Raw genomic sequence first — 288,358 nt, 5'->3', positions numbered from 1 at the left:
AAATCATCTTTAAACCCATCCTGTGTGATAATATATGTGAATCTAATGAAAATGTAGAGTCCCTGTGGGTGGAGATAAGGGGAGGGGAAAAAATAATAAATTACTGATAGGGGTTTGTTATAACTCTCCAAAAATAATGGAAGCAAAGGAGAATATCCTCATAAAGCAAATAGATGAAGCAGCGACTCACGGAAAAGTCATTATTATGGGGGACTTCAACTACCCTGAAATACAGTGGAGAACAGAAACCTGCAGTTCCAGCTAAGGTAATAGGTTTTTGACAACTATGAGAGACAATTATCTTTCACAACTGGTTATGGAGCCAACAAGAGGGGGCGCACTGCTAGGCCTAATATTAACCAACAGGCCAGACCACATATCAAATATAAGGGTTGGGGTCACTTGGGTAATAGTGATCACAAAATAATAAGTTTTCATGTATCCTTTAATAAGATGTGTAGTAGAGGGGTTACAAGGACACTAAACTTCAGGAAAGCAAATTTACAACGGATGAGAGATGATCTTGGTGCAATTAACTGGGACTAGATAGAGTACCCAAAGAAAAAATGGATTAAGGAGCAATAGAGTAAAAAATGTATATTTTTATTATTTTCTTCCAAAAAGGAATAATAGAATACAAGTAATGAATCAATCAAAAATCACAATATGTAAAGGAATCAGCGACACTTAGCATCCACATATAGATTAGAGAGGGTATATAAATAGGCAAGTATTAAAATAAATTGCACAAAAATTGGTTTTATATGATAGATATACATATACACACATGTATGGCAAAATATATAGTATAATGCATAGTTGCAAATTTTTACAAATATATATGTATATATGAAAAAAAGGCAGTTTATATCACCAATAGGATATTAACCCCTTAATCCCATGTGACGTACTATCCCGTCCATGTGCCCTGGGACTTAATTTCCAGGGACGGGATAGTACGTCACAGCGATCAGCGGTGCCCACGTGGTGAGCGCCGCTGATCACGGCAAGGTGTCAGCTAATTATCACAGCTGACACCCAGCACAATGTGTCAGGGGCGGTCATGGACCGCCCCCGACATGTTAACCCCTTGCACACTGCGATCAAACACGATCGCGGTGTACCGGGGGTTAAAGGGAAGCATTGGCAGGGAGGGGGCTCCCTCCGTGCTTCGCTGAGCCCCCCACCGCAGCGCAATATGCAGCGCTGCTGCGGGGGTCTTTTTCCCTACAGGTCCCCGGATCCAAGATGGCTACGGTGACCTTCGGGGGCCTGTAGGGAGCTGACTTCCTCAGTGCCTGCAAAGCGCAGGCATGAGGAAGTCTGCGTCTATGCCTGTGACAGATCGTTGATCTGTCACAGTGATCTGTGATGTAAACTTTTTAGGATAAATTTCTTGGATTTATGTGCGTTGCCAGACAAATTTCATATCCAATAAACAGGTTGATGAATTAACCCTTTTATTCCCAACGCGTTTCGAAGTTCATAGTACTTCTTCCTCAGGGGATGACATATGAATACACAGAGCTATCTCCAGTTTTATACATTCACATTTCAAAAAAATGGGCGCCAAAAAAGACATGTGATGCACACCAAAGGTCAAAGTTCAAAAACACAATTGTCATAAAATTGTCACATTAATTCATCTATGGTTGATAAAATCAATTATTCTTACTTTTTATTTTACAGGAAATTTAAAAACTTGAATTTATTAAAAAAAGGAAAGAAAAAGGAAAAAATGAATAAAAAGTGAACCTGCGTCTTGAGACAAAAAGGACCGTAGTCCCATGCTTACACCATTATACTGGGGAGGATATCCAGAAAAAAAAGAATAAAAAAGGAGAAGTAAAAACAGAAAAGTCAAAAAAATGAAAATAACTTATAAGAAAATTGGGGGAAAGGAATACAGAAGTATATATCTAATAAATATATATTAAATAGTATTTAAGAATAAAAAATAAATAAATTACATTTCTTTGAATGTGGTGTCTTGGTCAAATTATTTCCTTTACATTCCAAAAGGATAGGTGGCTCCCATCAAAAGAACAGGACTCGCAGGGAAACCATTGAACCAGAAGAAGCCTGGGTCGCTTACTATGCCGAACAGAAGAAGAGGATGGAAAGGAATATTACATATTCACATAAATTAAAAATTAATACACAAAATTAATCCTGAGATAAGCCAGAAATAACTGAAAAAATCTTATATAAATTTCATATATAAAAAACCCGTTAATTTAATAGAACGCACCCGTTAATTGAATAAAAAGTTATTCCCGATATAGATACTGAAAAGATATATATAAGAACAACGCAAGGTTGTAGCATTAAAATGGTAGTGGGGGGGGTCGTAAAATAAATAAATAAATTCATTTAACCCTTAAGGTTATTTATCAGAAATGTGGGACTTACAAAAAGACCTATTTAAAAGCCTCAGTACAAAGACAAAAAGGAAGATGAACCAATTGATATTCTCAACCATATCTAACAAAAAATCATCACACAAATCAACCAGAAATTAACCCTAAAATCATAGCATGAATTTTTAACACACTAAAAACGCAACTAAAAAATGATAAAAAAAAAAATTATATGCATATGAAAAAGTTATAAAAACACAACAATTAAGTGCAGTTTTAAATTATTACAAACGAAAAATTATCATATTTCTAAAGAAAAACTTCCGAGATTTCATTTAACCCATTAGGTTTCAGGGTGTTCAGTCTATAAATCCAGCAAATCTCTTTCCTGTTTAGTTGCCCTATTCTATCTGGATGGTAGCTGGGGATTTGCTCAATAGGGCTAATTTTTAATCCCTGCAAACTTTTATTGTGTTTCAAAGAAAAATGTCTGGACAAACCATGTTGCAGAAAGCCCCTTTTAATATTATATCTATGAGAATTCATTCTAAGGTGTAACGGCTGTGTGGTTCTACCAACGTATTGTTTCCCACATTCACACTCAATTAAATAAATTACAAATTCTGTAGTGCAATTAAAAAAATCTCTAATGGGAAAAGATTCATTAGTTGTAGTTGATTTAAAGAATTTCTCTCTATGCGTTATAATATTGCAGCAAGAGCAATTTTTCTTCCCACATCTAAAAATCCTTCTTGTAGGACCAATAGTGATTATGGCACTTTTATTCGTATTTCTCAAACGACTAGGAGCCACCAGGTTTTTTTATAGTGGGAGCCCTCCTGAATGTAACTCTCAGATTAGCAGGGAGAATTTTTGTAAGATCGAGTCGTTAAGTAAAATATGCCAGTTTTTACATAAAATCTTTCTTATTTTTATATTTTCTGCACAAAATTGTGTTATGAAATTAGTTGTTAATTTTTTATTATCGGTTTTAACCTTTTTACCTTCTTTAATAAGAGAATGTGGTGACAAATTCAAACATTTACTATAGGCATTTCTAATTAGATTTTCAGGATATTTTTTATTACTAAATCTACTCATTAAGATTTTTGCTTGGTCCTTATAATCCTCTATATTGGAACAATTCTTCCTAATTCTCCTGTACTGGTTATCCGGAATGTTTCTTAACTATTTTCCATAGTGTCCACTGTTAAAAGCTATGTAGTTATTTGTATCTACATTCTTAAAAAAAGTTTTTGCCATAATTCCATTATCTTTAATAAAAATTGTTATATCCAGAAAGTTAATATTGCTTTTGTCATATATTGAGGAAAAGGATATACCCCAATTATTATTATTGATATCATGAATAAAATTATCATTATTATTATTGGAATTGTCCCATATGAAAAATAAATCATCAATGAATCTCTTATACAGGATTATATTATTGCACCATTCAGAATTAAAAATATAAAATTCTTCAAAAATACCCATAAAAATATTTGCATAAGTGGGTGCCACTTTAGAACCCATCGCAGTCCCAAGCTGCTGATGATAAAAACATCCTTCAAAAATAAAATAGTTATTCTTTAAAATAAATTCCATGCCCTTTAAAAGAAGGTTTTTTTGATTTTTCGATAATCTCTTATCCCCTATTAAAATCTCATTAAAACAAGCAAGGCCCAAATCGTGCGATATATTGGAATATAACGATGATACATCCATACTTAAAAGAAGAAAATGTGGTTTCCATTCAATATCCTGAAGACACTGAATTAAATTAGTTGAGTCTCTGATAAAACTTTTCATCATTGGGACTTGTGTAACCATAATTCTGTCAATAAAATGGGACAAATTGCTTGTTACCGAGCCAATACCAGATATAATTGGTCTTCCAGGGGGTTTTCTAAATTTTTATGAATTTTGGGTAGATGGTAAAAAAATGGAGTACGAGGATTAGACCCTTTTAAAAATCTATATTCATTTTTGTTAAAAATATTCATTTCCTTACCTTCAAGGATTAATTTATCATAATTGATTTTAATATTTGGAATAACATCAAACGGAATTTTTTTGTAATATTTTTCATCAGATAAAATTCTATATGCTTCATCACAATCTTTCCTGTCTTGTATCACTACCCCACACCTTTATCCGCTGAACGGATTACAATATCAGTGTTAGATATTAATGACTTCAATGCTATTTTCTCGTTTCTTGTCAAATTATGTTTTGATTTAATAGGAATCGTTTCCTTGAATTCCTTCTGCACAATATCATTGAATACGTTCAAGTGATGACCCCTACTTTCAATTAGGTAGAAATTACTTTTAATGGGTGATATAGAAGAGTTAATGGTTTGCTTTTATATCCCTTTAAATGCCTTTAAGACTTCAATTGCCTTTTGCCTTATTATTGCTAGAATTATTCTTATGTAGACTAGTAGTCTCTGTCTTCAAGGAAACTATACTTGTTATCATATTTGTTCTCAACAACGTGTTCTGGGTATATTGTAAACAAGGTACGTACGACCCTGAGGTGATGGTGGGGGCCAAATGAGCTCCAGAGTCACATATTGTTGTAAATGGTATAAAAACATGTCTTATATTTCATTACGTCAGATAAAGTGATTTAGCCACGACCAGTGTGTGTGTCACTTTGTCTCCAAGCGCTTGTGAACAGAAAGGGCGAAAAACCTCACGATTCGGACTCACTGGTGATCTGGACAGCTGACACTTGGTCAAAACAAAAGCAGCTACAACAGTTTTGGCGCCCGACGGGGACCGTGGAAACCAGTCTATTCGGAATCCGTATGTGGGAGCTTCCTGGAAGGTTGAAAATGCAGAATCCAGGCTGCAGCAGGTGAGAAAATTTATTCTTACATTGATTCTGCATCTGCAACCTTTCTAAGGATGTCTACATATCTCTGGGTAAGACTGTAACAGCACGGTTCAAAAGAACCCACATCACCAGTGAGTGGTGAGTATGTCTGTATGAGAGTTGAATAATAGAGTAATAAGATAATAATTATCATCTGTATTATCTGTTAAACTGTCCTGGCAATATACTAATATACTAACTGGTTGTGTACTGGTGTACTGTGTAGCACAAAGTCTGGGATAGACTCTGTGCAGTAGTTATTTTGAAATGCCAGTAAATTTGTATAAGGCTGTTGTTTTTGGTTGCTCTGGTTTTCAATGTTTCTTGTGTAAGAAGTTGGCTTTGGTGTTCTCGGAGTGTCAGTGGACACTGCTGTAGGTTAAAGTGTCAATCAAATCCAAAGTGCAAGATAGTCAGGCTGTGTGAATCCTTGTATATATGTCTATGAGAACCTCTGAATAAGATGAGAGATGAGTAGTGTTGAGCGATACCGTTCGATACCCAAAAATATCGTATCAGAAAAAATATCGGGTATCGCCGATTCCGATACCGGAAGTCCCATTCAAGTCATAGAATCATATCATAGAATCATAGAATCGTAGAGTTGGAAGGGACCTCCTGGGCCATCTGGTCCAACCCCCTGCTCAAAGCAGGATTCGCTAAATCATCCCAGTCAGATGTCTGTCCAGCCTCTGTTTGAAGACTTCCATTGAAGGAGAACTCACCACTTCTCGTGGCAGCCTGTTCCACTCATTGATCACTCTAACTGTCAAAAAGTTTTTTCTAATATCTAATCTGTGTCTCCTCCCATTCAGTTTCATCCCATTGCTTCTAGTCTTTCCTTGTGCAAATGAGAATAAAGTTGATCCTTCTACAATGTGACAGCCCTTTAGATATTTGTAGACAGCTATTAAGTCTCCTCTTAGTCTTCTCTTTTGCAAACTAAACATTCCCAAATCCTGCAACCTTTCCTCATAAGACAGGGTTTGCAGACCGGTCACCATTCTGGTCGCTCTTTTCTGAACTTGCTCCAGTTTGTTGATGTCTTTTTTAAAATGTGGTGCCCAAAACTGGACACAATATTCCAGATGAGGTCTGACCAAAGAGGAGTAGAGGGAAATAATGACTTCACGTGATCTAGACTTTAAGTCAATGGGACTTCCGGTATCGGAATTAAAAAAAGCCCTTTATTTCCTTGTTGGCTAATTCTACATAAATGAAAACAAATAAGAATCATGTAGAATGTATTGTGGGAGGTGGAGGAGACATTAAAAGCATAGTGGTTTATTCAAATCACATGGCATAGCATTAATTCCAATTTTTTTTTTCAGTACGTTCGGAGTTAAAAAGATATTGACTATGTTAACCTTTTTTATATTTTGTCAGATATGTATGTTTCACAACTTCCATGCTCTTCACGTTCTTTTGTACTTCTCCCACACTTTCTCCTTCATGATCCGCAGCAGTAGCATTTTTTTCATCAACTTTTTCTTCACCTTATTCATCTTCTTCTTCTTCATCTTCTTCCCATTAATTTTTTTTACCATTCTTCATATTCTTCTTATTCAGCTATTATCAATTTTAATATGCTATTTCTTCATCTTCTTCCTATTCTTCTTTGTCTTCATTTTCTTATGGTGACAGGCATTCCTGTAGTACTTATCTATAAAAGTTATAAGATTACACCTTACGTTCTGCCTGTCACTAAAGATTTACAACAGGATTTGTCCGCGTTCAGTTTGGCCTGCAGCAGCAGGCATTTTCCAGGGGCACCACGAGGAGGAACGGACTCACCCCCATTTACTGCTTAGTCTTCTTCTGCTTATAATTTTGATTTCTTCTATGCTGATTTTTAGTCTTATGCTTAATGTTCTTCTGCTTTCTGTTCTTCTGCTTTTGCTTCTTCTGCTTCTTGTTCTTCTGTCTTTTGTTCTGTATCTTGGTGGTTGTCTTCATGTTCTTTGTCCTCTTGGTCTTATTATTTAGGGTCATATTTCTGGTCTTCTTTGGTGTGGTCTTCAGGGTCGTCGTCATCAGGGTCGTCGTCATGGAGATCAATAAGGATTAGCAAAGACAATTTCAAAAAGCTTGATCTTGGAAATGTAGCAGAAGGTACAAGAAGGCTGAGAAACTGGCGAGAAACAGCAGACAGTGCTGGCACCCGGATGGGTAGCAGAAGGAACAAGAGCCAATGGCACTTCTGAGGACCAACTGACGGTGCTGGACCACGGTTACTAAGCAGAAGAAACCTGTGCTAAAAAGCACTACCAAGGACCAGCTGATGGTGCTGGACCTCAGATACCGAGATGGAGGCACCTAGGCCAAAGGCTGTGGCGAGAACCAGCAGACAGTGCTGGCACCCGGATGGGTAGCAGAAGGAACAAGAGCCAATGGCACTACCGAGGACCAACTGACGGTGCTGGACCACGGTTACTAAGCAGAAGGTACCTGTGCTAAAAAGCACTACCAAGGACCAGCTGACAGTGCTGGACCTCAGATACCGAGATGGAGGCACCTAGGCCAAAGGCTGTGGCGAGAACCAGCAGACAGTGCTAGCACCCGGATGGGTAGCAGAAGGAACAAGAGCCAATGGCACTACCGAGGACCAACTGACGGTGCTGGACCACGGTTACTAAGCAGAAGGTACCTGTGCTAAAAAGCACTACCAAGGACCAGCTGACGGTGCTGGACTTCTGATACCGAGATGGAGGCACCTAGGCCAAAGGCTCTGGCGAGAACCAGCAGACAGTGCTGGAACCCGGGTGGGTAGCAGAACGTACCCATTCAAAGCAAAGTAGCCAGGCCGCAAGCTGGCCGCAGTTACCGAAACCCACAGTCCTACAGGGGGTCCATGTCCCATTGGCACTACGGATCCAGCCATCAGTGCCAGTTCCCGCAGCCCACATAGGAGTCACCTAAACTGCAGGCACCGTAGAGTCGGCTAACCCGGCCGCAAGACGACAGGACAACGGATTGGTGGCATAGTGACCTTGACACTACCAGGAAACAGCAGGCGTGCTGGAACCAGGCTGGGCAACAGGGAGTACCCGTGCCAAAGACACTGCCGAGAACCAGCTGACGGTGCTGGAACCCAGATGGGTAGCAAAAGCTACAAGAGCCAATGGCACTACCGAGGAACAGCTGACGGTGCTGGACCACGGTTACTAGGCAGGAGGTACCTGTGCTAGAAAGCACTACCAAGGACCAGCTGACGGTGCTGGACCTCGGATACCGAGATGGAGGCACCTAGGCCAAAGGCTCTGGCGAGAACCAGCAGACAGTGCTGGAACCCGGGTGGGTAGCAGAAGGTACCCATTCAAAGCAAAGTAGCCAGGCCGCAAGCCGGCCGCAGTTACCGAAACCCACAGTCCTACAAGGGGTCCATGTCCCATTGGCACTACGGATCCAGCCTTCAGTGCCAGTTCCCGCAGCCCACATAGGAGTCACCTAAACTGCAGGCACCGTAGAGTCGGCTAACCGGGCCGCAAGACGACAGGACAACGGATTGGTGGCATAGTGACCTTGACACTACCCGGAAACAGCAGGCGTGCTGGAACCAGGCTGGGCAACAGGGAGTACCCGTGCCAAAGACACTGCCGAGAACCAGCTGACGGTGCTGGAACCCAGATGGGTAGCAAAAGCTACAAGAGCCAATGGCACTACCGAGGAACAGCTGACGGTGCTGGACCACGGTTACTAGGCAGGAGGTACCTGTGCTAGAAAGCACTACCAAGGACCAGCTGATGGTGCTGGACCTCGGATACCGAGATGGAGGCACCTAGGCCAAAGGCTCTGGCGAGAACCAGCAGACAGTGCTGGAACCCGGGTGGGTAGCAGAAGGTACCCATTCAAAGCAAAGTAGCCAGGCCGCAAGCCGGCCGCAGTTACCGAAACCCACAGTCCTACAGGGGGTCCATGTCCCATTGGCACTATGGAGCCAGCCTTCAGTGCCAGTTCCCGCAACCCACATAGGAGTCACCTAAACTGCAGGCACCGTAGAGTCGGCTAACCCGGCCGCAAGACGACAGGACAACGGATTGGTGGCATAGTGACCTTGACACTACCCGGAAACAGCAGGCGTGCTGGAACCAGGCTGGGCAACAGGGAGTACCCGTGCCAAAGACACTGCCGAGAACCAGCTGACGGTGCTGGAACCCAGATGGGTAGCAAAAGCTACAAGAGCCAATGGCACTACCAAGGACCAGCTGACGGTGCTGGACCTCGGATACCGAGATAGAGGCACCTAGGCCAAAGGCTCTGGCGAGAACCAGCAGACAGTGCTGGAACCCGGGTGGGTAGCAGAAGGTACCCATTCAAAGCAAAGTAGCCAGGCCGCAAGCCGGCCGCAGTGACCGAAACCCACAGTCCTACAGGGGGTCCATGTCCCATTGGCACTACGGAGCCAGCCTTCAGTGCCAGTTCCCGCAGCCCACATAGGAGTCACCTAAACTGCAGGCACCGTAGAGTGGGCTAACCCGGCCGCAAGACGATAGGACAACGGATTGGTGGCATAGTGACCTTGACACTACCCGGAAACAGCAGGCGTGCTGGAACCAGGCTGGGCAACACGGAGTCCCCGTGCCAAAGACACTGCCGAGCACCAACTGGCGTTGTTGGAGCCCAGGGACAATCATGGTGTAGGCCGAGGCCTACTTGGTGGTAGTTTTAGATTGTTTGTAGGCTACAACAGACTGTCAACGTGCTCCAATTAGGCATCTGTCTCCACTCTGTTTCCAGGATTTCACGTGACCACCAACACCGCCAGTTTATGCGTACAGCAGCCGTCTGCACAATCCACACGTGTTCCTGTGTTACTGGGATTCTGTAATGTCAGCAAATCCCCTGATGTGTGTCTGCCACTGTCTCCTGCTCTGTCCACATTCCCACCGCTTGCAGTGGGAAGGTGGACAGCGCAGGAAACAGTGGCGGACACATATTGGGGGATCTGCTGATGTTACAGAACCCCAGTAACACAGGAACACGTGTGGAATGCGTGGACGGCAACTGTGAGCAGGAACTGGCGGTGTTGGAGGTCAGGGGAAATACTAGAGACAGAGTGGAGACAGAGGCCAAATCAGAGAATGTTTAAATCTGAAGTAGTTACAATTTGGAGGCAGCAGCAGTTTGCCCTCCACACAGCAGGGGATCAGCTGACGTTACCGAACCCCACTTTCACATGAACGAGTGTGTTTTTCTGTGTGGACAGCACTTCCAAACACCAACTGGCATTGTTGGAGCCCAGGGACAATCATGGTGCAGGCCTACATCTTCAGTGTGTCTGTGTAACTCCACCTCGTGCTTGGTACGCACATGTTTCCACATATTTGTGGTATTGAGGTTGGTCACATTTTTCCCTCGTTTCACTTTCTGATGACACAGCTTGCATTTGACAAAGCAAATGTCATCTGCAACTGTGTCAAAAAAAGACCACGCACTGCAAGTCCTGGGAGCGCCCGTTTTGTGTTTTGGAAGAGGATTGCTCCTCACGGGTGCCAAAGTGGAGGCTACAGGCAACCAAGTCTGCCCCCGCCCTCTCCCTCCTCTTTTGGCCGTTCGGGGAATCTCTTCCTCAGAGCTGCTCCCACCACCTTCCTGTGGCTGACGCCATGATGGGTCAAGGACCTCATCATCTCCACTCCCCTCTTCAAGCACCGGCTGGTCCTGGGTTGTCTCGCCAGCACCGTACGCACCAGAAATTGGCAACTGAGTCTCATCATCATCAGATGAGCACTGAGGTGTGCTGACAATAGGCACTGGCCCACCCGCCTCTTCAGATTCAGAGGGACAAAGCAGTTGCGCATCACTGCATACTCCCTCTTCTTCACGCTCTAGAATGCTGCTTCGCTGGCCACCTCTTTCCAAGCCAACAGATTCTGAGAACAGAAGTAAAGATTGAGATGGCTCCTGTCCAGGGCTCTCAGACTGCCTGGGCAATTTGGCAGGTGGTGAAGAGACAGATGGTTGCTCTTCAGTGCTCTGGCCTTGGGAGGATGCGGAAGTCATTGAAGTGGATGCGTTAGCTGCCATCCATCCGACAACGGCTTCAATTTGTTCGTCACGCAGCAGTGGGGTACGGTGAGGTCCTACAAAGCTGCGCATGAAGGACTGTTGCCTGGTAAAAGTGGGGGATGCCGGGTCACTGGTGGCCGCAGCAGACAACGAATCCCCACGTCCTCTCCCTGCTGAATCCCCCCGTCCTCTCCCTACTGAAACTCCACGGCCACGACCACGTGCCTTACTCCCTGCCTTCTTCATCTTGGTAGACTGATAAAGATAGGCAGAAAAGTAAAAAAGGGGGGGCTTAGTGTTCTTATTCCTGAACACCTGCTAACCAGTATAAGAAACACTAATTTGGCTAAGAGTGTGTGTACTACACTTTAATATGATCTAATGTGGCCTAGACAACTGATAGCTTCAAAAAAAGGACTATGTATGAGGCAGTGACGCACGCTGAGCGGACTACAGCTAGCGGTGGCTGTAGAACACACTGCAACGTGAGCTGCACTCACACACAGAGAGACCTATCAGACAGCCAAAAACAGTGCAGAGAAATGGGCTATAGCACTGAAAGGCTGCTGAAAGGCTCCGCTGTCCACTCCTTTAGTGTTTGCAACCAACGTATATGGATATGTATGGAAGCACACTATACAGGAGAAAAAAAAAGCAGCAATAAAAGAAAAATGTGTATGAGGCAGAGACACACGCTGGCCGGCCTACAAGCAGACGTGCCTGCAGGACACACTACACAGCGTGGGTCTGCACTCACACAGCCCTTGCAGACAGCTGTGAAAACAGCGCTGCTAGGGAAAAGCAAGCTACAGTGGTGGTTTATGTAGCCTGGGTTAAGCACTATATGTTTTGTGGAATCGCTATTTCTAACTGTCCCTCACAGTCTTCAACAGCAGCCTGTCCCTAACTGAATTCACAGTAGAGTGACCAGAAATGGCGGCTGCAGCGCTTTTTATAGTGCATCATGACATCATTTCAGCAGCCAATCACAGCCATGCCAGTAGTTAACATGCCTACATGCCTAACAGGATGTGCCCACACTTCTGAGGATCCCCATTGGCTGAATCAAATCGAGCGGGCTCCTAGCATTATGGGAACTTCCGATTCCGGTATTCGATATGAAAAAAGTATCGGAACTAAGTATCGGAATTCCGATACAGCTAATATCGGCCGATACCCGATACTTGCGGTATCGGAATGCTCAACACTAGAGATGAGTAATTGAGTATAAAAAAGTCCCTGAATGTGATGAATGAATCATCACACATCATTTTTGTGTCAAGAGATTTGTTACCTTTCTAGTTGTGGTGGAATCCCGGACAGATGCGTTATAGATATTTCAAATCTACATCTGAGACTGAATGAATTGAGTGATGATATAGCTCGTGTTATATGTGGCATTACATTGTAAAGTTTCCTGAATGCATTTGGCCAGAAAAAGGGCAAGGCATGGTTAATCTCATTATACAGTTATCTGTTCTTACAGTGAAATCCCGTTATTTTGAGTTTTCTTTGTAGAAATTGATTTTGATAAGTCTAAAGAACTACGGAACTCTGTGAAGGACGCTCTGATGGGAGGGGGGAATGATACCGCTGCGCAGTTTTTCTTCTCCCTTCGCTCTTATCTCTGCTGAGTGTGAGCTGTGCTCAAAATTCTCTGTAATTCTATCCGTAAGGTACGCACTGAAAGATTTGTGCATTTTAAAGCAACAGTACTTAATTGAAGTTGGAAGTTAAAAGTAAAATATGGTGCCTAATTTAGAAGGGAATTGTAAGTGTAAGTGATTGTTTGGTCATTAATGTGTTTGAACCTGCTTCTAGTTGTGTGATTGATTTGTATAGCAAATTGTGAATCAACAGAGGAGGTAGCCGACTGTACGGCTGATAAAGTAGGTCAGAGGCCTATCACACCTGGGCCTTCTTACTTTAGTCAGCGGGTTTTTTGTTGTGGGTGAGAGGCGAGGGCAAGGAGCACTCTGGATATACCTTGGCAGGCTCACTCTGACTTGCTATGTGTGGGCTGTAAGACAGAGGTCCAGACACACAGAAGGGCATTTCAGAAGAAAGGTGAGCTGTCTAAAGTTGAAATAGCCTTCCCACAACAATCCATGGAGCTGGGCTGGAAGGATTCAGGCCTGATCCTATTCTAGCCAGCTGATCTAACGGGTGAGAGGCAGAGAGCCTTCCCGTTACATCCTGTAGGTCTACCAGGTGAGAGGCAAGGAGCCTTCCCGCTACACCTTGGCAGGCTCTCTCTGACTTGCTAAGTGTGGCCTGTAAGACAGAGGTCCAGGCACACTGGGAGGGCATTTCAGAAGAAAGGTGAGCTGTCGGCAGAAAAAGGTTGAAGCCATGGCAACTTTTTCTGTGTACAGTCGGTGCCCCCAATGAGATCCAAGACAGCTATGCAAATTGTAAAAGACAGAGCAGAAAGGAAGCAGTGAAACAAGTAGGTTGGACAAATATTGAAAAAGGCAAAAATACCAGAGTGTGAATGTTTGGATGTACAAAAAGGCACAGACAAGGGAAGAAAATAGCAAGTGAATAAATGATGCTTGAGAATGTGCAGCAGTATGAAAGATGTATTATGAATGTTTGATTGACAAAGTGTAACCAGAGACCCAGACAAAACAGATGGACTTGTAAACACTGTGATCAGGCTCAGACAAACACAGACTGAATAGCTACTTGTGTGACCTGTGCTACTGACCTAAGCAAATTGCGCTAAATCCTGTCCAGACAAGATCATAAGAAGCTGACATAATAGTGTGGATAGTGGGTAGTGGGGACATTGGCCCTTGAGGAGTAAGCTGACAGTAGACATCAGACGACCAACCCCATCAGGACCTAGAAGTGCGACTAGAATAAGAAAGATGCAGGTGTATTATCCCTGGAGCCCCTCTGACCAGCTAGCTTTGCTGAAGCAGCTGCCTGACCCTGAAGACCAACCATTCCCGTTTTACAGACTCATAAAGGGAGTACAGCAGACATATAAGTGTACCTGGGCAGACCTAGAGAGGTTGGTGAGTTTAAAGGCAGGTGACGCACTAGGACATATAATTAAGACACACACAGATGTGACAAAGAATCCGGCTTGGGGCATGGATGATAAATCTGCACGATCTGGGGAGACGTACTGTGAGTCACTAAAACAATGGGCTATAGTGAAACAATCAGAGCAGTCCGTACTCCTGACTAATGTGACACAGCAAAAAGGAGAGAGGGTAGAGATGTACTTTGGACAGTTACAGCTGAAATGGGCAGACATGGGGTACATTTGCATAAACCCACTTTATGTTAGAATACTGGTGAATGCATTCATTGACGGTATGAACAAAGACTTACGAGACGCAGTACAGGCAGCCAGACCTGAATGGAGATATGTAGATCCGAAAGACCTCCTTAAGGTAGCTAAAGAAGTTGAGCAAACAAGGACAATAAGACGACCTGTCTTGTATGCTGGAGCACAAGGAAAAAAGTGGAGACGTAATAAGGGACCTAAGGTCCTAGAAACAGTGAGGTGCTGGAATTGTGGTACTTACAAAACTTATTGTTAGTGACAATACCCCTATGAATTTACTGGGAGCAGATGTGCTGAGTGCGATCCCGGCCATCATACAGTACTTTCCTGAGGGTATTACAGTCACAAGTCCCCTCTCAGATAAACATTTGTGTAAGATTGTGGCAATGGTGTATATGACAAAAGCGGTGAAACTAACACCTGACACCAAAATGCCTGAGGATGAAGAAATTGGACAGGTGCCAAACACTGTTTGGGCAAGTGGGGAAAAATGATGTGGGTCGGTTGCCCATTCCCCCTGTCATGATTGAATTGCTTTAAGCAATACCCCTTGAGCCTAGCCAAATCAATTACCCCGAGCAGAGATATTAGAGAGTATGTTAAGGCAGGGGTTCTGGTGCAAAGAAACCCCCCCCCGGACTGCAAAGATGTTCCCCCTGTGACACCTCTTTGTATCCCATTAGGAAAAAAAGGACACAAGGGTTTGCTGACACTTACAGAAAGGTTCATGACTTAAGGGCTATTAATGATGATACAGTGAGTGTGACCTCAATCGTCCCTAACACACACACACAATACTGTCACAGATCCCAGTAATGTCAGAATGTTTCACAGTCATTGATTTAGCAGGTGCATTCTTCTCTGTACCCCTGCACCCTGACTGTCAGTGTCTTTCTCCTTTACTCATAGAAGTAAACAATATTGTTGGACAGTCCTCCCACAAAGGGGGAAAGAAATCCCCTGCCATCTATTCAGCAGCAATGGCAGGGATCCTTGAGTAGTGGCAATCACCTCATCCGCTGATTGTACTATTACAGTACGTGGATGACCCTAAGGGTTGCAAGGTCTCACGTGACAAATTACAGTATTACAAACAAAAGGTGACATTTGTTGGGACATTGTATTGCCGAAGGTACCACACACCTGACAGGAAACAGGCAATTCAAGATCTCCCTCTACCCAGGTCACATCAGCATCTATGTACTTTCCTAGGTTTAGTGACCTACAGTAGGCCTTGGATAAGGTCCGCTTCACAAATATTCCAACCACTTTATGACTGCTTGTCATCAGACCCGGGACCTCACACAAAATATAATTGATTGTGTCTGTGCGGTAGGAGCAGCTGCACTACTACTAGGAAAGGCATGTGAGATCACACTGACGTTTCTTTTGACAATCTATTCCCCATATGACATCCATGCCATACTCGTACAAGTTCAACCAAAACATGTCTATGGCCAGACAGCTCCGACTTTAGTGTGCTCTACTAATTCCTGAGTATGTCACCCTCAAAAGATGTAACGTTCTGAATCCAGCCACCCTCCTGCCTGTGGATTCAGAAAAGGGGGAATTGGTGACCGTATTAGTGAGTGAGGAAGGATACTTTGACATGACGCATGAACATGTCTGCATAAGAACTGATGAGTCAGGAGACAGTTGGGTTTGCACACGTTCATGATAAACCTGTTCCTAATGCAGACTTTGAGTTTCTTTTTTTTAGATGGCCCCAGATACCACCAGGATGGACGATTCTACACTGGATATGCAGTAGTATCCTCACATGAGGTAATCCGAGCGGAACCACTCTATCCTCACATGTCGGCGCAGGAGGCAGAGTTGAAGGCACTCACTGAGGCGTGTAGAGCCGCTGCAGGTAAAGTCGCTAATATTTTCACAGATTCGAAGCCCATTAAAAATGCAGAGCTGGTGAAACAATTGATGGAGGCATTGATGTTACCAGTCCAGGTTGGCATTGTCAAGGTAAAAGCACACACAAAGGTGACTCCGTGGAGGTAGAGGGCAATAGAAGGGCAAACGAGGCTGCTAAAATAGCACAAGGCGGCCTAGAGAGAGCAGTGGACGGTGGCGGGGAGTCAGCGTATTCCAGCCACATTGGGTCTAGATGTCCTGAAATCCCTCCGGCAAAAGGCTGCCCAAACAGAGAAGGTACACCGGGGGAGACTGGGAGCTGAGCTGAACTCAAATGGAGTATGGGAGAATAAGGATAAATTGTGCCCACCAAAGTCCCTGTTCCCAATCATGGCGCAAGCAGCTCATGGCCCCACTCACACCTCAAAAAGTCACATGTGTGCCATGGTAGATGCCTTCTGGATCGCTCCTGGTTTCAGTTACGCAGCGAAACTTGTACAATCATGCCTCATCTGTGCACAGCACAACCCAGGTAAAACAGTAAAAGTCCCTAAGAAAGCGACATCTAGGCCTCTCTACCTGTTTCAGAGACTGCAGATTGACGACATACAGCTACCAAGGTAGGAGTGTATGCAAATATCCTAGTATGTGTAGATCTCTTCTCTGGTTGGCCGGAAGCCTATCCGGTAAAATGTGCAAATGCTAAAATGACTACAGACAAACTGATGAAAGAACTGATCTGCAGGTATGGTGTCCCAGAAGCCATAGAAACAGATAGGGGTACACACTTCACGGGAGAAATAATGAGGGCAGTCATGCAGGCCCTGGGTGTACAGCAAACATTTCATACACCATATAGGCCACAAAGTAGTGGGAAAGTGGTAAGACTAAATGGGACACTTGAACTGAAAATTCAAAAGGCCATGGCAGACACAGGAAAGAGCTGGGTAGAGTGCTTGCCTCTTGCACTCTTTTCAGTTAGACACACTCCAAATAGAAAGTTAGGCTTGTCTCCCTTTGAAGTCCTGTTTGGTAGTGCACCAAAGACTGGTCTGTACTTCCCACAGGTGCTCCAAATGCAACACGGTTGTATGTTCAGGCCTAGCAGGAAAGACTTAATGTGGTGCATAAACATGTGTTCCCATACATTCCAGATCCTAATGCCAGTGCAGATGTGCATCAGCTGAATCCAGGTGATTGGGTGGTTATACGCAGACACGTGAGAAGGATCCGGAACCACGATTTTACGGCCCCTTCCAAGTCCAGCTGACCACATCCACTTCAGTAAAACTTGAGGGAAAGTCCACCTGGATCCATGCCAGTCACTGCAAGAAGATCCTGTCAACAGCAGAATGACTGTTCTCCTCATCACCTTGCTGGCAGTGACAGGGTTACTGCACTCTACAGAGACACAGGACAAACTCTTAAATGCTGATTGGGACAACAAACTTATTCAGCATCATGCTCTTCTTATAAAGGACATGGAAGGACAGAAACCAAAAGACTGTTGGATCTGTATACACAGCCCTGTATCCGCGAGGACTATGCCATTCTTAGCCTTACCTCTGGAGCCATGGGAGGTATTAACCCCACACTGCATATACAATGAGACTTGGACTCAATCTAGGTGTGCCCCGTGATATATCTGCCTCATTGGCTATAGTCGAATGGGCCGCTAATCCCTGGTTTCAGTTTAATATAACACGGCCTAAAGGTACAAATGTGGTGGCGGGACTATGATTCAGATGTCGGAAATATGGTCGCCAGGAGGAGGACTGAAATCCCTCACTCAGACCCTATTCCCAATGATGGATGGTGGTTCAGTCTTCAACACACTGGAGCAGACACCTGTGGTGAGGACAATAATTGCTTCCGCATATACACTCATGATCAAACACAGGTTAATAAGACGATGTACCAGGATGGTATTGAAGGCTGTAGAGCATCTACGGGTAAAATAATAAGGAAAGAAAGGGGTAAATGTACATCTGGTATAAGGGGAAAACCAATGAATAATACTTGGTGTGCCCATAAGCCTGCAGTAGGTCAGGACTTTGGAGTTTATACCAATGTATACAGACCCCGGGTCACGTTTGTGTTCTCCCTGAAGGAGTATTCTTGGTTTGCGGACATCGAGCCTACAGGAGGGAAGGCCAGACATAAGAGGGGTCTGCACTCTTGCTAAACTGACACCAGCCACTTTCATAGTTCCTCATAGTAAAATAGACACAGCAGCAGTCCCAATTCACACTTTGTATAGAAGGGCTGCAGACAATAAGCCCCAGCCAAATGGTAGGCCGCATCTAGTAGAGATGGGGATAACAAAATATTCAGTAGTATGCTAATATACCCCTTCATAACACAACTGTGGGATAAATTAGTGGAAGGTACCGACTACCTGGACGATCAGATTTTCCAGATTCTTGAAGTTCTAAATGAGACTAACACAATACAGAGACAATTAATCATAGTTACTAACCAACATACTAGAGTACTAGATTACCTGACAGCAAAAGAAGGAGGAATGTGTCAGATAATTGGTCCCACCTGTTGTAATTATATCGACCCTGCTGGCAATCTCCAGATCATGGCCGGTATAGACAAAATAGGTGAACGTAGAGACCAATGGTTAAAGCAACACAGTGCAAACAGATACTCCTGGTGAGGTAACACATGCTCTTTCCTAAATCCAGCAAATTGGTTTAATGACTTAGCAGGATGGATTTTTTGCATTTTTCAGACTTGTATGCAAATTTTGTTGTTTTGCTTATTGTTTTATGTAGCCGTAAAAGCGCTAATATATGTATTACTTAAGCTACTGAATAATGTATGTGTGGAAAAAAAAATCTAAGGCTGAACCTTCTGTAGTGTATCATAGACCCCAGGTAGCCATTGCTGATGGGGAAGGTGAGTGTCCACACTGAGGGTGGATGGGCGAAGCAGGTAGGAAGCCCCCTTATGGGTACTAGACCCATGAGACAGTAGCTCCTTTGTGGACATCAGCTGACCCTGTGGCAAAGGTTATACCATTTACAAAAGGGGGAAATTGATATAGAAGAGTTAATGGTTTGCTTTTATATCCCTTTAAATGCCTTTAAGACTTCAATTGCCTTTTGCCTTATTATTGCTAGAATTATTCTTATGTAGACTAGTAGTCTCTGTCTTCAAGGAAACTATACTTGTTATCATATTTGTTCTCAACAACGTGTTCTGGGTATATTGTAAACAAGGTACGACCCTGAGGTGATGGTGGGGGCCAAATGAGCTCCAGAGTCACATATTGTTGTAAATGGTATAAAAACATGTCTTATATTTCATTACGTCAGATAAAGTGATTTAGCCACGACCAGTGTGTGTGTCACTTTGTCTCCAAGCGCTTGTGAACAGAAAGGGCGAAAAACCTCACGATTCGGACTCACTGGTGATCTGGACAGCTGACGCTTGGTCAGAACAAAAGCAGCTACAACATGGGTACATCTAAATGAAATTCCTTTTGAGACATGTTTTCATTCTCAGATAAATCATTAGCGGTTTTTTTTATCAGGAATCAAGTTCATTTCTTTCATTAGAAAGTGTCTTTTTAGTGTTAATTTTCTAATGAATATTTGTAAATCTAAAAAAAGATCGAAATCATTAGCTTTATTGGTCGGGCAAAAAGTTAGTCCTTTAGAAAGCAGATTTTTTTCTTCCATCGTTAAGGCATGAGAGGATAGATTAAAAATATTATTATTGTTTCCAGCATCTGAAGGGAAATTACTCTTCTCCTTTATTAATCCTTTACTTTCTCTTTCTTTTTTTCTCCCCCCTCTGGTTCCTCTATAGGATTTTTTCTTTTTCCATTTTTTGGTGAGAAAAAGTTTTTTATTTGAGTGTTTTTCAGTGCTCGCGGTAAAAAAGGAACCGTAGCGTTATTATCGGTATTGGAATTATCTATAAGAATTGTTTCTCCATTAGGAGTACTGGAAATATCATTGTCATAGACAGAAAAATCAAATAACGATTTTTGAGTGCATTCTGGAAATTCCATTAATGCATGTGATGGGATTTCAGCAGGGATTGGTGTGATGATTTTGTTAGTGTCTATAGGATTTATAGTATCAATGAGGTTTTTACCCTCATTTAAACACTTCATTTGTTTTTTTATACTATCAAGGTGTTTAATAGCCACAATCAAACGTGCTGTCATTTTAGTAATTTTTAATGTTGGTGGTTTTGAACAAATATTATTTTCCAAATTATCCTTGTCTCTTATCTGATTTGTTCTATTAGTATTCATAGCTGGAGATTTAATCTGTTGGTCAGAACTATTTTTATTGGAATCATTATTTCTATTAATATTAGCATTGTTATTTTCTGCTGTTATAGTGTCAATTTTATTTGTAATCTCTTTAGTAATTTTATTTTTATTTTTATTAATATCATTAAATTTCCTATAATCCTCTCTATCCCTTTGCAGTTTTTTTGATTTTTTTTAGAATAGTCTCATGCTCTACTTGCATGACATGCGTTATAACATTAGAGTTAATTTTCTTATATTCAGGGTGTTTATGAAACGGGACTAATTCTTTAGAAAAATTCATTACTTTAACTGCTGCTAACTCGGCAAGTTTGGAACTCTTTTTATATAATAATATCATTTTGTGCATACAATTATTTAAATTAATGTCCCATTCACGTGTAAAGTCTGAATCCGAGGGGAATGGAGAATCAAAAACTAACCTCAGTCCGAGAGGACAGATATTCTCCTCCAGATAGATAAAAACCGGGCGTCCAGGCTATAATGCAGTTCTTCCTTCATAGCCTCCTTAAAGTTCGTAAACATTTTTCGAAAATTCTTTGTTTCTTCCTCCTTGAATAGATCAGTAGTTTCTTCATTACGTGCTGTATATCCTATGTTACCGATGGTCTGCAGGATTAACCATTCCCTTGATGAGAGCCTGTTCTGAAAGTATTCCATCCTGATGCAATGTAACGAACCCTCTGCTGCTCCAAAAGCCTATACACCAGCTGTACTTTCCAGGAACCGCCAGAGAAATATCAAACTTGTTCCCACTATAGGCAAAGACAGGAGCGCAATAGGGTCTTATCCGGGCAAACTTATAAGAAATGTTAAGATTTATACTCACCCTTTCCAGGAGAGAGTCAGGCACGTAGGATCAGTATGTCAGCTTGCTGCACATCCAACGGTCCACAACACAGAGACCGCCACATGAAGACTTTTTAGGATACATTTCTTGGATTTACGTGCGCTGCCAGACAAATTTCATATCCACTACGGTCCTTTTTGTCTCAAGACGCAGGTTCACTTTTTATTAGTTTTTTTCCTTTTTCTTTCCTTTTTTTAATAAATTCAAGTTTTTAAATTTCCTGTAAAATAAAAAGTAAGAATAATTGATTTTATCAACCATAGATGAATTAATGTGACAATTTTATGACAATTGTGTTTTTGAACTTTGACCTTTGGTGTGCATCACATGTCTTTTTTGGGGCCCATTTTTTGAAATGTGAATGTATAAAACTGGAGATAGCTCTGTGTATTCATATGTCAACCCCTGAGGAAGAAGTACTATGAACTTCTTGTATCAACCCCTGAAGAAGAAGCGTTATGCTTCGAAACGCGTAGGGATTAAAGGGTTAACTTTTTTAACCTTGTGTGGTTATTGAATCTGTCTGGCAGCGCACTTAAAGTCCAAGAATTTATTCCTTATTGAACTGTGGTGCGGTTCCGCTGTGGACCGTTGGACGTGCAGCAGGCTGACTTACTATGCAGGCTTTACTTTCTCTTTGAGAAGGTGAGTATAATACTTTCAGTATTTGTACATTTTACCCGGATAAGACCCTATTGCGCTTTTGTTTCAACCCTTTAGTGAATATAATGTATAAAACTGGAGATAGCTCTGTGTATTCATATGTCAACCCCTGAGGAAGAAGTACTATGAACTTCGAAACGCATTGGGAATAAAAGGGTTAATTCATCAACCTGTTTATTGGATATGAAATTTGTCTGGCAGCGCACATAAATCCAAGAAATTTATCCTAAAAAGTTTTCATGTGGCGATCTCTGTGTTGTGGACCGTTGGATGTGCAGCAAGCTGATATACTGATCCTACGTGCCTGACTCTCTCCTGGAAAGGGTGAGTATAAATCTTAACATTTCTTATAAGTTTGCCCGGATAAGACCCTATTGCGCTCCTGTCTTTGCCTATAGTGTGAACAAGTCATCTGTGATGTGACAGATCAGCGATCTGTCACAGGACAGTGATGTCCCCCCTGGGACAACCTAATAAAGTTAAAAAAAAAAAAAGCGTAAAAATAATTTAAAAAAAAATCGCTAAATAAATTAGAAAAAAAAATATTCCCCAATAAATTCATTTTTTGGAAAGAAAAAAAGAAAAAAACAATAGAAGTACACATATTTGGTATCGCCGCGTCCGTAACGACCTGCCCTATAAAACTGTCCCATTAGTTAACCCCTTTAGCAAACCCCTTAAAAAATAAAAAATAATGATTTATTATCATACTGCCGAACAAAAAGGGCAATAACGCGCAATCAAAAAGACACATATAAATATCCATGGTACCGCTGAAAACGTCATCTTGTCCCGCAAAAAACGAGCTGCAATACAGCATCATCAGCAAAAAAGTAAAAAAGTTATAGCTCACAGAATAAAGCGATGCAAAAATAATTATTTTTATATAAAATAGTTTTCATTGCATAAAACCGCCAAAACATAAAAAAATGACATAACTGAGGTATCGCTGTAACCATACTGACCCGTAGAATAAAAGCACTTTATCAATTTTACCACATGCGGAACGGTGTAAACGCACCCCCCAAAAGAAATTCATGAAACGCTGGTTTTTGTTCATTCTGCGTCCCAAAAATTGGAATAAAAAGCGATCAAAAAATGTCACGTGCCCAAAAATGGTACCAGTAAAAACGTCAACTCGTCCCGCAAAAAATAAGGCCTACATGACTCGGTGGGTCAAAATATGAAAAAATTATAGCTCTCAATATGTGGTGATGCAAAAACTATTTTTACAATAAAAAGCGTCTTTTAGACTATGACAGCTGCCAAACATAAAAACCCGCTATAAATAGTAAATCAAACCCCCCGTTATCACCCACTTTGTTAGGGAAAAAAAATGAAATTAAAAGAAAATGTATTTATTTTCATTTTCCCATTAGGGTTAGGGCTAGGGTTAGGGCTAGGGTTAGGGCTAGGATTAGGGCTGAGATTAGGGTTGGGGTGTGTTGGGGTTATGGTTGGAGTTAGAATTGGGGATTTCCACTGTTTGGGCACATCAGATGCTCTCCAAATGCAACATGGCGTCGGATCTTAATTCCAGCCAATTCTGCATTGAAAAGTCAAATGGTGCTCCTTCCCTTCGAAGCTCTGCCATGCTCCCAAACAGTGTTTTACCCCCACATATAGGGTATCAGCCTACTCAGGACAAATTGCAATACAACTTTTGGGGTCCAATTTCTCCTGTTACCCTTAGGAAAATAAAAAATTGGCAAAAATATCATTTTTGTGGAAAAAAATGATTTTTTTATTTCCACGCCCGGGCGTTATAAACTTCTGTGAATCACTTGGGGGTTCAAAGTGCTCACCACACATCTAGATAAGTTTCGTGGGGGGTCTAGTTTCCAAAATGGGGTCACTTGTCGGGAGGTTCAATAGTTTAGGTACATCAGGGGCTCTCCAAACGCACATGACACCCTCAGACCATTCCATCAAAGTCTGCATTCCAAAACGTCACTACTTCCCTTCCGAGCCCCGACGTGTGCCCATACAGTAGTTTTCTCCCACATAAGAGGTATCAGCGTACTCAGGACAAATTGGACAACAACTTTTGTGGTCCAATTTCTCCTGGTACCCTGGGGAAAGTAAAAAAAATTGGTGACTAAAAGATCATGTTTGAGGAAAAAATACGATTTTTTTATTTTCACGCCCAGGCATTATAAACTTCTGTGAAGCACTGGGGGTTCAAAGTTCTCACCACACATCAAGATAAGTTCCTTGGGGGTCTAGTTTCCAAAATGGTGTCATTTGTGGGGGTTTCCACTGTTTTGGTACATCAGGGGCTTTCCAAACGCGACATGGTGTCCGATCTCAATTCCAGCCAAAAACGTCAAATGGCGCTGCTTCCCTTCCAAGCTCTGCCATGCGCCCAAATAGTGGTTTACCCCAACATGTGGGGTATCAGCATACTCAGCACAAATTGCACAATAACTTTTAGGGTCCTGTTACCCTTGGAAGAATAAGAATTGAGGGTGAAAAGATCATTTTTGTGGAAAAAATATGATTTTTTAATTGTACGGCTGTATGTTATAAACTTCTGTGAAGCCCTTAGGGGGGTTAAAGTTCTCACCACACATCTAGATAAGTTCCTTGGGGGGTCTAGTTTCAAAAATGGTTTCATTTGTGGGGTGTTTCCACTGTTTTGCTACATCAGGGGTTTTCCAATCGCGACATGGTGTCCGATCTCAATTCCAGCCAAAAACGTCAAATGGCGCTGCTTCCCTTCTGAGCTCTGCCATGCGCCCAAATAGTGGTTTACCCCCACATGTGGTGTATCAGCGTACTCAGGACAAATTGAATAATAACTTTTAGGGACCTTTTACCCTTGGTAAAATAAAAATTGGGGGTGAAAAGATCATTTTTGTGGAAAAAATGATTTTTTAATTGTACCGCTGTACGTTATAAACTTCTGTGAAGCACTTGTGGGTTCAAAGTTCTCACCACATATCTAGATAAGTTCCTTGGGGGGTCTAGTTTCCAAAATGGGGTCACTTGTGGGGATTTCCACTGTTTAGGTACATCAGGAGCCCTCCAAACGCGACGTACTCAGGACAAATTGCACATTAACTTTTGCAGTCCAATTTCTCCTGTTACCCTTGGTAAAATAAAAAAAAATTGAACCTGAAGTATTTTTTTGTTAAAAAAATTTAAATGGTCATTTTTTTTAAATATTCAAAAAATTCCTGTAACGCACCTAAAGGGTTAATAAACTTCTTAAATGTGGTTTTGAGCACCTTAAGGGGTGCAGTTTTTAGAATGGTGTCACTTTTGGGTATTTTCTATCATATAGACCCGCAAAGTGGCTTCAAATGTGATGTGGTCCGTAAAAATAAAATGGTGTTGAAAAAATGAGAAATCGCTGGTCAATTTTTAACGCTTATAACTTCCTAACAAAAAAAAATTTTGGTTCCAAAATTGTGCTGATGTAAAGTAAACATGTGGGAAATGTTACTTATCAAGTTTTTTGTGTGCTGTATCTCTGTGATTTAAGGGCATAAAAATTCAAAGTTGGAAAACTGCGAAATTTTCGCCAAATTTCTGTTTTTTTCACAAATAAACGCAAGTTATTGGAATGAAATTTTACCACTAACATGAAGTACAATATGTCACGAGAAAACATTGTCAGAATCACCAGGATCCATGGAAGCGTTCCAGAGTTATTACCTCATAAAGGGACAGTGGTCAGAATTGTAAAAATTGGCCCAGTCATGAACGTGCAAACCACCCTTGGGGGTAAAGGTGTTAAAGTGCAGTAGTGCATATTTGTCAGAATATATCCTTAAGTCTAGCAAAAAAAGGAGAAATATGCAGCACTTACAAATATAGCTGAAAAACTGTGCGTCTTTATTTCACATAAATTCCATCAATAGATATGTGGACATGCAGGACGTTAGAGGAATGCTAGGGGAGGGAGGTTCCGTACAACGGCCGTTTTGCGATTACTCGCTTCTACGGGTCCAGGGGCTCCCCGAGGAAGCTATATAGCGAAACGTGCGTTGGGGTCCACTTCCACTAATAGTAAGTCTGGGTCTTGGCTTATTGTAATTTTTTGTATAACAATTTTTTGCACTGGTTCTTTTTGACTTCATTATATCTAGCAGTGTTATCTATCACCATTGATATGTGATTAAATCCCTCATTTCCTTATGTCTATATGGCAGATCCGTTTTTGGGATTGCTTTAATATTATTTACTATAGACCTATGGATATATTCTGACAAATATGCACTAGTGCACTTTAATATCCTATTGGTGATATAAACTGCCTTTTTTTCATATATACATATATATTTGTAAAAATTTGCAACTATGCATTATACTATATATTTTGCCATATATGTGTGTATATGTATATCTATCATATAAAACCAATTTTTGTGCAATTTATTTTAATACTTGCCTATTTATATACCCTCTCTATGTGGATATTAAGTGTCGCTGATTCCTTTACATATTGTGATTTTTGATTGATTCATTACTTGTATTCTATTATAACTTTTTGGAAGAAAATAATAAAAATATAAATTTTTTACTCTATTGCTCTTTAATCCATTTTTTCTTTGGGTATTACATCTTGCTGTGATGGATGAGCTTTGATATTAGCCTGCTTTTGGTTTGGGACTAGAGATGAGCGACTTTGCCTTTTTTCGGGTCGAGTCGGGTTTCATGAAACCCGACTTTCGCAAAAGTCGGGTCGAACGAAATCGGCCGACTACAGGAAAAAGTCGGAGGCCGACTGAAACACGAAACCCAATGCAAGTCAACTGGGAAGCAAAGTCGGCAAGGAGTTGAAGACAGTAAACACACCTACAGTGCCCATTTCAATGCCAAAAACATCAATACTTATAACTGAAGCTTGTCAACCTTAATTTACTTCCTAATAATAGTTACTCATTGAAAACTGGGGGTTATTTGGCTAAAGTTGTGGGGGAGTTGGGCTGGCTCCAGGTTTTCGTGTGCCCTGGGCCAAAGAGTGTCAGTGCGCCCCTTTAACACATACCACAACTTATAATGCTCCGATACGCCACAGAAATATAGGTGTAGTAAAATGACACATACTTCACTGCTTACATGACATGACTGATTTATTTTAAATTGTACAATAGCTCAAAAACAGGAGAGAATATTACTCCATACAGTGTTATGGCCACCACATTGTGCGCCATACAGAATAATGAGCCCCATATATTTCTCAATACCAAAAAATTAGTCACATATAATGTTCCATACAGTATCTCCACATAATGCTCCATATATAATGGGCCCCATTTGTAATGCTCCAGTGTATAATGTGCCCCTTAGGTGCTGCTCCAGTGTCTGATCTGCCTCATTTACAATGCTCCAGTACATGATGGGCCTCATGGATGATGCTCCAGTGTATCATGGACCCTAATAATGCTCCATATATAATGGGCCCCATTTGTAATGCTCCATTGTATAATGGGCCCGTTAGATGCTGCTCCAGTGTCTGATCTGCACCATTTACATTGTTCCAGTACATGATGGGCCTCATGGATGATGCTCCAGTGTATGATGGGCTCCAATAATGCTCCATATATAATGGGCCCCATTTGTAATGCTCCAGTGTATAATAGGCCCCTTAGATGCTGCTCCAGTGTCTGATCTGCCCCATTTACATTGCTCCAGTACATAATGGGCCCTATTTTTAATTAACCCAGGCATGGTATGTGAAAAGAGCTCCATGGAGTAATCTGAGATGTGTGCTTCCACATCCTTCACTTTTGGTGTTGGTGAAGGACACATGGAAAGGGGTTGCTCCTGACCAGAAGCCTGCAGTTACAACTCAGTGCTTGCATTTTTTACAACTTCAGAAGAGGAGGTGATAGAGCTGGAGGCTTTTTCAGCAATGTAAGCCACAAACAGTTCCTGATACTCCGGCTTTAAAAGCAGTCTACCTACTCCCAGAAAAGGGAGCCTTACAGGCTTTCCAGAGCTACACCATGACGCTGGCTCAACACCTCCTGCCTTAGCTGCTATTGTGTACTATCAGCAGATGCACCACCACCACCATCAGTACCAGGTGGCCCTCCATGCCCACATCCGCGTCCTCTTCCACCATACTTCCTCATGTTTTTGAAAATGGACCCAAAATACCAGCAGATATATGGTACTGTATCAGAAGCATACAGCTCTATACAGTCTATGGATAACAGTGAATCTCCGTATATATTTAATGAGGCATACACAGACGCTCACTGTCCCCTTTTTTACAAGTTGAAAAAGGGTACAGTATCACCAGATACAAGGTATATATAGTATAGTGTAAACATTCTGATTCTCCGTATACATTTCAGGAGGCAGACACAAATGCTCTCAGGCCCAGTATGGATTACACAAGAATATGAAAAGCTGTAAATGGGTTATGTAGCGCAATCGTACAACTTTATACAGTGTTGAGGTAATCTTAAAGTTCCAAATATATTGCTGGTGTAACAGACAGAAGTTTCCAGGCTCATTATGGATTACACCAGAATCTAAATAGCTAAATAGGTTACTGTATCAGAAACGTTCTGCTGTATACAGTGATGGCCAAATTGAAAATATCGGCATATATTTCCCATAGTCACCCTCAGACGCTCACTCAGTTTGGTTTTGACCATAATAAAAAATGTTGTAAAAAACGTCCTGGATAACATGATAGCAAGTATATATTTTTTAGGGTACAATTGAAATCTCCGTATAAATAGTCCCATAGTCACTCTCAGATGCTTACACAGTATGGATTTGACCATAATGCTAAATGTCGAACAAAGGTAATGTATAACAAGATACAAGCTGTATCGAGCATAGTGTAAAAATTTGTTTCTCTGATTCGCTGTATATATAGAAGGCGTAACCCACACAGGCTCACTCACTATGGATGATGTAGGGAAGGTGGACTGACAGACAAACCAGCCTGTAGTGAGAAGCAGAGGTGTAGCGCAGTGTAGGTGTGAAACCGCTAAGATAAAGAGAAAGGGTGCAGTGTTTTAGCTTGCCCATTGGAGGGCAGTGGAGAGTGTAGGAGTAGGACTGAAAAACTGTCATTGGTCAGAGAAACTGTTAGGTGATGGTGGGTGGAGTTACCATAACTGGAAGTATAAAAGGCTGAGGAAAGGTTCTGGTAGAGTCAGTCAGCGAAGAGAGCACAGTAAGGAGCAAGTTCTGCTGAGGAAATAGAGATAGTGGAAAGGCTCCAGAGAGGACTGACAGTTGAGGTGGTCACGGGGGGGTGGCCCTGAGGACGGTAGCCGCAGACGAAGACGACCTAGGGATATCATACGGATGGTGTGCTCAGATTGGTGCAGCGCTGTGGTGGTTGGGCCTAGGCCAGCCACAGTGGAAGAGCCACAGAGGATGACACGATTATAGTTACAAAGGAAGTGAAGGTACCAGGGCCTGTGTACAGAGAAATGTGAAACGGCTGTGGTGAATTGCTGTTGTCGACAGAAGGATGGGCCCTAAAAACGGACCTGTTCAATACAAACTCTGTCTCAGTCTCGTGTTTGTCTGCGGCAAGAAGAGGGTCCCCCCCACAGTTGGTTATCCTACACATGATACCTTAATACAAATTTTTGAAACAAGGTACTGTATCAGCACATACCAGGTGTGTCCAGTCTAGGGTTAAATTTCCGTCTATACTTTCGGAGTCAGACGCAGACACTCACAGGCTCACTATATAGTACACCAGAATTTAAAAAGTAGAAAAAGGGAAAGGTATTCATAGCGTACACCAGTATACAGTGTTGTGGTACTTTTAAATCTTCGTTATATATTTCAATCTAAGTAAGCCAGTCAATAATCTCTGCTACTGGAAACTACATGGATACAAGTATAGATGCAAAGTCGAGTGTTAGCAGAAATTTTGTAATTACTCATCGCGGGAAAACCTCCCGGTTGATGTTGCAGAGGCGATGCAGACCCTCAATCACTGTGTCTGTGGAGAAAGCGAAAAAGGTTCTTTGTGAAGAAAGGATTGCTTTATCGCAGTAGCGTGGATCACATCACCGTTACTCGTCTCCATCAAATTGTGATCACAGGGAGAGATGTACCCATGGTCCTCACTGCCTATCATGATGTGTCTGGTCATTTTGGAGTGCAAAAGACAGAAGACACAGTACGTAGGCGATTCTATTGGATTGGCATGAGAGGAGACATTGAAAAATGATGGCAGGAATGTCACACGTCTGTGACTATCACAACTGTGAAAGGTGATCATAAACCACCAATGCATCTCACTTGTAAGTTGACGTCCCTTTCAAATGGTAGCCATTGATCATCTGAAGGTAGAGCCCAGCAGGACAGGCCATAGCTACATCTTAACCATCATTGATAAATACACCAAATTTCTAGTGACCGTTCCTGTGAAGGATTTAACTGCCCAGACTACACAGTGGTGGAGCAGGGAGAGGTATGTGTTGCAACTTGGAAGTGCTCTGGTCATGATCAAGCAGGGGGGGCACAATCGTGGTCGACGGTACTGGCACAGGTCCCTTCATAGTACGCTGGTGTGTCTGATGGCGAGTGGGCCCTTCCACCATCTGAGACACTGTATTGTACTATGAGGGACCCTGTGCCATTGCCGTCGGCCATCAGTGGGCGGGTCCATCCACCTGTTCAGAGCAACGGCACTTGCCTGTGTGCGCCAGGTCTTGACCCCAGCCTTTGGGGGAGGGGTGTGCAGCCCGGTTATGGAGGTTTAAATATTGGCAAATGTAGATGTGTTGGCTGGACATTCAGCTGCTGCAAAGGGTGTAATTGGGCAAGTCCGAGGAAGAGGAGGAAAAAAACGACGCACTTTTCTGGTAACCTATGTGTCATCAGGGGAAGGTGGGACAAAATCCTTTGAAACCCATGCATGGTTCATTTTAATGAAGGTTAGATCATCAACATTTTGGGTCTACAGACGGGTCCTTTTTTCTGTCAGGATTGATCCAGCTGCACTGAAGAATCTTTCAGATAACACACTAGCAGCAGGGCAAGCGAGCTCCTGTAAGGCATCGTGTGCCAATTAAGGCCAGGCATCCAGTTTAGAGGCCCAATAGTCAAAGGGGAATAACCTGTGAGGGAGAACATCGATATGGGAGGAAAAGTAGTTTGTAACCATAGTTGACAACTGCTGCCTCCTGTCACATTTAATCGATGCAGTATTAGCTGTCGTGTGAGCGGTACTTGAGAAATCATTCCACAACATGGTCATTAAACCCCTGTCTCCAACGCCACTTCTGCTGTGTGCACCACGAACACCTCCTCCATTGTGTCCACTATGGCTCGTGGGAGAACCAGCACCGCTGCTGTGTGCTGGGAAAGCCTCAAACAAATGGTTTACCAGAGTTGCTTATTTGTTTGCCAATATTATCTCTAGGTTCTCCTGTGGCATGATGTTGTGCAATTTGCCATTGTAGCGTGGATCGAGGATGCTGGCCAGCCAGTAGTCGTCATCCCTCATCATTTTGGCAATGCGGGGGTCCCTTTTTTGGATCCGCAAGGCAGAATCGCACATGTGGGCCAATGTTCCAGGTGTCAATGATGCACTGCCCGTGGTGGGTGGAGGAGTAGTTTCTGGCAAATCCACATCCCTACAGTCACGCACAAACACTGTCCCTGACCTTGGAATGCCAACATTTTCTCTTGCCCCCTGAGAAACATCCTCCTGCCCAAAATAATCATCCCCCCATCCTCATCCTGCTCCTCTTCCTCTTCTTCCTCCACCTCATCCAGTACAGTTCCCTTACCAGACAATGGCTGACTGTCATCAAGGCTTCCCTCCTCCTTCTCCAATGCAGACGCCAGATCCTCTTGCCCCCTGAGAAGCATCCTGCTCCCCTAAATAATCATCCCCATCATCCTCCTCTTCCTCTTCTTCCTCCACCTCGTCCAGGAGAGTTCCCTGAGCAGACAATGGCTGACTGTCATCAAGGCTTCCCTCCTCCTCTTCCTCCTCGGCTGCAGATGCCTGCTCCTTAATGTGCGTCAAACTTTGCATGAGCAGACGCATAAGTGGGATGCTCATGCTCATGATGGCGTTGTCTACGCTTACCAGCCGTGTGCTTTCCTCAAAACACTAAAGGACTTTACAGAGGTCTTTCAGCTTTGACCACTGCACACCCGACAATTCCATGTCTTCCCTCAAACTGCCTGCCCGTGTATCCTCCCACAAATGCATTACAGCCTGCCTCTGTTCGCACAGCCTCTCAACCACATGCAGGGTGGAGTTCTACCTTGCTGCAACGTCTATGATTAGGCGTTGCTTGGGGAGGTGGAGCAATCGCTGCAGCTTCTGCATACGACTGGAGTGTACGGCTGAGTGACGGATATGCAAGCACAGTCTTTGCACCTTATGGGGCAGGGATGTTAACTCCGGATAATTATTAAGGAAGCACTGCACCACCAGGTTCAAAGTGTGAGCCAGGCAAGGTATGTGTGTGAGTTTTTAATGGGCTATGGCTGCCACAAAATTACGGCCGTAATCACTGACTACCTTGCCTGCCTCAAGATGTAGACTGCCCAGCCATGGCTCTGTTTGTCGCTGCAAGTAGTTGGCCGGTACCTCCGCAGTGTGTCTGTTGTCACCCAAAGACATCATCTTTAACACAGCCTGCTGACTCTTACCACTAGCTCTTCGATAGTGGGACACCTCGTGTGCAACACTGCCAGCTGCGGATTTAGTGCTCGTGCGACTGCGCTCTGTGGGCGAGCTTTCGCTGATAGACTAGGAGGAGGAGCGAAAGCCTACAGCCAACTGTTTCCTATACCGTGGGCTAGGCAGCACTGTTCCACCGCCGCTGTCCCCAGAGGAGCCTGCATCCACCACATTAACCCAATGCGCAGTGATGGACACGTAATGGCCCTGGCCATGCCTACTGGTCCATGCATTCATTGTGAGGTGCACCTTTCCACTCACTGACTGTTTTAGTGCATGGACAATGCGGTCTTTCACATGCCGGTGGAGGGCAGGGGTGGCTTTTTGAGAAAAGAAGTGCCAACTGGGTAGGTCATAGCGTGGGACAGCGTAGGCCATGAGGTTGTGGAAAGCTTAGCTTTCCACCAAACGATAGGGCATCATCTCTAATGAGATTAGTTTGGCAATGTAGGCATTTAAACACAGTGTACGCGGATGAGAGGATGAGTACTTTCTTGTCCTACCCAAAGTGTCTGGTAAGGTGAGCTGGACTGGAGAGCTGCATATGGGGGAAGTAGCGGTAGACAGGATGGAGTGAGAGTGGGTTGGTGATGGTATTGGTGGTGATGGCCTAGATTCAGTGTTGTGTTGCAAAACCATTGTGATTCCCTGAGTGCTTTGGCCTTGCGACGATACCTCCACATTTAGTGCTGGTGGTGTGCATAATGGTGGCGGTGTGTTGTGAGTTCATTTTCCCCTTCACCGTCGATGTCTGATGAACTCCCTCTTCTGGTGAAGGAAGGTAGTGAGGCTGATTACCAAACACCTGATCTGGTAGATGATGACTGGGTAACAGGAACTGCTGACTGAATATAAGGCTGCCGATGCCCTTCTGAGTCGCTGGTGATTTCTCTGCTGGATTCTTGGAGACCAGTCTGATTCCTGCTTCCCAAAGATAAGTTTTTGCTTTGCTATTGAACTTATTAGTTTTGTTTTGTTTACCTTGTTTTTTGGAGTTCAGCCATCCCCGGTCGGGGGTGTGCTGAGTTCCATTTTTGTCTCTGATCAGTTTGTCTCTTTGCTCTGTCTTCAGAATTTACCTGAGTGCTGATATAGTCATTTTGAAGTACTAGCGACTTCAGGGACTGTTTTTTCCTATCAGACGGTTGGGACGTTTTTTGGTAGGGTTTTTTACGGATTGCAGATAGCAGCTTTTCTATCCTGTCCGTTTTAGTTAGCTTGGGCCCCATCGTTTGCTCAACCTATCTTTCTATCTGTTTTAGTGTTTTCATCTTGCTTCACCGTCATTATATGTTGGGGGCTGCCTATTGCTTTGGGGTCTGCTCTGGGGCAGTTTAGATTTCCCCTTTATTTCTTTAGGCCTATTTAGTTCTCCGGCTGTGATCGAGGGGTCTAGGGCATCGTAGGAACCCCCACGGCTACTGTTAGTTGTTGTGGATAGTATCAGGGGTCTGCAATCCGATAGCTACCAACCTCTCCGGTTTTCTGGACTTAACTTGTATTTTTGTTTTTTCCTCCTTCGGTGACTCATTCATAACAGAATCACCAGCCATACAGCAGATCCTAGGGTACTCAATAGCAGGAAAGAATTGTAAAAAAAAAAAGAGTTTGCCAGAATATTTCTTTTTTTTGTGTATATTTTTTCCTCTATGTCTCTGAGGCCGCAGGGGGAATTTTTTTTTCTTTCTCAATGGAGATGAAGCAATTGTCTGATCATGTGGAGCAGCTCACTGCTGAAATGCGGGGAATTTCAGCCTTTCTTGCTCATTCACATGCTGCTGAACCAAAGATCCCTGACTCCTGATGTGTTTTTTGGGGATTGGTCTAAATTTTTGAATTTTAAGAATAATTGTAAATTATTTTTTGCCTTGAAGCCTAACTCGTCGGGGAGCTCCGCGCAGCAGGTTAAAATTGTCATCTCTTTGCTGTGCGGCGATCCTCAGGATTGGGCGTTTTCTTTAAAACCTGATGATCCTATTCTTACTAATGTGAACGAATTTTTTCAAGCCTTGGGGTTGTTGTATGATGAACCTAATGCTATTGATCAGGCTGAAAAGGCCCTGTTGGCATTGAGCCAGGGTCAGGATTCTGCAGAGTTGTACTGTCAAAAATTCCGAAAGTGGGCGGTCCTTACTACCTGGAATGATGGTGCCTTGGCAGCTCTCTTTCGGAAGGGTTCGTCAGAAACCGTAAAAGATACTATGGTGGGATTTCCTGTTCCCTCTGGTCTTGACGATTCTATGTCATTAGCCATTCAGGTTGATCGGCGTTTGCGTGAACGCAAAACAGCACGAGATGTGTTGCCACCTGTGGAACATATGTCTGAACCTATCCAATGTGATAGAGTTTTGTCTGGGGCGCAGCGTCAGGAGTTCAGAAGGCATAATAAGCTGTGTTTCTTCTGTGGTGATGCCTCGCATATCATTTCTGTCTGCCCTAAACGAGAGAAACGTTTTTCACACACATTTGCTGTGGGTGGTGTTCAACCTAAGTTTCTTCTGGCAATTACTCTCATCTGCTCCCTGTCCACATTTTCTGCTTAGGCTTTTGTGGATTCGGGAGCAGCTCTGAACCTGATGGACTTGGATTTTGCTAAACGTTGTGGATTTCCTATGACACCTCTGCGGACGCCTATCCCTTTGAGGGGTATTGCTGCTACTCCTTTGGCGAAGAATAAACCTCAGTTTTGGACCCAGTTGGTAATGCGGGTCGCCCCAGATCATCAAGAGAATTGCAGATTTTTGGTGTTGCATAATTTGCATGATACCATTGTTCTGGGGTTTCCCTGGTTGCAAATCCATAATCCAGTTTTGGATTGAAAATCTGTGTCTGTGGTGAGTTGGGGTTGTCGGTGTGCCCTTAGTGATGCTCCTGTTTTCTCCACCTCTTCCCAGTCGCATGATGTTCCTGACTATTTGGCTGATTTTTATGATGTATTAAGTGAGAATGAGTCTGCGTCTTTGCCTCCTCATAGGAGTTATGACTGTGCAATTGAGCTGAGCCCTGGGTGTAAATTTCCCAAGGGTCGACTTTTCAATTTATCTGTACCCGAGCACGAGGCTATGCAATCCTATATTAAGGAGTCGTTGGAGAAGGGTCATATTAGACCATCCTCTTCACCCTTAGGTGCTGGTTTTTTTTTCGTGGCTAAGAAAGATGGGTCATTAAGGCCTTGTATTGACTATCGTTCCCTCAACAAAATTACTGTTAAATATCAGTATCCATTACCCCTGATTTCTGATCTATTCTCCAGAGTTAAAGGTGCTTGATGGTTTACAAAGCTTGACCTCAGGGCGGCGTATAATCTTATTCGCATTAAGCATGGGGATGAATGGAAGATGGCGTTTAATACTCCGGAGGGACATTTTGAGTACCTGGTGATGCCTTTTGGGCTCACTAATGCCCCTTCTGTCTTCCAGTGCTTCATGAATGATATTTTCCGAGACTTGGTGGATAAATTTTTGATCATCTATCTGGATGATATTTTGATCTTTTCCAAGGATTGGGACTCTCATGTGGAACATGTTCGGACTGTGTTCCGGATTTTGAGGGAGAATTCCCTGTATGTCAAGGGATCGAAATGCCTTTTTGGTGTACAGAGGATTTCATTTTTGGGATTTATTTTGTCTCCATCAACTATTGAAATGGACCCGGTCAAGGTACAGGCCATTTACGATTAGGTTCAGCCCACTTCTTTGAAGGCCCTCCAGAAATTTTTGGGTTTTGCTAATTTTTATCTTAAATTTATAGCTAATTTTTCTGGTATTGCCAAACCATTGACTGATTTGACAAAGAAGGGTGCTGATGTCCTGAATTGGTCTCCGGAGGCTGTTTCTTCCTTTCAGAAGCTGAAGCGAAGGTTCACTTCTGCTCCGGTTTTGCGGCAACCTGATGTCTCACTCCCGTTTCAGGTAGAGGTGGACGCTTCTGAGATTGGTGCAGGAGCTGTTTTTTCCCAAAAAGATCCTGTAACATCTAAAATGAATCCCTGTGCTTTCTTTTCCCGAAAGTTCTCCCCATCTAAACGTGACTATGATGTGGGGAATCGGGAACTGTTAGCCATGAAATGGGCATTTGAGGAGTGGAGACATTGGTTGAAGGGAGCTAAACATCAAGTCGTGGTCCTTACTGACCACAAGAATTTGATTTACCTGGAGTCGGCCCAACGCTTGAATCCTAGACAGGCTAGGTTGGCCTTGTTTTTCACACGTTTTGATTTTGTGTTCTCTTTTCTTCCTGGCACTAAGAATGTCAAGGCAGACGCCCTCTCTAGGAGTTTCTTTGCTGATTCTCCTGTTGTGACCAAGCCTGCTACCATCTTAGGTGAGGGGGTAGTTCTTTCTGCCATCTCGCCTGATTTGAGACGTGCTCTGGAAGAGTTTCAGGAGGACAAACCTGAGCGTTGTCCCATTGGAAAATTGTATGTTCCTGACCAGTGGAGGAAGAGAGTGATGTCTGAAGTTCATTGCTCTGCATTGGCTGGTCATCCAGGTATTTTTGGTACTAGAGATTTGGTGAGTCGGTCTTTTTGGTGGCCCGTCTTGTCTCGTGATGTCAGGAATTTTGTGCAGTCCTGTGGGACTTGCTCCCGGTCTAAACCTTGTTCTCGCTCTAGTGGGTTGTTGATGCCTTTGCCGGTGCCCAGGAGGCCGTGGACCCATATTTCAATGGATATTATCTCTGATATGCCTGTCTCTCAGAGAATGACTGTTATTTGGGTGATTTGTGATAGATTCTCTAAGATGGTCCATCTTGTACCACTCCCTAAGTTGCCATCTTCCTCAGAGTTGGTGCCCTTGTTTTTGCAACAGGTGGTTCGATTGCACGGGATTCCTGAGAACATTGCATCTGACAGAGGAGTTCAGTTTGTGTCTAGATTTTGGAGGACTTTCTGTTCCAAGCTGGGAATTCAGTTGTCCTTCTCCTCTGAGTTTCACCCTCAGACCAAAGGGCAGACGGAGAGAACAAACCAGACCTTGGAGTCGTATTTGAGATGTTTTATTTCTGCTGATCAGGATGATTGGGTTTCATTTTTGCCCTTGGCTGAATTTACATTAAATAATAGAGCTAGTTCTGCCACTTTGATGTCACCTTTTTTTTGTAACTTTGGGTTTCATCCTCGATTCTCTTCAGGGCAGGTGGAGCCTTCTGCCTGCCCAGGTGTTGACACTGTGGTGGAGAGAATGCACCAGATCTGGGACCAAGTGGTGGATAAGTTGTCTCTCTCCCAGGAAAAGGCCCAGCGGTTTTCCGACCGGCATAGGACCATTGGTCCCCAGTTTAAGGTGGGTGATATGGTTTGGTTGTCATCAAAGAATATCGCTATGAAGGTGGCTTCTCCAAAGTTTAAACCTAGATTTATTGGACCTTACAAGATTTTGGAGATTCTTAATCCAGTCTATTTTCGATTGACTCTTCCTGTTACATTTAAGATCCATAACGTGTTTCATAAGTCTCTGTGTTTGTTGAGCCAGTAGTTCCTGTGGTGGCACCTCCTGACACAGTATTGGTTGAAGGTAATGTGGAATATGAGGTTGAGAAGATACTGGATTCTCGCCTGGCTAGACGGAGACTCCAGTATTTGGTTAAATGGAAGGGTTATGGCCAGGAGGATAATTCTTGGGTCCCTGCATCCGATATTCATACCGAAAGATTGGTTTGTGCCTTTCATCGGGCCCATCCTGATCGCCCTGGTGGCGTGGATGAGGGTTCGGTGACCCCTCCTCAAGGGGGAGGTACTGTTGTGAGTTCATTTTCCCCTTCACCGTCGATGTCTGATGAACTCCCTCTTCTGGTGAAGGAAGATAGTGAGGCTGATTACCAAACACCTGATCTGGTAGATGATGACTGGATAACAGGAACTGCTGACTGGATATAAGGCAGCCGACGCCCTTCTGAGTCGCTGGTGATTTCTCTGCTGGATTCTTGGAGACCAGTCTGATTCCTGCTTCCCAAAGATAAGTTTTTGCTTTGCTATTGAACTTATTAGTTTTGTTTTGTTTACCTTGTTTTTTGGAGTTCAGCCATCCCCGGTCGGGGGTGTGCTGAGTTCCATTTTTGTCTTTGATCAGTTTGTCTCTTTGCTCTGTCTTCCGAATTTACCTGAGTGCTGATATAGTAATTTTGAAGTCCTAGCGACTTCAGGGCCTGTTTTTTCCTATCAGACGGTTGAGACATTTTTTGGTAGGGTTTTTTACGGATTGCAGATAGCAGCTTTTCTATCCTGTCCTTTTTAGTTAGCTTGGGCCCCATCGTTTGCTCAACCTATCTTTCTATCTGTGTTAGTGTTTTCATCTTGCTTCACCGTCATTATATGTTGGGGGCTGCCTATTGCTTTGGGGTCTGCTCTGGGGCAGTTTAGATTTCCCCTTTCTTTCTTTAGGCCTATTTAGTTCTCAGGCTGTGATCGAGGGGTCTAGGGCATCGTAGGAACCCTCTACGGCTGCTGTTAGTTGTTTTGGATAGGATCAGGGGTCTGCAATCCGATAGCTACCAACCTCTCCTGTTTTCTGGACTTAGCTTGTATTTTTGTTTTTTCCTCCTTCGGTGACTCATTCATAACAGCGGTGGTCTTACAGTGGGGGTAGCAATGGAGTGTTGTTGGCTACCTTCAGTCAGAGCAGGTGCACATGTGCTACCTGAGGTTTTGTAGTCCGTCCACGCCTGCAAGTGCATGTTGATTAAATGTCTAAGCATGCAACTGGTATTCAAATTTCTGAGTTGTTTACCTCAGCTAAAGGTCCTTCCGCACTTCTTACAGGTAACCTTTGCCTCATCAGTAGGATTTTAGACAAAGAAGTGCCACACTGCACTCTTCCTACTATGGTAAACATTTTCTGGCCTTGCACGCTGTGCTAAGTTGACCGTCTGGTCAAGCTGTCCTGCAACTCTTTTAGTTTTTGTTCCACGTTTTAGGACAGCTACAGGCCTGCTAGATAACCGCTGCTGCGATGTCAATGCCTGCTGCGGATCCTTCTCCTTATCTGAACTATTGCCAGCGCCACCCTCCTCCCCCAATGGATGCCAATCCGGGTCCAGAACTGGTTCATCCATCACCTCCTCTTCAAAGTCTTCTGCACCTTCCTCTTTACCTTCCTCTGTGTCACCGTGTAAGGTGGTATAGTATGCGGGAAGGGGCACCTGGGTTTCATCAGGGTCAGATTCTGGCTCAATAGAGTGCATGGGCAATGTACCCGCAGAATCATCTAGCAGTGGCTGTGCATCAGTGCACTCCATGTAAGATTCATCTTGGACTGGGGAATTCAGGATTTGACTGGATAACCCAGGCATTGTATGTGAAAAGAGCTCCATAGACTAATCTGAAGTGTGGGCTGCCGCATCCTTAACTTTTGGTGGGGGTGAAGGACACAAGGAAAGGGGTTTTTTATGACCAGAACCCTGCACTGATGACTCTGTGTTTGCAGGTTTCAACCATTCAGAAGAGGAGGCAATAGCGCTGGTGGCTGTTTTGGCAATGTACGCTAAAACCTGTTCCTGATGCTCCGGCTTTAACCCTCCGTCAGGAACAATGGATCTGACAGGCGCAGCTCTTCTACTTTCATTTCTCCCTTCTCACCAGATTTTCAGGAAACCCCCTCCCTCTAGATAGTCTCCTGGCTCTAGCTGCTGTGTGAAACCTGATACCACAGTTGGTCTGCAGAGCTTCAGGAAGGAAGATATAGCTGTGCTGGCTTCTCAGGCTCATTGGTCCCGAACACATCACACTTTATAAGGTTGGTATGTAATGTTTTTAGTCATTACTATTGTTTATTTAGCTTGTTTTATGAATGGATAGAGAAAGGTTTGTGGATATTTCATATAAATAAGGCAGATTTTCTTACAAATGAAAGTGTGCTTCTCAGGCCCATTGTTCCCTAATGCATATTCTCTCTCTTGCTTCAGATTATCTTCTGAAATGGAGAAGAAAATGTATGATCTTTCAAAACCCCATCATGTTGAGGAAGTGGGTAACATGCTGTTAGATGATGATGATGATGCAGACCCCACAATGATGGAAAGGTTTTGGTTTCCTATGTACCACGCGAAAAAAAAAAAGTACTTCTTCTCTCAACGCTTCATAATGATGATGCCATCGATCTTAAATCTGAAGCACAACAAAAACCAGAGATTATTACATTTTATAATGAAACCAAAGGGGGTGTTGATACAGCTGATCAGATGTGCTCAACTTTCAGCGTCAGCAGAAATACCAAGCGCTGGCCAATGGTCATATTTTTCGCTATGCTAAATTTGGGTGGTATAAATTCACAAATCATTTACCTTGAAAACCAGCTTGAACCACTCCGTAGACGATTGTACCTGAAAAAATTGGCCCATGAACTAATGCTTGGAGAGCTATGCAGGAGAAGTATGAAAACTATCGGTATCCCCTCTGGCCTTCAAGTTAGGCTCAAAAGATTCCGCCCAGATATTGATACTGAAAATCCAACACCTGTACCACCTCCCAAAAGAAGGAGATGCACCACTTGCACTATGGAAAGCGGGAACAGAAGGCTTTCTAATTATGAATGTCTCAAATGTCATCATGCAATCTGCCTGACACATGCAAAAATGTATTGCAATTCTTGCTCTTTGCTTTGCAAATGTGTTTTTTTGGGGAACCTTCAGGATCTAATTCAGATTAATTCAGTGTGTAATATTGTTCTAAGTGCCTAGAAAATGTTTTTGTGCCAAAATTTTCTCTTTTTAATAACCGTTACTTGATATCATTGGGGGCTATTTGGTGGGAGTTTTGAAATTTGTGTATATCAAAGTTATTACTTTTATGCTGAGTAAATGGGTTTGTTTTGCTCCTGATAATGTGTAGTCTCTTTTATTACATCCCTATGAAGGTCTCTTATCACTTTTAGATCACTGAAATTGAGAAAATTAGATATTCTAGGCATTTTTCTAGCCTGCGCTTGACAGGCACATTGTTCCATTACGAGTTAGTGCGAATATTGTTCCTGACATAGGGTTAAAAGCGGTTTTCCAACTCCAAGAAAAGGCAACCTTACAGGCCTTCTTGGGCCAGAGGATGATGCAAGCTCAACACCTCCTGCCTTAGCTGCTATCGTGCTTTTGCCAGAACCAGCCAATGCACCACCACCATCAGTACCAGCTGCGCCCTCTGCCCACGTCCGCTGCCTCTTCCACCATACTTCCTCATGTTTGGGAAAATGTACCAAAAATACCAGCAGAGAGATGGTACTGTATGAGGAGCCCCCTGCTGTGTCAGTTGTATTAAACCAATTAAATCAACGTATGTATTATGTTATTCACAGACGCTCTAACAGTATGTATTGGACCGTAATCCAACAAGCAGATATACGGAAATGTATCAGAAGTGTACAGCTGTATACGATTTTTGTGCAACTAACAATCTCCGTATATGTATTTACAGAGTGTCACACACACACGCTGACTAGGTATAAAAGTGACTGTAATGCGAACGGCAGATATACAATACTGTTGGAGAATCAGACAGCTCTATACGATGTGTGTAAGGAAAATTGTCAAGCTCCGTGTATTTGTATACGGACTGACACACGCTGTCTCTGTCTAGTTTTGACTGAAATCAAACAGCAGATATACGAAACTGTTTTAAAAACTGACACGACTATGGTGTAGGTGTGGAAAAACGGACAAACTCCTGTTTTTTTTTTTCCAGAGTCACACACAGGTAGCTTCTATTTGTCCATGCTAGAAGGCAGTACACGGTAGTGTGTGAGGACCGTACACCGCTGTACGGTGTGTATGTAAAATTGTCAAGCTCTGTGTATTTGTATACGGACTGACACACGCTGTCTCTGTCTAGTTTTGACCGTCATCAAACAGCAGATATACGAAACTTGTTTGAAAAACGGACACGACTGTGGTGTAGGTCTGGAAAAAATGAAAAAACTCCTCGGAGTCACACACAGGTAGCTTCTATTTGTCCGTGATACCAGCCGGTAAACGGTAGTGTGTGAGGAGCGTACACCGCTAGACGGTGTCTGTATATAAAATTGTCAAGCTCCGTGTATTTGTATACGGACTGAGACACACTGTCTCTGTCTAGTTTTGACTGTAATCAAACAGCAGATATACAAAACTGTTTGAAAAATGGTCACAACTCTAATTTGTAGGTCTGGAAAAACGGACAAACTCCTCGGCTTTTTCTTCCAGAGTCACACCCAGATTGCTTCTATTTGTCCATGATACCAGCCGGTATAAGGTAGTGTGTGAGGAGCGTATACCGCTAGATGGTGTGTGTATGTAAAATTGTCAAGCTCCGTGTATTTGTATAGGGAGTGACACACGCTGTCTCTGTCTAGTTTTGACTGTAATCAAACTGCAGATATACAAAACTGTTTGAAAAACAGACAACTCTAAGGTGTAGGTCTGGAAAAATGGACAAACTCGTCGGCTTTTTCTTCCAGAGTCACACCCAGATAGCTTCTATTTGTCCATGATACCAGCCGGTATACGGTAGTGTGTGAGGAGCGTACACCGCTAGACGATGTGTGAAAAAATGAACGCTCAGTAACTCACCAGGACAAAATAATAAAACTTGGAGTTCTTTGAAAAAAGCAGTTTGAACAGCAGTGTGCACAGCAATGCAGCTAGCAGGTAGCCTTAAAAGGCAGCCTAATCACCACCAGCGCTGCTGCACACAACAAAATCCTCCCCTTTCACTGCACACTAACTGTACAGTGAAAAGCGCTATCAGCAGAAGCAGTTTTTTTTCTTCTTCCCTACCTAACGCTCTCCCTGTTCAGAATCAGCAGCAGCACCTCTCCCTATTGTAAGATCGGCAGAAGTAAGATGGCGGTCGGCGTTCACAGCCTTTTATACCCCCTGTGACGCCACACAAAGCCAGTCAATCACTTCAATGCCCTTCTCTAAGATGTGCTGGCCGCTGCGCATGTCATCGCGTTGCCCACAGTGTGCGTCCTCCATCATTGGGTGAGAAAAGGCGCTGAAAGCATCATTTGAAACGCGATTTTGGTGCACTGATCACAAGAAGAAAAAGTTCGTTCAGCACACCGGCATAAATGAAAAAAACTTTATTAGGCTAATATGCCATATTAAAATGCAAAAGACACCTGACACGTTTCCGGTGCACAAAGGAACCCTTAGTCATAGGTAAATAAAATCAAAATGCATAGAAAAATATATACAGGTTACAAACCAATCACAAAGCTTGCAATTAATTACAAAAGTGGCAACACATGAAAGGAAAAGTGAACGGTTCCTTGCAATGATACAGATCACTCCAGGATTGAAGTTCCCAAGAGAAAAAAAAAAAAAAAAAAGGTACAATAATATAAATGGATATATCTAAAAGTAATTAAATAACTCCAAGGTAATCTTCCAATGGAAAATGGATTTTCTGCGCAGAAATGAATGATTCCATGCAAAAGGTGTGAATGAGTGCCTATGGACAATATAAAGTTAGTCAGAATCAAAAAGAATTTTTTTTTTTTTTATTTTAAATTTTTTTTTAAATTTTTTTTTTACACCTCAAAAATATAGATGCGCAGGAATGAGTGGTTCCATGCAAAAGGTATAAATAGGTACCTACAAACAATATATGGAATTAATAACAATCAAATGGAGTTTTTTGCACGTATAATAAAATATTTCATGCAGAGAGTATGAATGAGTGCTTGCGAACAATATAAAGAATTAGTAAAAAAAAAAAAAAAAAAAAAAAAAGGGGGAAAAAGTTTTTTTGGACTTGAAAAATAAGTTATAGATACGCAGGAATAAAGTGTTCCATGCAAGAGGTGTGAATAAGTGCCTACAAGCAATATATAAACTTGATGACAATCAAATGAAATTTTTAGCACATAAATAAAAAAAAAAAAAAAGAGTTGTAAACACATAGCAATCAATGGTGGAACTATTGCAGAATGCTTGATAAACATATGAATAAAATAGGAGCTATGAGATAAATTCTATGCTTTCCTGCACTGATCGGCGACCTTATGGCCGACCTCACGCTAGGGTCGGGTTTCGATCGGCGAAATCCGACTTTAGCGAAAGTCAGCGATTTTTTAATCTGACCGATCTGTTTCGCTCAACTCTAACTGGGATGATATTCTGAGACATAAAAATAGTAGTGTTGAGCGATTCCTTCTGATATCGTGAAATATCGGATTGGATTGGATCAGACCGATACGCAAAAAGTATCGTATATCGCCGATTCTGATACCGGAAACCAATGCAAGTCAATGGGACAGAAATATCGGAATTAAAATAAACCCTTTCTTTCCTTGTAGGTTAATTCTACATGAGGAAAAACAACTAATAATAATGTAGAATGTATTAGGGGAGGTGGAGGAGACATTAAAGGCATAGAGGTTTAGCCCAATCAAATGGAATAGCAGGAATAATTTTTTATTTTTAGAGACGTTTGGAGTTACAAAAATATTGACTATGTTAACCTTTTTTATATTTTGTCAGATATGTATGTTTCACTACTTCCGTGCTCTTCACCTTCTTTGTTACTTCTCCCACACTTTCTCCTTCATGATCCTCAGCAGCAGCAGCATCTTTTTCATCAACTTCTTCTTCACCTTATTCATCTTCTCATCTTCTTATTCTTCACCTTCTTCCTATTATTCTTTTTTTTACATTCTTCATATTCTTCTTATTCAACTATTATTCTTCTTCACATTCTACTTCTTCATCTTCTTCCTATTCTTCTTCTTCATCGTATTCTTATTTGTGACAGGCATTCCTGTAGTTGTTATCTATAAAAGTTTGAAGATTACACCTTCCGTTCTGCCTGTCACAAAAGATTTACAACAGGATTTGTCCGCGTTCAGTTTGGCCTGCAGCAGCAGGCATTTTCCAGGGGCAACACGAGGAGGAACGGACTCACCCCCATACACTGCTTAGTCTTCTTCTGCTTATAATTTAGATAATATCTTTTGCTCTGATTTTTAGTCTTATGCTTAATGTTCTTAATGTTCTTCTGCTTTTTGTTCTTCTGCTTCTTGGTCTTCTGTCTCTTGTTGTTCTGTATCTTGGTGGTTGTCTTCATGTTCTTTGTCCTCTTGGTCATCTTCTTCAGGGTCATCTTTTTGGTCTTCTTTGGGGTGGTCTTCAGGGTCATCATCAGGGAGATCCAGAGTGATTACCAAAAACCATTTCAAAAAGTTTGAACTTGGAAATGTAGCAGAAGGTACAAGAAGGCTGAGGAACTGCCGAGAACCAGCTGACGGTACTGGAACTCGGATGGGTAGCAGAAGGAACAAGAGCTAATGGAACTACCGAAGACCAGCTGATGGTACTGGAACCCGGTTACTAAACAGGAGGTACCTGTGCTAGAAAGCACTACCAAGGACCAGCAGACGTTGCTGGAACTTGGATACTGAGAAGGAGGCACCTAAGCCAAAGGCACTGCCGAGAACCAGCTGACGGTGCTGGAACCCGGATGGGTAGCAGAAGGTACCCATGAAAAACAAAGTTGCATGGCCGCGAGCCGGCCGCAGTTACCGAAACCCACAGTCCTACAGGGGTTGCTTGTCCTATTGGCACTATGGAACCAGCTTTATTGCCAGAACCCGCAGCCCACATAGGAAGCACCTAAACTTCAGGCACCATAGAGTCGGCTAACCCGACCGCAACATGACAGGACAATGTATTGTTGCCAAAGTGACTTTGACACTTCCCTCAAACCGCTGAAGGTGCTGGAACCCGGAGGGGCAGCAGAAGGAACAAGTGCCAATGGCACTACCGAGGACCAGCTGATGGTACTGGAACCCGGAGGGGCAGCAGAAGGAACAAGAGGCAAAGGAACTACCGAGGACCAGCTGACTGTGCTGGAGTTCGGATGGGTAGCAGAAGCTACAAGAGCCAATGGCACTACCGAGGACCAGCTGACGGTACTGGAACCCGGTGATTAAGCAGGAGGTACCTGTGCTAGAAAGTACTACCAAGGACCAACAGATGTTGTTGGAACTCGGATACCGAGATGGAGGCACCTAAGCCAAAGGCACTGCCAAGAACTAGCTGACAGTGCTGGAACCCGGAGGGGCAGCAGAAGGAACAAGAGGCAATGGAAGTACCGAGGACCAGCTGACGGTGCTGGAACCCGGATGGGTAGCAGAAGCTACAAGAGCCAAGGGCACTACCGAGGACCAGCTGACGGTACTGGAACCCGGTGACTAAGCAGGAGGTACCTGTGCTAGAAAGCACTACCAAGGACCAGCAGACATTGCTGGAACTCGTAACAGGAAGAAGGAGGGACCTAAGCCAAAGGCATTGCCGAGAACCAGCTGACGGTACTGGAACCCGGATGGGTAGCAGAAGCTACAAGAGCCAATAGTACTACCGAGGACCAGATGACGGTACTGGAACCCAGTGACTAAGCAGGAGGTACCTGTGCTAGAAAGCAATACCAAGGACCAGCAGATGTTGCTGGAACTCAGATACCAAGATGGAGGCACCTAAGCCAAAGGCACTGCCGAGAACCAGCTGACAGTACTGGAACCCGGATGGGTAGCAGAAGGTACCCATGAAAAACAAAGTTGCAAGGCCGCGAGCCGGCCGCAGTTACTGAAACTCACAGTTCTACAAGGGGTGCTTGTCCTAATGGCACTACGGAACCAGCCTTTATTGCCAGAACCAGCAGCCCACATAGGAAGCACCTAAACTGTAGGCACCATAGAGTCGGCTAACCCGACCGCAACACGACAGGACAATGTATTGGTGCCAAAGTGACTTTGACACTTCGCTGAAACTGCTGGTGGTGCTGGAACCCGGAGGGGCAGCAGAAGGAACAAGAGGCAATGGAATTAGCGAGGACCAACTGACGGTGCTGGAACCCGGATGGGTAGCAGAAGCTACAATGGCACTACCGAGGACCAGCTGACGGTACTGGAACCCGGTGACTAAGCAGGAGGTACCTGTGCTAGAAAGCACTACCAAGGACCAGCAGGCGTTGCTGGAACTCGGGTACCGAGATGGAGGCACCTAAGCCAAAGGCACTGCCGTGAACTAGCTGATGGTGCTGGAACCCGGAGGGGCAGCAGAAGGAACAAGAGGCAATGGAACTACCGAGCACCAGTTGACGGTGCTGGAACCCAGATGGGTAGCAGAAGCTACAAGAGCCAATGGCACTACCGAGGATTAGCTGATGGTACTGGAACACGGTGACTAAGCAAGAGGTACCTGTGCGAGAAAGCACTACCAAGGACCAGCAGACATTGCTGGAACTCGGATACCGAGATGGAAGCACCTAAGCCAAAGACACTGCCGAGAACCAGCTTACGGTGCTGGAACCCAGAGGGGCAGCAGAAGGAGCAAGAGGCAATGGAACTACCGAGGACCAGCTGACGGTGCTGGAACCCGGATGGGTAGCAGAAGCTACAAGAGCCAATGGCACTACCGGGGACCAGCTGACGGTATTGGAACCCGGTGACTAAGCAGGAGGTACCTGTGCTAGAAAACACTACCAAGGACCAGCAGACGTTGCTGGAACTCTGATACCGAGATGAAGGCACCTAAGTCAAAGGCACTGCCGAGAACCAGCTGACGGTACTGCAACCTAGATGGGTAGCAGAAGGTACCATGAAAAACAAAGTTGCAAGGCCGCGAGCCGCCCGCAGTTACCGAAACCCACAGTTCTACAGGGGGTGCTTGTCCTATAGGCACTATGGACCCAGACTTTATTGCCAGATCCCTCAGCCCACATAGGAAGCACATAAACTGCAGGCACCATAGAGTCGGCTAACCCGACCGCAACACGACTGGACAATATATCGGTGGCAAAGTGACGTTGACACTACCCGGAAACAGCTGGCGTGCTGGAATCAGGCTGGGCAGGAGGGAGTACTCGTGCCAAAGACACTGCCGAGAACCAGCTGACGGTGCTGGAACCCGGATGAGTAGCAGAAGCTACAATAGCCAATGGAACTACTGAGGACCAGCTGACGGTGCTGGAACCCAGAGGGTCAGCAGAAGGAACAAGAGCCAATGGCACTACCGAGGACCAGCTGATGGTACTGGAACCCGGTTACTAAGCAGGAGGTACCTGTGCCAGAAAGCACTAGCAAGGACCAGCAGACGTTGCTGGAACTCGGATACCGAGAAGGAGGCACCTAAACCAAAGGCACTGCCGAGAACCAGCTGACGGTACTGGAACCCGGATGGGTAGCTGAATGTACCCATGAAAAACAAAGTTGCAAGGCCACGAGCCGGCCGCAGTTACTGAAACCCACAGTCCTACAGGGGGTTCTTGTCCTATTGGCACTAAGGAACCAGCCTTTATTGCCAGAGCCCACAGCCCACATAGGAAGCCCCTAAACTGCAGGCACCATAGAGTCGGCTAACCCGACCGCAACATGACAGGACAATGTATTGGTGGCAAAGTGACGTTGGCACTACCCGGAAACAGCTGGTGTGCTGGAACCAGGCTGGGCAGGAGGGAGTACCCATGCCAAAGACACTGCCGGGAACCAGCTGGCAGTGCTGGAACCCAGGGTAAATACTACAAGCAGATTGGAAACAGAGGCCTAATTGGAGCAAGTTTAAAATCTGTAGTTGTGTGAGTGTGAACAGACCAGGAGAAATTGCCGGACACACAGCTGGGGATGAGCTGACATTACTGAACCCCAATATGTTGACTGTGCAGACGGCACTTCTGAGCAGCAACTGGTGGTGTTGGAGCCCAGGGTTAAGACTACAAACATAGTGGAGCCAGAGACCTAATTGGATCAAGATTAATATCTGTTGCAGACTACAACTGATTTTAAACTTGCTCCAATTAGGCCTCTGGCTCCACTCTGTTTCTAGTATTTACCCTGGGCTCCAACACCACTAGTTGCTGCTCAGAAGTGCCGTCTGCACAGTCAACACATCCTCCTGTGTTATTGGGGTTCAGTAACATCAGCTGATCCCCTGCTCTGTGTCCGGCAATTTCTCCTGCTCTTTCCACATTCTAGTGGGAATGGGGACAGAGCAGGAGAAATTGCCAGACACACAGCAGGGGATCAGCTGACGTTACTGAACCCCAGTAACACAGGAGCAAGTGTCGATTGTGCAGACGGCACTTCTGAGCAGCAACTGGTGGTGTTGGAGGCCAGGTTAAATACTAGAGACAGAGTGGAGCCAGAGGCCTACTTGGAGCAATTTAATATCTGATGTAGTTTGAATATGGAGGGAGCAGGAGATATTGCCGTCACATAGCAGGGGAGCAGCTGGCGTTACTGAACCCCACTAACACAGGAGCTAGTGTTTTTCTCTGTGCAGATGTCACTTCTGAGCAACAACTGGCGGTGTTGGAGCCCAGGGTCAATCAAGGAGTAGGCTGAGGCTGGAGAACATGATGGAATGCACCAGTGTGTCTTGGTACTCCCGCATTTTACTCTCCCGGTTCAATGGTGTTATGAGGCTTTGTAAGTTGTCCCGGTAGCGAGGATCTAGGAGGGTGTACACCCAATAATCAGCTGTGTTGAGAATGTGGGCGATGCGGCGGTCGTTTCTCAGGCACTGCAGCATGAAAACAACCATATGCTACAGACTCCCAACTGCCCAATAAAACGCTGTCCCCTGCTTGAGGCGTCATCTCTGCCTGCTCTGCATCACCCCACCCTCGCTCTACATACTGACTACTAGAGCATTGTGTACCTCCCTCCTCTGGAGAGATGTCTTCCTCCTCCATTGACTCCTCCTCCTCACAAAGTGTCCCCTGCCTAGGCCTTTGTGAGGAACCACGTTGCGCAGACTGTCCAGAAGCAGATGGCATTTGTGACTCCTCATCCTCCACCTCTTCCAAAACTTCCTCCCTTAGTGCTTGCAGTGTTTTTTGAAGCAGGCAGATAAGGGGGACAGTCATGCTGACTAGTGCATCATCTGCACTCGCCATCCGCGTGGAATCATTGAAGGCACACAAAACATGGCAGATGTCCTTCATAGAGGCCCACTCAGTGGTGCTGAAGTGTGACCGGCGCACAATGCGACTTGTTTGCACCTGATGCAGCTGGTACTCCATTACTGCTGCCTGCTGCTCACACAACTGCTCCAACATATGTAACGTTGAATTCCACCTGGTGGGTAGGTCACATGTGATGCGATGTTCCGGAAGGCGGAATCGGCGCTGCAGAGCTGCAATGCGCGATCTTGCCATGCTGGAACGCCGCACGTGAGCGCACTCTATGCGGACCTTGTGCAGCAGTGCATAAAGATCCGGATAGTCCCTCAGAAAGCTCTGCACGACCAAGTTGAGCACATGTGCCAGACATGGGATGTGAGTGAGGTTGCCTAGGCCCAGAGGTGCCACCAGATTTCGGCCATTGTCACACACTACCAAGCCTGGCTGGAGATTCGCTGGCACAAACCACACATCGCTCTCCTGCTTGATGGCATTCCAGAGCTCCTGCGCTGTGTGGCTTCGATTCCCCAAAGAAATTAATTTCAGTACGGCCTGTTGACGTTTGGCCACGGCTGTGCTCATATCGGTTGTAGCAGGCTCCTGCAGCGCTGATTCTGAGGAACTGGAGTATGAGGAGGAGTCAATGTGTACAGACTGGATTCCTGCAATCCTTGGAGATGGCAGAACACGTACAGCGCCACTCTCAAGATCTGTACCTGGCTCCACAACATTGACCCAATGGGCAGTGAGGGAAAGGTATCATCCCTGTCCATGGTTACTGGTCCACGCATAGGTGGTCAGGTGGACCTTGCTACTGACGGCGTTTAGTAGTGCATGTTTAATTTTTCCCTCCACATGCTTTTGCAGGGCAGGGACGGCTTTCCTGCTGAAATAAAAGCGGCTGGGCACGTTGTATTGTGGGACTGCAAATGCCATGAAGTTACGGAAGGTGTCAGTCTCCACCAGCCTGAATGAGAGCATTTCAAGGGCCAGTAGTTTGGCAATGCCAGCATTCAGAGCCTGTGCTTGGGGATGGTTTGCCAAGTATGGCCGCCTTTTCTCCCATGCCTGTGCTTCCGATGGCTGTAGAGTGGCCTGGGAGTGTGAGGTTGACAGGGAAGGGGTGCTGTGGGTGGAATGTCACTGGGTCTCTGGACAACAGTGCCAGAGGTTCTTTCATGGTGATCCTGTGAGGAAGCCGAACCAGCTGTGTGTGAGCTGGAGGAAGAGGTTACAACACGAGCTGAAGAGGTGGTAGGTGGTGCTGTAGGTTGGCCTACGTCTTCAGTGTGTCTTTGTAACTCCACCACGTGCTTGGTCCGCACATGTTTCCACATATTTGTGGTATTCAGGTTGCTGACACTTTTCCCTCTTTTGACTTTCTGATTACACGTCTTGTATTTGACAAGCAAATGTCATCTGCAACTGTGTCAAAAAAGGACCACGCACTGCAAGTCCTGGGAGCGCCCGTTTTGGATTTTGGAAGAGGAATGCTCCTAACGGGTGCTGAAGTGGAGGCTACAGGCAACCGAGTCTGCCCCCTCCCTCTCCCTCCTGTTTTGGCCATTCAGGGAATCTCTTGGTCAGAGCTGCTCCCACCACCTTCCTGTTCCTCACGCCATGATGGGTCAAGGACCTCATCATCTACACTCCCATCTTCAAACACCTGCTTCTCCTGGGTAGTCTCGCCAGCACAGTACGCACCAGAAAGTGGCACCTGAGTATCATCATCTGATGCTTACTGAGGTGTGCTGACCATAGGCACTGGCCCACCCGCCTCTTCAGATTCAGAGGGACAAAGCATTTGCGCATCACTGCATACTCTCTCTTCTTCACATTCTAGAATGATGCTTGGCTGGCCCCCTGTTTCCAAGCCAAGAGATTCAGAGAATAGAAGTAGAGATGGCTCCTGTCCAGGGCTCTCTGACTGCCTGGGCAATTTGGCAGGTGGTGAAGAGACAGATGGTTGCTCTTCAGTGCTCTGGCCCTGAGAGGATGTGGAAGTCATTGAAGTCGATGCGTTAGCTGCCACCCATCCGACAACGGCTTCAATTTGTTCGTCCCGCAGCAGTGGGGTACGGCGAGGTCCTACAAAGCTGTGAATAAACGACTGTTGCCTGGTAAAACTGGGGGATGCTGAGTCACTGGTGCCCGCAGCAGACACAGAATCCCCACGTCCTCTCCCTGCTGAAACTCCACGCCCACGACCACGTGCCTTACTCCTTGCCTTCTTCATCTTGATCGACTGATAAAGATAGGCAGAAAAGTACAAGGGGGGGCTTAGTGTGCTTATTCCTGAACAGCTTCTAACAGGTATAAGAAACACTAATTTTATAAAGTGTGTGGACTGCACTTTAAGATGAGCTAATGTGGCCTACACAACTGTCAAGTGGAGTGTTTGGTGAACTTTATTTACGTGTTTTTTTTTTCAAAAAAACAAAAAGGATGTGACCAAAGATGTGAAAGCGATAGTATCACAAACTTTTTGGAGCTACAATGCAATAGATGAGGCTCCAAAAAATAGGCTAATACTAATCTGGCTGGGGTGCAGGGCACAAGCCAGCAAAAAGGCTCCTCTATCTACTCCTATATAGTGTTTGCAACCAACCAATGTAGATGGATACGGATGGAAGCACACTAATAGGAGAAAAAAATCAGGAAAAATGAGCTGCAATAGAACAAAAAAAGGACTATGTATGAGGCAGTGACGCACGCTGAGTGGACTACAACCAGAGGTGTCTGCAGAACACACTACAGCGTGAGCTGCACTCACACACAGAGACCTCACAGACAGCCGTGAACAGTGCAGAGAACAGGGCACTAGCACTGAAAGGCTGCAGAAAGACTCCGCTGTCTACTTCTATAGTGATTGCAACCAATGTATATGGATACGGATGGATGCACACTAATAGGAGAATTAATGAAAAATGAGCAGCAATAAAACAAAAATATGTATGAGTCAGTGACGCACGCTGAGCGGCCTACAACCAGAGGTGGTGCAGGACACACTACAGCATGAGCTACACTCACACAGACCTTGCAGACAGCTGTGAACAATGCTGCAAGGCAAAAGAAAGCTACAGTGATTGGTAATGTAGCCTAGGTAAAGCACAATATTATTTAGCAAATCGCTATCTCTAACTGTCCCTCAGAGTCTGGAGCAGTAGCCTGTCCCTAACTGAATTCACAGCAGAGTGAACCCCAAATGGTGGCGGCTTTTATAGTGCATCATGACATCATTTCAGCAGCCAATCACAGCCATGCCATTAGTTAACATGCCTACATACCTAACAGGATGTGCCCCCACTTCCGAGGATTCCTCATTGGCTGAATCAAATCAAACTTGCTCATAGCATTATGGGAACTTCCGATTCCGGTATTCGATATGCAAAAAGTATTGTAACAGTATCGGAATTCCGAAACCGCGAATATCGGCCAATACCCGATATTTGCGGTATCGGAATGCTCAACACTACCTACAAGGAAAGAAAGGATTTTTTTTAATTCCGATATTTCTGTCCCATTGACTTGCATTGGTTTCCGGTATCGGAATCGGCAATATCCGATACTTTTTGGGTATCGGTCTGATCCAATCCGATCCGATATTTCGCGATATCGGATGGTATCGCTCAACACTAATCAGAATACATCATCTTTCAAGCATCTCACGCTGAGTACACCTGAGAGCTGTGTATGCCTCAATCGGTACCACTTTGATAAGAGCTAAACTTTGCCCTAGAGAAAATGATTTTCCAGAAATTCACTGCCTTTTTTGAACATTTTTTTGCAGCAGTAATCTTCATCTTCTTGGTGTGGTTGTGGAAATTTTCTAAGTTGTCAGCAATAACATCATCATCCCTATGTTGTAAAGAGGAAATCAGGTTTTTCAAAGGGTCGTGGTTATGTAGGTTTTGTGGCATTCCTTTAACAATGTTGGTTACACTCAGACAATTAATTTTAGACTGTGACATTTGTATATTATTGGTAATATATTTGGGTGAAGATGAAGACGCTTGTGCCACGGGTGTGTTTATAGTTACGGACGGTGCACTCCTCTTTAAACTTTGTTTTTCATGAGCATCCATCAATTTGTTTGGTTTTCCTTCCACACTGATCTGCTTTATATAATTCAGCATCTCACGAACATGTTGCACTTTGCCCTTTACACAGACATGTGCATGTTTGGCAACATATTTGGGATGGGCATTTCTTATGGTGAGTCACACGCGCATCTGGTACACTGATCTTCTGACGGGCATGAAACCGATTCTGGTAAATGTTCGTGGCTAATCGGCGAATCATTGTTGGCTGTATTGTGGATGTCATACCTCCCATAGCCACTGCTGTTAATAATAATGTACTTTCACATTCCTGTCTTCACCATGCCTTTTCCAGATCTGTTTATCCAATGATTCGTCCACCATATTTTGACTAAAAACCTGCACCTTCCCAGCAGCAACTGTGTATGAAACCACGTTACAGTTTTACAAGGTGCTTATGATGCCCCCCCAAAAAAAAGGTCACACTATGTTGATATCTACCCCCATGGGGAAATGTTTGCCAGCCCATACACTTAGTGTACGGGTAGTCCAAGTCTAAGAGAATGGCTCCTTTAAATTGGGAATAGTTTTAAATCAGGCCTTCCTCCACTTCTCATCATCCACCCCCACTAGATCAATAGGGTTAACGTGTTCCGTGCTGCTACAGCCAGTGTCGTATTCTGAACTGTTACGCCGCTCTCACTGTGTACCTCCGGAGCTGATGCATGCCGGCCGACTTCTTCACTTCTAGTCTCACACACAGTGCTAAGGTCCAGTAGGGTGAGTGCCTTGCATTGAATGCAACATTTTTTAGGGAAGCCCTCCTGGACATCTCATGAAAGGTGCCTTGGGGTGCGTCATAATTCTTGGCAGCCCATCCACTCACTGTATAGGCTATAACAGTTTAGGAGACCCATTGTTTAATAATGGCCTTTTAAGCAGATTAATGCTGCCTGATGCCCCTGTGACTTTAAGAGTCCCTCCTTCATAAATGAAACAAGATGGGTCTGCTTATGTGTCACACACCACATGGCCAGCTAGGGTTGGTAAATGTTACAATGACATTTCACAGTGAATGCATTTGTTTTGATTGAAAGCAATGTAATAGTTGAAAAATGCTTAAAAAATGCAAAGTCTGAACATAGCCCAAGTGGTGGAGGAACATTTTGGCCTGGGGTTAATTATTTTGCCTTATATACAGTACAAGTCATTAACCTGGAAAGGATGTACCTTTACTTATTTCCCAGCAAAATCTGTTATGGTTTTGTTTTGGTATGTTTTTTGGTGTATCGGTAAAAATGGCATGAAACTCTGGCAACATTGTTTAAAGCTGTGAACTATTAGTCAGGAATGCATCCCCATGATGTCCCCGTGTCATTTGAGCAGTGATTCCATCATTTTCAGACATTTTTAGACCTTAAAAGGACCCCCGGGGGATCGCAGTAAAAATGCTCGGGTCTCCCATAGACTTACATTGGGCTTGTTGTTCTGCCCGAGTAACCGAGTATTTCAATTTGCTCGACCCGAGCAATGAGCACCTGAGCATTTTAGTCCTCACCCATCACTAGTTATAACATATGATGAATTAGTTGATTGTAACATGTGGCACACCCATCCCCCTTTTATTTAGTATTTTGTATCCTTCCTCTAGTGTTAGGGTCGTGACCGACCCGTTTTAGGTTTTAAATGCATACAAATTCTACATACGTTTGTTTATTGCATCAAGACTTTTTGACTTTTTCAGGAACTTATTTTTAAACAAAATACAATAAAATAAAACTATTTTACTAAATTGTAAAATGCTCTTATTAAAATTATAACATTTGTGTTGTTGGGGTCAATTTCGACCCAGGTCTAATATAAGAGTAAAAAAACAATAATAAGTCCCAAAACTGAACTCATAAACACAATATAAACCAACAGCCCACAGCCAGCTCTACCTCCAACAACTTGAGTTAGGGACTTGTCCAGGCATGTATGGCCAAATCAGCTTAGAGTTGGTACTTTGCAGAGTATACATCTCCAGTTTACACATGCAACAATGAGAAGATTTGATGTAAGCCAAATTCTGGATTATATCTTAGATGATAATGAATCAGAGGACACACAGCAGCAAACTGATACAGATGAACAGGTTTCTGAGGAGGAAGATGATGTGGAGTATCAGCCGGAAGACACAGACAGTTCTGATCAGTCTGATGAGGAGGTCACTGGTGCTGAAGCTGCTCCCGCTGAAAGATTAAAATCCAAAAGTGGCAAGATCAGTTGGAGCTCAGTACCTCCAGATGTACATGGCAGGGAAGATGCTGCAAATGTCATGAAAATGACCCCTGGGATTACAAGGTTTGCTGTGACAAGAGTAAGTGACATCAAGACATGTTTTGATCTGTTTATGCCATTGTCAATAAAAAAAGTCATTATTGCTATGACAAACCTTGATGGAAAAAAAGTCCACGGCAACATGTGGAATGACCTTCATGATGATGTCCTGGATGCCTACATTGGTGTTCTTCTCCTTGCTGGAGTGTACAAATCCTGCAATGAGGCCACTGATAGTCTCTGGGACGCATCGACAGGCTGGAATATTTTCCGGGCAACAATGTCACTTCAAAAGTTTCAAATGATATCAAGAGTCCTCAGATTTGACAACAGAAACACCAGAACAAAATCTGCCAAACTTGCTCCCATCAGGGATGTTTGGGAGAAATGGGTGCAGCTCCTTCCACTGATGTTCAACCCAGGGCCAGAGTTGACAGTAGACAAACGTTTTCTCCCTTTCCGTGGAAAATGCCCCTTCCGGCAATACATGCCAAGTAAGCCAGGCAAATACGGCATAAAAATCTGGGCAGCCTGTGATGCAAAAACTAGCTGTGCATGGAATCTACAGATTTACTCAGGCAACTCTGCAAGCAGCATCCCTGAAAAAAAACAAGGAAAACGTGTAGTCCTCGATATGACTACTGGACTGCAGGGTCACAACATTACTTGTGACAATTTTTTTTACCAGCTATGACCTTGGACAAGAACTTCTCAGGAGGAAAATCACCATGGTGGGCACAGTGAAAAAAAACAAACCTGAGCTGCCCGCTGAATTGTTGCAGATGAAAGACAGGTGTTGTGAGTTCATTTTCCCCTTCACCATTGAGGTCTGATGAACTCCCTCTTCTGGTGAAGGAAGGTAGTGAGGCTGATTACCAAGCACCTGAGCAGGATGATGATGACTGGGTGACTGGAATTGCTGACTGGATATAAGGCAGCCGACGCCCTTCTGCCTTGCTGGTGATTTCTCAGAGGGATTCTAGGAGACCAGTCTGATTCCTGCTCCTCAAAAGCTAAGTTTTCTGCTCTGATTTTTGCATTTGTGTTTTGGTTTTGTTTTGCCTTGTTTTTCTGGATTTCTGCCATTCCCTGCTGGGGTGAGCTGAATTCCTTTTTGCTCTGTCTTCAGAAAATACCTGAGTACTGATATAGTCTTTTTGAAGCCTAGCGTCTTCAGGGCTTTTTTCCCTGTCAGTCTGTTGGCTCTTGTTTTGATAGGGTTTTGGCGGATTGCAGACAGCAGCTTTTCCATCCTGTCCTATTTAGTTAGCTTGGGCCCCATCATTTGCTCAGCCTATCTTTCTATCTGTGTGAGTGTTTTTTCATCTTGCTTCACCGTCATTATATGTTGGGAGCTGCCTATTCCTTTGGGGTCTGCTCTGGGGCAGTTTAGATTTCCCTTTCAGTCTTTAGGCTATTTAGTTCTCCGGCTGTGATCGAGGGGTCTAGGGCACCGTAGGAACCCCCCACGGCTACTGCTAGTTGTTGTTGATAGGTTCAGGGTCTGCAATCCGATAGCTGCCAACTTCTCTGGTTTTCTGGACTTAGCTAGTATTTCTGTTTTTGCCTCCTACGGTGACTCATTCATAACAGTATCACCAGCCATACCGCAGATCCTAGGGTACTCAATAGCAGGAAAGAGTTGTAAAAAAAAAAAAAAGGGTGTGTATATTATTTCCTCTCTATCTCTGAGGCCGTAGGGGGAATTTTTTTTCTCTCAATGGAGATAAAGCAATTGTCTGATCGTGTGGAGCAGCTCGCTGCGGAAGTGCGGGGAATTTCCACCTACCTTGCTCATTCACATGCTTCTGAACCAAAGATCCCTACTCCTGATGTGTTTTTTGGGGATCTGTCTAAATTTTTCAATTTCAAAAATAATTGTTAATTATTTTTTGCCTTAAAGCCTAACTCGTCAGGGAGCTCCGCGCAGCAAGTTAAAATTGTCATCTCTTTGCTGGGCAACGATCCCCAGGATTGGGCGTTTTCTCTGAAACCAGATGATCCTATTCTGACTAATGTGAACGCATTTTTTCAAGCCTTGGGGTTGTTGTATGATGAACCTAATGCTATTGATCAGGCTGAAAATACCCTGTTGGCATTGAGCCAGGGTCGAGATTCTGCAGAATTCTACTGTCAAAAATTCCGAAAGTGGGCGGTCCTTACTACCTGGAATGATGGTGCCTTAGCAGCTCTCTTTCGGAAGGGTTTGTCAGAAGCCGTAAAAGATACTATGGTGGGATTTCCTGTTCCCTCTGGTCTTGACGATTCTATGTCATTAGCCATTCAGGTTGATCGGCGTTTACGTGAATGCAGGACTGCACGAGAGGTGTTGCCACCTGTTGAACAAATGTCTGAACCTATGCAATGTGATAGAGTTTTGTCCAGGGAGCAACGTCAGGAATTCAGAAGGCGTAATAAGCTGTGTTTTTTTTTTGTGGAGATGCCTCGCATATTATTTCTGTCTGTCCTAAACGAGAGAAACATTTTGCACACACGTTTTCTGTGGGTGGTGTTCAACCTAAGTTTCTTCTGGCAATTACTCTGATCTGCTCCCTGTCCACATTTTCAGCCAAGGCTTTTGTGGATTCGGGAGCAGCCCTGAACCTAATGGATTTGGATTTTGCTAAATGTTGTGGATTTCCGATGACACCTCTGCGGATGCCTATCCCTTTGAGGGGGATTGATGCTACTCCTTTGGCGAAAAATAAACCTCATTTTTGACCCAGGTGGTAATGCGGGTCGCCCCAGACCATCAAGAAAATTGCAGATTTTTGGTGTTGCATAATTTGCATGATACCATTGTTCTGGGGTTTCCCTGGTTGCAAATTCATAATCCAGTTTTGGATTGAAATCTATGTCTGTGGTGATTTGGGGCTGTCGGTGTGCCCTTTGTGAGGCTCCGGTTTTCTCCACCTCTCCTCAGTCGCATGATGTTCCTGACTATTTGGAGGACTTTTATGATGTATTTAGTGAGAATGAGTCTGCGTCTTTGCCTCCTCATAGGAGTTATGACTGTGCAATTGAACTGAGCCCGGGGTGTAAATTTCCCAAGGGTCGGCTCTTCAATTTATCTGTACCCGAGCACGAGGCTATGCGATCCTATATTAAGGAGGCATTGGAGAAGGGTCATATTAGACCATCCTCTTCACCCTTAGGTGCCGGGTTTTTTTTCGTGGCCAAAAAGGATGGTTCATTAAGGCCTTGTATTGATTATCGTGCCCTCAACAAAATTACTATTAAATATCAGTATCTGCTACCCCTGATTTCGGATCTATTCTCCAGAGTTAAAGGTGCTTGCTGGTTTACCAAGCTTGACCTCAGGGGGGCGTATAATCTTATCCGCATTAAGCATGGGGATGAATGGAAGACGGCGTTTAATACTCCGGAGGGACATTTTGAGTACCTGGTGATGCCTTTTTGGCTCACTAATGCCCCTTCTGTCTTCCAGTGCTTCATGAACGACATTTTCCGGGACTTTGTGGATAAATTTTTGATTATCTATCTGGATGATACTTTGTTCTTCTCCAAGGATTGGGATTCTCATGTGGAACATGAGCTGAAGCGAAGATTCACTTCTGCCCCGGCTTTGTGGCAACCTGATGTCTCACTCCCGTTCCAGGTAGAGGTGGACGCTTCTGAGATTGGTGCAGGAGCTGTTTTGTCCCAAAAGGATCCTGTAACATCTAAAATGAATCCCTGTGCTTTCTTTTCCCGAAAGTTCTCTCCATCTGAACGTAACTATGATGTGGGGAATCGGGAACTGTTAGCCATGAAATGGGCATTTGAGGAGTGGAGACATTGGTTGGAGGGAGCTAAACATCAAGTCATGGTCCTCACTGACCACCACAATTTGATTTACCTGGAGTCGACCAAACACTTGAACCCTATACAGGCTAGGTGGGCCTTGTTTTTTACACATTTTGATTTTGTGGTCTCTTTTCTTCCTGGCACTAAGAATGTCAAGGCAGACGCTCTCTCTAGGAGCTTCTTTGCTGATTCTCCTGTGGTGACCAAGCCTGCTACCATCTTAGGTGAAGGGGTAGTTCTTTCTGCCATCTCGCCCGATTTGAGACGTGCTCTGGAAGAGTTCCAGGAGGACAAACCTGAGCGTTGTCCCAGTGGAAAGTTGTATGTTCCTGACCAGTGGAAGAAGAGAGTGATGTCTGAAGTTCATTACTCTGCATTGGCTGGTCATCCAGCTATTTTTGGTACTAGAGATCTGGTGAGTCGGTCTTTTTGGTGGCCCGCCTTGTCTCGTGATGTCAGGAATTTTGTGCAGTCCTGTGGGACTTGCTCCCGGTCCAAACCTTGTTCTCGCTCTAGTGGGTTGTTGATGCCTTTGCCGGTCCCCAGGAGGCCATGGACCCATATTTCAATGGATTTCATCTCTGTTATGCCTGTCTCTCAGAGAATGACTGTTATTTGGGTGATTTGTGATAGGTTCTCTAAGATGGTTCATCTTGTACCACTCCCTAAGTTGCCATCTTCCTCTGAGTTGGTGCCCCTGTTTTTGCAACAGGTGGCTCGCTTGCATGGGATTCCTGAGAACATTGTATCTGACAGAGGAGTTCAGTTTGTGTCTAGATTTTGGAGGACTTTCTGTTCCAAGCTGGGAATTCAGTTGTCCTTCTCCTCTGCTTTTCACCCTCAGACCAATGGGCAGACGGAGAGAACAAACCAGACCTTGGAGTCGTATTTGAGATGTTTTATTTCCGCTGATCAGGATGATTGGGTTTCATTTTTGCCTTGGCCGAATTTGCTTTAAATAATAGAGCTAGTTCTGCCACTTTGATGTCACCTTTTTTTTGTAACTTTGGGTTTCATCCTCGATTTTCTTCATGGCAGGTGGAGCCTTCTGCCTGCCCAGGTGTTGACACTGTGGTGGAGAGAATGCACCAGATCTGGGACCAAGTGGTGGATAAGTTATCTCTCTCCCAGGAAAAGGTCCAGTGGTTTTCCAACCGACATAGGACCATTGGTCCCCCGTTTAAGGTTGGTGATATGGTTTGGTTATCATCAAAAAATATCGCTATGAAGGTGGCTTCTCCCAAGTTTAAGCCTAGATTTATTGGACCTTACAAGATTTTGGAGATTATTAATCTGGTCTCTTTTCGTTTGGCTCTTCCTGTCACATTTAAAATCCATAATGTGTTTCATAAGTCCTTGTTGAAGAGGTTTGTTGAACCAGTTGTTCCTGGGGTGGCACCTCCGGACCCTGTATTGGTTGAAGGTAACATGGAATATGAGGTAGAGAAGATACTGGATTCCCGTCTGGCTAGACTTAGACTCCAGTATTTGGTTAAGTGGAAGGGTTATGGTCAGGAGGATAATTCCTGGGTCTCTGCCTCTGATATTCATGCCAAAAGATTGGTGCGTGCCTTTCATCGGGCTCACCCTGATCACCCTGGTGGCGTGGATGAGGGTTCGGTGACCCCTCCTCAAGGGGGAGGTACTGTTGTGAGTTCATTTTCCCCTTCACCATTGAGGTCTGATGAACTCCCTCTTCTGGTGAAGGAAGGTAGTGAGGCTGATTACCAAGCACCTGAGCAGGATGATGATGACTGGGTGACTGGAATTGCTGACTGGATATAAGGCAGCCGACGCCCTTCTGCCTTGCTGGTGATTTCTCAGAGGGATTCTAGGAGACCAGTCTGATTCCTGCTCCTCAAAAGCTAAGTTTTCTGCTCTGATATTTGCATTTGTGTTTTGGTTTTGTTTTGCCTTGTTTTTCTGGATTTCTGCCATTCCCTGCTAGGGTGAGCTGAATTCCTTTTTGCTCTGTCTTCAGAAAATATCTGAGTACTAATATAGTCTTTTTGAAGCCTAGCGTCTTCAGGGCTTTTTTCCCTGTCAGTCTGTTGGCTCTTGCTTTGATAGGGTTATGGCGGATTGCAGACAGCAGCTTTTCCATCCTGTCCTATTTAGTTAGCTTGGGCCCCATCATTTGCTCAGCCTATCTTTCTATCTGTGTGAGTGTTTTTTCATCTTGCTTCACCGTAATTATATGTTGGGAGCTGCCTATTGCTTTGGGGTCTGCCCTGGGGCAGTTTAGATTTCCCTTTCAGTCTTTAGGCTATTTAGTTCTCCGGCTGTGATTGAGGGGTCTAGGGCACCGTAGGAACCCCCCACGGCTACTGCTAGTTGTTGTTGATAGGTTCAGGGGTCTGCAATCCGATAGCTGCCAACTTCTCTGGTTTTCTGGACTTAGCTAGTATTTCTGTTTTTGCCTCCTACGGTGACTCATTCATAACAGACAGGGCTCCACTTTCCTCAAAGTTTGTTTTTACAGACACCACCACTGCTGTTTCATACTGCCATAAAAAACGAGGGAATGTGGTACTGATGTCCACACTTCACAAAGATGCAGCTGTGTCATCAGGAAGTGACAAAAAGCCCAGAATCATCCTGGACTATAACAAAAGCAAAGGAGGAGTGGACAACCTGGACAAGCTGACTGCCGCCTACACTTGCCAGCGAATGACTAGGAAATGGCCAATGGTTGTATTTTACAACATCCTTGATGTGTCAGCATGCAATTCATTTGTGTTGTGGACCCACATTCACCAAGGATGGAATTCAAAGAAAAAAAACAAGCGGAGGATGTTTCTTGAGGAACTAGGAAGATCCCTTTTCAAGGCGCACATTTACCAAAGGGAACGAGTGCCCTGAGACCCAGCCGCTGCAGCCTTGGTCCGACAACGCCAGAGCTCAGCAAGTGCTTCGTCCACACCCACAGCAACACAAAGAGCATCATAACCAGCATCCTCCTCAACCAGGCCTGCCTCAACATCAACCACAACAGCCACAACCCCAGTGAGACCACCTGATTCTAAAAGAAAGAGGTGTCAGGTCTGCCCTAGCAATAAGGACAGAAAGACAAACACATTGTGCTTCGCCTGCAAAAAATACCTCTGCAAAGAACACACAAAAAGTGTCACTTTTTGCTACACATGCATATAAATACTAATGCATCTAAAAACTAGTACTTGATTTCTGTTGATTTGATTTGCTTGATTGATTGTTGTTTGTTTGACCTAGAAAAGCTACTTTTTATTATTATTGCTATTAATGTTAATATAATTTTCATCTTTTATTTGTATTAAAGTTCTACAAAAAAATCTGTTTTTTGCCTTTTTCATAAAGTAGTTAGATATGGGTCAAAATTGACCCGTAACACCATAGATGTTACTAGAGTTAATAATATAATATATACAGTCATGGCCAAAAGTTTTGAGAATGACACAAATATTAACCCCTTCATGACCAATGACGCCACATAGGCGTCATGAGACCTGGTACAAATCTGACCAGTGACGCCTATGTGGCGTCATGACTTTAAAGCCCCCCTGCGGGTCGGGTGACCGGGGTCACTGAAAGGTCACCCAACCTGCAGATACAGGGGGCTTTGTAATTCACCACAGGGGGCGTGGCTTCGCCCCCACGTGGCTACGATCGCTCTGATTGGCTGTTAAAAGTGAAGCAGCCAATCAGAGCGATAGTAATATTTCATCAATGAAAATTGATGAAATATTACAATCCAGCCATGTCCGACGCTGCTGTAGCATCGGACATGGCTGGAGACACCGAATCCACCCCCCCTACCGGCGATCGCCCCCCCACAACTGAATGACAGCGGTGATCTGCCGCCGCTGTCATCATCTGCCCCCCCTCCCATTCCCTCTGCTCCCCGCCAGCCTCCGATCCCCCTCACCCCCCCGATACCTCCTGAGTCCCCCCATCCCTCCCGGTGTCCCTCGGGTCCGGATGATGGGCGCCGCCATCTTGGAAAATGGCGGGCGCATGCGCAGTGCGCCCGCCCGAATCTGCCGGCTGCAGATTCCATTCTTTCATTTTGATCACTCTCACAGTGATCAAAATGAAAGAAAAAGTAAATAAACCCCCTGATTATCACCCCCATAGGTAGGCACAACTAATAAAATAAAGAAAATATTTTTATTTTTATTTTTCCATTAGGGTTAGGGTTAGGGTTGAAAAGAGGGTTAGGGTTAGGGGTGAAAAGAGGGTTAGGGTTAGGGTTGAAAAGAGGGTTATGGTTAGGGTTGGAAAGAGGGTTAGGGTTAGGGTTGGAAAGAGGGTTAGGGTTAGGGTTGAAAGAGGGTTAGGGTTGGAAAGAGGGTTAGGGTTGGAAAGAGGGTTAGGGTTGGAAAGAGGGTTAGGGTTGGAAAGAGGGTTAGGGTTGGAATTAGGGTTATGGTTAGGGTTGCGATTAGGGTTACAGATAGGGTTAGGGGTATGTTGGGGTTAGGGTTATGGTTAGGGTTGGGATTAGGGTTAGGGATGTGTTGGGGTTAGGGCTGTGGTTAGGGGTGTGTTGCAGTTAGGGCTGGAGTTAGAATTGAGGGGTTTCCACTGTTTAGGCACATCAGGGGGTCTCCAAACGCGACATGGTGCAACCATTGATTCCAGCCAATTTTGCATTCAAAAAGTTAAACGGTGCTTCCTCCCTACCAAGCCCCGACGTGTGACCAAACAGTGGTTTACCCCAACATATGGGGTATCAGCGTACTCAGGAAAAATTGCACAACAACTTTGGGGGTCTAATTTCTCCTGGAACCCTTGGGAAAATAAAAAATTGGGGGCTAAAAAAATATTTGTGGAAATTTTTTTTTTTAATTTTCACGTCTCTGCGTTATAAACTTCTGTGAAGCAATTGAGGGTCCAAAGTGCTCACCAGGCATCTAGATAAGTTACTTGGGAGGTCTAGTTTCCAAAATGGGGTCACTCGTGGGGGGTTTCTATTGTTTAGGCACATCAGGGGCTCTGCAAACGTAACGACGACCGCAGACCATTCCATCAAAGTCTGCATTTCAAAACGCCACTACTTCCATTCCGAGCCCTTACGTGTGCCCAAACAATAGTCCCCCCATATATGGGGCACCAGCGTACTCAGGACAAACTGTACAACAACTTTTGGGGTCCAATTTATCCTGCTACCCTTGTGAAAAAAAAAATTGCTGGCTAAAATTCATTTTTTTTGAGGAAAAAAAATATTTTTTATTTTCACGTCTCTGCGTTATAAACTTCTGTGAAGCACTTGGGGGTTCAAGGTGCTCACCACACATCTAGATAAGTTCCTTGGGGGGTCTAGTTTCCAAAATGGGGTCACTTGTGGGGGGGTTCCACAGTTTAGGTACATCAGGGGTTCTGCAAATGTAACATGATGCCCGCAGACCATTCCATCAAAGTCAGCATTTCATAATGTCACTACTTCCCTTCCGAGCCCTGACATGTACCCAAACAGTGGTCCCCACCCACATATGAGGTATCAGCGTACTCAGGACAAGCAGGACAACAACTTTTGGGTTCCAATTTATCCTGCTACCCCTGTGAAAAAAAAATTGCTGGCTAAAAATCATTTTTTTTGAGGAAAAAAAAATATTTTTTATTTTCACGGCTCTGCGTTTTAAACTTCTGTGAAGCACTTGGGGGTTCAAGGTGCTCACCACACATCTAGATAAGTTCCTTGGGGGGGTCTAGTCTCCAAAATGGGGTCACTTGTGGGGGGGTTCCACAGTTTAGGTACATCAGGGGCTCTGCAAATGCAACATGATGCCCGCAGACCATTCCATCAAAGTCAGCATTTCAAAATGTCACTACTTCCCTTCCGAGCCCCGACGTGTGCCCAAACAGTGGTTCTCCCCCCACATGTGGGGTACCAGCATACTCAAGACAAACTGGACAACAAATTTTGGGGTCTAATTTATCCTGGTACCCTTGTGAAAATAAAAAATTGCGCACTAAAAAATAATTTTTTGAGGGAAAATTTTTTATTTTTATTTTCACGGCTCTGCGTTATAAACTTTTGTGAAGCACTTGGGGGTTCAAGGTGCTCACCATACATCTAGATAAGTTCCTTAGGGGGTCTAGTTTCCAAAATGGGGCCATTTGTGGGAGCTCCAATGTTTATGCACAGAGGGGCTCTCCAAACACGACATGGTGTCCGATAGCGATTGGAGCTAATTTTCCATTCAAAAAGTCAAATGGTGCTCCTTGCCTTCCGGGCCCTGCCGTGCACCCAAACAGTGGTTTATGACCACATATGAGGTATCTGTGCACTCAGGAGAAATTGCTCAACAAATTTTAGGATCCATTTTATCCTGTTGCCCATGTGAAAATGAAAAAACTGAGGCTAAAAGAAAATTTTTGTGAAAAAAAAGTATTATTTTTTTTTACAGATCAATTTGTGAAGTACCTGGGGGTTCAAAGTGATCACTATGCATCTAGATAAGTTCCTTGGGGGGTCTAGTTTCCAAAATGGGGTCATTTGTGGGGGAGCTCCAAAGTTTAGGCACACAGGGGCTCTCCAAACACGACATGGCAACCGCTAAATATTCCAGCATATTTTCCATTCAAAAAGTCAAATGGTGCTCCTTCCCTTCTGAGCCCTGCCGTGCGCCCAAACAGTGGTTTATGACCACACATGAGGTATCGTTGTACTCAGGAGAAATTGCCCACCAAATTTTAAGATCCATTTTATCCTGTTTCCCATGTGAAAATAAAAAAATTGATGCTAATAGAAAATTTTTGTTGGAAAAATTAAAATGTCCATTTTTTCTTTCCACATTGCTTTAGTTCCTGTGAAACATCTGAAGGGTTAATAATCTTCTTGAATGTAGTTTTGAGTAGCTTGAGGGGTGCAGTTTTTAGAATGGTGTAACTTTTGGGTATTTTCTGCCATATAGACCCCTCAAAGTGACTTCAAATGTGAGGTGGTCCCTAAAATAAATGGTTTTGTAAATTTTATTGTAAAAATGAGAAATCGCTGGTCAACTTTTAACGCTTATAACTTCCTAACAAAAAAATATTTTGTTTCCAAAATTGTGCTGATGTAAAGTAGACATGTGTAAAATGTTATTTAGTAACTATTTTGTGTCACATAACTCTCTGGTTTAACAGAATAAAAATTCAAAATTTTAAAATTGCAAAATTTTCTAAATTTTCATCAAATTTCTGATTTTTTGACAAATAAACGGAAAAATTATCAACCTAAATTTACCACTAACATGAAGCCCAATATGTCAGGAAAAAGCAATCTCAGAATCGCTAGGATCCGTTGAAGCGTTCCTGAGTTATTTCCTCATAAAGGGACACTGGTCAAAATTGCAAAAAATGGCCTGGTCATTAAGGTCAAAATAGGCTTGGTCATGAAGGGGTTAATTTTTACAAAGTCTACTGCTTCATTTTTTCTAATGGCAATTTGCATATACTCCAGAATGTTATAAAGAGTGATCAGCTTAACAGCAATTACTTGCAAAGTCAATATTTGCCTAGAAAATGAACTTTATCCCCCAAAACACATTTCAACATCATTGCAGCCCTGCCTTAAAAGGACCAGCTAACATCGTTTCAGTGATTGCTCCATTAACACAGGTGTGGGTGTTGATGAGGACAGGGCTGGAGATCAATCTGTCATGATTAAGTAAGAATGACACCACTGGACACTTTAAAAGGAGGCTGGTGCTTGGCATCATTGTTTCTCTTCTGTTAACCATGGTTATCTCTAAAGAAACACGTGCAGTCATCATTGCACTGCACACAAATGGCCTAACAGGGAAGAGTATCGCAGCTAGAAAGATTGCACCTCAGTCAACAATCTATCGCATCATCAAGAACTTCAAGGAGAGAGGTTCCCTTGTTGCCAAAAAGGCTCCAGGGCGCCCAAGAAAGATCAGCAAGCGCCAGGACCGTCTCTTAAAAGTGTTTCAGCTGCGGGATCGGGCTACCAGCAGTGCAGAGCTTGCTCAGGAATGGCAGCAGGCAGGTGTGAGTGCATCTGCACGCACTGTGAGGCGGAGACTCTTGGAGCAAGGCCTGGTCTCAAGGAGGGCAGCAAAGAAGCCACTTCTCTCCAGAAAAAACATCATGGACAGACTGATATTCTCAAGAGGTACAGGGAGTGGACTGCTGAGGACTGGGTAAAGTCATTTTCTCTGATGAATCCCCTTTTCAATTGTTTGGGACATCTGGAAAACGGCTTATTCGGAGAAGACGAGGTGAGCGCTACCACCAGTCTTGTCTCATGCCAACTGTCAAGCATCCTGAAACCATTCATGTGTGGGGTTGCTTCTCAGCCAAGGGAATGGGCTCTCTCTCAGTCTTGCCTAATACACAGCCATGAATAAAGAATGGTACCAGAATGTCCTCCGAGAGCAACTTCTCCCAACCGTCCAAGAGCAGTTTGGCGATCAACAATGCCTTTTTCAACATGATGGAGCACCTTGCCATAAAGCAAAGGTGATAACTAAATGGCTCAGGGAACAAAACATAGAGATTTTGGGACCATGGCCTGGAAACTCCCCAGATCTTAATCCCATTGAGAACTTGTGGTCAATCATCAAGAGACGGGTGGACAAACAAAAACCTTCAAATTCAGACAAAATAAAAGCATTGATTGTGTAAGAATGGACTGCTATCAGTCAGGAATTGATCCAGAAGTTGATTGAGAGCATGCCAGGGAGAATTGCAGAGGTCCTGAAGAAGAAGGGTCAACACTGCAAATATTGACTTGCTGCATTAACTCATTCTAACTGTCAATATAACCTTTTGTTACTCATAATATGATTGCAATTATATTTCCGTATGTGATAAAAACATCTGACAAACACACATAAAAACCAGAGGGCAGCAGATCATGTGAAAATATAATATTTGTGTCATTCTCAAAACTTTTGGCCATGACTATATATATATGTATATTTTTTTATATTTAAGAAATGTGTTCTAAAACCCTTCAGTAATAGTCAGGTAATATAACAAACTTTTTTAAGTTTATATTATTCTCTTGAGGTTCATTTGACAATATTTTTATATCGAAAATGAAGGGTATGCTCTCAAATGAAAGGCCCAGGGGGCCACAACAAAAATATTAAAATCAATCCTTCCATGGATGAGAAACCCTAACAAGGTAACTAAGAGGTAAGAAACAAATTGGATCATAAATAACTGTTTTTAGGGTATCCTAGGGGTGATTTAAGACACAGGTCAAAACCGACCCATTAACATAAGAAAGAGTAACAGAAAGCTAACACTAGAGGAAGGACATACAGGTGCATCTCACAAAATTAGAATATCACCAAAAAGTTAATTTATTTCAGTTCTTCAATACAAAATTGAAACTCATATTGTATAGAGTCATTACAAACAGAGTGATCTATTTCAAGTGTTTATTTCTGTTAATGTTGATGATTATGGCTTACAGCCAATGAAAACCCAAAAGTCATTATCTAAGTAAATTAGAATAATTTATAACATGAGCTTGAAAAAAATTATTTTAAAATCCAAAATGTTGGTCTGCTGAAATGTATGTTCATTAAATGCACTCAATACTTGGTCGGGGCTCCTTTTGCATCAATTACTGCATCAATGCGGCATGGCATGGAAGTGATCAGCCTGTGGCATTGCTGAGGCATTATGGAAGCCTGGTTCATTTGATAACAGCTTTCAGCTCATCTGTATTGTTGGGTCTGGTCTCTCATCTTCCTTTTGACAATACTCCATAAATTTTCTATGCGGTTAAGGTCAGGCGAGTTTGCTGGCCAATCAAGCACAATGATACTGTTATTTTTAAACCAGGAACTGGTACTTTTGGCAGTGTGGACAGGTGCCAAGTCCTGCTGGAGAATGAAATTTCCACCTCCAAAAAGCTTTTCGGCAGAGGGAAGCATGAAGTGCTCTAAAATTTCCTGGTAGACAGCCGCTCTGACTTTGGTCTTGCTAAAACACAGTGGACCTACCCCAGCAGATGACATGGCTCCTCAAAGCACCACTGATTATGGATACTTCATACTAGACCTTAGAAATCAAAGTCCCAGAATCTGGATAAATAGTGGAGAGACAGACAATCCAAGCTGCTTGAGGTCTAGTGGGAAGGTTTCACAATCAATAATGGTTTCGGGAGCCATGTCATCTGCTGGCAGGCAATCCCCTCATGTATGTTGGCTGTATAAAAAGTGCCAAACATCTGGGGTGGGGACTCGAGCTCACACTCGAGCATTCAAAAATTACTCCAAGAGTAACGAGCATCACAAGCACACTGATTCTCGAGCCAGTAACAAGTAGCGACAAGCATGCTCGCTCATCACTATTCAGCATCAATTGTTGCTAACTTGGACATATAGTGGTTCAGTTAACACACAAATGGATGACTGAATACATGATTCTTGAGCACACAAAAGATTAACTGGTGAGGCAAAAGAGAGAGAAGCAGAATCCAAACACTGTAATAAATTGGTCCTCCAGCACTGTAAAAAAGAAATGCCACACCGAAGATACCCTCATATAGGACTTGATACCACAACCACCACCAGGACTTTTAGGGACTGTTAAATATCTTACTTGTATGCTGATGGCAGAGAATGCAATTTTTCCCCAAAACATCTGATACCCCAACATCGGCTCTAGTTACATCACCTTTTCAGTCCCTTGATCATATTCCCAATCAGGAACATCATGTCTGACTAGACTTGCAGTTGTCTCAATGTGGGAAAAGTCATGAGTGCCAGAGACCCTTGCCGGATTCTCACGACAAGATTTGCCCTGACTCAAAGAGGAAATACTCCTGACAGTACCCCTACCACCATAGCTTTTACATGAAGCAACAGAACAAATTATTTGATTTGTGTCCTCTATCTCCTTCTGTTGCATTTTATCAAGTATTCCAAATAAAGTGAGAAGTTTTAAAAAATTTGTTCCAGTTTTTCATCAGTCCTGTGATTTCCATAAACCCACAACTTTTCTCCCTTATTGTGTTACAATGTCAATGCTGAGCAGTGTGTATATTGAATACTGTAATACATATATAAATATACACTCACTGGCCACTTTATTAGGTACACCATGCTAGTAAGGGGTTGGACCCCCTTTTGCCTTCAGAACTGCCTCAATTCTTCGTGGCAGAGATTCAACAAGGTGCTGGAAGCATTCCTCAGAGATTTTGGACCATATTGACATGATGGCATCACACAGTTGGCGCAGATTTGTCGGCTGCACATCCCTGATGCGAATCTCCCGTTCCACCACATCCCAAAGATGCTCTATTGGATTGAGATCTGGTGACTGAGGAGGCCATTTGAGTACAGTGAACTCATTGTCATGTTCAAGAAACCAATCTGAGATGATTCGAGCTTTATGACATGGCGCATTATCCTGCTGAAAGTAGCCATCAGATGTTGGGGACATTGTGGTCATAAAGGGATGGACATGGTCAGCAACAATACTCAGGTAGGCTGTGGCGTTGCAACGATGCTCAATTGGTACCAAGGGGCCCAAAGAGTGCCAAGAAAAAATTCCCCACACCATGACACCACCACCACCAGCCTGAACCGTTGATACAAGGCAGGATGGATCCATGCTTTCATGTTGTTTACGCCAAATTCTGACCCTACCATCCGAATGTCGCAGCAGAAATCGAGACTCATCAGACCAGGCAACGTTTTTCCAATCTTCTACTGTCCAATTTCGATGAGCTTGTGCAAATTGTAGCCTCAGTTTCCTGTTCTTAGCTGAGAGGAGTGGTACCCAGTGTGGTCTTCTGCTGCTGTAGCCCATCTGCCTCAAAGTTCGACGCACTGTGCGTTCAGAGATGCTCTTCTGCCTACCTTGGTTGTAACGGGTGGCAATTTGAGTCACTGTTGCCTTTCTATCAGCTCGAACCAGTCTGCCCATTCTCCTCTGACCTCTGGCATCAACAAGGCATTTCCGGCCACAGAACTGCCGCTCACTGGATTTTTTTTCTTTTTCGGACCATTCTCTGTAAACCCTAGAGATGGTTGTGCGTGAAAATCCCAGTAGATCAGCAGTTTCTGAAATACTCAGACCAGCCCTTCTGGCACCAACAATCATGCCACGTTCAAAGGCACTCAAATCACCTTTCTTCCCCATACTGATGCTCGGTTTGAACTGCAGGAGATTGTCTTGACCATGTCTACATGCCTAAATGCACTGAGTTGCCGCCATGTGATTGGCTGATTAGAAATTAAGTCTTAACACACAGTTGGACAGGTGTACCTAATAAAGTGGCCAGTGAGTGTACATCCATATATTTATATTTATACTAGATGGTGGCCTGATTCTAACGCATCGGGTATTCTAGAATATATATGCAGTTTATTTTTGAAGATTTAATAATAATGCAATAATGCACCCCCAATCCTGATATCTATGGTTCTCTCACCCCCAATCCTGATATGTATGGTTCTCTCACCCCCAATCCTGATATGCATGCTATCCCTCAACCCCCTACCCTGGTATGCATGGTCCCCTGACCCCTCAATCCTGGTATGCATGGTCCCCTCACCCCCCAATCCTGGTATGCATGGTCCTTTTACCCCCCTTTTGGGGTATGCATGATCCCCTCACCCCCAGTCCTGGTATGCATGGTCCTCTCACCCCCCAATCCTGGTATGCATGGTCCCCTCACCCCCAATCCTGGTATGCATGGTCCCCTCACCCCCCTTTCTTGGTATGCATGGTCCCCTCACCCCCCTTTCGTGGTATGCATGGTCCCCTCACCCCCCTTTCTTGGTATGCATGGTCCCCTCACCCCCCAATCCTGGTATGCATGGTCCCCTCAACCCCCTATCCTGGTATGCATGGTCCCCTCACCCCCCTTTCCTGGTATGCATGGTCCCCTCACCATCCTTTCCGTGTAGCAGCGACCAATCAGCGTCGCGGCCCTCTGTCCACGACCAATCAGCAACGCGGCCCAGTAGCCGCGACCAATCACTGCCGCGGCCCTGTACAAAAATAATATTAAAAAATAAAAAAAAGTTATTCGCACCTTCTGACGGCCTCCTGTCTTCTTTCCACGTGCCCGGCCTCGCGTTCCCAGTAATGCTTTGCGACTTAGACCGCTGATGACGTCGGTCTTCTTTCTCGCTCCTGCGAGAGTGACGTCGGTCTTCTTTCTCGCTCTCGCGAGAGTGACGTCATCAGCGGTCTAAGCCGCAAAGCATTACTGGGAATGCGAGGCCGGGCACGTGGAAAGAAGACAGGAGGCCGTCGGAAGGTGAGAATAACTTTTTTTATTTTAGTTCTCTTTTTTACAGATTAAGGCCTGCGCCTGCTGCTGATTGGTCGCAGCCGCCATGCCGCGACCAATCAGCGGCAAGCGCAGCTTATCATTACAAACAGTTGGGCCTGTCGCTGATTGGTTGCAGCCTGGCGGGGGCCTGGCGGCCGCTACCAATTAGCGGCCCTCGATTTCGGTTACAGACAGACACGATAAGGCATTTATACTGTATATATAGATATACACATGCACACTCAGACACACACATACTGTACAGTATATTACTTCCTACTTGTTCATCATTAAGAAATTCAAACCATGGCAGACATAATGGTTACAACGGTTTCTTTAATACATGTGAGTTAAGTTATCTAAGATTATTTTTTGATGAAAGGTTCTACTGGAAAACAGGAAATCAGTCTCTACTACAATAGAACTGCCTGCTTCAAAGATAGTGGTCCTTTTACTATAAAGAACATAGTGCCTTGTGCAATAAAATGATTTTCAGACGTAATTGAACTCTAACATACAAAAATGGACTAACTCCAATTATGAAAACATGAAGTGTTTGACTGACTGTCCATCCTGCCCCATGATCCTGCACCATCTGTGTCCATCCTGCTCCATGATCCTTTCCCATCTGTCTCCATCCTGCCCCATGATCCTGCCCCATCTGTCTCTGTCCTGCCCCCTGTGTCTCCATCCTGCCCCGTGTCTCCATTCTGTACCATGTCTCCATTCTGCCCCAGGAAGGATGGAGACACATCTCCATCCTGCCCCCTGTGTCTCCCATCCTGCCCCAGTGTCTCCCATCATGACACCATTTCTCCGATCCTGCCCCCGTGTCTCACATCCTGCCCCGTGTCTTCCTACATGCCACCGTGTCTCCCATCTTGCCACGGTGTCTCCCATCCTGCCACCTTGTCTCCCTTCTGCACCATGTCTCTATTCTGCCCTGGGCAGGATGAAGACGCATAGCCCCTGTGTCTCCCATCCTGCCACCTTGTCTCCCTTCTGCACCATGTCTCTATTCTGCCCTGGGCAGGATGGAGACACATGGTCCATGTGTCTCCATCCTGCCGTTAAAACATATTGTGGTTTGCCGCTTTCAATAAAAATAAAAAACCTTTCTCTTTACCTGATCGCACCATCTGTCTCCATCCTGCCTCATATTCCTGCCCTATCTGTCTCCATCCCACATCACATCTCCATCCTGCCTCATGTGTCTCCCATCCTGCCCCCTGTGTCTTCCATCCTGCCCCCCATGTCTCCCATAATGCCGTGTCTACCATCATGCCACTGTGTCTCCCATCATGCCACCGTGTCTCCCATCCTGCCCCTGTGTCTCCATCCTGTTCCGTGTCTCCCATCCTGCCCGCATGTCTCCCATCCTGCCCCCATGTCTCCCATCATGTCTCATGTCACCATGTCTCCCTTCCTGCCCTTGTGTCTACATCCTGCCCTGAGTCTCCCATCCTGCCCCCGTGTCTCCCTTCCTGCCACCCTGCTGCTTTCAATAAAAATAAAAAAAGCTTACTCCTTACTTGGCCGCGCTCCTGCGGTGATGCTACCTCCATGCAGTTCAAGCACCTACTCGCAGGCTAATGACAATAACGTCATACGCCGGTGACATGCGTGCTGACGTCAGCTGCCAGCCTCTGACTGGCTGGTGGCTTTTAACTATTGCCATGTACTTGCAATAATGAGAACATCCAGATGCCTGCCTTTCACCCTCCCTCCTATTAAATCTGTCTCTACTAGTGTTGAGCGATACCACCCGATACTGAAAAATATCGTATCGGAATGGATCGGCCGATCTAAAAAAAAGTATCGGGTATCGCCGATTCCGATCCCGGAAGTCCCATTCAAGTCAATGGAACAGAAATATTGGAATTAAAAAAAACCCTTTCTTTCCCTGTTGGTTAATTCTACATGGAGTAAAACAACTAATAATAATGTAGAATGTATTGTGGGAGGTGTAGGAGACATTAAAGCCATAGAGCTTTAGCCCAATCAAATGGAATAGCAGGATTTTTTTTTTTTAAAGACGTTCGTAGTTACAAAGATATTGACTATGTTAAAGTCTTTAATTTTTTGTCAGATATGTATGTTTCACTACTTCCATGCTCTTCACCTTCTTTTTTACTTCTCCCATACTTTCTCCTTCATCATCTTCAGCAGCAGCAGCAGTATCTTCTTCTTCTTCTTTTATTCTTCTTCTTTTATTCTTCTTCATATTCCACTTCTTCATCTTCTTCCTATTCTTCTTCATCATATTCTTATTTGTGTCAGGCATTCCTGTAGTTGTAATCTATAAAAGTTTGAAGATTACACCTTCCGTTCAGCCTGTCACAAAAGATTTACAGCAGGATTTGTCCGCGTTCAGTTTGGCCTGCAGCAGCAGGCCTTTTCCAGGGGCACCACGAGGAGGAACGGACTCACCCCCATACACTGCTTAGTCTTCTTCTGCTTATAAATTAGATAATATCATTTGCTCTGATTTTTAGTCTTATGCTTCATGTTCTTCACCTTTTGGTTTTTATGCTTCTTGGTCTTCTGTCTCTTGTTGTTCTGCATCTTGGTGGTTGTCTTCCTGTTCTTTGTCCTCTTGGTCATCTTCTTCAGGGTCATCTTTTAGGTATTCTTCTGTGTGGTCTTCAGGGTCGTCGTCTTCAGGGTCATTGTCAGGGAGATCCAGAGTGAGAATCAAAAATCATTTCCACAAGCTTGAACTTGGAAAAGTAGCAGAAGGTACAAGAAGGCTGAGGAACTGCCGAGAACCAGCTGACGGTACTGGAACCCGGAGGGGCAGCAGAATGAACAAGAGCCAATGGGAGAACCGTGGACCAGCTGACGGTGCTGTAACACGCTTTCTAGGCAGGAGGTACCTGTGCTACAAAGCACTACCAAGGACCAGGAGACGTTGCTGGAACTCGGATACCAAGAAGGAGGCACCTAGGCCAAAGGCTCTGCCGAGAACCAGCTGACGGTGCTGGAACCCGGATGGGTAGCAGAAGGTACCCAGGAAAAAAACAAAGTTGCAAGGCCGCGAGCCGGCCGCAGTTACCGAAACCCACAGTCCTACAGGGGGTGCTTGTTGCTTGTCCTATTGGCACTATGGAACCAGCCTTTATTACCAGAACCTGCAGCCCACATAGGAAGCACCGAAACTGCAGGCACCATAGACTCGGCTAACCCCACCGCAACACAACAGGACAACGTATTGGTGGCAAAGTGACGTTGACACTACCCGGAAACAGCAGGTGTGCTGGAACCAGGCTGGGCAGGAGTGAGAACCCGTGCCAAAGACACTGCCGAGAACCAGCTGACGGTGCTGGAACCCGGAGGGGCAGCAAAAGGAACAAGAGCCAATGGCACAACCGTGGACCAGCTGACAGTGCTGGAACACGGTTTCTAAGCAGGAGGTACCTGTGCTAAAAAGCACTACCAAGGACCAGCAGACGTTGCTTGAACTTGGATACCGACAAGGAGACACCTCAGCCAAAGGCACTGCCGAGAACCAGCTGACGGTGCTGGAACCCGGATGGGTAGCAGAAGGTACCCATGAAAAACAAAGTTGCAAGGCCACGAGTCGGCCGCAGTTACCGAAACCCACAGTCCTACAGGGAGTGCTTGTCCTATTGGCACTATGGAACCAGCCTTTGTTAACAGAACCCGCAGTCCACATAGGAAGCACTGAAACTGCAGGCACCATAGACTCGGCTAACCCGACCGCAACACGACAGGACAACGTATCAGTGGCAAAGTGACGTTGACACTACCCGGAAACAGCAGGCGTGCTGTAACCAGGCTGGGCAGGAGGGAGTACCCGTGCCAAAGACACTGCCGAGAACCAGCTGACGGTGCTGGAACCTGGAGGGGCAGCAAAAGGAATAAGAGCCAATGGCACAACCGTGGACCAGCTGACTGTTATGAGTTCATTTTCTCCTTCACCTCTGATGTCTGATGAACTCCCTCTGCTGGTGAAAGGAGGTAGTGAAATTGATCTGGATGGGAAGAACCTGTCATCTGAACAGGTGGAGTGTGATTGGACATCTGGAATTTCTAAGTGGATATAAGGCAGCCGACGCCCTGCTGGGTTGCTGGTGATCCTTTCTGCTCTGAGCTCTGGCATCCAGTTTAGTTCCTGTCTACTAAAAGCTAAGTTTTTGCTCTGCGATTTTTCCATGAGATTTTGTCTGTTTACTTAGTGTTTGTGTTCAGCCTGCCCTGGTTGGGACGGGCTGGACTCCATTTTTGTCTCTGATCAGTTGATCTCTTTGCTCTGTCTTCAGAATATACCTGAGTGCTGATATAGAGATTTTGAAGTCTAGTGACTTCAGGACCTTTTCTATCAGACGTGTTGGACATTATTTTTGGCAGGGTTTTTTGCGTGATTGCAGCCAGCATCTTTTCTGTCCTTTCCTATCTAGTTAGTTGGGCCCCATCATTTGCTCAGCCTGTCTTTCTGTCTGCGTTTGTGTTTTCATCTGGTTTTCAACGACAATACATGTTGGGGGCTGTCTATTGCTTTGGGGTCTGCTCTGGGGCAATTTAGATTTCCCCTTTCTTTCTTTAGGCTTATGTAGCTCTCCGGCTGTGACGAGGGGTCTAGGGCACCGTAGGAACCCCCCACGGCTACTGTTGTGGTGAATAGTATCAGGGGTCTGCAATCCGCTAGCTACCAACCTCTCCGGTTTTCTGGACTTAGCTTGTGTTTTTGTTTTTTCCTCCTCCGGTGACTCATTCATAACAGAATCACCAGCCATACCACAGATTCTAGGGTACTCAATAGCAGGAAAGAATTGTTAAAAAAAAAAAAAGTGTCAGAATTTTTTTTCTGTATATTTTTTCCTCTATTTCCCTGACGCCGTAGTGGGAATTTTTTCTCAATGGAGATTAAGCAATTGTCTGATCGTGTGGCGCAGCTCACTGCTGAAGTGCGGGGAATTTCCGCCTATCTTGCTCATTCACATGCTGCTGAACCAAAGATCCCTACACCTGATGTGTTTTTTGGGGATCGGTCTAAATTTTTTAATTTAGCAGGTTAAAATTGTCATCTCTTTGCTGCGCGGCGATCCCCAGGATTGGGCGTTTTCTTTAAAACCTGATGATCCTATTCTAACTAATGTAGATGCATTTTTTCAAGCCTTGGGGTTGTTGTATGATGAACCTAATGCTATTGATCAGGCTGAAAAGGCCCTGTTGGCATTGAGCCAGGGTCAGGATTCTGCAGAGTTGTACTGTCAAAAATTCCGAAAGTGGGCAGTCCTTACTACCTGGAATGATGGTGCCTTGACAGCTCTCTTTCGGAAGGGTTTGTCAGAAACCGTAAAAGATACGATGGTGGGATTTCCTGTTCCCTCTGGTCTTGACGATTCTATGTCATTAGCCATTCAGGTTGATCGGCGTTTGCGTGAACGCAAAACTGCACAAGAGGTGTTGCCACCTGTTTAACAAATGTCTGAACCTATGCAATGTGATAGAGTTTTGTCTAGGGAGCAACATCAGGAGTTCAGAAGGCGTAATAAGCTGTGTTTTTTTTGTGGAGATGCCTCTCATATTATTTCTGACTGCCCTAAACATGAGAAACGTTTTGCACACACATTTGCTGTGGGTGATGTTCAACCTAAGTTTCTTCTGGCAATTACTCTGATCTGCTCCCTGTCCACATTTTCCGCTAAGGCTTTTGTGGATTCGGGAGCAGCTCTGAACCTGATGGACTTGGATTTTGCTAAACGTTGTGGGTTTCCTATGACACCTCTGCGGACGCCTATCCCTTTGAGGGGTATTGATGCTACTTCTTTGGCGAAGAATAAACCTCAGTTTTGGACCCAGGTGGTAATGCGGGTCGCCCCAGACCATCAAGAAAATTGCAGATTTTTGGTGTTGCATAATTTGCATGATACCATTGTTCTGGGGTTTCCCTGGTTGCAAATCCATAATCCAGTTTTGGATTGGAAATCTTTGTCTGTGTTGAGTTGGGGTTGTCGGTGTGCCCTTAGTGATGCTCCTGTTTTCTCCACCTCTCCCCAGTCGCATGATGTTCCTGACTATTTGGCTGATTTTTATGATGTATTTAGTGAAAATGAGTCTGCGTCTTTGCCTCCTCATAGGAGTTATGACTGTGCAATTGAGCTGAGCCCTGGGTGTAAATTTCCCAAGGGTCGACTTTTCAATTTATCTATACCCGAGCACGAGGCTATGCGATCCTATATTAAGGAGTCGTTGGAGAAGGGTCATATTAGACCATCATCTTCACCCTTAGGTGCTGGGTTTTTTTTTGTGGTCAAGAAAGATGGTTCATTAAGGCCTTGTATTGACTATTGTTCCCTCAACAAAATTACTGTTAAATATCAGTATCCGTTACCCCTGATTTCTGATCTATTCTCCAGAGTTAAAGGTGCTTGCTGGTTTACCAAGCTTGACCTCAGGGGGGCGTATAATCTTATTCGCATTAAGCATGGGGATGAATGGAAGATGGCGTTTAATACTCCGGAGGGACAATTTGAGTACCTGGTGATACCTTTTGGGCTCACTAATACCCCTTCTGTCTTCCAGTGCTTCATGAATGATATTTTCCGAGACTTGGTGGATAAATTTTTGGTCATCTATCTTGATGATATTTTGATCTTTTCCAGGGGTTGGGACTCTCATGTGGAACATGTTCGGACTGTGTTCCGGATTTTGAGGGAGAATTCCCTGTATGTCAAGGGATCAAAATGCCTTTTTGGGGTACAGAGGATTTAATTTTTGGGATTTATTTTGTCTCCATCAACTATTGAAATGGACCCGGCCAAGGTACAGGCCATTTATGATTGGGTTCAGCCCACTTCTTTGAAGGTCCTCCAGAAGTTTTTGGGTTTTGCTAATTTTTATCGTAAATTTATAGCTAATTTTTCTGGTATTGCCAAACCATTGACTGATTTGACTAAGAAGGGTGTTGATGTGCTGAATTGGTCTCCGGAGGCTGTTTCTTCCTTTCAGGAGGTGAAGCGAAGGTTCACTTCTGCTCCGGTCTTACGGCAACCTGATGTCTCACTCCCGTTTCAGGTAGAGGTGGACGCTTCTGAGATTGGTGCAGGAGCTGTTTTGTCCCAAAAAGATCCTGTAACATCTAAAATGAATCCCTGTGCTTTCTTTTCCCGAAAGTTCTCCCCATCCGAACGTAACTATGATGTGGGGAATCGGGAACTGTTAGCCATGAAATGGGCATTTGAGGAGTGGAGACATTGGTTGGAGGTAGCTAAACATCAAGTTGTGGTCCTCACTGACCACAAGAATTTGATTTACCTGGAGTCAGCCAAACGCTTGAATCCTAGACAGGCTAGGTGGGCCTTGCTTTTCACACGTTTTGATTTTGTGGTCTCTTTTCTTCCGGGCACTAAGAATGTCAAGGCAGACACCCTCTCTAGGAGTTTCTTTGCTGATTCTCCTATTGTGACCAAGCCAGCTACCATCTTAGGTGAGGGGGTAGTTCTTTCTGCCATCTCGCCCGATTTGAGACGTGCTCTGGAAGATTTTCAGGAGGACAAACCTGAGCGTTGTCCCATTGGAAAATTGTATGTTCCTGGCCAGTGGAGGAAGAGAGTAATGACTGAAGTTCATTGCCCCGCATTGGCTGGTCATCCAGGTATTTTTGGTACTAGAGATTTGGTGAGTCGATCTTTTTGGTGGCCCGCCTTGTCTCGTGATGTCAAGAATTTTGTGCAGTCCTGTGGGACTTGCTCCCGGTCTAAACCTTGTTCTCGTTCTAGTGGGTTGTTGATGCCTTTGCCGGTGCCCAGGAGGCCATGGACCCATATTTCAATGGATTTTATCTCTGATATGCCTGTCTCTCAGAGAATGACTGTTATTTGGGTGATTTGTGACATATTCTCTAAGATGGTCCATCTTGTACTACTCCCTAAGTTGCCATCTTCCTCAGAGTTGGTGCCCTTGTTTTTGCAACAGGTGGTTCGCTTGCACGGGATTCCTGAGAACATTGTGCCTGACAGAGGAGTTCAGTTTGTTTCTAGATTTTGGAGGACTTTCTGTTCCAAGCTGGGAATTCAGTTGTCCTTCTCCTCTGCGTTTCACCCTCAGACCAATGGGCAGACGGAGAGAACAAACCAGACTTTGGAGTCCTATTTGAGATGTTTTATTTCTGCTGATCAGGATAATTGGGTTTCATTTTTGCCCTTGGCCGAATTTGCTTTAAATAATAGAGCTAGTTCTGCCACTTTGATGTCACCTTTTTTTGCAACTTTGGGTTTCATCCTCGATTCATTTCAGGGCAGGTGGAGTCTTCTGCCTGCCCAGGTGTTGACACTGTGGTGGAGAGAATGCACCAGATCTGGGACCAAGTGGTTGATAAGTTGTCTCTCTCCCAGGAAAAGGCCCAGCAGTTTACCAACCGGCATAGGACCATTGGTCCCCGGTTTAAGGTGGGTGATATGGTTTGGTTGTCATCAAAGAATATCTCTATGAAGGTGGCTTCTCCAAAGTTTAAACCTAGATTTATTGGACCTTACAAGATTTTGGAGATTCTTAATCCAGTCTCTTTTCGAATGGCTCTTCCTGTTACATTCAAGATCCATAGCGTGTTTCATAAGTCTCTGTTAAAGAGGTTTGTTGAGCCAGTAGTTCCTGTGGTGGCACCTCCTGACCCTGTATTGGTTGAACGTAATGTGGAATATGAGGTTGAGAAGATACTGGACTCTCGTCTGGCTAGACGGAGACTCCAATATTTGGTTAAATGGAAGGGTTATGGCCAGGAGGATAATTCTTGGGTCTCTACATCCGATATTCATGCCGAAAGATTGGTTCGTGCTTTTCATTGGGCCCATCCTGATCACCCTGGTGGCGTGGAAGAGGGTTCGGTGACCACTCCTCAAGGGGGAGGTACTGCTATGAGTTCATTTTCTCCTTCACCTCTGATGTCTGATGAACTCCCTCTGCTGGTGAAAGGAGGTAGTGAAAATGATCTGGATGGGAAGAACCTGTCATCTGAACAGGTGGAGTGTGATTGGACATCTGGAATTTCTGCTGGGTTGCTGGTGATCCTTTCTGCTCTGAGCTCTGGCATCCAGTTTAGTTCCTGTCTACTAAATGCTAAGTTTTTGCTCTGCGATTTTTCCATGAGATTTTGTCTGTTTACTTAGTGTTTGTGTTCAGCCTGCCCTGGTTGGGACGGGCTGGACTCCATTTTTGTCTCTGATCAGTTGATCTCTTTTCTCTGTCTTCAGAATGTACCTGAGTGCTGATATAGAGATTTTAAAGTCTAGTGACTTCAGGGCCTTTTCTATCAGACGTGTTGGACATTATTTTTGGCAGGGTTTTTTGCGTGATTGCAGCCAGCATCTTTTCTGTCCTTTCCTATCTAGTTAGTTGGGCCCCATCATTTGCTCAGCCTGTCTTTCTGTCTGCGTTTGTGTTTTCATCTGTTTTTCAACGACAATACATGTTGGGGGCTGTCTATTGCTTTGGGGTCTGCTCTGGGGCAGTTTAGATTCCCCCTTTCTTTCTTTAGGCTTATTTAGCTCTCTGGCTGTGACGAGGGGTCTAGGGCACCGTATGAACCCCCCACGGCTACTGTTAGTTGTGGTGAATAGGATCAGGGGTCTGCAATCCGCTAGCTACCAACCTCTCCGGTTTTCTGGACTTAGCTTGTGCTTTTGCTTTTTCCTCCTCCGGTGACTCATTCATAACAGCTGACGGTGCTGGAACACGGTTTCTAAGCAGGAGGTATCTGTGCTAAATAGCACTACCAAGGACCAGCAGACGTTGCTGGAACTCGGATACCAAGAAGGAGGCACCTAGGCCAAAGGCTCTGCCGAGACCCAGCTGACGGTGCTGGAACCCGGATGGGTAGCAGAAGGTACCCATGAAAAACAAAGTTGCAAGGCCGCGAGCCGGCCGCAGTTACCAAAACCCACAGTCCTACAGGGAGTGCTTGTCCTATTGGCACTATGGAACCAGCCTTTGTTACCAGAACCCGCAGCCCACATAGGAAGCACTGAAACTGCAGGCACCATAGACTCGGCTAACCCGACCGCAACACGACAGGACAACGTATCAGTGGCAAAGTGACGTTGACACTACCCAGAAACAGCAGGCGTGCTGTAACCAGGCTGGGCAGGAGGGAGTACCCGTGCCAAAGACACTGCCGAGAACCAGCTGACAGTGCTGGAACTCGGAGGGGCAGCAAAAGGAACAAGAGCCAATGGCACAACCATGGACCAGCTGACGGTGCTGGAATACGGCTTCTAAGCAGGAGGTACCTGTGCTAAAAAGCACTACCAAGGACCAGCAGACGTTGCTGGAACTCGGATACCAAGAAGGAGGCACCTAGGCCAAAGGCTCTGCCGAGACCCAGCTGACGGTGCTGGAACCCGGATGGGTAGCAGAAGGTACCCATGAAAAACAAAGTTGCAAGGCCGCGAGCCGGCCGCAGTTACCAAAACCCACAGTCCTACAGGGAGTGCTTGTCCTATTGGCACTATGGAACCAGCCTTTGTTACCAGAACCCGCAGCCCACATAGGAAGCACTGAAACTGCAGGCACCATAGACTCGGCTAACCCGACCGCAACACGACAGGACAACGTATCAGTGGCAAAGTGACGTTGACACTACCCAGAAACAGCAGGCGTGCTGTAACCAGGCTGGGCAGGAGGGTGTACCCGTGCCAAAGACACTGCCGAGAACCAGCTGACAGTGCTGGAACTCGGAGGGGCAGCAAAAGGAACAAGAGCCAATGGCACAACCATGGACCAGCTGACGGTGCTGGAACATGGTTTCTAAGCAGGAGGTACCTGTGCTAAAAAGCACTACCAAGGACCAGCAGACGTTGCTGGAACTCGGATACCAAGAAGGAGGCACCTAGGCCAAAGGCTCTGCCAAGAAACAGCTGATGGTGCTGGAACCCGGCTGGGCAGGAGGGAGTACCCATGGCAAACACACTTCTGAGCAGCAACATGCGATGTTGAAGCCCAGGGGTCAATCATGCAGCAGGCTGAGGCCAACTTGGAGCGAGTTTTATATTGGTTGTACACAACTACTGATTGTAATCATGCTCCACTTTGGCCTCTGGCTCTACTGTCTCTAGTATTTCCCCTGGCCTCCAACCACGGCAGTTGCTGCTCTGCAGAGTTGTCTGCACAATCCACACTTGTTCCTGAGTTACTGGGGCTCAGTCACGTCAGTTGATCCCCTGATGTGTGTCCGGCAAGGTGTCCTGTTCTGTACACATTCCCACAACTATTAACGGGAATGGGGACAGAGCAGGAGACATTGCCGGACACACATCAGGGGATCAACTGACGTGACTGAGCCCCATTAACACAGGAACAAGTGTGGATTGTGCAGACGGCACATCAGAGCAGCGACTGGCGGGGTTGGAGGCCAGGGGAAATACTAGAGAGAGTACAGCCAGAGGCCTAAGTGGACCATGGTTAAAAGTCAGTAGTAGTGTGATGTTGGAGGCAGCAGGAGACTTTGCCATCCGCACAGCAGGGGAACAGCTGGCGTTACTGAACCCCACAGACACAGGAGCGAGTGTTTCTATCTGTGCGGCTGGCACTTCCAAGCTACAACTGGCTGTGTTGAAGCCCAGGATCAATGCTCCGAGCAGGCTGAGGCCTACTTGGAGCAAGTGGAAAATAACATGTAGTGTGATGTTGGAGGCAGCAGGAGACTTTGCCATCCGCAAAGCAGGGGAACAGCTGGCGATACTGAACCCCACAGACACAGGAGCGAGTGTTTCTATCTGTGCGGACAGCACTTCCAAGCTACAACTGGTTGTGTTGAAGCCCAGGATCAATGCTCCAAGCAGGCTGAGGCCTACTTGGAGCAAGTGGAAAATAACATGTAGTGTGATGTTGGAGGCAGCAGGAGACTTTGCCATCCTCACAGCAGGGGAACAGCTGGCATTACTGAACCCAGGAGCTAGTGTGTGTTTCTCTGTGAAGACGGCACTTCTGAACACCAATTGGCGTTGTTGGAGCCCAGGATGAGGCATGGAGCAGGCTGAGGCCTGATGGTGTTGGCATGTGGAGGCAGCAGGAGACTTTGCCATCTACACAGCAGGGGAACAGCTGGCATTACTGAACCCCACTGACACAGGAGCGAGTGTGTTTTTCTCTGTGAAGACGGCACTTCTGAACACCAACTGGCGTTGTTGGAGCCCAGGATGAGGCATGGAGCAGGCTTAGGCCTGATGGTGTTGGCATGTGGAGGCAGCAGGAGACTTTGCCGTCTACACAGCAGGGGAACAGCTGGCATTACTGAACCCCACTGACACAGTAGCGACTGTGTTTTTCTCTGTGAAGACGGCACTTCTGAACACCAACTGGCGTTGTTGGAACCCAGGATGAGGCATGAAGCAGGCTGAGGCCTGATGGTGTTGGCATGTGGAGGCAGCAGGAGACTTTGCCGTCTACACAGCAGGGGAACAGCTGGCATTACTGAACCCCACTGACAAAGTAGCGAGTGTGTTTTTCTCTGTGAAGACGGCACTTCTGAACACCAACTGGCGTTGTTGGAGCCCAGGATGAGGCATGGAGCAGGCTGAGGCCTGATGGTGTTGGCATGTGGAGGCAGCAGGAGACTTTGCCGTCTACACAACAGGGGAACAGCTGGCATTTCTGAACCCCACTGACACAGTAGCGAGTGTGTTTTTCTCTGTGAAGACGGCACTTCTGAACACCAACTGGCGTTGTTGGAACCCAGGATGAGGCATGGAGCAGGCTGAGGCCTGATGGTGTTGGCATGTGGAGGCAGCAGGAGACTTTGCCATCTACACAGCAGGGGAACAGCTGGCATTGCTGAACCCCACTGACACAGTAGCGAGTGTGTTTTTCTCTGTGAAGAAGGCACTTCTGAACACCAACTGGCGTTGTTGGAGCCCAGGATGAGGCATGGAGCAGGCTGAGGCCTGATGGTGTTGGCATGTGGAGGCAGCAGGAGACTTTGCCGTCTACACAGCAGGGGAACAGCTGGCATTACTGAACCCCACTGACACAGGAGCGAGTGTGTTTTTCTCTGTGAAGACGGCACTTCTGAACACCAACTGGCGTTGTTGGAGCCCAGGATGAGGAATGGAGCAGGCTGAGGCCTGATGGTGTTGGCATGTGGAGGCAGCAGGAGACTTTGCTGTCTATACAGCAGGGGAACAGCTGGCATTTCTGAACCCCACTGACACAGTAGCGAGTGTGCTTTTCTCTGTGAAGACGGCACTTCTGAACACCAACTGGCGTTGTTGGAGCCCAGGATGAGGCATGGAGCAGGCTGAGGCCTGATGGTGTTGGCATGTGGAGGCAGCAGGATACTTTGCCGTCTACACAGCAGGGGAACAGCTGGCATTACTGAACCCCACTGACACAGGAGCTAGTGTGTTTTTCTCTGTGAAGACGGCACTTCTGAACACCAACTGGCGTTGTTGGAGCCCAGGATGAGGCATGGAGCAGGCTGAGGCCTGATGGTGTTGGCATGTGGAGGGAGCAGGAGACTTTGTCATCTACACAGCAGGGGAACAGCTGGCATTACTGAACCCCACTGACACAGGAGCTAGTGTGCTTTTCTCTGTGAAGATGGCACTTCTGAACACCAACTGGCGTTGTTGGAGCCCAGGATGAGGCATGGAACAGGCTGAGGCCTGATAGTGTTGGCATGTGGAGTCAGCAGGAGACTTTGCCGTCTACACAGCAGGGGAACAGCTGGCATTACTGAACCCCACTGACAAAGTAGCGAGTGTGTTTTTCTCTGTGAAGACGGCACTTCTGAACACCAACTGGCGTTGTTGGAGCCCAGGATGAGGCATGGAGCAGGCTGAGGTCTGATGGTGTTGGCATGTGGAGGCAGCAGGAGACTTTGCTGTCTACACAGCAGGGGAACAGCTGGCATTACTGAACCCCACTGACACAGTAGCGAGTGTGTTTTTCTCTGTGAAGACGGCACTTCTGAACACCAACTGGCGTTGTTGGAGCCAAGGATGAGGCATGGAGCAGGCTGAGGCCTGATGGTGTTGGCATGTGGAGGCAGCAGGAGACTTTGCCTTCTACACAGCAGGGGAACAGCTGGCATTACTGAACCCCACTGACACAGGAGCGAGTGTGTTTTTCTCTGTGAAGATGGCACTTCTGAACACCAACTGGCGTTGTTGGAGCCCAGGATCAGGCATGGAGCTGGCTGAGGCCAACTTGCAGCACGTTTTATAAAGGTAGTAGACTACAACTGATTGTAACCGTGCTCCACTATGGCCTCCGGCTCCACTGTCTCTAGTATTTCCCCTGGCCTCCAACCCCGCCAGTGACAGCTCTGAAGTGGCGTCAGCACAATCCACACTTGTTCCTGTGTTACTTGGGCGCAGTCCCGTCTGTTGATCCCCTGATGTGTGTCCGGCAAGGTCTCCTGCTCTGTCCTCATTCACACTACTAGTAATGGGAATGTGGACAGAGCAGGAGACCTTGCCGGACACACATCAGGGGATCAACTGACGTGACTGAGGCCAAGTAACACTGGAACAAGTGTGGATTATGCAGACACCACTTAAGAGCTGTCACTGGCGGGGTTGGAGGCCAGGGGAAATACTAGAGACAGTGGAGCCAGAGGCCTAAGTGGAGCAGGGTTAAAAATCAGTAGTAGTTTGAATGTGGATGGAGCAGGAGACTTTGCCATCCACACAGCAGGGGAGCAGCTGGCGTTACTGAACCCCACTAACACAGGAGCTAGTGTTTTTCTCTGTGCAGACGACACATCTGAGCGACAACTGGCTGTGTTGAAGCCCAGGGATTATAGTTCAGGTGGTAGAAACATGAACACAACAGGAGACCTGGATACAGTTGCCAACCAATTATTTAGTCGGGAAGAGGACTGGCAAATTCTGGGGAGATCCAGGCCTTGTTCATTTTCAGAAAAGTAAGCCGGTCGACGTTATCGGAAGAAAGTCGCGTGCGACGGTCTTTTAGTACACCACCTGCGGCACTAAAGACGCGTTCCGATAATACACTGGCAGCAGGGCAAGCCATCACCTCCAATGCATACTGGCTAAGCTCTGGCCATGTATCCAGCTTAGAGACCCAAAACTTGAAGGGGGAAGAGCCATCTGGGAGTACACTCACAGGGCAAGACATGTAGTCTGTCACCATCTGACGGAAACGTTGCCTCCTGCTGACTGGAGCCGTCAGTGATGGTGTAGACAATTGTGGTGGACACACAAAACTTTGCCACATTTGGGCCATAGTGGTCTTGCCTTGTGCTGAGGCGCTGCCTCTGCTCCCTCTTTGTGCCAAGTTTCCTCCACTGGCTCGACGCACAGAGGTGCTTTGTAAAGCACTAGCACCACTGCTGTTGGGTGGAATGGAAAACATGATGGACTGCACCAGTGTGTCTTGGTACTCCCGCAGTTTATGCTCCCAGTTCAATGTTGGTATGAGGGTTTGCAAATTGTCCCAGTAGCGAGGATCTAGGAGGGTGTACACCCAATAATCAGCTGTGTAGAGAATGTGGGCGATGAGGCGGTCGTTTCTCAGGCACTGCAGCATGAAGTCAACCATGTGCTGCAGACTCCCAACTGCCAAAGAACCACTGTCCCCTGCTTAAGTCGTGATCTCTGCCTGCTCTGCATCACCCCACCCTCGCCGTACATACTGACTAGAGCTCCTCACAAAGTGTCCCCTGCCTAGGCCTTTGTGAGGAAGCACGTAGCGCAGACTGTCAGAAGCAGATAGCATTTGTGACTCCTCATCCTCCTCCTCTTCCAAAACCTCATCCCTTAGTGCTTGCAGTGTTTTTTGAAGCATGCAGATAAGGGGGACAGTCATGCTGACTAGTGCATCATCTGCACTCGCCATCCGCGTGGAATCATCGAAGGCACGCAAAACGAAGCAGATGTCCTTCATAGAGGCCCACTCAGCGGTGCTGAAGTGTGACCGGCGCACATTGCGACTTGTTTGCGCCTGATGCAGCTGGTACTCCATGACTACTGCCTGCTGCTCACAGAACCGCTCCAACATATGTAACGTTGAATTCCACCTGGTGGGTAGGTCACATATGATGCGATGTTCCGGAAGGCGGAATCGGCGCTGCAGAGCAGCAAGGCGCGATCTGGCTGTGCTGGAACGACACAAGTGAGCGCACTCTATGCGGACCTTGTGCAGCAGTGCATCAAGATCCGGATAGTCCCTCAGAAAGATCTGCACGACCAAGTTGAGCACATGTGCCAGACATGGGATGTGAGTGAGGTTGCCTAGGCCAAGAGCTGCCACCAGATTTTGGCCATTGTCACACACTACCAAGCCCGGCTGGAGATTCGCTGGCACAAACCACACTTCACTCTCTTGCTTGATGGCATTCCAGAGCTCCTGCGCTGTGTGGCTTCGATTTCCCAATGAAATTAATTTCAGTACGGCCTGTTGACGTTTGGCCACGGCTGTGCTCATATCGGTTGTAACAGGCTCCTGCTGTGCTGTTTCAGAGGAACTGGAGTAGGAGGAGGAGTAAATATGTACAGACTGGATTCCTGCAGTCCGTGGAGTTGGCAGAACACGTAGAGCGCCACTCTCCAGATCTGTACCCGGCTCCACAACATTGACCCAATGGGCAGTGAGGGAAAGGTATCGTCCCTGTCCATGGTTACTGGTCCACACATCAGTGGTCAGGTGGACCTTGCTACTGACAGCGTTTAGTAGCGCATGTTTTATGTTTGCCTCTACATGTTTCTGCAGGGCAGGGATGGCTCGCCTGCTGAAATAAAAGCGGCTGGACACGGTGTATTGTGGGACTGCCAATGCCATGAAGTCCCGGAAGGTGTCAGTCTCCACCAGCCTGAATGACAGCATTTCAAGGGCCAGTAGTTTGGCAATGCCAGCATTCAGAGCCTGTGCTTGGGGATGGTTTGCCGAGTATGGCCGCCTTTTCTCCCATGCCTGTGCTACCGATGGCTGCCGAGTGGCCTGGGAGTGTGAGGATGAGTTGGAACGTGGTGCTGTGGGTGGAATGTCACAGGGTCTCCGGGCAACAGTGCCAGAGGTTCTTCCTTGGCGATCCTGTGAGGAAGCCGAACCAGCTGTGTGTGAGTTGGAGGAAGAGGCCCCAACACGAGCTGAAGAGGTGGTAGGTGGTGCTGTACGTTGGCCTACGTCTTCAGTGTGTCTGTGTAACTCCAGCTCGTGTTTGGTCCGCACATGTTTCCACATATTAGTGGTATTGAGGTTGCTGACATTTTTCCCTCTTTTGACTCTCTGATGACACAGCTTGCATTTGACAAAGCAAATGTCATCTGCAACTGTGTCAAAAAAGAACCACGCACTGCAAGTCTTGGGAGCGCCTTTTTTGCATTTTGAAAGTGGAATGCTCCTAACGGGTGCCGAAGTGGAGGCTAAAGGCAACCAAGTCTGCCTCCTCCCTCTCCCTCCTGTTTTGGCCGTTTGGGGAATCTCTTCCTCAGAGCTGCTCCCACCACCTTCCTGTTCCTCACGCCATGATGGTTCAAGGACCTCATCATCTACACTCCTCTCTTCAAACACCTGCTTCTCCTGGGTTGTCTCGCCAGCACCGTACGCACCAGAAAGTGGTAACTGAGTCTCGTCATCATCTGATGCGTACTGAGGTGTGCTGACCATAGGCACTGGCCCACCCGCCTCTTCAGATTCAGAGGGACAAAGCATTTGCGCATCACTGCATACTCTCTCTTCTTCACATTCTAGAATGCTGCTTGGCTGGCCCCCTGTTTCCAAGCCAAGAGATTCAGAGAATAGAAGTAGAGATGGCTCCTGTCCAGGGCTCTCTGACTGCCTGGGCAATTTGGCAGGTGGGGAAGAGACAGATGGTTGCTCTTCAGTGCTCTGGCCCTGAGAGGATGTGGAAGTCATTGAAGTCGATGTGTTAGCTGCCATCCATCCAACAACGGCTTCAATTTGTTCCTCCCGCAGCAGTGGGGTACGGTGAGGTCCTACAAAGCTGCGCATAAAGGACTGTTGCCTGCTAAAACTGGGGGATGCTGACTCACTGGTGCCAACAGCAGGCACAGAATCCCCACATCCTCTCCCTGCAGAATCCCCACATCCTCTCCCTGCTGAATCTCCACCCCCACGGCCACGTGCCTTACTCCCTGCCTTCTTCATCTTGCTAGACTGAGAAAGATAGGCAGAAAAGTACAAAGGGGGGCCTTAGTGTGCTTATTCCTGAACAGCTGGTTACAGGTATAAGAAACACTAATTTTATGAAGTGTGTGTGTCGACTACACTTTAATGGGAGCTAATGTGGCCTACACAACTTTCAAATGTAGTGTTTGGTGAACTTTGTTGTTTTTTTTTGGGGGAAAAAAAACTAAAAGGATGTGACCAAAGATTTGAAAGTCAGAGTATCACCAACTTTCTGGAGCTATTACAATGCAGGCAGGTAACCTACAATGCAAAAGATGAGGCTCCAAAAAAATTGGGTAATACTAATCTGGCTGCAGCTGAAGGGCACAAGCCAGAAAAAAGGCTCCTCTATCTACTCCTATATAGTGTTTGCAACCAACCAATGTAGATGAATATGGATGGATGCACACTAATATTAGAAGAAAAAATGAGCTGCAATTAAAGAAAAATATGTGTGAGGCAGTGACGCGCGCTGAGCGGCCTACAACCAGACGTAGCTGCAGGACACACTACTCAGCGTGAGCTGCACTCACACACAGTCAGAGACCTCTCAGACAGCCGTGAACAGTGCAGCTAAGTGGGCACTAGCACTGACAGGCTGCAGAAAGGCTCCGCTGTGTACTCCTAGAATGTTTGCAACCACTGTATATGGATACGGATGGATGCACACTAATAGGAGAAAGAATGAGCTGCAATAAAAGAAAAATGTGTGAGGCAGTGACACGCTGAGTGGCCTACAACCAGACATAGCTGTAGGACACACTACTCAGCGTGAGCTGCACTCACACACAGTCAGAGTCCTCTCAGACAGCCGTGAACAGTGCAGCTAAGTGGGCACTAGCACTGAAAGGCTGCAGAAAGGCTCCGCTGTCTACTACTAGTGTTTGCAACCAACGTATATGGATACGGATGGAAGCACACTAGATAGAATTTTTTAAAAATAAGCAGCTCAAAAAGAAAAATGTATGAGGCAGCAGTGAGGCACGCTGGGCGGCCTACAACCAGACGTGGCTGCAGGACCCACTCCACAGCGTGAGCTGCACTCACACAGCCCTTGTAGACAGCTGTGAACACTGCTGCTAGGGAAAAGCAAGCTACAGTGGTTGTTTATGTAGCCTGGGTAAAGCACAATATTGTTTTGAGAATCGCTATTTCTAACTGTCCCTCACAGTCTTCAACAGCAGCCTGTCCCTAACTGAATTCACTGCAGAGTGACCAGAAATGGTGGCGGCAGTGGCTTTTATAGTGCATCATGACATCATTTCAGCAGCCAATCACAGCCATGCCAATAGTTAACATGCCTACATGCCTAACAGGATGTGCCCACACTTCTGAGGATTCCCACTGGCTGAATCAAAGCGAGCAGGCTGTTAGCATTATGGGAACTTCCGATTCCGGTATCCGATATGAAAAAAGTATCGGAAGTCAGTATCGGAATTCCGATACAGCTAATATCGGCCAATACCCGATACTTGCGGTATCGGAAAGCTCAACACTAGTCTCTACTTTAATCTCTACCTGACAAACAAGTAATCTCTTGACAATATTCAGCTCTTAAAAGAGCTTTTTGTAAAAAATAACACTATAACCTCCTATCACTCTCACTACACTACTTTCACTCTCCCTATGCTGACAGCACCTCTCCCTACGCAGTTTCCTGCTACAGTGCACGCAAGATGACGCCAACAGCCTTTAAACACTCCCTATGATGCTGGAAGGTCAGCCAATCACAGGAATGCCACTCCAAAGATGGCGCCGGCATTACTGTGATTGGCAAGCCAGCCCAGCATGTTCATTGGCTGCAAATAAACTGCCAAAGATGCTTGGTGGGTCACTCGAATGTATATTAGGTGAATACCTAATTACTTGCCGAGTAACAAATTGCTTGAATACTGTACTATTCGTGCGAGTAATGAACAGTGCCGAATGTATTCACTCATCACTAACCATAACATAACTTATTAATATACAGTCATTGATAATTAAACATATGACAAACTGAAGTTTATGTTTATGTAGCTTCTTCATCACTTTTTCCAACACTGTCACACTATTGGAAAAAGTGAATTGGGACTTGAAAATTGTCCCAAGTGTAATTTATTTTTCAAAACATTTCTTACTTTTCTAAGAATACATCACAAGGTCAGTCTTACCCACCCTCACCAGATTTATGCACACGTTTCATGCTGTACTTGTAAAGGACACAGTTTGTCAGTATAAATAGACCTACCCCACTGGGATTACAAATATTCATTTTACATACTCTGCATGAATATATTCAGGTAAAATTGACACAGCACCCAGATTACCTAGTTACTTCATTGATACATAAGCTACATGTTATTATTTGAAAGATACTGCACATATGTTCCTCATGATTCAGTATTAATATATGTTTAGAAGCACAACAAGGTCTCAAAGAAATGCTGGAATAAATTATTTTACAGTCTGTTATACCCATATGTGGCATTAGCTGATTTTAAAATCTACATTTACATCAATCACTGATATGATATTTATGTTTTATGTTTTACTCACTTTCTTTGATACAGTATTTTGCATTAACATGGATTCTTAAAGAATAAAAACATTTTCCTATATGGAGCTACCTAAATTCTATTAGATTCTTGTAAATTGAATCCACAAAGGCCAGGAACTTTTTCATGATAAGATTGTATATAACTCAATATGTAGCACTGTGAATTGAGCACCCCACATACTATATCACTGAAATTGAAGTTCAAATTAAATCTTGATGCTACATTTTCTCTCGAGTACAACAACAAGTTCTGATAGACTGGAAACAAAAAGCAATTATAATTCAGAAAGTTTCCTTTGAATTCCCTCAAACTCTCATTGGCTGAATTGCCAATAAGAGGTTATGGCCTCCCTAGTAAGTCACATAAGCTGGGGAGAAATAGATTTTATTATAACACTGATATAATTTGAAACACAGAAATATAACTTAAATAACTGCAATGTGAAAAGCTTTTAGGGAATAAACAATGAACATATAAAAAATGCCCATTAACAACTAAAATCTTATATACCTTTATCATAAACATTTTTAGGGGAAATGATTATTGAGTCATATAACACAATTCAGACTGACAAATATTGCAATAAAAATCAATTTGCACATACACAAAACATTTAGAATTAAAATCATATGGCAGAATTATATTGTTTCTATATAGGTATCATTTAATTACAAGTACATTATATATCCTCCCTGCTGATTATAAAATGGAAGTTAATTATTATAATAAAACATTATGGATATGTGAGTGGTGAATGTCTCTCCTAATACAGGATGATTAAATTGAATTCCTTTTCATTTCCAAACCAAGACTTTCACTTATGGCTGTGACTCATATGCTAAAGACTATTCTTAGGTTATCAATTCAAATGCAAAAGAATAAGCTGAAATAAGATTGGATTTTATTCAGAATTACATTGTAAAATGTTATGGCATGGTAAGGGTTTTAAATATAAACGCAAAAATAAAAGGGAGAAATAATTATACAATGTCCAAACTTTAAGGCTGTGTGCACACGTAGCGATTTTTAAGCGTTTTTGCCGCGATTTTCGGTGCGAAAACGCTTAAAAATCATGTACAGAACGCCCCACATGCATTCCTATGGCATTCCGCACATGCTGTGCTAATGCTGAGCTTTTTTCCGCGGCGGAATCGCATCGCGGAAAAAATCGCAGCATGCTCATTCTTTGTGCGGAATCGCAAAGAATTGCCGCGATTCCGCACCCATAGGAATGCATGAGAATCGCTTACTTCCCGCATGTGGCTATGCCCACCATGCGGGAAGTTAAGCGTCTCATGTGCGGTTGGTACCCACGGTGTGGAGGAGAGGAGACTGTCCTCCAGGCCCTGGGTACCATACCCCTGTAAAAAAATAATAAAAAATAAAAAATCGGTGTATATTTACCTTCCGGCGTCCCGCGATGCATTCCCGGCCTAAGCGTTCCCAGTAATGCCTTGCGGCAAGGTCCTGTGATGACGAAGTATCGCGTGACTCTAGCGGTCTCGCGAGATCACTATAGCAACGCGAGGCTACCTCATCACAGGTCTCGCAAGGCATTACTGGGAACGCTGAGGCCCGGGAATGCAGCGCGGGACGCCGGAAGGTAAATATACACCGATTTTTTTATTTTTTTTAGCATTTTAACATCCTATCTTTTACTATTGATGCTGCATAGGCGGCCTCAATAGTAAAAACCTGGTCACACTTGTCAAACACTATGTTTCACGAGTGTGACCAACCTGTCAATCACTTTCCAAGCGATGCTTCAAATCGCTTGGAAAGTGCTTGAATATCGCACGCGAAAATCGCGGCAAAATCGCGATCATAATCGCGGTAAAATCGCAGTGAAATCGCTGGGAAGGAGTCCGGTTTTTAGTAAGCGTTTTAAAACGCTACGTGTGCACATAGCCTAAGAGTCTGTGCCAGATATAATTGTGAGAATGGTGCAGTTAGGCTACATTTTTCACCCTCCGATTGCTGCTTTGTATAATAAAGCCAGCAACTGCCATGTGGAGCGTTGACTGATCGCTTGAGCCTGCTCCATCCATTCTCACACACTTTATGACAGATCTGTAAGTCATGGAATGTCAAGAGGTTAACCCCTTTAACCCAAGGGTGGTTTGCACGTTCATGACTGGGCCAATTTTTACAATTCTGAACACTGTCCCTTTATGAGGTCCATAACTTTGGAACTCTTCCATGGATCTCGGTGATTCTGCCATTATTTTCTCATGACATATTGTACTTCATGCTAGTAGTAAAATTTCTGTCATGTAACTTGCGTTTATTTGTGAAAAAAATGGAAATTTGGTGAAAATTTTGAAAATTTCACAATTTTACAACTTTGAATTTTTTATGCCCTTTAATCACAGAGATATGGCACAAAAAAACTTAATAAATAATATTTACCACATGTTTACTTTACATCAGCACAATTTTGGAACCAAAATTTTTTTTTGGATAGGAAGTTATAAGGGTTAAAAGTTGACCAGCGATTTTAGGGACCACATGAGGGGTCTATATGAAAGAAAATACCCAAAAGTGACACCATTCTAAAAACTGCACCCCTCAAGGTGCTCAAAACCACATTCAAGAAGTTTATTAATCCTTCAGGTGCTTCACAGGAATATTTTGAATGTTTTCAAAAAATGAACAGTTGACTATTTTTCCACAAAAATATTACTTCTGGTCCATTTTTTTTATTTTACCAAGGGTAACAGGAGAAATTAGACTGTAAAAGTTATTGTGCAATTTGTCCTGAGTACACTAATACTTGACATGTGGGGGAACCACTGTTTCGGCACATGGCGGGGCTCAGATGGGAAGGAGCGCCGTTTGACTTTTTCAATGCAAAATTGGCTGCAATTCAGATCAGACGCCATGTCAAGTTTGGAGAGCCGCTGATGTGCCTAAACAGTGGAAACCCACGACAAGTGATCCCATTTTGGAAACTAGAACCCCCATGGAAGTTATCTAGATATGTGGTGAAAACTTTGAACCCCAAAGGGCTTCACAGAAGTTTATAACGTACAGCCATACAATTAAAAAATCATATACCCCATATGTGGGGGTAAACGACTATTTGGGTGCATGGCAGAGATCGGAAGGGAAGCAGCGCCATTTGACTTTTTTTGGCAGGAATTGAGATCGGACGCCATGTCACGTTTGGAAAGCCCCTGATGTGCCAAAACAGTGGAAACCCCCCACAAATGACATCATTTTGGAAACTAAACCCCCCATGGATCTTATGTAGATGTGTGGTGAGAACTTTGAACCCCCCAGGGCTTCACAGAAGTTTATAACATACAGACGTAAAATTAAAAAATCACAGTTTTTCCACAAAAATGATCCTTTTACCCCCAATTTTTATTTTCCCAAGGGTAAAAGGACCACAAACGTTATTGTGCAATTTGTCCTGGATACGCTGATCACCCACATGTGGGGGTAAACCACTATTTGGGCACATTGCAGAGCTCAGAAAGGAAGCAGCGCCATTTGACTTTTTTGGCTGGAATTGGGTTCAGACGCCATGCCGCGTTTGGAAAGCCCTTAATGTGCCTAAACAGTGGAAAGCCCCCACAAATGAAACCATTTTGGAAAGTAGACCCCCCCAGGGAACTTTTCTAGATGTGTGGTGAGCACTTTGAACCCCCAAGGGCTTCACAGAAGTTTATAACGCCCGGGCGTGAAAACAAAAAACTCATATTTTTTGCACAAACTTGATCTTTTAGTCCCTAATTGTTTATTTTCCCAAGGGTAGCAGGAGAAATTGGACATCTAAAGTTGTTGTCCAATTTGTCCTGAGTATGCAGATACCCCATATGTGGGAATAAACTACTGTATGGGCACACGTCTTGGCTTGGAAGGGAAGTAGTGACGTTTTGGAATGCAGATTTTGATGGAATGGTCTGCAGGTGTCATGTTGCCTTTGGAGAGCCTATGATGTGCCTAAACTGTTGAAACCGCCCACATGTGACCCCATTTTGAATACTAGACCCCCCAAGGAACTTATCGAGATGTACGGTGAGCACTTTGAACCCCCAAGTGCTTCACAGAAGTTCATAACGTAGAGCCATAAAAATAATAAAATCATATTTTTTTTCCACAAAAATGATATTTTTACCTCCAGTTTTTTATTTACCTGAGGTAACAGGAGAAATTGGACCCCAAAAGTTGTTGTGCAATTTGTCCTGAGTATGCTAATACCCCATATGTGGGGGTAAAACACTGTTTATGCGCATGGCAGGGCTTGGAAGGGAAGGAGCACCGTTTGACTTTTTGTCACGTGCCCCGTCCTGAGTGACATGGCCAGCAGGCCGGTAACTGATACAACAGGACGCGGCATGTGTAATTGTGCTATGTGATGCGGCCCGCAGGCCGGTAACTAATATGATAAGACAAAGGGAATAGGGAAAACCTGGGTAACAATAACAATGGTGGCCCTGCGATAGGGAATGGGGAAGTGGAGACCTCCTGCACTCCCCTGAGTCAGTGTCTCTACACTCCTAGCGTTCTCTAGGCCGGTTCCACACCGGGCGCCGATCAGGAACCTCAAAACCCTGACTCGCCCTGCACCTAAACCCTCACTAGGGAATTGGTCGGTGCGGAAACTAATCCCACCACTGCACTAAACACACATAATGAAAAGTGACAAAACAGGGGAACACCACTTAGCTTTGCTCTGTTGCTTACACTCCCAGCAACAGAGCCCACCACCTGCATGCATCTTTTCCTCCGACCGGATCCAACACCATAGTGCAGCCTTGGAGCAAACAGAGTCCACCACCTGCATGCAGCTGTCCAGAAACAAAGAGAAAATACTGGATTCTCATCTGGCTAGACAGAGATTCCAGTATTTGGTCAAGTGGAAGGGTTATGGCCAGGAGGACAAGTCTTGGGTCTCTGCCTCTGATATTCATGCCGATAGATTGGTTCGTGCTTTTCATCAGGCCCATCCTGATTGGCCCAGTGGCGTGGATGAGGGTGCGGTGACCCCTCCTCAAGGGGGGGGTACTGTTGCGAGCTCATTTTCAGGTTTGCCTCTGGCTTCTGGTGAGGTTATGGAGCTGGTTGTGCTGACAGAGAAGTAGTGAGTTCTCTATCTGGACTCCCTCTGTTGGTGAAGGGAGGTAATGAAGCTGATCTAAATGGCAGAGACCGGCCACCTGAAGAAGAGGACTGCGATTGGACATCAGGAGTTTCTGATTGGATTTAAGGCAGCCGACTCACTAGTTTCTTGCTGGTGATTTTTCCTGACTGTGGCTCCTGGTTCCAGTTTGGTTCCTGCCTTCCTAAAGCTAAGTTTTCTCTGCTATTGTTCATATGAGTTTTTGTCTGGTTTACTTAGTTTTTGTGTTCAGCCAGCCCTGGCTGGGACTGGGCTGAATCCCCATTTTGTCTCTGATCAGTTGATCTCTTTTGCTCTGTCTTCAGAATATAACTGAGTGCTGATATAGTGATTTTGAAGTCTAGCGACTTCAGGGCCTTTTTCTATCAGACGTGTTTGACATTCTTTTTGGCAGGGTTTTTTGCGTGATTGCAGACAGCAGCTTTTCTTTCCTGTCCTTTCTAGTTAGCGAGGGCCCCATCGTTTTCTCAGCCTATCTTTCTACCTTTGTCTGTGTTTTCATCTTGTTTCACCGACAATACATGTTAAGGGCTGTCTATTGCTTTGGGGTCTGCTCTGGGGCAGTTTAGATTTTCTCTTTCTTTCTTTAGGCTTATTTAGTTCTCCGGCCATGACGAGGCATCTAGGACCACCGTAGGCATGCTCCACGGCTACTGCTAGTTGTTGTGGATAGGATCAGGGGTCTGCAATCCGCTAGTTACCAACCTCTCCGGTTTTCTGGGCCTAGCTTGCTTTTTGCTTTTTCCTCCTCGGTGACTCATTCATAACAGAATCACCAGCCATACTGCACATTCGAGGGTACTCAAAAGCAGGAGAGAATTGTAAAAAAAAAAAAAAAAAAAAGGGTCAGAATTTTTTTTTTTAAATGTATATTTTCTCCTCTTTTTCTCTGGGGCCGTAGGAGGATTTTTTTTCTTTTCTCCTTGATGGAGATTAAGCAATTGTCTAATAGTGTGGAGCAGCTCGCTGCTGAAGTGCGGGGAATTTCTGCCTATCTCACTCATTCACATGCTATTGAACCAAGGATCCCTGCTCCTGATGTGTTTTCTGGGGATCGGTCTAAATTTTTGAATTTTAAAAATAATTGTAAATTATTTCTTGACTTGAAGCCTAACTCATCGGGGAGCTCTGCGCAGCAGGTTAAAATTGTCATCTCCTTGCTGCGCGGCGATCCCCAGGATTGGACGTTTTCTTTGACACCTGAAGATCCTGTTTTGACTAATGTGGATGCATTTTTTCAAGCCTTGGGGTTGTTATATGATGAACCTAATGCTATTGATCAAGCTGAGAGAGACCTATTGGCATTGAACCAGGGTCAGGATCCTGCAGAGTTATACTGTCAGAAATTCCAAAAGTGGGCGGTCCCTACTACTTGGAATGATAGTGCATTGGCAGCTCTCGATTCTATGTCATTAGACATTCAAGTAAACCAGAAAACTAAGTAAACCAGACAAAAACTAATATGAACAATAGCAGAGAAAACTTAGCTTTAGGAAGGCAGGAACCAAACTGAAAACCAGGAGCCACAGTCAGGAAAAATCACCATCAAGAAACTAGGTAGTCGGCTGCCTTAAATCCAATCAGAAACTCCTGATGTCCAATCGCAGTCCTCTTCCTCAGGTGGCCGGTCTCTGCCATTTAGATCAACTTCATTACCTCCCTTCACCAACAGAGGGAGTCCAGATAGAGAACTCACTACTCCTCTGTCAGCACAGCCAGCTCCATATCCCTCACCAGAAGCCAGAGGCAAACCCGAAAATGAGCTCACAACAGTACCCCCCCTTGAGGAGGGGTCACCGAACCCTCATCCACGTCACCGGACCGATCAGGATGGGCCCGATGAAAAGCACGAGCCAATCTATCGGCATGAATATCAGAGGCAGAGACCCAAGACTTGTCCTCCTGGCCATAACCCTTCCACTTGACCAAATACTGGAGTCTCCGTCTAGCCAGACGAGAATCCAGTATTTTCTCTACCTCATATTCCACATTACCTTCAACCAATACAGGGTCAGGAGGTGCAGCCATAGGAACTACTGGCTCAACATATCTCTTCAACAGCGACTTATGATACATGTTATGGATCTTAAACGTAACAGGAAGAGCCAGTCGAAAAGAAACCGGATTAAGAATCTCCAAAATCTTGTAAGGTACAATAAATCTTGGCTTGAACTTTGGAGAAGCCACCTTCACAGAGATATTCTTTGATGACAACCAAACCATATTGCCCACTTTAAGCCGGGGACCAATGGTCCTATGCCGGTTAGAAAACCGCTGGGCCTTTTCCTGGGAGAGAGGCAACTTATCCACTACTTGGTCCCAAATCTGCTGCATTCTCTCTACCACAGTGTCAACACCTGGGCAGGCTGAAGATTCCACTTGCCCTGAAGAAAATCGAAGATGAAACCCAAAGTTACAGAAAAAGGGCGACATCAAGGTGGCAGAACTAGCTCTATTATTTAAAGCGAATTCGGCCAAGGGCAAAAATGAAACCCCACCATCCTGATCAGCAGATATAAAACATCTCAAATAGGACTCCAAAGTCTGGTTTGTTCTCTCCGTCTGCCCATTGGTCTGAGGGTGAAACGCAGAGGAGAAGGACAACTGAATTCCCAACTTGGAACAAAAGGCTTTCCAGAATCTGGAAACAAACTGAACTATTCTGTCCAATACAATGTTCTCAGGAATCCCATGGAACCGAACCTCCTGTTGTAAAAACAAGGGTACCAACTCTGAGGAAGATGGCAACTTTGGGAGTGGTACAAGATGGACCATCTTAGAGAATCTATCACGAATCACACAGATAACAGTCATTCTCTGAGAGACAGGAAGATCAGAAGTAAAATCCATTGAAATATGGGTCCATGGCCTCTTAGGCACCGGCAAGGGCATCAACAACCCACTAGAGCGAGAACAGGGTTTAGACCGGGAACAAGTCCCACAGGACTGCACAAAATTCCTGACATCACGAGATAAGGCGGGCCACCAAAAAGACTCACTTACCAAATCTCTGGTACCAAAAATACCTGGATGACCAGCCAAAGCGGAGCAATGAACTTCAGACATCACTCTCTTCCTCCACTGGTCAGGAACATACAATTTTCCCATAGGACAATGCTCAGGTTTGTCCTCTTGGAATTCTTCCAGAGCACGTATCAAATCGGGCGAGATGACAGAAAGAACTACCCCCTCATCTAGGATGGTAGTAGGCTTGGTCACAATAGGAGAATCAGCAAAGAAACTCCTAGAAAGGGCATCTGCCTTAACATTCTTAGTGCCTGGAAGAAAGGAGTAAACCAGCAAGGAGACCACAAAATCAAAATGCGTAAAAAACAAGGTCCACCTAGCCTGTCTAGGATTCAAGCGTTTGGCCGACTCTAGGTAAATCAAATTCTTGTGGTCAGTGAGGACCACAACTTGATGTCTAGCTCCCTCCAACTAATGTCTCCACTCCTCAAGTGCCCATTTCATGGCTAACAATTCCCGATTCCCACATCATAGTTGCGTTCAGATGGGGAGAACTTTCGGGAAAAGAAGGCACAGGGATTCATTTTAGACGTCACTGGATCTTTTTGGGACAAAACAGCTCCTGCACCAATCTCTGAAGCGTCTACCTCCACCTGAAAAGGAAGTGAGACATCAGGTTGCCGCAAAACCGGAGCAGAAGTGAACCTCCGCTTCAGCTCCTGAAAGGCCGAAACAGCCTCTGAAGACCAATTCAGCACATCAGCATCCTTCTTAGTTAAATCAGTCAGTGGTTTAGCAATACCAGGAAAATTAGCTATAAATTTACGAAAAAAATTAGCAAAACCCAAAAACTTCTGGAGAGCCTTCAAAGAAGTGGGTTGAACCCAATCATAAATGGCCTGTACCTTGGCCGGGTCCAGTTCAATAGTTGACGGAGATAAAATAAATCCCAAAAATGAAATCCTCTGTACATCAAAAAGGCACTTCGATCCCTTAACATACAAGGAATTCTCCCTCAAAATCCAGAACACAGTCCGAACATGTTCCACATGAGAATCCCAATCCCTGGAAAAGATCAAAATATCATCCAGATAGATGAACAAAAAATTATCCACAAAGTCCCGTAAAATATCATTCATCAAGGACTGGAAAACAGAAGGGGCATTAGTGAGCCCAAAAGGCATCACCAGGTACTCAAAATGTCCCTCCGGAGTATTAAACGCCGCCTTCCATTCATCCCCATGCTTGATGCGAATAAGATTATACGCCCCCCTGAGGTCAAGCTTAGTAAACCAGCAGGCACCTTTAACTCTGGAGAATAAATCAGAAACCAGGGGTAACGGATACTGAAATTTAACCATAATTTTGTTGAGGGAACGATAGTCAATACAAGGCCTTAGTGAACCATCCTTCTTGGCCACGAAAAAAAACCCAGCACCTAAGGGCGAAGAGGATGGTCTAATATGATCCTTCTCCAATGACTCCTTAATATAAGATCACATAGCCTCGTGTTCAGGTACAGATAAATTGAAAAGTCGACCCTTGGGAAATTTACACCCAGGTCTCAACTCAATTGCACAGTCATAACTCCTATGAGGAGGCAAAGACGCAGACTTGCTCTCACTAAATACGTCATCAAAATCAGCCAAATAGTCAGGAACATCATGCGACTGGGAATAGGTGGAGAAAACAGGAGTGTCACCAAGAACACACTGACAACCCCAACTCACCACAGACACAGATTTCAAATCCAAAACCGGATTATGGATTTGCAACCAGGGAAAACCCAGAACAATGGCATCATGTAAATTATGCAACACCAAAAATCTGAAATTTTCTTGGTGGTCTGGGGCGACCCGCATTATCACCTGGGTTCAAAACTGAGGTTTATTCTTCGCCAAAGGAGTAGCATCAATACCCCTCAAAGGAATAGGCGCCCGCAGAGGTGTCATAGGAAAGCCACAAAGTTTAGCTAAATCCAAGTCCATTTGATTCAAGGCCGCTCCTGAATCCACAAAAGCCTTCGCGGAAAATGTGGATAAGGAGCAGATCTGAGTAATTGCCAAAAGAAACTTAGGTTGTACACCACCCACAGCAAATGTGTGTGCAAAATATTTCTCTCGTTTAGGGCAGACAGAAATAACATGAGAGGCATCTCCACAGAAAAAACACAGCTTATTACGCCTTCTAAACTCCTGACGTTGCGCCCTAGACAAAACTCCATCACATTGCATAGGTTCAGACATTTGTTCAAAATGTGGCAGCGCCTCCCGTGTAGTCTTGCGTTCACTTAAACGCCGATCAACTGGAATGGCTAATGACATAGAATCGTCAAGACTAGAGGGAACAGGAAATCCCACCATAGTATCTTTTAAAGTCTCAGACAAACCCTTCCGAAAGAGAGCTGCCAATGTACTAACATTCCATGTAGTAAGGTCCGCCCACTTTCAGAATTTCTGACAGTATAACTCTGCAGGATCCTGACCCTGGTTCAATGCCAATAGAGCTCTCTCAGCTTGATCAATAGCATTAGGTTCATCATATAACAACCCCAAGGCTTGAAAAAATGCATCCACATTAGTCAAAACAGGATCTTCAGGTGTCAAAGAAAACGCCCAATCCTGGGGATCGCCGTGCAGCAAGGAGATGACAATTTTAACCTGCTGCACAGAGCTCCCCGATGAGTTAGGCTTCAAGGCAAGAAATAATTTACAATTATTCTTAAAATTCAAAAATTCAGACCGATCCCCAGAAAACACATCAGGAGCAGGGATCCTTGGCTCAACAGCATGTGAATGAGTGAGACAGGCGAAAATTCCCCACACTTCAGCAGCGAGCTGCTCCACACGATCAGACAATTGCTTAATCTCCATCAAGGAGAAAAAAAAAAAGAATCCTCCTACGGCCCCAGAGAAAAAGAGGAGAAAATATACATATAAAAAAAAAAATTCTGACACATTTTTTTTTACAATTCTCTCCTGCTTTTGAGTACCCTCGAATGTGTGGTATGGCTGGTGATTCTGTTATGAATGAGTCACAGAGGAGGAAAAAGCAAAAAGCAAGCTAAGCTCTGAAAACTGGAGAGGTTGGTAACTAGCGGATTGCAGACCCCTGATCCTATCCACAACAACTAGCAGTAGCCGTGGAGCATGCCTACGGTGGTCCTAGACGCCTCGTCACAGCCGGAGAACTAAATAAGCCTAAAGAAAGAAAGCAAAATCTAAACTGCTCCAGAGCAGACCCCAAAGCAATAGACAGCCCCCAACATGTAATGTCGGTGAAACAAGATGAAAACACAGACACAGGTAGAAAGATAGGCTGAGCAAATGATGGGGCCCTCGCTAACTAGAAAGGACAGGAAAGAAAAGCTGCTGTCTGCAATCACGCATATTCTGAAGAGCAAAAGAGATCAACTGATCAGAGACAAAAATGGGGATTCAGCCCAGTCCCTGCCAGGGCTGGCTGAACACAAAAACTAAGTAAACCACACAAAAACTAATATGAACAATAGCAGAGAAAACTTAGCTTTAGGAAGGCAGGAACCAATATGGAAACCAGGAGCCACAGTCAGGAAAAATCACAAGCAAGAAACTAGGGAGTCGGCTGCCTTAAATCCAATCAGAAACTCCTGATGTCCAATCGCAGTCCTCTTCCTCAGGTGCCGGTCTCTGCCATTTAGATCAGCTTCATTACCTCTCTTCACCAACAGAGGGAGTCCAGATAGAGAACTCACTACTCCTCTGTCAGCACAGCCAGCTCCATAACCCTCACTAGAAGCCAGAGGCAAACCCGAAAATGAGCTCACAACAGACTGGACTGAATCCCAATTTTGTCTCTGATCAGTTGATCTCTTTTGCTCTGTCTTCAGAATATACCTGAGTGCTGATATAGTGAGTTTGAAGTCTAGCGACTTCAGGGCCTTTTTCTATCAGACATGTTGGACATTCTTTTTGGAAGGGTTTTTTGCGTGATTGCAGACAGCAGCTTTTCTTTCCTGTCCTTTCTAGGGGTCTGCAATCCGCTAGTTACCAACCTCTACGGTTTTCTGGGCATAGCTTGCTTTTTGCTTTTTCCTCCTCGGTGACTCATTCATAACACAGAGTCCCGCAAATGAGTCCAGCTTTTCTGCCAAAAAGTCCAGCATGCTTGAGTCCAGCTCTCAGCAACAACGTCCAGCATTTTGAGTGCAGCTCTACACCATAGCTGCCACTCCACCAATCCATGCGGACACTCCTTTCTGACACCATAACTGCAACTCCACCATACCATGCCAGCCCTCCTTGCAGACACCATAGCTGACACTCCTGGACTCTCACTGAGCTGCCCGTGACTCTCCTTTAGCTCCATCCTTCACCCAGGCTTGCTTGCAAATGAGGAACTTATCACCAACAGTCATTAACACACCTGATACTCTCTTATAAGCTATCACACCTGTTACATAATTGCGTGCACAAACTAAGGTAACCAAAGTGCAATGACCCAAATGGCCACCGAGGGGAAAACTACAACTGAAATCACCATAGTGCAATGACTCTAATGGCCACCGGGGGAAAAACCACCTTTGGCACACAGTCAAGGGAAAAAAAAAGGTTACTTTGTGCATTTACTCTGTCAGATCCAACCTGGATCATGACACTTTTTCAGCGCAGAATTGGCTGGAATGGAGATCAGGTGCCATGTTTCGTTTGGAGAGCACCTGATGTGCCTAAACAGTTTAAACCCCCCAATTCTAACGCCACCCCTAACCCCAACACACCCCTAGCCCTAACCCTAGCCCTAGCGCTAACCCTAGCCCTAGCCCTAACCCTAATGGGAAAATGGAAATAAATACTTTTTTTTTTTAAATTTTACTATTTTTCCCTAACTAAAGGGGTGATAAAGGGGGGTTTGATTTACTATTTATGGTGGATTTTTATGTTTGGCAGCTGTCACACGCTAAAAGACACTTTTTATTGTAAAAATAGTTTTTGCATCACCATATTTTGAGAGCTATAATTTTGCAAGTCATGTGAGGTCTTATTTTTTGCAGGAAGAGTTGATGTTTTTATTCGTACCATATTCAGGCATGTGACTTTTTTTATCACTTTTTATTCTGATTTTTGGGACGCAGAATGAACAAAAACCAGCATTTCATTAATTTCTTTTGGGGGGGTGCGTTTACACCATTCCGTGTGTGGCAAAATTGATAAAGCAGATTTATTCTTCAGGTCAGTTCAATTACAGGTATACCTCATTTATGTCTTTTTTTATGTTTTGGCGCTTTTATGCAATGAAAAGTTTTATATAAAAAATAATTATTTTTGCATCACTTTATTCTGCGAGCTATAACTTTTTTATTTTTTTGCTGATGATGTTGTGTGACAGCTTGTTTTTTGCAGGACAAGATGACGTTTTCAGTGGTACCATGTTTATTTATATCCATCTTTTTGATTGCACGTTATTGCACTTTTTGTTCGGCGGTATGATGATAAAGCATTGTTTTTTGCTTTGTTTTTAATTTTTAAGGGGTTCACTAAAGGGGTTAACTAATGGGACAGATTTATAGGGCGGGTCGTTACGGACGCAGCGTTACTAAATATGTGTACTTATGGAAATTTTTTTAACTTTTTTAGCGATTTTTTTTAGAAATTATTTTTACACTTTTTTTTTCTTTACTTTATTACATTGTCCCAGGGGGTGCATAACTGTAATATGTGAGATCGCTCATCTGACAGTTTGAACAGCACTCTTTTAGAGCAGCGATCTGGACAGGCACTGCACAGGCTTTCCTCAGCCCTGCTCTCTGCAGGCACTGAGGAAGCCACCTCCCTGCAGGCCCCTGAAGGCCCCCGTGGCCATATTGGAAGGAGGGAGGCCCCCGTTGCAGCGCTGCACATCGCGCTGCACATCGCGCTGCACATCGCGCTGCTCCGGGGGTCTCAGGGAAGCATGGAGGGAGCCCGCTCCCTGCCGATGCTTCCCTAATCCTCCGGTATATATTTGATCATATTTGATCGCATTGTGCCAGGGGTTAATGTGCCGGGGGTGGTCCGTGACCGCCCCTGACACATAGTGCCGGGTGTCAGCTGTGATAGTCAACTGACACCCGGCCGTGATCAGCGGCGCCCCCCTACAGAACATGTAAGAGATAAAATTACATTTGTAGATAGTGACTACTGACTTACAACTGACATTCTCAAGCCTCCCAACCGTCCTGGATCCAGTGAGACAGTCCCGATTTTGACTGCCTGCCCCGCTGTCCCGGATGTCTCGTCAAACTGAATTTGTCAGGTGCCCCGCCCCCTATCAATTTGATGTCCTCTTGATCATGGTTTGATATCAGAGGGATATCAAAGCTGTTTTCCTTCGTAGCAGTGTATTTGATTCTTATTTTGATATGATTTTATATTCCCAGCAGTGTATTTATTTGCTACAAGCATTTTATATCCTATCAGTAGTTTGTTGCTATGTGTTCAGCAAAAATGTAGTGGCAATGAATGGGATTTTCATCCTAAGATAGTCTGTATTTTTTAGCAGAGCCAGAACAGAAGGTGTGGTTTTCTTGAAAATGTGGTTCTCATATGAAGCCTGTTTGTAGCAAAGGGGTAGACAGATCGTGTTTTTTATCAAATATCTATTTTTGTAGCAGAGATAGACAGAAGTTGTTGTTTTTGAATTAAATTCCCATACTAACAGACTGTTTGTGGCTCCCAGGCCACAAACAGATTCTGTTGTTTATGGCATGGGAGCCCCTGCAGAAAAGACAAACAAATGCAGGAGTTATAAGTTCTGGGGCAGCCATAATAGTAAAACAAATACTACACGTTGAAGACAGCGATCATGTTAGAAAGGTTTTATTGTCAGAACTAATTGGGTGACAAAATGGATATTTAGCTAATTGTTACCAGACACTATGTATGAATGGAGTTATATTTTACACACAGCTGTGCAAACTTTCAGGTCAACGAAGCAGACAAAGACACTCACATTTCTGCTGAACAAGATAACACATGTTCCGGTCTATCTTTAAAGATGATAATTTTGATGCCATAAAATCTGACACGATTCTATAATTTCTTTGCACAACATGACTATAGCACTCTAAAATCTTATTGAACGATAAGCCGCGGGCTAAATGATGCATCACATATACGCAACAATGGCCACATACATTACTATATGTATCCTGGTTTAACTGTTTTGATAACAATAAGATTCACAATTCTTGTTCAGAAATGTCACAAATTCACGCGGAAAGATAATACTATCCGGACAAAAGCCATAGCTATCAAAAAATATGGCCTTCTTATCATCGCAGAGTGCAATCAATAACCAGTGGCATCCGGCTTGACGCGACGGGTCTGTATTCGCGATGTATGCTACTGGTCGTTGATTTATTCGCTGTGTCGGTAGCAAATCACACGGAAACACGCCGCTGAATAGGCGTTCTGTATAGCTATTCTCCTTCAGTACCGCTGTAAGTTGTAGATGTAGACTGTCCATCACTAATTAATTAAAATGATACAAGATCTCTATCCAATTATTAATTTCCAGAATGGCGGGGTTGATTGCAAAAACAAGCATATTTATCATACGGGGTGTCAGTAGTGCAAATCTGATTTCAGCACGCAGGTTACCTGTGTTAATGAGCGAGAAATGTCTGCCAGGTTCTTGATCAGGTGATAAATCAAATGAAAACAGGGTGAATCCGTCCATAAATTCCTCACGATCTATGGCCATGGCACAATCAGCCTTTTGCTTACCGGATATATGGGCAAGAGCCATATACTCTCTGATGGCTAAATCAATATTAAAACTAGGATTGCCTGTCCAGATAGAGCGCGGCATGGCTGACATTGTAGTGATGGAACAGCAGTGGGTTTTTAGCATAAGAGCCGCTAAATACTTCATTATCTACAAAGAACCATATAACCATTTTAGGTATCTGTCCTAGGAAGAGGTTCTCGTGGTTTGTGATCCATGTTCCGGCGGCTCTACTGTACACTTTCATGCATGTTCAGTCAATAGCATACTTGGCTGTTGTGGATAAGAGTGTCTGACTGTGGCCTATTCTGATTTCTGGAGATACCTGCACTCTCTTTACATAGAGAGCCACTTGTGAGATTTGCACTTTCTGCGATTCGGCTTCAGCCGACATGAGGCAGAATGCGTCCTTATTTCTTATTAACTTAACCTTAAGATCGAGTCCGTTCAATATTAGCTTTGGCTGATTAAATATATCACCAAAAATGGGACCCAAGAGATCCACAGGCTTGGAGTTGGAAGTTGCAACGGCTCTTCTAACAAAACCTGCATTTGCGCCACCCAAATTTCGATCATTATGATATCCCACTGTGTCTTTATAGAGCAAACCGGCGGTAAATTGCAATGACTGCTTCTGTGAACTGTAATTTAAAAGGGTCTCTATATACACTCTATAGCTGTAGAGATTGTCCGATTTTGAGATAACTCGATCTCCCAGAGTAATATCGACCTGATTAAAAAGAATGGCTAGAGGATAGTTTATGATTCCTACAAGCGCCCCATCAGCTATAGCCGAATTATCTTGCTTGACGATGCGGCAATTTATGTATAGCAGGGTATTGTTCAGATCATAATAATAATCGCTGCTCCTGGTTAGGAAAAATTCCAATGGGGCATTGTCTGATGGAGCGGCAACAGTTGTACTTCTACAAATAGGGATTTCTTTATACTTGTCTGTGTCGGGGGTATGTAAAAAATATCCAGTTCAGATTTTGCTCACTCTACAGAAGCATCATGCAGGAAAGCCATATTGGTCAAAGATGTCCTCCGAACTGCGTCTCACTCGTTTGTGACACGGTCGCCTCTTGGTTGTATTTTTATTCATGAGCATCGGCAGTAAAGGCGGGCATGTGCATCTTTTTCATTTTTGTGATTTTTTTTAGCGACATAAATTATCCCAGCACCATCTTGCTGGGGCTGTGTATTTATCCTATTCATAAGGGCTGATGAGACAGTAGTGACAGCATCTTTAGCAATGTTTTGGACAGCCGTCTTCACGTGTGGTTTTACTAATTCTAAACCTTTTCTGAAAAGCGGTACTGTGTGGCAAAATAAGCCTTTAGATATCTCAGCCAGACCGGATCCATACATGTACTCAGTCCCGCTGAACCCCTCTAACCTGTGCCCCGACTGGGCAATATAGTAGCGGGCATAAACAGCAGGGACTCCGTACGGCCTTTGAGCTACCATTTTAGTGTGCTAATTGCGCCACTTCCGGAAATGCAGTCTCGCAATACTTTTACCGTACTTGATTTTAACAGGCGTGCCCTGGTCTGATAAGATGGAGAATGTCACAGAATCAAAATGGTGCTTGCATAAAGGCATGTAATCGGGTCGTGTGTATTGAAGAGTGACAATCTCTCCGCTCTTGCCGCTTATCTGCGCAGTTCTCAGAAGATGAACGTAGCTGTCCCTCACAAGTTGATGTTGAATTATATTTATATACACATATAATGTATAAAATCTGGCTTTCATATCTGCATAAATCTTCTTCCACTCAAGCACGCTATTATCGTACATCTCGATGTATGGCTGGAGTCTTAAAATATGTGCCAATTTTTGACCTGGAGCAAACTGTATCATAGGGGAATCCAATAGGGTAACACTCCTCTTCACATCGTCATAATGCAGCTTAAAACCATTGCTGGAAATCTTCAAAATATCAAGTCTCTCATTAATCGCCCATATGAGGTCTGTGATTGTTGAATAAAATCCTGACTTTGCGTAATATTCCTTTAGCACATCGCCGCGTTTTCCTATATAGAAATTCCCGGCATCGTGACAACCCACACGTGTTTGGAGAGTGCGTCAATCACAGTCAGGAGGCATTTTACATCATCATTTTCCCTCGAATATTCAATTAAGCTAACCAAATCCGCTTGCCACTGCGAATCAACGTCCGAGACATAAATCTTATTTGTCTGAAATATTTTTCTTACAGGTTTGTGCAGCGTGTATGCATCTTGTTTATTCAACCAATCAGTCACTTTAGGCTGTGTGCCCACGTTGCGTTTTTTTAAGCGTTTTTGATGCCTTTTTCAGGGTCAAACCGCATAAAAAACGCTTAAAATAAGCATCCCATTCATTTTAATGCATTTTGTCCTTTTTGTGCCAATGGATGCGTTTTTTACCGCTAAGGAAACGCTTAGCGGTAAAAAACACAGCATGTTCATTAATTTCCGCTTAGGTCCGCGTTTTTGGCTATATCCTATAGTCCAGAAGACACGTGGAAAAAACACAGCAAAAACACGCATTTTTTGCGCAAAAAATGCGCAAAAATCGCTGAAAAAAACAAGCGTTTTCTGGGAAGGAGACTTGTTTCCTGAGCGTTTAAATATGCTAGCGTGGGCACATAGCCTCGGTCTTTTTTATTCCGCACTTTCTAACTTCTCTGAATAGGCTCTCAATACCGGTGAATGAAGCGGCGGCTTCAGGCGTGAAATATTGTTTCTCTAATATTATTTTGTTGCGTTTAGTCGCCATTAGAGTTGAGCATTCAGATACCGCAAGTATCGGGTATCGGCCGATACTTGCTGTATCGGAATTCCGATACCGACATCCGATATTTTTTCAATATCGGGCATCGGAATCGGAAGTTCAAAGTTGATTGACAGCCGAAATGACGTCATCATGATGCGCGGTGTGTGCGCATCATGATGCGCCGTCATTTCGGGCCTTCCGGGGGTCTCTGCCGGCCTGCCGGGGGGCTGTGCCGGCCTGCCGGTGGGCTGTGCGGACTGCCCGGGGTCTGTACCGGCCTGCCGGGGGGCTGTGCCTGCCTGCCGGTGGTCTGTGCACCCTGTGGGGGTCTGTACCGGCCTGCCGGGGGGCTGTGCACCCTGTGGGGGTCTGTACCGGCCTGCCGGGGGGCTGTGCCGGCCTGCCGGGGGGCTGTGCTGATGTCCGGGGGTCTGTGCAGGCATCGTCCGATGGGACTACAAGTCCCATCGGGCGATGCCTGCTACCATGACAGTGATTGACACATTAGCCAAAGATGGGACAGTAGTAGTCCCATCATCCGGCTAATGTGTTAAATGTTAAAAAAAATAAAAATAAAAAAATAAAAAAATACTACATACATACTACATGCATGCTACATACATACCACATATATACTACATGCATGCTACATACATACTACATGCTAAATACATACTACATACATACTACATACATACCACATATATACTACATGCATGCTACATACATACTACATGCTACATACATACTACATGCATGCTACATACATACTACATGCTACATGCATGCTACATACATACTACATGCATGCTACATACATACCACATATATACTACATGCATGCTACATACATACTACATGCTACATACATACTACATACATACTACATGCTACATACATACCACATATATACTACATGCATGCTACATACATACTACATGCTACATGCATGCTACATACATACTACATGCATGCTACATACATACTACATGCTACATACATACTACATATATACTACATGCATGCTACATACATACTACATGCTACATACATACTACATATATACTACATGCATGCTACATACATACTACATGCTACATACATACTACATATATACTACATGCATGCTACATACATACCACATATATACTACATGCATGCTACATACATACTACATGCTACATACATACTACATATATACTACATGCATGCTACATACATACTACATGCTACATGCATGCTACATACATACTACATGCTACATACATACCACATATATACTACATGCATGCTACATACATACTACATATATACTACATGCATGCTACATACATACTACATGCTACATACATACTACATCGGGTCTCTGCTCCCCTTTTGCTCACTCCACATGGGTCTCTTTATTAGATGAATACCATTCCGTTTCATTATATATGGGTGGTTCCTCTCAGTTTATACCAATAATCTCTGTGCACCCAGTCATTGCACTATTTGGTGCCTGGCCACATTGGCTCTCATGTATTTTATCTTTTCAAAATATCAGCTATAGGCAAGCTGCTCAGGTTATTTTGTGTGGATGCACTTGCATGCATGTTTCCCTTTGTGTAATCTTGTGTAGTGCAGTCACAGGCGGCTTCCAGCAGGATGGCCAAAAAAGGCACATTTTCACTACTAAGTTGTTCTCATTTTAACAAAATGATGTATATGTGTGTAAATGTTGTGCACAGGTTTACTTCAGATGGTATGCTGTTTATTTGACCATTAGGTTGTTATGTATATTTCCATTTATTGTGGAGTCAGGTTTAGGGGGTTGGTTCTATTATGAGCCTAGTGATAACTCTGTTGTGTCACATGTGTGACCGATTTTAATGTTTTTAAATGTTTTTTGTATGTTTATCTGTGTCCAATAAACTTTATATCTGTTTGCTATAATCCATGTCTCTGGTGATCCCCTTGTATGGCCTGCTCCTTTTTTCTTAAGTCCTTGTGAATGACACAGCAGAACTATACCCAGAAGTGATAGCGCCACCACGAAAACACAAGCATAAAACAAAGCATACTTCAGAGCCAACAGCAAGCGCGTCCAGCACCGTTAATGCCACAGCCCAACAGACTCGTGAGGCGCTTGACCATGAGATTGATCAGCTTGCTGATGGTAAGGAGCACTCCATAGAACCGATCAATATACGGGTGGTGCATACTATACAACCGTCACCAGCATCTCTAACTATGTCTGCTAATTTCTCTGGTGTCAGTCTGTCAGATGCCTCTAATTTGCCCCGCACATCTCATGGCGGTGTATCTAATTCAGTTAATGTTGTGAAGCGGTTAATGAGGCCATTACCAGCTACAGTTAAGGTGTGTAAAAAGCTGAGGATTCATGCAGCTGTGTCAGTAACTGCTAATGATACGGATTCTGCGGTGTCTGTACCTGCTAGCGATACGGATTCTGCAGTATGAGTACCTGCTAGCGATACAGATTCTGTATCTGAGGCAGCTACAAGATGGCTCCATGAGGCCCTCGGATGGGGAGCTGCTGAAGCTGTTGTGTTTAAGGAACAATTAGACCACTACTTACGGTACAAAATCTGGACACCCGAAATACTGGCTTTTTGTGCTCCTTTTGAAAGATTATTGGCAGCACCAATCACAACACATGCTAATAAGGCTGAGCTATGCGTACTTCGGAAGCTAGAGGTGGACACCGAGATACCCGATGCTGGTAACCCATTATGACTAAATATGGTTTGCTACGGCCTGCATAAAACAGCTAAAACCGCATTACCCAGTATAATAGGGCTAGAGTTATAAAGTGAGCTCTAAAACTGTTGGTCAACACTAGATGCGCACTATGCGCTAGGAGGCGGCGTGGGGGTATGTGTCCTGCAATACCTCTACAGACCCCCAAGTTGCCGCCACAGCAGTCATGTCAACTTTGACATAGCCAAGATAACTCTGAAAATGCTAGTCACACAGCTACACAAATCTCAAGCCTCTGGTGATGCGGCTGTCACTGATGATGATGTAGGGGGCTCCGATCATACAGTATTTTTACACTTTCATCATCATCAAAGGGACCTCCCCAATTTCAATGCACACTTACATACCGATCATTTTAGATTTGTAAATTTGGAGCATGTACAATCATTTCTCGAGGCTGTGAACATTGTTCATGATAGTTGTGATACAAATGAGACAAGTATGAGTGTGTGCCTGGGTTGCGACAGGTATCCAGTTTTCAGAATAGGTGATTATGGAAGTCATGCTGCCCATATGCTACCATCTTAGAGCGTTATGCTATGATCATGAAGAGTTAACTTTGTGACAAGCAACATATGAGGGAACTTTGAACAGTAACAAACAACCTTGAAGCATTGTGCTATTGTTAGAACACATGCCTGTGGCAAACAAATCTTGGGTTGTAATCAGTAGCAAACAACCTTGAAGCATTGTGCTATTGTTAGAAAACAACCTATTGTGCAATGTCAAGATACTGATGATTCGGCCTAAACATACTGCACAGATGTGATAGGGGAAGATGTGGAAGCTGTGTTTAAGAAAGGAGACCCTGTGTCAGCGAGGTAGGGACATTCCAGAACGTATCTTGGATGCACGGTTTCTGTGATGACAAGACCAGAGTAATTCCCTCTCGCTGACACTGTGGTCCTTTCAGTGGAGAAGTGATGTTACAATACTTAGTAATGTATTGATGCTTATTTCTCTATGTACTATAATTCATATCAATTGTATGATTCACATGAAATGAATTAACAAAACAGGGTAATATATCTGCCATTCCAGAATTCAGCATTATCCTGATGTAATCTTAATAAATTGTTACATTATTGTTTTACCATAAAACTATATTCAGTGTGCCTAATTTGTATATTAGTGAGCATTACGTAAGTAAGGGCGTACCCGCCCTGTCACTTTGACGTGGTAAAACAAAAATTGGTGTAGTCGGCAGGATTTTGAATATCTGGAAGGGTGCATTTGAGGGGTATATTGGACGAAGGTAAACGTTATGTAGTCAAATCCATGGAATAGATTTAATTTGAAAGTTTTTTTTTTGTTGGGCACCAATCCAGATCTTCATAATTCCAAAATTATAAAAGTTTTTAAGAAAATTGTTTAAGAAATAATCCTCACGTCCTAATTTATTTTGGAGTAAGAGAATAATTTGTTGGTACTAAGTCAAAATTTTCGGCTTTTTGGCACAAAGTCAGAAAAAAAAAACAAAAAAAACCAAAATGTTTAAGAAAGGGGAAAAGAAAGAGGATGGTTGTGTGGGGATCCCTGGCTGGACCAGGGCTCCATACAATATTATAGCACAGGAAATGCGTTTTTGTGGATTGACAGAACCCTGGGAGAATGAGCTCAAATGGTCAGCACCCACTGATGTTGTTGATGTACTCAGGGGTGTCCCCGCAAAAGCGGGTGATGTAGTGTCTTTAGCACAATGTATGTGGATTTTGCTCAGTGCATACCGAGTTATGCATGAGCAAAATACCCATATGCAAAGAAAGTTGTCGGAAATGGAACAAAAGGTGATGGAAATCGAGGGGCAAAAAGTGGTACTGGAATGCAGCACTAGATTTATCCGCGATAAGCTAGAACATTATCAAAACATTGCAGAAAAGGCTGCTGTAAAGATAGCTCAAAATAAGTATAAAAAACGCAGAGGTAGAGTTAACAAAGAAAAGGTGCATAAAACTATTGCATCTGCCTCCGTAGCCTGGGATCCGGATCATTGGGATGGGGATGTGGAAGATTTTGCCCAAAATGAGATAGATGACATTTTAAAGCGCTTTGGACAACACAATGGGGAAAGTGATATAGCTTGGCTGGTCAGAATACATGATCAGGGAGGAAATGGAGTACAATTGGATGAGGGAGATGTACCAAAGTTTATCAATTTGTCCAAAGATCCCACCATAGGGAGACATATCAAAATTCACTTTTCAGAAGGGGAAAAAGGACCCCACAGTTTAGTGACTATTATCGCAGCAGCAATAATGGACAAATATGTTACCGAAGCAGACATACCCCTTAATGAAAAACCTTGGTTTACATTAAGGGATGGTGTTGATCACCTGAAAGAAGAGGCAATGAGGGCAGCTATTGGGATTTTAGCTATAGAAGAGGACTATCTTCAGTATCCTTTGACCGCCAGCATGAGAAGCCAGATTGTGAAAGTTGCTCTCCCAGCTTATAAGACTGTGGTGCTGACCTTAATGGTAGCACTGACAGGAGAGAGTTGTAGTACTGTTATTACACGTATGAGAGAGTTGCAAGATATGGGGGATTGGGGATCCGTTAAACCAAATATTAATGTCCCCAGTCACCCAGACAACTCTAAACCTGCTAATCCTGATTGGAAGAATGCTTCTAATAATAATAATCCTTTGGAAAACCCAAGGATGTCTAGGAAAGAGATGTTTCAGGCTTTAATAAAAGCTGGGATATCCAAAGAGTCTATTGATGGGAAAGTAACTGGAGAATTGTGGAAACTATACAAAAAGAAGGTCCTTTCTGCCAAAAAGATTGATCCAAAATCTACAACCAAAATCAAAGGGATTAATGAGTCAAAAATGGAAAAAAACTAATGAAGTTGTCAAGCCCAAAAAGGTCGCTTGGGATAACTTCCAACAAGTTTATCTGTGGGAGGAGTTGGCTGCTGCTGTAGCCACTCGAGTGATAGCACAAGTGGGGAAGAGTATGGCAGCATCTGCCCCTCCTCCTGAGCTAAAGTCTGAATCAGATAGTGATGCATAGGTAGCCAGCCAAGTCCCTGTTTGGATAAAAAGGGATGAACGTCTCCATGTAAACTTGCAAATTCATTGGAAAGGGGGGAATGTTCAAAGAGTCCTCGCTTTAATTGATACAGGGGCAGAGGCTACTTTGATTTATGGAAACCTACAGAAGTACAAAGGTCCTAAGATTAAAATTGCTGGACTAGGAGGAAAAGTGACAGTGGGTGTACAAACCAAGGTTGCTTTAAAAATAGGGAATGTACCTATCAGAAAATACAGTGTGTTGGTTGTCCCTATCCCTGAATATATCTTGGGAATAGATATATTAAAGGGAATGACTTTACATCTTAAGGATGGAAAATTTTCCTTTGGGGTCCAAAAACAGGATCTTGTACATTGTAATACAGCAATGGTGGGCAAAGTTAAAATGCCACCAATTCATGTTCCCCCAGCCACTAAAATAGTAGCTATGAAACAGTGCAGGATCCCAGGGAGTCATAAAGAAATTGGGGAAACCATCAAAGAATTGGTGGGAGTAGGAGTAATGCATCCTACAACCACTGCATGGACTAACCCAATTTGGCCAGTAAAAAAGAGTGATGACAGTGGATTATTGGGAATTGAATAAGCATACTCCTCCCTTGATCACTGCTCTTCCTGATACTATCACTATTGTTGAAAATATACAAAGTCATGATGGTACTTGGTATGTTGTAATAGATTTGGCCAATGCCTTTTTCGCTATACCCATAGAGGAGAAGGCGCAAGATCAGTTCGTATTCACCTGGCTAGGGAGGCAGTATACTTTCACTAGGCTGCCTCAGGGTTGGATTCATAGTCCAACTATCTGTCACCGGACGGTGGCCGAACACTTGGATGAGTTCCCATTGCCTGATGAAATGTAGTTTTCTCATTATATCGATTATATAATGATACAGAGAAAAGATGAGGAGTCAGTAAAAGATCAGCTGACCAAATTACTATCTCACATGAGATCCAAAGAGTGGGAGATTAATGATGCTAAGGTCAAAGGACCGGCTCAGTCGATCAAGTTCCTGGGAATCCAATGGAACAAGGGTCATAGGGAAATTTTACCCAAAGCAAGGCAGAAAATAATCAATTTCCCTATTCCCAAGTCAAAACAAGAAACCCAATCATATATTGGTCTTTTTGGCTTCTGGAGACAGCATATCCCACATTTGAGGCAATTGATAGCTCCATTGTACAAGGTGACTTGGAAAAGTATGAATTTGAATGGGGTGAGGGACAACAAAATGCTTTTGAAATGGCCATTCAACAAGCTGTAGACTTGTGGCCCATTAAGAAAGGGGACATTGAATTACATGTTTCCGTGCAACACCTGTATGCAAATTGGTCATTGTGTCAAAAACAAGGGGCAAAGAGAGTTCCCCTTGGCTTTTGGAACCGTAAATTGCCGTATGCGGGAGAGAAATATACCCCATTCGAGCAACAGCTACTAGCGTGCTACTGGGCGTTAGTGGATACTGAGCAAATTACAGTAGGATATGTAGTTCTATTAAGACCTCTGATACCCATAATGCAATGGGTATTATCAAATCCTAAAACCCACAGTATAGGACATACCCAAGAACAAAGTATCATTAAATGGAAATGGTATATTTCAGAAAGGGCAAAGAAAGAAGAATCATAGAATCATAGAATCGTAGAATTGGAAGGGACCTCCTGGGCCATCTGGTCCAACCCCCTGCTCAAAGCAGGATTCGCTAAATCATCCCAGTCAGATGTCTGTCCAGCCTCTGTTTGAAGGCTTCCATTGAAGGAGAACTCACGACTTCTCATGGCAGCTTGTTCCATTCATTGATCACTCAAGAAGGTGGGGTTGCTACCTTACATGAAAAAATTGCTGAAATATCAGAGGATCCAGGTGTGAATCCTCTCCAAGCAGCTCAAATGGAGGACTCTCCAGTCAAATGGGGACAGAGCTATTCAGACCTGTCAGAAGATCAACAGAGGCACGCCTGGTTCATGGATGGATCTGCTAGGTATGTCAATGGAAAAAGACAGTGGAAAAGTGTAGCATACAATCCAAAGTTGGTAAAACATATTACCATGGAGGGAGAAGGAAAGAGCAGTCAGTATGCTGAGTTGTATGCTGTCTTTCTTGCCGTAAGTTTTGAGCAAGGAAATGAATGTCATTTGTACATGGATTCCTGGTCAGTGGCAAATGGATTAGCCACCTGGATGATGGGGTGGAAAAAACATAATTGGTTGATCCATGGTAAAGAGGTATGGGGCAAAGAGGTATGGCAAATCCTTGAAGAACTAATTCAGAATACCTCACTTGAACATCTGTTCAATTCCGAAGCAGATAAAGCAGCTGCAATACTCAAAACATCCACTGAAGGAGAAAAAGACAAAGAATCATGGTTACAAGGTACAGCTATTTGGGCACATCAGAAAAGTGGACACCTGGGAGAAAAAGCCACTTACAGGTGGGCCCAGGAGAGAGGTATTCCTTTGACCTATGATATAATAAAACAAGTCATATTGTAATGTCCAGTGTGTCAACATTCACAAAAATGAGAGGTACCGCACACAGTCATGGGACACATAGGAAGAGGACAGCTACCAGCTCAAATTTGGCAAATTGATTTCATTGGTCCCTTGTCAGAAAGTAGCGGGTGTAAATATGTTTGCACAGCTGTAGACACCTTCTCAGGACTGATGGTGGTGTTCTCTTGCAAAGCAGCCACTCAATGGAGTACACTTAGAACTTTGGAGATAATCGCTCAATACTATGGGACCCCACTACAAATACAAACTGACAATGGGTCACACTTTACAGGACAACAGGTCCGAGAATATGCTACACAGAATAACATTAGATGGGTATTTCATATGCCATACTATCCCCAAGCCGCTGGTTTGGTGGAAAGAATGAACGGATTATTAAAATCCATGCTGAAAATTTAAATCAGGGATCTGATTCACAATATGGTCAATGGAGAGATAATCTAAGTGAAGCTTTACAGATTATTAACAATAGACCAATCACTGACTCAATGACACCACTGATGAGAATGCTGACACCAAATCTCAGTATACATGAATCACACGTGATAGATAGCATCATATATTGGAAATCTGATGAGGGAGCAGTAGTACCAGAGAGATCTACCCCTTTGTCTGCTGGATTGGATCTTCATTCTACTAAGGTTGTGTTAATAACACCAGGTAAAATGGGAGTCATTCCCACAGGTTTGGGATGTCAGATTCCAAAAGGACACTATGGGCAAATAGCTACAAGATCTAGTTTTGCCTTAAAAGGAGCAATGGTGATGGGTGGACTAATTGATGCAGATTATCAAGGTGAAATTAAGGTAATAATGATCAATATGGGAGAAGACCTTTTGATCATTGAAAAGGATCAGCGAATGGCACAGATGCTGCTGATACCTGTATCTTTAGCCCAGGCTGGGGAGGGAAGCGCTCCTACTGAATTAGCCCTTAGAGGGGATAAGGGTTTTGGGTCCTCAAATATCACGAATGTTGGTGCCAAAATCTGGATCCAAAATGTTCAAGGACCGCCTTCTGAGACTGAGGTCATTGCAGTAGGGAAAGCTCATACCCTATTAGTAATGAGACCGGGGGTTGAGAAATGGGAGTATGTTCCCCAAGAAAAATGCTATTTGTGGGAATAATGCTTGTGTCTCTTGATTACAGGAGTAAAAACCAGATTATGGAATCCTTGGTGCAGAGTTATTGGCCAATCTAGAAAATGAAGTATGAGATGTGGTGGCAATGGGTCCTGGTATTCCCTTTTGCGGATGGATGGAAGAATTTCTACAAGGAGGAGCCAATGGCCAATCGACTCTTAAAACATCATCAAGTGATTTTTGAGGCATTGAACAGCAGTCAACATACGGATTGCTGGATATGTACCCATTCTCCAGTAACAGCCACCAGTATTCCTTTTCTAGCTATCCCTGTGGCAATGGAGGATATTTTAACATGGAACAGTTGTTCTAATACCTTAGCAAACAATGACACTTGGAATTCTCGGTTATGGAACATGATCGTACCCATACCTATTGTAGGATGAGTAAACCTTCCTTGGTGGCAAGGAAATATGAGCGGAACCAACAAAAACTTACAATACTTGGCGTTCAAAGGAGGACCATAATACGCATCATCTTTATTAAGATCTCAATAAGAATCTAAGATATATAAAAGTTGAATACTTCTCATAGATATACTAGTAAATGTAAAAAATCAGCACTCTTGGAACTCCAAGGAATCAAACAAAGATTCTTGCCCAGATAACTGTTAAACCAATAGATCAAAAAAATGCTCAAATAAAGTATAACAGCAGAAAAAATAATCCTGCTCCTAGCCAAATTACAGTATCCTAGATACAACTATGGGGGCTATCAAAAAGAGGGCATAGTGAGAATTTACCCAGCCAGGTGCTGATGATCCGTGCTCCTTCGCTGACCCCTGTGCCCTGACGCGTGTTTCACCCTACTGCTTCTTCCGGGGGCATGGCTAGATGAGGATAGAGGTGTTTCTTTATATCCCACGGACCAATCAATGTCCATAGACATAACATGTGACTAAACTATCTGGGTCATAAGGAGACCATTACCATGGATACCGAATGCTCCACAAAACCCAGATGTATATAATGGAGAAAATGCTAACATTCCTTTAGGGCTCCACGGCACATGCGCCTGTCACATCACTCCAGAAAGATCAAAAGTACTTTTGAGCCTGCGCTTAGTGAACCGCATCATGGAACGCATGTGGAGCACCCTCGGTGCTCAGCACGCGGCGCAGGCAGGGCCGTGGGGTACTCAGTACCGGGCCCGTCGACTTCAACAGGGGACGGTGTCACGGCGGCGGCGACCCAGTCCGTGGCCCTGGGGCATCCATTAAATAAAATGATGAAAGGGGAAGGGGGGAAAAGTTGTTTGTGATGTTGTTAGATGTGGTAAAAATGAAGATAAAGTTTATAGATGATTAAATACGTGACGCCACTTGTGGTATTTTGGTCAGAGGTGAATAGCGCTGCGGCGTTGTTCCCCTGAGACTGTTGGTGTGTCGCAGCTGAGGTGAAAATAGCTCTCCACAGGTAGAGCAATAGTCGCAGGGCAAAGATGTTTGATTAATAGTTAAGATGGCTGTGAACGTTGGGGTGCAGAGAAATGAGACACACAGAGAGGTGCAGTTTCTTTACCTTTTACTGGCAATTGGTTACAAACCAGGGTACCACATACAGGTGATGGCTTGATTCTAGCTCGCCTGGAGGCATTCAGGGGATCCACCTTGCAGGTGGGTGTTTAGGACCTTCCTTCTGCGCTTTTTGTGTGGGTCTCTGCTGTTTGTATCTAAGCTGAGACCCTCTATTTGTGATGATTTCTCTAACTTGTACAGCTGTCAGTGTGAGCCTATTCCACAGGTACCGTCCTTCTCACCGTCAGCCCTGGGCTCCTTATCCGCTGCCGTGCCCTCAGGTGTTCAATGTCGCTCAGGAGTTTACAATTCCCTGTACTTCCATATTCGGCGGCAGGACATACAGCTCCTGCCCACCCAGGACTCTGGCATCCCTTGCTCTCTATTAGCGCTTCGCTCTGGGGTCTGCTATCCACAGTTTTTTAGCTTCCCCAGAGCCTCCCTGTCTTGAACTGACTAGATCTTCCAGAAAGATCTTTTTACCTCACGTTTATCTGTTCTGTCATTTTCCTCACAGCTCACAGCTCCTCTTGTTTCCATGACAACCCCTTCAGCTCACTTCTAGATGACTCACCCACCCCCTCTGCTGGCCAGAATTTATAAGGCAGCTCCCTTTTCTGACCTGCAGCAGGAATTGTGATTTAATCTATGTTACCTGGCATGGGGGTCCCCTTTCTGCCTCCAAGCTTGACTTCACCTCTTAGAGGGAGGCAACGTCACTGTGACAACCGGACTCTGGGGTGTCACACATGTTGTTCACAATAATGGCGTGGCTAGGAAGTAGCAGAAGTGCTGACAAGTATTGCATGCGTACCGCCCCCTGGAATAACTAATGTAGAAAATGCAGCATAATAATAGGACACAATATGCTATGATGGTATTTACAAATACACCGTGCAAAAAGTGCAATGTACTTCACAAAATAATGCAGAAATACTAACTAGTATCGCATGGGTATCACCCCCTAAAAAGACAAATAGAAAAAACTGCATAATAATAATAATAATAATAATAATAATAAAAAAACACAATTAAAAATAATCATATTTAAATATATTGTGCAAAAAGTCCAATATATTGTGCAAAATGGTGCAAAAAGAGACCCCTGGAATAAATGATATAAACAAAGCCGCATAAAAATAGGACACAACCTATCATATTGTTATTTACAAAACACTGCACAAAAAGTGCAATATATTGTGCAAAATAGCAAAAAAATACTAATACAAAATACATACCACCCCCTAAAATGACTAATAACATGATAATAATCAGATACAATATACAATGATGGTATTTGCAATGGATTGTGCAAAAAGTGCAATATACTGTGCAAAATAGTGCAAAAGGAGCCAAATTTATAGCCCTTACACATCCAATAATCATAGACGATAATAAGGTTACTTAGAGTATACAATAGATAACAATAAAATATGCTATATCATTTGTGCAAAAAACAAAAATACTAAAAATAAAAATAAAATATATGTAACAGTGATAAATATAAAAAAGACAAGTGCATACTATTAAGATATATATAATAGAAAAAATATGTAAAAAGAAATACATAAAGGTGAGAAATGCATACAATTAAAATATATAGAAAAATTATATAAAAAAATATATAATATATTATACATATAAAAAACACCAATGAAAAAATTATAATATAATCTATTATTACAAGTATTCTAATTTTTCTTTGTGTCTACTCTTCCGTATCTCTTCATCCTTCTGGCAATAGATAAAAAGCATCTCCAAAATGACTGGGAATACATCATATGGTCAAATAAGAAAAATCCAACTCATATCATAGCCAAATCTAAAAGAAAATACATATATTTTATTAAATAAATAATAAAAATAACCTTAAAAACGTTAAAAACAAAAGAAACCTATTAAACCAACCCTAACCCATAAAAGATACCTCTCAAGACATATAATTTTTACAAAAATGCAGAAAAACCCAATGTTTTGCTCAGACCATTAGGACTCAAAGTCCTAATTTTTTTCCACAAAAATGACCTTTTCACCCCAATTTTTATTTTCCCAAGGGTAACAGGACCCTAAAAGTTATTGTGCAATTTGTCCTGAGTATGCTGATACCCCACATGTGGGGGTAAACCACTATTTGGGCGAATGGCAGAGCTCGGAAGGGAAGCAGCGCCATTTGACGTTTTTGGCTGGAATTGAGATCGGACATCATGTCGCGATTGGAAAACCCCAGATGTACCAAAACAGTGGAAACCCCCCATAAATGACACCATTTTGGAAACTAGACCCCCTAAGGAACTTATCTAGATGTGTGGTGAGAACTTTGAACCCCCAAGGGCTTCACAGAAGTTTATAACATAAAGCCGTACAATTAAAAAATCATATTTTTTCCACAAAAATGATCGTTTCACCCTCAATTCTTATTTTTCCAAGGGTAACAGGACCCTAAAAGTTATTGTGCAATTTGTCCTGAGTACGCTGATACCCCACATGTGGGGGTAAACCACTATTTGGGCGCATGGCAGAGCTCGGAAGGGAAGCAGCGCCATTTGACGTTTTTGGCTGGAATTGAGATCGGACGCCATGTCGCGATTGGAAAACCCCTGATGTACCTAAACAGTGGAAACCCCCCACAAATGACACCATTTTGTAAACTAGACCCCCCTAAGGAACTTATCTAGATGTGTGGTGAGCACTTTGAACCCCCCAGTGCTTCACAGAAGTTTATAATGCCCGGGCATGAAAATAAAAAAATCGTATTTTTTCCACAAACATGATCAATTAGTCCCCAATTTTTTTATTTCCCCAAGGGTAACAGGAGAAGTTGAACGCCAAAAGTTGTTGTCCAATTTGTCCTGAGTACGCTGACGCCCCATATGTGGGAGAAAACTACTGTATGGACACACGTCGGGGCACGGAAGGGAAGTAGTGACGTTTTGGAATGCAGACTTTGATGGAATGGTCTGCGGGTGTCATGTTGCCTTTGCAGAGCCCCTAATGTACCTAAACAGTGGAAACCCCCCACAAATGACCCATTTTGAAAACTAGACCCCCTAAGGAACTTATCTAGATGTGAGGTGAGCACTTTGAACCCCCAAGGGCTTCACAGAAGTTTATAATGCCCGGGCATGAAAAGAAAAAAATCGTATTTTTTCCACAAACATGATCAATTAGTCCCCAATTTTTTTTATTTTCCCAAGGGTAACAGGAGAAATTGAACCCCAAAAGTTGTTGTCCAATTTGTCCTGAGTACGCTGACGCCCCATATGTGGGAGAAAACTACTGTATGGACACACGTCGGGGCTCGGAAGCTAAGTAGTGACGTTTTGGAATGCAGACTTTGAGGGAATGTTCTGCGGGTGTCATGTTGCCTTTGGAGAGCCCCTAATGTACCTAAACAGTAGAAACCCCCCACAAATGACCCCATTTTGGAAACTAGACCCCCTAAGGAACTTATCTAGATGTGTGGTGAGCACTTTGAACCCCAAGGGCTTCACAGAAGTTTATAATGCCCGGGCATGAAAATAAAAAAATCGTATTTTTTCCACAAACATGATCAATTAGTCCCCAATTTTTTCATTTTCCCAAGGGTAACAGGAGAAATTGGACCCCAAAAGTTGTTGTCCAATTTGTCATGAGTACGCTGACACCCCATATGTGGGAGAAAACTACTGTATGGACACACGTCGGGGCTCGGAAGGGAAGCAGTGACGTTTTGGAATGCAGACTTTGATGGAATGGTCTGCGGGTGTCATGTGCGTTTGGAGAGCCCCTGATGTACCTAAACTATTGAAACTCCCCACAAGTGACCCCATTTTGGACACTAGACCCCCCACGAAACTTATCTAGATGTGTGGTGAGCACTTTGAACCCCCAAGTGCTTCACAGAAGTTTATAACGCTCGGACGTGAAAATAAAAAAATCATTTTTTTACACAAAAATGATATTTTTGCCCCCAATTTTTTATTTTCCTAAGGGTAACAGGAGAAATTGGACCCCAAAAATTGTTTTGCAATTTGTCCTGAGTAGGCTGATACCCTACATGTGGGGGTAAAACACTGTTTGGGCGCATGGCAGAGCTTGGAAGGGAAGGAGCACCATTTGACTTTTTCAACTCAGAATTGGCTGGAATTGAAATCAGACGCCATGTTGCATTTGGAGAGTCCCTGATGTGCCCAAACAGTGGAAACCCCCAATTCTAACTCCAACCTGAACCCCAACACACCCCTAACCCTAATCTCAGCCCTAGCCCTAACCCTAGCCCTAACCCTAGCCCTAACCCTAGCCCTAACCGTAGCCCTAACCCTAGCCCTAACCCTAACCCTAACCGTAATGGAATAATGGAAATAAATACATTTTTTTTATTTTATTATTTTTCCCTAACTAAGGGGGTGATAACGGGGGGTTTGATTTACTATTTATGGCGGTTTTTATGTTTGGCGGCTGTCGCACGCTAAAAGACGCTTTTTATTGTAAAAATAGTTTTTGCATCACCACATATTGAGAGCTATAATTTTTCCGTATTTTGACCCACCGAGTCATTTGAGGTCTTATTTTTTGCGGGACGAGTTGACGTTTTTATTGGTACCATTTTTGGGCACGTGACATTTTTTGATCACTTTTTATTCCGATTTTTGGGACGCAGAATGAACAAAAACCAGCATTTCATGAATTTCTTTTGGGGGGGTGCGTTTACACCGTCCCGCGTGCGGTAAAACTGATAAAGCGGTTTTATTCTTCGGGTCAGTACGGTTACAGCGATACCTCATTTAGGTCTTTTTTTATGTTTTGTCGGTTTTATGCAATGAAAACTATTTTATATAAAAAATAATTATTTTTGCATCGCTTTATTCTGCGAGCTATAACTTATTTATTTTTTCACTGATGATGCTGTGTGGCGGCTCGTTTTTTGAGGGACAAGATGATGTTTTCAGCGGTACCATAGATATTTATATGCGTCTTTTTGATCGCGCGTTATTACACTTTTTGTTTGGCGGTATGATAATAAATCATTATTTTTTGCATCGTTTTTTATTTTTATTTTTTAAGGGGTTCGCTAAAGGGGTTAACTAATGGGACAGTTTTATAGGGCGGGTCGTTACGGACGCGGCGATACCTAATATATGTACTTTTATTGTTTTTTTTTTTTTATTTTCAAAAAACGGATTTATTTGGGGGAATATTTTTTTTTTTTTTGTAATTTATTTGGCGATTTTTTTAAAATTATTTTAACACTTTTTTTAACTTTATTAAATAGTCCCAGGTGGGACATCACTGTTCTGTGACAGATCGCTGATCTGTCACATCACAGATCACTGTGACAGATCAGCGATCTGTCACAGGCAGTGCACAAGGCTTCCTCATGCCTGCGCTTTGCAGGCACTGAGGAAGCCAGCTTCCTGCAGGCCCCTGAAGGCCCCCGTCGCCATCTTGGATTCAGGGGCCTGCAGGAAAGGAGCCCCCGGCAGCAGCGCTGCACATTGCGCTGCCGTGGGGGGCTCAGGGAAGCACGGAGGGAGACCCCTCCCTGCCGATGCTTCCCTTTAACCACCGGTACACCGCGATCATGTTTGATCGCGGTGTGCAAGGGGTTAACGTGTCGGGGGCGGTCCGTGACCGCCCATGACACATTGTGCCGGGTGTCAGCTGTGATAATCAGCTGACACCCAGCCGCGATCAGCGGCGCTCACCACGTGGGCGCCGCTGATCGCGGTAGACGTATTATCCCGTCCATGGGCATAGGGGCCCGGGTCCCATGGACGGGATAGTACGTCTGATGTCAGGAAGGGGTTAAAATGTCTAGGGATGGGCTTCAATGAAAAAACATCTTCACGAATCTTGGCCTTTTCTACATCCCTGACATGATGCCGCGTTCTTACTTTTAATTCTCTGGTAGTTAAGCCGATGTACACTTTCCAGCAGGGACATTTGGCGTGATAAATAACCCACTGGGAATTACAACTAAGGTGCTTCCTTATTTCAAATTGCCACGATCCATCAAAATTGGAGAAGTTTGCAGATTTGACATGATTCAGGCAACCTTTACAGAGGCCACAGGGAAATACTGCGTGGTGATCAATCCTGGGAGTTTGAAGGTGATACCTGTACTCACGACTTTGTACTGTTCTTTACCAGTGGGAAATTTTCAGGCTATACATTTATAGTCCCCAATGCAGGACGCTACGATTCTTACTTTATTGTTAAGGAACTGATTTTTGAAAAACTACAGGTAAAGTTGATAACCAAGGTAGCCGTCTCTTGTGTGTGATGCTGCCCGAATTGTCTATAAGGTTCATAGATTTGCTAAATTTTATCCCCATGAAGATCAGTAAATTACTGCAGGTCATGGGATTTTCAGGCTGCAAAGGGCATTTTCCACACTTTTTTAATAACAGAGAAAACCAAAACTATGTAGGCCCCATACCTGATGTGAAATATTATGGGGTAGAGTACATGTTAGCTGATGAGAAGGTTGAGTTCTTGGCGTGGCATGAGAATCAGAAACACACACTTTTTGACTTCAAGGCTGAGCTAAAATCTTATTGCAAACAGGATGTTGAGATTTTGTGACGTTCCTGCGAGATCCATAGAGAGCGTATTATGGAAATGATGCAGAAAAATGTAAAAAAATACTTTAAGCTTCAAAAGCAAACGATTGTGGTAAACAGCTGTATTGATCCTTTTTTAGCTCATCACCTTGGTCTCAGTATGTATGACAATGTACCGGTTTAAATTTCTGCCAAAAAAGACGATCGCCATTTTACCTGGTGATAATTATCACAAGGCAAAAAGCACTACTCACCCCCCGCTATACAATGGCTCATGTATGTAGCCCACACGGAGAACATTGACATTCAACATGCCTTGAGAGGTGGCGAAAAACAAGTCAGACAATATTTTCTAGATGGTTATGCCTATGTTAGCGGCCAACACATAGCCTTTGAATTTCAGGGTAGTTTTCTCCACGGGTGCCCGGCGTGCTATAATGAAAATGACACAAATACGGTCACAAACACTACCTATGGCCAATTATATTATGCCTTTGGGTTGCCCTCCCAGGGCTGTGGGGTACTCGGTACCGGGCCGGTGTCAGTGGGATATGTCACGGCAGCTGTGACCCGGTCCGTGGCCCTGGGCACCCAAATCAATGGTGGTTTGTGATATAGTTTATGTGATAGTTCGTGACGCCACCTGGGGTGTTTGCCAAGCAAGATGTTAAGCCAGCGCTGCATGCAGATCCCCTGGGGCTGATGGTGTGTTCCAGCATAGATGGTATAGCTCCCCACAGGTGAAGCTGTAACCCCAGGGCAGTGTATAGGCGCAGGTGGTGTGAGGAGTGTTGGTATCCAGATGTAGCAGTGCTGACGGTGTTAACGCACAAAGGAATGGAAGACACCAGGGCTTGCAGTTCCAAAGCTTTACTCACAGTTCGTGGTACACACTGGTGCCTGCCTCTGTGCCGTATCCTCCGGGGCAGAGACTCAATCAACCTCCCGGGCAAGTCAGGCTTCTCCTCTCCAACACTCCGCCAACATGTACCTTTCCTGAACGACTCCTCTATTGCGCCTTTTAGTGTGAAGAGCTCCAGTACCGTGGTACTCTGAAGTTCCTCCTGTCAGATGTTCCTAACAACTCTACTTGTATGACAGACAGCTGTAGCCTCTCTCGGGGACTCCTTTCTCCAGAGTCCTGGCTCTCTATTCAGTTGCTGTTGTGACCCAAATCTTAGATGGGAGTAGTGCATTTACAGCCAACTACTCTACCGGTGTCTGCTGCAGAACCATAAGTGTCCATACAACCTCGGGGACCGGGCCCCGGCCTTGCGCTGAGAACTTATAGGCAGGGTTCCTCTTCCAACCCACAACTCCTCTCTGTTCTCCTACTCCTTCGTTCTGCGCTGTTCCTTCTCTCTCTTATGGAAGCTTAGGTTGCAGTTCTACGTCTTTCTCCTTCTGCTCCTTTCCAGTGCCAGCTGGCTCAGGTCACTGAGGCAGCTGCAGCACTCATTCCTCCATCCCTTCTTCCAGGGATCCCCACTCCTCCCGAGTGACTTCCTTCCACACTGACCCTCTGTCAGACTGATCTGAACTCCAGACTGAACTTCTAATTCTAAACCTTCCAAACCATTTATATGAAGCTCAACTCCACCCACCTCCCAGCACATCTCGTGTTACGAAGCAAGGACCCACGAAAGGTGCTCTGCTACCCTCTAAGCATGAAGCCGCAATCTGGTCAATGCTGAAATATCCTGTGTCTGGGATGCAGGTGCTGGAGTGTGGAATGGAGTCCCCAACTTACCTAGTTGGTGGGGCACTACACCTTAGGAGAAGGTGCAGTACCTCTGTGGTGACTGAGCCTCAGGGGTGCCACACCATTTTAGCTAAAAAGCGTTTCTTACAGAGCTGCAGGTACACAATAAGAGTGGTGTGGGAGCATGAGTGTTGTGAAATGGTTGAAAATGATTATAACCTTCAAACATTTCTCCGTCAAATGGAATTCCCCGTTCCGTTAGACCCCCGCAATGTGCTTTATGGGTGGCAAACTAATGCCATTAAGCTCTATCACCAGGTGGAAGCTGGGGAGACTTTACATTCCTATGATTTCACCAGTCTGTACCACTTTGTAAACAAAACTAAAACATACCCTGTAGGCCGTCCCGACATCATCTACGACAATTTTGGTTTAATTAAAAAAATACTTTGGCATTGCTAAAGTCAAGGTCTATCAAGGTCTATCCGCCAAGAAATTTATATTTTCCTGTTCTACCGGTAAAACTCAACAAAAAATTAATGTTCCCCCTTTGCTACACATGCAATGTAAATTCACAGGCAGAGGATTGCACACATAGTGATGAAGAACACTCCCTGACAGGTACCTGGTGTACTATAGAGCTCGAGATCGCGATAGAAAAAGGGTATTGGATCGCCCACATCTATGAAATATGGCATTTTCCTAACACAACCTATGATCTGTTTGCTCCCTTCATTAAATTACATCTTTGGGATAAACAGGAGGCCTCGGGTTATCCTAGCTGGTGCACTGATGAAACCAAGAAAAGGCAGTACATTGACTCCTTTCTTGAAAAAGAAGGCGTACAGTTACGGCCTGAAAATATAACTGTTAGGCTGTGTGCACACGCTGCGGATTTTGCTGCGGTTCCGCAGCGGTTTTGGCCGCTGCGAACCCGCAGCAGTTTCTACTGTGGTGTACAGTACCATGATTCCCTATGGGAATCAAAAACCGCAGTGCAGACGGTGCGGAATTTTCCGCGCGGATTATCTGCGGTTTTCAATCCGCAGAAAGAATTGACATGTCAATTCTTTCTGCGGATTCTCCTGCGGTTTGCCATCTCCTCCATTGAGGAGATGAAAAACCGCAGGGCAAAACCGCAGAGCAATCCGCAGGTAAAACCGCAGGTCTTTTGACCTGCGGTTTCACCTGCGGAATTTACAAAATCCGCGCGGATGAATCCGCACATAATCCGCAGCGTGTGCACACAGCCTTAACCCTGCTAAAAGACAGATCTCCAAGTTTTTCTTAAATTCTTTATGGGGAAAGTTTGCTCAGCGATCTAATCTAACATGTACAAATGTTGTTAGGGACCCGGATGAGCTTTTTAGGCATTTGTTCCCAACGTACTATGACATTTCAATGTTGCATTTTATTTATGATGAAACCGCAACCATTAACTAGAAATATGCAGATGGACATCACACCATCAACAAAAACACAAACTTTTTTATAGCCTGCTTTACAACTGCGTATGCGCGGTTAGAGCTCTATTCGCTGTTTGACCGGCTGCAGGAGAGGTGCCTTTATCATGATACAGATTCTGTTATTATTCTGCATAGGAAGGTGAGTGGCAGCCCCCTTCAGGGTATTACCTGGAGGAGTTGACGAGTGAACTACCCGATGGCACATACATCACAGAATTTGTTTCTGCGGGCCCCAAACTTACGGCTACAAACTCAACACAGGGCAAACTGTCTTAAAAGTGAAGGGAATAACACTAATTGTCAGTAACTCTCAATCCATTAAAGGGAATCTGTCATCTACTTTTGGCGCGCAATTTAAATGAGGTCGGTCCGGTCCGATGGGCGGTGTTTGTGATCTTTGCTGCCTCCCCATCCTTGGCTGCCGTCCGCAGTTTTTTCATGAATAGGTGTAGCCATTTTTCGCACGTGCGCTAAGCATTCTTGGCTCGCGCATGTGCAGTATGCTTTTCCCAACTGCGGGCAAAGCCGAAAAGCCTGACTGCGCATGCACCGGTTAACTAAGCCCCGGAAGAATTTTGCTGTGTTCCGGGGCCTAGTTAACCGGCGCATGCGCAGTCAGGCTTTTCGGCTTTGCACGTAGTTGGGCAAAGCATACTGCGCATGCGCGAGCCAAGAATGCTTAGCGCACGCACGAAAAATGGCGGACACCTACACCTATTCATGAAAAAACTGTGGATGGCAGCCAAGGATGGGGAGGAGGCAACGATCGCAAACACCGCCCATCGGACCGGACTGACCTCATTTAAATTGCCCGCCAAAAGTAGGTGACAGATTCCCTTTAATTTTAGCCGTCTGAAAGATCTAGTTCTGTACTACCCTCGGAATTGTGACGCAGAAACTCACAAGCGTATTGTCGTACAGCAACGGGCCATTGTGAGAAATAAAAAATATAGGAACATTGAATTGCGTCCATTACACAAAACACAAAAGTGCCTTTACACAAAGCGGCGGCTATTAGACGATTTCACCACCCTGCCGTTTGGCTATTAGCCGAGTATTGTGATGGACACATGACTACAACATCCATCCTTATGCATTCTAGTGGGACTGTCTAATTCTGGAAAGAGTTATTTTGTAAAACAATTGCTATATAATATTGAAACTAATTTATCTCACAAACCAGATATTGTTTGGTTTTATTGACGCTGGCAAAAAATATATGATGAAATCTCTATCTCTTTTCTCAACAACAGATTTGTGGAGAGTCTGCCAAATACATTCATAGATGACGAATTATTCCCACCGGACAAGGTGAATTTGGCTATTGTTGATAATCTCATGGAGAGTGCTAGCGAAAATTGTGAGATAGAAAAAGCAGTTACCAAGTATGTGCACCACAGTAATCTCAGTATTTTCTACCTGATGCAAAACATATTTTGTCAGGGTAAGAAAAGCCGCACCATAAATTTAAACACAAAGTACATGGTGCTTTTTAATAATCCTCGAGATAAATTACAAATTTTAACTCTAGCTCGTCAGATGTATTCTGGAAAAACACGTTTTTCCTAGAAGCGTTTGAGGATGCCATGCGAGAGCCTTATGGGTATTTACTGATAGATTGAGAGCTAACACCCCTGAGGATCTTCACTTACGGACGGGGTTGTTTCCACCGGCGTTGCCAGCTGTCTATGTTCAAAAGAAAAACCCTTCTAAAAAGTGAATTTTATGCTGCATCACACATTCCACTCTGTGGGCGTTGTGATGTAAAGAGGTCTGAGAGACTCCGGCGTAACTGGGCTCTCTTAAAAACCCTAGTGAAAACAACCCCCGCTATCAAGAAATCTATTCTGCACAATGCAAGCAACGATTTAATTTCAGCCATTGGCGAGATTGCTTTAACTCCTTTCTGACATCTGAAGTACTATCCCGTCCATGGGACCCGGGCCCCTATGCTCATGGAAGGGATAGTACGTCATAGCGATCAGCGGCTGATTATCATAGCTGACACCCGGCACTATGTGTCAGGGGCGGTCACAGACTGCCTCCGACATGTTAACCCCTGACACACTGCAATCAAACATGATCGCAGTGTACCGGGGGTTTAGGGAAGCATCGGGAGGGGCCTAACTCCGTGCTTCCCTGAGGCCCCCGCAGCAGCGCAATGTGCAGCGCTGCTGCGGGGACCTCCTTCCCTGCAGGTCCCCGGATCCAAAATGGAGGCGGGGACCTTTGGGGGCCTGTAGGGAGGCAGCTTCCTAAAGCCTGCAAAGCGCCGGCATTAGGAAGCCTGCAGCAATGCCTGTGACAGATCGCTGATTGAAATAAAGTTAAAAAAAGTTTAAAAATAATTTATAAAAAAATCGCTAAATAAATTAAAAAAATATATATATTCCCTAATAAATTCATTTTTTGGAAATAAAAAAAAGAAACAATAAAAGTACACATATTTAGTATTGTGGCGTCCGTAACGACCCGCCCTATTAAACTGTCCCATTAGTTAACCCATTTAGCGAACCCCTTAAAAAATAAAAATAAAAACAAAGAAAAAATAATGCTTTATTATCATACCGCCGAACAAAAAGTGCACTAACGCGCAATCAAAAAGACAGATATAAATAACAATGGTACCGCTGAAAACATCATCTTGTCCTGCAAAAAACGAGCTGCCACTCAGCATCATCAGTGAAAATATAAAAAAGTTATAGCTTGCAGAATAAAGCGATGCAAAAATAATTATTTTTTATATAAAATTGTTTTTATTGCATAAAAGCGCCAAAACATAAAAAAAGATATAAATGAGGTATCGCTGTAACTGTACTGACCGGAAGAATAAAGCCGCCTTATCAAATTTACTGCATGTGGAATGGTGTAAACGCACCCCCCAAAAAGAAATTGTTGAAATGCTGGTTTTTGTTCATTCTGCGTCCCTAAAATCAGAATCAAAAGCGATCAAAAAATGTCACGTGCCCAAAAATGATACCAGTAAAAACATCAATTCGTCCCGCAAAAAATAAGACCTAACATGACTCAGTGGGTCAAAATATGGAAAAATTATAGCTCTCAAAATGTGGTGATGCAAAAGCTATTTTTACAATAAAAAGCGTCTTTTAGCATATGACAGCTGCCAAACATAAAAACCCGCCATATATAGTAAATCAAACCCCTCTTTATCACCCCCTTAGTTAGGGAAAAATAATAAAATTAAAAAAATGTATTTATTTCCATTTTCCCATTAGGGTTAGGGTTAGGGCTAGGGTTAGGGCTACGGTTAGGGCTAGGGTTAAGGCTAGGGTTAGGGTTAGGGCTAGGGTTAGGGCTGAGTGTAGGGTTAGGGGTGTGTTGGGGTTAGGGTTGGAGTTAGAATTGGGGGGTTTCCACTGTTTGGGCACATCAGGTGCTCTCCAAATGCAACATGGCGTCTGATCTCAATTCCAGCTAATTCTGCGTTGAAAAAGTCAAACCGTGCTCCTTCCCTTCCAAGCTCTGCTATGCGCCCAAACAGTGTTTTACCCCCACATATGGGGTATCAGCCTACTCAGGACAAATTGCAAAACAACGCTTGTGGTCCAATTTCTCCTGTTATCCTTAGGGAAATAAAAAATTGGGGGCAAAAATATCATTTTTGTGGAAAAAAATATGATTTTTTTATTTTCACGCACGGGCGTTATAAACTTCTGTGAAGCACTTGGGGGTTCAAAGTGCTCACCACACATGTAGATAAGTTCCTTAAGGGGTCTAGTTTCCAAAATGGGGTCACTTGTGGGGGGTTTCCACTGTTAGGTACATCAGTTGCTCTCCAAAGGCAACATGACACCCACAAACCATTCCATCAAAGTCTGCATTCTAAAACGTCACTACTTCCCTTCCGAGCCCCGACATGTGCCCATACAGTAGTTTTCTCCCACATATGGGGTATCAGCGTACTCAGAACAAATTGGACAACAACTTTGGGGTCCAATTTCTCCAGTTACCATTGGGAACATAAAAAATTGGGGACTAAAAGATCATGTTTTTGGAAAAAATATGATTTTTATTTTCACGCCCGGGCGTTATAAACTTCTGTGAAGCCCTTGGGGGTTCAAAGTGCTCACCTCACATCTAGATAAGTTCTTGGGGGTCTAGTTTTCAAAATGGTGTCATTTGTGGGGGGTTTCCACTGTTTTGGCGCATCAGGGGCTTTCCAAACGCGACATGGTGTCTGATCTCAATTCCAGCCAAAAAAGTCAAATGGCGCTGCTTCCCTTCCGAGCTCTGCCATGCGCCCAAATAGTCGTTTACACCCACATATGGGGTATCAGCGCACTCAGGACAAATTGCACAATAACTTTTAGGGTCCTGTTACCCTTGGGAAAATAAAAATTGGGGTTGAAAAGATCATTTTTGTGGAAAAAATATGATTTTTTAATTGTACTGCTGTACATTATAAACTTCTGCGAAGCACTTGTGGGTTCAAAGTTCTCACCACATATCTAGATAAGTTCCTTGGAGGTCTAGCTTCCAAAATGGGGTCACTTGTGGGGGGTTTCCACTGTTTAGGCACATTAGAGGCTCTCCAAATGTGACATGGCGTCCGATCTGAATTCCAGACAATTTTGCATTGAAAAAGTCAAACGGCGCTCCTTCCCTTCTGAGCTCTGCCATGCACCAAAACAGTGGTTCCCCCCCACATATCAGGTATCAGCATACTCAGGAGAAATTGCACAATAACTTTTGCAGTCCAATTTCTCCTGTTACCCTTGGTAAAATAAAAACAAAATGGACCTGAAGTAATTTTTTTGTGAAAAAAAGTTAAATGTTCATTTTTTTAAACATTCAAAAAATTCCTGTGAAACACCTGAAGGGTTAATAAACTTCTTGAATGTGGTTTTGAGCACCTTGAGGGGTGCAGTTTTTAGAACCCTTATAACCTCCTAGCAAAAAAAATTTTGGTTCCACAATTGTTCTGATGTAAACATATGTGAAATGTTACTTATTAAGTTTTTTGTGTGCCATATCTCTGTGATTTATGGGTATAAAAATTCAAAGTTGGAAAATTGCGAAATTTCAAAATTTTTGCTAAATTTCCATTTTTTTCACAAATAAACGCAAGATATTTGAATGAAATTTTACTTCTAACATAAAGTACAATATGACATGAGAAAGCAATGTCAGAATCACCGGGATCCATGGAAGCGTTTCAGTTATTACCTCATAAAGGGACAGTGGACAGAATTGTAAATATTGGCCCGGTCATGAACGTGCAAACCACCCTAAAGGGGTTAAACATCTTAAAAGGCAGGATTCTGCTGAAAGAGCGCCAAAAAGGCATACTAAGTGGTGTAAAGCTATAAGAACCCTGAGTGATAGATCGCAGTCCATAAAGAAAAAGAAACGACTACTAAAGCAGACCGGCAGTTTTATCGGCCCTCTTTTAGGTTTTGCAATACCCATAATAATGAGTCTGCTCACAGGCAAATAATGGAGCATACAGAGAAAATGTATCTAGTCCCCAGACAGGAGCTGGTCAAACTAAGACCCCCAACTACCGATAACATACGTGAAACTGTTATTCGCTGCCTTGATGATGAAATTAGCACCATTTTACAACGTCGTGACATCCTCGATGACCTGAAAATTAAAATGTATGGCTCCGTGCTACACTGCTACTTGGTACATACGAGGCACAGCTTGAGAGAATTAACAACTTTAAATCTCATTCGCACTTCTGAACCTGATCACCAACAATTGCCAAATACAGACCCTGATAAAAATCACGGTCGTTGAAATTGAAAGCCATATAAACCAAAGATATAAAAAGAATGCTGAATTTTTACTAAACAGGATACTACAGAATAAAAAATTGACAGCCCGGAATGATAAAGCCAAATTTATTTTCAAGGGCTCTGTAATACCCAGGTCTAACTTAATGGATTTGGTACGTAGTGCAACGCAGAGCCATGCCCTGACCCGCCGGAATTTACCTCGGGTTGGGATTCATTTATGCAGGCTATGGCCGAGCTAAATATTCCATCTACAGTTGTGTGTAGAGTTGAGTGAAACGGGTTGAAAAAATTCAAAAGTCGCCGACTTTTGGCAAAGTCGGGTTTCATGAAACGAAACCCGACCCTAGGATGAGGTCGGCCACGAGGTCGGCGACTTACGCGCCAAAGTCGCGTTTCAAAAGTTTGTTTTGCGCTCTTTTTCAGCCAATCAGGATCCACGGACACTGTGGGCAACGTGATGACCTAGGCATGGGTCACCACCATCTTTCAGAAGGGCATGCAAGTGATTGGCTTGCTTTGGTGGGCGTCACAGGGGGTATAAAAGGGCGTGCACGCCGACCGCCATCTTACTTCTGCCGATCTTAGTATAGGGAGAGGTTGCTGCTGATTCTGAAGGGAGAGCGTTAGGCAGGGAAGAAGACAAAAAAACTGCTGCTAGCGATTTGGCCTGCACAACACACAAGTCACTGTGTGTGCAGTGCAAGGGGAGGCTATATAGTGGTGTATCAGTGGTGTTGGTTGTTGGGCTGCCTTTTAAGGCTTCCTGACACGCTGGCATTGCTGTTTACCCACTGCTCCGCAAACTGCTTTTTTAAAAGCAATCCAATCTCCCTTATCCTCTAGTCACTTTTGTCACAGCTGTGCCATCGAGCGTGTCACATAGCGCTCAGATATCAGTGGGCCTCACACAATCCACAAGTGTCCAGTGTCCAAAAGTGTGCGCAGAGATTCAAAATCTCCATTATCCTCTAGTCACTTTGGTCACAGGCAGCTGTGCCATCGAGTGTGTCACATAGCGCTCACATATCAGTGGGCCTCACACAATCCACAAGTGTCCAGTGTCCAAAAGTGTGCGCAGAGATTCAAAATCTCCATTATCCTCTCGTCACTTTGGTCACAGGCAGCTGTGCCATCGAGCGTGTCACATAGCGCTCAGATATCAGTGGGCCTCACAATCCACAAGTGTCCAGTGTCCAAAAGTGTGCGCAGAGATTCAAAATCTCCATTATCCTCTCGTCACTTTGGTCACAGGCAGCTGTGCCATCGAGCGTGTCACATAGCGCTCAGATATCAGTGGGCCTCACACAATCCACAAGTGTCCAGTGTCCAAAAGTGTGCGCAGAGATTCAAAATCTCCATTATCCTCTCGTCACTTTGGTCACAGGCAGCTGTGCCATCGAGCCTGTCACATAGCGCTCAGATATCAGTGGGCCTCACACAATCCACAAGTGTCCAGTGTCCAAAAGTGTGCGCAGAGATTCAAAATCTCCATTATCCTCTCGTCACTTTGGTCACAGGCAGCTGTGCCATCGAGCCTGTCACATAGCGCTCAGATATCAGTGGGCCTCACACAATCCACAAGTGTCCAGTGTCCAAAAGTGTGCGCAGAGATTCAAAATCTCCATTATCCTCTCGTCACTTTGGTCACAGGCAGCTGTGCCATCGAGCGTGTCACATAGCGCTCAGATATCAGTGGGCCTCACACAATCCACAAGTGTCCAGTGTCCAAAAGTGTGCGCAGAGATTCAAAATCTCCATTATCCTCTCGTCACTTTGGTCACAGGCAGCTGTGCCATCGAGCGTGTCACATAGCGCTCAGATATCAGTGGGCCTCACACAATCCACAAGTGTCCAGTGTCCAAAAGTGTGCGCAGAGATTCAAAATCTCCATTATCCTCTCGTCACTTTGGTCACAGGCAGCTGTGCCATCGAGCGTGTCACATAGCGCTCAGATATCAGTGGGCCTCACACAATCCACAAGTGTCCAGTGTCCAAAAGTGTGCGCAGAGATTCAAAATCTCCATTATCCTCTCGTCACTTTGGTCACAGGCAGCTGTGCCATCGAGCGTGTCACATAGCGCTCAGATATCAGTGGGCCTCACACAATCCACAAGTGTCCAGTGTCCAAAAGTGTGCGCAGAGATTCAAAATCTCCATTATCCTCTCGTCACTTTTGTCACAGGCAGCTGTGCCATCGAGCGTGTCACATAGCGCTCAGATATCAGTGGGCCTCACACAATCCACAAGTGTCCAGTGTCCAAAAGTTTGCGCAGAGATTCAAAATCTCCATTATCCTCTCGTCACTTTGGTCACAGGCAGCTGTGCCATCGAGCGTGTCACATAGCGCTCAGATATCAGTGGGCCTCGCACAATCCAAAAGTGTCCACTGTCCACAAGTGTGTGCAGAAATTCTAAATCTCCCCTGTCCTATAGACACCTTGTACCTTGTTTTACATTACTATATAGTTTGTTGGATTTTGTCTACATTTCTACCAAAAATGAGGAAGGCTGGTGGAAGAGGCCGTGGAATTGGGCGGGGGTTGGCAGCTGGTAATGATGGTGTTGGTGGTGGATCTGATGGTAGTGGCAAGAGCAAAATAGGACCGAATGCAGGAGGTGCTGACCCTGCGTCATCGTCTGTCTACATAAGGCCTCGAACGCTTAGTTTTCTAGGAGTTGGCAAACCGCTTTTAAAGGCAGAGCATCAGGAAAAAGTTTTGTCTTACATTGCTGACTCAGCCTCCAGCTCTATCGCCTCCTCTTCTTCAGTTGTAAAAAGTAAAAGCACTGAGTCGTCATTGGAGGCTCATGTTCATGAACCACACCTTTCCTTGTGTCCTTCACCCCAACCAAGATTGAAGGATGACACAGGCCATACTACTGATTACTCCATGGAGCTGTTTTCACATACCATGCCTGGATTATCAAGTCAAATGGTGAATTACCCAGGCCAAGATGAATCTGACATGGAGTGCACTGATGCACAGCCGCTGATGGATGATTCTGCTGGTACATTCACTCAGAGCACTACATTGTCCTCGCAGTGTACAGAGCCAGATTTTGACCCTGATGAGACTCAGGTGCCCCTTCCCGCACACTATACCACCATACACGGTGACACAGAGAAAGGTGCACATGACATAGAAGAGGAGGTGATGGATGACCCAGTTGTTGACCCAGATTGGCATCCATTGGGGGAAGATGGTGCTGCTTCCAATAGCTCAGATGAGGAGCATCCACAGCAGACATCGACATCGCAACAGCTGTTATCTGGCAGGCCCGGAGCACTCCAAAGACAGGTTCCAAACATCAAAAGAGTTGCTGGACAGCTTGTCCAGAGGGTCAAAAGATCACAGCGTGCTAGGCCACAAAATGTCTGCCAAAGTAGGAAGAGTGCAGTGTGGCACTTTTTTGAACAAAATCCTCATGATCAGGCCAAGGTTATCTGTAAGAAGTGCGCAAAGACCTTTAGCCGAGGGAAAAATCTGAAAAATTTGAATACCAGTTGCATGCTTAGACATTTAACCAGCATACACTTGCAAGCGTGGACACAACACCAAACCTCAAGTGCCACATGTGCAACTGATCACAACGAAGGTAGTCAGCAACGCTACATTGTTTCCCCCACTGTAAGCCCACCGGTTAGCACAGCAGCAAATGTTGAGGTGTCGTTGCAAGGCCACAGCAGTCAGGGAATCCCACTGTTATATCAACGAAAGACTGATTCTAGGCCATCAGAAAGAACACCAGCTCCATCACCATCATCAACCCTCTCTCAGTCCACCCTGTCCACCGCTACTTCCACCATATGCAGCTCTCAAGTCAAGCTCACCCTCCCAGACACTATGAGTAGGTCAAGAAAGTACTCAGTCTCTCATCCGCGTACACTGGGTTTGAACGCCCACATTGCCAAACTAATCTCGTTTGAGATGATGCCCTTTCGGTTGGTGGAAAGCACAGCTTTCCGCGAACTCATGGCCTATGCAGTACCACGCTATGACCTACCCAGTCGCCACTTCTTCTCTCGCAAAGCCATCCCAGGCCTCCACCATCATGTGAAAGACCGCATTGTCCATGCACTCAAGCAGTCAGTGAGCGGAAAGGTGCACCTCACAACTGATGCATGGTCCAGTCGGCATGGCCAGGGCCGTTACGTGTCCATCACTGCGCACTGGGTTAATGTGGTGGATGCAGGGTCCACAGGGGACAGCGGTGGTGGGACAGTGCTGCCTAGCCCACGGTATAGGAAACAGTTGGCTGTAGGCGTTCGACCCTCCTCCTCCTCCTCCAGAAGCGAAAGCTCGTCCACAGAGCGCAGTCGTACGAGCACTCCATCTGCAGCTGCCACTGTTGCACACGATGTGTCCCCCTATCGAGCAGCTAGTGGAAAGCGTCAGCAGGCTGTGTTGCAGATGATGTGTTTGGGCAACAGACACACCGCCGAGGTGCTGGCCGAGTACTTGAAGCGACAAACTGAGTCATGGCTGGGCAGTGTACATCTTGAGGCAGGCAAGGTAGTTAGTGATAACGGGCGTAATTTTGTGGCAGCCATAGCCCTTTCAAAACTCAGCCACATACCTTGCTTGGCTCACACCTTGAACCTGGTGGTGCAGTGCTTCCTCAAAAATTATCCGGAGTTAACAGCCCTGCTCCAGAAGGTGCGAAGACTGTGCGCGCACATCCGCCGGTCGCCTGTACACTCCGTTCGTATGCAGAAGCTGCAGCGATTGCTCCACCTTCCCAACCACCGCCTCATTATCGACATTGCAACAAGGTGGAACTCCACCCTGCACATGGTGGAGCGGCTGTGCGAGCAGAGGCAGGCCATAATGCATTTGTGGGAGGATACACGGCCATGCACTTTGAGAGCAGACATGGAGTTGACAGGCGTGCAGTGGTCGAAGCTGAAAGACCTTTGTAAAGTCCTTCAGTGTTTTGAGGAATGCACACGGCTGGTAAGCGCAGACGATGCCATCCTAAGCATGAGCATCCCACTTATGCGTCTGCTCATGCAAACTTTGACGCACCTTAAGGAGCAGGCGTTTGCAGCCAATGTTGATGAGGAGGAAGAGGAGGAGGGAATCCTTGATGACATTCAGCCATTGTCTGCTCAGGGACCTCTCCTGGACGAGGTGGAGGAAGAAGAGGAGGAAGAGGAGGATGATGGGGATGATTACTTAGGGGAGGAGGATGCATCTCGTGGGGCAAGTGAAAATGTTGGCGTGGCAAGGTCTGGTACAGGGTTTGTGCGTGACTGGAGGGATGTGGATTTGCCAGAAAGTGCTCCTCCACCCAGCACTCGCAGTGCATCATTGACACCAGGAACATTGGCCCACATGTCAGATTATGCCTTGTGGATCCTAAAAAGGGACCCCCGCATTGCCAAAATGATGAACGATGACGACTACTGGTTGGCCAGCATCCTGGATCCACGCTATAAAGGCAAATTACAAAACATCATGCCACAGGAGAACGTTGACCTAATATTGGCTAATAAACAAGCAACTCTGGTAAATCGGTTGCTTGAGGCATTCCCAGCACACAGCAGAGGTGATGGTTCTCACACGAGCCGTACGGGCCGGGGGCAGCTTGGCAGAGGTGTTCGTGGTGCACACAGCAGAAGTGGCATTGGAGACAGGGGTTTCATGACAATGTTGTGGACTGATTTTTCAAATACCGCTCACACAACTGGTAATACTGCATCGATGGAAAGTGACAGGAGACAGCAGTTGTCAACTATGGTTACAAACTACTTTTCCTCCCATATCGATGTTCTCCCACACAGGTCATTCCCCTTTGACTATTGGGCCGCTAAACTGGACACCTGGCCTGAATTGGCCCAATATGCCTTACAGGAGCTCGCTTGCCCAGCTGCAAGTGTGCTATCGGAAAGAGTCTTCAGTGCAGCTGGATCAATCCTGACAGAAAAAAGGACCCGTCTGTCAACCCAAAATGTGGATGATCTAACCTTCATTAAAATGAACCACGCATGGGTTTCCAAGGATTTTGTCCCACCTTCCCCTGATGACACATAGGGTGACAGAAAAATGGCTTGCTTTGGTCCACTTCTTCCTGGTACTTCACCTATTTCGCCTTTTGCATCAGCTGAATGTCCAACATCAACATATGCCACTTTCTAAAACTCCCTAACTGTGCTGCCTCCCCCCCCCCATGGCCGGGGTCACCACCTAGCGCACGACACCGTGCGAGTGCCGTTGCCCTGGACAGGTGGGTAGGCCGACTCTTGGGCGCGGGCACTGGCACAGGGTCCCTCATAGTGCAATCAAGTGTCTCTGACGGTGGTGGTGCACACCCGCCGTCAGACACACCGCTGTACTATGAGGGGCCCAGTGCCAGTACCGATGCCCACGAGTGGGCCCCCCTTGCTTGGGCAGGGCCCCAGCATTTGCAATCTTTACCTCTCCCTGCTCCTCCGCTGTGTAATCTGGGCCGTCAAATCCATACTGTGCCTGACACCGTCTGAGCCTGCCTCCTGAGACATATATTTTGAATGTGTACGCTATCCATACATGTTATCCGGGGATACGGTACCCTTTCTAACCTTTGTGCAATCACGTGCAATCCATACTGGGCCTAACACCGTCTGAGCCTGCCTCCTGAGACATATATTTTGAATGTGTACGCTATCCATACATGTTATCCGGGGATACGGTACCCTTTCTAACCTTTGTGCAATCACGTGCAATCCATACTGTGCCTGACACCGTCTGAGCCTGCCTCCTGAGACATATATTTTGAATGTGTACGCTATCCATACATGTTATCCGGGGATACGGTACCCTTTCTAACCTTTGTGCAATCACGTGCAATCCATACTGGGCTTAACACCGTCTGAGCCTGCCTCCTGAGACATATATTTTGAATGTGTACGCTATCCATACATGTTATCCGGGGATACGGTACCCTTTCTAACCTTTGTGCAATCACGTGCAATCCATACTGGGCCTAACACCGTCTGAGCCTGCCTCCTGAGACATATATTTTGAATGTGTACGCTATCCATACATGTTATCTGGGGATACGGTACCCTTTCTAATCTTTGTGCAATCACGTGCAATCCATACTGGGCCTAACACCGTCTGAGCCTGCCTCCTGAGACATATATTTTGAATGTGTACGCTATCCATACATGTTATCCGGGGATACGGTACCCTTTCTAACCTTTGTGCAATCACGTGCAATCCATACTGTGCCTGACACCGTCTGAGCCTGCCTCCTGAGACATATATTTTGAATGTGTACGCTATCCATACATGTTATCCGGGGATACGGTACCCTTTCTAACCTTTGTGCAATCACGTGCAATCCATACTGGGCCTAACACCGTCTGAGCCTGCCTCCTGAGACATATATTTTGAATGTGTACGCTATCCATACATGTTATCCGGGGATACGGTACCCTTTCTAACCTTTGTGCAATCACGTGCAATCCATACTGTGCCTGACACCGTCTGAGCCTGCCTCCTGACACATATATTTTGAATGTGTACGCTATCCATACATGTTATCCAGGGATACGGTACCCTTTCTAACCTTTGTGCAATCACGTGCAATCCATACTGGGCCTGACACCGTCTGAGCCTGCCTCCTGAGACATATATTTTGAATGTGTACGCTATCCATACATGTTATCCAGGGATACGGTACCCTTTCTAACCTTTGTGTAATCATGTGCAATCCATACTGGGCGTGAGAACAGCTGGCGAGCTGTTAAGCAAGCTACAGCACCTGTCCAGACAAGTACAGGGATTCCCTAGCGAGGAGACTTATTTGATTGTTTTCAATGTTGGGACAGCAATTTTTGGGGAGCACTATACTCTGGAGAATGATAGATGGGGCCCACCATATACTGGAACATTCCAAAGGTGGACATCAGACACTGGAGCAGCATTTACAGGGCCCATTATACACTAGAGCATTAGAAATGGGGCCCATTATGTTTGGAGCATTATTTGGGCCCATAAGACAGTGGAGCTTCATCCATGGGGACCAACATATACTGTAGCATTATGTGGAGCTCATCATATACTGTTTCAAACATTATATGGGACCAATGATTCTGTATGGAGAAATAGATGGGCCTCGTCATGAGATGTAAAAAGTGAGGTATTTTTCATTGTACTATACCGCTATTTATCTGCCGTATCGGAGCATGATGAGTTGTGGTATGTGTTAAAGGGGCGCTCTTTCGCCCAGGGCACATGAAAACCTGCAGCCAGCCCTCCCCCCCCACAACTTTAGCCAAATAACCCCCATTTTTCAGTGCGTAACTTATATTATGAAGTTAATTAAGGTTGACAAGCTTAAGTAAGAAGAATTGATGCTTTTGGCATTCAAATGGGCACTGTAGGTGTGTTTCCTGTCCTCCTCTCACTGCCGACTTTTATTCCCCATTGACTTACATTGGGTTTCGTGTTTCGGGACGACCCCGACTTTTCCCTATAATCGGACGATCTTGCTCGACCCGACTTTTGGAAAAGTCGGGTTTCACGAAACGAAACGCGACCCTAAAAAACCAAAAGTCGCTCAACTCTAGTTGTGTGTAATCCTGCAACTAGACAGCTTTTAGATGAATTAAAAATTTCTACCAGCGAGGGTGTATCTACACCACAGAAGCTATAACCGTCATTAGGTATCACACGAGGAACTTTGCTACCTTAAAAAAGGTCTCTACTAGTGTTGAGCGATACCATCCGATACCCTAAAATATCGGATCGGATGGTATCGGCCCGATACGAAAAAAGTATCGGGTATCGCCGATTCCAATACCGGAAGTCCCATTCAAGTCTATGGGACTTCCGGTATCGGAATAAGAAAAACCCTTTTCTGTCCTTGTACAGCCTCTCGGGGGTGTGTACGGGCCTTCCGGGGGTCTGTGCCGGCCTGCCGGGGGTCTGTGCCGACTGCCCGGGGGTCTGTGCGGACTGCCGGAGGTCTGTATCGGCCTGCCGGGGGGGCTGTGCCGGCCTGCCGGTGGTCTGTGCCGACTGTCCGGGGGTCTGTGCGGACTGCCGGGGGTCTGTGCCGACTGCCCGGGGGTCTGTGCGGACTGCCGGTAGTCTGTACCGACTGTCCGGGGGTCTGTGCAGGCTGCGGGGGTCTGTACAGGCATCGTCCGATGGGACTACAAGTCCCATCGGGCGATGCCTGCTACCATGACGGTGATTGACACATTAGCCAATGATGGGACAGTAGTGGACCCATCATCCGGCTAATGTGTTGAATGTAAAAAAAAAAAAATACAAACATACTACATGCTACATACATACTACATACATGCAACATGCATACTACACATATACCACATATATACTACATGCATGCAACATACATATATACTACATATATAATACATGCAACATACATACTACATATTTACTACATATATACTACATGCATGCAACATGCATACTACATATATACCACATGCATGCAACATGCATACTACATATATACCACATATTTACTACATGCATACTACATATATACTACATGCATGCAACATACATATATACAACATATATACTACATGCAACATGCATACTACATACATACTACATATATACCACATGCATGCAACATGCATACTACATATAAACTACATGCATACTACATATATACCACATGCATGCAACATACATATATACCACATATATACTACATGCATGCAACATACATATATACTACATATATACTACATGCAACATGCATACTACATATATACTACATGCAGACTACATACATACTACATATATACCACATGCATGCAACATGCATACTACATATATACCACATATATACTACATGCATACTACACATATACCACATGCATGCAACATACATATATACAACATATATACTACATGCAGGCAACATACATATATACAACATATATACTACATGCAACATACATACTACATATATACTACATGCATGCAACATACATATATACTACATATATACTACATGCATGCAACATACATACATACTACATATATACTACATGCATACTACATATATACCACATGCATGCAACATACATATATACAACATATATACTACATGCATGCAACATGCACACTACATATATACCACATATATACTACATGCATACTACATATATACCACATGCATGCAACATACATATATACAACATATATACTACATGCATGCAACATACATATATACAACATATATACTACATGCAACATACATACTACATATATACTACATGCATGCAACATACATATATACTACATATATACTACATGCATGCAACATACATACATACTACATATATACTACACGCATACTACATATATACCACATGCATGCAACATACATATATACAACATATATACTACATGCATGCAACATGCATACTACATATATACCACATATATACTACATGCATGCAACATACATATATACTACATATATACTACATGCAACATGCATACTACATATATACTACATGCAGACTACATACATACTACATATATACCACATGCATGCAACATGCATACTACATATATACCACATATATACTACATGCATACTACACATATACCACATGCATGCAACATACATATATACAACATATATACTACATGCATGCAACATACATATATACTACATATATACTACATGCAACATACATACTACATATATACTACATGCATGCAACATTCATACATACTACATACATATTACATATATACCACATGCATGCAACATACATATATACTACATATGTACTACAGGCATGCAACATGCATACTACATATATACCACATATATACTACATGCATGCAACATACATATATACTACATATATACTACATGCAACATACATACTACATATATACTACATGCATGCAACATTCATACATACTACATACATACTACAAGCATACTACATATATACCACATGCATGCAACATACATATATACAACATATATACTACATGCATGCAACATACATATATACAATATATACACTACATGCAACATGCATACTACATATATACCACATATAGACTACATGCATGCAACATACATATATACTACATATATACTACATGCAACATACATACTACATATATACTACATATATACTACATGCATGCAACATGCATGCTACATATATACTACATATATACTACATGCATGCAACATACATACATACTACATATATACCACATGCATGCAACATGCATACTACATATATACTACATGCATGGAAAATTTCTCACACAGCAATGCCATAAAGTGAGACTAGGGAAGTGGCGGAGGAATACAGTGCGGAAGGATACCTACCTCCCGTCATTGGATTCCTGAAGCTCGTAGAGAACGGTAGCATCAGCTGATGCTGCTGGTCTCCAAGCAAGATCGTCATGGGACACTCGTGGACTTCTGCGGATCAGGGGACTTCTGCGGATATTGGTGGTTTGTTATTTTAATATTTATTCCACAGATGACAATGGCTTCGGGAAACAAAGTGACAAGTGATGGTGAGTATGTACTCTATGTTATATGTACTGTATGTCTATATGTATGTATTGTATGAATGTATTGTATGTAGTATGTATGTATGTTGCATGCATGTAGTATATATGTAGTATGCATGTTGCATGCATGTGGTATATATGTAGTATGTATGTTGCATGCATGTAGTATATATGTAGTATGCATGTTGCATGCATGTGGTATATATGTAGTATGTTGCATGAAGTATATAAGTAGTATATATGTATGTTGCATGCATGTAGTATATATGTTGTATATATGTATGTTGCATGCATGTGGTATATATGTAGTATCCATGTTGCATGCATGTAGCATATATGTAGTATGCATGTTGCATGCATGTAGTATATATGTAGTATGCATGTTGCATGCATGTAGTATATATGTATGTTGCATGCATGTGGTATATATGTAGTATGCATGTAGTATATATGTGGTATATATGTAGTATGCATGTTGCATGCATGTAGTATATATGTAGTATGCATGTTGCATGCATGTAGTATATATGTAGTATATATGCAGTATGCATGTTGCATGCATGTAGTATATATGTTGTATATATGTATGTTGCAAGCATGTGGTATATATGTAGTATGCATGTAGTATATATGTATTATGTATGTGGTATGTATGTATGTTGCATGCATGTAGTATATATGTAGTATGTATGTTGCATGTAGTATATATGTAGCATATATGTATGTTGCATGCATGTAGTATATATGTAGTATATATGTAGTATGTATGTATGTTACATGCATGTAGTATATATGTAGTATGTATGTTGCATGTAGTATATATGTTGTATATATGTATGTTGTATATATGTATGTTGCATGCATGTAGTATATATGTTGTATATATGTATGTTGCATGCATGTGGTATATAAGTAGTATGCATGTAGTATATATGTGGTATATATGTACAGTCATGGCCAAAAGTTTTGAGAATGACACAAATATTAATTTTTACAAAGTCTACTGCTTCATTTTTTTCTAATGGCAATTTGCATATACTCCAGAGTGTTATAAAGAGTGATCAGCTTAGCAGCAATTACTTGCAAAGTCAATATTTGCCTAGAAAATGAACTTTATCCCCCAAAACACATTTCAACATCATTGCAGCCCTGCCTTAAAAGGACCAGCTAACATTGTTTCAGTGATTGCTCCATTAACACAGGTGTGGGTGTTGATGAGGACAGGGCTGGAGATCAATCTGTCATGATTAAGTAAGAATGACACCACTGGACACTTTAAAAGGAGGCTGGTGCTTGGCATCATTGTTTCTTTTCTGTTAACCATGGTTATCTGTAAAGAAATACGTGCAGTCATCATTGCACTGCACAAAAATGGCCTAACAGGGAAGAGTATCGCAGCTAGAAAGATTGCACCTCAGTCAACAATCTATCGCATCATCAAGAACTTCAAGGAGAGAGGTTCCCTTGTTGCCAAAAAGGCTCCAGGGCGCCCAAGAAAGACCAGCAAGCGCCAGGACCGTCTCTTAAAAGTGTTTCAGCTGCGGGATCGGGCTACCAGCAGTGCAGAGCTTGCTCAGGAATGGCAGCAGGCAGGTGTGAGTGCATCTGCACGCACTGTGAGGCGGAGACTCTTGGAGCAAGGCCTGGTCTCAAGGAGGGCAGCAAAGAAGCCACTTCTCTCCAGGAAAAACATCATGGACAGACTGATATTCTGCAAGAGGTACAGGGAGTGGACTGCTGAGGACTGGGGTAAAGTCATTTTCTCTGATGAATCCCCTTTTCGATTGTTTGGGACATCTGGAAAACGGCTTATTCGGAGACCAGGTGAGCGCTACCACCAGTCTTGTCTCATGCCAACTGTCAAGCATCCTGAAACCATTCATGTGTGGGGTGGCTTCTCAGCCAAGGGAATGGGCTCTCTCTCAGTCTTGCCTAAAAACACAGCCATGAATAAAGAATGGTACCTCCAAGAGCAACTTCTCCCAACCGTCCAAGAGCAGTTTGGCAATCAACAATGCCTTTTTCAACATGATGGAGCACCTTGCCATAAAGCAAAGGTGATAACTAGTGTTGAGCATTCCGATACCGCAAGTATCGGGTATCGGCAGATACTTGCTGTATCGGAATTCCGATACCGACTTCCGATATTTTTTCAATATCGGAAGTCGGCATCGGAATCGGAAGTTCAAAGTTGATTGACAGCCGAAATGACGTCATCATGATGCGCGGTGTGTGCGCATCATGATGCGCCGTCATTTCGGGCCTTCCGGGGGTCGCTGCTGGCCTGCCGGGGGGCTGTGTGGACTGCCCGGGGTCTGTACCGGCCTGCCGGGGGGCTGTGCTGGCCTGCCGGTGGTCTGTGCACCCTGTGGGGGTCTGTACCGGCCTGCCGGGGGGCTGTGCCGGCCTGCCGGGGGGCTGTGCTGATGTCCGGGGGTCTGTGCAAGCATCGTCCGATGGGACTATAAGTCCCATCTTGCGATGCCTGCTACCATGACAGTGATTGACACATTAGCCAATGATGGGACAGTAGTAGTCCCATCATCCGGCTAATGTGTTAAATGTTAAAAAAAAAAAAAAAAATACTACATACATACTACATACATACTACATGCATGCTACATACATGCTACATGCTACATACATACTACATATATACTACATGCATGCTACATACATACTACATGCTACATACATACTACATATATACTACATGCATGCTACATACATACTGCATGCTACATACATACTACATACATACTACATACATACCACATATATACTACATACATACTACATGCATGCTACATACATACTACATACATACTACATACATACTACATACATACCACGTATATACTACATACATACTACATGCATGCTACATACATACTACATACATACTACATGCATGCTACATACATAACACATATATACTACATGCATGCTACATACATACTACATGCTACATACATACTACATATATACTACATACATACTACATGCATACTACATGCATGCTACATACAGTACATACTACATGCTACATACATACTACATATATGCTACATTCATGCTACATACATACTACATGCTACATACATACTACATATATACTACATACATACTACATACATACTACATGCATGCTACATACATACTACATGCTACATACATACTACATATATACTACATGCATGCTACATAAATACTACATGCTACATACATACTACATATATACTACATACATACTACATACATGCTACATACATACTGCATGCTACATACATACTACATACATACTACATAAATACTACATACATACCACATATATACTACATACATACTACATGCATGCTACATACATACCACATACATACTACATACATACTACATACATACTACATGCATGCTACATACATAACACATATATACTACATGCATGCTACATACATACTACATGCTACATACATACCACATACATACTACATACATACATACTACAAACATACTACATGCATGCTACATACATACTACATGCTACATACATACTACATATATACTACATACATACTACATACATACTACATGCATGCTACATACATATTACATGCTACATACATACCACATACATACTACATACATACTACATGCTACATGCTACATACATACTACATATATACTACATGCATGCTACATACATACTGCATGCTACATGCATGCTACATACATACTACATACATACTACATGCTACATACATACCACATATATACTACATACATACTACATACAATACATTCATACAATACATACATAGACATACAGTACATATAACATAGAGTAACATACTTACCAATACTTGTCACATTGTTATCCAAAGCCATTGTCTTTTACGGAATAAATATTAACATAACAAACCACAAAAATACTCACCCACGATCCGAAGCAGTCCACGAGTGTGTCCCACGACGATCTTGGGTAGAGAACTGCAGCATCAGCTGATGCTGCTGTTCTCTACGGGCTGCAGGAATCCAATGACGGAAGGTAGGTATCCTTCCGCACTGTATTCCTCCGCCACTTTAAAAAAAAAAAGTCCCTAGTCTCACTTTATGCCATTGCTGCGTGGGAAATTCCCACACAGCAATGGCATAAAGTGAGACTAGGGACTTTTTTTTTTTAAGTGGCGGAGGAATACAGTGCGGAAGGATACCTACCTTCCGTCATTGGATTCCTGCAGCCCGTAGAGAACGGCAGCATCAGCTGATGCTGCAGTTCTCTACCCAAGATCGTCGTGGGACACACTCGTGGACTGCTTCGGATCGTGGGTGAGTATTTTTGTGGTTTGTTATGTTAATATTTATTCCGTAAAAGACAATGGCTTCGGGGAACAATGTGACAAGTATTGGTAAGTATGTTACTCTATGTTATATGTACTGTATGTCTATGTATGTATTGTATGAATGTATTATATGTAGTATGTATGTAGTATATATGTGGTATGTATGTAGCATGTAGTATGTATGTAGTATGTATGTAGCATGCATGTAGTATGTATGTAGTATGTATGTAGTATGTATGTGGTATGTATGTAGCATGTAGTATGTATGTAGCATGCATGTAGTATATATGTGTTATGTATGTAGCATGTAGCATGCATGTAGCATGCATGTAGTATGTATGTATGTATGTAGTATGTATGTGGTATGTATGTAGCATGTAGCATGCATGTAGTATGTATGTAGTATATATGTGGTATGTATGTAGCATGTAGTATGTATGTAGCATGCAGTATGTATGTAGCATGCATGTAGTATATATGTAGTATGTATGTAGCATATATGTAGTATGTATGTAGCATGTAGTATGTATGTAGCATGCAGTATGTATGTAGCATGCATGTAGTATATATGTAGTATGTATGTAGCATATATGTAGTATGTATGTAGCATGTAGTATATATGTAGTATGCATGTTGCATGCATGTAGTATATATGTAGTATGTATGTTGCATGTAGTATATATGTAGTATGCATGTTGCATGCATGTAGTATATATGTAGTATGTATGTTGCATGTAGTATATATGTAGTATGAATGTAGCATGTATGTAGTATGAATGTAGCATGTATGTAGTATGCATGTTGTATGTATGTAGCATGTATGTAGCATGTAATTTTTTTTTTTTTTTTTTTTACATTCAACACATTAGCCGGATGATGGGACTACTACTGTCCCATCATTGGCTAATGTGTCAATCACTGTCATGGTAGCAGGCATCGCCCGATGGGACTTGTAGTCCCATCGGACGATGCCTGCACAGACCCCCGAAGCCTGCACAGACCACCGGCAGGCCGGCACAGCCCCCCGGCAGGCCGGCACAGCCCACCGGAGCCTGCACAGACCACCGGCAGGCCGGCACAGCCCCCCCGGCAGGCCGGCACAGACCACCGGAGCCTGCCCAGACCCCCTGGCAGGCCAGGACACAGCCCCCCGAAAGGCCCGTACAGACCCCAGAGAGGCTGTACAAGGCAAAAACAGGGTTTTTCTTATTCCGATACCGGAAGTCCCATAGACTTGAATGGGGCTTCCGGTATCGGAATCGGCGATACCGATACTTTTTTTTAAGATCGGCCGATCAATTCCGATCCGATACTTTGAAGTATCGGACGGTATCGCTCAACTCTAGTGATAACTAAATGGCTCAGGGAACAAAACATAGAGATTTTGGGACCATGGCCTGGAAACTCCCCAGATCTTAATCCCATTGAGAACTTGTGGTCAATCATCAAGAGACGGGTGGACAAACAAAAACCTTCAAATTCAGACAAAATAAAAGCATTGATTTTGCAAGAATGGACTGCTATCAGTCAGGATTTGATCCAGAAGTTGATTGAGAGCATGCCAGGGAGAATTGCTGAGGTCCTGAAGAAGAAGGGTCAACACTGCAAATATTGACTTGCTGCATTAACTCATTCTAACTGTCAATATAACCTTTTGGTACTCATAATATGATTGCAATTATATTTCTGTATGTGATAAAAACATCTGACAAACACACATAAAAACCAGAGGCCAGCAGATCATGTGAAAATATAATATTTGTGTCATTCTCAAAACTTTTGGCCATGACTGTAGTATGCATGTTGCATGCATGTGGTATATATGTAGTATGTTGCATGCATGTAGTATATATGTAGTATGCATGTTGCATGTAGTATATATGTAGTATATATGTATGTTGCATGCATGTAGCATATATGTGGTATATATGTAGTATGCATGTTGCATGCTTGTAGTATATATGTAGTATGCATGTTGCATGCATGTAGTATATATGTAGTATGTATGTTGCATGTAGTATATATGTAGTATGCATGTTGCATGCATGTAGTATATATGTAGTATGTATGTTGCATGTAGTATATATGTAGTATGAATGTAGCATGTATGTAGTATGAATGTAGCATGTATGTAGTATGCATGTTGTATGTATGTAGCATGTATGTAGCATGTAATTTTTTTTTTTTTTTTTTACATTCAACACATTAGCCGGATGATGGGACTACTACTGTCCCATCATTGGCTAATGTGTCAATCACTGTCATGGTAGCAGGCATCGCCCGATGGGACTTGTAGTCCCATCGGACGATGCCTGCACAGACCCCCGAAGCCTGCACAGACCACCGGCAGGCCGGCACAGCCCCCCGGCAGGCCGGCACAGCCCACCGGAGCCTGCACAGACCACCGGCAGGCCGGCACAGCCCCCCCGGCAGGCCGGCACAGACCACCGGAGCCTGCCCAGACCCCCTGGCAGGCCAGGACACAGCCCCCCGAAAGGCCCGTACAGACCCCAGAGAGGCTGTACAAGGCAAAAACAGGGTTTTTCTTATTCCGATACCGGAAGTCCCATAGACTTGAATGGGGCTTCCGGTATCGGAATCGGCGATACCGATACTTTTTTTTAAGATCGGCCGATCAATTCCGATCCGATACTTTGAAGTATCGGACGGTATCGCTCAACTCTAGTGATAACTAAATGGCTCAGGGAACAAAACATAGAGATTTTGGGACCATGGCCTGGAAACTCCCCAGATCTTAATCCCATTGAGAACTTGTGGTCAATCATCAAGAGACGGGTGGACAAACAAAAACCTTCAAATTCAGACAAAATAAAAGCATTGATTTTGCAAGAATGGACTGCTATCAGTCAGGATTTGATCCAGAAGTTGATTGAGAGCATGCCAGGGAGAATTGCTGAGGTCCTGAAGAAGAAGGGTCAACACTGCAAATATTGACTTGCTGCATTAACTCATTCTAACTGTCAATATAACCTTTTGGTACTCATAATATGATTGCAATTATATTTCTGTATGTGATAAAAACATCTGACAAACACACATAAAAACCAGAGGCCAGCAGATCATGTGAAAATATAATATTTGTGTCATTCTCAAAACTTTTGGCCATGACTGTAGTATGCATGTTGCATGCATGTGGTATATATGTAGTATGTTGCATGCATGTAGTATATATGTAGTATGCATGTTGCATGTAGTATATATGTAGTATATATGTATGTTGCATGCATGTAGCATATATGTGGTATATATGTAGTATGCATGTTGCATGCTTGTAGTATATATGTTGTATGTATGTTGCATGAAGTATACATGTGGTATATATGTAGTATGCATGTTGCATGCATGTGGTATATATGTAGTATGTATGCATGTTGCATGCATGTAGTATATATGTTGTATATATGTATGTTGCATGCATGTGGTATATATGTAGCATGCATGTAGTATATATGTAGTATGTATGTAGTATGTGTTGTGAGTTCATTTTCCCCTTCACAGTCGATGTCTGATGAACTCCCTTTTCTGCTGAAGGAAGGTAGTGAGGCTGATTACCAAACACCTGATCTGGTAGATGATGACTGGGTAAAAGGAACTGCTGACTGGATATAAGGCAGCCGACGCCCTTCTGAGTCGCTGGTGACTTCTCTGCTGGATTCTTGGAGACCAGTCTGATTCCTGCTTCCAAAGATAAGTTTTTGCTCTGTTATTGAACTTATTAGTTTTGTTTTGCTTACCTTGTTTATTGGAGTTCAGCCATCTCCGGTCGGGGGTGTGCTGAGTTCCATTTTTGTCTCTGATCGGTTTTTTTTCTCTTTGCTCTGTCTTCAGAATTTACCTGAATGCTGATATAGTCATTTTGAAGTCCTAGTGACTTCAGGGCCTGTTTTTCCTATCAGACAGTTGGGACATTTTTTGGTAGGGTTTTTTGCGGATTGCAGACAGCAGCTTTTCTATTCTGTCCTTTTTAGTTAGCTCGGGCCCCATCGTTTGCTCAACCTATCTTTCTATCTGTGTTAGTGTTTTCATCTTGCTTCACCGTCATTATATGTTGGTGGCTGCCTACTGCTTTGGGGTCTGCTCTGTGGCAGTTTAGATTTCCCCTTTCTTTCTTTAGGCCTATTTAGTTCTCCGGCTGTGATGGAGGGGTCTAGGGCATCGTAGGAACCCCCCACGGCTACTGTTAGTTGTTGTGGATAGGATCCGGGGTCTGCAATCCGATAGCTACCAACCTCTCCGGTTTTCTGGACTTAGCTTGTATTTTTGTTTTTTCCTCCTTCGGTGACTCATTCATAACAGAATCACCAGCCATACCACAGATCCTAGGGTACTCAATAGCAGGAAAGAATTGTAAGAAAAAAAAAAGAGAGTTTGTCAGAATACTTTTTTTTTGTGTATATTCTTTCCTCTATGTCTCTGAGGCCGCAGGGGGAATTTTTTTTTCTTTCTCAATGGAGATGAAGCAATTGTCTGATCGTGTGGAGCAGCTGACTACTGAAGTGTGGAGAATTTCTGCCTATCTTGCTCATTCACATGCTGCTGAACCAAAGATCCCTACTCCTGATGTGTTTTTTGGGGATCGGTCTAAATTTTTGAATTTTAAGAATAATTGTAAATTATTTTTTGCCTTGAAGCCTAACTCGTCGGGGAGCTCCGTGCAGCAGGTTAAAATTGTCATCTCTTTGCTGCGCGGCGATCCCCAGGATTGGGCGTTTTCTTTGAAATCTGATGATCCTATTCTTACTAATGTGAACACATTTTTTCAATCCTTGGGGTTGTTGTATGATGAACCTGCTATTGATCAGGCTGAAAAGGCCCTGTTGGCATTGAGCCAGGGTCAGGATTCTGCAGAGTTGTACTGTCAAAAATTCTGAAAGTGGGTGGTCCTTACTACCTGGAATGATGGTGCCTTGGCAGCTCTCTTTCGGAAGGGTTTGCCAGAAACCGCAAAAGATACTATGGTGGGATTTCCTGTTCCCTCTGGTCTTGACGATCCTATGTCATTAGCCATTCAGGTTGATCGGAGTTTGCGTGAATGCAAAACCGCACAAGAGGTGTTGCCACCTGTTGAACAAATGTGTGAACCTATGCAATGTGATAGAGTTTTGTCTGGGGCGCAGCGTCAGGCGTTCAGAAGGTGTAATAAGCTGTGTTTCTTCTGTGGTGATGCCTCGCATATCATTTCTGTCTGCCCTAAACGAGAGAAACGTTTTTGCACACACATTTGCTGTGGGTGGTGTTCAACCTAAGTTTCTTCTGGCAATTACTCTGATCTGCTCCCTGTCCACATTTTCCGCTAAGGCTTTTGTGGATTCGGGAGCAGCTCTGAACCTGATGGACTTGGATTTTGCTAAACGTTGTGGATTTCCTATGACACCTCTGCGGACGCCTATCCCTTTGAGGGGTATTGATGCTACTCCTTTGGCGAAGAATAAACCTCAGTTTTGGACCCAGGTGGTAATGCGGGTCGCCCCAGACCATCAAGAGAATTGCAGATTTTTGGTGTTGCATAATTTGCATGATACCATTGTTCTGGGGTTTCCCTGGTTGCAAATCCATAATCCAGTTTTGGATTGGAAATCTGTGTCTGTGTTGAGTTGGGGTTGTCGGTGTGCCCTTAGTGATGCTCCTGTTTTCTCCACCTCTTCCCAGTCGCATGATGTTCCTGACTATTTGGCTGATTTTTATGATGTATTTAGTGAGAATGAGTCTGCGTCTTTGCCTCCCCATAGGAGTTATGACTGCAATTGAGCTGAGCCCTGAGTGTAAATTTCCCAAGAGTCGACTTTTCAATTTATCTGTACCCGAGCACGAGGCTATGCGATCCTATATTAAGGAGTCGTTGGAGAAGGGTCATATTAGACCATCCTCTTCACCCTTAGGTGCTGGGTTTTTTTCGTGGCTAAGAAAGATGGGTCATTAAGTCCTTGTATTGACTATCGTTCCCTCAACAAAATTACTGTGAAATATCAGTATCCGTTACCCCTGATTTCTGATCTATTCTCCAGAGTCAAAGGTGCTTGCTGGTTTACAAAGCTTGACCTCAGGGGGGCGTATAATCTTATTCGCATTAAGTATGGGGTAAATGGAAGTTTGGGCTCACTAATGCCCCTTCTGTCTTCCAGTGCTTCATCAATGATATTTTCCGAGACTTGGTGGATAAATTTTTGATCATCTATCTGGATGATATTTTGATCTTTTCCAAGGATTGGGACTCTCATGTGGAACATGTTCGGACTGTGTTCCGGATTTTGAGAGAGAATTCCCTGTATGTCAAGGGATCGAAATGTCTTTTTGGTGTACAGAGGATTTCATTTTTGGGATTTATTTTGTCTCCGTCAACTATTGAAATGGACCCGGTCAAGGTACAGGCCATTTATGATTGGGTTCAGCCCACTTCTTTGAAGGCCCTCCAGAAGTTTTTGGGTTTTGCTAATTTTTATCGTAAATTTATAGCTAATTTTTCTGGTATTGCCAAACCATTGACTGATTTGACTAAGAAGGGTGCTGAAGTGCTGAATTGGTCTCCGGAGGCTGTTTCTTCCTTTCAGGAGCTGAAGCGAAGGTTCACTTCTGCTACGGTTTTGCGGCAACCTGATGTCTCACTCCCGTTTCAGGTAGAGGTGGACGCTTCTGAGATTGGTGCAGGAGCCGTTTTGTCCCAAAAGGATCCTGTAACATCTAAAATGCATCCCTGTGCTTTCTTTTCCCGAAAGTTCTCCCCATCCGAATGTAACTATGATGTGGGGAATCGGGAACTGTTAGCCATGAAATGGGCATTTGAGGAGTGGAGACATTGGTTGGAGGGAGCTAAACATCAAGCTGTGGTCCTTACTGACCACAAGAATTTGATCTACCTGGAGTCGGCCAAACGCTTGAATCCTAGACAGGCTAGGTGGGCCTTGTTTTTTACACATTTTGATTTTGTGGTATCTTTTCTTCCGGGCACTAAGAATGTCAAGGCAGATGCCCTCTCTAGGAGTTTCTTTGCTGATTCTCCTGTTGTGACCAAGCCTGCTACCATCTTAGGTGAGGGGTTAGTTCTTTCTGCCATCTCGCCCGATTTGAGACGTGCTCTGGAAGAGTTTCAGGAGGACAAACCGGAGCGATGTCCCATTGGAAAATTGTATGTTCCTGACCAGTGGAGGAAGAGAGTGATGTCTGAAGTTCATTGCTCTGCATTGGCTTGTCATCCAGGTATTTTTGGTACTAGAGATTTGGTGAGTCAATCTTTTTGGTGGCCCGCCTTGTCTCGTGATGTCAGGAATTTTGTGCAGTCCTGTGGGACTTGCTCTCGGTCTAAACCTTGTTCTCACTCTAGTGGGTTGTTGATGCCTTTGCCGGTGCCCAGGAGGCCATGGACCCATATTTCAATGGATTTTATCTCTTATATGCCTGTCTCTCAGAGAATGACTGTTATTTGGGTGATTTGTGATAGATTCTCTAAGATGGTCCATCTTGTACCACTCCCTAAGTTGCCATCTTCCTCAGAGTTGGTGCCCTTGTTTTTGCAACAGGTGGTTAGCTTGCACGGGATTCCTGTGAACATTGTATCTGACAGAGGAGTTCAGTTTGTGTCTAGATTTTGGAGGACTTTCTGTTCCAAGCTGGGAATTCAGTTGTCCTTCTCCTCTGCGTTTCACCCTCAGACCAATGAGCAGACGGAGAGAACAAACCAGACTTTGGAGTCGTATTTGAGATGTTTTATTTCTGCTGATCAGGATGATTGGGTTTCATTTTTGCCCTTGGCCGAATTTGCTTTAAATAATAGAGCTAGTTCTGCCACTTTGATGTCACCTTTCTTTTGTAACTTTGGGTTTCATCCTCGATTCTCTTCAGGGCAGGTGAAGCCTTCTGCCTGCCCAGGTGTTGACACTGTGGTGGAGAGAATGCACCAGATCTGGGACCAAGTGGTGGATAAGTTGTCTCTCTCCCAGGAAAAGGCCCAGCGGTTTTCCAACCGGCATAGGACCATTGGTCCCCAGTTTAAGGTGGGTGATTTGGTTTGGTTGTCATCAAAGAATATCGCTATTAAGGTGGCTTCTCCAAAGTTTAAACGTAGATTTATTGGACCCTACAAGATTTTGGAGATTCTTAATCCAGTCTCTTTTCGATTGGCTCTTCCTGTTACATTTAAGATCCATAACGTGTTTCTTAAGTCTCTGTTAAAAAGGTTTGCTGAGCCAGTAGTTCCTGTGGTGGCACCTCCTGACCCGGTATTGGTTGAAGGTAATGTGGACTATGAGGTTGAGAAGATACTGGATTCTTACCTGGCTAGACAGAGACTCCAGTATTTGGTTAAATGGAAGGGTTATGGCCAGGAGGATAATTCTTGGGTCCCTGCATCCGATATTCATGCCGAAAGATTGGATCGTGCCTTTCATCGGGCCCATCCTGATCACCCTGGTGGTGTGGATGAGGGTTCGGTGACCCCTCCTCAAGGGGGAGGTACTATTGTGAGTTCATTTTCCCCTTCACAGTCAATGTCTGATGAACTCCCTCTTCTGGTGAAGGAAGGTAGTGAGGCTGATTACCAAACACCTGATCTGGTAGATGATGACTGGGTAACAGGAACTGCTGACTGGATATAAGGCAGCCGACGCCCTTCTGAGTCGCTGGTGACTTCTCTGCTGGATTCTTGGAGACCAGTCTGATTCCTGCTTCCAAAGATAAGTTTTTGCTCTGCTATTGAACTTATTAGTTTTGTTTTGCTTACCTTGTTTTTTGGAGTTCAGCCATCCCCGGTCAGGGGTGTGCTGAGTTCCATTTTTGTCTCTGATCAGTTTGTCTCTTTGCTCTGTCTTCAGAATTTACCTGAGTGCTGATATAGTCATTTTGAAGTCCTAGTGACTTCAGGGCCTGTTTTTCCTATCAGACGGTTGGGACATTTTTTGGTAGGGTTTTTTGCGGATTGCAGACAGCAGCTTTTCTATCCTGTCCTTTTTAGTTAGCTTGGGCCCCATCATTTGCTCAACCTATCTTTCTATCTGTGCTAGTGTTTTCATCTTGCTTCACCGTCATTATATGTTGGGGGCTGCTTATTGCTTTGGGGTCTGCTCTGGGGCAGTTTAGATTTCCCCTTTCTTTCCTTAGGCCTATTTAGTTCTTCGGCTGTGATCGAGGGGTCTAGGGCATCGTAGGAACCCCCCACAGCTATTGTTAGTTGTTGTGGATAGGATCAGGGGTCTGCAATCCGATAGCTACCAACCTCTCCGGTTTTCTGGACTTAGCTTGTATTTTTGTTTTTTCCTCCTTCGGTGACTCATTCATAACAAGTATGTATGTATGTTGCTTGCGTGTAGTATATATGTAGTATGTATGTTGCATGTAGTATATATGTAGTATATATTTATGTTGCATGTATGTAGTGTATATGTAGTATGTATGTTGCATGCATGTAGTATATATGTAGTATGTATGTTGCATGTAGTATATATGTTGTATATATGTATGTTGCATGCATGTAGTATACATTTTGTATATATGTATGTTGCATGCATGTGGTATATATGTAGTATGCATATAGTATATATGTGGTATATATGTAATATGCATGTGGTATATATGTAGTATGTATGTATGCTGCATGCATGTAGTATATATGTAGTATGCATGTTGCATGTAGTATATATGTATGTTGCATGCATGTGTTATATACAGTCATATGTAAAAGTTTGGGTACCCCTATTAATGTTAACCTTTTTTCTTTATAACAAATTTGTTTTTTGCAACAGGTATTTCAGTTTCATATATCTAATAACTGATGGACTCAGTTATATTTCTGGATTCAAATGAGGTTTATTGTACTAACAGAAAATGTGCAATCTGCATTTAAACAAAATTTGACCGGTGCAAAAGTATGGGCACCCTTATCATTTTCTTGATTTGAACACTCCTAACTACTTTTTACTGACTTCCTGAAGCACTAAATTGGTTTTGTAACCTCATTGAGCTTTGAACTTCATAGCCAGGTGTATCAAATCATGAGAAAAGGTATTTAAAGTGGCCACTTGCAAGTAGTTCTCCTATTTGATTCTCCTATGAAGAGTGGCATCATGGGATCCTCAAAACAACTCTCAAATGATCTGAAAACAAAGATTATTCAACATAGCTTTTCAGGGGAAGGATACAAAAAGTTGTCTCAGAGATTTAACCAGTCAGTTTCCACTGTGAGGAACATAGTAAGGAAATGGAAGAACACAGGTACAGTTCTTGTTAAGCCCAGAAGTGGCAGGCCAAGAAAAATATCAGAAAGGCAGAGAAGAAGAATGGTGAGAACAGTCAAGGACAATCCACAGACCACCTCCAAAGACCTGCTGCATCATCTTGCTGCAGATGGTGTCACTGTGCATCGGTCAACAATATAGCGCACTTTGCACAAGGAGAAGCTGTATGGGAGAGTGATGCGAAAGAAGCCGTTTCTGCAAGCACGCCACAAACAGAGTCGCCTGAGGTATGCAAAAGCACATTTGGACAAGCCAGTTACATTTTGGAAGAAGGTCCTGTGGACTGATGAAACAAAGATTGAGTTGTTTGGTCATACAAAAAGGCGTTATGCATGCGCTGTATTGTTGACCGATGCACAGTGACACCATCTGCAGCAAGAGTGTTCAAATCAAGAAAATGATAAGGGTGCCCATACTTTTGCACCGGTCAAATTTTGTTTAAATGCAGATTGCACATTTTCTGTTAGTACAATAAACCTTATTTGAATCCAGTTATCAGTTATTAGATATATGAAACTGAAATACCTGTTGCAAAAACCAAAATTGTTATAAAGAAAAAAGGTTAACATTAATAGGGGTGCCCAAACTTTTACATATGACTGTATGTGGTATATATGTAGTATGCATGTTGCATGCATGTAGTATATATGTTGTATGTATGTATGTTGCATGTAGTATATATGTGGTATATATGTAGTATGCATGTTGCATGCATGCGGTATATATGTAGTATGTATGTTGCATGCATGTAGTATGCATGTTGCATGCATGTAGTATATATGTAGTATGTATGTAGCATGTAGCATGTGTGTAGTATGTATGTTGCATGTATGTAGTATGTATGTAGCATGTAGTATGTATGTAGTATGTATTTTTTTTTTTTTTTACATTCAACACATTAGCCGGATAATGGGACTACTACTGTCCCATCATTGGCAAATGTGTCAATCATCGTCATGGTAGCAGGCATCGCCCGATGGGACTTGTAGTCCCATCGGATGATGCCTGCACAGACCCCCGCAGCCTGCACAGACCCCCGGACAGTCGGCACAGACCACCGGCAGGCCGGTACAGACCCCCAGCAGTCCTCACAGACCCCCTGGCAGTCGGCACTGACCCCCGGCAGGCCGGCACAGACCCCCGGGAGGCAGGTACAGACCCCCGGGCAGGCCGGTACAGACCCCCGGGCAGTCGGCACAGACCCCCCCCGGGAAGTCCCGAACTGACGGCGCATCATGATGCGCACAGACCGCGCATCATGATGACGTCATTTCGGCAGCCAATCAGAGCCACAACAGTGGCTCATTGCATTATGGGAACTTCCGATTCCGATATTGAAAAAATATCGGTACTCGGTATCGGAATTCCGATACAGCGAATATCGGCCGATACCCGATATTTGCAGTATCGGAATGCTCAACACTAGTCTCTACCGATACTACAATCCTTGTGGCTCACAATGTACTGGTTAATTATTTATTTTGTAAGAAGTGTGATGCTGTATGTTAATTGTACTTGTGCTGCTTTTTATATCATTCTGTACGAGTTTTTAAATTATTGAAATGTATTTGAGCTGCATTTAATGAAACTTTTTATATTATTCTGTACAAATTTTTATATTATTGAAATGTCTTTGAGATGTATTTATTTACTATAATAAAATCTTTTCAACTTTTACAGTTCCGTGTCTTTGCTTTTTTACATGCGTATAAAACATCAGCTTTATACTTGCTGATGTTGTAACATGGCCATATACATACCGTAATATGCCCATACAATGAGACTGCTGTGTTATAAGTCTCATATAAAATCACAATCTTACTGATAGGCTATAACGTGGGAATTGGTGTAGGCAATACTTACGCTGCTAGGATATAAATCCGTATCAAATGCTACAGAAACACACACTCATTTTGAGGCTATGGGAGCCTCATGCTATTAAATAAAATACATGAAATATACAAGGCTATAAAATCACACTATCATATAAAAATACCTGAAATATACAATACTATAAAGTGAGAATCTTACTGACAGGATACAAAAACCCTTGTGGCAAATAAATACACTGCTGGGAATATAAAATCATATCAAAATTGCTACGAAGGACAACAGCTTTGATATCCCTAGGATATCAAACCACGATCAAGAGGACATCAAATTGATAGGGGCGGGGCACCTGACAAATTCAGTTTGACAAGACATCCAGTAGATACACTACTGAGCTTATTTTTCCTGCATTGCACTGAGCTGTCACACCCCACCATGCACCGAACCCAATCCATTTCTCGCCCTCCCAGAGAGACCCACCTCAGCCCCTCACTGATAAATCCCAGCAATGATGTCGCTGGGCTGCTCTGTGTGCACAGGACCTGTGATGAGGTCACGGGAGGGGAGGAGTCAGGGGGTCACATGATCAGGGGCCTCAGTGTCTCCAGGACTATGCTGTGCTGGTTGTCATGGTGCTGGATGAGGGGAAGTTTATGTGTGGGGTCAGGAGGGGTTTACAGGGTGGATGTAGCATTGTTGTGTGCGTACGAGGTGTACAAAGCAGAGCGGCGTGTGTACGAGGTGTATGGAGTGGAGCCGCATGTGTACGAGGTGTACGGAGCGGAGCAGCATGTGTACAAGGTGTACTGAGCAGAGCCGCGTGTGTACGAGGTGTACTGAGTGGAGCCGCACGTGTATGACATGTACGGAGCGGAGCCGCATGTGTACGAGGTGTATGGAGTGGTGCCACGTGTGTACGAAGTGTACTGAGCAGAGCCGCATGTGTGCGAGGTGTACTGAGTGGAGCCGCACGTGTATGATATGTATGGAGCAGAGCCGCGTGTGTATGAGGTGTGTGGAGCGGAGACGAGTGTGTACGAGGTGTACAGAGCGAAGCTGCATGTGTATGAAGCGGAGCCGCGTGTGTATGGGGTGTACGGAACGGAGCTGCACGTGAATGAAGTGTACAGAGCCATGTGTGTACAGGGTGTACTGAGTGGAGCTGCATGTGTACGGGGTGTACGAAACGGAGCCCTGTGTGTATGAAGTGTACGGAGCTGAGCCGTGTGTGTACGGAGCGGAGCAGAGCCATGTGTACGAGGTTTATGGAGTGGAGCCATGTGTGTACTGACTTGAGCTGTGTGTATGCGAGGTGTACGGAGCGGAGCCGTGTGTGTACGAGGCATACAAAGCGGAACCGTGTGTGTATGAGGTGTGCATTCCTGCTGATGGAGTTGTTCACTTTTCCTGTCTTTTCCATCAGGCCCAGACTGCTATCACAACTGCTTCCAGCCATGACTTGTCTACAGAGTTTACAATACAGACACATTTCACATCTCACATTTCCAGCATCATCTCCATCTATTTTCAACCTGCACAATCTCATCCTGTTGCACCCCCAATGCTGAGCTGCTGCTGCTGGATGTGTCCTTGTCACGCTTACCGCGGCTCCCGTGCCCGCCGCCTACTTCGCGTCCTTGGCTCCTGCCGCTGCTCCCGTTCCTGGTCCCGCGCTGGCCACGGCCTCCAGGGGCGTCCGCCGCTCCCCGCGCGCTCCTGCGGCAGGCGCGCGTCCTCCGGCTTTCCTGCGCCCTGCTTCGCGGTCTGTCCGCCTCTCCCGGTGCGCTCTGTAACAGGCGCGCGCCCGCCCGCTCTCCTGCGTCCTTCCCCGTGGTCAGCTTCTCTGACCAGCCCAGGACGCATGCGCGCCTCACCCCAGACCTCAGCACAGTCTGGCTCAGCCCATCTCTCCACCCCCGTGACCCTGGAGGTCTGACCTGGAAGTCCTGCTCCTATAAAAGGGAGCTGCCCTTTCAGACCCGTGCCTGATTATCTATTGTGTTCCACGACAGATTCTCGGGTCCCCCGGCTCCTGCGTTTTCTCTCGCTAGCACCCAGCCTTGTGCCTTTCCCGCCTTGTGTATTCTATTGATCTCTCTCCATCTTGTATTCCCTTCCAGAGTCCGCCATTCCTGTCCGTTCCTGCCTACACCCATGTGTGCTTTCCTGATCCGCTCCTGCCAACTCCGGTTCCTCCTGTCTGCTCTCCGTTCAGTCCTGCAGCCGTCTCTCCTGTGTTCGCCAGCCTGCCGGCCAGCCCAGTGTTCGCCTGTCTACTCCTCCAGTTGTCCCCAAGTACCAGCTTCCGCGGCGATAGTCTCCTCCGGGCCTGCCCCTAACACTCCCTGTATAGGGGGTGGTACACCTGGCCTGCTCGCCCGGGGGTAGGTTTGTCGTCGCGGTCCTGTGGGTTCACCTTTGGAGTCTTCACAGCTTCACAGAATAATCAGGCCATGGACCCCGCTGGTACCCCGACCCCGACCCAAAAGGAACTTTTGTTCCTACGGGAAAATCAGGCGAGGATCATGTCTGTTAGCGCGGGTGGTCAGGAGCGGGAAACTCCGAGAGTGGACCCTCTGGACCGTGGCACCGAGGGGCCCCGGGTGAGCTGCCAGGTGGAACCGACCCCTATACAGGGACCGTTAGGAGCAGGCCCAGGGGTTCGAGTACCACGGTAGCCGGTACCGAGAGGGGCGGCTCAGGATGGACCGGAGTAAGACTGAGACTGGAGTTGGACGGCAGGAGCACTGAAGACAGGACTGGAGTAGGACGGCAGGAACACAAGGCAGGGCTGGAGTAGGTCGGCAGGAACACAAGGCAGGACTGGAGTAGGTCGGCAGGAACACAAGGCAGGACTGGAGTAGGACGACAGGAACACTGAAGGCAGGAGTGGAGTAGGTCGGCAGGAACACAGGTAGCGGGACTGAGAAGCTGCTGTGAGGAGCAGCCGAGACAGGAACTGCAGCAGCAGTGTGTGCACGATGGAGCGAGGCCAGAGTGTCAGGAAACACAACGATCAGGCGCCTCCCTCAGGGGGAAGCGGCCTGATATGGCCCCGTCTGGTCAGCCATTGGTCCACAGGTGCTTCCGGGTTAGGGCACAGCCGGAGCATAAGAAGCAGGAAGGAGGCGCGGCCTATGGCGCATGCGCATAGCATGCAGGGAAGGCATCGGTCGCGGACCTGTCTCAGGTGACCGCCGCGGCCGTCGGGTGGAGAGAGGCTGCGGCGTGGGAGCGGAGGGCGACTGCGGCATGGGAGCGGAGGCCGGGTGAGTATGGCGGAGCGGTGTAACAGTACCCCCTCCCCTAAGCCGCCCCCCCCGGAGGTTAACAAGAAACCTCTTGAGGATACGGGGAGCATTAATATTCTCCCGAGGCTCCCAGGATCTCTCCTCAGGACCAAAGCCCTTCCAATCAACGAGAAAGAAAGTCCTACCTCTAACCCTTTTCACAGCGAGGATGTCCTGTACTTCAAAAATGTTGTCAGCCCCCACCGGCTGAGTACCAAGATCAAGCGAGGAGTGGAAACAATTCAGCACCACAGGCTTCAGGAGAGAGACGTGAAAGGTGTTCGGGATCCGGAGCGAAGCAGGCAACCTCAATTTGTAGGCAACTTCGTTAATACGTCCCAGAATTTCAAACAGACCAATGTAGCGTGGACCCAACTTGTAAGAGGGCAGTTTTAGTCGGACGAATTTGGAGGAGAGCCAGACCTTGTCGCCAACACGATACGGAGGAGAATCCAACCTCTTTTTGTCAGCATAGTTCTTCATCTGATCAGCGGATCTCTTGAGTGATGTGTTGGTCTCAGCCCAAATCTTAGAAAATTCCGAGGACAAGGCATTGGCCGCGGGTACCTCAGAGGCAGGGGTTATCGGAAGAGGAACACCAGGATGTCTGCCAAAAACAATGAAAAACGGAGACTTGGCCGAAGACTCACCAGCATGGTTGTTATAAGCGAACTCTGCCCAGGGGAGTAAGTTGACCCAATCGTTCTGGTGGGCGTTAGAGAAGTGGCGTAAGTATCCCGTAAGCGTCTGGTTGGTACGCTCTACTTGTCCGTTGGACTGTGGATGGTAGGCCGAGGAGAAGTCGAGGGAAACGTTCATGAGCTTACAAAGCGAACGCCAGAACTTGGAGGTAAACTGAACCCCTCGGTCAGACACAATGCGTCGAGGTAGACCATGAAGCCTGAAGACTTGATGAATGAAGATTTTGGCCAGCTCTGGCGCTGAGGGAAGACCCGGCAGAGGGATGAAGTGAGCCATCTTGGAAAAACGATCCACCACCACCAGGATGACTGTGCAGCCCGCAGAGCAGGGTAGATCGGTGATGAAATCCATGGCGATGTTCTCCCAAGGAACCGTAGGGACAGGCAACGGAAGCAACAAGCCGGACGGAGATCTCCGTGGCACCTTGTTTTTTGCACAGGATGGACAAGAAGCCACAAAGTCGAGTACATCTTGGCGAAATGAGGGCCACCAGTAGTGACGTTTGATAAGGTCAAGAGTCTTCTTAGTTCCGGCATGGCCGGCCAGTTTGGAGGAGTGCCCCCATAGAAGAACCTTTTGCTTGAGATTCTCTGGCACAAGCGTCTTGCCAGGCGGAGGAGTAAGCCAGTTCACTGGAGCCACGGTGATGATCCTAGTGGGATCAATGATATGTGACGGTTCCTCCGTGGATTCGTGTGGTTGGAAGACCCTGAACAGGGCGTCGGCTTTGGAATTCTTGTTGCCGGGACGGAATCGGAGCTCGAAATCAAATCGGGCAAAAAATAAAGACCATCTGGCCTGGCGAGGGTTTAGTCTCTGGGCAGACTGGAGATAGGCCAGATTCTTGTGGTCCGAGAAGATGACAAAAGGATGTACAGCTCCTTCCAGGAGGTGGCGCCATTCCTCCAAGGCCAACTTGATAGCCAAAAGTTCCCGGTCACCGATCGAGTAGTTACACTCGGATGGAGAAAAGGCCTTCGAGAAGAAGCCACAAGGGTGCAGGCGACCGGAGACGGTTCTCTGGGACAACACCGCCCCGGCACCAGTCGAGGAAGCGTCCACCTCGAGTAAAAAAGGTCGATCGCTCTCAGGGCGATGCAGGACCGGAGCCGTGGAGAAAGCCCGTTTTAGGGTCAAAAAGGCCTGCTCTGCCTCAGGAGACCAATCCTTGGAAGTAGACCCTTTACGGGTGAGCACAGAAATGGGTCTTGTGATCGCGGAGAAGTGGGAGACAAATTGCCGGTAATAGTTGGCGAACCCGAGGAATCGTTGTATCGCCTTTAATCCGACGGGGTGAGGCCATTTGAGGATGGCAGACAACTTCTCGGGGTCCATCCTTAGACCAGCGTCGGAGATAATGTATCCCAGAAATGGCAGAGAGGTCTGTTCGAAGAGACATTTCTCGATCTTTGCATACAGACGGTTCTCCCGAAGCCGCTGAATCACCAGGCGGACACTCTTTCTGTGGGACGAGAGGTCCGGCGAGAAGACGAGGATGTCGTCTAAGTACACGACCACACAGGAGTACAAGAGGTCCCGGAAGATCTCATTGACGAACTCTTGAAAGACTGCAGGAGCATTGCAAAGACCGAAGGGCATGACCAGGTACTCGTAATGGCCATCTCGAGTGTTGAAAGCGGTCTTCCACTCGTCACCTGCACGGATACGGACCAGATTGTAGGCTCCTCTGAGGTCCAGCTTGGTAAAGACCCGAGCCCCTCTGAGATGGTCAAACAGTTCTGGAATGAGTGGAAGAGGGTACCTGTTCTTGATGGTAATCTCATTCAAGCCCCTATAGTCAATACATGGCCGAAGAGTCCCGTCCTTCTTTTTGACGAAGAAGAACCCGGCTCCTGCGGGCGAAGAGGATTTCCATATAAAGCCTTTGGCAAGGTTCTCTTGGACGTACTCAGACATGGCGGTGGTCTCCACGGGAGACAGAGGGTAGATTCTGCCCCTTGGAGGGGTTGAACCAGAAACAAGTTCAATTGGGCAGTCAAACGGCCGGTGTGGAGGGAGGACCTCCGCTTCCTTCTTATCAAAAACATCGGCGTAGGAGCTGTAAGCTGGAGGAAGACCCGGGAGGTCTGGAGGTGACCGTGGAGCGGCCGCCAGGCGGACAGGAATCAGACAGTGAGCTTGGCACGGGTGCCCCCAGCGGAGTATCGCCCCAGAAGACCAGTCGAGAACAGGCTGATGAGTCCTTAACCATGGAAGACCGAGTAGAATGGCGTGAGAGAGCTTAGGTAAAACATAAAAGGCTATCTTCTCTCGATGTAAGGCTCCGATTTGCAATTCCACCTCTTCAGTGACTAAGGTGATGGACACCTGTAGCGGTTTGCCATCCACGGTGGCATTCTGAATTGGGTTAGGTAGAGTGACTACAGGAATTCGGTATTTGTCTACCTCCTCCGGCCGAATGAAGTTACCCGCTGAGCCCGAATCCACGTAGGCCACCTCGGAACCACGCCTCCCTCCTGAAACCAAAAGCACAGAAATCGTAAGGGGTTGAGAGGAATCATCATCATCACCTAGGAAGGCCTCTCTTACCTGACCTAGGTGGAGTCGTTTCCCTGTCTCTTAGGACAGGTGCGGATATAGTGTGACGAATGACCGCAATAGAGGCACAGACCTTGTGCCCGTCTCTCTCTCTGACGTAACTTGGCCAACCTGAGATGATCTATCTGCATGGGCTCACCCGAAGAGAGGGAAGAAGATCCGACTGAACGTGAGCTGGCCGACTGAGTGAAAGGAGAAACTGACCTGGAGGAGCGCCTGTCTCTCGCTGACTCCCGAGCGTGCTCCAGGAAGCGCAGGTCAATGCGGGTAGCCAGCGAGATAAGGTCCTCTAAGGTGGACGGGGTATCTCGCCCTGCGAGTTCATCCTTTATTTTACTAGAAAGACCGCGCCAGAATGCCCCCACCAAAGCTGCGTTATTCCAGCCGAGCTCGGAGGAAATAGTGCGAAAGCGAATAGCGTACTGTCCGACCGTGAGAGAGCCCTGGTGTAAGTTAAAGAGTGACTCAGTGAGAGAGGCTAACCGGCCCGGCTCATCGAAAACCTTACGAAACGTATCCAGGAAAACCGGGAGACTCGAAACGACCGGGTCGTCACGTTCCCAGAGCGGGTTTACCCAAGAAAGGGCCTCTCCCTCCAGATGGGACATGATGAAGGCCACTTTGGCCCGGTCCGAGGGGTATTGCTGAGGCAGCCATTCAAAGTGGAGACTACACTGATTTAAGAACCCCCTACAGAGCTTGGGATCCCCAGTGAAACGAGGCGGCTTGGCGAGGCGGGGCGTCGGAGGAGCAGTAGACGCAGGGGGAGGTGTCGGCACTGCAGCGGCAGCATGGAGGGCCGACAAGCGACTATCAAAGGAGGCCATGTAGGACAAAATGTGGGTTTGAGTATCTTGCTGCTGACCCAGCTCCTGTTGGAGACTGGCCAGCTGAGTGGCATTTCCAGGATCGGCCACCTGTAAGGCCGACAAATGGGTGTCCATCGACTTCATGATTGACATAATGCGCCCCTGATTCTCCCGTAGGAATAGCAACTCTTTCTGGGTAGCAGCCGTAGTACCAGCGGAGTCCATGGCCTGATCGTACTGTTAGCGCGGGTGGTCAGGAGCGGGAAACTCCGAGAGTGGACCCTCTGGACCGTGGCACCGAGGGGCCCCGGGCGAGCTGCCAGGTGGAACCGACCCCTATACAGGGACCGTTAGGAGCAGGCCCAGGGGTTCGAGTACCACGGTAGCCGGTACCGAGAGGGGCGGCTCAGGATGGACCGGAGTAAGACTGAGACTGGAGTTGGACGGCAGGAGCACTGAAGACAGGACTGGAGTAGGACGGCAGGAACACAAGGCAGGGCTGGAGTAGGACGACAGGAACACTGAAGGCAGGACTGGAGTAGGTCGGCAGGAACACAAGGCAGGACTGGAGTAGGATGACAGGAACACTGAAGGCAGGAGTGGAGTAGGTCGGCAGGAACACAAGGCAGGACTGGAGTAGGTCGGCAGGAACACAAGGCAGGACTGGAGTAGGTCGGCAGGAACACAAGGCAGGACTGGAGTAGGTCGGCAGGAACACAGGTAGCGGGACTGAGAAGCTGCTGTGAGGAGCAGCCGAGACAGGAACTGCAGCAGCAGTGTGTGCACGATGGAGCGAGGCCAGAGTGTCAGGAAACACAACGATCAGGCGCCTCCCTCAGGGGGAAGCGGCCTGATATGGCCTCGTCTGGTCAGCCATTGGTCCACAGGTGCTTCCGGGTTAGGGCACAGCCGGAGCATAAGAAGCAGGAAGGAGGCGCGGCCGCGGCCTATGGCGCATGCGCATAGCATGCAGGGAAGTCATCAGTCGCGGACCTGTCTCAGGTGACCGCCGCGGCCGTCGGGTGGAGAGAGGCTGCGGCGTGGGAGCGGAGGGCGACTGCGGCGTGGGAGCGGAGGCCGGGTGAGTATGGCGGAGCGGTGTAACAGTGTCTTTCCTCAAAGAGTCCCGTTTGTCTTCGCTACAGGCCTCGGATCCGGGGAGTGCCTCCCAGATCGCCGGTCTCCAACAGGAGCTCGCCCAGCAGCACGACACTCAGGCCCACATTTTGAATTACATGGCCTCGGTAGATAACCACCTGCTAGCTCTCCAGACCGCAGCCGCAACTCCGGTTCAGCCCGTGCCCCCGCTTCCCAGTCCTCGTCTGGCGAAGCCCCCGCGATACAGTGGCGACCCCAAGTCATGTAGGGGCCTCTTAAATCAATGCCAACTACACTTTGAGTTGCTGCCGCAACAGTATCCCACCAATCGAGCCAAGGTGGCCTTTATTGTGTCCCACTTAGAAGGGGAGGCTCTGGCTTGGGTTAACCCCCTCTGGGAACGTGATGACCCCTTAGTCGCCCAACTCTCCTTTTTCCTGGATACCTTCCGTAAGGTGTTTGATGAGCCGGGTCATTTGGCTTCCACCACCGAATCTCTATTCAATCTGCACCAGGGCTCGCTTTCGGTAGGCCAGTACGCCATTCGGTTTCGCACCCTGTCCTCGGAGTTGGGTTGGAACAATGAGGCCTTGGTGGGAGCCTTTTGGCGGGGCCTTTCTAGTCGAATCAAGGATGAGTTGGCGGGTCGAGATACTCCCACCTCCCTGGAGGATCTGATCTCTTTGGCCACCCGCATCGACCTACGCTTTCAGGAACGATCCCGAGAGGTCGCTAGAGAGAGAAGACCTTCTCGCGCTCCTTTGGCCACCCGTAGTCCGCCCCGCTCCCGCCCAGTGACAGCATCTGCGGCCCCGATACCGGAGCCCATGCAAGTGGATCGTCTCAAGCCGGTGGAGGAGCGCCGGAGAGAGAGGGTCGAACAGAGGTTCTGCTTCTATTGTGGGAGTGCTGCCCACTTCCTTCATTCCTGTCCTATACGTCCGGGAAACGCCTCCGCCTAGGACAGGTAAGAGAGGTCTTCCTAGGTAATTTTGACCCCTCTCTACCCTTGACTCTTTCCGTCCTGTTGCATCTAGGTTCTAAACGTTTTTCCGAATGGGCTTATATTGATTCTGGGGCGGCTGGTAACTTTATCCAACTCGAGGCAGTTAGGAGGCTTCAGTTTCCTGTCAGATCCCTGGAGACCCCTCGACAGATTGCGTCGGTCGACGGCCAACCCCTCCGGGAGTCCGTTACTCAGGTCACCGAGGAAGTGGAACTTCAGATTGGAGCCTTACACCGGGAGAAGATTGTTTTCTACGTACTGCCTTCGTTATCTCATACCATCCTTTTGGGCCTTCCTTGGCTAAGAACACACGAGCCTACTCTTGCCTGGCGTTCCGGTGACGTTCTGCGATGGGGCCAGCCTTGCCAAAATACGTGTTTGCTCACCGTACAGCCGCAGAGTTTTCCACGTTCAACATCAACAGAGTTACCTTCCGCCTACTGGGCTTTTTTGGATGCCATTGACAAGAAGGAGGCCGAGAGCCTGCCTCCGCATCGGCCATATGATTGTCCCATCAACCTTGTCTCCGGTTCCACTCCGCCCCGAGGTCGGATTTATCCGCTTTCTCCCGCTGAGACTCAGGCTATGTCCGAGTATGTTCAGGAGAACCTGGCCAGAGGCTTTATTCGCAAGTCTTCCTCGCCCGCTGGGGCTGGATTCTTTTTTGTGAAGAAGAAGGATGGGTCCCTCCGTCCCTGTATTGACTACAGAGGTCTCAACGATATCACCATTAAGAACAAATACCACCTTCCTCTCATTCCAGAGCTATTTGACCGTCTACGGGGAGCACGGATCTTCACTAAGTTGGACCTTCGGGGGGCCTACAATCTGGTCCGGATTCGCTCTGGTAACGAATGGAAGACCGCTTTCAACACCCGTGACGGCCACTATGAGTACCTCGTTATGCCCTTCGGGTTGTGCAATGCTCCCGCAGTGTTCCAAGAGTTTGTCAATGACATATTCCGAGATCTACTCTACTCCTGCGTGGTGGTATACTTGGATGACATCCTGGTGTTTTCTCCGGATCTGTCTACGCACCGAAAAGACGTCCGCCAAGTCTTGCTTCGTCTGAGAAAACATCGTCTCTATGCCAAGCTGGAGAAATGCGCCTTTGAACAGTCGTCACTGCCGTTCTTGGGGTACATAATTTCTGACTCTGGCTTGCGCATGGACCTGGGAAAAGTGTCCGCGGTACTCAACTGGCCGCGTCCCCAGGGAATTAAGGCAATCCAGCGCTTCCTGGGGTTTGCCAACTACTACCGGCAGTTTATCCCACACTTTTCATCATTGACCGCTCCTATCTCCGCTTTGATCCGCAAAGGAGCCAACCCCCACCGCTGGTCTCCTGAAGCCGAGAACGCCTTCCAAGCCCGAGAGGCAAGCCTTCGCCACAGCTCCCGTACTTCACCGTCCAGAGGCTAACAAGCCATTCACCCTGGAGGTGGATGCCTCCGCCACCGGAGCAGGAGAGGTCCTCTCTCAAAGATCCTCCTCCGGACGACTGGTTACCTGCGGCTTCTTCTCCAAAACATTTTCTCCTTCGGAGAGGAACTATACCATTGGGGACAGAGAGTTACTCGCCATGAAACTAGCTTTGGAAGAGTGGCGGTATCTTCTGGAGGGCGCTGTACATCCACTCCAGATCTACACTGACCACAAGAATTTAGCGTATATCCAGTCAGCACAAAGGCTTAACCCCCGGCAAGCTAGGTGGTCCCTGTTCTTTACCCGATTCGACTTTGAGCTTCATTTCCGTCCTGGTGACAAAAACCTTAAAGCGGATGCCTTATCCCGGTCATTTCTGGTCACCGATACCGAAGAGGAAACTTCACACATAGTGGAGCCTAGCAAGCTCATCGTGGTCGCTCCAGTGAGCATGACTTCCTTACCTCCCGGGAAGACTTTTGTTCGAGACGATGACAGGAGGCGAGTTCTCTACTGGGGTCATGCCTCCAAGCTAGCAGGTCATGTTGGCCTCAAGAAAACACTTTCCTTCATCTCCCGTTTTTATTGGTGGCCCTCCCTGCCTCAAGATGTCCGAAACTTCGTCGCTTCATGCCCATCTTGTGCCAAGAACAAGGTCCCTCGACACCAACCCTCCGGTCTCTTGCATCCACTTCCGGTGCCCTCAGCTCCGTGGCAGCATGTCGCGATGGACTTTATTACGGATCTACCTCACTCAGTCTTCGGGCCACACAGTCATTTTTGTGGTCGTAGACGGCTTCTCCAAAATGGCCCATTTCATCCCTCTGCCCGGACTACCTTCCGCCCCCGAGCTGGCGCGGATTTTCATCTCTCATGTCTTTCGGATCCATGGCTTCCCCAAGCACATTGTCTCGGATAGAGGGGTTCAGTTTACCTCGCGATTCTGGAGGGCCCTATGCAAGCTGATGGAGGTAACATTGGACTTTTCCTCCGCCTACCATCCTCAATCTAACAGTCAAGCAGAATGTGCAAACAAAATTCTCGTAACGTACCTCCGACATTTTTCTAACGCCCACCAGAACGATTGGTCCAGCCTGCTCCCGTGGGCCAAATTTGCCTACAACAATCATACCAGTGAATCCTCTGCCAAGTCGCCCTTCTTTATTGTTTACGGACAACATCCTGGTGTACCTCTGCCGGTACTTCCGGCTTCGGGTGTGCCGGCGGCCGATCTTCTAGCCGGGGAGTTCTCCAGGGTCTGGCAGGAGACCAAAGCCGCACTTGAACGGGCACGTGACAGTTTTAAGAAACATGCCGATAAAAAACGCTTGGATGCCCCGTTGTACCACCCTGGAGATAAAGTCTGGCTATCTTCAAAATTTGTCTGCCTCAAAGTTCCCTCGTACAAACTGGGTCCCCGGTACATCGGTCCCTTTGAGATTTTAGCTCGTATCAACGATGTGGCTTACAAATTAAAACTCCCGGCCTCGCTACGAATCCCTAATTCGTTCCACGTTTCCCTCTTGAAACCTGTTGTGCTTAACCACTTTCATGCTTCTGCTGGCTGCTCTCCAGCGCCCGTTTCCACGCAAGATGTCTTTGAAGTTAAGGACATTCTTGCCATGAAGAGATCTAGAGGTAAAACCTTTTTCTTAATCGATTGGAAAGGTTTTGGCCCAGAGGAGAGATCTTGGGAGCCCCGGGAGAACATTCAGGCTCCTCAGATTTTGGCAAAGTTCCTGTCCGGCCTTAAGAGGAGGGGGCGTAAGAAGGGGGGTACTGTCACGCTTACCGCGGCTCCCGTGCCCGCAGCCTCCTTCGCGTCCGCGGCTCCTGCCGCTGCTCCCGTTCCTGGTCCCGCGCTGGCCACGGCCTCCAGGCGCGTCCGCCGCTCCCCGCGCACTCCTGCGGCAGGCGCGCATCCTCCGGCTTTCCTGCGCCCTGCCTCGCGGTCTGTCCGCCGCTCCCGGTGCGCTCTGTAACAGGCGCACGCCCGCTCTCCTGCGTCCTTCCCCGTGGTCAGCTTCTCTGACCAGCCCAGAATGCATGCGCGCCTCACCCCAGACCTGAGCACAGTCTGGCTCAGCCCATCTCTCCACCCCCGTGACCCTGGAGGTCTGACCTGGAAGTCCTGCTCCTATAAAAGGGAGCTGCCCTTTCAGACCCGTGCCTGATTATCTATTGTGTTCCACGACAGATTCTCGGGTCCCCCGGCTCCTGCGTTTTCTCTCGCTAGCACCCAGCCTTGTGCCTTTCCCGCCTTGTGTATTCTATTGATCTCTCTCCATCTTGTATTCCCTTCCAGAGTCCGCCATTCCTGTCTGTTCCTGCCTACACCCATGTGTGCTTTCCTGATCTGCTCCTGCCAACTCCGGTTCCTCCTGTCTGCTCTCCGTTCAGTCCTGCAGCCGTCTCTCCTGTGTTCGCCAGCCTGCCGGCCAGCCCGGTGTTCGCCTGTCTACTCCTCCAGTTGTCCCCAAGTACCAGCTTCCGCGGCGATAGTCTCCTCCGGGCCTGCCCCTAACACTCCCTGTATAGGGGGTGGTACACCTGGCCTGCTCGCCCGGGGGTAGGTTCGTCGTCGCGGTCCTGTGGGTTCACCTTTGGAGTCTTCACAGCTTCACAGTCCTTGCTACTGCCACCCCCACAGTTGCCTCCACACTGTATAATGTCTAATTAGTAGCCCTTACACTGCATAATGGCCGCTTAGTAGCCCTCACCCGGTATAATGGCCCCTTATTAAGGGTGAGGGTATGCATAGAATTCCTCAGTATCTGTGAGGACCCCCTTATTAGACCCCACTATGTGTGAGGGCCCCCTTAGTAGATACTGCTGTCTGTGAAAGCCCCCTTACTAGCCCCACAGATAATGACCCTCGCACAATAATAAAAAAACATAATTTACTCACATAACCCTGAGTCAAGTGGCAAACAGTGGCAGGTCCTGGACAATCCAGCACGGTGATGTCATCTCTCCGGGAAACTGATATCATTTGCATCTGTGGGGTCCCTGAGGCTCAGTCGCCACAGAGGTACTGCACCTTCTCTTAAGGTGTGGTGCCCCACCATCCAGGTAAGTTGTGGGCTCCTTACCATGCTCCAACACTCGCACCCCACACAATAGAGTAGTTCAGCAAAACCACATTGCGGCTCCTTGCCTAGAGAGCGGCAGAGCACCTTTGGTGGTTCCCTGCTTGGAACACTAAACGTGCTGGGAGGAGGGTGGAGTTTAGAACACATAAGAGAGCGGGATGGCTTAGGATTACAGGTCAGTCTGACGGAGAGGTCAGTCGGAGAGGAAGCCACTCGGAGAGGAGTGGGGATCCCTGGAAGAGGGATGGAGGAAGGAGTGCTGCAGCGGGAAAGAAAAGAAGTAGAAAGACGTTGAGCTTAAGCCTGAGCTTCCATAGGAGAGAAAGACAAGTATGCAACGTAGGAGAAAAAGGGAACACAGAGGACGTGGGTAAGAGGAAGAACCTTGCCTAGAAGTTCTAATCGCAAGGCCGGGGCCAGGTCCCCGAGGTTGTATGGACACTAATGGTTCTGCAGCAGACACCGGTGGAGTAGTGGGCTGTAAATGCACTACTCCCATCTAAGACTACGACGGTGGTGCAGGCAGCAAGGATTTGGATTCTTGGACCATGGCGTGAATTACCTCTACGATGGACTTCTCGCAAGAGATGGGATACACCTCACAAAACCTGGGAAACATACATTCGCCAGAAGACTTGCCACACTCAGGAGGGCTTCAACCTAGAAGAAGAGGGGATGGGAGGAAAAACAGTAGACAAGAACATGCAGCAGAAGGACAAACTAATCAAGGATACTAGATGAGGTAAAGGGGACCCAAGACAGGGTACTCAGAAGGAAGCTAAGAAAAAGGAAGCAAAACTCCTTTCCTGCATGCTGACCAACGCAAGAAGCCTGACCATTAAGATTGAAGATCTGGAGTTGGTAATGTAAGAGGAAAAATATGACATAGTAGGAATAACTGAGACATGGTTAGACGACAGCTATGACTGGGCAGCTAACTTGCAAGGATATGATTTGGTTAGGAGGGATCGTAAAAAAAAAGGAAAGGGGGTGGAGTCTGTCTATATATAAAGTCCACTTTAAAGCCCACACTAAGATAAGATATACAAGAGGGAAATGAAGAGGTGGAGTCTCTATGGGTGGAGATACAAGGAGGGAAAAGTAATAAAATCCTCATAGGGGTTTGTTATAAGCCACCAAATATAACAGAAATCACTGAAAATGTATTATTGAAACAAATAGACAAAGCAGCAAATCACAATGAGGTGATTATTATGGGGACTTCAACTACCCAAACATAGACTGGGAAACTGTAACCTGCGTATCTCAGAAAGGAAACCAATTTCTGTCAGTGACCAAGGATAATTATCTGTCACAACTTGTGCAGGGCCCAACTAGAGGGACAGCCCTTCTGGACTTAATTTTAAGCAACAGGCCAGATAGAATAACAGAACTATGAGTCGATGGGCACCTAGGGAACAGTGACCACAATATAATACAATTCCACTTGTCCTTCAGAAAGGTGCCCTGGAAGGGCTTACAAAAACGCTGAATTTCAGGAAAGCAAAGTTTGATCAGCTTAGAGAGGACCTTCGCCGAATTGATTGGGACAATGTGCTCAAAAATATTAGCACAGAAAATAAATGGGAAATATTTAAATCAGTTTACACACCCACTGCGAGCTAGCCATACCATACAGAAATAAAAGGGCTAGGAACAGGAGAACACCAATGTGGCTAAATAAGAATGCAAAAAGGGCAATAAATAACAAGAGCAAGGCATTTAAGAAGCTAAAACAAGAAGGCAATGAAGAAGCATTAAAAAGTTACAGAGAAAAAAATAAAATGTGTAAAAAACAAATACATTTAGCAAAAGTGGAAACTGAGAGACTCATTGCTAAGGAAAGTAAAACAAACCCCAAACTATTATTTAATTATATAAACAGTAAAATGATTAAAATTGATGGTGTCAGCCCTTTAAAGAGCAATGAGGGTGAAATCATAGAGAGCGATGTGGGAAAAGCAATGTTTTAAATACTTTTTTCTGAACAGTGTTCACACAGGAAAATAATTTGCCAGGGGAAATGCAGAGTGATAATGTAAACTCCCCATTAGGTATTACCTGCCTAACCCAGGAAAAAGTGCAGAACCTCCTTAGTAAGATTAAAATTGACAAATCACCAGGCCCTGATGGCATTCACCCTCGGGTATTAAGAGAGTTAAGTAATGTGATAGACAGGCCTCTATTCCTTATATTTAAAGACTATAGAAACAGGGTCTGTTCCTTTTGATTGGCGGCAAGCAAATGTGGTACCAATATTCAAAAAGGGTTGTAAAAGGGAACCTGGAAACTATAGACCGGTAAGCTTAACATCTGTTGGTAAAATTTTTGAAGGGTTTCTAAGGGATAACATTATGGAATATCTCAATGTTAATAAATGTTTAACTCCATATCAACATGGATTTATGAAGGATCGCTCCTGTCAAACTAACCTGATCAGCTTCTATGAGGATGTAAGCTCTCAAATGGACCAAGGAGAATCATTGGATGTCATTTATCTCGACTTCTCTAAAGCATTTGACACTGTCCCACATAAAAGATTGGTAAGTAAGATGAGAAAGTCTGGGCTAGGGGAAAATGTGTGTAGATGCGTAGGTAGCTGGCTTAGTGATAGAAAACAAAGAGTGGCTATTAATGGTGCATACTCAGATTGGGCCAGGGTTACTAGTGGGGTACCACAGGGTTCTGTATTGGGCCCCCTACTATTTAATATATTTATTAATGATCTAGTGGATAGCTTACACAGTGAAATATCAGTATTTGCAGATGATACAAAACTATGTAAGGTAGTTAACACAAAGGAGGACAGTTTGCAACTACAGACAGATTTGAGTAAATTGGAGAATTGGGCTGAAAATGGCAAATGAGGTTTAACACAGATAAGTGTAAGGTTATGCACATGGGAAGGAGAAACAGATGCTACAATTACTTACTAAATGGGAAACTGCTGGAGAAATCAGATATGGGAAAAGACTTAGGCATCTTAGTCAATAAGAAGCTAAATTGGAGTGCCCAGTGTCAGGCAGCTGCCATCAAAGCAAATAGGGTCATGGGATGCATTAGAAGAGGTCTGGGGTCACGAGATGAAAACATAATTCTCCCTCTGTACAAATCACTCATCAGACCACACTTGGAGTATTGTATTCAATTTTGGACGCCGGTGCTCAAGAAAGACATTACTGAACTTGAAAGGGTTCAAAGGCGGGCTACTAAAATGATAAATGGAGTTGGTTCACTACAATACCCAGAAAGGTTATCAAAATTAGGTCTATTTACTCTAGAAAAGAGAAGACTTAGGGGAGACCTAATATATATGTACAAGTATATCAGAGGGCAATACAGAGATCTCTCCAATGAACTGTTTGTACCAAGGACTGTGACATGAACAAGGGGGCATTCTCATCGTTTGGAGGAAAGACAATTTCTGCACCAGCATAGAAGACAGTTCTTCACGGTAAGAGCAGTGAGTCTCTGGAATTCTCTTCCTAAGGAAGTGGTGATGGCCAACTCACTGAATGAATTTAAGAAAGGAATGGATGCTTTTCTTGTGAGTAACTATATAGAGGGTTACGAATAACATAATATTATAGGTAGATGGTTGATCCAGCTTAGGGGAAGGAATTTTTTTCCCTATGGACCATATGGAGAAAATTGGCTTCTACTCTGTGGGTTTTTTGCCTTCCCCAGGATCAACAATGCAGAACAGCTGCACTAAAAATAGGTTGAACTAGATGGACATAAGGTCTTCCTTCAGCCTTCAAAACTATGTTACTATGTTATGTTACTTGAGGGCACAACAGCAATACAGATAGAGAGTCGGGACTTAGGAGAAGAGAGTCCCCGAAGCAGGCTGCAGCTGTCTGCCTTGCAAGTAGAGTTCTTGGGAACGTCTGTCAGGAGGAACTCCAGTGTAACTCAGTACTAGGAGGTCTTCACACTTAAGGGCGCTATAGAGGAAACGTTCAGAAAAGGCACATAAGTTGGCGGAGCGTGGAAGGGAGCCTTCCCTCTTGCCTGGAGGTTGGCTGAGTCTCTGACCCAGAGGACACGGCACAGAAGTGGGCACTACAGACTGTGAGTAAAGCTTTGGAACTACATGCCCTGGTGTCCTCCATTCCTTCCTGCGTCCGTCTGCCTGGCGCTGCTACATCCCCTGCGCCGGGCACTACACCATCTAAGTGTCCCCACATCTACACTGCCCTAGGACAACAGCCCTGCCTGTGGAGGGCTATAACACCATTTCTGCACCACACCATCTGTCCCAGAGGATCTGTCTGCAGCGTCGGCTTAACACCTCCCTTTCAGAACACCACAGGTGGCGTCACAAACTATTCATCTAACTTCATTCCACAACAACATTTCCCCCATCGATTGGGCGCCCAGGGCCACGGTCCGGGTCACCGCCGCTGTGACACGTCCCACTGATACCGGCCCGATGCCGAGTACCCCACGGCCCTGGCAGGGGGCGACCAAACTTGGCATCACGAACAGGATGACGAGACCTGATGCCATCGAACAGGATGACGAGACCCAATGCCATCGGGTTCTGTGTGCCTAAGATTTGTTGGACTTAGAGCTTTTGAGAATGTGCAGAAGACCCAATTTAATAGACTGTGAAATGAACATTAAAAATGGCCGTTGGCGTGGAGAAGGGCGTGACGAGATGGGAGGTCCTAGGAAAACACAGCGAACGGTCTTGGGCCTCTCCTGCCTGAATTACTATGTGACAGCAACACAAGGGTTTCGTATACTGGCTTGGTATGGAGGCTCTGGAAGAAGACACCGCCCCAAGAAGGAGGGGCAGAAGCCAGTGGTGGGAAAGGGGCCGAGAGAGAAGGAAGAAGAATGCCAGAACGACATGATGGAAAGAGAGAAGAAGACAGAGGAACAGGGGGAGGAGAAGCCACTCGCCCCCAGGCCGCCCCTGCGGAGGCTGCGACCGCTGATACATCCTTGGCAGCGTCCGCCACCACCTTACAACGATATTACCATTGGATGAGTCCCGTCTGGAGGAGATATATGACTGCTCAGGAGCAGAACGGAGGGATGGGACCGCGTCCCCGTCTGGACCGGACGCGGTTGTACCGGCCTCCCCCGACGACCCCGGCCGAAACCGGTCCTGCCCCTGCCCGGATCCAACTGCGGTCTTCTCCATCAACAACTCCGGGAGTTGTGGCGGCCGCTGTCCATTACCAGGTGCCGGACTTGAACCCCGCCTGGAGACACGAGGTACGACCACCGCCCCCGACCTGACCCTAGTCTTGGGAGCGGAACCCATGAATAGAAATGGCCCAATTGACCTCCACAGGTAGCCCCAGGCTGCAGTACTGCCGGCTGAGGTCCCGATGGACACTGAAGAATCGGATTCCAAGGAACCAGCGACAGCGCCGGCTGAGTCACCAACAGCAGCAGAAGTGCCATCGGAGGTAGCGGATATGCTGTCCCCGCAGGCAGTAGACATTTCTATGGCCCTTTCAATTACCCCGACCAGTCCCTATCTCTCCCTGTGGGAGGCAGAGTATCTACGACTAGCAAGCAACCAGCAACAGAATGAAGACACCCAAAGTATTACTTCTGGTAGCAGTTTCCAGACCCCAGCTTCCAGAACCCCAGGAGGGGACCAGCACTAGTAACCTACACTAACTCTCGTTACCCAGGAGGGTTTTGCACAGTTGTGCTTTGTTTTGCCATTATGTTTTAGTTTAGTTTTTCCAGAGTTGCCCTGTTTTGTTGTCAGCCTTTCCATGAACTGAGGAGATCATGAACGCTGAATGGTCCAGAACTGTGTTTGTAAATAGTGTGCACCTCTTTAGGTGCCTTCTCTTGGTTTTACATAGACACTTTGCAAAGATAACGTCTACCTCATTTGGAGCGTGACTCCAATCAAAGGACACTGCAAGAGATCCCGGCTGGGGGTGGTGTCCAGCACTTACAAGAATTGTTTAAAATTTTAATGTGAAGTATTTGATAATGATGTGTCTTATGAGAGTAAATGGCTTTTATATAGAATTAAGAATGTTTTGATAAAGAGATAAGAGATTTGGATAGAGAGATTTGAATAAAGAATTGAAAATATAGATGCACCACGGTTGTCGCTCAGAGTCAAAAAAAAGTAGAAAATGTGCACTAGAGATGGAAAGATGAAGAATACTGAAGTGGTAGCGAGTAACAGACAATGGCACTGTAAATAATGTATTGTATGGAAAACGGCACTTTTGACTTAGGATTTTAGATAGTAATTAAGAATTGCTTGCAACGTTCAAGAATGAGTGCCTCTCACTTTGGGAAGTTTAGTATAAGAAATGTTAATTCAGAATTGCAAAAATATGTATGTTCCTGTGTTGTCAACTTTGTTTGCCTTGCAGCCCGTGGATGTGCTGTGTTTAATGGGGGGGTATGTGGCGCCCCTGAGGCTCAGTCGCTACAGAGGTACTGCACCTTCTCCTAAGGTGTGGTGTCCCACCATCCAGGTAAGTTGGGGGCTCCTGACCATGCTCCAACACTCGTACGCCACACAATAGAGTAGTTCAGCAAAACCACATTGCGGTTCTTTGCCTAGAGAGCGACAGAGCACCTTTGGTGGTTCCCTGCTTGGAACACTAAACGTGCTGGGAGGTGGGTGGAGTTTAGAACGCATAAGAGAGCGGGATGGTTTAGGATTACAGGTCAGTCTGACGGAGAGGTCAGTCGGAGAGGAAGCCACTCGGAGAGGAGTGGGGATCCCTGGAAGAGGGATGGAGGAAGGAGTGCTGCAGCTGCCTCAGTGATCTGAGCCAGCTGGCACGGGAAAGGAAAGAAGGAGAAAGACATTTAGCTTAAGCCTGAGCTTCCATAGGAGAGAAAGACAAGTACGGAGCATAGGAGAAAAAGGAAAAGGGAACACAGAAGATGTGGGTTAGAGGAAGAACCCTGCCTAGAAGTTCTAAACACAAGGCCGGGGCCCGGTACCCGAGGTTGTATGGACACTAATGGTTTTGCAGCAGACACCGGTGGAGTAGTGGGCTGTAAATGCACTACTCCCATCTAAGACTTGAGGGCACAACAGCAATACGAATAGAGAGCCGAGACTTAGGAGTAGAGAGTCCCCGAAGCAGGCTACAGCTGTCTGCCGTGCAAGTAGAGTTCTTGGGAACATCTGGCAGGAGGAACTCCAGTGTAACTCAGTACTAGGAGATCTTCACACTTAAAGGCTCTTTAGAGGAGACGTTCAGAAAAGGCACATAAGTTGGCGGAGCGTGGAAGGGAGCCTTCCCTCTTGCCTGGAGTTTGGCTGAGTCCCTGACCTGGAGGACACATTACAGAAGCGGGCACTACAGGATGTGAGTAAAGCTTTGGAACTACATGCCCTGGTGTCCTCCATTCCTTCCTGCGTCCGTCTGCCTGGCACTGCTACATCCTGTCATGTCGGACACTGTTCACACCAGGGTGTCCGGCAGACAGCGGTAATACCCCATCCTACCACATGGTTCTCAGCGGCGCTGGTTGGTCTTCTGATCCGGCTTGGATTGGGTTAACCAGGCTGTCATTCTGGCTGAGGGCTTAGCCACGCCCTCTGTCTTTAAATTGCCCTGTGTGACCATGGGTGTCGCCGACTATAGCTCTTGCCTTGTGCTAAGCGATACCGGTCTGGAGTGGTGGTCTAAGGAGCATACGGTTGCTGGTGTAGTATATTCCATTGTTGCCATTTTGCCTCCCTGTGTTGTATTATTTGGTTGCCCTTGCACATTACTGTATTCCCCTGTGTGTACGCGGTGTGGTGCATTTCCGTTATCCCTGTCCATACTTATTTGTGGGGTCTGGTGCTTGGTCTCCTCACTGGGTGGAGGGTGGTGGGTTCAGCTTAGGGCTGGACAGGAGACAAGGACAGGGTGGAGGCCCAGGCAGGCACACCTTCAGTGTAAACCCTGGGTTGAGGGACAGACAGGGTTTCCCCTAGTCTGAGGGACACCGCAGGGGCCCCGGGGTTTCAGCCTAAAGTTACCTAGGCTTCCCATGACATTATAGTCGGCCCAAAAAGAGAAAAAAAAAATATTTACCATGGATCCTATAGTCTCCATAACCAAGCAGCTGGAGGCTCTGTCCATACAGGTCACTGAACTGAGGGGGGTGGTCCAGCCACAAGGCCTCTCAGTTCCTGCTGTGCAAACTGAGGCAGCAGTTAGGGCAGCTGAACCCAAGTTACCTCTCCCTGAACGATTTTCTGGTGATCGCTGTAAGTTCGTTGTATTTCGTGAATCCTGCAAATTGTATTTTTGCATGCGTCCTCTCTCCTCAGGAAATGAGGCTCAGCGTGTGGGCTTGGTAATTTCCTTGCTGAGTGGTGACCCACAAGCATGGGCGTTTTCAGTACCTTCTGATTCACTTGCATTGGAGTCGGCAGACTTTTTTTTTTCTGCTCTTGGTTTAATCTATGACGATCCTGACAGACTGGCGTTAGCAGAATCTAAAATACGCTCTCTACTCCAGGGTGAGCGACTGGCGGAGGATTACTGTACTGAATTTCGTCTCTGGGCTGTGGACACGCAATGGAATGACCCTGCACTAAGGAGTCAATTTTTGCATGGGGTTTCTGGAAGGGTTAAACAAGCTCTGCTAATGTATGAGACTCCCGCTTCTCTGGAGGCTGCTATGGTGCTTGTAGTAAGCATTGATCGTCGCTTTCGTCAGAGGTCGCAGGAGACATTGCCTGTGGGGGGAGGGGCAGTCTCTGGTGAGGTTGCCTCGGGTGAATCCGTGGAACCTATGCAGATCGCTGGTATATCACATACACATAACAAGCATAAATATCCCTTGCCCAGAAAACAAGGGGTCTGTTTTTTTTGTGGCAAAAAAGGACATTTTATTAATGCTTGCCCCCTGGTACCTAAGAAAGACATGCCGGCGGAAAACTGCTAGGCTCAGAGGGTTTGGAGGAGTCTAGTCTGAGCCTTTGCATATCCTCCGTGGTGGTCTCCCAGTGTATGCTCCCTGCCAAGGTAGTTATCGGGGGCCTAGAGCTGTAGATTACTGTATTTGTAGATAGTGGTTCAGCCGCTAATCTCATTGATGAAAAGTTTGCGCGTACTGCGGGATTTAAGGTGGAGACGCTGCCTAATTCTATCCGGGTGATTACCATCAATGCCTCCCCTCTCTCACAAGGGGAGATTAAAGAGTTTGTGGCTGATGTAAAACTCCACATTGGGGTCCTACACTCTGAGCGGGTAACATGTAAGGTGCTCAGTAATTTACCTGCTCAGGTAGTTCTGGGGTTTCCATGGTTGTCTATGCACAATCCGGTGATTGATTGGAAAACCCAGGACATAATTCAGTGGAGCAGGTACTGCCAGGAGAGTTGTCTGGCCACGTGTATCTCCACTGTGACTCCCAGCATCCCGGAGCCACTGCTGGACTTTGCTGATGTATTTTCTGAAAGAGGTTGTTCAGAGCTGCCACCGCACCGACCCTATGACTGTGCTATTAGGTTAAAACTGGGGGCCAAGTTACCAAAAGCCAGGATGTTTAATATCTCATGTCCTGAGAGGCAAGCTCTCAAAGAATACATTGCAGAAAGTCTAAGCAAAGGGCACATCAGGCCTTCATCATCTCCATTGGTGGCGGGGTTCTTCTTTGTCAAGAAGAAAGATGGCGGATTACGCCCGTGTCTGGATTTCAGGGAACTCAACCAGATTACGGTTCGTGACCCCTACCCGATGCCACTGATACCCGATTTGTTCAACCAGGTGTCTGGTGCCAAATGGTTTTCCAAGCTTGACCTCAGGGGGGCGTACAATCTCATAAGAGTCCGTCAAGGGGATGAATGGAAGATGGCATTTAATACCCCTGAGGGTCATTTTGAGAATTTGGTGATGCCATTTGGGTTGACGAGCGCGCCAGCAGTATTTCAACATTTCATAAATGATGTCTTTTCTCATCTCTTGGGGAAATTTGTTATTATATACCTTGATGACATTCTTATTTACTCACGCGACCATGATGCACACATAGAGCTTGTAGGCAGGTGTTGCAGTTGCTCAGGGAAAACAAGCTCTATGCCAAGCTTGAGAAATGTGTATTTGTCGTCCAAGAATTACCTTTTCTGGGTTATGTAATTTCCGCCTCAGGGTTTAAAATGGACACTGCTAAGGTGCAAGCGGTGCTGCAGTGGGATCGGCCTGATAATCTCAAGGCGCTTCAGCGATTCCTGTGCTTTTCAAACTATTATAGGAAATTTATTAAGAATTTTTCTATGATTGCTAAGCCGCTCACTGATATGACTAAAAAAGGTACCAATTTTTCTGACTGGTCTGAGGCTGCTGTGCGCGCGTTTGAATTCCTCAAAAACAGTTTTGCTTCAGCTCCCATCCTGGTTCAGCCTGATGTCTCCTTACCATTTACCGTGGAGGTGGATGCATCTGAGGTTGGAGTGGGGGCGGTACTGTCTCAGGGTCCATCCTTGGGCGAATTGCATCCGTGTGCCTACTTCTCCAAGAAACTGTCGCCGGCCGAGCGTACTTACGATATTGGTAACAGGGAATTGTTGACCATCAAGTTGGCATTTGAGCAATGGCGACACTTCTTGGAGGGGGCTGTCCATCAGATTACTGTTATAACAGACCATAAGAATCTGCTTTATTTAGAGTCTGCTAAATGCCTGTCCCCCAGACAGGCTCGCTGGGCATTATTCTTCACCCGGTTCAAATTTTTTGTGACATACCGACCAGGTTCTAAGAATACTAAGGCGGACGCCTTGTCCAGATGTTTTCCGGGTGGAGAGCCACGTGAGGATCCGGTGCCTATCCTCCAAAAGGGAGTTGTGGTCTCGGCTCTCACGACAGAGGTTGAGGCAGAGATTGCTGATGCTCAGGAGGAGGTACCACCGGATCTGCCTCCTAATAAATCATTTGTGCCACTACACCTAAGCTTAAAAGTGTTAGGGGAACATCACGATACTGTCCTGGCGGGTCACCCAGGAGTTAAGGGCACTCTGGAACTTGTATCACGTCGTTTTTGGTGGCCCAAAATCCGGCAGGACGTGGCCTCATATGTGTCAGCCTGTACCACGTGCGCACGGGCCAAGACACCACGCTCCCGTCCTGCTGGCACATTGCATCCTCTCGTGTGCCCAGTAAGCCATGGACTGAGATTTCCATGGATTTCATTACGGATTTGCCCTCTTCGGCTGGGAACATGGTCATTCTGGTAATATTTGATCGGTTCTCTAAAATGTCGCATTTCGTTGCTTTGCCATCTTTGCCCAATGTGAAGACCCTTGCTCAGGTATTTATTCGTGAGGTGGTCAGATTTCATGGTGTCCTGTCTGACATTGTATCTGATAGAGGTACACAATTTGTGGTAAAATTTTGGAAAGCTTTTTGTTCACGCCTAGGGATTAAATTGTCTCATTCATCGGCTTTCCATCCTCAGTCGAATGGGCAGACTGAGCGTATGAACAAAAACCTGGAACAATACTTACGCTGTTTTGTGTCTGACAATCAGGAAGAGTGGTCGGCGTTTTTTCCTCTGGCTGAATTCGCGATAAACAATCATTATCAGGAATCGTCTGGGGAATCTCCTTTCTTTTGTGTTTATGGTCAACATCCCCAATTCTGTACCTTGCGCCAAGGGTGCTCTGCGGGCGTCCCTGAGGAGGACCAGTTAGGAGCACAATTGTCATCTGTTTGGAGGAGAGTAAAGCAGCGCTTGCTGAATGTAGGTTCTAGGTATAAACGTGTGGCTGACGGTAGACGTGTGCCCGGTCCGGACCTGTGTGTGGGTGATTGGGTGTGGTTGTCTACAAGGAACATCAAACTCAAAATACCATCGCTTAAGTTGGGGCCCAGGTTCATTGGCCCATTTAGGATCTCCACAATTATCAACCATGTGGCATTTCGTTTAGAGTTACCTGCCGTATACAAGATACATAATGTGTTTCACAAGGCGTTGCTTAAGAAAGTCGTGGGTGCTGTTGATGTTTCTCCCGTGCCACCACCTCCTGTCTTGGTGGATGGCACGTTGGAGTTTGAGGTGTCCAAGGTGGTTGACTCTTGGGTAGTGCGTCGCAGTCTACAGTACCTGGTCCACTGGTGTGGCTATGGTCCTGAGGAGAGGACTTGGGTGCCGGCCTCGGACATACATTCGGACCGACTGAGAACAGTGTTTCATCGCCGCCATCTAGACAAGCCAGGTCCTCGACATTGTGAGGTTCCTGGGGTCCCTCGTAGAAGGCGGGGTACTGTCATGTCAGACACTGTTCACACCAGGGTGTCCGGCAGACAGCGGTAATACCCCATCCTACCACATGGTTCTCAGCGGCGCTGGTTGGTCTTCTGATCCGGCTTGGATTGGGTTAACCAGGCTGTCATTCTGGCTGAGGGCTTAGCCACGCCCTCTGTCTTTAAATTGCCCTGTATGACTATGGGCGTCGCCGACTATAGCTCTTTCCTTGTGCTAAGCGATACCGGTCTGGAGTGGTGGTCTAAGGAGCATACGGTTGCTGGTGTAGTATATTCCATTGTTGCCATTTTGCCTCCCTGTGTTGTATTATTTGGTTGCCCTTGCACATTACTGTATTCCCCTGTGTGTACGCGGTGTGGTGCATTTCCGTTATCCCTGTCCATACTTATTTGTGGGGTCTGGTGCTGGTCTCCTCACTGGGTGGAGGGTGGTGGGTTCAGCTTAGGGCTGGACAGGAGACAAGGACAGGGTGGAGGCCCAGGCAGGCACACCTTCAGTGTAAACCCTGGGTTGAGGGACAGACAGGGTTTCCCCTAGTCTGAGGGACACCGCAGGGGCCCCGGGGTTTCAGCCTAAAGTTACCTAGGCTTCCCATGACACATCCCCTGCGCCGGACACTACACCATCTAAGTGTCCCCACGTCTACACTGCCCTGGGACAACAGCCCTGCCTGTGGAGGGCTATAACACCATTGCTGCACCACACCATCTGTCCCAGATGATCTGTCTGCAGCGTCGGCTTAACACCTCCCTTCCCGAACACCACAGGTGGCGTCACAAACTATTCATCTAACTTCATTCCACAACAACATTTCCCCAATCGATTGGGAGCCCAGGGCCACGGTCCGGGTCACCGCCGCTGTGACACGTTCCACTGATACTGGCCCGGTGCCGAGTACCCCACGGCCCTGGCAGGGGCGACCCACATCGCTCTACCCTGGAACTGCCTTTCTGTATTATTTTGTTTAGTGGGAGAATGTAATTTCTTCAATTAATCATTGCTTGAAGTAGTCATTTGCAGTATTTTACCAATGTTCTATATGTTTGAAAATATATTAACCAGGGGTTTTGCCTAATCTCAGGGCAGAACTGCAACACATTACTGAGCAAAATGTGAAGAAAAACATCGTTGCTACGTTATCTTGTTTCAAACTTTATTGTGATATAACGTGTATATTTCCTGTTGCTATTTGACCTATGTATTTAATAGGGGCAGTTCAGTTAGGGTACTGGCCACTAGATGGGGGCAAGGAGTTCATTATCCAGGCAGCATAGTGTTAAGGGTTTACAATAGGAGGTGTTAGCTGGATAGGAAGGAGTTAGGGCAGGGGTGTTCGAACCCTGTGGACAGGCTTAGTTGCCCAGGGTCGTAAAACCCTCAGTTGACATGAGATTAGGTACTCAGGACTAGAGATGAGCGACTTTGCCTTTTTTCAGGTGGAGTCGGGTCGAACGTAATCGGCCAACTATAGGGAAAAGTTGAAGGCCGACTGAAACACGAAAACCAATGCAGGTCAATGGGGAAGCAAAGTCGGCAGGGAGTGGAAGACAGTAAACACACCTACAGTGCCCATTTCAATGCCAAAAACATCAATTCTTATAACTGAAGCTTGTCAACGTTAATTTACTTCCTAAGAATAGTTACGCATTGAAAACTGGGGGTTATTTGACTAAAGTTGTAGGGGGGGTTGGGCTGGCCCCAGGTTTTCGTGGGTCCTGGGCCAAAGAGTGTCAGTGCGACCCTTTAACACATACCACAACTCATGATGCTCCGATACACCACAGAAATATAGGTATAGTACAATGACACATACTTCACTGCTTACATGACATGACTGATCTATTTTAATTTGTACAATAGCTCAAAAAAGGACAGTATATTACTCCATACAGTGTTATGGCCACCACATTGTACGCCATACAGAATAATGAGCCCCATATACACTGTGTTCCAAATTATTATGCAAATGATATTTTTCTCTGATTTTCCTCAATAGTCAGTACAAATGACAGTCAGTCTAATAAAAGTCATCACCGGTTAGAGTATACATCAAATTTTATTGAAGAAACCTCCCAATAATAACAGTATAATCTCCAAAATGAATAAAAACTCAAATTGCACTGTTCCAAATTATTATGCACAGTAGAATTTCTAAACATTTGATATGAGAAAAAGAACTGAAGATGCTCATTTGTGGAATTTGCAGCATTAGGAGGTCACATTCACTGAACAAAAAGGATATTTTGGAGTTAAATAGCTTAACAGGCCAAGTTACATGTTAACATAGGAACCCTTCTTTGATATCACCTTCACAATTCTTGCATCCATTGAAATTGTGAGTTTTTGGAGAGTTTCTGCTTGTATTTCTTTGCATGAAGTCAGAATAGCCTCCCAGAGTTGCTGATTTGATGTGAACTGCCTCCCACCCTCATAGATCTTTTGCTTGATGATACTCCAAAGGTTCTCTATAGGGTTGAGGTCAGGGGAAGATGGTGGCCACACCATGAGTTTATCTCCTTTTATGCCCATAGCAGTCAATGACTCAGAGGTATTCTTTGCAGCATGAGATGGTGCATTGTCATGCATGAAGATGATTTTGCTCCTGAAGGCTCATTTCTGCTTTTTATACCATGGAAGACAGCTGTCAGTCAGAAACTCTATATACTTTGCAGAGGTCATTTTCACACCTTCAGGAACCTTAAAGGGCCCTACCAGCTGTTTCCCCATGATTCCGGCCCAAAACATGACTCTGCCACCTCCTTGCTGACATCGCAGCCTTGTTGGGACATAGTGGCCATCCACCAACCATCCACTACTCCATCCATCTGGACCATCCAGGGTTGCTCAACACTCATCAGTAAACAAGACTGTTTGAAAATTAGTCTTCATGTATGTCTGGGCCCACTGCAACCATTTCTGCTTGTGAACACTGTTTAGGGGTGGCCGATTAGTAGATTTATGCACCACAGCAAGCCTTTGAAGGATCCTACACCTTGAGGATCGAGGGACGCCAGAGGCACCAGCAGCTTTAAATATCTGTTTTCTGGTTTGTAATGGCATTTTAGCAGCCACTCTCTTAATCCAATGAACTTGCCTGGCAGAAACCTTCCTCATTCTTTTCAAATAATTTTATTGGTTTTCAGTCATTAAACAGGGTAAGGGAAGGAAGGTAGGAAGGGAAGAAAGGGAATGGGAAGTAAAGAACCTTGTACAGGTACGGAAAAAATTTAAAACTAGAGAACTCACAAATAGGCATTAAATAGCATATAGCAAATAACAACAAAAAAGGAAAAGAAAATCGACAATCCTTATTATGGGGTAACATTCTTGGAAGGAGATACGACATCCCGGTACTACAACGGCCATGTTTAGGCCTCAAAATATAATAGGTCTATTTGATATGGAATTTGCTGTTCCAAGTCTTCCATTTTTTTGTAGGATGTGATTGTTGTTAATCGCAAATCTGAGTTCTAAATCACTATGTTGGCCTATTTTATCAAGTACATCCGAAAACTTAAGAACCTCAACTTTCTTCCACCATTGTGCTAACATGGTCTTAGTCACTAGGAGGATGTGGATGATAATATGTCTTACCGAATCATCAAATTGTTCCATGTCTAATGAAAGAAGTGCTCTTTCAGGCGTAATTGTGAAGTCCTTAGCAATGAGGTTAATGTGCTGTGTGACCTGGAACCAGAGGTTTTTGATCTTTGAACAACCCCCAAAATATATGGTAGAGGTTCCCTTGATGTCCACAACCTCTCAGCACAAACATGTCTGTGCTCAGAATCATCCACAAATCTCTTAACAGTACAATGATCACGTTTAAGTTTTTGGGAAATATCTAATGTTTTCATCTCTTGACCAAGGCATTGCACTATTTGATGCTTTTCAGCAGCAGAGAGATCCTTTTTATTTCATAAATTCTTTGAAACCTGTGCCCTGCTTAATAATGTGGAACATCATTCTTAAGTAGCTTTCCTTTAATTGAGCTCACCTGGTAAACTAATTATCACAGGCATTTGAGATTGATTTCAGTGATCCAAAGAGCCCTGATACACAATACCATCTATGAGATTATTTGATAAACAAAAAATTACATCTTTATGACATTTAAATCCAATTTGCATAATAATTTGGAACACAGTGTATTTCTCCATACCAAATAATTAGTCACATATAATGTTACATACAGTATATGATGAGCTCCACATAATGCTCCATATATAATGGGCCCCATTTGTAATGCTCCAGTGGATAATGTGCCCCTTAAATGCTGCTCCAGTGTCTGATCTGCCCCATTTACATTGCTCCAGTACATGATGGGCCTCATGGATGATGCTCCAGTGTATGATGGGCTCTAATAATGCTCCATATATAATGGGCCCCATTTGTAATGCTCCATTGTATAATGTGCCTCTTAGATGCTGCTCCAGTGTCTGATCTGCCCCATTTACATTGCTCCAGTACATGATGGGCCTCATGGATGATGCTCCAGTGTATGATGGGCTCTAATAATGCTCCATATATAATGGGCCCCATTTGTAATGCTCCAGTGTATAATGTGCCCCTTAGATGCTGCTCCAGTGTCTGATCTGCCCCATTTACATTGCTCCAGTACATGATGGGCCCTTTTTTAAATTAACCCAGGCATGGTATGTGAAAAGAGCTCCATGGAGTAACCTGATGTGTGTGCTTCCACATCCTTCACTTTTGGTGTGGGTGAAGGACACAAGGAAAGGGGTTGCTCCTGACCAGAAGCCTGCAGTTACGACTCAGTGCTTGCATTTTTTACAACTTCAGAAGAGGAGGCGATAGAGCTGGAGGCTGTCTCAGCAATGTAAGCCACAAACAGTTCCTGATACTCTGGCTTTAAAAGCAATCTACCTACTCCCAGCCTTACAGGCTTTCCAGAGCTACACCATGACGCTGGCTCAACACCTCCTGCCTTAGCTGCTATTGTGTTTTTGGCTCTACCAGCAGATGCACAACCACCACCATCAGTACCAGGTGGCCCTCCACGCCCACATTCGCGTCCTCTTCCACCATACTTCCTCATGTTTTTTAAAATGGACCCAAAATACCAGCAGGTATATGGTACTGTTTCAGAAACGTACAGCTCTATACAGTATATGGATAACAGTAAATCTCCGTATATATTTCATGAGGCATACACAGACGCTCACAGGCTCAGTATGGATTACCCAATAAAATAACAAGTTGAAAAAGAGGAACAGTATCACCAGATACAAGGTATATATAGTATAGTGTAAACATTCTGATTCTCCGTATGCATTTCAGGAGGCAGACACAAATGCTCTCAGGCCCAGTATGGATTACACAAGAATATGAAAAGCTGTAAATGGGTTATGTAACACAAGCGTACAGCTGTATACAGTGTTGAGGAAATCTTAAAGTTCAAAATATATTGCAAGAGTAACAGACAGACGTTTACAGGCTCATTGTGGATTACACCAGAATCTAAATAGCTAAAAAGGTTACTGTATCAGAAGCGTTCTGCTGTATACAGTGTTGGCCAAATTGAAAATATCAGTATATGTTTCCGTAGTCACTCTCAGCCGCTCACTCAGTTTGGTTTGACCATAATAAAAAATGTTGTAAAAAAGTTCCAGGATAACAAGATAGCAAGTATATATTTTTTAGGGTACAATTGAAATCTCCGTATAAATAGTCCCGTAGTCACTCTCAGATGCTTATACAGTATGGATTTGACCGTAAAGATAAATGTCGAACAAAGGTACTGTATAACAAGATACAAGCTGTATCGAGTATAGTATAAAAATTTGTTTCTCTGATTCACCTTATATATAGAAGGCGTAACCGACACACGCTCACTCACTATGGATGATGTAGGGAAGGTGGACTGACAGACAAACCAGTCTGTAGTGAGAAGCAGAGGTGTAGCACAGTGTAGGTGTGAAACCGTTAAGATAAAGAGAAAGGGTGCAGTGTTTTAGCTTGCCCATGGGAGGGCAGTGGAGAGTGTAGGAGTGGGACTGAATAAATGCCATTGGCCAGAGAACATGTTAGGTGATGGTGGGCAGAGTTACCAGAACTGGAAGTATAAAAGGCTGAGGGAAGGTTCTGGAAGAGTCAGTCAGCAAAGGGAGCACAGTAAAGAGGAAGTTCTGCTGAGGAAATAGAGACAGTGGAAAGGCTCCAGAGAGGACTGACAGCTGAGGCGGTCACGGGGGGGGGGGTGGCCCAGAGGATGGTAGCCGCAGACGAAGACGGCCTGGGGCTATCATACGGACGGTGTGCTCAGACTGGTGCAGAGCTGTGGTGGTTGGGCCTAGGCCAGCCACAGTGGAAGAGCCACAGAGGGCGCCACGATTATAGTTACAAAGGAAGTGAAGGTACCAGGGCCTGTGTACAGAGAAATGTGAAACGGCTGTGGTGAATTGCTGATGTCGACAGAAGAATGGGCACTAAAAATGGACCTGTTCAATACAAACTCTGTCTCAGTCTCCTGTTTGACTTCGGCAAGAAGAGGGTCCCCCCCACAGTTGGTTATCCTACAGATGATACCTTAATACAAATTTTTGAAACAAGGTACTGTATCAGCACATACCAGGTGTGTCCAGTGTAGGGTTAAATTTCCGTCTATACTTCCGGAGTCAGACGCAGACACTCACAGGCTCACTATGTATTACACCAGAATTAAAAAAGTAGAAAAAGGGAAAGGTATTTAGAATCATAGAATCGTAGAGTTGGAAGGGACCTCCTGGGCCATCTGGTCCAACCCCCTGCTCAAAGCAGGATTCGCTAAATCATCCCAGTCAGATGTCTGTCCAGCCTCTGTTTGAAGACTTCCATTGAAGGAGAACTCACCACTTCTCGTGGCAGCCTGTTCCACTCATTGATCACTCTAACTGTCAAAAAGTTTTTTCTAATATCTAATCTGTGTCTCCTCCCATTCAGTTTCATCCCATTGCTTCTAGTCTTTCCTTGTGCAAATGAGAATAAAGTTGATCCTTCTACAATGTGACAGCCCTTTAGATATTTGTAGACAGCTATTAAGTCTCCTCTCAGTCTTCTCTTTTGCAAACTAAACATTCCCAAATCCTGCAACCTTTCCTCATAAGACAGGGTTTGCAGACCGGTCACCATTCTGGTCGCTCTTTTCTGAACTTGCTCCAGTTTGTTGATGTCTTTTTTAAAATGTGGTGCCCAAAACTGGACACAATATTCCAGATGAGGTCTGACCAAAGAGGAGTAGAGGGAAATAATGACTGCACGTGATCTAGACTGTATGCTTCTGTTAATACATCCTAGAATTGCATTTGCCTTTTTTGCTGCTGCATCACACTGTTGACTCATATTCAGTCTGTGATCTATTAGTATACCCAAGTCTTTTTCACATGTGCTGTCACTTAGCCCTATTCCTCCCATTCTATATATGCTTTTTTCATTTTTATTGCCCAGATGTAGTACTTTGCATTTCTCCCTGTTAAAAACCATTCTGTTAGTTGCTGCCCACTTCTCCAGTTTATTTAAATCTTTTTGAATCCTCTCTCTCTCTTCTCTAGTATTAGCTATCCCTCCTAGCTTTGTGTCATCAGCAAATTTAATCAGTTTACCCTCAATTCCTTCATCTAAATCGTTGATAAAGATGTTGAACAATACAGGGCCCAGGACAGAGTCCTGTGGTACCCCACTTGAGACATTCTTCCAACTGGATGTGCAGCCATTTACGACCACTCTTTGGGTCCGATCACTAAGCCAGTTATGAATCCACCTAACAGTTGCCTTGTCCATTCCATACTAAGGCATTTTTTCAATAAGGATTGTATGAGAGACTTTGTCAAATGCTTTGCTGAAGTCAAGATATACTATATCTACAGCATTTCCTTGATCCACCCAATCAGTGATACCGTCATAGAAGGAAATTAAGTTAGTCTGACATGACTTATTAGTTACAAACCCATGCTGACTCTGTTTAATCACTTCATTCTTATCCAGGTATTGACATACATGTTGTTTAATAATTTGTTCAAAGATCTTTCCTGGTATAGAAGTCAGACTCACCGGCCTATAGTAGCCTGGGTCCACCTTCTTCCCCTTTTTGAAGATAGGAACAACATTTGCTCTTCTCCAGTCTTCTGGCACTTCTCCTGTTCTCCAAGAATTTTCAGATTATGGAGAGGGGTTCAAAAATTCCTTCTGCTATCTCCTTCAGTACTCTGGGGTGTAATTCATCTGGACCTGGAGACTTGAATTCATTTAGGTTAGCTAAGGGTTTCCTCACTATCTTTCTGTTTATAGATATCCTGGATTCTTCTATTCCCTTAATAGGACAGTGAATAACAGTTGATGTTGCATTTCCTTTCTGAGAGAAAACAGATGCAAAATAGGAATTTAAAAGTTCAGCCTTCTCAACATCCTGTCTTACCATTTCATCATTTTCATCCTGTAAAAATCCTATAGCATCTTTGACTTTTCTGTTACTTTTGACATATCCCCAAAATCCTTTATTATTGCTTTTGACATCTCTTGCAAGCCTCAGTTCATTTTCAGCTTTAGATAATCTGATTTGTGCCCTGCAGGTTCTGCAGACAGCATTATATTCTTCTTTAGATATGCCTCCCTCTTTCCATTTTATAAACATTTTTTTCGTCATTTTTAGCATGTGCTTAAGTTCTGTGTTCATCCATCCTGGTTTCCTTAAATGCTTCCTATTCTTCCCTCTTTTCGGAATTGTTAACAACTGTGCTTTGAGAATTTCATTTTTCAAGATTTCCCATCCTTCCTGGACATTTTTGTCTTTAAGGATATCCAGCCATTGGATCCCTCCAATTCTCTTTCTGAATCCCTTAAAATCTGCCGTACATCATTAAAATAGCGTACATCAGTATACAGTGTTGTGGTACTTTTAAATGTCCGTATATATTTCAATCTCAGTAAGCCAGTCAAGAATCTCTGCTACTGGAAACTACATGGATACAAGTATAGATTCAAAGTCGAGTGTTAGCAGAAATTTTAGAATTACTCATCACGGGAAAACCTCCCGGTATATGTTGCAGAGGCGATGCAGACCCTCAATTACTGTGTCTGTGGAGAAAGCGAAAAAGGTTCTTTGTGAAGAAAGGATTGCTTTATCGCAGTAGCGTGGATCACATCACTGTTACTCGTCTCCATCAAATTGTGATCACAGGGAGAGATGTACCCATGGTCCTCACTGCCTATCATGATGTGTCTGGTCATTTTGGAGTGCAAAAGACAAGCCACAGGCCGTAGGCGATTCTATTGGATTGGCATGAGAGGAGACATTGAAAAATGGTGGCAGGAATGTCACACGTCTGTGACTATCACAACTGTGAAAGGTGATCATAAACCACCACTGCATCTGTTTGTAAGTTGACGTCCATTTAAAATGGTAGCCATTGATCATCTGAAGGTAGAGGCCAGCAAGACAAGCCATAGCTACATCTTAATCATCATTGATCAATACACCAAATTTCTAGTGGCTGTCCCTGTGAAGGATTTAACTGCCCAGACTACACAGAGGTGGAGCAAGGAGAGGTAAGTATTGCAACTTTCAATTGCTGTGGCCATGACCAAGCAGAGGGGGCACAATCTTGGTCGACGGTACTGGCACAGGGCCCCTAGTACGCTGGTGTGTCTGACGGCAAGTGGGCCCTCCCACCGTCTGAGACACTGTACTGTACTATGAGGGGCCCTGTGCCATTGCGGTCGGCCATCAGTGGGCCCATCCACCTGTTCAGAGCAACGGCACTTGCCCGGGTGCGCCAGGTCTTGACCCCAGCCGTTGGGGAAGGGGTGGGCAGCCCAGTTACAGAGGTGTAAAAATTGGCATATATAGATGTGTTGGCTGGACATTCAGCTGCTGCAAAGGGCGTAATTGGGCAAGTCCGAGGAAGAGGAGGGAAAAACCGAGGCACTTTTCTGGTAACCTATGTGTCATCAGGGGAAGGTGGTACAAAATCTTTTGAAACCCATGCATGGTTCATTTTAATGAAGGTTAGATCATCAACATTTTGGGTCAACAGACGGGTCCTTTTTTCTGTCAGGATTGATCCAGCAGCACTGAACATTCATTCAGATAACACACTAGCAGCAGGGCAAGCAAGCTCCTGTAAGGCATATTGTGCCAATTCAGGACAGGCGTCCAGTTTAGAGGCCCAATATTCAAAGGGGAATGACCTGTGAGGGAGAACATCGATATGGGAGGAAAAGTAGTTTGTAACCATAGTTGACAACTGCCGCCTCCTGCCACTTGCAATCAATTCTGTATTAGCTGTCGTGTGCACGGGACTTGAGAAATCAGACCACAACATGGTCAGGAAACCCCTGTCTCTAATGCCAGTTCGGCTGTGTGCACCACGAACACCTCTTCCATTTTGCCCACTACGGCTCGTGGGAGAACCAGCTCCGCTGCTGTGTGCTGGGAATGCCTCAACCTGTTTACCAGAGTTGCTTGTTTGTTAGCCAATATTAGCTCTAGGTTCTCCTGTGGCATGATGTTGTGTAATTTGCCTTTATAGCGTGGATCGAGGATGCTGGCCAACCAGTAGTCGTCATCCCTCATCATTTTGGCAATGCGGGGGTCCTTTTTTAGGATCCGCAAGGCATAGTCACACATGTGGGCCAATGTTCCAGGTGTCAATGCTGCACTGCCAGTGGTGGGTGGAAGAGCACTTTCTGGCAAATCCACATCCCTACAGTCACGCACAAACCCTGTACCTGACCTTTGCACACCCACATGTTCTCTTGCCCCCTGAGAAGCATTCTTCTCCCAAAAATAATCATCCCCCTCATCCTCCTCCTCATCTTCCTCTTCTTCCTCCACCTCGTCCACGACAGTTCCCTGACCAGACAATGGCGGACTGTCATCAAGGCTTCCCTCCTCCTCCTCCTTGTCCTGTTGCTCCTCAGCTGCAGACGCCTGATCCTTGATGTGCATCAAAGTTTGCATGAGCAGACGCATAAGTGGGATGCTCATGCTTATGATGGCATCGTCTGCGCTTACCAGCCATGTGCATTCCTCAAAACACTGAAGGACTTTACTGAGATCTTTCAGCTTTGACCACTGCACACCCGACAATTCCATGTCTGCCCTCAAACTGCCTTCCCGTGAATCCTCTCACAAATGCATTACAGCCTGCCTCTGTTCGCACAGCCTCTCAACCATGTGCATGGTGGAGTTCCATCTTGTAGCAACGTCTATGATTAGGCGGTGCTTGGGGAGGTTGAGTGGTCACTGCAGCTTCTGCATACGACTGGAGTGGACGTTTGAGCGACGGATGTGCGAGCACAGTCTTTGCACCTTATGGAGCAGGGTTGTTAACTCCAGATAATTATTTAGGAAGCACTGCACCACCAGGTTCAAGGTGTGAGCCAGGCAAGGTGTGTGTGTGAGTTTTCAAAGGGCTATGGCTGCCACAAAATTCCGCCCATTATCACTGACTACCTTGCCTGACTCAAGATGTCGACTGCCCAGCCATGACTCAGTTTGTCGATGCAAGTACTCGGCCAGTACCTCCGCAGTGTGTCTACTGTCGCCCAAAGACAACATTTTTAAAACAGCCTGCTGCTGCTTACCACTAGCTGTTCGATAGTGGGACACCTCATGTGCATCACTGACAGATGTGGATGGAGTGCTCATGCAACTGTGCTCTGTCGACGAGCTTTCGCTTCTGGAGGAGGAGGGTCGAACGCCTACACCCAACTGATTCCTATACCGTGGGCTAGGCAGAACTGTTCCACCGCCGCTGTCCCCTGTGGAGCCTGCATCCACCACATTAACCCAGTGCACAGTGATGGACACGTAACGCCCTGGCCATGCCTACTGGTCCATGCATCTGCTGTGAGGTGCATTTTTCCACTCACTGATTGTTTTAGTGCATGGACAATGCGGTCTTTCACATGCCTGTGGAGGGCAGGGATGGCTTTTCGAGAAAAGAAGTGCTGACTGGGTAGGTCATATCATGGGACAGCGTAGGCCATGAGCTCTCGGAAAGCTTCACTTTCTACCAAACGGAAGGGCATCATCTCTAATGAGATCAGTTTGGCAATATAGGAGTTCAAAGCCAGTGTACGCGGATGAGAGGATGAGTACTTTCTTGTCCTACTCAGAGTGTCTGGTAGGGTGAGCTGGACTTGAGAGCTGCATATGGGGGAACTAAAATTAGTAGTATGCTCATGACAAATGTCATCCTAATGAAGGATTACAACAATTACCAAAGATAATATAATAGGACATTCATGGAAAAATTAGACCTATCGCACTGATATATAACAAAAAACCATGAGCAAGAAGCTCCAAAAAACGCGATAAATAGATCAACACATAATACGGTAGAAAAATATAAATTTATTGACAACAATGTATTAAAAAAACGAATACAGATCCAGATAAGGGGATGTTAGGAAAAATAGTGTCAAATCCAAGACAGAATGGGCTAAACAGCAAAGGGAGACAGAACTGGAAAGCAAGCTGGTTTACAAAATTGATGTAAAAGGAGAAGAAAGATAATGTATTTAATGAAGAGGTAAACTCACAATCATCATTATATCGAGTGTCCATATTTCATATATTACATCAAGACATCATATGTCAGCAATGGGCACAGTACACAAGTGTAAAAGATCATAATACAGGACACTCACCAGCAGCTACCAGTCTGTACACCCACCCCGACGCGCGTTTCGGAGGGTCAGTCCTTCGCGAAACGCGCGTCGGGGTGGGTGTACAGACTGGTAGCTGCTGGTGAGTGTCCTGTATTATGATCTTTTACACTTGTGTACTGTGCCCATTGCTGACATATGATGTCTTGATGTAATATATGAAATATGGACACTCGATATAATGATGATTGTGAGTTTACCTCTTCATTAAATACATTATCTTTCTTCTCCTTTTACATCAATTTTGTAAACCAGCTTGCTTTCCAGTTCTGTCTCCCTTTGCTGTTTAGCCCATTCTGTCTTGGATTTGACACTATTTTTCCTAACATCCCCTTATCTGGATCTGTATTCGTTTTTTTAATACATTGTTGTCAATAAATTTATATTTTTCTACCGTATTATGTGTTGATCTATTTATCGCGTTTTTTGGAGCTTCTTGCTCATGGTTCTTTGTTATATGGGGGAACTAGCATTGGACATGACGGACTGAGAAGGGGTTGGTGATGGTGAGGGTGTTGATGGCCTAGATTCAGTGTTTCCTCGCGAAAATATTGTGTTTGCGTGACTGGTTTGGCCTAGCGACGACACCTCAACATTTCTTGATGGTGATGTGCTTAGCGGTGGCCTTACAGTGGGGGAAGTGATGGAGCGTTGCTGGCTAACTTGAGTCGGAGCAGGTGCACATGTGCTACCTGAGGTTTTGTAGCCCGTCCACGCTTGCAAGTGCATGCTGGTTAAATGTCTAAGCATGCAACTGGTATTCAAATTTCTTAGATTTTTCCCTCTGCTAAAGGTCCTTCGGCACTTCTTACAGATAACCTTTGCGTCATCAGTAGGATTTTGTTAAAAAAAGTGCCACACTGCACTCTTCCTACTATGGTACAAATTTTCAGGGCTTGCCCGCTGTGCTAATGTTACCGTCTGGCCAAGCTGTCCTGCAACTCTTTTAGTTTTCTTGCCAAGTTTTTTGACAGCTATGGGCCTGCCGGATAACCGCTGCTGCGATGACGATGCCTGCTGCGGATCCTTCTCCTGTTCTGACCTATTGTCACCAGCACCCTCTTCCCCCAATGGATGCCAATCCGGGTCAACAACTGGGTCATCCATAGCCTCGTCTTCAATGTCATCTGCACCTTCCTCCGTGTCACCGTGTAAGGTGGTATAGTATGCGGGAAGGGGCACCTGAGTTTCATCAGGGTCTGATTTGGGCTCAGTACACTGCGAGGGCAATGTAGTGCTGTGGGTAAAGGTACCAGCAGATTCGTCTAGCAGTGCCTGTGCATCATTGCACTCCATGTCAGATTCATCTTGGACTGGGGAATTCAGGATTTTGCTTGATAACCCAGGAATGGTATGTGAAAAGAGCTCCATGGAGTAATCTGAATTGTGTGCTGCAGCATCCTTCACTTTTGGTGTGGGTGAAGGACACAACAAAAGGTGTTGTTCCTGACCAGAGGCCTGCATTGACGAGTCTGTTCTTGCAGTTTTTGTAACTTCAGAAGAGGAGGCAATAGAGCTGGAGTGTCACGCTCGCGCCTTGACTGAGTGGCGCGAGCCGGGGGGGGTTGTGGCCCCACTGTGCCACAAACCAGACTACCCTGGAAGGGGCGTAACTACGGCAGCTACCTCGGTCTTCGCTGGAGCCTCTGATGGTGAGGTCAGGCTTGTGCGGCAGGTAGCTGCCGGGTGCCACTCCAGAGTGGTGTCTGGCTGTGGCTGCTGATCCCACTCGGGAACAGGACACCTGGACAGGTGTGAGTGACAAGCAGGCTGAGACACAGGGCAAGCGGACACGGCTGGGACACAGGGCAAGCAGACACGGCTTGGTACACTGGCAGGCAGGCACGGCTTGAAGACACAGGGCAGGCGGACACGGCTTGGAGACCCTGGACAGGCGGGCACGGCTGGGAGACATAGGACAGGCGGGCACGGCTGGGAGACACAGGACAGGCGGGCACGGCTTGGAGACACAGGACAGGCGGGCACAGCTTGGAGACATAGGACAGGCGGGCGTGGTATGAGAAGGGGCAGGTAGGGACTTGTTCACACAGCAGGTGCAGGCTGGAGGGAGTGGTGTCTGTTGGAACAGCATTTGGACCTGTTCACACAGGAGGTGCAGGTATGGATATAGGTAGGAGTGTGGAGTAGGCAGAGCAGCAGGAGTGCAGAGTAGGCTGGGTGGCAAGGGAGCCGGTCAGGCAGAGCGGCAAGGGAGCCGTGCAGGCTGAGCGGCTAGAGAGCGTGCAGGCTGATCGGCTAGAGAGCCATGCAGGCAGAGTAGCTAAGGAGCCGTGCAGGCAGAGCGGCTAGAGAGCCGTGCAGGCAGAGCGGCTAGAGAGCCGTGCAGGCAGAGCGGCTAGAGAACCGTGCAGGCAGAGCGGCTAGGGAGCCGTGCAGGCAGAGCGGCTAGGGAGCCGTGCAGGCAGAGCGGCTAGGGAGCCGTGCAGGCAGAGCGGATAGGGAGCCGTGCAGGCAGAGCGGCTAGGGAGCCGTGCAGGCAGAGCGGCTAGGGAGCCGTGCAGGCAGAGCTGCAAGGGTGCAGATGCACATATAGAGCTGCAAAGGTGCAGATGCACAGATAGAGCTGCAAGGGTGCAGATGCACAGATAGAGCTGCAAGGGTGCAGATGCACAGATAGAGCTGTGTAACGGGGTCTTCCAAGCTGGGGTACCTCTTTCAGTACCACCCCGTGTTTTCGGAGGTCCGCTCTGCGTTGGCTGGAGTCTGAATGAATGACGCTGGCTTGAATTCCTCTGAGTGCATGGGCGCATATAAAAGATCACTGCTTCTCCATTTATTTCCAGTCTGACAACACTTTACTCACAGGACACAGAATATATCACACAGATACAGAGGGCCATAGACAAGCGTCAGGCCAGACATGCATTACAAAAGCCGCAGGTGGCCGGAGCCTGCGGATGTTTACTGTGGGAATTACAAAGGTGGGGGGAGGGCGGACACTGCTGATACATTAGGGACATACATCTCACATGGAACCTATTATATATACATATAACTGCACAACATATTCTGGGTGCTGAGTGGTTCTGTAACACGTAACAAGCTGCAAGGGTGCAGATGAACAGATAGAGCTGCAAGGGTGCAGATTCACCTACAGGGAGGACACAAGGAAAGACACAGCAGGGAAGGAAGCTACGGACAAGGAGAAAGGGAGATTAAGGTAGGACAGAGTACCGACAAGGTACTGGGACCAAGACTGAAGGGCCAGGATATTCAGCCTCCTGGCAGGCAGACAAGGAACAAGGCAAGACTAGGAGTAATCCTCCAGAGAAGGAGATACACAGAACAGGGCCTGGCTAGCTCAGCAGCAAGTTGCTAACTGAATATAGACATTGCTCAGGCAATATTTCAGTGGTTGTGGCGGAGCTAAATAATCAAGGGCTCTAGGTGATTGGTCAGGGACCCATTAGCCAGGTGCACCCTGACTGCATAAGAACCAAAGAGTTCAGGCGCCACCCCCCTATACACACAGTCAGGAAACATGGAGAGCAGAGGCACAGAGCTGGCAACAGACAGAATTCACAGCATGGCTTGAAGCAGAAAGTAAGTTGGTGTGCGGGGGATGGGAGGCCATGCAGTGATGCCAGCAGGGTTGTTACAGTACCCCCCTTTACGGCTCCTCTTCTTCAAGCCTGCCAGAATGACCTTAAAAAGGAGTATGGGACCACACACAGTCCAGGTTGACACGACATCCTTCACGTAGGGTGGAATATGTGTGCCATCAGGAATCCCAGAGTGACAAGATTCTTGGTGCCCGATGGAGTCAGCTTCCAACACAGAGGGTATAAGGACTTGGATTTCTTCCTCCTGAGTGGCAGAAAGCAGGGACCTGGAAGCCTCAGACTTGACCCCCTACATCAGCCGGCCAGCTGAAAACAGAAGAGACCTTTACTGAGTCCAACTTCAGCCCGATATCCCAAGAAAATTGGACCTCCTCCTCCAGATGGGTAAAAAACAGAGATGATTAGGTCACTGTTCTCACCTCTTCATCCACCTGCCACATGGAAGTTGGAGGCATACATACGGGGAGCCACTTCCGCCTGTTACCCGGAAAAGACAGGGCCACTTCTTTCAAGTTGGCGAACGAGTACTGCTTAATCCTGGGACCTTCACCCACTGGCCATAGAGGAGCCGAGGGCATCCACTCAGGATCCATCTTCAGCCCATTATCCTGGGGAAGACTATCAAGCGTGAGGGATGTTCCTGAGGACTGGTCACTGGTATGGTCACCGGAGGTGTGCGAAGAGGGCGCCACTGCTTTCTTTTCTTCAGTGACATCGGTGCACCATGGCTTTATAGCCGGCAGATCAGGTGGAGAAGGTGACGATACAGAAGACTGACCTTGCAGTAATGGAACTAGACACCTCTGTTGGCTAGGCAGATCCAAATGTAGCACCATGCTGGGTCTTTGGACCAGAAGGGGCAATAGAGTACCCGGCTCAAAACGACCGGTGGGCAAGTTGGTCAGCAGGTGGAAGACAAATGTCTCTGTGTATAATGCTCCGATTAGGAGCTGTAGTTGACCCCTGAATACTGGAGTGTTCACAAGTAGGGCTCGGCCATCACCAAACCCCCTCAATGGATTCTGGAGCGGTGGAGCAGGAACCATGCACAGACTTTGTCTGGCTTGTAGCTTGCATACATCTGCACTGCCGAAACTCCCACAAGGCACCAGAACAGTCACAGACTTTAGTAGCGAGGAGGTACTCTCTCCAAGGGCAGTCTCTCCTACTGGCCCAAGGTTCTGGAGCTTTGGCTTCACAGGGCTGAGACCATCAGGATGTTCCTTCTCAGGACTGGCCTCTGGCGACAACCTAGCCAGCTCCTTTTTCTTAGACCTCTTGGATCTTGCATGGGGGGCTGCTTTGGCAGGCTGAGGAACAGATGGGTCATGGACGGTCACAAACAGAGAAGATGAATTGGCCACAGGTTTCTTTCGTCCGATCCGTTCCTGGAAGCTTGGAGGGGAAGTATGAGACTTTGGTAGTACTCCGAGAGTGTACCCGCTGGACCGTGGCAACGAACCTCCCACGGATGATCTGGCCAGGTGGACCACCCCTTATACAGGGAGTGTTTGGGGCAGGTCCGCGGGTAACTATCACCACGGCAGCTGGTACCCAGGGAGAGGGCCGCGGGGACCCAACGGAACACAAGAGGGGTCGGCATGTAATCTCTCTGAGAGAGGAACACGGCAAGAGGACAGATCAGGAACACGGGTGGGCCGGCAGGCTGACGACATGGACTGGAGACAGCTGGAGGATCAGGACATAACGGAACAGGCTGGTAACTCCGGAACCTAAGACAGAGAATAGGGGAGAGGCACTATTAGCAGAAGCCCGGTTGAGAGCAGAGGTGCGCACAGAGACAAGGGGGCCAGGATCGCAAGCAGGGCTCAAGCGATCATCAGGCACCGTCAGGAGGGAGAGGCGGCCTGATATAGGGCATCGGAACAGGGACTTCTGGGTCGTGACCCCAGCAGGCGCAGGCTGAGGAGGGCGCGTGCACTCAGGGGGAATGAAGGGAGCGCGCGCTGCTGAATTCAGTGTGGGCGCGCGCCCATCGAGGAGCAGGAAGCAGGGCAGGGGCGCATGCCTGTCTGGAGCAGAGGGTATGGGCAGGAGCGGGTGCCGGGTAAGAAAGACGAGCGAACCGCGGTGAGGACAGGGGCAGGCGTGACCGCGGCGTGGAAGCCACCAGGGAGCGGGATGGCGGCGGCGGGGGAGCCGGGAGCAGCGGGGACCGCGGCGGGACCTGCGGCCGCGGCGTGACAGGAAGACTCTTCAGGAGACACTGTACTGGGCTTGTCAAAGGCTTTACAGAAGGCCACCAGGAAGGCCGGTAAGCTCGAGGTGATGGGATCCCCTGCTTCCCAAAGGGGGTTAAGCCACTGCAACGCATCTCCTGTTAGGTAGGACATTAGTAATCCTACCTTTACCCGATCGCTGGCAAAGTAGGGAGCATGCCCTTGAAAATAGCGTAGGCACTGCTCCATAAAGGCACAACACTGCTTGGGGTCCCCATCATATCTTGGCGGGTCCGAGGGAGGTTCAACTTTAGGTATGCCAGCCTCTAGTTGAGCAAACAGTCTATTGGAGACCACAATGGTGGGTGGAGCAGTGAAGGATTGGGCTTCAGACCGGGTAAATTTATTTGGTTGCCCATACTGGCAAAAAAGTTCATCATGCTCTGAGGGCAAAAGGACATGGGACTCAGCGGGGACCATGGCCTGAGCAAACTGTCATGCTCACGCCTTGGCTGAGTGGTGTGAGCCGGGTGGTTGTGGCCCCACTGTGCCACAAACCAGACTACCCTGGAAGGGGCGTAACTACGGCAGCTGTTATGAGTTCATTTTCCCCTTCACCATTGAGGTCTGATGAACTCCCTCTTCTGGTGAAGGAACGTAGTGAGGCTGATTACCAAGCACCTGAGCTGGGAGAGGATGACTGGGTGACGGGGATCTCTGACTGGGTATAAGGCAGCCGACGCCCTTCTGCCTCGCTGGTGATTTCTCTGTGGAATTCTAGGAGACCAGTCTGATTCTTGCTCCTCAAAAGCTAAGTTTTCTGCTTTGCCTTTGCATTTGTGTTTTGGTTTTAGTTTGCCTTGCTTTTCTGGATTCTGACTAATGCACTGGCAGGATACAGCAAAGCACCAATGATAAAGGCTGGGGCAGCACTGGTGCATTCCACTGATGAAGACAGCCAGTTAAGGCCTCTTTCACACATCAGGTTTTCGCCGTCAGGCGCGATCCGGCGCTTTTGACAGAAACCGGATCCGGCGAAATGCAATGCCGGATCCGGTTTCCCCCCCATTGACTTGCATTTGCGCCGGATCGCGCCGGATGGCCATGCGTTTCATCCGGTTTTCGCCGGATCCGGCAATGTGTCGCGATCCGGCGTCTGGAAAAAACGGCTACTGTAACGTTTTTTGTCTCCGGCGAAAAAGCCGGACACGCCGGATCCGGCGCGTCCGGCTTTTTCACACAATGAAAGCCTATGAGCGCCGCAATGCGCCTGATCCGGCGAAAGCCGGATCCGGTGGCTGGATCCGGTTTTTTGGTCTGAGCATGCTCAGTAGCTCTGCCCACAAGACATATATAAAAGCAAGACAGTGGGACCCACAGCCACACCCAACATGCCACCCAAGAAAGCAACCAAGCGCAGCAGGAGAAGGCAGGAGACCACTGCAGCACCATCAGCACCACCACCACCCCAAATGGAGCAGCAAATGGAACATGCTGAGGAGGGGAGGCCAGCAACAGATGAGAGACGGTAATTATCAAATCCCCCATTCCTCCAAACTAGGGCTATTGAATATCAAGATATTCATTGGCCCTTTGTTTCTCTTTATTCAACAGCCTCCCAATAGATGCAGCAGCAGCAGCAATGGCAGCAGCTGGAACACCACCCACAGGCATGGAGTGTGGCCACCAGGAAGACAGCACATCATCTTCTGGGAGCCCTCCCTCGCATCGTCAGCGTTTGACGGTAAGTTTTTATTTCCAAAATCCATCATCTCTGTAATATATGTCTATTCATTGCCTTTTATTTCAAAACAGGATTCACAAGATGAAGAGGAGCTCCCAGAAGAAGAAGGAAGGGGTGGACAGACACTTGGAGTGGGCTCACAATTGGTAAGTTTTTTGCATCAAACGCAGAAACACAACATCACACTACACACAACACATAGAAAACAATGTTCTGCAGACCACACACAGCAAACAAATGCCTACATCCAAAGACATAACATTTTTTATTTTCTTCTCTAGTCTTCCCAATCTGGTGCTCGGCCAAGAGGTCCTCGCAGTGCCTCCCAGGGTCGTCGGCAACAGCAACGCGGCGGTCACCAGCGTGTAAGTATAAATATTTTTGCTTTGTTTTTTGCACTTTTTATTTCATTTCTTTTGTGGAGGCTAATTATGTTATTTTTGTCTTTTTCTTTAACAGCCTTCACAGCGTGCTCCCGACTCTGACGGTGAGGATGGAGGACTCGATGTGGACCACCTCATCGATCTCGTCAGAGAAAGGGAGCCGCTCTGGAATATGGCTGACCGCCGCCACGCTGACCTTATCGTTACCCGACGACTCTGGGAGGAAATCTGTTCGCTCCTTGTGGGCCGCTGGGAGGACCTCGATGTTCGGGCCCAGATTAAAGAGCGTAAGTATATACAGTACCGGTTGCTTGATGTAAACCAGTGTTTCCCGAACTCCAGTCCTCGTGGTCCCCACGGATCATGTGTTCAGGATTTCTATTTACTATGGAAATCCTGAAAACATGACCCCTGGGGACCATGAGGACTGGAGTTTGTGAAACACTGATGTTGTATACTAACCACTCCTTTCTCGTTTCAGGGAACAGAATTGTGAATCGGTGGCGGTCTGTGAGGGATCGTTTCAAGAAGGAGTTCAATAAAGAGATGCGGGCCCCGAGTGGATCTGGAGGACGCAGGAGCAAGTACAAGTACGCACAAGCCCTGTCGTTCCTCCGGGAAACAATGGTCACTAGAAGGTAAATATTACACACCACATGTGAAAAAAAATGTTAGATGTAACTTTTTTTTTTCAGCCAGGGCCATACCATGTCAGTATTTTAATTGTTTTTTTTTCTCTTTATTCCACATCACGGTGAGCAGCACTCGGGAGCCTGCACGATTGGACCCTTCTGAGGCGATCCCTGAGGAGACCGGCACCGAGGGACACTTCGACCGCCCCGGTACATCTGCACCTTCCCAGCCTTCCCACACATTCGACCCATCTGTCCCATCCACCAGCACAGGAGCATCGTGGCCGCCTACATTACATGAAGCTGCTGGTGAGGAGATCGCTTTCCCTTTACCCCACCCTTCTGCCCCTGCCACCTCTAGTACACCTGCGGGTACTGGGCGGCAGCGGCAGAGGGGTCAGGAAAAGAGTTATGCGCCAGAGTTCTTGCATCTGAATGCATCTTTCCAGAACTGTCTAAAAGTCTTGTCAGAGCAAATCTCCGCAGGCTTTCAGCAGATCAACTCCAGCATTCTGTCTTCATCAGTGGAATGCACCTGTGCTGCCCCAGCCTTTATCATTGGGGCTTTGCTGTATCCTACCAGTGCATTAGTCAGGGTTTGGTGAGTTACCCAACAATTGTTCGCTTTTTGTAAATTTTTGGAAAATTTATTTTTCCTTGTGTTCGCCATTTAGATTTAGTGTTAGGGACTCACAATATCTGGGGACCCTTGACGGTGGGTTGTGAGCTTATCTGCTTTGGCCAAAATAGTAACCAATACCCCATATTTTTTTTATCTTTTTGCACTTTATATCATTTTTACAGGATACAGCTTAGCCCTTCATGTTGGCTTGGTTTTTTTGTGTGACGCATGTATACAGTGCTGAGCGGCCCGCCTATTTTGGCGTCATTGCTAGGCTGCTCAGACACTATGCATCACACTTATCAGTGTGACTTATGTCTTATGCAAGCCTTATTAGTGTGCATTTCCCACTAGGCAGCCAGACCTTGATGGGTTAACTGGCTGTCTTCATCAGTGGAATGCACCTGTGCTGCCCCAGCCTTTATCATTGGGGCTTTGCTGTATCCTGCCAGTGCATTAGTCAGGGTTTGGTGAGTTACCCAACAATTGTTCGCTTTTCTGGATTCTGCCATTCCCTGCTGGGGTGAGCTGAATTCCTTTTTTGTCAGTTTGCTCTGTCTTCAGAAAATACCTGAGTACTGACATAGTCTTTTGAAGCCTAGCGTCTTCAGGGCCTTTTTCCCTGTCAGTCTGTTGGCTCTTATTTTGATAGGGTTTTTCGAGGATTGCAGACAGCAGCTTTTCTATCCTGTCCTATCTAGTTAGCTTGGGCCCCATCATTTGCTCAGTCTATCTTTCTATCTGTGTTAGTGTTTTTTCTTCTTGCTTCACCGTCATTATATGTTGGGGGCTGCCTATTGCTTTGGGGTCTGCTCTGGGGCAGTTTAGTTTTTCCCCTTTCTGTCTTTAGGCTATGTAGTTCTCTGGCTACGATCGAGGGGTCTAGGGCATCGTAGGAACCCCCCACGGCTACTGCTAGTTGTTGTTGATAGGTTCAGGGGTCTGCAATCCGAAAGCTGCCAACTTCTCTGGTTTTCTGGACTTAGCTAGTATTTCTGTTTTTGCCTCCTACGGTGACTCGTTCATAACAGGCAGCTACCTCGGTCTTCGCTGGAGCCTCTGATGGTGAGGTCAGGCTTGTGCGGCAGGTAGCTGCCGGGTGCCACTCCAGGGTGGTGTCTGGCTGTGGCTGCTGATCCCACTCGGGAACAGGACACCTGGACAGGTGTGAGTGACAAGCAGGCTGAGACACAGGGCAAGCGGACACGGCTGGGACACAGGGCAAGCAGGCATGGCTTGGTACACTGGCAGGCAGGCACGGCTTGAAGACACAGGGCAGGCGGACACAGCTTGGAGACCCTGGACAGGCGGGCACGGCTGGGAGACACAGGACAGGCGGGCACGGCTGGGAGACACAGGACAGGTGGGCACGGCTTGGAGACACAGGACAGGCGTGCACGGCTTGGAGGCACAGGACAGGTGGGCACGGCTTGGAGACACAGGACAGGCGGGCATGGTATGAGAAGGGGCAGGTAGCGACTTATTATTTTTGCCTTGAAGCCTAACTCGTCAGAGAGCTCCGCGCAGCAGGTTAAAATTGTCATCTCTTTGCTGCGTGACGATCCCCAGGATTGGGCATTTTCTTTGAAACCAGATGATCCTATTCTGACTAATGTGAATGCATTTTTTTCAAGCCTTGGGGTTGTTGTATGACGAACCTAATGCTATTGATTAGGCTGAAAACACCCTGTTGGCATTGAGCCAGGGTCGAGATTCTGCAGAATTGTACTGTCAAAAATTCCAAAAGTGGGCGGTCCTTACTACCTGGAATGATAATGCCTTGGCAGCTCTCTTTCGGAAAGGTTTGTCAGAAGCCGTAAAAGATACTATGGTAGGATTTCCTGTTCCCTCTGGTCTTGACGATTCTATGTCATTAGCCATTCAGGTTGATCGGCGTTTATGTGAACGCAGGACTGCACGAGAGGTGTTGCCACCTGTTGAACAAGTGTCTGAACCTATGCAATGTGATAGAGTTTTGTCCAGGGAGCAACGTCAGGAGTTCAGAAGGCGTAATAAGCTGTGTTTTTTTTGTGGAGATGCCTCGCATATTATTTCCGTCTGTCCTAAACGAGAGAAACGTTTTGCACACACGTTTTCTGTATGTGGTGTTCAACCTAAGTTTCTTCTGGCAATTACTCTGATCTGCTCCCTGTCCACATTTTCCGCCAAGGCTTTTGTGGATTCGGGAGCAGCCCTGAACCTAATGGACTTGGACTTTGCTAAACGTTGTGGATTTCCTATGACACCTCTGCGGATGCCTATCCCTTTGAGGGGGATTGATGCTACTCCTTTGGCGAAAAATAAACCTCAGTTTTGGACCCAGGTGGTAATGCGGGTCGCCCCAGACCATCAAGAAAATTGCAGATTTTTGGTGTTGCATAATTTGCATGATACCATTGTTCTGGGGTTTCCCTGGTTGCAAATTCATAATCCAGTTTTGGATTGGAAATCTGTGTCTGTGGTGAGTTGGGGTTTGTCGGTGTGCCCTTAGTGAGGCTCCGTTTTTTTCCACCTCTCCTCATTCGCATGATGTTCCTGACTATTTGGCAGACTTTTATTATGTATTTAGTGAGAATGAGTCTGTGTCTTTGCCTCCTCATAGGAGTTATGACTGTGCAATTGAACTGAGCCCGGGGTGTAAATTTCCCAAGGGTCGGCTCTTCAATTTATCTGTACCCGAGCACGAGGCTATGCGATCCTATATTAAGGAGGCATTGGAGAAGGGTCATATTAGACCATCCTCTTCACCCTTAGGTGCCAGGTTTTTTTTCGTGGCCAAAAAGGATGGTTCATTAAGGCCTTGTATTGATTATCGTGCCCTCAACAAGATTACTATTAAATATCAGTATCCGTTACCCCTGATTTCGGATCTATTCTCCAGAGTTAAAGGTGCTTGCTGGTTTACCAAGCTTGACCTCAGGGGGGGCGTATAATCTTATCCGCATTAAGCATGGGGTGAATGGAAGATGGCGTTTAATACTCTGGAGGGACATTTTGAGTACCTGGTGATGCCTTTTGGGCTCACTAATGCCCCTTCTGTCTTCCAGTGCTTCATGAACGATATTTTCTGAGACTTTGTGGATACATTTTTGATAATCTATCTGGATGATATTTTGATCTTCTTCAACGATTGGGATTCTCATGTGGAACATGTTCGGACTGTGTTCCAGATCTTGAGGGAGAATTCCCTGTATGTCAAAGGATCGAAATGCCTTTTTGGGGTACAGAGGATTTCATTTTTGGGATTTAATTTGTCTCCGTCAACTATTGAAATGGACCGGGCCAAGGTACAGGCCATTTATGATTGGGTTCAGCCCATTTCTTTGAAGGCCCTCCAGAAGTTTTTGGGTTTTGCTAATTTTTATCGCAAATTAATAGCAAAGTTTTCTAGTATTGCCAAGCCATTGACTCATCTGACTAAGAAGGGTGCTGATGTGTTGAATTGGTCTCCGGAGGCTGTTTCTTCCTTTCAGGAGCTGAAGCGAAGATTCACTTCTGCCCCGGTTTTGCGGCAACCTGATGTCTCACTCCCGTACCAGGTAGAGGTGGACGCTTCTGAGATTGGTGCAGGAGCTGTTTTGTCCCAAAAGGATCCTGTAACATATAAAATGAATCCCTGTGCTTTCTTTTCCCGAAAGTTCTCTCCATCTGAACGTAACTATGATGTGGGGAATCGGGAACTGTTAGCCATGAAATGGGCATTTGAAGAGTGGAGACATTGGTTGGAGGGAGCTAAACATCAAGTCGTGGTCCTCACTGACCACAAGAATTTGATTTACCTTGAGTCGGCCAAACGCTTGAACCCTAGACAGGCTAGGTGGGCCTTGTTTTTTACATGTTTTGATTTTGTGGTCTCTTTTCTTCCTGGCACTAAGAATGTCAAGGCTGACGCTCTCTCTAGGAGCTTCTTTGCTGATTCTCCTGTGGTGACCAAGCCTGCTACCATCTTAGGCGAAGGGGTAGTTCTTTCTGCCATCTCGCCCGATTTGAGACGTGCTCTGGAAGAGTTCCAGGAGGACAAACCTGAGCGTTGTCCCAGTGGAAAGTTGTATGTTCCTGAACAGTGGAAGAAGAGAGTGATGTCTGAAGTTCATTGCTCTGCATTGGCTGGTCATCCAGGTATTTTTGGTACTAGAGAACTGGTGAGTCGGTCTTTTTGGTGGCCCGCCTTGTCTTGTGATGTCAGGAATTTTGTGCAGTCCTGTGGGACTTGCTCCCGGTCTAAACCTTGTTCTCGCTCTAGTGGGTTGTTGATGCCTTTGCCGGTCCCCAGGAGGCCATGGACCCATATTTCAATGGATTTCATCTCTGATATGCCTGTCTCTCAAAGAATGACTGTTATTTGGGTGATTTGTGATAGGTTCTCTAAGATGGTTCATCTTGTACCACTCCCTAAGTTGCCATCTTCCTCTGAGTTGGTGCCCCTGTTTTTGCAACAGGTGGTTCGATTGCACGGGATTCCTGAGAACATTGTATCTGACAGAGGAGTTCAATTTGTGTCCAAATTTTGGAGGACTTTCTGTTCCAAGCTGGGAATTCAGTTGTCCTTCTCCTCTGCTTTTCACCCTCAGACCAATGGGCAGACGGAGACAACAAACCAGACCTTGGAGTCGTATTTGAGATGTTTTATTTCCACTGATCAGGATGATTGGGTTTCAATTTTGCCCTTGGCCGAATTTGCTTTAAATAAAAGAGCTAGTTCTGCCACTTTGGTGTCACCTTTTTTTTGTAACTTTGGGTTTCATCCTCGATTTTCTTCAGGGCAGGTGGAGCCTTCTGCCTGCCCAGGTGTTGACACTGTGGTGGGAGAATGCACCAGATCTGGGACCAAGTGGTGGATAAGTTATCTCTCTCCCAGGAAAAGGCCCAGCGATTTTCCAACCGACATAGGACCATTGGTCCCCAGTTTAAGGTGGGTGATATGGTTTGGTTATCATCAAAAAATTTCACTATGAAGGTGGCTTCTCCTAACTTTAAGCCTAGATTTATTGGACCTTACAAGATTTTGGAGATTATTAATCCGGTCTCTTTTCGTTTTGGCTCTTCCTGTCACATTTAAAATCCATAATGTGTTTCATAAGTTCTTGTTGAAGAGGTTTGTTGAACCATTTGTTCCTGGGGTAGCACCTACGGACCCTGTATTGGTTGAAGGTAACATGGAATATGAGGTAGAGAAGATACTGGATTCCCGCCTGGCTAGACGGAGACTCCAGTATTTGGTTAAGTGGAAGGGTTAAGGTCAGGAGGATAATTCCTGGGTCTCTGCCTCTGATATTCATGCCAAAAGATTGGTGCGTGTCTTTCATCGGGCTCACCCTGATCGCCCTGGTGACGTGGATGAGGGTTCGGTGACCCCTCCTCAAGGGGGAGGTACTGTTGTGAGTTCATTTTCCCCTTCACCATTGAGGTCTGATGAACTCCCTCTTCTGGTGAAGGAAGGTAGTGAGGCTGATTACCAAGCACCTGAGCAGGATGATGATGACTGGGTGACTGGAATTGCTGACTGGATATAAGGCAGCCGACGCCCTTCTGCCTTGCTGGTGATCTCTCTGAGGGATTCTAGGAGACCAGTCTGATTCCTGCTCCTCAAAAGCTAAGTTTTCTGCTCTGCTTTTTGCATTTGTGTTTTGGTTTTGTTTTGCCTTGTTTTTCTGGATTTCTGCCATTCCCTGCTGGGGTGAGCTGAATTCCTTTTTGCTCTGTCTTCAGAAAATACCTGAGTACTGATATAGTCTTTTTGAAGCCTAGCGTCTTCAGGGCTTTTTTCCCTATCAGTCAGTTGGCTCTTGTTTTGATAGGGTTTTGGCGGATTGCAGACAGTAGCTTTTCTATCCTGTCCTATTTCGATAGCTTGGCCCCATCATTTGCTCAGCCTATCTTTCTATCTGTGTGAGTGTTTTTTCATCTTGCTTCACCGTCATTATATGTTGGGGGCTGCCTATTGCTTTGGGGTCTGCTCTGGGGCAGTTTAGATTTCCCTTTCAGTCTTTAGGCTATTTAGTTCTCCGGCTGTGATCGAGGGGTCTAGGGCACCGTAGGAACCACCACGGCTCCTGCTAGTTGTTGTTGATAGGTTCCGGGGTCTGCAATCCGATAGCTGCCAACTTCTGTGGTTTTCTGGACTTAGCTAGTATTTCTGTTCTTGCCTCCTACGGTGACTCATTCATAACAGTGACATTGGCTTTTTTTTCTTTCCTGCCTAAACACTCTCCCTATTGAGAACGATCAGCAGCAACCTCTCCCTATGCTAAGATCAGCAGAAGTAAGACAGCGGTCGGCGGTAACGGCCTTTTATAGGCACTGTGACGCCACACAAAGCCAGCCAATCACTTGCATGCCCCTCTCTAACATGGTGGTGGCCACTGCCGACGTAATCGCGTTGCCCACAGTGTGCGTCCTTCATGTTTGGCTGAAAATAGGCGCTTTAAGGATTGTGGGAAATGCGACTTTGGCGCGCAAGTTGGCGACCTCATGGCCGACCTCACGCTATGGTCGGGTTTCGATCGGCGAAACCGGACTTTAGCAAAAGTCGGCGGATTCTGAATTTGGCCGACCCGTTTCGCTTAACTCTATCTATAACGCGTCTGTCCAGGATCTCCCACAAGAACTAGAAAGGTAACAATCTCTTGACACAAAATGACGTGTGATGATTCATTCATACGTGCTCATTCAGGGATTTTTTTTTCTTTCACTTTTCAGTGGTCATTTGATTTTACAAGACGAGAACAAAATCCCTTACCTCAGTCACTCCGCCTAATTCAGCTTAAAGTGAGTTGAATAACGTCCTCTGTCACATACAGAGGACCATTCCTAATCGGAACCCCTCATCAATCAGGGATTTATTTATATCCCTTATACTCAATTATTCATCTCTCATCTCGTTCAGAGGTTCTCATAGACATACATACACGGATTCACACAGCCTGCCTATTTTGCACTTTGGAATTAACACCTTAAACTACAGCAGTGTCCACTGACACTCTGACAACACCAAAGCCAACTTCTTAAACAACAAGAACAAAAACCAAAACAACCAAAAACCACAGCCCTATACAAAATACAGCCTCATATGATTTACTGCAAATCCAAAATGGCCAAAATAACAACGTTGCACGGAGTATCCTAGCTCTGTGCTACCCAGTACACAACCAGTTAGTATATTAGTATATTGCCAGAACAGATTGACAGATAATACAGATGACAAATATTATCATATTACTCTATTATTCAACTCTCATATGGACATACTCACTGCTCACTGGTGATGTAGGTTCCTTTGAAAACTGTGCTGTACAGCCTTACCCAGAGATATGCAGAGATCCAGGAGAGATTGTAAATACAAACCAATGTAAGAATACATTTTCTCACCTGCTGCAGCTGCTGGGTTTGTAGTTCCAATCTCCCAGGAAACTCCCACACACGGATTCCGAATAGGCTGGTTTCCACGGTCCCTGTTAGTCGCCAAACTGTTGTAGCTGTTTTCGTTCTGACCAAAGTCAGGTCTGCCAGATCACCTGTGAGGCCGAATAAGGAGTTTACGCCCTTAATTTACAAGCGCTTGGAGACAAAGGAGACTGCGTACACACACTGGTCATGGGCAAATCACTTTATCTGACATAATGAAACACAAGGCAATCTTTTATATCATTTACAACAATATGTAATTCTAAGGAGCTCATGTGGCCCCCATCACTTACACCTGGGTCATACCTTGTTTACCATGTACCCAGAACATGTTGTTACTAACTATTGAGAACATATATGATAACAAGTATAGTCTCCTTGAAGAAGAGACTAATAGTCTGCAGTGTCATCAGAATAAAAAAACATAGCAATGAAAGGCAAAAGGCAATTGAAGAATTAAAGGGAGTTAAAGGGATATAAAGGCAAACCATTAACCCTTATATATCACCCACATGTTGCGCCTCTCCCCCTGAAGAGAGAGGACACAGACGGAAATACAGTTTGAAGGACTCACAAAATGAAGCGAACATACTGCGATCACCTGAAAACCGCTCTTGGCGGGCCAATTTTTGTTCAGATGACCTAGACGATGCCTCGGACTCCACCACAGTGAAATATTACATTTCAGCCATGGCTGCAATATCATCAGCCATGGCTGGAGACCGTGAGCTTCCGCCCCCACGACTGACGGCAGCGATCTGCCGCCGCTGTCGTCAGTCTTTCCTCCCCTGCGTCCTGTCCTCCGCTCCCCTCCGTCCTGTCCTCCGCTCCCCTGCCCTCCGATTCCACCCCCTCCCCTGTACCTCCCGATGTCACTCACGGTGTCCCTCTATCTCAAGGCCTTTCCCCCATGGGTGCCGCCATCTTCATGTTAAAAAATGGCGAGTGCATGCGCAATGCACCCACCATGGTCCGACGGCAGGCACCCTGCAGATTCCATTCATTCATTCCAGGTACATTTTTAACATTGTGATAGACCCTATCACAGTGATCAAAATAAAAAAATAGTAAATAAACCCCCCCTTACATAGGGAAAAATAATAAAATAAAAAAATGTTTTATTTTCATTTTTCCATTAGGGTTAGGGTTAGAATTAGAGTTGAGCGAAACAGGTCGGTCAAATTCAAAAGTCGCCGACTAGCTAAAGACAGGTTTCGCCGATCGAAACACGACCATAGCGTGACGTCGGCCTTGAGGTCGCCGACACGAGTGCCAAAGTCGCATTTCATATAATGCTTCCAGCGCCTTTTCTCAGCCAATGATGGAGGACGCACACTGTGGGCAAAGCGATGACATGGGCAGCGGCCACCACCATCTTAGAGAAGGGCATTGAAGTGATTGGCTGGCTTTGTGTGGCGTCACAGTGGCTATAAAAGGATGTGAACTCCGACCGCCATATTACTCCTGCTGATCTTAGAATAGGGAGAGGTGCTGCTGCTGATTCTGAATAGGGTGTTAGATTCCTGCAGCTGCAATCCAGAGGCATATATCCAGCAGTCTCCCATTCCTTTCTGACCGCTCAGGGATATGCACAGCAATCGCGGCGATCCAGGCACCCTGCTCAGACCAGCTCTCTGGGTCTGTATGTTGCTGCCACCTCTGGACCAGCAATGGTAGCCCAACCTGCTTTGCAGGAAACCACTCCAGAGGCTAAGTCCTCTCACCGTGCTACTGGGCATGCCCACGAGATGATCTTCCTGTGGAGATCGGGGGTCACATGCTCAGGTCCTTGTCCTGATCTTATTGGCCCATCTCAGAGGTCTGGAAGGTCCCGGAAGCACATGGCTATAAAAGGCCCGAATGGCCGCTCGCCCATGCACTAGTATAGACTATATTTGCTATCTGTGAATGGTGATGGATGTATGATTCTGGTGACTGACTCATTATGAAACCCCTTCCCTCTGATATTACGCATGTGTATAGGGAATTAGAGTTATAGTCAGTGCCAGTCAGTGGCAAGCCATACGCCACAGTGCATACCGCACCGCTACACTAGCGTCCGATAGTGTGTTGCCTCACGGCACTGTCGTACAGCGGCAGTGGTTACCACGGCGCTGTAGTTAGCAGCACTTAATGGCATCTGCGTTAGCGACGCCGCAAGCATTGGAAAGGTCAAGTCGGACACCGACCTCTGCCTTGGGCCGTGTCCTGTGACCATACACCATGTGTGCATGCCAGCTGAGACCTGTGAAGCTAAAAGGCTTGGCGTTTACGCTTTATTTGTACTAAAGCGCCTCTGTGAGGTTAACAGAGTCCGCTCTGCACACCTTGGGTGATGTTTAACCCGAGCGCAGTATACAGCCATATAGCGAGTCTGCCATTACTCAGCAGCGGTTGATACACCTACTGCACAGTGGAACCCGGGCGGTGAACGCACTTCCTAATATTTATATTTAGTGTGTTCCGCCGTCCCTAACATTATACTAGAGACAGGGTCTGGCTAGTAATGGCGGACCTGCAGCAGCTGCAGTGGACCATTCGGCAGCTGGAGAGCAGGTTGGCGGCTATCGAGAGCTCCACCTCAGCTGCGAATGCTATGGTAGCTGCTGCTCAGGCAGTCGCGGAGGCTGTCTCACGCATGCCCACACTCACACCTATGCCGACAATATCTCGCCTCCCGCTCCCCGACAAGTTTTCGGGTGACAGCGCCACCTGTAGGGGATTCGTGAGTCAGTGCTCTATCCAGCTTGAGTTACTGGCTGCACGGTTCCCTACAGAGCGGGCTAAGGTGGGGTTTATTGTTTCTCTTTTATCTGGCAGGGCATTAGAGTCGGCTACGCCATTGTGGGAGCGTGATGATCCCGTGGTTCAGGGGGCTGCTCAGTTCCTCGCGGCTCTAAAGCAGGTATTTTTGGAACCATGGATCACGCACGACACCTCTCTCCAATTATTGGCCCTAACACAGGGGTCTCTCTCGGTCAGCCATTATGCCGTCCGATTCCGGATATTGGCTTCCGAACTAGAGTGGCCCGAAAAAGCACTCATCCCTGTGTTTTGGAGAGGGTTAGCTGAGCATGTCAAAGATGCTCTAGCAACCAGAGAGGTCCCCACAAGTCTGGAGGAAGTGATTGCCATCTCCACCCGCATTGATCTCCGATTTACGGAACGCGGGCTGGAACGTGCGCAATCCAGACGAAGGGTTAATTTGGCTCCCGCCTTCACCGAGCTGCTAAGATCTCCCGCTCAGGAGCTTACACCCTCCGAACCTATGGAGGTGTCTCGGGCAAGCCAGAAGCCACGTCCGTTGCGAAGCTCCGCACGTTTTTACCAGTGCCAGCAGTTTGGTCACTTGGTTAGCACGTGTCCTCTGTGATCAGAAAAACGATCACGTCCAGTGGTCGTAGGTGGTGGTCAGACAAATATGAAACCCTTTTCTCCCAAACCGGTATTCCGAGGGACATTAGATAGCGGGGCCTCCACCTGGCAGGTAGAGGTTACCGTGGATTCCAGGGCTGAGGGAAACTTTACGTCCTCGATCTTCGCCCAGAAACACGCTGTTCCACTGATGTTACTGCCCCAACCTCTGACCATCAAGGTGGGTAATGGAGCACCTTTACCATCTCAGGTGACCCACCAGATGGCCCCACTCGGGCTCTCAATCTCACCCTCTCATCGTGAGATTCTGTCCTTGCTCATTTTGCCAGATGGCATCGACCAGGTGCTTCTCGGAGTTCCCTGGCTCCGTTGTCACTCCCCTCACATTGATTGGGCTTCGGGGAATATACTGGGTTGGAGCAAGGACTGTGAGGGAAGTTGCCTGAGGGGCAGTGCTCAGGTAGCTTCCACTGAAGTGCCCGCGGATCTCTCCGCGCTTCCTAAACCTTACCACCAGTACCCGGACGTCTTCTCTAAAAAATCTGCAGAGACGTTCCCGCCGCACCGTCCTTACGATTGCCCGATAGATCTTTTGCCAGGCATGGAATCTCCTAGAGGTTGTGTGTATCCGCTGTCACTCCCTGAGACCGAGGCTATATCTCAATATATCCGGGAGAACCTGGCTAGAGGTTTTATCAGAACGTCGGTGTCGCCGGCTGGTGCAGGGTTCTTCTTCGTGCAGAAGAAGAGCGGAGAGTTACGTCCCTGCATTGACTACAGAGGTCTCAACGCCATAGCAGTTAAAAACAAATACCCTCTCCCGTTGATCTCTGAGCTATTTGACAGGTTGCGAGGGGCTCGGATCTTTACAAAATTAGATCTACAGGGGGTGTGCAACCTGATCCGCATTCGCGAAGGAGACGAGTGGAAGACAGCCTTTAATACCAGGGATGGCCACTACGAATATCTGGTCATGCCCTTCGGCCTTTGTAATGCGCCCGCTGTCTTCCAGGATTTCATCAACGACGTCTTCCGCGATATGCTCTCCACCTCGGTGGTGGTCTTTCTGGATGACATCCTCGTCTTCTCGCCAGATTTGACCTCCCACCGGAGAGACGTCTGCAGGGTCTTCTACCGTCTGCGGACGAACTCTCTTTTCGCCAAGCTGGAGAAGTGCCAGTATGAGCATGATTTCTTGCCGTTCCTGAGCTACATCACCTTGGCCCAGGGGTTGGCTATGGATCCAGCCAAACTGCAAGCGAAAATGGACTGGCAGGAACCACACTCACTTAAAGCGGTGCAGCGCTTCCTGGGGTTCGTCAACTATTACCGCCAGTTCATACCTCACTTCTTCACACTGGAAGCTCCTTTGGTTGCTCTCACAAAGAAAGGAGCTAATCCTAACGCTTGCTCTGATCAGGTCTCCAAGGCCTTCTCGTCTCTAAAATCCCATTTTGCTGGCGCTCCCATCTTACACCATCCCAATGTGGATAAACCGTTTATCCTGGAGGTGGATGCCTCTTCTATCGATGCAGGAGCAGTCCTTTTCCAGAAGGATGCTCAAGGTCGGAAGCATCCCTGCTTCTTCTTCTCTAAGACCTTCTCACCGGCGGAGAAGAATTACTCCATCGGGGACAGGGAGCTTCTAGCAATGACGTTGGCCTTTTCTGAGTGGAGACATCTCCTGGAGGGAGCCCGGTTTCCCTTCCAGGTGTATACGGACCATAAAAATCTGGTCTATTTACAAATGGCCCAGCGCTTGAAATCTCGTCAAGCTAGGTGGTCGCTCTTCTTCTCCCGCTTCCGCTTCACCTTGCACTATCTCTCTGGAGAGAAGAACGTCCATGCGGATGCTCTCTCCCGCTCGATGGTCTCAGCGGAGGAAGGGGAGGCTGAGCCATGGCTAATTTTCCCTTCGGAGAGCTTTACGACCGTGGCTCCAGTTGCTCTCGAGTAAGTGCCACCGGGCAAGACCTTTGTGCCTCCTCAGCTACGGCCGGAGGTTCTCGCCTGGGCGCACGCGTCCAGGGTCGGTGGTCACTTTGGCAATAAGCAGACCACAGAACTCCTGGCAAGGTCGTATTGCTGGCCACACATGGCTCGAGACACTAAGGAATACATACAAGCATGCGTCTTGTGTGCATGGAACAGGTCCTCTAGACAGAGACAGGCTGGGTTATTGTACCCTCTGCCGGTGGCGGATAGACCTTTGGAGATGGTTGGCATGGATTTTGTGGTTGACCTGCCCAAGTCTGGTGGCAGTACGGTCATCTGGGTGGTCACCGACCATTTTTCTAAAATGGTGCATATGGTGCAACTCGCGCGGTTGCCTTCCGCTCGTGGTCTTGCCACACTGTTCATAAAACATGTATTCTGTCTGCATGGCATGCCAGACAAAATTGTTAGTGATCGAGGTCCCCAGTTTGCATCCCGATTTTGCAGCCTACTCAGCATTGAGATAAAACTGTCCTCGGCTTACCATCCCGAGACGAACGGCTTGGTTGAGAGAGCCAACCAAACCTTGGTCACGTACCTGCGGCATTTCGTCTCTGCCAGGCAGGATGACTGGGTATCCTTGCTACCATGGGCTGAATTTGCCCTGAATAATGCAGTGGCTGATTCCACTAGTCAGACGCTGTTCCTTCTAAATTACGGCCAACATCCGCACGTCCCTGTTGCATGCCAGTGTCCTCCGCTGACTCCAGGGTGGCAGACTGGGCAGTGGAGGCTTGAGACATTTGCGATCGCACTCAGGATGTTATTTTTGCCTCTAAAGAAAGAATGAGGACTTCCACCGACACACATCGGGGACCCGCTCCAACCTTTTCCCCCGGTGACTTGGTGTGGCTCTCTGCTCGAAACATTAAGCTGCGGGCCGAGTCCACCAAGTTCACGCCGCGATACATCGGACCTTTTAAGGTTCTTGAGCGAATCAGCTCGGTGGTCTACCGCCTGGCTCTTCCTCCACATTTAGCCATTTCTGACATTTTCCATGTGTCCCTTCTCAAACCTGCTCACATGGCGCGGTTCTCTGAGTCATCTGCCAGGTCATCAGACTTGTCTTCAGACGAGTTTGAGGTTAACGCCATTGTGGGATGCAGGATTGTGCGTGGCAAAAAGTTTTGTTTGGTGGACTGGATGGGTCATGGTCCAGAGGCCCGGACCTGGGAGCCAGTGGAGAACATCCACGCTCCACTCCTGATCGCGGCCTTTGAGCATAGCGAAGCTCAGAGGGGGGGGCTCTAGGAGGGGGGTGATTTTAGGCATCAGATTCCTGCAGCTGCACAGTGGGAATCCAGAGCCATACATCCAGCGGTCTCCCATTCCTTTCCGACTGCTCAGGGACCTGCACAGCAATCTCGGCAATCCAGGCACCCTGCTCAGACCAGCTCTCTGGGTCTGGATGTTGCTGCCATCTCTGGACCAGCAATGGTAGCCCAACCTGCTTTGCAGGAAACCACTCCAGAGGCTAAGTCCTCTCGCTGTGCTACTGGGCATGCCCACGAGACAACCTCCCAGTGGAGATCAGGGGTCACGCGCTCAGGTCCTTGTCCTGATCTGATTGGCCCATCTCAGAGGTCTGGAAGGTCCCGGAAGCGCATGGCTATAAAAGGCCCGAATGGCCGCTCGCCTATGCTCTTGTATAGACTATACTTGCTATCTGTGAATGGTGATGGATGTATGATTCTGGTGACTGACTCATTATGAAACCCCTTCCCTCTGATAGTATGCATGTGGATAGGGAATTAGAGTTATAGTCAGCGCCAGTCAGTGGCAAGCCCTACGCCACAGTGAATACCGCACTGCTACACTAGCGTACGATAGTGTGCTGCCTCACGGCACTGTCGTACAGCGGCAGTAGTTACCGCCACGCTGCAGTTAGCAGCATTTACTGGCATCTGCGGTAACGACGCCACACGCACGATAGGTCAAGTCGGACACCGACCTCTGCCTTGGGCCGTGTCCTGTGACCATGTACCGTGTGTGCATGCCAGCTGAGACCTGTGAAGCTAACAGGCTCGGCGTTTATGCTTTATTTGTACTAATGTGCCTCTGTGAGGTTACCAGAGTCCGTTCTGCGCACCTCGGGTGATGTTTAACCCGAGTGCAGTATACCGCCATATAGCGAGTCTGCCATTACTCAGCAGAGGTTGTTACACCAACTGCACGGTGGACCCGGGCGGCGAACGCACTTCCTATTATTTATATTTAGTGCGTTCCGCCGTCCCTAACATAGGGAGAGCGTTAGACAGGGAAGAAGAAAAAAAATTGCTTCTGTTGATAGCGCTTTTCACTGTACAGCTAGTGTGCAGTGAAAGGGGAGGATTTTTGTTGTGTACAGCAGCGCTGGTGGTGATTAGGCTGCCCTTTAAGGCTACCTGGTAGCTTCACTGCTGTGTGCACACTGCTGTTCAAACTGCTTTTTTCAAAGCACTCCAACTTTTATTATTTTGTTCTGGTCAGTTACCGAGCGTTCATTTTTTCACACACCGTATAGCGGTGTACGCTCCTCACACACTACCGTGTACCGGCTGGTATCACGGAGAAACACAAGCTATCTGTATGTGACTCTGGAAAAAAAAAAAGAGGAGATTTTCCATTTTTCCAGACCCTACACCGTAAAGAGCTGTCCGCTTTTCAAACAGTTTTGTCTATCTGCTGTTTGATGACGGTTAAAACTATACAGAGACAGCGTGTGTCACTCCATATAAAAATAGACGAAGATTTACAATTTTCCATACATCCACCGTATAGAGGTGTACGCTCCTCACACACTACCGTGTACCGGCTGGTATCACGGACAAATACAAGCTATCTGTGTGTGACTCTGGAATAACAAAAAGAGGAGATTTTCCATTTTTCCAGACCTACAGTCATGGCCAAAAGTTTTGAGAATGACACAAATATTAATTTTTACAAAGTCTACTGCTTCATTTTTTCTAATGGCAATTTGCATATACTCCAGAATGTTATAAAGAGTGATCAGCTTAACAGCAATTACTTGCAAAGTCAATATTTGCCTAGAAAATGAACTTTATCCCCAAAACACATTTCAACATCATTGCAGCCCTGCCTTAAAAGGACCAGCTAACATCGTTTCAGTGATTGCTCCATTAACACAGGTGTGGGTGTTGATGAGGACAGGGCTGGAGATCAATCTGTCATGATTAAGTAAGAATGACACCACTGGACACTTTAAAAGGAGGCTGGTGCTTGGCATAATTGTTTCTCTTCTGTTAACCATGGTTATCTCTAAAGAAACACGTGCAGTCATCATTGCACTGCACAAAAATGGCCTAACAGGGAAGAGTATCGCAGCTAGAAAGATTGCACCTCAGTCAACAATCTATCGCATCATCAAGAACTTCAAGGAGAGAGGTTCCCGTGTTGCCAAAAAGGCTCCATGGTGCCCAAGAAAGACCAGCAAGTGCCAGGACTGTCTCTTAAAAGTGTTTCAGCTGCGGGATCGGGTTACCAGCAGTGCAGAGCTTGCTCAGGAATGGCAGCAGGCAGGTGTGAGTGCATCTGCATGCACTGTGAGGCGGAGAATCTTGGAGCAAGGCCTGGTCTCAAGGAGGGCAGCAAAGAAGCCACTTCTCTCCAGGAAAAACATCATGGACAGACTGATATTCTGCAAGAGGTACAGGGAGTGGACTGCTGAGGACTGGGGTAAAGTCATTTTCTCTGATGAATCCCCTTTTCGATTGTTTGGGACATCTGGAAAACGGCTTATTCGGAGAAGACCAGGTGAGCGCTACCACCAGTCTTGTCTCATGCCAACTGTCAAGCATCCTGAAACCATTCATGTGTGGGGTTGCTTCTCAGCCAAGTGAACGGGCTTTCTCTCAGTCTTGCCTAAAAACACAGCGATGAATAAAGAATGGTACCAGAATGTCCTCCAAGAGCAACTTCTCCAACCGTCCAAGAGCAGTTTGGCGATCAACAATGCCTTTTTCAACATGATGGAGCACCTTGCCATAAAGCAAAGGTGATAACTAAATGGCTCAGGGAACAAAACATAAAGATTTTGGGACCATGGCCTGGAAACTCCCCAGATCTTAATCCCACTGAGAACTTGTGGTCAATCATCAAGAGACGGGTGGACAAACAAAAACCTTCAAATTCAGACAAAATAAAAGCATTGATTTTGCAAGAATGGACTGCTATCAGTCAGGATTTGGTCCAGAAGTTGATTGAGAGAATGCCAGGGAGAATTGCTGAGGTCCTGAAGAAGAAGGGTCAACACTGCAAATATTGACTTGCTGCATTAACTCATTCTAACTGTCAATATAACCTTTTGCTACTCATAATATGATTGCAATTATATTTCTGTATGTGATAAAAACATCTGACAAACACACATAAAAACCAGAGGCCAGCAGATCATGTGAAAATATAATATTTGTGTCATTCTCAAAACTTTTGGCCATGACTGTACACCGTATAGAGATGTCGGCTTTTCAAACAGTTTTGTCTATCTGCTGTTTGATGATGGTCAAAACTGTACAGAGACAGCGTGTGCCACTCCGTATAAAAATAGACAGAGATTTACAATTTTCCATACAGACACCATATAGAGCTGTCCGATTCTCAAACAGTATTGTATATCTGCCGTTCGCATTACGGTCACATCTATACAGAGACAGCGTGTGTGTGACACTCCGTAAATACATATACGGACATTTCCATTTCTCCATACACCGTATTGAGCTGTCTGATTCTCAAACAGTATTGTATATCTGCTGTTCGCATTACAGTCACACCTATACGGAGTCAGCGTGTGTGCGTGACACTCCGTAAATACATGTACGGACATTGTTAGTTACACAAAAAATGTATACAGCTGTACATTTCTTATACAGTACCGTATAGCTGCTTGTTGGATTACGGTCAAATACATACTGGGAGAGTGTCTGTGACTAACAAAATATATACGTAGAATTAATTTTTTAAATACATCTTACACAGCTGGACGCTCCTCATACAGTACCATCTCCCTGCTGGTATTTTTGGTACATTTTCCCAAACATGAGGAAGTATGGTGGAAGAGGCCGCAGACGTGGGCAGGGGGGCACAGCTGGTACTGATGGTGGTGGTGCATCGGCTGGTTCTGGCAAAAGCACAATAGCAGCTAAGGCAGGAGGTGTTGAGCCTGCATCATCATCTGGCCCAAGAAGGCCTGTAAGGCTCCCTTTTCTTGGAGTAGGAAAACCGCTTTTAAAGCCAGAGCATCAGGAACAGGTTTTGGCGTACATTGCTTTAACAGCTCTATTGCCTTCTCCTCTGAACGTTCGAAACCTGGAAGCATGGAGTCATCAGTGCAGGGTTCTGGTCAGGAAAACACCTTTCCTTGTGTCCTTCACCCCCACCAAAAGTTAGGATGTGGCAGCCCACACTTCTGATTACTCTATGGAGCTCTTTTCACATACCATGCCTGGGTTATCCAATCAAATCCTGAACTCCCCAGTCCAAGATGAATCTGACATGGAGTGCACTGATGCACAGCCACTGCTAGATGATTCTGCTGGTACATTGACCCAGAGAACTACATTGCCCTCGCAGTCTACTGAGCCAGAATCTGACCCTGATGAAACTCAGGTGCCCCTTCCCGCATACTATACCATCTTACACGGTGACACAGAAGAAGGTGCAGATGAAATTGAAGAGGAGGTGTTATGAATGAGTCACTGAGGAGGAAAAACAAAAACAAGCTAAGCCACAGAAAACCAGAGAGGTTGGTAACTAAGTGGATTGCAGACCCCTGATCCTATCCACACAACTAGCAGTAGCCGTGGAGCGTACCTACGATGATCCTAGATGCCTCGTCACAGCCGGAGAACTAAATAAGCCTAAAGCAAGAAAAGGGGAAATCTAAAGTGCCCCAGAGCAGACCCCAAAGCAATAGACAGCACCCAAACATGTATTGTCGGTGAGACAAGATGAAAACACAAACACAGATATCAAAATAGGCTGAGCAAACAATGGGGCCCACACTAACTAGAAAGGACAGGAAAGGAAAGATGCTGTCTGCAATCACGCACAAAACCCTGCCAAAAAATGACCAACACTTTCTGATAACAAAAACCCTGAAGTCGCTAGACTTCAATTCCCTATATCAGCACTCTGGTATATTCTGAAGACAGAACAAAAAAAGACCAATCTGATCAGGGACAAAAAGCAAACTGGCATAAACAGAGACATAAGAATGGAAATTCAGCACAGCCCCAGCAGGGGCTGGCTGACCACAAAAACTGAGTAAACTAGACCAAATCTCATGTGAAAAAATAGCAGAGCACACTTAGCTTGAGAAGGCAGGAACAGAACTGGAAACCAGAACCTCAGGGCAGGAGAAATGACCAGCACAAAATTAGGGAGTCTGCTGTCTTAAATCCAGTCAGAGACTCCTGATGTCCACTCACAGTCCTCCTCCTCAGGTGGCAGGTCTCTGCCATTTAGATCAGCTTCATTACCTACTGTCACCACTAGAGGGAGCCCAGATGGAGAACTCATGACTCCTCTGTCAACACAGCCAGCTCCACCACCCTCACCAGAAGCCAGAGGTAAACCAGAAAATGAGTTCACACCAGGAGGTGATAGATGACCCCATTGTTGACCCGGATTGGCATCCATTGGGGGAAGAGCGTGCCGCTGGCAATAGCTCAGATGAGGAGAAGGATCTGCAGCAAGCATCGATATCGCAGCAGCAGTTATCTGGCAGGCCTGTAGCTGTTCAAAAGCGTGGAACAAAACCAAAAGAGGTGCAGGACAGCTTGGCCACACGGTCAAATTAGCACAGCGTGCAAGCCCTGAAAATTTATACCATAGTAGTAAGAGTGCAGTGTGGCTCTTCTTTGTACAAAATCCTACTGATGAGGCAAAGGTTACCTGTAAGAAGTGCGGATGGACCTTTAGCCGAGGTAAACAACTCAGAAATTTGAATACCAGTTGCATGCTTAGACATTTAACAGGCACTTGCAAGTGTGGATGGACTACAATACCTGAGGTAGCACATGTGCACCTGCTCCGACTGAAGGTAGCCAGCAACACTCCATCACTTCCCCCACTGTAAGACCACCGCCACCGTTAGGCACACCACCAGCACTAAATGTTGAGGTGTCATCGCAAGGCCAAAGCACTCAGGGAATCACAATGGTTTTGCAACACAGCACTGAATCTAGGCCATCACCACCAATACCATCACAAACCCCCTCTCACTCCGTCCGGTCCACCGCTACTTCCCCCATATGCAGGTCTCCAGTCCAGCTCACCCTACCAGACACTCTGAGTAGGACAAGAAAGTACTCATCCTCTCATCCGCATACACTGTGTTTGAACGCCTACATTGCCAAACTAATCTCATTAGAGATGATGCCCTATCGTTTGGTTGAAAGCGAAGCTTTCCGCGAGCTTATGGCCTACGCAGTCCCACGCTATGACTTACCCAGTCGGCACTTCTTTTCTCGAAAAGCCTGGCCAAAACTCCAGAGAGCTGGGAGCTGCAAGAGAACTCCTAGCAGGGTAACTGCGAGACAAAGTTACCAAGGGGCATAGACAGGGAGGATAGTCAGGACGTAGCCAATGAGTCATACACAGAGATAGCTGCAAGGTACAAGAGGGGCGAGCAGAGAGTAGTCAGATCACAGGCAATGAGTCATACACAGAGAGGGAAGCGCAGTACAGAATCAACAGGCAAACTCACAACGGGGAACAGAACCGGGTCAGAACCATATAAACAGGCTATAACAATGAACAGGCACAGGCACACAGAGGTCACCACACTTGGCCAAAGGCAAAAGTATAACTGACAGGGATTGGAGCTTCCCAGGGGTTTAAGTAGCTCTCCCAGAACCAAAAAGAGGCCACAATCATTAACCCCAGGTGTGCAGGTCAAAACCTGCACTGAGCTCCAGACATTAACCCCTGACGTGCAGCTCAAAAACCTGCACTGGGATCATGAAAAGAAGCTGCAGCGATTGCTCCACCTTCCCAAACACCGCCTAATTATCGACGTTACAACAAGGTGGAACTCCACCCTGCACATGGTTCAGAGGCTGTATGAACAGAGGCAGGCTGTAATGCATTTGTGGGAGGATACACGGGCAGGCAGTTTGAGGACAGACATGGAGTTGTCTGTTGTGTAGTGGTCGAAGCTGAAAGACCTCTGTAAAGTCCTTCAGTGTTTTGAGGAATGCACACGGCTGGTAAACGCAGACGACGCCATCATAAGCATGAGCATCCCAGTTATGCGTCTGCTCATGCAAACTTTGACGCACATTAAGGAGCAGGCATCTGCAGCCGAGGAGGAAGAGGAGGAGGGAACCTTGATGACAGTCAGCCATTGTCTGCTCAGGGAACTCTCCTGGACGAGGTGGAGGAAGAAGAGGAAGAGGAGGATGATGGGGATGATTATTTAGGGGAGCAGGATGCTTCTCAGGGGGCAAGAGAAAATGTTGGCATGGCAAGGTCAGGTACAGGGTTTGTGCGTGACTGGAGGGATGTTGATTTGCCAGAAAGTGCTCCTCCACCCAGCACTCGCAGTACATCATTGACACCTGGAACATTGGCCCACATGTGTGATTATGCCTTGCAGATCCTAAAAAGGGACCCCCTCATTGCCAAAATGATGAATGATGACGACTACTGGTTGGCCAGCATCCTGGATCCACGCTATAAAGGCAAATTACAGAACATCATACCACAGGAGAACCTAGAGCCAATATTGGCGAACAAACAAGCAACTCTGGTAAACCGTTTGTTTGAGGCATTCCCAGCACACAGCGGCGGTAATGGTTCTCCCACGAGCCGTAGGGGCAACATGGAAGATGTGTTTGTGGTGCACACAGCCGAAGTGGCGTTGGACACAGGGGTTTCATGATCATGTTGTGGACTGATTTTTCAAGTACCGCTCACACGACTGGTAACACTGCATCGATTGAAAGTGACAGGAGACAGCAGTTGTCAACTATGGTTACAAACTACTTCTCCTCCCATATCGATGTTCTCCCTCACAGGTCATTCCCCTTTGACTATTGGGCCTGTAAACTGGACACCTGGCCTGAATTGACACAATATGCCATACAGGAGCTCGCTTGCCCTGCTGCTAGTTTGCTATCCGAAAGAGTCTTCAGTGCTGCTGGATCAATCCTGACAGAAAAAAGGACCTGTCTGTCGACCCAAAATGTTGATGATCTAACCTTCATTAAAATGAACCATGCATGGGTTTCAAAGGATTTTGTCCCACCTTCCCCTGCTGACACGTAGGTTGCCAGAAAAATGGCTCGCTTTTGTCCTCCTCTTCCTCGGACTTCTCTAATTCCTCCATTTGCAGCTGATGAATGTCCAACATCAACATATGCCATTTTTTCAACCTCCCTAACTGGGCTGCCTCCCCCCCAGGGCCGGGGTCACCACCTGGCGCACGCACCCATGCGAGTGCCATTGCCCTGGACAGGTGGGTGGGCCTACTCTTGGGCGACGGCACTGGCACAGGGTCCCTCATAGTACAATCATGTGTCTCTGATGGCGGGGGTGCACACCCACCGTCAGACACACCGACGTACTATGAGGTCCCCTGAGCCAGTACCGCCGCCCATGAGTGGGCCCCCCTGCTTGCCCAGGGCCCCAGCACTTGCAATACTTACCTCTCCCTGCTCCACAGCTGCGTAGCCTGGGCTGTTAAATCCTTCACTGGGACTGCCACTACAAATTTGGTGAACTGATAGATGATGGTTAAGACGTAGCTATGACCTGTCCTGCTGTGCTCTGTCTTCAGATAATCAATGGCTTCCATTTGTTATGGACGTCGACTCACAATGAGATGCAGTGGTGGTTTATTATCTGCTTTCACGGTTTTCCTACTCACAGACGTGTGACATTCCTGCTCACATTTTTAAATGTGTCCTCTCATGCCTATCCAATAGAATCACCTACGGCCTGTGGCTTCTGTCTTTTGCACTCCAAAATGACCAGACACATCATGATAGGCAGTGAGGACCATGGGTACATCTCTCCCTGTGATCACAATTTGATGGAGATGAGTAACAGTGATATGATCCACGCTACTGCTATAAAGCAATCCTTTCTTCACAAAGAACCTTTTTCACTTTCTCCACAGACACAGTAATTGAGGGTCTGCATTGCCTCTGCAACATATACTGGGAGGTTTTCCCACAATGAGTAATTCCAAAATTTCTGCTAACACTTGACTTTGCGTCTATACTTGTATCCAGTTAGTTTCCAGTAGCGGAGATTCTTGACTGGCTTACGAACATTTAAAAGTACCACAACACTGTATACTGATGTATGCTATGAATACCTTTCCCTTTTTCTACTTTTTTAATTCTGGTGTAATACATAGTGAGCCTGCCTGTGAGTGTCTGCGTCTGACAGATCATGATAGGCAGTGAGGACAATGTCTACATCTCTCCCTGTGATCACAATTTGATGGAGATGAGTAACGATGATGGGATCCACGGTACTGCGATACAGCAAACCTTTCTTCACAAAGAGCTTGTTTTTGCTGTCTCCACAGACAAAGTAATTGTCTCCACAGACAAAGTGGAGTCAGCATCGCCTCTGAGAATTCTCCCGGCAGTTTTTCCCGTGATTAGTAATTCCAAAATTTCTGCAATCACTCGACTTTCCGTCTGTACTTGTATCCATCTCATTTCCTCTTGCGGAGAGTCTGGACTGTCTTACTGAGACTGAAATATATATGAAGATTGAAAAATACCCCAACAGTGTATACTGGTGTACGTTTCGAATACATTACCCTTTTTCTGCTTTTTAGATTCTTGTCTACTCCACACTGAGGCTGTGAGTGTTTTTGTCGGACTCCGGAAATATACACGGAGATTTTTAATGTTTAAACTATGCTATATATACCTGGTATCCAGTGATACTGTACCCTTTCTCAACTTTCTACAATCTTGTCGAATCCATACTGGGCCTGAGACCATCTGAGTCTGCCTCCTGATTAGACATGAGCGGTGTTCGAGTCGACCTGTTCACCAAGTACAAATTCGAGCTGTTTTTGGCGGTGTTCGAGCCGATCGTCGAACTCAAACACTTTGCTTAAAATTCGGCTGTTCGAGGTTCCGTTCGAGAACGGTTCATTCACCAAAAGGGTAACTTTATTTTCACATTAATAATGGTTTTAAATGTTAATAGACAGTTTCATGGCATGTAGCGGTGTCTAGTAGCCCACGGTGTAGTGCACCTGTCAAGGAGCTACACCATGTGTGTTTTTAATATTTTTTTACCGCATCTTGTCCAGAAAATCCTTCTGGGCCTTGTAGCACTGTCTGCTACTCAGCAGAGGAGCCCACCCGCGAACCTAGCTATGCCACCTGTTTATGAAAGAACCAGTTTTTAACTGCATTTAGCCCAGTTAATACTTTGGGCTTAGTAACTGTGTCTGCAACTCAGCAGAGGAGCCCACCCGTGAACCAAGCTGTGCCGCCTGTTTATGTAAGAACCATTTTTTAGCTCCATTTAGCCCAGTTAATACTTTGGGCCTAGTACCTGTGTCTACTGTCGCCTGTTTATGTAAGCACTGTCTGCTACTCAGCAGAGTTGCCCACCCATGAACCAAGCTATGCCGCCTGTTTATGTAAGAACTGCGTGCTACTCAGCAGAGTTGCCCACCCATGAACCAAGCTATGCCGCCTGTTTATGTAAGAACTGCGTGCTACTCAGCAGAGGAGCCCAGCTGTTAAGCAAGCTACTGCACCTGTGGTTTGGACAATTAATTTTTTCACATTCTTTCTGGATTGGCGGTTAGGCCTAATTCGAGAATTCCAGTTGACCTGCACTTACTGGGAAATCCTCGTTCACGGGGAACAATTGGAATCCCAGATCACCATCACTAACTGGGTTCAGCGGGTTATTCGCACCTGTAAGCGACACACGCTGGTCCTTTCAGTGTAGCGCGCATGCAGCCCCGGACATGTAAGGGCATGACAGACCTGTTATTGCTCGATCTCGAGTGCCAGAGCCTCACGTGTCCCTCTAGTAAGCTGGAAGCGGACCGCGGGGTCATGCCGGAGTCTCGTTTGTTAACGAAATTAAGCTGACAAAAATCGCTAGCACAACTAAAAACGGCCATGCACCACCACCCACAGAATCGACAAAGCTTGCAATCTGTCCATCTTTTCCGTAGCTGGCATGGTTGAGGTTGCCCATGTGGAGTCCAATTAAGCCGCAGGCTCCACTCCTAGTGGTGTCCTTCTGGACACTCCTTTAAGGTTCAGCTTTGCAACCATACTGCCCCGGAAACCAAACACTTTGCCTTCATGGACGCTGTTCGGAGTGTCGTGGGAATAACGCCGCCCGATCGGCAGTTGGCATAATTTATGGTGGGAAGTCCAACGGTATATCATCGTCTTCGATTTTAGAATTTTAGATTTTTTTTTAGATTTTTAGTCCAGCCTTTCTTGACTTTATAAGGGCATGACATGCCTATATCTGTGTCTCCTCCTCCTCCTTTTACTCCTCCACCTCTTCTCTATATGTAGTTGCCCTTTTCCATATGTTATTTTTGCCTTCTGAGCATTGTGTCTGCTTTGGGACACTTTTTAAGGTGTTTTGTAATTGTTTTCTATGTGTTTGTATGTGTTTGTGTTTGCCTGCCATTGTTTTCAATGGGGCTCGACGGTGTTCGTCGAACGTTCGACGAACATTCGACGAACTTGCCTCCTGTTCGACAAACCGAACCAAACTCTAGCTGGGTCGCTCAACACTACTCCTGATATATAGACATACATTTTTAATGTTTAAACTATGCTATATATACCTGGTATCTGGTGATACTGTACCCTTTCTGCCAGGAAGTCCTCCTCCACCCACCACTCTAAGTGTATCATTGACACCGGGATCATTGGCCCACATGTGTGATTATTTCTTGTGGATCTTCTTTTTATATTGTGGTGTGATCCATCCTGAGCGTGTGATAGTCTGTGGGTTACTCCTGCAATTTAGATGCACATTTAAAAATTACCACAACACTGTATACAGCTCTACGCTTGTGTTACATTACCCATTTACTGCTTTTTATATTCTGGTCTAATCCAAACTGACCAAGTGAGAGTCTGTTTCTGACTGTGGAAATAAATACTGAGATTGACAATGACCCCTACACTGTGTACAGCTGTACTCTTCATATCCATTACCGTTTTACGGCTTTTTATATTGTGTTGTAATCCATACTGAGCCTGAGAGCATCTGTGTCTGCCTCCTGAAATATATACAGAGATTTAGAATGTTTAAACTATACTATATATACCTGGTATCTGATGATACTGTACCCTTTTTCTGCTTTTTATATTCTTGTCTAATCCATACTGAGCCTGTGAGCGTCTCTGTGTGACTCATGAAATATATAGGGAGATTGACAATTATCCTTTGACTGTATAGAGCTGTACACTTCTGATACAGTACCATATATCTGATGTTATTTTGGGTACATTTTCTCCAAAATTTGGAAGTATGGTGGAAGAGGCTGCGGATGTGGGCGCCGGGGGGCCAGCTGGTACTGATGGCGGTGGTGCATCTGCTGGTAGTGGCAAAAGCAGAATAGCAGCCAAGGCAGGAGGTGTTGGTCTGGCTCTGGAACGCCTGGAAGGCTACCTTTTCTGGGAGTAGGTTAACTGCTTTTAAAGCCGGAGCATCAGGAACTGGTTTTGGCTTACATTGCCGAAACAGACTCCAGCAAATATGCCCTCCTCTTCTGAAGTTTCAAAAAATGAAAGCACTGAGTCGTCAAGTGCTGGCTCCTGGTCAGGAGGAACCGGGGGATGAGATCTCGTTGCCGAGATTTGAATCTCGTCTCCCGAGATCTCGGGACAAGAGCTAAACCTGCGCATGCGCCATCCCCGGACCGGCGGCCATCTTCCCGGCGTCCATGTTCCCGCAGGCCACCGCAATATGGCGGCAGCCAGCAACAAATGTGCGGGGGCCTCCGGGCTTCGAGGAAATGCCAGCAGAGCCACCGCCCCTGCACCGGAGCACAGAGCCCACCTGCCTCAGCCCAGCACACCTACCCCAGCCCAGCTGCCCCAGCACAGCCCACCAGCCCCAGCACAGCAGCCCCAGCACAGCCCACCTGTCCCAGTACAGCGCAGCTGCCCCAGCACAGCCCATCTGCCCCAGCCCAGCTGCCCCAGCCCAGCCCAACTGCCCCAGTCCAGCCCAGCTGCCCCAGCACAGCCCACCTGCCCCAGCCTAGCACAGCTGCCCCAGCACAGCTGCCCCAGCACAGCCCAGATGCCCCAGCCCAGCTGTCCCAGCACAGCCCAGCTGCCCCATCACAACCAACCTACCCCAGCACAGCCCACCTGCCCCAGCACAGAGCTGCCACCACCGCACCAGCCTGGAGCACTGAATGACCCCTGTGACCACTCCTCCACCTGTGCCGGATCCCTTCCCAGGTAAGCTGATTTCGGACTGTAAGACGGACCCCCATTTGACACATTATTATTTTTTTCCCCTATTTTCCTTCTGAAAATTGGGGTACGTCTTATGGTCCGGTGCGTCTTATAGTCCGAAAAATATGCTATTTTTCATTGTACTATACCGCTATTTCTCTGCCGTATCAGAGGATCATGAATTGTGGCATGTGTTAAAGGAGCCCATTGACACTCTTTGGCCCTGGGCCCACGAAAATCTGGAGCCAGCCCTCCCCCCCCCACAACTTTAGTCAAATAACCCCCAGTTTTCAATGCCTAACTATTATTATAAAGTAAATTAAGGTTGACAAGCTTAAGTAATAAGAATTGATGTTTTTGGCATTAAAATGGGCACTGTAGGTGTGTTTCCTGTCCTCCACTCACTGCCGACTTTTCTTCCCCATTGACTTGCATTGGGTTTCGTGTTTCAGTCAGCCTTCGACTTTTCACGATAATCGGCCGATTTCGTTCGACTCGACTTTTGTGAAAAAAAGGCAAAGTCGCTCATCTCTAGTTCCACATGAAGCAACACCTTAGAAAACAAGGAAAAGGGTACCTGAGGGTCTGAGTAGTCTCCCTGCTGACTACCCAGACCAAGTCGTTTCCCGTCGACCGGGTCGAGGATGGGCAATCAGGACACTCCCTTTTCCAATGTCCCGTTTTACCGCAGTAAAAGCATAACTGCCTTTCTCTCCGGCATTGTCACTCCATTTCCTTCAGGGAGAGCCCCTACGTCCATGGGCACAGAAACAGTCTCTTTTCCACTAGGGAACAATGGAGTTTCCACCTGCATTACCCCCTGGCCCACAACCTGCGGTCCATCCGGACGGCCTGGGTCATGGCGCCCTCGAGAGAGTTAGGTGGGGGATTAGTGCCAAGGCATCCTGTAGCCGCTCGAACAAGCCTCTGCGAAAAAGTCCTCGGAGTGCGGCGTTGTCCCAAGAGACCTCTGCGGCCCAGCAGCGGAATTCAGTGCAAAACCACTCAGCCGAGTGTTTCCCCTGGCAGACACTCATCACCATGTCCTCTGCCAATTGCACTCGGTCAGGCTCATCATATATGTGCCAGAGGGCCTCAAAAAATGCATTCACAGACACTCTCTCAGGGGCAGTGGGAGGAAGGGAGAAAGCCCAAGCTTGTGGGGACCCTCTTAATAAGGACATAATGACCCCTACATTCTGACTTTCGTCCCCAGAGGAACGTGGCCTCAAACTAAAGAAGAGTTTGCACAACTCCATGAAGACCCTGAACTCCTTTTGTTCCCAGATAAGAAGTCTGGCAGTTTAACAGGTGGTTCCGGAGACACCAAAACAACATCACTCGCCCCAGCCCCCAGAGATCCAGCAGCTAAAGCCCCCCGCACTGTCTCAGAAACCTGCTGCTGAGAACGAGCAAGAGCTTGCTGCTCCAGAGATAAACCCTGAAACAACTGACTCAGACTTTTCATCTGTTCAGCCAGAGATTGTATGGGATCCATATTTCTCAGCAGAGGAAAAAAAAAGCCAAAAACTTAACGGTCAGTTATAATGTCACGGTTCTGTTAGGGTCAGCGTGCAGTCACCGCTGAGCAAGGACTCACCCACACTGCAGAGGGGCCTGGGGTCAGACACGGCCGGATAGTTCAGGAAAACAGGATCTGGAGAAGCTGAAGTCAGTGAGCAGTGAAGGACCTAGGGTCATGTGACTGCAAGGGGGCGGGGCTTAGCGTCCTGCTGCCAGAGATAGGCAAAATACTATACAGGAATACTCAAAGTCAGACAAACCGGGTCATACACAGAGATAACAGTAAAGTATCAGGGATGAGACAGAACGGATAGTCGGGGACAGGCAGTGGTCAAAACCAAACAGACATAGAAGGTACCAAACCGAATCCAACAAGCAGTATCCAGAGAACAGGCCGAGTCATACACCAAGTTATCAGGCAAACAAGAACACAGCACAAACACACTCAGGGGTCAACACACTCTGCCAAGGGTGAAAGTATAACTGACGGGGATAGGAGCTTCCTGAGGCCATAAGAAGCCTTCACAGAACCAGGGAGAGGCCACAATAATGAGCCCCAGGTGTGCAGTTAAACCTGCACTGGGATCATAACCTTTAACCTCAGAAGTGCCAGTCATCAGCACTGGTTCCAGACATTAACCCCACATGTGCAAGTCAAACCCGGACTGAGATCATGACATAAAGGATACTTTTGACACCTGTACTGCTTCAGAAATAAAGATGTGATTTTTCAGCTCCAGACAGAAATCACAGGACACTATTATATTAAAGACTATGCTCTTAACCTGCAGGAGGCGCTGCAGGCCATTAAACAAATTGATCCAGACAGTGTAAGAGATGAGAACAAAATGCTGAAAGAGCAGTTCATTGAGGGTCTTATGTCTGATTCCAGTAAGGAACTGCGCATGATGTCATTGCAGAACCCTGACATGGACTTTGTTCAGTTTAAAGACAGATCCATCCGTATCTTGAGAGAATCTACCTATGTCTGCACTGAGTCAGTTAAACATCCAGCAGTTATGTACCACCAGGGGGCAGTATCCTCACCCCAGGTGCCTGCAGTACAGCATGTGCAGATTCCAGTTGATGATTCTACTGCAGTTTTATGGCTGCAAGTACAGGAACTGACTAAAAATATGGCTGCTCTATGTAAAACTGTTCAGACTCTCCAGACTTGTTACCCCACAGAGAGGATCCAGCTAGCATCAAGCCTGGATGTTCTCCCATGGTGACAGCCAAAGAGGATGCCACAACATCAGTGATGACTGGCTCGCACTGGCAGGAGAACAACAGACCGATTTGACTCTTCTGGGAGACCCATCTGCAGATGGTGCCAAAAGGTTGATCATATTGAAAGGGAATGTCCTTTAAATGGGTGACCCCTGAGGCCGAGGACCAACCCCCAGGAGTAAGACAATCTGGGAGAAACAGGTATGTTGGAGGATGTCCACTTATACCTGTGGTAGTGGATGGTATCCCCTTCGCCGCCCTCATGGACACTGGATCGCAGGTAACCACAATGCCTCACACACTGTACCAGAGATATTGGACTGATGCTGATTTCACACAACTTCCTGATGGTGACTTGTCACTAATAGCAAGTAATGGTCAACCTCCGACACAGGTGGGGTACAAGGAGGTTGTCATTAAAGTGGGGAAGGTGGAGCTCAAAGCTCAAGGTCTCGTGGTTGTAGAGGTGGACAGAGGAGAGTGTCAATCTATCACAACATTAGGCACAAATGTGATTGAAAATTGTTTAAGTGAGGTCATCACCATTTTGAAAGACATAGCCGAGTCAGCCCCATACAAAGAACAGCATGCCCTCAATAAAGATATCAAGGCCCTTGTGCAGCAACAGCAGGTGGTGTTAACTGGGGGAGAGATTGGTTGCGTAAGGGTGAGTGATCCCCACTCTAGTAGTGAGACCCACAACTGGTGCCGAGCAGACATAGGCATCAGAGGATGGGACTACCAAGCTCTCCTTTAGCCAGTCTATTCAGATAGCAGACCTACTGTGCTGACGGCCAGGGGAATTGTTGATGCTAAAAGAGGCAGGGTTCAGGTACGTGTTCTGAACTGTGGAGAGGAGGAAGCTTGCTTGCCCCATTATGCAACCATAGCCAAACTATTCACAGTCAGCAACAACAATATTCACGCTGTAGAACCCTTGGATTCATCAGAAGCGACGGATGGCAATGGCTATTCTGTTCAGCTGGAGGAATGGTTCCAAAAGATACATGTTGGCACTGACTCCACTCCTGTACATCAGATAAATGGAGTGCAGGGCGTGGTACAAGAATACGAGAGGGTTTTCAATAAGCATCCCTTAGATTTTGGGCAGGTAAAAGGGTTTCAACATAACATCCCCACAGGAGATCACCCACCTATCAAAGAAAGTTATCATCCTGTACCTCCAGCTCATTATCAGTGTGCAAAAGTTATGCTAAGAGAAATGAAACAAGCAGGGGTAATCAGACATAGTTACAGTCCTTGGGCAAGCTCCCCTGGTGCTAGTCAAAAAGAAACATGGTACAATGCGCATGTGTGTAGATTACAGACAACTTAACAAAATTACTCACAAAGATGCATACCCCTTACCATGCATAGAGGAGTCTCTAGTAGCATTAAAATCAGCTAGGTACTTCTCCACTTTGGACTTAACCGGTGGGTACTAGCAGGTTCCTGTTGCTGAGGCAGGCAAAGAAAAAACTGCGTTCACTACTCCAATGGAGCTACGTGAATTTAACTACATGCTGTTCGGATTGAGCAGTGCTCCTGGAACCTTTCAGAGAATTATGGAATGTTGCCTGGGCCATATGAACTTTGAGACTGTGCTATTGTACTTGGATGATGCGATTGTATATTCCAGGACCTATGAGGAACATCTGCAACACCTGGCAGAGGTCTTGGAGGCGTTGTCCAACTTCGGCTTGAAAGTAAAACCATCTAAGTGTCATCTCCTAAAGCCTAACCTGCAGTATTTAGGCCATGTCGTGAGTTCAGAAGGAGTAGCACCCGACCCAGACAAGGTGATTGTCATCCGAGACTGACAAGTTCCCACCAACATCCAAGAGGTCAGACAATTCCTAGGCCTAGTGTGGTACTACAGATGCTTTATCAAAGACTTTACTAAATTGGCAGCCCCTCTTCAAGATCTCCTAGTTGGCCAATCCAAAAAGGCCAGAGGCAAAAGTCCCCTGATTGAGTGGAATGCTAGGTTGGATGAGTCATTCAACAGCCTTACGCAAGCACTTACTGGGGAAGAGATCTTAGCGTATGCAGACTACGATCAGATATTTATCCTGCACACCGATGCCAGCAATGTTGGGTTAGGAGCTGTCCTATCTCAAGTGCAGCAGGGTAAGGAGAAAGTCATTGCTTACGCCAGTCGGATGCTTCGTCCTACTGAGAGGAACCCTACCAACTATAGCTCCTTCAAGCTAGAATTCTTGGCTATCGCTTGGGCAGTGACCGAGAGGTTCAAGCATTATTTGGCCTCATCTAAATTTACCATCTATATGGACAACAATCAGTTAACTCATCTGGAGGCCGCCAGGCTCGGCGCCTTGGAACAAAGATGGATGGCTCGGTTGTCCAATTATGAGTTTGTCATTAAATACCAAGCTGGCACTAAAAACGCCAATGCAGATGCTTTGTCCCGTATGCCAAATGCTCCTGATTCAGCAGAAGATCTAGAAGACCTGGAAGAAATAGAGATGCCAGCATTCCACCGCCATGGTGCCTCCCAAGACTCTAACCACGTTACAGGGAGAAGTCTTGCCGTTCACGAAGTTTCCCTTAATCCACTACTTCTCCATGATTGGGCAGAGATGCAAAGCATTGACCCAGCTATATGTATAGGCGAAGAACTCCTTGGAGAAGCAGATTCGTCTCCAGCTCCTGATGCGTCTGCAGATGTCCAGCACTTGTGGAAAGAGAGAAAGAAGCTGTTTCTTTATGAAGGCAAGTTGATCCGAAGAGCTATTAACCCACATACGCATGAATTGGTATGGCAGATCGTGGTCCCCAGAAAGGACGTGCTAATGGTATTGGAAGCTTACCACAATCAAGCGGGACACTTTGGTTGGAAAAAGCTGGAAGTAGTCATCCGCGACCGCTTCTTCTGGACGGGTATGAGACGGTCCATTGAACAGTGGTGTAGGGAATGCGGCCCATGTAATTTCAGAAGAAAGAATTCTGCCAATCAAAGGGCCCCCTTGAAGCCCATCATCACTAAACAACCTTTGCAACTGGTTGCCCTAGACCATGTGCAACTAACCCCAATCTGATCAGGGCATACCTATGTCTTAACAATAGTGGATTACTATTCTCGTTTCCTAGTGGTTGCTCCGGTGAAATACCAAACCGCAAGATCAGCTGCAAAGGCATTCCAGGAATACTTCTGCTGACCCCATGGCTACACAGATCAAGTGCTGACAGACAGAGGTCCAGCCTTCAAAGCAGAAGTCTTCCAAGAATTTTGCTCCCTCTGTAGATGTAAAAAGATCAGAACTACACCATACCATCCACAAGGCAATGGTATTTGCAAAAAACTAAATCATCTGGTGATCAACTAATTGCAGATCCTACCACTGGAAGAAAGGAATCAAAGGCCTGAGAAATTACCAGATTTGATTGAAATGTACAACCATATCCCAACCAGCGCAACAGGATACGCCCCAGCTTACTTGATACGTGCACGTCCAGGTAAACTCCCCATCGATCTAGAAATGGGAGTCCTAACTCCTGAAAACATATCCAGCCAATTGGACACGGATTGGAATGCGGAAAGACAACTGCAGTATCAGAAAGTTCAACAATGTGTACCTGCCTCACTAGAGACAACAAAATATTGGACTTGTTCTTTGCCAATGTGAGAGGGGCTTATGCCTCGTCAGCCCTACCGCCCCTTGGAAGATCGGATCACAACCTAGTGCACCTCCAACCCGTGTACAAGCCACTTGTACAGTGAGAACCCGCTGTCACTCGCACAGTGAGGATATGGATTGAGGAGAGTGATGATGCTCTGAGAGACTGCTTTGAAACAACCACTTGGGATGTGCTGCAAGATTCCTATGGTGATGACATGGATGGTCTCTTAAACTGTATAACGGACTACATTAATTTCTGTGTAGACAACATGGTACCCACAAAAGTAGTGAGGTGCTTCTCTAACAATAAACCATGGATCAGCCCCGGAATAAAGGCTCTTCTCAAAGAGAAGATGTTGGCCTTCAGATCAGGTGACAAGGGCAGGCTGAGAGAGGTGCAGAAAGATCTGAAGAATCTAATCAGGCAGGGAAAGGCTAATTATAAGAGAAAGATTGAACTGAAATTGTCACGGAAAGGATTCATGAAGTCTGGGAGTGTCTAAAGTCTATATCTGGGCATAGACAGACTGTCTCCAGGATGGTTGTAGATAAAGAGGGGCTTAATGAACTTAATCTATTCTTTAACAGATTTAATCACACACTGGCTGCTCCTGCCCCTGCATACCATTCACACCTCTCTGCTACAATAACCTCACCCCCTGCTGCAACTTGTCAACTGAGTCAGGGTCTGTTCTTCACAAGTACCCAGGTTGCAAAAGAACTGGATAAGATCAAAGTTTTGAAGGCTGCAGATCCTGACGGCATCAGTGCAAGGCTAATCAAAACCTGCGGGCACCTGCTGAGTGAGATCATTACATATCTGTTCAATATGAGCCTGAGAATAGGTATAGTACCACAACTGTGGAAATTATCGTGTGTGGTACCAGTTCCGAAGAAACCTTATCCAAAAGACCTTAATGACTATAGACCTGTAGCATTGACATCACACCTGATGAAGGTACTAGAGAGATTGGTTCTCACACGTCTCCGTCCTCTAGTAAGCTCAGATATGACCCTCTCCAGTTTTCCTACAGGCCGGGCATTGGTGTGGATGATGCCATTATCCACCTTCTAGATAGGACTCTCTCTCACCTGGAGAAACCTGGGAACACTGTGAGAATAATGTTCTTCGATTTCTCTAGTGCTTTTAATACCATACAGCCAGGTCTACTGAGAGACAAGCTGGGCCTTGTTGGCGTGGACCTCCAACTCTCCACCTGGATCCTTAACTACCTCACAAACCGACCTCAGTTTGTAAAGGTTCGGGACAGTGTGTCAGACACGGTGATCTGCAATACAGGGGCTCCTCAAGGTACAGTTCTTGCCCCTTTTCTCTTCACACTGTACACTGCGGATTTTAAGTGCAACTCATCTAGCTGCTACTTGCAGAAGTATTCTGATGACTCTGCAATAGTAGGCCTCATCACAGGAGTAGATGAAAGAGAGTACAGAGATACTAACCAAGCTTTTGTGGAGTGGTGTCAGAGGAACCACCTTAGGATTAATTCCGGGAAGACCAAGGAATTGGTGGTGGACTTTCGCAAGGGAAAAAAATCCACCAATAGTGGTGAACATTCAGGAAAATGACATTGAGATAGTCGACACCTATAAGTACCTTGGTGTGATCCTCAATAATAAGCTTGACTTGGCCCATCACTCGGATGCAGTGTACAGGAAGGGCCACAGTAGGCTTTATCTGCTCACAAGGCTGAGAGCCTTCGGAGTTAGGGGGGCACTTCTTGCATCCTTCTTCAACCCTGTTGTGGCATCAGTCATTTTCTTTGGTGTGGCGTGCTGGGGTAGTGGCATATCAAGCAGGGACAGGAATAGGCTGGACAAACTGATTATAAGGGCCAGCTCTGTCCTGGGATGCCCCCTTGATCCAGTTCAGGAAGTAGGCGACAGGAGGATACTGGCCAAGGTGAGCTACATGGTGCAGAATGATTCCCATCCCATGCATGAGACCGTGACAAAGATGTGCAGTACTGTCAGTGACCGGCTACTTCATCCTAAATGTGAGAGGGAGCGCTATCGAAAGTCCTTCCTTCCTGCTGCAGTTAGTCTGTATAGCCAGCACTGTCCAAAACGGAGAACGACCCAAACAGTGAACTGATAGATCCAAAGTTGTGATAGTCCAGTTATATCTTTTTTTTCCGTATATGTACCTACCTACTGTCAATGTAATGCCTTTATGCATCTGTATCTGTACTTGTTCCTGCCTTGCTGCTGTAATGCTCTGAATTTCCCCATGGTGAGACGATTAAAGGATTATCTTATCTTATCTTATCTTATCTTAGGAAAGTCTTGCTCAAGCTAGGCAAAAACAGGGAAGGAAGTTTAAAAGACATGCTGTGGCAAACCGCTTACCAACAGGTGAACAAGTGCTGAAGAAAAAAAGAAGAAACCACAAGTTAGGTGACCAAAGGGAGGCTCAGCCTTACACTATTCAACCATCTAGCTATGACAACAGCAAAGTGTGTACAATCTCCAAAGTGTAACAACCCTGCTGGCGTCACTGCATGGCCTCCCATCCCCCGCACATCAACTTACTCACTGCTCCGGGTCATGCTGTGAATTCTGTCTATTGCCAGTCCTGTGCTCTGTGCCTCTGCTCTTCTGTATGTTTCCTGGCTATGTGTGTATAGGGGGTGGCGCCAGAACTCTCTGGTTCTTATGCAGTCAGGGTGCACCTGTCTAATCTGTCCCTGACCAATCACCTAGAGCCATTGACTATTTAGTTCTGCCACACCCACTGAAACATTGCCTGTGCAATGTCTATACTCAGTTAGTTTCTTGCTGCTGAGGAAGCCAGGCCCTGTCCTGTGTATCTCCTTCTCTGTAGGAATACTCTTAGCCTTGCTTTGTGTTTTTTGCCTGCCTGCCAGGAGGCTGAATATCCTGGCCCTTGAGTCTTGGTCCCAGTACCTTGTCTGTACTCTGTCCTACCTTAGTCTCCCTTTCTCCTTGTCTGTGGCTTCCTTCCCTGCTGTGTCTTTCCTTGTGTTCTCCCTGTTGGTGCATCTGCTCCCTTGCAGCTCTGCCTGCTCTGCTCCCTTGCAGCTCTGCCTGCTCTGCTCCCTTGCAGCTCTGCCTGCTTGGCTCCCTAGCCACTCTGCCTGCTCGGCTCCCTAGCCGCTCTGCCTGCTCGGCTCCCTAGCCGCTCTGCCTACCCGGCTCCCTTGCAGCCCAGCCTACTCCGCACTCCTGCGGTTCTGCCTACTCCGCACTCCTGCGGTTCTGCCTACTCCACACTCTTGCAGCTCAGTTCCTAACCTATTCCAACATATTCCACTCCTTCCTGCTTGTGTCCATACCTGCACCTCCTGTGTGAACAGGTCCAAACCTGTTCCTTCATATTTCACTCCTTTCTGCCTGTATCCATACCTACACCTCCTGTGTGAACAGGTCCCAACCTGTTCCTTCATACACCACACCTGCTTGCCCTGTGTCTCCAAGCCGTGCCTGCTTTCCCTGTGTCTCCAAGCCGTGCCTGCTTTCCCTGTGTCTCCAAGCCGTGCCTGCTTGCCCTGTGTCTCCAAGCCATGCCTGCTTGCCCTGTGTCTCCAAGCCGTACCTGCCTGCCAGTGTACCAGCCGTGACTGTTAGTCACACCTGTCCAAGTGACTTGTCCCTGAGTGGGATCTGCAGCCACAGCCAGACACCACCCTGGAGTGGCACGCGACAGCTACCTGCTGCACAAGCCTGACCTCACCATCAGAGGCTCCAGTGAAGACCGAGGTAGCTGTCGTAGTTACGCCCCTTCCAGAGACACCAAATTTTTCTGGAATCGACGAGTCGCTAATGCCAACCACTAACACTTTGCATGAGGAAGAATCAGAAAACTTGCCCAGAGTCAGCAGTGAGCGTGTTGTACCCATGGTAGGTTTAAAGTGTCATAGGAAGTCATCTAGTATTCCTATCTTGCGCAGATCACAGCATTGCACACAGGGCCAAACCCCTTCTCGCTATAGAAATGATTTTTGAAATAGTCTAAGAATAATAAGTTAGTTTTGAGTTGTACTTACATTGAGCTTTGCCATAGGTAACATTATTAAAAAGTTAAAGAAGTTGTGCCCACATGCACTAATGTGAGATTTCAGTAGTTAATATGCCTTTTTCTACTATAAGAACTCATAAAGACTCATAAACTTGAGAAGAAAAACTCGTTTATCGTGCCTTGGCAGGAAGCCATCTAAAACAGCCAGTGCAGTGAATTTTATTATTATGGTCTGTGTGCCCTGCAGCTGCACTTAGGGATGATTCAAACAATCATAAGTGGTTTTGGGCTGTAGTCCATGACTCAACTCAGTTAATGTGAATGTTCATCTATACCCAGGTTAAATGTTATGTCATTTTATTATATGGTTATGTTCCTTGTGTAGCCCGAGGACTTGCTACCTTTAACTAGGGGGAATGTGGCGCCCTGCTTCTTTATCGCCACAAAAGGGTTAAATATGTACTGTTTTGTGAGCAATGGGAGTTATGTTTCTCAGCTAGAGACCACAGCGCACACACAATTTATCTCACTCCCTTACTTGTCTGAAGCTTAGAGGTTTGCAGACATACCCTAACTGGGAGGGGGAGGGGTCGAGAGTTGTTATTCAGTGAAGAAGGGAGAAGAGCGCTCCTGGAAGCCATGATGACATGTGGTCCCTCCAGGAGTAAAGCAAATAAGAATCATCAGGGAATCAGCCACTTGACCATCTATGCTTTCAGTGCAGGGTGGTAAGCTGAGAGACTGTGTGGGATTATACAACCAACAGCAGAGTGTTTCCCCCAGAAAGACTGCAGCAAACAAAGATCAGTGAAGGATTGTGTTAGGCATCAGATTCCTGCAGCTGCACAGCAGGAATCCAGAGCCATACATCCAGCGGTCTCCCATTCCTTTCCGACCGCTCAGGGACCTGCACAGCAATCTCAGCCATCCATGCACCCTGCTCAGACCAGCTCTCTGGGTCTGGATGTTGCTGTCACCTCTGGACCAGCAATGGTAGCGCAACCTGCTTTGCAGGAAACCACTCCAGAGGCTAAGTCCTTTTGCCACGCTACTGGGCATGCCCACGAGACGATCTCCCAGTGGAGATCGGGGGTCACACGCTCAGGTCCTTGTCCTGATCTGATTGGCCCATCTCAGAGGTCTGGAAGGTCCCGGAAGTGCATGGCTATAAAAGGCCCGAATGGCCGCTCAGTCATGCGCTAGTATAGACTATACTTGCTATGTGTGAATAGTGACAGATGTATGATTCTGGTGACTGACTCATTATAAAACCCCTTTCCTCTGATATTACGCATGTGGATAGGGAATTAAAGTTATAGTCAGCGCCAGTCAGTGGCAAGCCATACGCAATAGTGCATACCGCACCGCTACACTAGCGTCCGATAGTGTGATGCCTCATGGCAATGTCGTACAGCGGCAGTAGTTAACACCGCTCTGCAGGCAGCAGCACTTATTGGCATCAGCGGTAGCAACGTCGCACGCACGGTAGGTCAAGTCGGACACCGACCTCTGCCTTGGGCCGTGTCCTGTGACCATATACCATGTGTGCACGCCAGCTGAGACCTGTGAAGCTAACAGGCTCAACGCTTATGCTTTTTTGTACCAAAGCGCCTCTGTGAGGTTAACAGAGTCCGCTCTGTGCACCTCGGGTGACGTTTAACCCGAGCGCAGTATACCGCCATATAGCGAGTCTGCCATTACTCAGCAGCGGTTGTTACACCTACTGCACGGTGGACTCCGGGCCGTGAACGCACTTCCTATTATTTGCATTTAGTGCGTTCCGCCATCCCTAACATTATACTATTGCCAGGGTCTGGCTAGTAATGGCAGACCTGCAGCGGCTGCAGCGGTACATTCGGCAGCTGGAGAGCAGGTTGGCGGCTATTGATAGCGCCACCTCAGCTGCGAATGCTATGGTAGCCGCTGCTCAGGCAGTCGCAGAGGCTGTCTCACACGTGCCCGCACTCACCCTATGCCGACAATATCTCACCTCCCGCTCCCTGACAAGTTTTCGGGTGAAAGCGCCACTTGTAGCGGATTCATGAGTCAGTGCTCTATCAAGCTTGAGTTACTGGCTGCACGGTTCCCTACAGAGCGGGCTAAGGTGGGGTTTATTGTTTCTCTTTTATCTGGCAGGGCATTAGAGTGGGCTACATCATTGTCGGAGCGTGATGATCCCGTGGTTCAGGGTGCTGCTCAGTTCCTCGCGGCTCTGAAGCAGGTATTTTTGAGACCATGGATCACACACGACACCTCTCTCCAATTATTGGCCCTGACACAGGAGTCTCTCTTGGTCAGCCATTATGCCGTCCGATTCCGGATATTGGCTTCCGAACTAGAGTGGCCCGATAAAGCACTCATCCCTGTGTTTTAGAGAGGGTTAGCAGAGCATGTCAAAGATGCTCTAGCAACCAGAGAGGTCCCCACAAGTCTGGAGGAAGTGATTGCCATCTCCACCCACATTGATCTCCGGTTTACGGAGGATGGGCTGGAACGTGCGCAATCCAGACGAAGGGTTAACCTGGCTCCCACCTTCACCGAGTCGCTAAGATCTCCCACCCAGGAGCTTACATCCTCCAAAACTATGAAGGTGTCTCTCGCTGGCCCCAAGCCACGTCCGGTGCGAAACTCCGCACGTTGTTACCAGTGTCGGCAGTTTGGTTACTCGGCTAGCACGTGTCCTCTGCGGTTGGAAAAACGATCACGTCCAGTGGTCGTAGGTGGTGGTCAGACAAATATGAAACCCTTTTCTCCCAAACCGGTATTCCGAGGGACCTTAGATAGCGGGGCCTCCACCTGGCAGGTAGAGGTTACCGTGGATTCCGGGGCTGAGGGGAACTTTATGTCCTCAACCTTCGCCCAGAAACATGCTATTCCACTGGTGTTACTGCCCCAAACTCTGACCATCAGGGAGGTTAATGGTGCACCTTTACCATCTCAGGTGACACACCAGACAGCCCCACTCGGCTCTCAATCTCACCCTCTCATCGTGAGATAATGTCCTTGTTCATTTTGCCAGATGACATCGACCAGGTGCTTCTCCTGGCTCCATTGTCACTCCCCTCATATTGATTGGCCTTCGGGGAATATACTGGGTTGGAGCAAGGACTGTGAGGGAAGTTGCCTGAGGGGCAGTGTTCAGGTAGCTTCCACCAAAGTGCCCGCGGATCTCTCCGCACTTCCTAAACCTTACCACCAGTACGCGGACGTCTTCTCTAAAAAATCTGCAGAGACGCTCCCGCCGCACCATCCTTACGATTGCCCGATTGATCTTCTGCCAGGCACAGAACCTCCTAGAGGCTGTGTTTATCCGCTGTCACTCCCTGAGACAGAAGCTATGTCTCAATATATCCGGGAGAACCTGGCTAAAGGTTTTATCAGAAAGTCGGTGTCGCCGGCTGGTGCAGGATTCTTCTTCGTGCAGAAGAAGAGCGGAGAGTTACGTCCCTGCATTGACTACAGAGGTCTCAACGCCATAACAGTTAAAAACAAATACCCTCTCCCGTTGATCTCTGAGCTATTTGACAGATTGCGAGGGGCCCAGATCTTTATGAAATTAGATCTATGGGGGCATACAACCTGATCCACATTCGCGAAGGAGACGAGTGGAAGACAGCCTTTAATACCAGGGATGGCCACTGCGAATATCTGGTCATGCCCTTCGGCCTTTGTAATGCGCCTGCTGTCTTCCAGGATTTCATCAACGACATCTTCCGCAATATGCTCTCCACCTCGGTGGTGGTCTATCTGGATGATATCCTCATCTTCTCGCCAGATTTGACCTCCAACCGGAGAGACATCTGCAGGGTCTTCGACCGTCTGCGGGCGAACTCTCTTTTCGTCAAGCTGGAGAGGTGCCAGTTTGAGTAGGAGTCCTTGCCATTCCTGGGCTACATCATCTCGGCGCAGGAGTTGGCTATGGATCCGGCCAAACTGCAAGCGGTAATGGACTGGCAGGAACCACACTAACTCAAAGCGTTGCAGCGCTTCCTAGGGTTTGTCAACTATTACCGCCAGTTCACACCTCACTTCTCCACACTGGTAGCTCCTTTGGTTGCTCTCACAAAGAAAGGAGCTAATCCTAACGCTTGGTCTGAACACGTCTCCAAGGCCTTCTCATCTCTAAAATCCCATTTTGCTGGCGCTCCCATCTTACACCGTTCCAATGTGGATAAACCGTTTATCCTGGAGGTGGATGCCTCTTCCGTCGGTGCAGGAGCAATCCTTTTCCAGAAGGATGCTCAAGGTCGGAAGCATCCCTGCTTCTTCTTCTCTAAGACCTTCTCACCGGTGGAGAAGAATTACTCCTTCGGGGACAGTGAGCTGCTAGCAATGAAGTTGGCCTTTTCCGAGTGGAGACATCTCCTGGAGGGAGCCCGGTTTCCCTTCCAGGTGTTTACGGACCATAAAAATCTGGTCTATTTACAAATGGCCCAGCGCTTGAACTCTCGTCAAGCTAGGTGGTCGCTCTTCTTCTCCCGCTTCCGCTTCACCTTGCACTATCACTCTGGAGAGAAGAACGTCCGTGCGGATGCTCTCTCGTGCTTGATGGTCTCAGCGGAGGAAGGGGAGGCTGAGCCACGGCTAATTCTCCCTTCAGAGAGCTTTACGACCGTGGCTCCAGTTGCTCTCAAGTCAGTGCCACCGGGCAAGACCTTTGTGCCTCCTCAGCTATGGCTGGATGTTCTCACCTGGGCACACGCATCCAGGGTGGGTGGTCACTTTGGCAATAAGCGGACCACAGAACTCCTGGCAAGGTCATATTGGTGGCGGCACATGGCTCGAGACACTAAGGAATACATACAAGCATGTGTCTTGTGTGCACGGAATAGGTCCTCTAGACAGAGGCCAGCTGGGTAATTGTACCCTCTGCCGGTGGCGAATAGACCTTTGGAGATGGTTGGCATGTATTTTGTGGTTGGCTTGCCCAAGTTTGGTGGCAGTACGGTCATCTGGGTGGTCACCGACCATTTTTCTAAAATGGTGCATCTGGTGCCACTCACGCGGTTGCCTTCCACTCGTGGTATTGCCACACTGTTCATAAAACATGTATTCCATCTGCATGGCATGCCGGACAAAATTGTTAGTGATCAAGGTCCCCAGTTGGCATCCCGGTTTTGGAGGGAGCTCTGCAGCCTGCTCCACATTGAGCTAAACCTGTCTTCCGCTTACCATCCCGAGACAAACGGCTTGGTTGAGAGAGCCAACCAAACCTTGGTCACGTACCTGCGGCATTTCGTCTCTGCCAGGCAGGATGACTGGGCATCCTTGCTACCATGGGCTGAATTTGCCCTGAATAATGCAGTGGCTGATTCCACTGGTCAGACGCCGTTCCTTCTAAATTACGGCCAACATCCGCGCGTCCCTGTCCTGATGCCAGTGTCCTCCGCTGACACCAGGGTGGCAGACTGGGCAGTGGAGGCTCGCGACATTTGGGATCGCACTCAATATGCTATTTGTGCCTCTAAAGAAAGAATGAGGGCCTCCGCCGACACACATCCGTGACCTACTCCAACCTTTTCCCCCGGCGACTTGGTTTGGCTCTCTGCTCGAAATATCAAGCTGCGGGACGAGTCCACCAAGTTTGCGCCTCGATACATTGGACCTTTTAAGGTTCTCGAGGGAATCAGCTCGGTTGGCTACCGCCTTGCTCTTCCTCCACATTTAGCCATTTCTGATGGTTTCCATGTGTCCCTTCTCAAACCTGTTCACATGGCCCGATTCTCTTAGTCATCTGCCGGGTCATCAGACTTGTCTTCGGATGAGTTTGAGGTTAACGCCATTGTGGGACGGAGGATTGTGCGTGGCAAAAAGTTTTATTTGTTTGACTGGAAGGGTCATGGTCAAGAGGCCCGGACCTGGGAGCCAGTGGAGAACATCCATGCTCTGCATCGCTGTCTTTGAGCATAGCGAGGCTCAGAGGAAGGGTCCCTAGGAGGGGGGTAATGTAAGTCGTCAGATTCTTGTAGCTGCACAGCAGGAATCCAGAGCCATACATCCAGCGGTCTCCCATTCCTTTCCAACCGCTTAGGGACCTGCACAGCAATCTCGGCGATCCAGGCATCTTTCTCAGACCAGCTCTCTGGGTCTGGATGTTGCTGCCACCTCTGGACCAGCAATGTTAGTGCAACCTGCTTTGCAGGAAACCACTCCAGAGGCTAAGTCCTCTCGCCGCGCTACTGGGCATGCCCACGAGACGATCTCCCAGTGGAGATCGGGGGTCACGTGCTCAGGTCCTTGTCCTGATCTGATTGGCCCATCTCAGAGGTCTGGAAGGTCCTGGAAGCGCATGGCTATAAAAGGCCTGCATGGCCGCTCGGCCATGCGCTAGTATAAACTATACTTGCTGTGTGTGAATGGTGACGGATGTATGATTCTGGTGACTGACTCATTATAAAACCCCTTCCCTCTGATATTACGCATGTGGATAGCGAATTAGAGTTATAGTCAGCGCCATTCAGTGGCAAGCCATATGCCACAGTGCATACTGCACCGCTACACTAGCATCCGATAATGTGATGCCTCACGGCACTGTCGTATAGCGGCAGTGGTTACCGCCACGCTGCAGTTAGCAGCACTTACTGGCGTCCGCAGTAGCAACACAGCACGCACGGTAGTTCAAGACGGACACCAACCTCTGCCTTGGGCCATGTTCTGTGACCATATACCGTGTGTGCACGCCAGCTGAGACCTGTGAAGCTAACAGGCTCATCGTTTATGCTTTATTTGTACTAAAGTGCTTCTGTGAGCTTAACAGAGTCATTCTGTGTACCTCGGGTGACGTTTAACCCGAGCGCAGTATACCGCCATATAGCGAGTCTGCCATTACTCAGCAGCGGTTGTTACACCTACTGCACGGTGGACCCCGGGCAGCGAACCCACTTCCTATTATTTATATATAGTGCGTTCCGCCGTCCATAACAGTTTGCGCAAGAAGAGCTTCACACAAGAACCAAGCTGCAAATTGCTCGAGGAGAAAAAACACAGTGAGTAGAGGCTATACTAGAAGTTCCAAACTCTGGAAAGTCTTGGTCCCTGAAGGGATTCAAATAGCAGGAAGCTTACACTGAGTCACAGCGGAGAGAAGGATAACTCCCATTCTGCAGAGCAGACTGTAACCTGGTGAGAGTAGTAATATCTCCTCTGAACTGCACCTGAACTACAGTAAACGATAAAGTGAGTTTCCTTGTCTCCTGCCTTATTACTCCGTGCCTTCTACTTCCATCACAATCTCTGGGGGCCAGCCCTGGTTGGAGAGGGTTAAACATCTGCACTGCCCTCACCATCTACTCCCCAGGGATCATCTGCAGTGCCGGCTATACTACAGTCGAACACTCCAACTGACGTCACAAATCACTACATAAACTTTATCCCTAATCAATACTCCCTTTTACATAATCGCCTGGGGCCAAGGATCGGGTCACTGCCACTGTGACACATCCCTTTAAGATCACCGTCCCGGTACCGAATATCCCACGGCCCCTGGAGCGCATCAAAAGCAAGCACGAATCCATATGTGCTTCGTTCATGACGAATTTGAGATCAGTGAAGGTTTTACAGACACGTTCGCTCGTCTCTACACATCAGCACCTTCTAGCTGCACTATCTTTAACATGATGACTGTTCTTAGGGTTAGAAATAGTGCTGACTGCTGGGTTGCCACTCTTCTAACCCCTTTACCCCCCAAGGGTGGTTTCATGACCGCGCCAATTTTTACAATTCTGACCACTGTCCCATTGTGAGGTAATAACTCTGAAATGATTACATGCATCCTGGTGATTCTGACATTGTTTTCTCATGACATATTGTACTTCATGTTAGTGGTAAAATTGCATTCATATAACTTGTGTTTATTTGTGAAAAAAGCGGAAATTTTTTAAAGTTTTGCAATTTTCCAACTTTGAATTTTTATGTCCTTAAATCACAGAGCTATGGCACATAAAAAAAACTTAATAAATAACATTTCCCATATGTTTACTTTACATCAGCACAATTTTGGAACCAAATTTTTTTTTGTTAGGAAGTTATAAGGGTTAAAAGTTGACCAGCGATTTCTCATTTTTGCAACACCATTTTATTTTTACGGACCACATCACATTTGAAGTCACTTTGAGGGGTCTATATGATAGAAAATACCCAAAAGTGACACCATTCTAAAAACTGCACCCCTCAAGGTGCTCAAAACCACATTCAAGAAGTTCATTAACCCTTCAGGTGCATCTCAGTCCAGATCCTCTCACCTAGCCAAATCAGTTCTCATACTTTGCACTGACGAGAGCCAATAGCTCGAAACACAGTGTCTGCAAATTGAGATTCTGATTTTGCTTTTATCCTAAGTCATATTACAAGACTCGTTAAAGGGTTGATTGTGACTTGTAGGATCGCTACTACCAACAGGTGGTGTTATAGAGTTCAAGTCTTCTTTTTCTCTGAAGAGGCAATTTGCATAAAAAAAAAAAATGTTTAACTTTTTTTCACAAAAAAATTATTCAAGTCCATTTTTTTTTATTTTACCAAGGGTAACAGGAGAAATTGGACTGAAAAAGTTATTGTGCAATTTATCCTGAGTACGCTGTTACCTGATATGTGGGGGGAACCACTGTTTCGGTGCAAGGCAGAGCTCAGAAGGGAGGGAGCGCTGTTTGACATTTTCAATGCAAAATTGGCTGGAATTCAGATCGGACGTCATGTCACGTTTGGAGAACCCCTGATGTGCCTAAACAGTGGAAACCCCCCACAAGTGACCCAATTTTGTAAACTAGACCCCCAAAGGAACTTATCTAGATATGTGGTGAGAACTTTGAACCCCCAAGGGCCTCACAGAAGTTTATATTATACAGCTGTACAATTAAAAAATCATATTAATTACACAAAAATGATCTTTTCACCCTCAATTTTTATTTTCCCAAGGGTAACAGGACCCCAAAATATTATTGTGCAATTTGTCCTGAGTATGCTGATACCCCACATGTGGGGGTAAATGACTATTTGGGTGCATGGCAGAGCTCAGAAGGGAAGCAGCGCCATTTGACTTTTTTGACTGGAATTGAGATCGGACACCATGTCGCGTTTGGGAAGCTCCTGATGTGCCAAAACAGTGGAAACCCCCACAAATGACACTATTTTGGAAACTAGACCCCATAAGGAACTTATCTAGATGTGTGGTGAAAACTTTGAACACCCAAGGGCTTCACAGAAGTTTATAAAGTACAGCCGTACAATTAAAAAAATCATATTTTTTCCACAAAAATAATCTTTTCACCCTCAATTTTTATTTTTCCAAGGGTAACATGACCCCAAAAGTTATTGATCAATTTGTCCTGAGTATGCTGATACTCCATATGTGGGGGTAAACCACTATTTGGGTGCATTGCAGAACTCGGAAGGGAAGCAGGGACATTTGACTTTTATGGCTGGAATTGAGATCGGACACCATGCCGCATTTGGAAAGCCCCTGATGTGCCTAAACGGTGGAAACCCCCCATAAATGACACGATTTTGGAAACTAGCCCCCCAAAGAACTTATCTAGATGTGTTGTGAACACTTTGAACCCCCAAGGGCATCACAGAAGTTTATAACGCCCGGGTGTGAAAATAAAAAAAATCATATTTTTTCCACAAACATGATCTTTTAGTCCTCAATTTTTTATTTTGCCAAGGGTAACAGGAAAAACCGGACCCCAAAAGTTGTTGTCCAATTTGTCCTGAGTACACTGATACCCCATATGTGGGAGAAAACTACTGTATGGACACATGTCGGGGCTTGGAAGGGAAGTAGTGACGTTTTGGAATGCAGAGTTTGATGGAATCGTCTGCGGGTGTCATGTTGCCTTTGGAGATCCCCTGATGTACCTAAACTGTGGAAATCCCCCACAAGCAACCCCATTTTGGAAACTAGACACTTCAAGGAATTTATCTAAATGGGTGGTGAGTAGATATGAGCGACTTTGCCTTTTTTAGGGTCGAGTCTGGTTTCAAGAAACCCGACTTTCTCAAACGTCGAGTCAAACAAAATCGGCCGACTATCGGGAAAAGTCGGAGGTCTGACTGAAACACGAAACCCAATGCAAGTCAATAGGGAAGCAAAGTCGTCAGGGAATGGAGGGCAGTATATACACCTACAGTGCCCATTTCAATGCCAACAACATCAGTTCTTATTACTTAAGCTTGTCAACCTTAATTTACTTTATAATAATAGTTACACAATGAAAACTGGGGGTTATTTGGCTAAAGTTGTGGGGGGGTGGTAGGGCTGGCTCCAGGTTTTCGTGTGCCCCGGGCGAAAGAGTGTCAATGGGCCCCTTTAACACATACCACGATTCATGATGCTCCGATACGGCAGAGAAATATTGGTATAGTGCAATGACAAATACTTCACTTCTTACATTACATGACTGATATCTATTTTAAATTCTACAATAGCTCAAAAACCGGACAGTATATTCCTCCATACAGTATTATAGCCACCACATAGTGCGCCATACAGAATAATGAGCCCCATATATTGCGCCATACAGAATAATTGGTCCCATATAATGTTCCATACAGTATATGATGAGCTCCACATAATGCTACAGTATATGATGGTCCCAATATAATGTGACATACAGTATAGGACGGTCCCCATAGAGTAGAATGAGCCCCACATATTGCTCCATACAGTATAATGAGTCACATATAAAGCTCCATACAGTATATGATGGGCCCCATATATTGCTCCATACAGAATGGGCTCCATATAATGCTCCATACAGAATAGGCCCCATATGTGCTCCATATAATGCTCCATACCCTATATGATGCCCCATAAATAATGAACCCCATATGATGCTCCAGTATATGATGGGCCCCATGGATGATGCTCCATTGTATGATGGGCCTATATAATGCTCTATATATAATGGGCCCCATATGATGCTCAAGTACCTGATGGCCCCATGTGATGCTCCAGTATATGATGGGCCCCATGGATGATGCTCCATTATATGATGGGCCTATATAATGCTCCATATATAATGGGCCCCACATAATGCTCTAGCATATGGTGGGCCCCATATGATTCTCCAGTATATGATGGGCCCCATGGATGATGCTCCAGTGTATGATGGGCCTATACACTGTGTGCAGAATTATAAGGCAAATAAGTATTTTGATCACATCATCCTTTTTATACATGTTGTCCTACTCCAAGCTGTATAGGCTTGAAAGCCAACTGCCAATTATGTAAATCAGGTGATTTGCATCTCTGTAATGAGGAGGGTGTGGTCTAATTACATCAACACCCTATATAAGGTGTGCTTAATTATTAGGTAACTTTCTTTCCTTTGGCAAAATGGGTCCGAAGAGAAATTTGACGCACTCTGAAAAGTCAAAAATTGACAGATTTCTTGCAGAGGGATGCAGCAGCCTTGAAATTGCCAAACTTTTGAAGTGTGATCACTGAACAATCAAGAATTTCATGTCAAATAGCCAACAGGGTCGCAAGAAGCGTGTTGATACAAAAAGGCTCAAAATAACTACCTATGAATTGAGGAAAATCAAGCGTGAAGCTGCCAAGATGCCATTTGCCACCAGTTTCTATCAGACGTGTTGGACATTATTTTTGGCAGGGTTGTTTGCGTGATTGCCGCCAGCATCTTTTCTGTCCTTTCCTATCTAGTTAGTTGGGCCCCATCATTTGCTCAGCCAGTCTTTCTGTCTGTGTTTGTGTTTTCATCTGTTTTTCACCGACAATACATGTTGGGGGCTGTCTATTGCTTTGGGGTCTGCTCTGGGGCAGTTTAGATTTCCCCTTTCTTTCTTTAGGCTTATTTAGCTCTCCGGCTGTGACGAGGGGTCTGGCCACCGTAGGAACCCCCCACGACTACTGTTAGTTGTGGTGAATAGGATCAGGGGTCTGCAATCCGCTAGCTACCAACCTTTCCGGTTTTCTGGACTTAGCTTGTGTTTTTGCTTTTTCCTCCTCCGGTGACTCATTCATACCAGAATCACCAGCCATACTGCAGATTCTAGGGTACTCAAAAGCAGGAAAGAATTGTAAAAAAAAAAAAAAAAAAAAAAAGTCAGAATTTTTTTTTTGTGTATATTCTTTCCTCTATTTCTCTGAGGCCGTAGGGGGAATTTTTTCTCAATGGAGATTAAGCAATTGTCTGATCGTGTGGAGCAGATCACTGCTGAAGTGCGGGGAATTTCTGCCTATCTTGCTCATTCACATGCTGCTGAACCAAAGATCCCTACTCCTGATGTGTTTTTTGGGGATCGGTCTAAATTTTTGAATTTTAAGAATAATTGTAAATTATTTTTTGCCTTGAAGCCTAACTCATCGGGGAGCTCTGCGCAGCAGGTTAAAATTGTCATCTCTTTGCTGCGCGGCGATCCCCAGGATTGGGCATTTTCTTTAAAACCTGATGATCCTATTCTAACTAATGTGAACGCATTCTTTCAAGCCTTGGGGTTGTTGTATGATGAACCTAATGCTATTGATCAGGCTGAAAAGGCCCTGTTGGCATTGAGCCAGGGTCAGGATTCTGCAGAGTTGTACTGTCAAAAATTCCGAAAGTGGGAGGTCCTTACTGTCAGAGACACCGCACTGCACTTGCTCATAGAGCCAGTGCGCGTGTCCTGAGTACAGAAGCAGTGCTGAAAGTTACCTGGGGAGCAGGGCAGCAGAGGTGACCATGCGTGCGTCAGGCTAATAGTGTCAGGGTCCAGTCAGCGCTGGAAAGTAAAGAGGCATAGGACCTGCGGACACTGAAAATGAGTAAGCTTGCACGGGACCTATGGTCATGTGACTGCAAGGGGGCGGGGCTTAGCGTCCTGTATTCAGATAGGACAGGACACCATACAACAACTCAGAGTCAGGCAAAACAGAGGTCACAGCAGTACGGGCAAATGAGGTACAGGAGGGACAAACAGACGGGTAGTCAGACAGAGCCAAAGGTCATACACAAGAGGGCGACGTGGTACCAAGTGGACGAGCAGAGAGGAGTCGGGTCACAAGCAGAGAGTCATACACGAGAGGTAGTGCAGTACAAGAGGGTCAGGCAGAACTCGTAACAGGGACAGAACCAAATCAAAACCACACAAGCAAGCAAGATATCAGGCACAAGGCACATGTATACAAGAGGTCACTTAACTCAGCCGAGGGCAGGAGTATAACTGACACCGGACCCAGGTCCAGTGAGCACTAAATAGCCTCCTGCTGCCAGAGAGAGGCAGCACAATTAACCCGTAGTATAACCAGGATGGGTCAAAGCGAAATCCCGTCCTGGATCATGACACTTACTACCTGTAATGATGGTGCCTTGGCAGCTCTCTTTCAGAAGGGTTTGTCAGAAACCGTAAAAGATTCTATGGTGGGATTTCCTGTTCCCTCTGGTCTTGACGATTCTATGTCATTAGCCATTCAGGTTGATCGGCGTTGCATGAATGCAAAACTGCACGAGAGGTGTTGCCACCTGTCGAACAAATGTCTGAACCTATGCAATGTGATAGAGCTTTGTCTAGGGCGCAACATCAGGAGTTCAGAAGGCGTAATAAGTAGAGTTGAGCGACTTTTGGTTTTTTATGGTCGAGTTTCGTTTCGTGAAACCTGACTTTTCCAAAAGTCAGGTCGAGCAAGATCGGCCGATTATAGGGAAAAGTCGGGGTCGTCCCGAAACACGAAACCCAAAGTAAGTCAATGGGGAATAAAAGTCGGCAGTGAGAGGAGGACAGGAAACACACCTACAGTGCTCATTTGAATGCCAAAAGCATCAATTCTTCCTACTTAAGCTGGTCAACCTTAATTAACTTCATAATACAAGTTACGCACTGAAAAATGGGGGTTATTTGGCTAAAGTTGTGGGGGGGTAGGGCTGGCTCCAGGTTTTCATGTGCCCTGGGCGAAAGAGCGCCCCTTTAACACATAATACCACAACTCATCATGCTCCGATACGGCAGAGAAATAGCGGTATAGTACAATGAAAAATACTTCACTTTTTACATCTCATGACGAGGCCCATCTATTTCTCCATAAAGAATCATTAGTCCCATATAATGTTTGAAACAGTATATGATGAGCTCCACATAATGCTACAGTATATGTTGGTCCCCATGGATGAAGCTCCACTGTCTTATGGGCCCAAATAATGCTCCAAACATAATGGGCCCCATTTCTAATGCTCTAGTGTATAATGGGCCCTGTAAATGCTGCTCCAGTGTCTGATGTCCACCTTTGGAATGTTCCAGTGTATGGTGGACCCCATCTATCATTCTCCAGAGTATAGTGCTCCCCAAAAATTGCTGTCCCAACATTGAAAACAAGTAAATAAGTCTCCTCGCTAGGGAATCCCTGTACTAGTCTGGACTCCTCGTCGTCCCCATCTTCCATCTCTCTGCACAGTATTTCAACCTTGCAAGTGCTGTGATTCTGAGCAAGCAGGGGGGGCCCACTCGTTGGCGACGGCACTGGCACAGGGCCCCTGATAGCACGGTGGTGTGTCTGATGGCGGGTGGGCCGAACCTGCACTTTCATCTGCAGCTTCCTCTTTGTCACCGTGTAAGATGGAACTGTATATGGGAAGGGTAACCTGAGTTTCATCAGGGTCAGATTCAGGCCGGGTAGCGTGCGAGGGGAATGTAGTGGTCTGGGTCAATGTACCAGCAGATTCATCGAGCAGTGGCTGGGCATCAGTGCACTTGTGTCGCCCCCAGGAGTACGGTCGCCACAGTGGCATTACCTTCCTCCTAGGGAGTGTGATGTCATGCTTGGGAGCAACGAAGGATCTCTCTAGTAGGTTAACTGATTGGGCGGCGTTATTCCCATGAGTCATGACCCTCCAAACAGCGTTCATGAAGGCAAAGTGTTTTTTTTACGTGGGCAGTATGGTTGCAAAGCTGAACCTTAAAGGAATGTCCAGAAGGGCACCACCAGGAGTGGAGCCTACGGCGTAATTTGACTCAACACGGGCAACCTCAACCATGCCAGCTACAGAACAGATGCACACATTGCAAGCTTAATTCCGTTAACGAACGAGACTCCGTCATGCCCCGTGGTCCGAGTCCGGCTTACTAGAGGGACACGTGAGGCTCTGGCACATGAGATTGGCCAATACCTGGTGTGTCATGCCCTTACATGTCCGTGGCTGCATCTGCGCTACACTGAAAAGGCCAGCGTTTGTCGCTTACAGGTGCAGATAACCCGCTGAACAACGTTAGTGATGGGTATCACTGATTACAATTATTACCCGCGAACAATGATTTCCCAGTAAGTGCAGGTCAACCGCAGTTCCGGAATTAGGCCTAACCGTCATTCCTGAAAAAATGAAAAACTTACGTGTGCAAACCACAGGTGCTGTAGATTGCTTAACAGCTCGCCAGCCGTTCTCACGCCCAGTATGGATTACACGTGATTGCACAAAGGTGAGAAAGGGTACCGTATCCCCGGATAACATGTATGGATAGCGTACACATTCAAAAGATATGTCTATACATCAGGAGGCAGGCTCAGACGGTGTTAGGCCCAGTATGGCTTGCACGTGATTGCACAAAGGTGAGAAAGGGTACCGTATCCCCGGATAACATGTATGGATAGCGTACACATTCAAAAGATATGTCTATACATCAGGAGGCAGGCTCAGATGGTGTTAGGCCCAGTATGGCTTGCACGTGATTGCACAAAGGTGAGAAAGGGTACCGTATCCCCGGATAACATGTATGGATAGCGTACACATTCAAAAGATATGTCTATACATCAGGAGGCAGGTTCAGACGGTGCTAGGCCCAGTATGGCTTGCAAGTGATTGCACAAAGGTGAGAAAGGGTACCGTATCCCCGGATAACATGTATGGATAGCGTACACATTCAAAAGATATGTCTATACATCAGGAGGCAGGCTCAGACGGTGTTAGGCCCAGTATGGCTTGCACGTGATTGCACAAAGGTGAGAAAGGGTACCGTATCCCCGGATAACATGTATGGATAGCGTACACATTCAAAAGATATGTCTATACATCAGGAGGCAGGCTCAGACGGTGTTAGGTCCAGTATGGCTTGCACGTGATTGCACAAAGGTGAGAAAGGTTACCGTATCCCCGGATAACATGTATGGATAGCGTACACATTCAAAAGATATGTCTATACATCAGGAGGCAGGCTCAGACGGTGTTAGGCCCAGTATGGCTTGCACATGATTGCACAAAGGTGAGAAAGGGTACCGTATCCCCGGATAACATGTATGGATAGCGTACACATTCAAAAGATATGTCTATACATCAGGAGGCAGGCTCAGACGGTGTTAGGCCCAGGATGGCTTGCACGTGATTGCACAAAGGTGAGAAAGGGTACCGTATCCCCGGATAACATGTATGGATAGCGTACACATTCAAATGATATGTCTATACATCAGGAGGCAGGCTCAGACGGTGCTAGGCCCAGTATGGCTTGCAAGTGATTGCACAAAGGTGAGAAAGGGTACCGTATCCCCGGATAACATGTATGGATAGCGTACACATTCAAAAGATATGTCTATACATCAGGAGGCAGGCTCAGACGGTGTTAGGCCCAGTATGGCTTGCACGTGATTGCACAAAGGTGAGAAAGGGTACCGTATCCCCGGATAACATGTATGGATAGCGTACACATTCAAAAGATATGTCTATACATCAGGAGGCAGGCTCAGATGGTGTTAGGCCCAGTATGGCTTGCAAGTGATTGCACAAAGGTGAGAAAGGGTACCGTATCCCCGGATAACATGTATGGATAGCGTACACATTCAAAAGATATGTCTATACATCAGGAGGCAGGCTCAGACGGTGTTAGGCCCAGTATGGCTTGCACGTGATTGCACAAAGGTGAGAAAGGGTATCGTATCCCCGGATAACATGTATGGATAGCGTACACATTCAAAAGATATGTCTATACATCAGGAGGCAGGCTCAGATGGTGTTAGGCCCAGTATGGCTTGCACGTGATTGCACAAAGGTGAGAAAGGGTACCGTATCCCCGGATAACATGTATGGATAGCGTACACATTCAAAAGATATGTCTATACATAAGGAGGCAGGCTCAGACGGTGCTAGGCCCAGTATGGCTTGCAAGTGATTGCACAAAGGTGAGAAAGGGTACCGTATCCCCGGATAACATGTATGGATAGCGTACGCATTCAAAAGATATGTCTATACATCAGGAGGCAGGCTCAGATGGTGTTAGGCCCAGTATGGCTTGCACGTGATTGCACAAAGGTGAGAAAGGGTACTGTATCCCCGGACAACATGTATGGATAGCGTACACATTCAAAAGATATGTCTATACATCAGGAGGCAGGCTCAGACGGTGTAAGGCCCAGTATGGCTTGCAAGTGATTGCACAAAGGTGAGAAAGGGTACCGTATCCCCGGATAACATGTATGGATAGCGTACACATTCAAAAGATATGTCTATACATCAGGAGGCAGGCTCAGACGGTGTCAGGGACAGTATGGATTTGACGGCTCAGACTACACAGCGGAGGAGCAGGGAGATTGCAAATGCTGGGGCCCTGCCCAAGCAAGGGGGGCCCACTCGTGGGCGTCAGTACTGGCACTGGGCCCCTCATAGTACGGCGGTGTGTCTGACGGCGGGTGTGCACCACCACCGTCAGAGACACTTGATTGCACTATGAGAGACCCTGTGCCAGTGCCCGCGCCCAAGAGTCGGCCTACCCACCTGTCCAGGGCAACGGCACTCACACGGTGTCGTGCGCTAGGTGGTGACCCCGGCCATGGGGGGGAGGCAGCACAGTTAGGGAGTTTTAGAAAGTGGCATATGTTGATGTTGGACATTCAGCTGATGCAAAAGGCGAAATAGGTCAAGTCCCAGGAAGAGGTGGACCAAAGCAAGCCATTTTTCTGTCACCCTGTGTGTCATCAGGGGAAGGTGGGACAAAATCCTTGGAAACCCATGCATGGTTCATTTTAATGAAGGTTAGATCATCCACATTTTGGGTTGACAGATGGGTCCTTTTTTCTGTCAGGATTAATCCAGCTGCACTGAAGACTCTTTCCGATAGCACACTTGCAGCTGGGCAAGCGAGCTCCTGTAAGGCATATTGTGCCAATTCAGGCCAGGTGTCCAGTTTAGCAGCCGAATAGTCAAAGGGGAATGACCTGTGTGGGAGAACATCGATATGGGAGGAAAAGTAGTTTGTAACCATAGTTGACAACTGCTGTCTCCTGTCACTTTCCATTGATGCTGCATTACCAGTTGTGTGAGCGGTACTTGAAAAATCAGTCCACAACATTGTCATGAAACCCCTGTCTCCAATGCCACTTCTGCTGTGTGCACCATGAACACCTCTGCCAAGCTGCCCCCGTCCCGTACGGCTCGTGTGAGAACCATCACCGCTGCTGTGTGCTGGGAATGCCTCAAGCAACCGATTTACCAGAGTTGCTTGTTTATTAGCCAATATTAGGTCAAGGTTCTCCTGTGGCATGATGTTTTGTAATTTGCCTTTATAGCGTGGATCCAGGATGCTGGCCAGCCAGTAGTCGTCATCGTTCATCATTTTGGCAATGCGGGGGTCCCTTTTTAGGATCCGCAAGGCATAATCTGACATGTGGGCCAATGTTCCCAGTGTCAATGATGCACTGAGAGTGCTGGTTGGAGGAACACTTTCTGGCAAATCCACATCCCTCCAGTCACGCAAAAACCCTGTACCAGACCTTGCCACGCCAACATTTTCACTTGCCCCACGAGATGCATCCTCCTCCCCTAAGTAATCATCCCCATCATCATCCTCCTCCTCCTCTTCTTCCTCCAACTCGTCCAGGAGAGGTCCCTGAGCAGACAATGGCTGAATGTCATCAAGGATTCCCTCCACCTCTTCCTCCTCGTCAACATTGGCTGCAGACGCCTGCTCCTTAAGGTGCGTCAAAGTTTGCATGAGCAGACGCATAAGTGGGATGCTCATGCTTAGGATGGCGTCGTCTGCGCTTACCTGCCGTGTGCATTCCTCAAAACACTGAAGGACTTTACAGAGGTCTTTCAGCTTCGACCACTGCACACCTGTCAACTCCATGTCTGCTCTCAAAGTGCCTGGCCGTGTATCCTCCCACAAATGCATTATGGCCTGCCTCTGCTCGCACAGCCGCTCCACCATGTGCAGGGTGGAGTTCCACCTTGTTGCAATGTCGATAATGAGGCGGTGGTTGGGAAGGTGGAGCAATCGCTGCAGCTTCTGCATACGAACGGAGTGTACAGGCGACCGGCGGATGTGCGCGCACAGTCTTCGCACCTTATGGAGCAGGGCTGTTAACTCCGGATAATTTTTGAGGAAGCACTGCACCATCATGTTCAAGGTGTGAGCCAAGCAAGGTATGTGGCTGAGTTTTGAAAGGGCTATGGCTGCCACAAAATTACGGCCGTTATCACTAACTACCTTGCCTGCCTCAAGATGTACACTGCCCAGCCATGACTCAGTTTGTCGCTTCAAGTACTCGGCCAGCACCTCGGCGGTGTGTCTGTCGCCCAAACACATCATCTGCAACACAGCCTGCTGACGCTTTCCACTAGCTGCTCGATAGGGGGACACCTCGTGTGCAACAGTGGCAGCTGCAGATGGAGTGCTCGCACAACTGCGCTCTGTGGACGAGCTTTCGCTTCTGGAGGAGGAGGAGGAGGAGGGTGGAACGCCTACAGCCAACTGTTTCCTATACCGTGGGCTAGGCAGCACTGTCCCACCACCGCTGTCCCCTGTGGACCCTGCATCCACCACATTAACCCAGTGCGCAGTGATGGACACGTAACGGCCCTGGCCATGCCGACTGGACCATGCATCAGTTGTGAGGTGCACCTTTCCACTCACTGACTGCTTGAGTGCATGGACAATGCGGTCTTTCACATGATGGTGGAGGGCTGGGATGGCTTTGCAAGAGAAGAAGTGGCGACTGGGTAGGTCATAGCGTGGTACTGCATAGGCCATGAGTTCGCGGAAAGCTGCGCTTTCCACCAACCGATACGGCATCATCTCAAACGAGATTAGTTTGGCAATGTGGGCGTTCAAACCCAGTGTACGCAGATGAGAGACTGAGTACTTTCTTGACCTACTCATAGTGTCTGGGAGGGTGAGCTGGACTTGAGAGCTGCATATGGTGGAAGTAGCAGTGAACAGGGCGGACTGAGAGAGGGTTGATGATGGTGATGGAGTTGGTGTTCTTTCTGATGGCCTAGATTCAGTATTTCGTTGATATAACAGTGGGATTCCCTGACTGCTGTGGCCTTGCAGCGACACCTCAACATTTGCTGCTGTGCTAACCGGTGGGCTTACAGTGGGGGAAACAATGTAGTGTTGCTGACTACCTTCGTTGTGATCAGTTGCACATGTGGCACTTGAGGTTTGGTGTTGTGTCCATGCTTGCAAGTGCATGCTGGTTAAATGTCTAAGCATGCAACTGGTATTCAAATTTTTCAGATTTTTCCCTCGGCTAAAGGTCTTTGCGCACTTCTTACAGATAACCTTGGCCTGATCATGAGGATTTTGTTCAAAAAAGTGCCACACTGCACTCTTCCTACTTTGGCAGACATTTTGCGGCCTAGCACGCTGTGATCTTTTGACCCTCTGGACAAGCTGTCCAGCAACTCTTTTGATTTTTGGAACCTGTCTTTGGAGTGCTCCGGGCCTGCCAGATAACAGCTGTTGCGATGTTGATGTCTGCTGTGGATGCTCCTCATCTGAGCTATTGGAAGCAGCACCCTCTTCCCCCAATGGATGCCAATCTGGGTCAACAACTGGGTCATCCATCACCTCCTCTTCAATGTCATGTGCACCTTCCTCTGTGTCACCGTGTATGGTGGTATAGTGTGCGGGAAGGGGCACCTGAGTCTCATCAGGGTCAGAATCTGGCTCTGTACACTGCGAGGACAATGTAGTGCTCTGAGTGAATGTACCAGCAGAATCATCTATCAGCGGCTGTGCATCAGTGCACTCCATGTCAGATTCATCTTGGCCTGGGTAATTCACCATTTAACTTGATAATCCAGGCATGGTATGTGAAAACAGCTCCATGGAGTAATCAGTAGTATGGCCTGCGTCATCCTTCAATCTTGGTTGTGGTGAAGGACACAAGGAAAGGTGTGGTTCATGAACATGAGCCTCCAATGACGATTCAGTGCTTTTACTTTTTACAACTTCAGAAGAGGAGGCGATAGAGCTGGAGGCTGAGTCAGCAATGTAAGGCAAAACTTTTTCCTGATGCTCTGGCGTTAAAAGCGGTTTGCCAACTCCTAGAAAACTAAGCCTTTGAAGCCTTATGGAGCCAGACGATGATGCAGGTTCAACACCTCCTGCATTCGGTCCTATTTTGCTTTTGCCACTACCATCAGATCCACCACCAACACCATCATTACCAGCTGCCAACCTCCGCCCAATTCCACGGCCTCTTCCACCAGCCTTCCTCATTTTTGGTAGAAATGTAGACAAAATCCAACAAACTATATAGTAATGTAAAACAAGGTACAAGGTGTCTATAGGACAGGGGATATTTAGATTTTCTGCAGACACTTGTGGACACTGGACACTTGGATTGTGTGAGGCCCACTGAATATCACAGTGCTATGTCACAGGCTCGATGGCACAGGTATGAAAAAAGTGACTACAGGATAAGGGAGATTTTAAATTTCTGCAGACACTTGTGGACACTGGACACTTGGATTGTGTGAGGCCCACTGAATATCACAGCGCTATGTCACAGGCTCGATGGCACAGGTGTGAAAAAAGTGACTACAGGATAAGGGAGATTTTGAATTTCTGCAGACACTTGTGGACACTGGACACTTTTGGATTGTGTGAGGCCCAATGAATATCATAGCGCTATGTCACAGGCTCGATGCAGCAGGTGTGAAAAAAGTTACTACAGGATAAGGGAGATTTTGAATTTCTGCAGACACTGGGCACTTTTGGATTGTGTGAGGCCCAATGAATATCAGAGCGCTATGTCACAGGCTCGATGCAGCAGGTGTGAAAAAAGTGACTACAGGATAAGGGAGATTTTGAATTTCTGGGAGATTTTGAATTTCTGCAGACACTTGTGGACACTGGACACTTGGAGTGTGTGAGGCCCACTGAATATCACAGCGCTATGTCACAGGCTCGATGGCACAGGTGTGAAAAAAGTGACTACAGGATAAGGGAGATTTTGAATTTCTGCAGACACTTGTGGACACTGGACACTTGGATTGTGTGAGGCCCAATGAATATCAGAGCGCTATGTCACAGGCTCGATGCAGCAGGTGTGAAAAAAGTGACTACAGGATAAGGGAGATTTTGAATTTCTGGGAGATTTTGAATTTCTGCAGACACTTGTGGACACTGGACGCTTGGATTGTGTGAGGCCCACTGAATATCACAGCGCTATGTCACAGGCTCGATGGCACAGGTGTGAAAAAAGTGACTACAGGATAAGGGAGATTTTGAATTTCTGCAGACACTTGTGGACACTGGACACTTGGATTGTGGGAGGCCCACTGATATCACAGTGCTATGTCACAGGCTCGATGGCACAGGTGTGAAAAAAGTGACTACAGGATAAGGGAGATTTTGAATTTCTGGGAGATTTTGAATTTCTGCAGACACTTGTGGACACTGGACACTTGGATTGTGTGAGGCCCACTGAATATCACAGCGCTATGTCACAGGCTCGATGGCACAGGTGTGAAAAAAGTGAGTACAGGATAAGGGAGATTTTAAATTTCTGCAGACACTTGTGGACACTGGACACTTGGATTGTGTGAGGCCCACTGAATATCACAGCGCTATGTCACAGGCTCGATGGCACAGGTGTGAAAAAAGTGACTACAGGATAAGGGAGATTTTGAATTTCTGCAGACACTTGTGGACACTGGACACTTGGATTGTGTGAGGCCCAATGAATATCAGAGCGCTATGTCACAGGCTCGATGCAGCAGGTGTGAAAAAAGTGACTACAGGATAAGGGAGATTTTGAATTTCTGGGAGATTTTGAATTTCTGCAGACACTTGTGGACACTGGACACTTGGATTGTGTGAGGCCCACTGAATATCACAGCGCTATGTCACAGGCTCGATGGCACAGGTGTGAAAAAAGTGACTACAGGATAAGGGAGATTTTGAATTTCTGCAGACACTTGTGGACACTGGACACTTGGATTGTGTGAGGCCCACTGATATCACAGTGCTATGTCACAGGCTCGATGGCACAGGTGTGAAAAAAGTGACTACAGGATAAGGGAGATTTTGAATTTCTGGGAGATTTTGAATTTCTGCAGACACTTGTGGACACTGGACACTTGGATTGTGTGAGGCCCACTGAATATCACAGCGCTATGTCACAGGCTCGATGGCACAGGTGTGAAAAAAGTGAGTACAGGATAAGGGAGATTTTAAATTTCTGCAGACACTTGTGGACACTGGACACTTGGATTGTGTGAGGCCCACTGAATATCACAGCGCTATGTCACAGGCTCGATGGCACAGGTGTGAAAAAAGTGACTACAGGATAAGGGAGATTTTGAATTTCTGCAGACACTTGTGGACACTGGACACTTTTGGATTGTGTGAGGCCCAATGAATATCAGAGCACTATGTCACAGGCTCGATGCAGCAGGTGTGAAAAAAGTGACTACAGGATAAGGGAGATTATGAATTTCTGCAGACACTGGACACTTTTGGATTGTGTGAGGCCCAATGAATATCAGAGCGCTATGTCACAGGCTCGATGCAGCAGGTGTGAAAAAAGTGACTACAGGATAAGGGAGATTTTGAATTTCTGCAGACACTTGTGGACACTGGACACTTTTGGATTGTGTGAGGCCCACTGAATATCAGAGCGCTATGTCACAGGCTCGATGGCACAGGTGTGAAAAAAGTGAATTGTAGAATTGGGCAGAATAGGAATCTCCCTAGAGTGTAGGTCTGTAAGAACGGAACAAGTCCTCCACTTATCCCTCCACAGTGACACACAGATAGCTTCACTGTGGCTGTGATAACAGCCGTTACACGGTACTGTGTGAGGAGTGTACACCGCAGTTTGCAGAGCAGTGGGGAAACAGCAATGCAGCTGTCAGGAAGCCTTAGAAGGCAGCCTAACAACCAACACCGCTGATCCACCACAATATAGCCTCCCCTTGCACTGCACACACAGTGACTGGTGTGTTGCACAGGCAAAATCGCTAGCAGCAGAAGCAGTTTTTTTGTCTTCTTCCCTGCCTAACGCTCTCCCTACAGAATCAGCAACCTCTCCCTATGCTAAGATCGGCAGAAGTAAGATGGCGGTCGGCGTGCACGCCCTTTTATAACCCCTGTGACGCCCACCAAAGCAAGCCAATCACTTGCATGCCCTTCTGAAAGATGGTGGCGACCCCTGCCTATGTCATCACGTTGCCCACAGTGTCCGTGGATCCCGATTGGCTGAAAAAGAGCGCTAAACAAACTTTTGAAACGCGACTTTGGCGCGTAAGTCGCTGACCTCGTGGCCGACCTCATCCTAGGGTCGGGTTTCGTTTCATGAAACCCGACTTTGCAAAAAGTCGGCGACTTTTGAAATTGTTCGACCCGTTTCGCTCAACTCTAGTAATAAGCTGTGTTTTTTTGTGGAGATGCCTCTCATATTATTTCTGTCTGCCCTAAATGAGAGAAACGTTTTGCACACACATTTGCTGTGGGTGGTGTTCAACCTAAGTTTCTTCTGGCAATTACTCTGATCTGCTCCCTGTCCACATTTTCCGCTAAGGCTTTTGTGGATTCGGGAGCAGCAATGAACCTGATGGACTTGGATTTTGCTAAATGTTGTTGGTTTCCTATGACACCTCTGCGGACGCCTATCCCTTTGAGGGGTATTGATGCTACTCTGTTATGATGAGTCACCGAAGGAGGAAAAACCAAAATACCAGCTAAGTCCAGAAAAACCAGAGAGGTTGGCAGCTATCGGATTGCAGACCCCTGAACCTATCCACAACAACTAGCAGTAGCCGTGGGGGTTCCTACGGTGCCCTAGACCCCTCGATCACAGCTGGAGAACTACATAGCCTAAAGACAGAAAGGGGAAAATCTAAACTGCCCCAGAGCAGACCCCAAAGCAATAGGCAGCCCCCAACATATAATGACAGTGAAGCAAGATGAAAAACACTAACACAGATAGAAAGATAGGTTGAGCAAATGATGGGGCCCAAGCTAACTACATAGGACAGGATAGGAAAGCTGCTGTCTGCCATCCGCAAAAACCCTATCAAAATGAGCCAACCGACTGATAGGAAAAACAGGCCCTGAAGTCGCTAGGCTTCAAAAGACTATATCAGCACTCAGGTATATTCTGAAGACAGAGCAAAAGATCAACAGATCAGAGACAAAAATGGAATTCAGCTCACCCCCGGCCGGGGATGGCAAAACTCCCAAAAAACAAGGCAAAACAAAAACAAAACTGAAGAGTACAAAGCAGAGCAGAAAAACTTAGCTTTGAGATGCAGGAATCAGACTGGTCTCCAAGAATCCAGCAGGAAAATCACCAGCCAGGAAGAAGGGCGTGGGCAGCCTTATATCCAGTCCTCAATTCCAGCCACCCAGTCATTATCTAGCTGCCCAGGTGTTTGGTAATCCGTCTCACTACCTTCCTTCACTAGAGGAGGGAGTTCATCAGACCTCAATGGTGAAGTGAAAAATTAACTCACAACACTACTCCTTTGGCGAAGAATAAACCTCAGTTTTGGACCCAGGTGGTAATGCGGGTCGCCCCAGACCATCAAGAAAATTGCAGATTTTTGGTGTTGCATAATTTGCATGATACCATTGTTCTGGGGTTTCCTTGGTTGCAAATCCATAATCCAGTTTTGGATTGGAAATCTTTGTCTGTGGTGAGTTGGGGTTGTCGGTGTGCCCTTAGTGACGGTCCTGTTTTCTCCACCTCTCCTCAGTCGCATGATGTTCCTGACTATTTTGCTGATTTTTATGATGTAGTTAGTGAGAATGAGTCTGCTTCTTTGCCTCCTCATAGGAGTTATGACTGTGCAATTGAGCTGAGCCCTGGGTGTAAATTTCCCAAGGGTCGACTTTTCAATTTATCTGTACCCGAGCACGGGGCTATGCGATCCTATATTAAGGAGTCGTTGGAGAAGGGTCATATTAGACCATCCTCTTCACCCTTAGGTGCTGGGTTTTTTTTCGTGGCCAAGAAAGATGGTTCATTAAGGCCTTGTATTGACTATCGTTCCCTTAACAAAATTACTGTTAAATATCAGAATCCGTTACCCCTGATTTCTGATCTATTCTCCAGAGTTAAAGGTGCTTGCTGGTTTACCAAGCTTGACCTCAGGGGGCGTATAATCTTATTCTCATTAAGCATGGGGATGAATGGAAGACGGCGTTTAATACTCCGGAGGGACATTTTGAGTACCTGGTGATGCCTTTTGGGCTCACTAATGACCCTTCTGTCTTCCAGTGCTTCATTAATGATATTTTCCGAGACTTTGTGGATAAATTTTTGATCTCTATCTGGATGATATTTTGATCTTTTCCAGGGATTGGGACTCTCATGTGGAACATGTTCGGACTGTGTTCCGGATTTTGAGGGAGAATTCCCTGTATGTCAAGGGATCGAAATGCCTTTTTGGGGTACAGAGGATTTCATTTTTGGGATTTATTTTGTCTCCGTCAACTATTGAAATGGACCCGGCCAAGGTACAGGCCATTTATGATTGGGCTCAGCCCACTTCTTTGAAGGCCCTCCAGAAGTTTTTGGGTTTTGCTAATTTTTATCGTAAATTTATAGCTAATTTTTCTGGTATTGTCAAACCATTGACTGATTTGACTAAGAAGGGTGCTGATGTGCTGAATTGGCCTCCGGAGGCTGTTTCTTCCATTGAGGAGCTGAAGCGAAGGTTCACTTCTGCTCCGGTCTTGCGGCAACCTGATGTCTCACTCCCGTTTCAGGTAGAGGTGGATGCTTCTGAGATTGGTGCAGGAGCTGTTTTGTCCCAAAAAGATCCTGTAACATCTAAATTGAATCCCTGTGCTTTTCTTTTCCCGAAAGTTCTCCCCATCCGAACGTAACTATGATGTGGGGAATCGGGAACTGTTAGCCATGAAATGGGCATTTGAGGAGTGGAGACATTGGTTGGAGGGAGCTAAACATCAAGTCGTGGTCCTTACTGACCACAAGAATTTGATTTACCTGGAGTCGGCCAAACGCTTGAATCCTAGACAGGCTAGGTGGGCCTTGTTTTTCACACGTTTTGATTTTGTGGTCTCTTTTCTTCCGGGCACTAAGAATGTCAAGGCAGACGCCCTCTCTAGGAGTTTCTTTGCTGATTCTAGTATTGTGACCAAGCCTGCTACCATCTTAGGTGAGAGGGTAGTTCTTTCTGCCATATCCCCCGGTTTGAGACGTGCTCTGGAAGAGTTTCAGGAGGACAAACCTGAGCGTTGTCCCATTGGAAAATTGTATGTTCCTGACCAGTGGAGGAAAAGAGTAATGTCTGAAGTTCCTTGCTCCGCATTGGCTGGTCATCCAGATATTTTTGGTACTAGAGATTTGGTGAGTCGGTCTTTTTGGTGGCCCGCCTTGTCTCGTGATGTCAGGAATTTTGTGCAGTCATGTGGGACTTGCTCCCGGTCTAAACCTTGTTCTCGCTCTAGTGGGTTGTTGATGCCTTTGCCGGTGCCCCGGAGGCCATGGACCCATATTTCAATGGATTTTATCTCTGATATGCCTGTCTCTCAGAGAATGACTGTTATTTTGGTGATTTGTGAAAGATTCTCTAAGATGGTCCATCTTGTACCACTCCCTAAGTTGCCATCTTCCTCAGAGTTGGTGCCCTTGTTTTTGCAACAGGTGGTTCGCTTGCACGGGATTACTGAGAACATTGTATCTGACAGAGGAGTTCAGTTTGTTTCTAGATTTTGGAGGACTTTCTGTTCCAAGCTGGGAATTCGGTTTCCTTCTCCTCTGCGTTTCACCCTCAGACCAATGGGCAGACGGAGAGAACAAACCAGACTTTGGAGTCGTATTTGAGATGTTTTATTTCTGCTGATCAGGATGATTGGGTTTCATTTTTGCCCTTGGCCGAAATTGCTTTAAATAACAGAGCTAGTTCTGCCACTTTGATGTCACCTTTTTTTTGTAACTTTGGGTTTCATCCTCAATTCTCTTCAGGGCAGGTGGAGCCTTCTGCCTGCCCAGGTGTTGACACTGTGGTGGAGAGAATGCACCAGATCTGGGACCAAGTGGTGGATAAGTTGTCTCTCTCCCAGGAAAAGGCCCAGCGGTTTTCCAACCGGCATAGGACCATTGGTCCCCGGTTTAAGGTGGGTGATATGGTTTGGTTGTCATCAAAGAATATCTCTATGAAGGTGGCTTCTTCAAAGTTTAAACCTAGATTTATTGGATCTTACAAGATTTTGGAGATTCTTAATCCAGTCTCATTTCGATTGCTTCTTCCTGTTACATTCAAGATCCATAACGTGTTTCATAAGTCTCAGTTAAAGAGGTTTGTTGAGCCAGTAGTTCCTGTGGTTGCACCTCCTGACCCTGTATTGGCTGAAGGCAATGTGGAATATGAGGTTGAGAAGATACTGGACTCTCGTCTGGCTAGACGGAGACTCCAATATTTGGTTAAATGGAAGGGTTATGGCCAGGATGATAATTCTTGGGTCTCTGCATCCGATATTCATGCTGAAAGATTGGCTCGCGCTTTTCATCGGGCCCATCCTGATCTCCCTGGTGGCGTGGATGAGGGTTCGGTGATCCCTCCTCAAGGGGGAGCTACTGTTATGAGTTCATTTTCTCCTTCACCTCCGATGTCTGATGAACTCCCTCTGCTGGTGAAAGGAGGTAATGAAATTGATCTGGATGGGAAGAACCTGTCATCTGAACAGGTGGAGTGTGATTGGACATCCGGAATTTCTGAGTGGATATAAGGCAGCCGACGCCCTGCAGGGTTGCTGGTGATCCTTTCTGCTCTGAGCTCTGGCATCAAGTTTAGTTCCTGTCTACTAAAAGCTAAGTTTTTGCTCTGCTATTTTTCCATAAGATTTTGTCTGTTTACTTAGTGTTTGTGTTCAGCCTGCCCTGGTTGTGACGGGCTGAACTCCATTTTTGTCTCTGATTAGTTGATCTCTTTGCTCTGTCTTCAGAATATACCTGAGTGCTGATATAGTGATTTTGAAGTCTAGTGACTTCAGGGCCTTTTCTATCAGACGTATTGGACATTATTTTTGGCAGGGTTTTTTGCGTGATTGCAGCCAGCATCTTTTCTGTCCTTTCCTATCTAGTTAGTTGGGCCCCATCATTTGCTCAGCCTGTCTTTCTGTCTGTGTTTGTGTTTTCATCTGTTTTTCACCGACAATACATGTTGGGGGCTGTCTATTGCTTTGGGGTCTGCTCTGGGGCAGTTTAGATTTCCACTTTCTTTCTTTAGGCTTATTTAGCTCCCCGGCTGTGACGAGGGTTCTAGGGCACCGTAGGAACAACCCACGGCTACTGTTAGTTGTGGTGAATAGGATCAGGGGTCAGCAATCCGCTAGCTACCAACCTCTCCGGTTTTCTGGACTTAGCTTGTGTTTTTGTTTTTTCCTCCTCCGGTGACTCATTCATAACAGAGTGGATTGAGGATGCTGGCCAACTAGTAGTCATCATCCTTCATAATTTTGACAATGCGGGGGTCCTTTTTAGGATCCGCAACAAATAATCACACTTGTGGGCCAATGTTCCAGGTGTCAATGATGCACTGACAGTGGTGGGTGGAGGAGCACTTTCTGCCAAATACACATCCCTCCAGTCATGCACAAACCCTGTACCTGACCTTGGCAAGCCAACATTTTCTCTTGCCCTCCGAGAAGCATCCTCCTCCCCAAAATAATCATCCCCTCATCCTCCTCCTCCTTCTCTTCCTCATCTTCCTCCACCTCGTCCTGGACAGTTCCCTGAGCAGACAATGGCTGACTGCCATCAAGGCTTCCCTCCTCCTCTTCCTCCTCCGCTGCAGACGCCTGATCCTTAATGTGCATCAAAGTTTGCATGAGCAGGCGCATAAGTGGGATGCTCATGCTTATGATGGCGTTGTCTGCGCTTACCAGCCGTGTGCATTCCTCAAAACACTGAAGGACTTTACAGAGGTCTTTCAGCTTTGACCACTACACACCCAACAACTCCATGTCTGCCCTCAAACTGCCTGCCTGTGTATCCCACAAATTCATTACAGCCTGCCTCTGTTCGCACAGCCTCTCAACCATGCGCATGGTGGAGTCAACCTTGTTGCAACATCTGTGATTAGGCGGTGCTTGGGGAGGTGGAGCTATCGCTGCAGCCTCTGCATATGACTGGAGAGTACAGGTGAGCTACGGATGTGCAAACACAGTCTTCGCACCTTATGGAGCAGGGCGGTTAACTCCGGATAAATATTTAGGAAGCACTGCACCACCAGGTTCAATGTGTGAGCCAGGCAAGGTATGTGTCTGAGTTTTGCAAGGGCTATGGCCACCACAAAATTATCACTGACTACCTTGCCTAGCTCAAGATGTAGACTGCCCAGCCATGACTCAATTTCTCGCTGCAAGTACTTGGCCAGCACCTCCGTGGTGTGTCTGTTGTCGCCAAAAGACATCTTTACTCTGCGTTCCAAATTATTATGCAGATTGGATTTAAGTGTCATAAAGATGTAATTTTTTGTTTTTCAAATAAAGTCATAGATGGTATTGTGTATCAGGGCTCTTTGGATCACTGAAATCAATCTCAAATTCCTGTGATAATTAGTTTACCAGGTGAGCCCAATTAAAGGAAAACTACTTAAGAATGATGTTCCACATTATTAAGCAGGGCACAGGTTTCAAGGAATTTAGGAAAGAAAAAGGACCTATCTGCTGCTGAAAAGCATCAAATAGTGCAATGCCTTGGTCAAGAGATGAAAACATTAGATATTCCCCAAAAATTTAAACGTGACCATCGTACTGTTAAGAGATTTGTGGTTGATTTTGAGCACAGACATGTTTGTGCTGTTAAAGGCAGAATGAGGAAGGTTTCTGCCAGGCAAGTTCATCGGATTAAGAGAGCAGCTGCTAAAAAGCCATTACAAACCAGCAAACAGATATTTAAAGCTGCTGTTGCCTCTGGAGTCCCTCGAACCTCAAGGTGTAGGATCCTTCAAAGGCTTGCTGTGGTGCATAAACCTACTATTCGGCCACCCCTAAACAGTGTTCACAAGCAGAAATGGTAGCAGTAGGCCCAGACATACATGAAGACTATTTTTCATACAGTCTTGTTTACTGAGTGTCGAGCAACTCTGTATGGTCCAGATGGATGGTTGGTGGATGGCCACTATGTCCCAACAAGGCTGCGACTTCAGCAAGGAGGAGGAGGAGTCATGTTTTGGGCCGGAATCAAGGGGAAACAGCTGGTAGGGCTCTTTAAGGTTCCTGAAGGTGTGAAAATGACCTCTGCAAAGTAATGTATATAGAGTTTCTGACTGACAGCTGTCTTCCATGGTATAAAAAGCAGAAATGTGCCTTCAGGAGCAAAATCATCTTCATGCATGACAATGCACCATCTCATGTGCAAAGAATACCTCTGAGTCATTGACTGCTATAGGCATAAAAGGAGATAAACTCATAGTGTGGCCACCATCTTCCCCTGACCTCAACCCTAGAGAGAACCTTTGGAGTATCATCAAGCAAAAGATCTATGAGGGTGGGAGGCAGTTCACATCAAAACAGCAGCTCTGGGAGGCTATTCTGACTTCATGTAAAGAAATACAAGCAGAAACTCTCCCAAAACTCCCAAGTTCAATCGATGCAAGAATTGTGAAGGTGATATCAAAGAAGGGTTCCTATGTTAACATATAATTTGGCCTGTTAGGATGTTTTGGAGTTAAATAGCTTTTTTGTTCAGTGAATGTGACCTCCTAATGCTGCAAATTCCACAAATGAACATTTTCAGTTCTTTAAAACATATCAAATGTTTAGAAATTCTAATGTGCCTAATAATTTGGAACAGTGCAATTTGAGTTTTTATTCATTTTGGAGATTATACTATTATCATTGGGAGGTTTCTTCAATAAAATCTGATGCATACTCTAACCGGTGATGACTTTTATTAGACTGACTGTCATTTGTACTGACTATTTAGGAAAATCATAGAAAAATATCATTTGCATAATAATTTGGAACACAGTGTAAAACAGCCTGCTGACGCTTACCACTAGCTGTCCGATAGTGGGACACCTCGTGTGCAACACTGGCATCTGCGGATGGAGTGCTTGTGCGACCGCGCTGTTGACGAGCTTTCGCTTCTGGAGGAGGAGGAGGGTCGAACGCCTACAGCCAACTGTTTCCTATACCGTGGGCTAGGCAGCACTGTTCCACCACCGCTGTCCCCTGTGGAGCCTGCATCCACCACATTAACCCAGTGCACAGTGATGGACACATAATGGCTCTGGCCATGCCTACTAGCCCATGCATCTGTTGTGAGGTGCACCTTTCCGCTCACTGATTGTTTGAGTGCATGGACAATGCGGTCTTTCACATGCAGGTGGAGGGTAGGGATGTCTTTTTTAGAAAAGTAGTGCCGACTGGGTAGGTCATAGCGTGGGACAGCGTAAGCAATGAGCTCTCAGAACGCTTCACTTTCAATCAAACGGGAGGGCATCATCTCTAATGAGATCAGTTGGGCAATGTATGCCTTCAATGCCAGTGTACGTGGATGAGAGGATGAGTACTTTCTTGTACTACTCAGAGTGTCTGGTAGGGTGAGCTGGACTTGAGAGCTGCATATGGGGGAACTAGCGGTGGACCTGATGGACTGAGATGGGGTTGGTGATGGTGGTGGTGATGGCCTAGATTCAGTCTTTCATTGCAAAAACATTGTGATTCCCTGACTGCTTTGGCCTTGCGACAACACCTCAACATTTCTTGCTGGTGGTGCTCTTACTAGTGGGCTTACAGTGGGGGAAGCGATGGAGCATTGCTGACTACCTTCAGTCGGAGCAGGTGCACATGTGCTACCTGAGGTTTTGTAGTACGTCCACACTTGCAAGTGCATGTTGATTAAATGTCTAAGCATGCAACTGGTATTCAAATTTTGGAAATTTTTCCCTCGGTTAAAGGTCCTTCCGCACTTCTTACAGATAACCTTTGCCTTATCAATAGGATTTTGGTCAAAAAAATGCCACACTACACTCTTCCTACTATGGTATAAATTGTCAGGGTTTGCACGCTGTGCTAATTTGACCGTCTGGCCAAGCTGTCCTACATCTCTTATTGTTTTTTGCCACGTTTGTGAAGAGGTCAGCTTACGCTGAGTCGACTTTTCTTTAGCGTGGACCCTCTGGGTCGTGGCACCCATCCATCTAGGGTGAGCTGACTTTGTGAGGTACCACCCCTATACAGGGAGTGTCAGGGGCAAGACCAAGGGTATGAGCCACCACTACTGCTGGCACCAGCCGGCCTGCTCAGGTGGACACTAGGTACGAGTGTCTGACAACAAGGACAAGCAGGAAGCAAGACAAGACAAGACGTAAGTTCAAGGTATCTTCATTAAGACAACTTCAGGAAAACATTCAGTGCAAAACGTGATAACAAGCGAACACGGCAAGGTGCGTGCAAGGCACGCCAAGATCCATGGCATGGCACGTGCCAGGAGGCAAGCCTGGGTACCGGCAAGGACACGATGGTATCGGACTCCGAACAGCAGGCAACGATCAACAGGGTCATCAGGTTCTGGAGCTCTGATGGCGATCGGCAGGATCCGGGCATCCGGCAAACCAGGGTACAGGCAAGGAGGCACGACAGATATCCAGGCATGGTGTGTGTCAGGGAACATGCCGAGGTCCAAGGCAGGATTCCAGGCAGGGTGCGTGCTAGGGGCACACCAAGGACCAGGGCAAGGTGCAAGGCAGTATGCGTGTGTAGGGGACATGCCAGGGTTCAAAGTTCAACAAACAAGGCAGGGTGTGGGTGTGTAGAGACACACCAAGGCACAAGGTACAAAGCAGAGTCCTGCGTGTGCAGAGAGACACGTCAGGGTCAGGGTTCAAGGCAGAGTCTTGCGCGTGCAGAGAGACACGCCAGGGTCAGGTTCAAGGCAGAGTCAAGCGCATGCAGAGAGACAAGCCAGGGTCAGGTTCAAGGCAAAGTCCTTTGCGTGCAGAGAGACACGCCAGGGTCAGGGTTCAAGCCAGAGTCCTGCGCGTGCTGAGAGACACGCCAGGGTCAGGGTTAAAAGCCGAGTCCTGTGCGTGCAGAGGGCACGCCAGGGACAGAGTACAGGCAAGGACCTGTACGTGTGAAAGGGCACGACAGGGTACATGGCAAGACCTGCGCGTACTTTTACAGAAGCACGGGGAGGTAGGCCACGGGGCAGGCGAGGGCCTGCGCGTGCTAAGAGAAGCACGGAGAGCACAGTGCAGAGACAGCGTGAGTGCAAGGAAGCACAGAGAGCATGGCTGGGCACTGACTAGCTGGACGGGCTGCAGCACAAACAGGCGGGCAAGACTCCAGCGAACCCGGCTGGCGCATAGCAGGCGACACAGCTGTCACTGACCGACGAGCACGGCTGAGGCACAAGCAGGAGGCTAGAAAGGCCAGGCGCATGCAAAAGGCACACGGAGAAACAAGGCAAGGCAAAGCAAGAAGCAAGGCAAGGCTAGGAGAGAAACAACACATGACAAGGTACGGAATACGGAGTGGAACAAAGGCAGAAAAACAGAGCCAGATCAGAGCGAGAACAGTGCTAGCAGCGGAGCGTAGGCCGAAGCCCAGAGCTGGGTCAAGGGAGAACCTTGAGACTAGTGTGGAAATGTGCAAGAGAGCACGATAGGACAGAATCTAGCAGCAGAGCATAGGCCGAAGCCCAGAGCTGGGTCAAGGCAGAGCCTTGAGACTAGACATGGAAATGTGCAAGAGAGCACCATAGGGCAGAGTACGGAGAACCAGGCAGTGACAAGAAACATGAGAAACACTGCAAGGCTCAGAATAGCAAAGACCAGACATGGCGAAACAGGGAAAGGCAGAGA

This window comes from Dendrobates tinctorius, unplaced genomic scaffold (genome assembly GCF_039654945.1).
Source record: "Dendrobates tinctorius isolate UK_male_01 unplaced genomic scaffold, ASM3965494v1 ptg000254l, whole genome shotgun sequence".
Taxonomy (NCBI): domain Eukaryota; kingdom Metazoa; phylum Chordata; class Amphibia; order Anura; family Dendrobatidae; genus Dendrobates; species Dendrobates tinctorius.
Note: the sequence above shows the minus strand (reverse complement) of the source record.